This window comes from Homo sapiens, chromosome 18 (assembly GCF_000001405.40).
Source record: "Homo sapiens chromosome 18, GRCh38.p14 Primary Assembly".
Lineage (NCBI taxonomy): Eukaryota > Metazoa > Chordata > Mammalia > Primates > Hominidae > Homo > Homo sapiens.
The window spans coordinates 61,700,176-61,943,968 of record NC_000018.10 but is presented as its reverse complement, the minus strand read 5'-3'; the positions used below and the strand labels follow the sequence as shown (position 1 = coordinate 61,943,968).

Below are 243,793 nucleotides of genomic sequence, written 5' to 3'. Positions count from 1 at the left end.
TTTTGTGGTTTCTGAAAAAGTTAAACATAAAATTACTATATGATCCAGCAATTCTACTCCTGGGTATATACTCAAAAGAATTGAACAGAAGTACTCAAACAAATACTTGTACATGAATGTTCATAGCAGCACTATTCACAATAGCCAAAAGGTAGAAACCACCCGAATGTTTATCAAAGGATGAATGAATAAACAAAATGTGGTCTAGCCAGATGTGGTGGCATAAGCCAATAATTCCAGCTATTCAGGAGGCTGAGGAGGAGGATTGCATGAGGTCAGGAATTTGAGACCAGCCTGGGCAACACAGTGAGAACCTGCTTCATAAAATTAAGAAAAATTAAAAAAGAAAAAGAAAAAGGAAACAAAAACAAAATGTGGTATATACATACAATGCAATATTATTCAGTCATAAAAAAGAATGAAATACTGAAATACACTACAGCATGGATGAACCTCAAAAACATTATGTTAAGTAAAGGAAGCCAGACACAAAAGGCCACATATTGTATGATTCCATTTATCAGAAATACCCAGAACGGAAAAGTCCATAGAGACAGAAGACTGGTGGTTGCCAGTGGCTGGGGGTAGGGAGGATTAGGGAGTGGCTGTTTAATGTATACGAGGTTTTCTGGGGGTGATGAAAACCACATCTAGTTTTGAAACTAGATATAGAGGTGGAAGTTGTACAACATTGTGAATGTACTAAATGCTATTGAATTATATACTTTAAAATGATTATTCTTATGTGAATTTCAATTAAAAAGCAGGGATTTTCTATGTTTCTATGTATATATACAAATATATATATGATATTTAGAATTATAAATTTTAATAAGAATAAACCCTTTTGAACATAAGTTAATATAAATTATTTAGTTGGACAAATAATTTTACATTTTTGTAATAACTATAACTTTCTTGACTCATAAAACGTTAAAGCATTCAGATTAATTAGGCTTTCCTTGAGAAAATAAATCCAAGTTTAGTATAAGCTAGAGTATTATTTTTTGTATTGTGATGAAAAAACAAGTAGAATATAATCATTTTGAATGAAAATTTTTACCTGACACAAGACTATATTTTAAACTTTTAGATAGATTTATACTTTATACACCTCTAGATTTACAAACCAAATATTAAAAACTCTTTAAATTGTGTTTCCGTCCCTTAGCATTCCTTTGTTTTTTATCTTGTAACCTATAACCAAAGCCACTAATTTATCTAAGAGTTAAACTTTTTTGTTCCTCTGAAGTATAGATTTAGCAAGCTTTTGCAGTTTTTTCTTAAAGAACTTTCATATTGAAAGCATTAAATTTGATTTTCCACATTCTTTCTGCAATTAATTTTACACTTATTTTAAACCTTTAAAATTATTATTTGAAATTGGTAATTGTTTCTTTGGTTCTCTATGCCAATCGAGACAAGTCTTCTGCTAAACATAAGCAACTTTATCATGTAAGTAGCTCATTTTCTCCTCTTTGATGTTAGATCTGACTGAACCAGTTAGCCATAGACCACACACAAAATAAAAGAGCTTTATAACCCACTAATCACTGAAAGTTTTTTGAGAGATGAGGAGAGAGAAAAAGAAAAGGAGAGGTGGGAGAAGAGAAGGGAGGGGTAGCCACAAATACAAAATGTAGTAAACAAACTATATAAAGGGAGGTTAATCACTTTCATTTTGCCAGAAGAGAAAGCAATTCTTTTTTTCACACAGGAAAAGAACTAGTAGCTTCATGACTTTTCTAACTTCAGCTGGAGGTAAAAAATAAACACAGAATACAAAACTCATGGATCCAGCCTTTCCAGATCTCAAAAGGCTGTTTGCCTTTTCAGTAGGCGCAGGAAAGTTTCTTGAGTGATGGAAGCTCATAGAAGAAAAGTTTGCTTTGCTGGTAAGTAGCCATCAGCACAGTTTCCAGAGAATCTGAGAGGGAGAAGATAGCCAAGGCTTTTGCCCCAGTTAATTTCAACTGAAGCTCATGAAGATTAGTTTACTGTAAGTTAGGTACATACTTGTACATGGCCTGATGGTTCTTTCCATATCAAATCTTGTTGCCAGCTTAGACTATTTCTAAAACATGTCTCTTCAATTTGTAGAATGTTTGTACTAACATTTCAACAACAAAAGATGTCAGACTCCCCACCCAAAGAAACAAACAAAAAAGATGGGTAAACCCCTTCTGTTACTTGCCCCATTGCCCCTGTTAATGTCTTTCAGCCATTAATAGGGAATTAATTACTGCCCTTCCTCAAACCAGAAATGGAACCAGACTTGATCTAGAAATGAAAATAGAAACAACTCCAGAAAACTACAGTTAGGAAAGAAAAAAAAAAAAGGCAGTGATGGTAAAACTTTATTCTTGTGTGAGATTCATTTTAGAAACCAGAAGACTTGTCCTGGTTTAACGGCACATGTGGTAAATGTGGCTCTTTGGTAAAATAGTTTAGTCGGCTCAAGCAGTTAAGGGTGAGGGTAAAACAAACAAACAAACAAAAATTTTTTTTAACAAAACTAAGGTTTATAGGACCTGCTCAAGTTTTTCTTGAGGGCCATAACTAGGCAGAAGGACTGTGTTATTTTGGGTTTATCTCAAGGTGCAGCTGGTCTTCTTTTTTCCTATTTTATGTCATGTATTTAAGATGGCAGCAGGGGACAGTTAGTTTTGGGGGATATGACAATGTGAAGTGTTTTCTGGAGTCTTTGGGATCTCTAATCACACCTTGCAAGTTCTCCGAAGAATGAACAAGTCTGGTATGGTTTGGATGCTTGTCTCCTCCAAATTTCATGTTGAAACATGACCTCCAATGTTGGAGGTTGGCCCAGTGGGCGGTGTTTGGGTCATGGGGTGGAACCTTCATGAATGGCTTGTTGCTGTCCTCCCCGTAATGAGTGGATTCTCACTCCACTAGTTCACACGAGAGCTGGTTATGTAAAAGAATGTGGCACCCCTTCCTCTCTCTCTCTCACCACATGACACTCCTGCTCCCCCTTTGCCTTCCCACCATGAGTAACAGCTTCCTGAGGCCTCACCAGAAGCCTAGCAGATGCTGGCACCATGCTCGTACAGCCTGCAAAACCATGAGCCAAATAAACCTCTTTTCTTTATAAATTACCCAGTCTCATGTATTCCCTTTATAGCAAGGCAAAATGGACTGACACAAGGTCCTTGCAAGAGAAAGGTGCCAAAACTGGATTTAAAAAAAATGAAGAAGTCCTGAAAATGATGGCATGGTGGCAGCTGGCTGTTGTGACCTACAGCTGGACTTTGTGGGGCAGGGCTTCCCAATCCTGGGTATACATTAGAAACATCTAGGGAGCTTTTAAAAAAATAACAGTCCTCATGTCTCACCCTTAGAGATCTGATTTAGTTCTCCTGGGGTGAGGCCTGGATATTGGTTTGCTTTTTTAAAGCTCGCCAGGTGATTCTATACGCAACCAGAGTTGAGAACCAACATCTACAGCCCCCAGTTTTCCAGAAGCTGCTTGAATCTACCCAAAGAGAGTCTACCAAGCTTCTGAGCCTTCTTGTATGCTTTTAAAGCTGCATCAACATATTTTCCAAATCCTGCTGGAGAAACAGGAAACCAAGCTTGTGTTCCAATTTGTAAACCTAAAGTAGGGCACCCTAAGGGCAGGAGACAGAGTCTGATCCCAGGAGCTGGGAAAAATAGTTTGGTTACAAGTATTTGAACTGGGAAGAAATCATTTTAAAAAGTCCATCAACCATCAGGTTTTGGTCTTTGAAATGAATTTACACTCTTCTGTGGGACTTTAGTGTTTGATCATTCAGATCAACAAACATATTTATTATTCACTCTATTCCATGCTTGTTTGAAGCCTGCTGTTTTCCTCGTAGAAGAGGATATGGAGGTGAATGAGTCTTGAGGAAGCTCTAGAACAATATTTCTCAAGTATGCACAGTGACATAAATGTTCAGGGAAAAAAGAAATTTGCATTTAGCTAACTCTAGGAGATACGGCGTATTGTTCTCCTCCTCGTGATTCATAATGCACATTAACATTTTAAGGGATCTAAGAAATTCTACACTAATTAAATGAGCGGTTTCCAGATTTCAGTGACTAGGAATTATCTCCCTTTCTTTTTTTTTTTTTTTGTCCTTCAGGTAACAGCCATTATCATCCTGCAGAATTAGTGGTCCATGAAATACACTTTGGGCAATGCTTTATTACAGGATTTTATCTCCAATTTTTTTTTGGTGGAAGGGGGAGGTAGTGGGAAATAAATCTCCAATTTGTGTGAGAAATAAATGCTTCATACTAAAGCATTTTTAAAGCCTCCAGCTCGATTTAGGGGGTTTAGCCAGGAGCCATGGCTGGAGGTGCTGTCAATGGAGGTGATTATCCAAGGCCTCCATTTTGGTGTGTGTTCTGTGGCACTGTGATGTGTTTGTGGCCATCTCTGCCACTAGCCTGTGTGATACTGAAGGGTGTGATGTGTACCTGTGTTGAATGAATGATTCATTCATTTGGCATTTATTGAGTGCCTCCTGAGAGCCAAGCCCTACACAAGAAGATAAGACTGTGCTTCTGCTGTAGTGAGCACCTGAGCAGGGTCATGTTCCTCTCCACCATCCTAAATTTCTAGGCCCAGGAATTGAATGTGTCTCACTTGTTCGAAGAGATTAATATGTAGCAAGGGGCCTGGTTGAAGCAGAGTTATTCTTTGCTGGAGACTAGTCATAACCCAGTCTCCCCAGAGAATCTGAGAAAGAGAGGCCAGGCGGGACTCTGTCCTGCTTGTGCCCCAGTTAATCTTCCACTGGGACTTCCCAAAATTGGCTCATTATAACTTAAATATTTCCTTGTACAGGGCCTGATGGTACTTCTTTCTATATCAGATCTTGTTACCAGCTTTGGATGATTATGAAACATGTCTCTCCTCATTTTACAGGATGTTCGTATTAACATTTCTACAGTATACATTTTCAACATATTATTGAAATTACTTTTATCTTCCACATTGTTTCAGTGACAAACGATTTGCAAGATGATAAATCTCAGAAAGCAGTAATGTCAAGACGACAGCAACCTTATGCAAAATTCATAAGTGTTGCCTGGAAGAAGTTAGCAGCGACCAGAACTTAAAGAAATGCTATTATAAGTATTATCATTACTGTAGGTGATCATTATTAAATGACCATCTGAATACTTTTGATATTGGCCACAATAATTAATTGCCGTGAGTTAACTAGTCACTATGCATTTGTTGAGTGCCTCCTGAGAGCCAAGCCCTACACTAGAAGATAAAATAATGGGCAAAACGATTCCTGCCCTTGGACTGTTTCTAATCTAGTTAACAAGATGACTTTGAACAGAAGCAATAAATGTATGCAAAAGCAACTCAAAAGTAACTGATTGAGGCTAAATGACACATTTGCACTTAAAGTGTGGAGACCAAAGAAGGGGTCAAGAGGGGATGAATTAATCAGAAAACATGGAGACAATGAGTTTTAAAGGAGAAATGGTGGCATTTACAGGTAAGGAAAATAAACCTCTAATATATCTATTTAATGAATTATTTAGAACAGCACTTATACATCAAACAAACAAAAAATGTTATTTTTCAAAGATTTGCTTATGCCTTTAATTTTTGAAGTGGGAATGTAAGTGAGAGGGGATTAGGGTCTTAGGAATGTGACACCTAGTGCTGCCATCACTGAGGTCCAATCGGGAATGAAAAATGATTAAGTGGAAGGGTTAAAACCATTTAAGATCATAGTTCCTGTCTTATTGACTAAGAGGAAGAAATAAAGCACTGGCCCCAAAACAGCAATATGTAGCCCAAATCTGTATTTCTTTCTGAAACTCACAATGGAGGCAAATATTTTTCTCCAGACCCAGGATTTAATGCACCAGAACTAGGAAGCAGTTTAAAGACTATAATGAGGAAATTGAATCTGAGCACTCCCTAACCCTTTCAAGATTTTGATCACTTTCTAAATTTAGTCTGCAGAAGGTGAAATTCTTGTAGCAGAGAGCAGTGCTCACTCTGCCCTGTGGCTGCTGAGATGTTTATAGTCCATATGTTCAGGTGGAAATTTGATGTTGGAGTTAAAATTAGTGGCAAACACCATAAGCGGGCCTGATATGAGAGCTGAGGGGAAGAAAAATTAGGAGAAAAGAAGATAAATTAGGAGATATAAAGAATTGCATCTTCATGTCTTCACAATTCTGTTCCATGCAGAAGAAATCCAAAAGACAAATTCAGGAAGGGCTTGCACGCTCTGAGTATATTGGTTTTCCTAAGTCATTTTAGATACTGTGAGATACTAAACAAATTCTATGCAATCCTCTGTGAAAAATGGAGGATTCAGAAAAAGAAAATAATTATTGGCTGCCCCTTGATCATTGTTGGGGAGCAGATTGGAAAGAACAGATTGTTTATATTTCCTAGTCTTTCTCTTTGACGATGCTCTCAAAAGTCACAGATGACAGGACAAAGTGATACTTAAAGAATTGGTTTGTAAATTGTTCGAAGACTCTTAGTGTCCAGGCTACTAAATCTTTTGTCAAGGCTAAGGTTAATTCAAATCTTGGGACCACCTTAATCCCTTTCCCAGAGCTCTCTCTTTGAACAGTCTCAATACCGGCAAATCTTCATCCTTTGAAGGGTTATTCTGAGGATTAAAGGGGATAGTATTTCTAAAGTGCTTCATGCAATTCCTAGCCCTAAATAAGTGGAAGGCATTGTGGGTTTTTTATTTCGGCTATTATTAATATTAGATTTGAGTTTTTGCAAGCAGTGAAAAGCCATTTAGGGGAAAGTCTGATGAATAAGGAGAGGCGGGTGTGCGGTCAGGCCAAGATGTGGTATTTGGAATCCAAAATGCAGGCAAAAATGGTGCGATTTATGTGGTTCATAAGCTGAAAGTTAAAAGTTAGGTTTCGCTCAAAGCTACTAGAAAAGAGAAAGTTTCGAAAATATCTTGGAGCACGTCTGTGCATGCTCAAGGTATCAGGGTTCATTTGTATGTATACTTCCCGGTGTGCTTTCTGCAGGGCAGCATTGGGTGTTTACGGGGAGTTTGAAACCCATCAGGGAAGTCTCTGTTGCTTAGGTTGTGGTTGCAACAAGCCCAAAGGTTCACCTTGCTCCTGTCTAGTGCCTTCTGGGAATAAAGAAGATGCAATTATCTCTTGTGAACAAGCCCAGAGGAACAGCCTCCAGAGGTGGCCTCCCTTTTGACTTCATGATGCAAGGAGTTTGGGTGGTCAGACATACCTGGATTTGAATTCTGGCTCCACCACTTCCTAGCAGTTGGGCAGATTCGGTAGTCATTCTGAGTTCACTTATCTTTTCTAAAAAATTGGGGCAGGTAACACAATCTTCAAAGAAGTTTCTGATTTTGTTTTTATTTTTTGTTATGAAAATTTTCAGAAATCTAAAAAATTCATCAGAATAGTATATATAATAGTATATATCGTAAGCACCTGTGTATTCATAACCCTGGGTTAACACCTATTACTTTCAGCCCATCTTATCTTTTCTCCACTTTAACTCATCTCCCAACCCCAGATTATTGCAAAGTAAATTACAGGTATCGTGTCATTTAATTAATAATTATTTTAGTTGGAACCTCTAAAAGATAAGGTCTGTTTTTAAAAACTGTAACCACAGTGCCTTTGTCACACCTAAAAAAATGATTAGTAATTCCATAATATCAAATATAAGCTATCAAGTCAGTGTTCAAATTTCCCCAACAGTGTCATAATAGTTTTAATAGTTGGTTCAAATCAGCAGTAAAATAAAGTCTCTACATTGCAACTGGCCAATATGTTTCTTACTATGACTGAGACAGGGTCTTGCTCTGACACCCAGGCTGGAGTGCAGGTGGTACAATCATGGGTCACTGTAAGCTTGACCTTCTGGGCTCAAGTAATCCTCTCACATCAGCCTCCCAAGTAGCTGGGACCACAGATGTGTGCAACCATGCCTGGCTAATTATTTAAAAATTATTTATAGGGACGAAGTCTCACTATGTTGCCCAGGCTGGCCTTGAACTGGACTCAAGCGATCCTCCCACCTCTGCCTCCCAAAGTGTTGGGATTATATGGTTGGGTGAACCACCATGCCCGGCTTTGCATGGCTCTTTTAATCACAGATTCTCCCTCCCTCTCATTCTATCACCTTGCTATTTCTTCCTTTTTATTGAGGTAAATTCCCTTGCAATTTGTTGTTTGTCTTGTAGAGTTTCCCACAGTCAGTCAAGAGTTGCTTATGATCTCTAGGAATTGGGTAGTCCTGAGACAGGCAGTCTTCCTTGGTCAGTAAGAGCCCAGGGGATTTAAAAATGTAGGTGATATTATTATTCAGGGATGGTTAGGCAACAGATCAGGAGAGGATGGGTTTTGAAGATAGTCTGTTACTCACAGTTCCCAAGAGGAAGTGGCCACACAATGCCACTGAGGGGCTTATAGGGAAGTGTCAGGGTCAGTCAGAAGGCAGACAGTGTGAAAAAAACGGGGCAAGAGTTTTTACTGTGGTTTCCATGGGAAAGGCAAGATAGGGTAAACAAATTTAGAGTCAGATAATTGGAATAATTTCACCGGGTCCTGCAGTATAAGGACTGTCTCCGGTGGTCTGGTATCTGGGCTTGGGGTTATTAGGGCAGGAGAGTATTGGTCTGGAGTGTAAAAGCTCAACAGGGGTTGTAGGCGTGTTGTGGGAGGAGGTAGGTATGGCTTTGGATTGTTGCTTTGCATACGAAATGCATGATGCATGCTTGAGAACAGGTGGTTTATTATCTCTAGGAACTGTGTGGCCCTGGAACAGGCAATCCCTCTTGGTCAGTAAGGCCCCGGGTATCAAACCATCAGAATAGAAAAATACATGCTTAATACACAAGTTGTGGCCTATTGCATCCCTATGATGTCATTTTGTATCTTTCTCTGGTCCTATATTTGCTATAAATTGGTAATAAAATATAGAGGCTTGTGTGGATTCAAGTTCTATTTTTTGTGACTTCCACCACAAAGAAGGCAATATTCAATTATCTTCTTTTTTCTTATGGTAGTAGCATTTGATGAGCAATAGCTACATTTATTATTTAATTAGGGATTGCAAGAAAATGGTATTCTAATTCTACCATTCCTTCTTCATTTATTAGCTTGATAATTTTTTCTGTAAAGAGAAATGTCTCCTCATCTACTATTTGGTATCTCAGAGAGACAGTCTGTACAGGAAAGGTAGGCTAAATACTTAATTCTTTCCTTTTATTTACCTGTTTTCAAAACTATTGTGTTGGTGTTAGCATTCTCTGAAAGTGACCAGTGGGTTCGTTTCATAGGTTTAAACATATGCCATTTGTTTCAATCCATTGTAATTATTTTTCTTATTGATATTGAAATTGTTCTATTTTTGGCCACTGGGAGCTTCTGCAAGCTGCCTCTTGACTCCCTTTGACATAACACCAGTGGTCTTTGATAACTGCCTGTCTTTTGGAATGAGAAGAGTTCCAGGCTGATGTTAAACACTTCCCATCCCACACTTGGAATCAGCTGTATCACCAATGATCCATGCTGTTATTGATGGAAGGTGCATTTAGAGGCTATCATTACATTGTTTTCCAGTGCTCATTGCTTTGAAGTTGGTTCTTGTTTCAAAGGCTTTCTCAATGGACAAAGCAAGAAAATCCGTGTATAGATAATTGGCTTACATGTTTATTACTTCTCTTTTGACCATAGGTTTCCCCTCTCCTTTTTTCTTTTTTACTTAGGAATATTCTCCTTTCAATTTGGTTAACTTCATACTGATACTTCCAACACAAATTCAGGTTCTCAGGCTTTTAAAAACTTTTCCAATAATACCTCTGCATCACCTTTTTTGTTGCAAAAAATTCTGGCACCCATCTCAAACCAATATATTTACTCATTTGCTTTATCTAAAAAAATACAGAAAACACTAGGGGAATAATGATTGCGGCATTACCACCAATGATGTGATAACCAAAAACGTTTTAATTTTGTAATAGTTCTTCTTGTGTTTAGGTTGTATTTTGTAAGGATGTCCATTTGGATTTGGTGTTTCGGACTCATTGAAGTCATCCCTTTCTGTATGGGCACACTGCTGGCTTGATTCTCCCAATGAGCCCATTCACTTTCTGTACTTTGCTTTAGATTTTTAAGGGTTGCGTGTTTTTTAAAATTAAAGTGTGGGGTGCAGTCAAGGTGTATTCAGAAAAAGCCAGCTTTTATCTCAGCCTTCTCCACCCTATTCCCTGTGCTCCCATTGTTTCAGTTTTTGGTTTATCTTTCAATTTTTTCAGTATAAGCAAATTTTTAAAATATAAACAAATATTTATTTCTCCTCCTCTTCTAAGATATGATCCATACTTCTCTCCACCTTGCTTCTTTTCACTTAATACATGCTGAGAACTACTTCATAGGAATATTTTAAGTACTAAATAAAACAAAAGTCCACAGTCCCTTATCCATAGTTTCAAAATCCTCAAAGCTTTTAAAACCCAGAATTTCATTATAAGCTTGCAGCAAATTCATTCGGAAAAAAAAATCAAATCTAAACACGAATAAAGTTGTGTATTGTCTTATTTTTTATGCTTATGTGCACATTGACACATTTTTGATGCTGGGGTATTTAATATATTCGCTTATGGGCCCAGCCTCATACCTCAATGGAGGTGTTAAATAATAATGGTATGTGCATTGTATTACCTTTCAGAAACCTGCAGGTTATGAGTTCTGAAATTTATCTGGCTCCCAGGAGTTCAGATAAGGCATTCTGAACCTGTAATACATAAATCTTTCATCGGTAACTTTTAATCACCTTTCTTTCCCCAGCAATTTTTTGTAAAGGATTATGACCTTAATGCTCAGTGTCCCATTTTATAGTAGCATAACCAGATAAATATGATTCTCACAATACAATTTAAGTGAGAACCAGAAACCCATGGATTTTCCTTGCACAAGCCAATATTGGCTATGGTTTTAAGACTTCCTTCTAGATAGGGTGATTTCAGGGGCAAAGACTTCTGGCTAGAGAATTAAAAGAGTTACAATGTTAGTATTTTGAAATTTTAAGATAATTATGAAGTAGATACATTTTAAAGAAAAACGTGGCTAGAATATGTTCACAGAGTTCTCAGATTTTGCTGACCTCTTTTGTGTTATAGTATCATAGAATTTTGAGGTGGAAGGCATATTGGTCACTGCTGGTAGGCATCTTTCAGAAAATCTAGATTGACCATGACTTGAACAAGAAAGCTTTTCTAACACTGCCTGTTGCTTTTACAAGGGAACACTGAATTTATGGTGCTTATAGCCGGCAGGTATGAACTATAATTATAATAATACTGCTCTACTTCACTGCCAAGTAGCTTTTGGAATTATTACATCACAGGCTTTATATAAGAAGTAACATAAGCCAAACTTTTTCACAAGTGGGGAAAATGGAGTTCTCTTATGATAGGTTGTATAACACTCCCAGTAGTTGCTGCCTATCCTTGTGAGAGGATGATGTGTCTCATTGACAGGGCCATTGGACTTGCTCTGGCCCACAGACTGAGTGGAATAACGTGGGCTTCTTCTGGGAAGAAGCTTGAAGAGTCGGCATGTTATTTTCTGTGTGTTCTCTTCCCTCTGCCACACAACTAGGCAGGTCTGGGACAGAGACTTCTCCAACAGCCTAGGTCTGAGGGTGAGGATGATGGGGTGCAAAGCCACTGCTACCCTGTGACAGACACGTGGCGTGAGTGAGAAATAACCTGTTGTAGTTATAAACCAGTGAGGTCTGGGAGTATTTTGTTACCACAGCATAGCCTAACTTATACTGACTGATACCCTTGCTAGGGTCATGCAGCCAATAGCTAGATGTCATGGGGAGCCCCAGTGTCCAGACGAAACCCTTGAGTTTTTGCTAGCAGGTAGCAGTTGCCTGCTTGATTTTCTAAAGCTCACTTTCCTTACCTATTCTAATTTCTGAAATAGCTTGAGGCCCCTGATTAATATTCATGAAGTTCTTTGAGATCCTACGCATACAGCAAATATTAAGTACTAAAACACCAGTATCTTTAGATATAGCAAGTGTTAAGTATTATAATCGGGCCCACCATCAGATGGGGAGTGAAAACAAGGTGACTGAGTGATGAGTAATCTGAGAAGAAGAAAGATGAAAAGGAGACAAGAGGCATATCATGATGGATGAATTTGTTTGGTATTTTAATTTTCCTTGCTCTGAACTGACAGGGAGAACTTTTGAAAGAAAGGTGCTTTCATCAATCTTCTCATTTCTTCACCGGAATAAGGAGATGGGAAGGATTCATTTCATGAAAAAATGACCACTCCCAGGATGGAATTTTTAAAAGTTTAGTTTGTGCACCTCATCTTTTTGTTCCTACATGCTCATACGAATATGCTGGCTTTGGGGGTTGAAGGGCCCCCCTCCTCTCTTTTTTCTCCTTCTCCTTTTTCTTTCATTTTTGTAAAAGAAAACCCTGGCCGGGCGCAGTGGCTCATGCCTGTAATCCTAGCACTTTGGGAGGCCGAGGCAGGCAGATCACGAGGTCAGGAGATCGAGACCATCCTGGCTAACACGGTGAAACCCCATCTCTACTAAAAATACAAAAAATTAGCTGGGCGTGGTGGCATGTGCCTGTAGTCCCAGCTGCTCGGGAGGCTGAGGCAGGAGAATCGTTAGAGCCCGGGAGGCGGAGCTTGCAGTGAGCTGAGATCACGCCACTTCACTCCAGCCTGGGCAACAGAGTGAGACTCTGTCCCAAAAAAATAAGAAAGAAAACCCCTAGGGCCAACCTATCACACTAGTACCATGTCCGTATCAGAATGTGTAATTATAAAGGCCTTCATAGCTCTGGGAGTAACAAGTCTTAGATAGATTATGGAATTGTATATCCTCATTGATCAAATAATTGTGAGCTCCAGCATGTTTATTCCATGATCTATGGATATTTGGAGATATCAACTAAGAGTGGGAGAAGATGTGTTAATCAGGAAGCCGGGAGAACTCTGCACCTTCTAGAAATTCCGTTTAGTGCCCCCTGTTATCAAAGAGATCTCGAGTCCATGTATCACATGCCATCTTGCTTCTATTTCTACTGAAAATAAAAATTGCCTGAATAAAAAAGCCATGCATATGTACTAGGATTCTATACACACTTATTGAATGCCTACTGTGTGCCAGACTTTCTAATACTTATCCCCAAAATAAGCAATTTGGAATAATTTGGGGATTGGCACAAGATTCTGAATTGTCTTGGACCCAACTCATAATTACAGAACAATGGAAGAGATGGGAATAAAAGCATCAATTTGGCTTTGCTTATAAAATCTCAATTAAAATGTGAATTGAGAAGGCAAGAAAGACCCACAGATAAGCATCCAAATGGAAAAGGATCAAACTGGGTGCTGGTGTAGGGGAGTGTGTGGAGCTTTGTAAGCTGTCAGATGATTTATCAACCTTTGGGCAGCTAAGTGGCCAGGATCAGAGATGGAGATTCACCAGCTGAGATACTCATGGACTCACTGACTCACTCTGAGAACTTGTATTACCAGGTAAAACATGCATTTCTTTTGAAGGATGATTACAGTACAATGACTATGATGGGCCACATTCTAATTTGTGTGGAAGTTCCAAATAATGCAGAAAAAAAATTAAGAACATGGAGCAAATATATTTACATTGACCACCAGTGTTTTACTCTCTAGTTCTGACATAAGTGTAGGAGAAAATATACTTAATTCCATCCTGGTGTCAGCACGAATTCAATTCTTTAGTCACCTATAATTTGAAGACAGCAAAGTAACCTTTCCCTTCCATCAGCTTTTTTGCTGCTCATAGATGTTTGAACAGGTATGAGAGAAATAAGTTCTGGCAAGCAGTAACTTGCAACTGCAGCTGTTCCCATTGTTTGCGGATAAAAGAAGACAATGCAAGTTCAGTCCACCACAACAGGAAGCCTATTGGCTGTTGTCAGTAAAGCAAGATCATGGACCAAAAGGTAATTCTTCACCGAGCCCTAATTTACTGTTTAATGACTTCCCCATAGTAGTCTGGAAGGCACAGGAACCCATGTCTTATGTCAACAATACTTCTCTGCTGAAACACTAATTGGCCAGAGTCAATGGGATTGGCTGGGGCTGTTCCTGACTGTTTTGCTGAAAAGGCACCAAAGACAGAAAGGCATTCTCTCATGGGGCCAAATCAGGTAGGTTTTGCATATTGTTGTTACAGAATCATTTGGGAAAGGGGCTGGGAAAAGAAAGCTAGAGCGGATAATTCATGAAAACATAACCAGATAAAGCCCTGCCCTGACATCCAATGCCTCTGCCTCCCATTCCAAGTAAAAGATTTCTTCTGGACCTCTTAGGGAAAGGTGGCAGAGCCATCCATTGATAGAATTTAAGTCCTGGTAGCACAGCTATAAGAAGGCTTAGATGGCATTTACATTGCTGAGATTTGTGGTGGCGTGAGCTACGCAAAAACATAAGCAATTAAAGAAATGGTAATGGAAAGTTATCGCAAGACAATTTAGAATTTCATTAAGAACTAGAGGAAAACAGGTTTGGGGTCAAAGAATCACAAGAAAGAATTCTTCCATGTTGAGGTAAAGAGCTGATAATGTTTGATGATCTCACAAGGCCAACTGGCCATGCAAGCTTTATTTTTTTATTTTTATTTTTATTTTCTTTTGAGACAGAGTCTCACACTATCACCTGCGCTGGAGGGCAGTGGTGCCATCTCAGCTCCTGCAGCCTTCGCCTCCCGGGTTCATGCCATTCTCCTGCCTCAACCTCCCAAGTAGCTGGGATTACAGGCACCCACTGCCATGCCCAACTAATTTTTTGTATTTTTAGTAGAGATGGGGTTTCACTATGTTGGCCAGGCTGGTCTCAAACTCCTGACCTCATGATCTGGCCACCTCAGCCTCCCAGTGCTGGGATTGCACATGCATGCATTTTTAATGTATTAGTTATCTATTACTGTGAGAAAAATTACTACAAAACATAGTGTCTTAAAAACGCACACACACACACACACATACAACTCCAAACATCTGTTATCTCACACAGTTTTGAAGGTCAGGAATCCACAGATGGTTTAGTGGTTCTGGGTTAGGATCTCTCAGGAGGAGGTTGGGATGGGAGGACCTGACTTCATGGTGCCTGACTCACACTGCTCTTGGCTGAAGCCCTCACCTATGTGAGCTTCTTGCTATGTGAACTTCTCCATGGGATTGCTGTAGTGTCTCACAACATGGCAGCCAGCTTTCCTGAAAGAGAGTGATTCAAGAGAGTGAGTGAGAAGGAAGTCACAATGCCTTTTATGACCTCTCAGGAATCTCACATGCTCACTTCTGTTGAAGGACAACCATGCTCAAGGGGAGGGAAATTAAGCCCCACCTTTTGAAGGCAGGAGTAGCAAGGAACTTGTGGGCATATTTTAAAACTACTACAGTAACGAATCAAAGTAAAGATTCTATCCTTGTGTAGCAAAAAGCTATTTTTGATTATTTAATGTGAAAAAGTGTTCATTTATTCTCCATCATTTAACCTTGGATTGATCTCCCTTTGCTTATGTAATAGGGTACTGATATGGTTTGGATCTGTGTCCCCACCCAAATCTCATGTCAAATTGTAATCCCCAGTGTTGGAGGTGGGGCCTGGTGGGAGGTGGTTGGATCATGGGGGCAGTTTCTCATGAATGACTCAGCACCATCTCCTTGGTGCTATTCTCGTGATAGCGAGTGAGTGAGTTATCACTAGATCTGGTTGTTTAAAAGTGTGTGGCACCTCCCCCACCTTCCTCCTGTTCCAGCCATGTGAAGCGCTTGTTCCCCCTTTGCCTTCTGCCATGATTGTAAGTTTCCTGAGGCCTCCCCAGAAGCTGAGCAGATGCCAGCATCATGCTTCCTGTACAGGCAGAACCATGAGCCAGTTAAACCTTTTTTTCTTTATATATTACCCAATTTCAGGTATTCCTTTATAGCAATGTGAGAACAGATTGATAAAGGTACTAAAGAAGAACCTCCTTTTAGGTGAAAGGCGACTAGGAAAGAGTGAATGTGTCTGGCTTGTTTAAAACAAAAATTGGAATTTCCCAATTGACTTATCTGGGCAAGGTTCTAGCAAAAGCCATTCAGGAGTCCCAGTAGAGAAGCTGCATCAGAGCCACACCATGCCCACACAGTTTGATTAAATTCTCTTGGCCACTTGGTGGTGGAACCTGATTGTGTTTGCTTCTACCCTTGATCAGTAATGGTGTCTGTTCTGTGTTGTGTATGTACTTTCTGGGACCAGAAATTTGGGAACTGGGAAGGCATGGCCAGACATGGAGTGTCATGTTCAGTGCTGAGGAAAAAAACAATAACAAAACAAACAAAGCCAAGCCCATCTGATGGACGTGGATGGAGACCTGTGGCTGTGCCATGTGCAGATTCCCCAGAAGACCCCAGGGCAGATGGAGAATGTGCTGCCCATGTCCCCTCGGACCTTACCACTGCAGTGCAGGCTGGCTGATTTCCAACAGTCACCTCTGCCTGTCTTTGTTTGAGGGCTTTCTCTAGAAGCTGGAGCCCGATCTGCCAGCTTATATTAATGCTTCTCAACAGCAGCCCTCAACTAATACCTAATGAGAGCTGGTGCATAAATCCCCAGCTCCCTTGTCCCTCAGGTGGGATGACTCAGAGGCATGCGTTTTACAGTGGCTTCTCAGCACTTCCCAGTGGGATGGAGCTCCAGTTGCCCGCATCGGTAACTGGCTTGACCACGCACACTTCATCAGCTGCCTTCTCTTTTCTCTCCATGCCCTCCTTCTTTTACTATGTTTCCTAGAACCACCTATCACACAAACTACTTGCATTTGAACAGCTCCTTGAGACAGAGTCTGCTTTTTAGGGAACCCAAATTAAGACAGTGAATGACATGACCACTGTCTTCAAATGTTTGGATGACTGTCTTGTGGAAGAGTGATTAGATCTATCAGTCAAAGAGGAGACTTAGGACCACCAGATAATATTAATAGTTATTAGAAGGTGGGTTTAGTTTAGCATAAGGATATACTATTATTATTATATCCTTATTGTAGCATGTACTATTACTATTTGCTATTTAGCACATACTATTATTCTGTAGTAACTCAATATGTCTACAGATGGACTGCCTTGCATTGGAAGGTAATATACTCAGTATCACAGAGGTCGGTTAGCCACCAGAGATCTGTGATTGATATGGAGCCCAAACCAAAGAACTTCTAAGGTCAGAGGGAGGTTTCCTGTCAAGCAAATGAAACGGAAACTTCCACCTCCCACTCGTGCAAAGGATCCTTGTAAGTCCCTAGCAAGGTGTTTATTGGACAATCATTTCTGTAAATTTGCAGATCTTTGAATCACAATTTATGAAGACCACTGTCTGTTTCTACTTCAACTTAGTTTTATTCCGTGACTCTTTTGAAACAAAATTGATCAGAATTCTGGGGCTTGTAGGTAACATGTGTGCAGCAGTGCTGGAAATGGATACAACCTTTTGTGAAGTTGCATGTTCTTATGCATTTCAACATATCAGATTGAATTTTAGTGTATCTGACACAGCTTGTCCTGACAAAGCATAGTGGTTCCAGATGAAACAGCATGCAAAATTGCCACTAACACAGCAAAATAGCGGAAAAAAACAAGGGACAATATCAGAAAAGAAGTTTCAGTGACAAAACTCATGCACTAAGAGTAACTTGATAACACAATTATGTCACTCTATACAATGTAACAGCAATTACAAAAGTATTCTGATTTAGTGCATTCTTTAATTTTAGATTGTTAATTTTTTTTCATACTTATGAACCAATCAAAAATTTAAACATGACAGGAAGGAAGTATCTTAGCGGAAACCCAGAGTGTAACTTGAAAGAAAATGGCTGTAGTATTCCTCAGCTTTCGAACATTTATAATCTGTTGAGATCTCTCTTCTCTTTAGAAATAAATATTCAGTTTTATACCTAATTTTGCATTCATAATTTTGCATGCATGATATTTCTTCTCTGTTTCTTTTATTTACAGGGGCTCACATTTAACTGGAGCCACCTCTATCTGAGGTATGTTTTGGTTCTGAGATTCTGAGTCATGAATCTTGATTCTAGGAGCTGCATAGTAACCATGCTCTTGATGTATCTGATTAGGATTATTTTGTGGGGTGGAATAATGAGATGTGTGACCCTCTAGCTCAAAATGCAGAGAAAATTCCCAGTAATCTTTAAATACAATCTTAGAATACAATGCCAAGGCCGAAGAGACCCTCTGCTATCTCTCTCTGTCTTTATTCTCTTGTCCTCCTGGGGGGTTGCTAGGGGAATCATTTTGGGTGCCTACCCACATTCTCCACAAAGAATTTTCTAAACTAAAGAGACACTGTAAGTGTATTATTAAAAGCAATAAAATTAAATGGTAAAACTATTCTTTTGAATGCATTCAAATTTATATAATACTGCCCCAGGGATGCAAGGCATTTGATGATAATACGAAAACATATGATAATTTATTAATCTGAATATTAATCAGCATGAGGAGAAAACTGAACAGTAAGACAAAATTAAAATTGACCAGTTACAAAAATGCATTATACATTCTCTGAATGCAAAGGGCTAAGGTTATGTTGGTCTAGAGAGAGAGTCAGCAAACTATGGGGTTAAATCTGCCCCTGCCTTGTTTTGTAAATAAAGTTTTATTAAAACACAGCCATACTCATTTATTTATGTATTGTCAATGGCTGCTTTCATACTGCAGCTGCAGAGTTGGTATGACAGAGACTGCATGGCTGGCAAAGCCTAAAATACTGACTGTCTGACTTTTCACAGAAAAAATTGGCCAATTCCTAGTTTAGAGGTAAACTTTGGGCTGGGTAGGTCTCTGTGGAAGTTTGTAATAAGTATATATGAAAAGAGAAAATCCTTTTTATATTAAAAAATTTCATGAGAATCTTAATTCCATATGGAACTCAATGAAACTACTGTTGCTCCAGTTAGAGGAATTTTGAAAATTTAAAAAAAAATGTTTTTGGCAGTGAAAGTCATGAAGCTTCTCTATGTTCGGGTCAGACTATTAGTGATGACGGCAGCAGGAGTGGAGAAAGAACTGTGGTTTAAAAATAAGGCATTTATATTCTTTGCACACCTCTTTACTGAAACTGCGGTTAAGATAGAATGAACTTACCCTCCTCACCCAGGGCTGGGGGTGCTGCTGAAAGTGCAGAACTACTTTCTGTATGAGGACTCCGGGGCCACCTCATAAGCTGTTCCTCCACAAGCTTAGGTCCTGCCTACATGCCTTTTTGGTAAACACTTGAGCTCAGCTCATCCATCTACCTTTCCAGTGTCAGCAACAAACACTCCTCCCTACGACCCCATGAATGAGTGCACATCTGTGCAAGTATGTGTGTGTGCACATACACACACAGACACACACACCCACATGCATGCATGCACTGGACTTTGACTGCATGAACTTCAGAGCTCTCTGACGCTATTATATGTGAACGTCACTGTACTAGCTTCGTAGAGCTGCTGTAACAAATATCCCATGAACTTTCATGTCTTCTGCATCTTTATTTTTCTGATTTTTGTGCCTCTTGTGCCTATTGAAACTCCACTCATTCGCCCCAAAAATCTGGTTGTGGAGATCATTAAGCCACATTTATTTTATCTTCCTTGGAGCATGTTTGAGAAATGCGCTCTTCTGTTTGAGTCTGCTGTTTCTGAGCTTGCTTTCTGCATGCCTTTGAGTGAGTGAGAAGAAATTCAAAGCATTCAATTAGTGGGCCTCTGGTACCTGGGCCTTCTAAACTACATTTTTAATACTTAGAGAAAAATTCTAAATTCTAAATCCAAGGGCTAGAGTCTGCAACTACAGGGAAGTTTTCTGACTCGTTTGCAGGCAAGAAGTAATGTCTTTTTAACCTCTTCGACTATAACTTCACTATAAGCTTTATCAGGGCAAAGTTACTGTTTTATTCTTTGAGTGGCCACTGAAGCCCCCGAGGGAGTGGCTTGCACAGGAAGGCATGTTACATGTGTTTATTATAAGAAAGAATGAATGAACATGAAGGATGGATACAGAGGAATACTTGGTAGGAAGGTGAGCTATTATATTTAGAGTGTGGTATGGCTTCAATGCTTGTCCCCTCAGAAACTCATGCTCAAACTTAATCCCAGTGTGGCAGTGTTGAGGGGTGGGGCCTTTAAGAGGTGATTGGGTCGTGAGAGCTCTGCCCTCATGAAGGGATTAATCAAGTCATGGAGCAATGGATTGCTGGATTATCATGGGAGTGGGACTGGTGGATTTACAAGAAGAGGAACAGAGGTCTGAACTAGTACCTGAGCATGCTCAGCCCTCACCACGTGATGTTCTGACCCACCTCGGGACTCTACACAGAGTCCCCACCAGCCAGAAGACTCTCACCAGAAGCACCCCCTTGACCCTGGACTTCCCAGCCTCCAGAACAGTAATAAATAAATTTGATTCCTTTATAAAATGACACAAGAGAAGGCTGGGTGTGGTGGCTCATGCCTGTAATCCCAGCACTTTGGGAGGCTGAGACGGGTGGATCACGAGGTCAGGAGTTCAAGACCAGCCTGGCCAAGATGCTGAAACCCCATCTCTACTAAAAATACAAACATTAGCCAGGCGTGGTGGTGTACGCCTGTAATCCCAAGTACTCAGGAGGCTGAGGCAGGAGACCTGCTTGAACCCCCAGGCAGCAGAGGTTGCAATGAGCCGAGATCGAGCCACTACACTCCAGCCTGGGTGACAGAGCAAGACTCTGTCTCAAAAAAAATAAAAATAAAAATAAAATAAAAATAAAATTCATAGGAGACTCCAAACAGACTAATAAAATGTGGGTATTCTATTATAAGCAACAGAAAACAGACTAATACAGATTGCTGCCTGACATTTTAGTGGCATATTAAATGACTCTGACATGTCTGACAATTTCTCTTAGCTTGTTTGTCATCACTGCATCCTCATCAGCCAGTACAGGGCTGCTATCTTGCACAATCAGGTACATTCTGTGCACAGGCTGACCTGCCATGTACATTCTGTGCACAGGCTGACCTGCCATGTGCAGCCGGCCTGAGCTAGTGCTAAGTGCATAGGTTGCAGGGTACACTTTCCCAGATTGGATTCCCAGCTTTAGCATGTGCTAGTTTATCAGTTCTATAAAGTTCCTTGAAGTTCTTCAGACCTCTATTTCTTCATCTCGAAAACTGGGAGAATTAGACATCATCGTGTTGTTATGAGGATTCAGTGAGGTAAGGTATGACACCCAAGGCAATGACAAATGCTTAACAAACCTGCTTTTCGTGGCATGTGTTTGTGGTTAGCTGTGACTCTTCACTAGAGACATTTGCTACTCTAAAGGATCTTAGAATAGATAGGGTTTTGATGCTATTGTATGTGAGTGTCACTGTATTAGCTTCCTAGAGCTGCTGTAACAAATTACCACAGACTAGGGGCTTAAACCAGCAGTCCCCAACCTTTTTGGCACCAGGGACTGGTTTCATGTAAGACAATTTCTCTAATGGCGGTTGAGCAGGGGATGGTTTCAGGATGATTCAAGTGCGTTCCGTTTACTGTGCGCTTCATTTATATTATGATTACATTGTAATATATAATGAAATAATTATACAACTCACCATAATGTAGAAACAGTGGGAGCCCCGAGCTTGTTTTCCTGCAACTAGATGGTCCCATTTGGGGGTGATGGAGACAGTGCCGGATCGTGAGGCATTAGATTCTCATAAGGAGCTGCAACCTAGATCCCTCACATGCCTAGTTCACAATAGGGTTCGTGCTCCTATGAGACTCTAATGTCCCCGCTCATCTGACAGGAGGCGGAGCTCGGGCTATAATGCGAGTAAAGGGGAGCGGCTGTAAATACAGGTGAAGCTTTGCTTGCTCACCCGCTGCGGTGCAACCCTCCTGCTGTGCGGTCCATTATGTCCGTGGCCCCCGGGGTTGGGGACCCCTGCTCTAGAGGAGAATCCTCCCTTGTCTGTTTCAGCATCTGACGGTTGCCAGCAATGCTTGGCTCATAGCTGAGTCACTCTAATCTCTGCCTTTGTCACCACACGGTCTTCTTTCCTCTATATCTGTGTCTAAACTTCCCTTCTGTTACAAAAACATCAGTCATTCGATTAGGGCCTGTCCTGCAGTATGACCTTATCTTAACTTGATTTAGTTCCCTGTTTCCAAATAAGGTCACAGTCACAGATACCAAAGGTTAGAACTTGAACGTATCTTTGTAGGGGACACAGTTTAACCCACAGCAGTCAGTGATCATGAATATGGTGTAGGGAGGTGGCAGGGAGGAGAAGATTCTCCCCAGGGACTTGCAGTATTACCTTAGACGCATCCTTCAAACAGCTTTAGCCCTGTTTCCTCATCTGTACCAGCTGTGAAATGCTGGCTAATCAGATAATGTGCTTGCCCGGATCCCTCCGCTTTAATACGTGGTGATTCCATGAACGATCTCAAATTCCGTATATGCTGAACCTGAATTCATGAGGTTTCTCTGTAATCGGAGCCTGACTACTGAAGAAAGCACTGCGTCTGGCGTGCAGAGGCAGGATCAGCCAGGGTGCCTTCACTTGCTGTGCTCACCTGCCCGGTATCCCGGGAACAGCTCCCTGATAGCAGTCTGACAACGGTGGAGGCCCTTTTCACAACGAAACGCGTTCTCTATTTCTTCCTTTCATTCCTAAAGCACTGAAATTAGAACGTATTTTATTTTTACAAAACCTGCCTCCATTTTAGTAGATTGATACAGGGTCCAGCTTTGTTTCAATCACTACTACTGGCAACTATTTTTTTTTTTGGACAGGGTCTCATTCTGTTGCCCAAGTTGGAGTGCAGTGGTGCAATCATAGCTCACTGCAGGCTTGAGCTCCCCAGTTCAAGCCATCCTCCCACCTCAGCCTCCAGAGTAGCTGGGACTACAGGTGTACACCACCATGCCTGGCTATTTTTTTTTTTTTTTTTTTTTTTTTTTTTTAGTAGAGACAAGTTCTTGCTATGTTTCCCAGTCTGGTCCAAAACTCCTAAGCTCAAGTGATCCTCCTGCCTCAGCCTCCCAAGGTGCTGGGATTATAGGTGTGAGCCGCTGTGCCCAGCCTATTGGCAACTTTTGAATACTATTAAGAGCCAGGATAAAACACACCGCTTAAAAAACAAAACAAAACAGAAAAGCTCACACAGGAACTTCAAATGTGTCTGTGTTCATTCTAAGTCTTTTGAAGCCCAACTCTTCTGGGGGTAACACTGATGTCCATGTGGTTCACTGGCTAAAAATGGACTCAGAGATTCATATCTCATGTGAACCTGAAATAAGGGGAAAAAATCCTTTAGTCTAGCAAACACTCCATAAAGAAAAATATTTGTTTCAAACTTATAAGGCAATTGAACATATTTTATAGCCTGGAAGAACCCTTAGGGTCTCCCTAAAGCTTTATTGTTAAATAACTTTTAAATCCCAATGCTATTGAAGTCTTAGAAGTTGCAGTTTTTATTATGAATTATGTTATTACCTAGGAAATAACCACCAGAATCACATTCTTTGTAAGAATTACATTGAATACAACACAAAAGTGTAGATTTTTCTGCATAGAGACATTACACAACATAAACTTATAACAAATTGATTATGCAAAATTTTAAAAATAACCAAATCAAAAGGCTTTGCTGTATCAATATTTCTAGTAACTATATGCTGTATTACATAGAGTAAGAACTCTATTTTGCCTTTCTATTAAGTTTTACAAGTGTGGCTTAATATAATCATAGTCAAAATAGAAACGTAGAATTTTAATCGAGAATGATAAAATGCTCTGGAATCAAATAATGAGTAAATCTCACAACTGTGTAATTAATTTCTTGATTTATTAGGAAAGGGTTTGGAAAGGTAAACTTCAGCATGGCTCCTATTAATTTAACACTGATTATGAACTGGGGCATCTGAATTAATGAGGTTTAATTTTCAGTGAAACTTTATTTTTGAAAAAATTTGTTTTGATTATATTAATTATTTTGGTTGCATTCAGGATGTCTCCCCTAACTGAAAGTGCTTACTCATAGTAATCAAAGAAATTACCCCAAGGATCGTAATATCAGGGGCATAGTTTTTAAAGACATGCCCTGCTCATATTATTTGTGATTCTTGTGGGTTACTTTAATCTCAAGTTTGTAGTTTGTTCCAGAGCAGTCCACTCCCTCCCGATAGCTGGGCAGTAGAGTGGTGCAGCCTAACGAACTTGCACCCTGGAGTCAAACAGACCTGACTCCAAGTGCTCTCTCCATGGCTTCCTAGGACATAACCTTGGCCTTCCTTAACCTTGCAAAGGCTCATGTTTCTTATCTGTAAAATGTGTCCAACTTCATAGGATAGTTAACAGGATTAAATGAGATAAATCCGGGAAGCACTCTTTAGTGCCCTGTAGAAATGTTAGCCAGTGAGATAGGCCAGCACCAGGTCTTGCTCTTCTATCCCTGGCAGTGTCTAGCACTCATAACTGGCTTAGAAAATGTTTATTGAACAAAACTGAGTCACCATTATATATGCTGGAGGGTTCATGGAGGTAAAAGGAGATGTGATAGTTGGTTCAGGTGAGATGACCTCACAGAGCCCCTTTAGGTTTAATGCTAGATGAGCCTGTGTGGTATAACAAGAAATAGATATTTGGTCTTTGCTCTGGGTTCCTGGCACTGAGCTCTTAAAACCCTTGGGATTTACTGGGTGACAGTGGTGATAGGAATCTCTTGTGTTATTCATAAGGAGCCTCTTTCAACCATACCTGAGTTTATGCTGATGACATAATTCTTGGTGGCTCCTAGATGGGAACTGGCTGCCAGAAAGGCTAAGCCTTGATTAGAAGTTGGAACTTTCAGCCCTATTCCCCAGCCTCCAAGGAGGTGTTGCATCCTGACTCCATGGGGACAGAGGCTCCCCAGCTAGGGACCCTTTCAGACCTCACCCTGTGCACCTGTTCATCTGGCTGTTCATTTTATCCTTATAAGAAACTATATTGGTAAGGTTAGCATTTTCCTGAGTTCTGTGAGTCATTCTCACAAATTATGGAACCTGAAAGCAGGGGCCACCTAAAACCCTGCACATTTGTAGCAAAGCCAGACAGAACTGTAGCAAAGCCACAACATTCCATTTGTGATTGGTATTTGAGGTGAGGACAGTCTTTTGGGACTGAATCCTTAAACCTGCGGAGTCTGATGCTGACTCTGGGTGGTTTGTGTCAGAATTGAATATGACTTTTGGACACCAACTTGGTATTGAAAAGTCAGAGAATCTGAGAACCTCTGAGGTTCATTTCTGCCAAGTTTTGTAACCCATTACATCTCAGCTGGGACCAGGGGGAGGTGTGTGTGTTTCTTCTTGGGGTCTCCACAGTGTGTGTGCAATTGCATTGATGGGGGGCTGTCTTTCTCTTCTGGATTGCTGCTACCAGATGGGCGTCTTAGGGTGACAAATTAGTGGTCTAGATGAGCAACGATAGAGCTAACAGTCAAGAAAATAGGGAGGTTGGTTCCCATTGCCAAGGTCACCCTTGAACTGCAAACATGAAGCTGCAGGTAAGCCACCTCACATGACCACAGGTGCTGTGCTTAGTACGAAGGATTTTCAGATAGGTGCAAAACACTGCCCAATCCAGACTGAAAATATCCCCCTCAGCCACTAGGATTTTCTCATTCATTGTGAATCTTTTTTGGTAATGGACAAGGTGCAGTAGACATATGAATAAACACATAAATAAATTTCATCTTCATGTTAATGTCACTAGGATGAGTCTTGTTCTAAGGAGTTTCCATGCCCCCAGAAATCATGTGTCTCACCTCATGATTCATATTTTCCATTTTGAAATGCTTTCCCACAAGCCATTTTCTTTCAGGTTCTGGGCCTATGAAGCGAAATTAATTTACTTGCCTGTTTTCTGTGGTGTCAGCTCAGCCCTGTTAATTTGGTTGCTAGAGGACATGTGTTATAATGCTCCATGAGAACTAAAAATGTTTTCCAGCTTGTAAATTGCTTTTTGTTTATTTAATTGTGTCTTTCATCGACTATATATTCAGCATATTCCTCTGGGGTCTTCTGCACATTAACAATTCAAAAACCACTGACCCATAATCATATTAAAACTCCCATTTTGTCTCCAGTTTACCCATAACAGAATCCTCATACAGGAGCTGGGCAGAAGCCTTGTTAATAGCCAATCTTGCATCTAAAACACTAATGCTTTGTGGAGTAACTAGGGATTGTAAACTCAAATTGCGAGCCATTTTATTATTGCAAATACCGTCATTATCATACAATTGCAAAACATTCCAAATTTTATTAATCTAGGTAGTCATCTCCTGATCAGTTTATTTATTTTCTTTCGGTCAGGGTTACAGACCTTTCCAAAAGGTAAAAATGAAAGTAGTTCCTAGTGAAAAAAAGGGCTTCCAGGTTCTTTGTGGGTGATGAATGAATCCTGGGTCTCTCAGTGATTCAAAATCAAGAGGTCATTCTCACAGTAACCTGAGGGATTGGAATACATCACTTAAGAAGCTTGTCCTCTCAAAAAGTAGTTTAAGCTTGGGACATTTGAAGTGTTAGCCTAAATTTGTTTCCCCAGCTAAACTTTGTCCTTATTAATCTTCCAGATTAGACCCTTAGCCTGTTTCTGAGTAGAAAATTCAAAGTATTTGTTTAAAACAACAATGACGCTGAATGTCTGCCAGGTTTTGATTACCCAGACAAGTAATAATGTCTGTCATGTTAGTAACAGCATGATCTAAATTTCATAATTCAGTTTTATTGGTGGTTATATTATGAAAAAAAAAGGAGACAAGTTTAAAGCTGCAGGTATACATAGCCATTCATCCAGTCAGTCTTTGTGCGGTGTGGTTGTTTAGACTTTTCAACAATAATTAAGGTTGATTTTTGCACAATTATTTGGATTGCTATGTGGTTAAGCCAATTCGGTCATTATGACTGCTAAGATAATAGACTATTCTGTTATATTTATTTTGGCCATGTTAGGACAAATGAGGCTATATTTTAAGGAAATGTAACTGGCTAATTAAGTGGGATGATCTCAGTGGATACAAAAGTGATACAGAATTATTTATTTTTCTCTTCATGGCTTTGTCCAATCTGTGTTCCCTGACCCAGGATAGCACTTTAGGAAGGTCTCATTGCTTTTGAATGGCTCTCAGTTGTAAGAACAATCTGAGGTGCTGTGATTCACTTTCAGGAGCTAAAATGTCTCCTCGAGTCTAAATCAAAACTTCAATCTCTCATTCCATCCAGAGCTTCTTCCCTCCCCACCCCTGGCCTCACCTTGGCTCAGAGACACAGTGGGAGGGGCCACTTCCTTCACTCTTCTTCTCCCTTTTCTTGTCCTTCCGACGTCTTCTTCAAAATGCCCTCTCTGGCCTCTGGGAAGGGGTCTCTTGGGGCCTCCCACTTCCGGCTCAGGGTAGGAGGAAGAAGCTCTCAAACTGGGTGCTTGATAACATTCTCTAATTGCTCTTTTCTATCACTGGCCTTTCTTACATAAGCTGAAGGTGGACTTCAGGAATTTTTCTCTGATGGTTCTCAGCATTGGGGCTGTACTCAAAATATGTGACAAGAAAAGTCCCATTAAACATCTTTTTACAGATGCATATATCACAGCACAGATATATGCCAGTGTAGAAACTTCTCTTTATATAATCAGAGGCTTGTCTTTTTAGAGACAAACATTAGTTCTAGAAGTTCTTTAGTTTACTAGGGAAGAAGGGACTCTACTCTAGTGAGTAGAAAAGAATAGCCAATATGGAGCTTGGGAAACTGCTGCTTTTCGCTTTAGGGCCTAGACGATCTGTGTGTCTTGTTAGATTGTGTCTGTCATGCACGTGGTAAGATGATGCTGGTGTCCATATTGACACGGTGGTCCCCATTTGTTGGAAATAGAGTTGGGATCATCTATTTTCTCTTGGTACCACCTCTGGGGGAGAAGGTGGGTGGTCTGAATAATGTGGAGAGAAATTTTGAGCTTTGTGCTAATTTAATTTGTTGATATTTTCATTTAACTACTCTGTTGGGACCATTAAATCAATGTGGATGATTTTTTGAAGAATATAGTCTAGAAAATTCAATTATTTAGTGCCTGGAAGGGTTTTGAAGATTAAAATGCTGTGTAAAAATGTGTAAATATTTATTATTACAATTAAATACATGTTTGCTCCATGCAATTAAATTGTATTGTCCAAATGGTTTGCATAACTCAAAACAAATTTAGTATTATTTTTGTTTCATCTTTTCCTAGTGCACCCCAGGCGAATTAGAAATTGCTTTCCTCTGTTACTCCCATAGATTTTTCTTTATACCTTCATTTTAGTTAGATTCAATTTCATTCGATTTCATTTCATTTCATATAACACTTATTAAGTGTAAACTATGTTCTAGGTACTGTGCTAGGCCTTGAAGAACAAAACATTGAATCATACCCTCCAACAAGCATTTTTTTTGTGTGTGTGAACTTTAATGCAATTAGTTCCATGGTAGGAACAAAATTAAGGGAGGCAGTGGGGAGGGGACATTTATCATTGTTCCTGGTGCTGAAGAGGTTAAAGGTAAATGATTTTGGTTACATTGAATTAACTATGAATGCTTTCAGCAAAACTGCATCGTTTCTTTTGTGAAAGGATTCAAATCTTTGTGGACAGATGGAGAAAGTTCTCCTCTTCTCCACCCCTAAAGAAGAGGTGCAAGAGAAAACTATGGTAGCAAAACTTTCCTTTCACTAGTTTTGCCCTTGAACTTGATGAACACACTTCTGCAAATTGGAAATATTTCTGAGGTTTCCACACTGTTCAAATTTCCAGCAAGTGTGCCAATGGTGATGGCAGACTTCTTCCTGGAGTTAGGAAGTTTTCTTCAATTGCTCATAACTCTGGCTTGTTTACTGAGGAATTAATCCTGAATATTAAACAGTTGGTATTCTAGAGAAAATCATTGGTAAGGAACAGGGCTTATGAGTGTGGAGTCACTGAAAATGTAAGAATTAGCAAATCAAGATTTGGGCTGGGCGTGGTGGCTCATGCCTGTAATCCCAGCACATTGGGGAGGCCAAGGCGGGTGGATTGCCTGATGTCAGGAGTTTGAGACCACCCTGGCCAATGTGGTGAAACTCCATCTCTACTGAAAATACAATAATTAGGTGGGCATGGTGGTGGGCGCCTCTAATACCAGCTACTCCGGAGGCTGAGGCAGGAAAATTGCTTGAACCTGGGAGGCGGAGGTTGCAGTGAGCCGAGATCATGCCATTGCACTCCAGCCTGGGCTACAAGACAAAACTCAGTCTCAAAAAAAAAGAAAGTGAAGATTTGGACGTAGATCCTTAAGAGGATTAGCAGAGTTTTTAAAGGGGAAGGACATTAAATAGACTAAACTAAGCAAAAAATATATATATTAAAGTTAAAATACAAAAAGGAAGGATGATAATTACAAACCATTTGTCTTTGTTTAAAAAGCAAGATAGAAGTCACCCATATTAAACATATTTATTGTTGAAATGTTGGATTCTGAAGAGGATAAGAAAAACATTTTTCTGCTTACTTCTTGTCTATAAACATGTTTCATAACCTATTAAAAGCTCCTTAGAAGCAAAAACCTTTTTAAACCATTTTGGTCAGGCAACAAGTTTGATGGAATATGGGGTTAACTGAGTGTAAAAGACCAATAAAATAAATAAAATGATGAAAGATAGGAACAAAAGAAAGTGAAAGGAAAAATTACAGAATAAATGGAGTAATTTTCATTTCTTACATGCCCTAAAACAAATTATAGAAGATATAAATTTTTATTCCTTGAGAATTTGAAAAAAATCTACTAGCAAAATGATCTGGTTCCAGATCCTTTTTTGAGAACTAGTTCTTAGATTATTTTTTCAGTTTATTTTATTGTTACTGCTGTAGCATATTTTACTGTTTCTGGTTTCAGTTTTGGAAATTTGTATTTCTCAGATAATGTCCAGATTCTGGAATGTATTAGCATAGGGTTAAACATGGTACAAGAATTGCATATACAAGCTTATACTAATCTATTTAGATAAATTCCCTTTATATTAATTGTTGCATACTCTACCATTTCTAAATCTGTATTATCACTATTATTTGTCTTCATTTAATCCTTCAGACATGGTTTATTTTGCTTATTTTTTCTTAAGTATAAAGCTCTTGAATTTGTTGGCCAATTCCTAATCTTATTGTTTTGGGATTTCTACCTCTATTATTTTCTTTTTTCTCTTTATTTTAGGTATATATGATGTTTTTATAGCTTCTAGAGTTCAATAATTAGTTTTTCTTTTTTCAGCCTTTCTTGAATTACAGTGAAAGCTTTTAAAACTTTGAATATGTTTCTGGGTACAATTTTGAGCAAATTCCTTAAGTTTTAATATATACAGTTCTAATTCCGATTTCTTCTAAATAGTATGCATTTTTATAGTAGCACGGTAGGATGTATATTAAACATACATATACAAATACACATGTATTTGTGTGTCTATATATTATAAATCTCCAATGGACATTTATAAGCATATATATATTTTTAAAATTTTAGCTTCGGGGGCACATGTGTGAGTTTATTATGTGCCTGTATTGCATGTTGCTGAGGTTTGGGTTTCAATTGAACCCATCACCCAAATAGTGAACATGGTACCCAATAGGTAGTTTTTTTTCCTCCCTTTGTAAATATATATTCTTATTTATTTATTTATTTATTTTGAGATGGAGTTTCACTCTTGTTACCCAGGCTGGAGTGCAATGGCATGATCTTGGCTCAATGCAATCTCCACCTCCTGGATTCAAGCAATCCTCCGGCCTCAGCCTCCCGAGTAGCTGGGATTACAGACACCCACCACCACACCCGGCTAATTTTTTTGTATTTTTAGTAGAGAGGGGTTTTTGCCATGTTGGCCACGCTGGTGTCGAATTCCTGACCTCAGGTGATCCACCTGCCTTGGCCTCCCAAAGTGCTGGGATTACAGGCATGAGCCACCGTGCCCTGCTGTAAATGTAAATTCTTAAATGAATACAGACAGGTATTAAATTAAATATATTGGTCAAATATTCCTAGGCTTCTTTCGTAACTTTACAGTATCTCCCCGCTTCTCAGTATATAAACATATTTGACCTTAGAAAATCTTCTCTCAATGCTGGTATTTCTTTGAGGCAGTGCTGGCTCTCCCCTTACCTGCACTGTATTTAGAAGTGTTGGCCACACCTTCACATACCAGGACCTCATTACTTGCTCCCTTGAAGCAAAAGGTTTGAATTCTTAAAATTCGAAACTTTAAGCATTCATTGAGAATCTACTTGAGGTAGGCAGTAAACATGTGATGAGATCTGTGATCTGAAAGAGCTTGCACTGGGTTTGAATTCCAAGGCTCACATCAAGGACCTCTGATTTTGCTTGGTAGGAGACAGCCTTATTCTGAAGCTAGTTAGGAAGAAGGGAGAACAAAGGCAGAACAGTGGCTTCTCTGAGCAATGGCTTCATTGTGCTTTCCTCTTCTTACCCTAGCCAGAGAGGTTAAGATTGGCGAGAGGAAAGGGCAGGCTGAGACCTCAAACTCTGGCTTTGAGGTCAGAAACACGGAGAGCAGGACCACTCTCCATGAATCTGGAAGGTGGGTGCCATGACCAGGCTGCCAAGAGCTTTTGTCTCTTTAGCAAGGGGTCAGTGGGACCCAGAGAAGGATATCCAGAGGTTTGGCTGATAATTTGTAGCTGTCAGGTCTTCCACTCAGAGTGGGGGTCCTATTTCCTCTCCTTCTACTTATAGGAATGCAATACCCTTTTTAATGTACTCTGGGATGCCCACCTTAACAGATGATTCTGATCTAATGTTACAGATCATGTTTTTCTGGGCACCGTCTCATCCCTTGTGTGACCCCCAAATTTTTAAGCCACTGCACTACTCTGCTATATATAATCCAAAGTGCTTTCTAATTTAAAATAAGCAAACACAACAATCTAAATATACAACATTTATTTATCCTGCCCTCCTGAAGCAGAGATTGAATGTTATAGAATATTGTGGCTAGAAAAAGAGGCATCCCCTCTGACCCTGACTCAGACACCTGACCTTTCCAGTGTTTGGGGTTCAAGGCTCCTTCGCCATCCAGGTTCCTCTGCTCTTCCCTCTCACTGTCCAGCCAGGCAGCCCCTGCACTAGCTGTGCAGGACTTCTCCTGGGCTCTAGATCACATGACTCTATGTTTTTGCACCTTCTTTTCTTTCTGACATGCCTCTGAAGCCTGTTTTTACTTATATCTGACAAACTTCTGCTTGGTCTGCAAGACCCAGCTCCATACAACCTCCTCTAGGAGTCAGGCCTCTGTTGAATAACACTGACAGTCATTGATCTCAAAGTAGCCTTTAGCAAATAAGAATAACTAAATGCAGAGGTGCTGTGGCTTCAGAGAATCCCAGAGCTGGTAAGGTCATCAGGGCAGGCTTCTCCAGCTCTACTTCCCTCCATGTGGATGTCAGTCTCTCCAGGTCACAGTAAGGATGCTTGCTGGCAGCTCCGCCAGGCTTGCCCCTATCTCAGAAGAAGAGAGGAACTCTTCCATGAGTTCCAGCAGAAGTCTCTGGGGAATGGTTTGCATTCGCCTAGCTTGTGTCATGTACCCATCCTTGAACCAGTGTCTATGGCAGAGAGACACTATGTCCAGGGCATATGTGTAATTGGAAGGGCTCCTTCAAATGATATAAAAAGAGGCACTGTATTACCAGAAGACAGGGGAAAGGGTGCTGAGTATGCAGAAACAACAAAGGTGAAACATTCCACACAAAACCTTTCCTGACTCCCTTATATTTAGCTACTTCTATCTCTGTTCTCCCATTGTGCTTTCTTATTTCCCTCTTACAGTACTTACTGCATTGTATAGCAATACCTACTTACTTGTCTCTCTTTGCTATTTGTAGAATTAAGTGAAGGTTCTCCCTGTTATTTTTATCTATCACAATGCAATGCACCTGACAGGTGCTCCATAAAGGCTTACCAAATAAGCCTTGTCTTGAATTAAAAGACAAGAGTTTGAATGTAGGGAAGATTATGGCAAGTGAATGTGGTGGTTTTAAATACAGATGTTCCTCAACTTAAAAGGGGTTATGCCCCAATAAATCCACTTTAAGTCAAAAATATTATAAGTCAAAATGCATTTAATACCCCGTAAACTCATTGTGAGGTCAAAAAAATCATAAATGGAACAATAATAAATTGCGGATCATTTATATGTGCACAAATTCTTTAATACCTTCCCTTCCAAAGCTGGAGACAATTCCCTTTTTCTTGAATGTGGGCCACTCTTAGTGACACACTTCTAACAAATAGAATAAAGAGGAAATATTGATGTGCAACTTTGGCAACTTTGGAGACTAGATCATAAAAGACAAATGGCTTCCTGCTGTCTCTCTCTCTCTCTCTCTCTCTGTCTCTTTTTTTTGTCTCTGTCTCTCATCAGATTCTCAGGGGGAAGCCAGCTGCCATGCTGTGAGGATATTCAGGCAAACCTGTGGAGGGGCTCATGTGGCAAAGAGCTGAAGCCTTCTGGTCAGGCCAGTGAGGAGCAGTGGCATCCTTCCAGCAGCCATGTGAGTGAACAATCTTGAGAGCAGGTCACCCAGTCCCAGTCAAGCCTTCAGAAGAGGGTGGCCTCAGCTGACACCTAAGCAACCTCATGAAAGGCCCTGAGCCAGAACCACCTAGCTAAGCCACTCCCTGCTTCCTAACCCCCAAGGAACTGTGAGAGATGATAAATGTTTGACTCTTTTAAGCTGGTAAATTTGGAACTAATTTGTTATACAGCAATAGACAACTGTTGCAGTGTGTAAGATCTTCACAGAGAAGTACAATGAGGGTTAAAGAAGGAACAGGTGAAATATCCACACAGGGGGATAGACAGCAGAAATTTCTCCAAAGAAGAGGGGGGCATTGGAGATGGGTCTTCCAGAGGACTGACCCCACATGTGCATATGGAGAAGAGAAGTAACATTTCAGGAAAAAGAACAAGGAGATGGAAAAGTGAAGATCATGCTCAGGGCCTAGGGACAGTCTCAGTGATTTACCTCAATGGTACAAGTAAGAAATCAGTGGGAGATGATCAGGAAAGGTGGTGGTACTCAAAAGTAAAGTACCCTGTGTGCATCCTCTTTCTCACTCAAACCCCTAAGGACAGCCGTCTCTCCTGTTTGGTCCTTGAACCTCTTCTCTTTCATTACTGAGTTGCTTATTGATCTCCCCCATATCTAAGATGTTAATCAATTTCTACTGAATTGTTTAAGATGCAACCCAGTGATTCAGTCTCACACCGCCAATGGTTTGCTGGTCTTCTGCACCTGCATATGCTACCAGCAACTAAAATACTTTGTCTCTTAAATCCATCTTCCCTTCCAGCCATCCTGCCTTCAATCTCAAGAACGGCCCTGCTGTGGTTGACATCACCCAGGTTTTTTCCCCATGGGCCATGAATCTGGGTGTAGATGTGGAAATCCAAGAGGCAAACAATCTCATGGAATGTTTCCAAGGACAGAATTTAGCACCACTGGATAGAAGTCTGTGGGACACTTCAGGGGAAGCATTGTCCATATCACTACCTTTAGGGTTTGCCACCTCCAGCCCCCACTGAAGAACACACATTTGTCGTACACATACCCACACTGTTTACCAACTGTGGGATGGATGCCTGTTTTTGATCACATTGAAAGCAGCAATTTTCCTTTTATTCCAATCCCGAATGCAGCTGCTCCCAGTCATATGTGTTTCCATCCTGGTCTCGTTAAAGATGAGGTTAAAGAGGTAGTTAGTCCCTGAGGCTAAAAACCTCATTGTCTTGGCGTCTCTCCGCAGTTCAATGTCAAGTCTCATCAATTCTGCCTTCCCATGGTCTCTGGCTTTCAGGCCCTGCCTTACAGCCAGGCTGTGCCACAGCCCACAGGTTCTCCACCTGGCTGCAGTTGAGAGTCCCAGGAAGTTTTGAAAAACTCCCTTACCTGGATTTCACCCAAGACCAATTAAATCAGAATATCTGGGGGTGACGTCTAGACACCTCATTGTTTGAAAGTTCATCCAGCAACTGGAATGTGCGGTCAGGGTGGAGGAGAAAAAGACTTGCCCATGCAGACCTGACCTGGCTGTGCTCGTTAATTACTCCCACCTGGGAAATCATTCGCACTTTCCGAGAATCAATTTGCAATTCTATAAAATGCAATAATACTTTCCAAGCAGGATTATCAAAAGAGCAAATGAAACAGCGATGTGAAAAGATGTGAAAATGTAAAGAAGTAGGTACTACTATTGTGATGATCACACTGTTACTGCTACCCAGTCTAATTCTAGTCTAATCACCTCATGGGAACTGGGGTAATGACTTTCTAGCTGCATGCTTTGCCTCTAGTAGCTGCTCTCCAACTCATCTTTCATACCAGGGCCAGGTCAGCTTTTCTAAATCATCCTTTTGCTCAAGAACAATCCTCCTTTTCATTTCTACCAAACTTAAGTCCACCACTCTACACCTCCTTAAGTTGAAACCCAAAGAACTTTTTTAACCTTATTTTCTATTTCCTAAATATGGCTCATGTATGTCCAACCGTCACCACCCAGCTAGCCAACCACACAACCAGGGTTTGAGTTCCTATTATGTGACAGCATTGTGCTAGAACTGTGGGAAAATGCAAAGATGAACCAGAGGTACATGAACCAAGAAGTTGACCATCAGAAGCTCATAGAAATGATCAATTTTAGATCAATACAATCCCTGAAGTCATTTTAATTTTCCCATCTCTCTGCCTCTGTATTCTCTAACACCAAGGTGTGCCCAATGCTCACCAGCTATGAATAGCTCTTGAAAACGCTTTAAAAGATGAACAGACACAATGTTCAATTACTAAATGGAAAAATAACTTGTGTCTGTTCCCCAGATGACAATAGTTGGCAGACCTGGCTTCATGGGCATGTGACCTGTACAATCACACAAGGTCCCATACTCAGAAGGGTCCAACGTGTGGTTTAATGCACTGCTGTTATCATCTTGAAATTCTTAATAACTTTTGGAAAGGCACCCTCCATTTCCATTTTGTATTGGGGCCTACACAATGATAGTGAGTGATAATGTTTGATGATTCATTGGTTTTCTTTTTTATTGTTTTAAAAAGGATTTAAGGCAGTATTAAAAATGGCTAAAATGAAGGAAGATAAAATAAAATTTAAAAGTAGCTCTTTAAGAAGGCAAAGGAAAAACAAGATTAGGAAGTTAAGATGGAGTGGGGACTGAGTTCATTCCCTTGAAAAGCATGTCAGGATGGCCCATGGCAATCCCAGCAGCCATGGTGAGAAGGAAGGAATGACCAGTTATAAGACGTGCATTAAACATGATCAGTGACTAAGGAAGAAGCACAAATATCCCTGATAGGAGACCAGAGGGAAATTTCTCTCATCAGTCTTCATAATTGGGATATGCTAAAATACTCTTTAGGGACAACATGACTGGCAACATCCATACCGTGAACCCAGCAACAAGTGGCACAGGGTCAGTTCTTTTGATTTTCCTCACACTAGAGGCAACACACAATTTAGTAAAATTGCTTAGCATAGCTTTGCCCGTGGCGGGGGCTCAGCACATATGTGCCCAGTGAGTGAATGAATGAAAAAATATGATGGGGTACACGAAGCAAAGTAGGTGTCTGTCTCTGGTGATCTGACTTAATTCAGGGATAGATTTTACAGTATTTGAAGAATGGATGGGCTCCATATTCTTTAGAGAATCCTCCAAAGAGAAACGCTGATTCTTTTTTGTGTTTCAAGGGATACTATGCACCCTGCAGAATGGGAGAAAATGTTTGCAAATCACATATCTGATAAGGAATAGTAATCCAGAATGTGTAAAGAATGTCTAAAACTCAACATCAACAAAAACAAACAATTCAAAAATGGGCAAAGGACTTGAGTAGACGTTTCTCCAGAAAAGATATGAATGGCCAGTAAACACATGAAAAAATGCTCAACATCACTAATCATTAGAGAAATGCAAATCAAAACCACTGTGAGACGCCGTGCCGTATCCATTAGGATGGCTATTATTAAAAAAATGAAATGAGCAAGTGTTGGCAGGGATGTGGAGAAATTAGGACCCTTGTGCACTGTTGGTGGAAATGTAAAACAGCATTGCCGCCATGGAAAACAGTAGGAAGCTTGCTCATACATTTAAAAGTAAAACTACCATATGATCTGGTAATTCCACTTATGGGTATATGCTTGAAAGAATTGAAAGCAGGGACTCAGCCAGGTATTTGTACACCGATGTTCATAGCAACATTATTTGCAATAGCTGAAAGGTGGAAACAAGCCAGATGTCCACTGACAGATGAATGGATAAACAAAATGCAATATATGCATACCATGGACTATATATAAGTCTTAAAAAGAAGGGAATTCTGATATGTGCTAAGGCATGAATGAATCTTGAAAGCATTAGAGGAAAAAAATGAACCACACATAAAAGAAAAATATTGTTATGAGTACACTTATATGAGATACCCAGAGAAGTCAAATTCATAGAGACAGAAGGGGAAATGGTGGTTGCCAGGGGTTGGAGGAGGCAAGTAGGGAGTTACTGTTTAATGAATACAGAGTTCCAGTTTGGGATGATGAAAAATTTCTGGAGGCCAGGCGTGGTGGCTCATGCCTGTAATCCCAGTACTTTGGGAGGCCAAGGCAGGCAGATCACCTGAGGCCAGGAGTTCGAGACCAGCCTGGCCAACATGGCAAAACCCTGTCTGTACTAAAAATATAAAAATTAGCCAGGCATGGTGGCCCATGCCTGTAACCCCAGGTACTCAGGAGAATGAGACAGGGAGAATTGCTTGAACCCGGGAGGGGGAGGTTGCAGTGAGCCAAGATCGCACCATTGCACTCCAGCCTGGGCAACAAGAGTGAAACTCCATCTCAAAAAAAAAAAAAAAAAAAAAAAAAAAGTTCTGGAAATGAATAGTGGTGATGGTTGCATGATAATGTAGATATACTTAATGCCACTGAACTGACACTTAAAAGTGGTTAAAATGGCCAATCATATGTATTTTTTAACCAGCTTAAGAAAACACGCAAAATGTTGTTTCTCTCTGTTGGAACTTTGAAACTCTGTATAGCAGTGAATCTGAGGTTATTTCTAATAATACGATGTCTAAAAACTGGTCTTACTGTGGAAAATCAAAGCATATTGGTAGAAAAGGCATATCGAGATGATTTCAGCAGCAAATAGCAGAAGGCAACACAAAATGGCTTAAATAATAAGGAATTTATTATCTCACACAAGGAAAAATGTAGGGGGTGGGAGCACCTGTAGGGTTTGTGAACTCAGGCAAAGTGATGTCATTGGTGCTGTTTCCTCTTCTCCCCGTAGAATGTTCTCTTGGAGGAAACTCTGCTCTTTGCTACAAGGTGGCTGCCGTCATCCTACTATCATATGCAGATTCGGTAACATCCAGCAGCAGAAGAGAAGCTGCCGCTTTGCGCATCTCTTTTTGATAGTGAGGAATGCTTTTTCTAGAAGCCTTCCAGCCGACTTCCTCTCATCTCTCATTGTCCAATACTGGTCACATCCCGATCCTTAAACCAATCATGAGCACAAGAAATGGGACCACCACAGGTTACTGCATAACTAGTTAGGATCATCTGAGGCACTTGGGTTGGGGAGGACACTGGAACAGAAAAAGGAATATGCCACATGGGGAAAGGCAACATAGACGACCAACGGGACACAGCCAGGCCTTGAAGTTCACTGGAAGCATAATCCTGGGTGACTTGCATTAATATCTCTGAGCCTCAATTTCCACAACTGTGAACTGAGGATAACAATACCCCCTGCACCCAATTAGGTGGCTGGGAGAATTGAGAGAATGTTTGCAAAGCACCTAATATAGTGATTTATACACATTACTGTACTGAATATCATCTCATTGCTGACATACACAATAATGCTTCATAATAATAGCTATCATTACTGTTTTTCTTCTCCCAAAAGGGAGAACACACAATTTCTTGGTTATCTTTTTAGCTTACCCATGGAGGTAAACACTCAGAAAATAAATGGCATCTAGATAAAGAACCGCTGCAGGTTGTGGAATCCAATTCTGTGTCAACAAGCGTCCTAGGACATATTCGCTTGTAGGGCTACCATGATAAAATGCCACAGACTGGGTAGTTTAAACAGCAGAAATTTATTGTCTCACAGTTCTGGAGGCCAGAACCTTGAAATCAAGGTGTCAAAAGGATTGGTTTCTTCTGAGGGCTGTGAGGGAAGGATCTGTTCCAGGCCTGTCTCCTTGGCTTACAGACTGCTGCCTGCTCCCTGTCTTCACATCATCTCCCCTCTGTATTTGTCTACGCCCGTAATTTCCTCTACTTATTTATTTATTTTATTTTGAGACAGAATCTCACTCTTTCACCCAGGCTGGAGTACAGTGGCATGATCTCGGCTCACCGTAACCTCTGCCTTGCGGGTTCAAGTGAATCTCCTGCCTCAGCCTCCCAAGTAGCTGGGATTACAGGCACCTGCCACCATGCCCAGCCAATTTCCTCTACTTATATGAACATCAGTCCTACAGGATTAGAGCCCACCTTACTGACCTGATCTTAATTCGATGATCTCTGTAAAGACCCTAATCTCCAAACATTCTGAGGTACTGGGGGTTAGAACTTCAACATCTGAATTTTAGAGGAAATAATTCAACTTGTAACATAAGGTGAAGATTGGCATTGGGAAGTCTATATTCCTTAAAACCAAGAGTGAGAACTCTCATGACATGTCATAACCATTTACCCTACCCACACCCATCCCCTTCTCTAATCTCTGTTTTAAATGAATTTGGAAAATAATCCTAAATCTCACACTGACAGAGCTGGATCAACTGGGTTGTAATAGACTTGTGAAGAGACAATTTAGAGAGAATTTCCCTAGAGGGGCTACAGGAAACACGACTCTGAAAGAGAGAATAGAAAGTCCCAACTGGTCATTTTAAATGATTTTTTTTTTTAATTTTTTTTTTTTTTATTATACTCTAAGTTTTAGGGTACATGTGCACATTGTGCAGGTTAGTTACATATGTATACATGTGCCATGCTGGTGCGCTGCACCCACTAACGTGTCATCTAGCATTAGGTATATCTCCCAATGCTATCCCTCCCCCCTCCCCCGACCCCACCACAGTCCCCAGAGTGTGATATTCCCCTTCCTGTGTCCATGTGATCTCATTGTTCAATTCCCACCTATGAGTGAGAATATGCGGTGTTTGGTTTTTTGTTCTTGCGATAGTTTACTGAGAATGATGGTTTCCAATTTCATCCATGTCCCTTCCTTACACCTTATACAAAAATCAATTCAAGATGGATTAAAGATTTAAACGTTAGACCTAAAACCATAAAAACCCTAGAAGAAAACCTAGGCATTACCATTCAGGACATAGGCGTGGGCAAGGACTTCATGTCCAAAACACCAAAAGCAATGGCAACAAAAGCCAAAATTGACAAATGGGATGTAATTAAACTAAAGAGCTTCTGCACAGCAAAAGAAACTACCATCAGAGTGAACAGGCAACCTACAACATGGGAGAAAATTTAAATGATTTTTTTTTTAAGACAAAGTCTCACTCTGTTGCCCAGCCCAGACTAGAGCACAGTGGGTCACTGCAACCTCTACCTCCTGGGCTCAAGCGATTCTCCCACCTCAGGCTCCCAAGGAGCTGGAATTACATGGAGCCTGGAGCAACTGAGTTGTAACAGATTTGTGAAGAGACAATTTAGGGATAATTCTCCTAGAGGGGCTATAGGAAACATGACTCTGGAAGAGAAAATAGAAAGTACTGACTGGTCATTTTTAAATGAACTTTTTTTTTTTTTTTTTTTTTTTTTACGACGGAGTCTCACTCTCTTCCCCAGGCTAGAGTGCAGTGACGTGATCTCGGCTCACTGCAACCTCTACCTCCCGGGCTCAAGTGATGCTCCCACCTCAGCCTCCCAAGTAGCTGGGATTATAGGCACTCAACACCACACCCAGCTAATTTGCGTATTTTTATATGTTGGCCAGGCTGGTCTTGAACTCCTGACCTTAGGTGGTCCACCTACCTCTGCCTCCCAAAGTGCTGGGATTACAGGCAGGAGCCACTGTGCCCGGACCATTTTAAATGAACATTTATTAAGCACTGAATGCATGCAGAGCATGAACACTTTATTCTGCATGATGCTGTGGGGTGTGGGTGTGCATGGGTGGATGAGATGGAAAAATAACAGCTCAGGATCTACTGACCATTACAAATGTGTGAACAGCTAACTATGAGATAAAGCAGAATGCAAGTGCAAAATAAAACAACAAACAATGTGTTATAAGAGTGCAAAGAAGGTAAAAATGAATCTGGTTGGGGAAATTTGAGTGAGCTTTGAAGGGGAGAAGGTCAAGGTGAGAGGCAGAGACATAAATGCCCCAGAAACTTTGAAATTACTGTATCTTTTGGGATTGACAAGTACAAATGTGGGTTGCGCTGCTGCATAAGGAAAGGTACAAAGGAGCTGTGAGAGTGAGGATAAGGAGGAGCAGATTGACTTGAAATCATGGGGGAGATATGGGGTCCTAAAGTACTGTGAGCCGCAGTGTCAGGCACCCTGAGCTAAAATAGGAATGGCTTGGAAGAGACTGAGATGCATTTTAAGGCAAATCAAGTGCAATTGCCTGTATACTTTGGTCTATGGGAGGAAGCAGTGCAGCAATTAGGGGAAATAGCTTTGGGTTCGGCAGACCTGAGTCAAGTCCACGTTCACCATTTACTGGTTACATCATATTGGGAAAGATGCTTAAATTCTCTAGGCATTTGTTTTCTCATCTGTAACGTGAGGATAATCATATTACTTCTAGTGTTCTTGCAAGGACACGTATGGAAACACACACACAATCTGGTACATACACTCAATAAATGTTTGCCAATAAAAAAGAAATTATAGTAATCTATTAATTTTGGATATGGTTGCTATCCTGAAGTTCCCTTGTCCTGTAGCAGAATAATTTGTGTCCTTTAAAACAATCAAATCTGCTGTGAACATTTAAGGAGTTGTGGAGATAGAAGGAAAAGGGTTGAGAAATGAGCAAGGGGTCTTTACTCCATGCCCTCTCCCAGCACACTTCACCCACTGGGAAGGCAGGGAAGGAACAGCAGAGGAGAAACACTGCAGTTAGAATCAGAGGAGGTGGGTTTGTGGAGACACGTCTTACTTGGCATTTCCCTGTGCTGACCTCCTCAAGGTCTGACCTGGCTGATGTGCAGAGGCTGCCACTTCTCTTCTTGACCACTAGAGGGTGGACTGACTTGAGCCCCTAGATCCAGGTGCAGCAGAAACAGACGTTTGGATTCCTTGAGTTTGAATGATGAGGGCAGGCGCAGTGGCTGAAAGCAGAGACAGTGGGGAGGAAGAACTGCGTGAAGCTAGGTCTGGACCTGGGGCAGGTACAGGGGTGCTAGGTCCACTTGGATGAGGTGCAGGTGGATTACAGAAGAATAGATCCTGGAGAAACTGGAGCCAGATTCTGCAGACCAGCAGAGGGCAAGACATTGGATTCAGACTTGGGGGTCTCAAAAAACAGTGGTGGGACCTCCTGGCTCTTTTGTTCCTTTTCTCCTTTCTCAAAGTGGCACCATTCCATGATCTGGCAGCTGGAGCAGCAGGAGGGGAGGGGCCAAGTGGATGCCAGGAACCTGATAGCCAATGGAAAGGAAAGATAAGGAGGACAGTTGGAACCGCATGGGTGACAGAAGGTGACCTGGAGGGAAGGTGAGTAGGACAGATGGTGGAGGTGGCAGACAGTGGGGTGAGAGGGGAGCTCCACATCCAACCCTTCCCTGGCTGATCACATGTGGTCACTCCAATCCATTAGGGAGGGCGAACACTGTCTTGTGTTGATTGTACAAGGAATGGAGCTCAGTGTATGATGATTCTCCTCTATCGTACTTATAGCAAAGACACCAGCAATTTGCTAGTGGATGTGAGGATCTTACTCAACCCCGAACTGCACAAACATGATAAGAACACAGCAGATACCTGCTGCTTAGGAGGGTGTCCAGAGGACTTTGGCATCATAGTCTGAGCTGATGTTTAGCCAGGACACACACCATAAAGGCCATACTGATTGTGTATGGTCATTGCCCAAAATGATAGGTGGAGGTCTGCGCCTGCAGGTTGTTAAACATGTTGCATGGTGACCGACCATCGCCCTTGGCAATGGTCACATCATTCTAGCCAACTGTTTTGGAATGTGTGTTGTGCATATCGAAGATGAGGTTAAAAAAATAGAGAGGCGGGGTGTGTTGACTCACGCCTGTAATCCTAGCACTTTAGGATCACTTGAGGTGGGTGGGTCACTTGAGGTCAGGAGTTCGAGACCAGCCTGGTCAACTGGTGAAACCCCATCTCTATTAAAAACACAAAAATTAGCCCGGCGTCGTGGCACATGCCTGTAATCCCAGCTACTCAGGAAGCTAAGGCAGGAGAATTGCTTGAACCCAGAAGGCCAAGATTGCGCCACTGCACTCCAGCCTGGGCGACAGAGGGAGACTCCATCTCAAAACCCAAAAAAAAAAAAAAAAAAAAGAAAGAAAGAAAATAGAGATGGCTTTGTTCAATCCACCACTACTTTTAGAAAAGCAATTTGGATTATTTCCTATTCAAATCTTTTGAGGTTTCCAAAATACTTCAGTATTTTGTTCTAGATGAAGTTTCATTGTCCTAAGTAGCACTGGGCTCTAAATAGGAAAGAGATTAGACAATATGTCAAATTAATACCTTTTGCATCCAGAACATCTTACCAGAATAAGAAGTCTGTGGGATTGGTTTATATAGGGCCCCAAAATAAGAACAGTTTTGAAGTGTGCACTATATTAAGCAATCATTACTAGTAAACTTTTTGAGGCTAAATAAACTTTAAGACTTTTTTTTGTTTTTTTTTTTTTTGAGATGGAGTCTCGCTCTGTTGCCCAGGCTGGAGTGCAGTGGTGTGATCTCGGCTCACTGCAGCCTTAGCCTCCCAGGTTCCAGCCATTCTCCTGCCTCAGCCTCCCTGGTAGCTGGGATTACAGGCACATGCCACCACACCTGGCTAATTTTTACATTTTCAGTAGAGACGGGGTTTTACCATGTTGGCCAGGCTGGTCTCGAACTCCTGGTCTCAGGTGATCCACCTGCCTTGGCCTCCCAATGTGATAGGATTACAGGTGTGAGCCACCATGCCTGGCCTAACTTTAAGACTTCTTAGACTTTTTAAGACTATATATACTTTAAGGTGGCTAATATCACATAAGGGAAAAGTAAATTGGCAGATCAATTTGGTCTGCAAATTTTAAACATCTATTAGGAAGGATGATAACGTGTTCGGTTAAAGACGACTTTGTGGCTTATTATTGACAGCTTGTGAAAATTGTCTAAACATGGGATCCCACTTCAATGCTTTTAAACAGTTTATTGAGGTATAATTTACATACCATAAAATCCACTCGTGTTAAGTGTAGAATTCAATGATTTTTAGTAGATTTACTGGGTTGTGCAACTACCACCCTAATTCAGTTTCAAGGTGCAATTTTAACATGTAAAATTCAAACACGTTGAGTAGAAAAGTCACTCTCAGTATTGGACTGGATTAGGATCTGTAGTGATAATCAAGCACTGAATAGGGTTTGCTTGTTTCCTCCTCCCGATTTCTCTCTCTCTCTGCCTTCTTGCCCCACTGTCCGCCTTCTTCTTAGCGTGTTAGGTGCTGAGGATACAAGTTGAAAGATGATCTCTGCCCTCCCAGATCAGGAAGACAGTAATGAAAAGCGACTGAAGAGATCATCACATTCTTTTGTGAAAGTGTCATCCCCGACAGAAGGGCTGCCCTGGGTATTATGGGATCACATTAATCTCAGCTCCATGCCAGGTTCTGGGAGATTTAAGGGCTCAGCTCAATAAACATTTATTGGGCACCTGTGCTCCATGCTGCAGGTACAAAGATGAAGAACTCATCCCTGCCCCAATGTAAGCAACTCTAATACAACCTCAGGTGACTCAGCATCAATCAATGTTATAGATCTGACTGTCCCTGTAACCCAGTTCCAGCATCTCGACCTTTGCCCGCGGGGAAGTGCAGACACCCCCCACTTGTTCCCTCTGATGATGGCAACAGGCTTTCCCTATTTACTGGCATGACACTGTGCTTTTCTTCCTGCAGTTTTCAGCTCAGAAAATGCCTCCTCAGGGAGGCCCTCCCTGGCCACTGATCTAAAATTTCCCCCCCAACACACAGACTTCATAATGCCCCACCCCCACTTTTTCTTTTTCTTTTTCTTTTTTCTATTCTTTTTTTTTCTTTTTTCTTTTCTTTTTTTTTTTTTTTGAGACAGAGTCTCGCTCTGTCGCCCAGGCTGGAGTGCAGTGGTGTGAGCTCCGCTCACTGCAAGCTCCGCCTCCCGGGTTCACGCCATTCTCCCGCCTCAGCCTCCCGAGTAGCTGGGACTGCAGGCGCCCGCCACCTCGCCCGGCTAATTTTTTGTATTTTTAGTAGAGACGGGGTTTCACCGTGTTAGCCGGGATGGTCTCGATCTCCTGACCTCGTGATCCGCCCGCCTCGGCCTCCCAAAGTGCTGGGATTACAGGCGTGAGCCACCGCGCCCGGCCCCCACTTTGTTTTCTCCCTTACCTTTTTCACTCTCCAACATACGATTTATTTATTTATCATGGGACTAAACTCTGATTTTTTTTTTTTCATCTTGCCCAAATTCCTATCTAAGGGGTCTGGGGAGTCATGCCCTACAAATCATAAATTCTCATCAGATGGGTTTTATTTAACCCTATATATCATGATTTACTTTCCAACCTGACTCTGGCATAACATTATAAGGCAAAAAAGAATATCAAAATATTTTACCCCAAAACATGTTTCTTTCCATATTTTGAAATGACTCTGCAAAGCTGTTCTTTGTGGAGGAAAATTGGCATCTGTAAAGAATCTCTATTAACATAGCTAGATATTTTTCTTCCAGACGCTCTCAATCCTAAAGAGATTAACTAAGATCTGAATAGGAAACATTTGTCACCTACTGTCTCTAAGGGCAGCCGCTATAAGATTTCAAAAGAACTTTGGTCTCCATAATCTTGATCTTAACCTGAACATTCCCTTTCTATTTCAGGTCTTTAGACAAACTCAACCAATTGTCAACCAGAAAATGTTTAAATTCACCTATAGCCTGGAAGCCCCTGCTTTGAGTTGTTCCGCCTTTCTGGACCAGTATTTCTTAAATGTATCTGATTGGTGTCTCATGCCTCCCTAAAATGTATAAAACCAAGCTGTACCCTGACCACCTTGGGCACATGTTCTCGGGACCTCCTGAGGGCTGTGTCATGGGCCATGGTCACTCATATTTGGCTCAGAATAAATCTCTTCAAATATTTTACAGAGTTCAACTCTTTTCATCAATATTTTTGGTATTGTCTGATTCCTCCATTAGAATGTAAGTTCTGTGAGGGCAGGAATTTGGGGGCGTTTTCTCTATCCTAACCCTAGGACCAGGTTCCCAGTACATAGTCCATACTCAATGAATATTTGTTGTATGAATTCATGAATATTTGGATCTTTATCTCAGTCCCCAGTGCTGGGGTCCCATCCTGACAGCCCTAGTCCTTCAAGACCTGGGATTCAGCCTTGATTCCCTCTCTCTCTCCCACACATGGGCAGTGCCCAGTCTCCAGGGCAATGCCAGATTCTCTGACCATGCTGCTTGCTGGCTTGCAGCTCTAAACACTACCTGGTCCTAACAGCCTTGATCCTGGAATTTCTCACCGAAGACTCTGCTGGGACGTGTTGTTGCCTGTTCTTCCTCTGACTCAAACTGTTTTTGCCCGCCCCAGTGCTGGCCTACGACCAGCCTTAAGAACTGGCCTATCCCAGTCTGCCCTAGTTAATTAACCTTCTCTGTGTGACAGCTTTACAAGACTGGACAGAAGGCAGAACACCCATGATGCTCTGTGAATTAAAATCCCAGCCAGTGGAAGTGAAAGAGTCAGGATGGGGGTGGTTATTCCACATCGAGTTGAATGCTTGAATCCCCCAAACAATAGTTCCAAAAGCAGCTGAATAAAAGAGTTGAAAAATTTTGGAACAATTACTGATCCCTGAAATTAGCTTCTGAAGAGTAGTCTTTAAAGTCATTCTTGTATAATCATAACATTTCTAGGCTGAACTTTCCTAGTAAAATTTGGGATGTTATAACTCATCTTCCTTATTCCAACTCCTTGCCAACATCAGAGTTTTCAAGACCCTCATTAACTTCTCCTTAAAGTGAATTTCTGGAGCTGGGCTTGGTGGCTTACGCCTGCAATTCCAGCACTTTGGGAGGCTGAGGCAGGAAGATCACTTGAGGCCAGGATCAAGACCAAACCAGAGCAACAAAGAGAGACCCCTATCTCTACAAAAATAAAAAAATACAAAAATTAACTGGGCATGGTGGCACTCCTGAAGTCTCCCAGCTACTTGGGAGGCTGAGGCAGGGGGATGCTTGAGCCTGGGAGATTGAGGTTGTGGTGAGCCAGGATTTTGGCCACTACACTCCAGCCTGGGCAACACAGTGAGACCCTGTCTCAAAAAAAAAAAAAAAAAAAAAAAAATTCTCCTTCCTGCCCTGAAGTTGGGGCTTAAAATAAAGACTCTTGAAGTCTTCTACTTCAGGATTACCTTAGGCTTCTAAAACATGGATACAGCTTTTACTCTTTTCAGGTGTACGAAGGAGGTTTTAGCTTGGGTGAACAAAGGGATAAGGATCAGTCAGATGACCATAGGAGGCAACGTTTTAATTGGGATCCCAGGGACAACTGATACCCATGAAGCTTTATCTGTTTCTAGATGACCAGTTTTATGTATGTGCTTAAGGACAGCACTTTTGGAAACCCCATCAACAGGTCGTAATTGTGGGACATGACAAGAGTGCTCTCAGTACATTGTGAGTTTTATAGTAGGTTACCTAGAGTCCCCACTGGCTCACAGGGCTTCCTCTAAAAAAAAAAAAAAAAAAAAAAAAAAAAAAAAAAAAAGGCGCGGTGGCTCATGCCTGCAATCCCAGCACTTTGGGAGGCCGAGGCGGGCGGATCACCTGAGGTCAGGAGTTCGAGACCAGCCTGGCCAACATGGCGAAACCCCATCTCTACCAAAAATACAAAAATTAGCAGGACGTGGTGGTGCGGGCCTGTAATCCCAGCTACTTGGAAGGCTGAGGCAGGAGAATCGCTTGAACCCGGAAGTTGGAGGTTTCAGTGAGCTGAGATCGCGCCACTGCACTCCAGCCTGGGTGACAGAGCGAGAGTCCATCTTCAAAAAAAAAAAAACAGAAAAAGTAAAAAAAGAAATCTTGGCAGAAGCATTTCAATAAGCTACTTGGGGGAGTGAAAATGGGGACTCTTTCCTTGCGGATACTACGGACCTTAAGACAAAGACGGCTCCACTCCAGCAGTGGGGAAAGGCAGCAAGTGCCGCTGGAATCCGTGGGGATCACACTCAACTGAGCCCTGCTGCTGGGGACCGGGTAACGTCCGCAGGCTGAACTTCATCTCAAGAAGAGAGTTTTAGGTTTTCATGCTGCAGAGAAATCCTTTAAAAAGGCACCAAAGGGCATGGAACTATCTTCTACCAAGGACCTTTCTCCTCCATTCTCCTATTTCGCAGTTAACTCAAGAGGCGGGAGATTTTCTCCGGGGAACAAGACATTCTAAGCACCTCCCTAGGTCGAAGTTAGGTTTTAAGGTGTGGAATAGGGTGGGCCCCGAGGTTCCGTGGGGTTCGCGCTTCCATATAACCCCTAGGACTTGCATCTCTTTACTCCCCTGCTTCTTGTCCCCCATTCGAGGGATTCAAGTAGTGGGGTGTCCATTCGGGCCTCTTTGGAAAGCGGGGCCCCACCCTGGCTGGACTACGTGAACTTTTAGGGGCAGCCAAAAAGTATCCGGTGACGAGGATGCAGGGCAGCTTCTGGAAACCTGATGATCTCAGCTCCTCCCTCTCGCTGTCCGGGTCCTAGGCACAGACTGGGCACCCCCCAACCCACCCACCGCGGCCCCGGCCCCCTTCCCGGCCCTGCCCCTCCTCCCGGCTGCCCAGGCCTCCTTTCACACCTGCCGCCAGCTCAGGTCCCGCTTTTGCACGGTAGAGAGACGGCGTCGAGGTCCTGGCCGAGGGTAGGCACTGGGGGCAAAGCCGAGGGAGCGCGCGAGAGAGGGTAGGCAGCCCCTCACCCCGGGGGAGGTGGGCGATTCGGGACTGACGGAGAGAAGTCCCGGGCCCGCCGGGCTGTGGGCGGGGAGGAGGGGGTGGAGCCGCCGGGGAGGGCGGTGCCGCGGGGAGCGGAGCCCAGCCTCTCCCCCCACCCCCTTTGGTGCCGGAGTCTCAGTGACACAAAAAGCTCTCGCTCGGTGCCGAGCGCCTGGCGGCGGTGTCCGACCGCGAACGCGGAGGGCGGCCGGGCAGGTGGGGGTGCCGCCCGAAGGGCCGGGCCGGGTGCTGGGGCTGCAGGCGCCGCCGCCGCGCTGTCAGCGTCCGCCCCGTGGCTCTCGGCCGGAGGAGCGGCGGCCGCCGGCCCGGGGCGCGAGTCTGGCTGAAAGGAGCGGGCGCGCCGGGACCACCCGGCGATGCTGTCGCCGCCGCCGCCGCCTCTGTAGCGAGCACCCGAGCCCGCCGCGGAGAAAGGTCAGTGAGTTTCGGTTTGTTTCTCTGCTCTGCCGGCTCCGGATCGGGGGCGGACAGAGGGGTGCGCAGGGATGTCTGCGCCCCTACGGCGGCCGCGCCGAAGCCGTGGAAGCGGGAAAGGGCAGCTGCCGCCTGCTGTAACTGGGGAGATCTTCTGGACCGCGGAGGGGGTGGCGGGGCCGCAGGGTCCCGGGGAGGGGAGCGCGGGGTCTGGCGGGGCACGGGGGAGGTGGTCCCGGGAGTTGCGTGTCTCCTGAGAGCTGGCGGAGTTGGGCGGGCGGCCGCGGCGGGGAGCGGCGCTGTCGGCTGCTCGGCCGAGTCCTCGGATGCCCCCTGGAGCTCCGGTCCGAGGGAGCTTTCCTCGTGCCCGCGCCGCGCGCGCCCCTGGGTGTGCACGTGCGCGCGCGCCCGCCCCAGTTGCGCCCCCGGCCCGCACACACCCCGGCTCATCTTCTCCCGGTCCCCTTGTCTCGCGCCTTCTCCAGCCCTAGAAGTTGCCCCAGGGCCCCTCCCGGGATTAGAGAGCGCTGTGAAGGGCCAGATGTTGGGGGTCTTTTGTGCAGACACACGCGCCTGGGGCGCTTGCTCCTGGAAGGACAGCGGCAGGACAAAGCCAGCTGGACTCGTGGGGCGCTGCTCGGGAAGCGGCGGTCCCCAATCCCGCCTGGGGTCGGGGCATGGCTTGGGGAGCGCTGCCTGGGTCTGGAGAGAGTAGAGAAATCGCCAAAGCAGAGTGACGGTGACTTGATGAGGTGACGGTGACTTGATGAGGTGGCGGTGACTTGATGAGGTGGCGGACAGGGGCAAACGAAAGAAAGATGCTCGGGATTGCCGCGCTGTGTGCCTGTCTGCGCGGCTGACTAGGCGCCCCGCATTCCCATATGACCGGGTTACCTGGTAGATTTTGCCAGTGTGTCTTTGCCCCAAGATGTTATTCCCCACCTGCTCCGATTTCTTTCTTTCCTAGGGCTTACTGTTGCTAGTAGGCGCTCTGCCACCAGAGGGGAACTCGTGGGCGGGGGAGACTGCGGAGGAGGGGGGAGGTGGTTATTTATCCTGTAGAGACAATTAGGAGCCGTGACGCCCCCTTCTCGGCCGCCAGCCCTCCACACCTCATCTGCCTTGCTCCACCTCCCTAGTGCACCCGCTCCAGCCCCGTCTGCCCAGGAGGGCGCTTGGATTTCCTTCTCCGCGGCGCGTATCTAACCCTTCCTGCATGTATTTCACTGCAGGCTGAAGAAAGCTCAGTCTCAATTGTGTTTCCTGCCTGTCAGCCTCTTGCCTCCTAAACGTGTACCATTTCCACTTGATGTCATCACGCAGAAGGGGTGAAAGAGACTCGGTGACAGATACAGGTAACCCCCCACGATCTGGGTAGCGCCTGGGTGTCTCTGGGTCATTTGGGCCGACAGTGCTGGCACAGGGCTGTTTGGGTGGTTTCTGCATCAACATCGTTCCTATCTGTGAGAAGGTGTGGGGGCTGCTAAAACTCCTGGTTCAAAGAAATAAATTGCAAATGACTTTATACCTTCCCTTTGAAGAAGCCATTGGAGGTAGGTGCAGGGTGAATTTGGGATTGTAGAAATCCCACCTGGTTTCCTTTCATGGGAATTTTGATATAATTCATACACAGGCAGTTGTATCTGAATGTTAGGTTTCCATAGATGCCTGCTTTCTTATCTGTAGTAATAGATTTAGGCTTCAGTCTAGAGGTGGGGTATCCTTTGTTGAAAAGGTATCATTGGAAGGCTGATTGTACTTTTGCCCAGTGCTCTAATTGAGCACCGGTCAAATGCAGTGACCTTCGTATGAAATACTGTCTTTCTTCTGTTCCTTCATTGTAATAGTGTTTGCAATATTAAGAGAGACATGCTAGCAGTGAGTACTGGGAGGTGGAAGGGAGGGCTGTTGGGGGCAGCAGAAAGAGAACAGAGAAAACAGCTTGAGTGAAGTTTCCATTTAGATAGCCATGAACCAGTAGACTCTCATTCTGGATTTTATCTTTAGGTTATTGGGGCTTTTCCAAAAACTCTGGCCTGTTCTTTTCTTTCCAAGGATAGTTCTGTTTTGATGTCAGCCTAGCCAGATCTGGGGTTATCTTGATAAGAGTGCAATGAAAAAACGTAACCTTCAGACTTAGCAGGACACTCCGGCATTAGCATTTTCTGCTAGAGGGCAGAGTCCTGCGCATCCTACACTAGTAGCAGGGAATAAGAATGGTTATGGAAATGGGCTTTCGATTTTTCTTGTAGGAAGACAGATTGCTGAGGGCCAAAGGCTCCTGGTCTACTCTCTTTTACATTGCAGTAACACCTTGGTATCTGTGACAGATTCTCTCTTCACCATTTTCCTCCAAATCCCTTGAAAAATGAAGTTAAAAACTTGAAAGATTTATTATTCACCTCCAATGTAGTTTTGTTTTGGAAGGTGACTTTAAAAACATAGGTGACACTAGCATTTATCCTTCTACTACAAGCATTCAGGAGTCACTAGTAAAAGCAGTTGAGTTATCTAGTCCCAGGTGAAACAAAGGCCAGTGCTTTGCAAAGATCAGATGAGTAATGTGGTGCTAAGATAGAGGTATTTTTGACAAGTAATTTTTATGTCAGCAATAGTACAGGGTGTGTACTGTGTTGCTGCAAGAAGAAAAAACATGTGATGGGATAATAGGGAATGTAATAATGCAATAGAAACAAGGGTGTGGTTTTTTTTTTAATAGAAAGAATAAACACTTCGCACACAAAATTCCACATGGCAAAACAGTAGCCTGCCCATGTAAATGCACGTCCAAGAACAAAGATAGCCACAGTGCAGTGTTAGGTTTCATTGTGGTTTTAAATTGTGTACAGTAATAAATCATAATAAAGTGTCCATTGATGCTTAATTTTTTTTATATAAGAAGGAGGCTCCCCACCCTCAGATGTGTTTAGCTTTAGGCTGGAGGATCCCTAGAGGCTATTAGGCTGATCTCTGCCTCCAATGCCTGCTTCCTTTCTACAATGCTCATTTATTCATTTAGCAGATGTTTATTGGCACCTGATAGATAATGGACTCTGTGATAGATAATGGACTCAAGGGGTTGGGGTTGGGTGTAGGGGGAGACACAAAATTGAACTCCCTATAGGAAGACCTGATTCTAATTAACTTCAATGGAAGCTCAAGAGAGGTAGGATTGGACTTCTGGGGAGAGAAAATATGGTCATCCAGCCTCAACTTTAATGCCTCTTTCATTGAGGAGCTCACTGCTTCATAAATGGCTGTTGCTGTTGTCAGAAGGTGGCATTTTCATTGTAGTCTTTTTAGCTGAATTCCATACAGTTCGGTCCTTACATTGTTGAGGGTCATTCTGTTTTCATTTCTAATTCCCTCAGAGTTGTTTGAACCCACCTATGCTGTCAGCACCCTCTGCTTTTCAAGGTAGTGTTCAGTTCCTGATGAAGTTGAATTTTGAAACAAATGTTGCTTTTCCATATTATCTGATTTAGAAAACAGATTGATGGGATGCTTTTGCAGATTTTTCTCTTTTTTAAACAGTGACGTACCAGCAAGATAGGTGAGGTTATGCTGCAGTAACAAATACCTCCAAGTCTCCATAGCTAAATACAGTTTCTTTCCTTCCCATGCTGCATCCAGTGTGGTTGGCAGGTGGACCCTGCTCATCGTAGTCACTCAAGGACTCAAACTGATGGAGTCTTGGTCTTGATGTGAGCTTGCAAGATCATTGCAGCATCGGGAAGGAAATGCTGCAGGGTCTTGCTCTAGCAATTATGTGATCCTACCCAGAGGTGAGTTCCATCACTTTGGCCAGAACTGGGCATATGACCCTATTTAATCACAATTCAATATTTCTTGTGCTGAAAAAGGGAGAAGTGGATATGGGTGAGTAGCACTAGTGACTTCCACAGGGATCTGGTCTAGGTGAGGTTAGAAAGTGTGTCCTATGGGACCTAGCTCAGTGCTTGGTGGGTATTGGATGTCACAAGAGTATTGATTGAATCAACAACCTGTAATTTACAACCTGTATATTTACTATTCCAACCTGTAATTTACTAATATATGGTCCTACCCCCACCTGTAATGTACTACTAATATGTTGATATGGTATTTACTAACATGGTTGTACACTGGTCATCAAATAAAATAATTATAATCCTCTCTTTGCCTATTTCAAGTGCATGTTTACTCTGAAGTGAAAGGCCATTAGGTATTTTCAAGGCTGATTCTAGGAGGTTGTGAGCTTAGCATTATGTAATAGAGAGGTGTTACTTACAGACTTTCTCTTCCTCACCATCTGCCTCTTGTTTAAGGCTTCCTGAGTTTGTTTGGAACCGCCCAGGGTAGAAAAAGAGTGGCAATGGGCCTAGGGCCACCCAGGAGGTGGCCTCCTGCAGCAGAGACCACAGGGCAACAGATAAGATCTGAAGGGGGCAGGAATGTGTTTAGGGTAACCTTGGGTCACCCTTTTGTTACTTTGATGTTTAGAAAAAGCAATTTGGGCAAGAGGCTTTTTCTGGTCACAGGACTAGTAGAACACCCAGAGAGTTTAGGGACATTTGTGCTTCCATCAGCAACTGTATTGACTAGGAGGGTGGTGAGTTCTAAAGCCTTCCTTGCCTCACTCTCCCTAAAAAGAGTTGGATGCTATGGAATAGGCATTGCAAGGTGCTCTGGATTCAGCAGTTGGTGGCTTGCAGAGATTTTGCTTTGGGAAGAGCTGTTCACTCATATATCTTTGTTCACATTGTGATAACGGCATGCACGGGTGAGCCATTTTAAAGATTTGATAAATACCTTAAGCATAAGTGTAGAATTTAACAAAATAATATTGCTTTTGGTTCAGTAATCACCTTGGCAAAGTCATTTTTATAAAGATAGCTCTCCAAATAAGGAAGTGGTGTGGTAAACTATGTTAGTCTCCAAGTCACAGTGACTGAGGGGATATCAGTATCAACCTAGGGAGGTTGAGACCACCCGGCTTCATTCAAGTGATAAGATGTAGCACCCAAAGCGTTTCTGAATTGGGAGATGAGCAGCTTGGAGACCAGCAGGAAGAACCAGATATAGACCATCCAAAAACCCATTCAGGGTGCCTGGGGTTGGGCTGAGGGCCAGGCACAGACTGAGGGAGAAGGAAAATGAAAGCCCCGAGGGACTAGTCTTGAACTATATTTGGGAAGCCCCAAAATGCATTTCTATATTTTCTCTGGCCTCTGGGTCCCTACCACTTTAATTTCATACCCAAGTCGGCTGGTCAGGTAGAGGACTCTTGTGGCATGAAAGTGGTTTCTGGCACTGCCCATTGTGACGTCATGGAAACCGGAAAGGAAGAAGGTGTTGGTTTTCCTGCTTCTTTTCCCATGGCTTCGAGAGTTACACTGTGTGATCCAGCAGTCTGACTCCATGATTGAAATCACAATTGGGATAAAGTTGGTAGAGATGCTTCTTAATTTACAGTGGGGTTATATCCTCATAAACCCCTCATAAGTTAAAAATATTGTAAGTGGAAAATGCATTTAATACACCTACTGACATCATAGCTCAGCCTTGTCTGCCTTAACTGTGCCCAGAAATGCGCATTAGCCTACAATGGGGGCAAAATCATGTAACAAGAAGCCTATTTTGTATTAAAGCATCAAATATCTCATGTAGTTTATTGAATACTGTATTGAAAGTGAAAAACAGATTGGTCGTATAGGCACTCAAAGTACGGTTTCTACTGAATGTGTATTGTTTTCACACCATTGTAAAGTCAAAAAATCAAAGGTCATAGGTCAAACAGTTGTAAGTAGGGAACCGTCTGTGCTTGTTACATGCTTAGGGATTTTCAATTTCTAATTGACTCACTGTCATTGTAGGATTTAAAGAGGGAGACCTCAAATAGTGTATCTGTGACCTGCATCTCCTTTGGGTGGTTCTTGATGTCCATGATTTCTTGGCCTAGATCACGTTTGGCTGCTAAGGCCTGGACTACGTTCTTCGTGGAGTTGTGAGGGGGCTGCTTGTGATCGCCTAGGAGTGGAGAGGATGCCTTATTTACCCCTTGATATACTAATGCCTGCATAAATAAAACTCATTGCAAACATCCTGCATGATGAAACTTACTCAAACATCACATAGACTTCCTGGTTACCTGCCTTTCATGCAAAGGAGGGGCTGAGCAAATGAAGATGTGCTGCTGGTGGGAGCAAAGTTATGAGGAAGTAGAATCTCCAAATGCTGTGTTCTGTGCTTGTATTTTCTCTTTCTACAACCTCCTCTCCCCTGCCACTATCGCATTCCCACCTACCAAGGAAGTGTAACTTTCCCGGCTCAGTTCTGATCTAGACATCCAGATAATCACACTTGGTGCACTCCTCACTGAGGTTTGACAAGAATTGAAGAGATTTTGGTAAAAGCTTTGACAGATACTGTAGAAATAGGGAGCATTCTTTTTTTTTTTTTTTTTTTTGAGATGGAGTCTCACTCTGTCACCCAGGCTGGAGTGCAGTGGGGCATGATCTCAGCTCACTGTAACCTCTGCCTCCTGGGTTCAAACTATTCTCCTGCCTCAGCCTCTCGAGTAGCTGGGATTACTGGGATAATTTTTTCTATTTTTAGTAGAGACAGGGTTTCATCATGTTGGCCAGGCTGGTCTTGAACTCCTGACCTCGTGATCCACCCGCCTTGGGCTCCCAAAATGCTGGAATTACAGGCGTGAGCCACCGCACCTAGCCAGGAGCATTCTTCTTACTATTGCTGTTTCTGCTCCTTGACAGATTCACTTAGTGACAGTTGCCACTGCCGCATCTTAGTCAAGAACCTTGTTTCTCTCTGGGCTATGACAATGGTCTTGCTCACTTTCTGGCTTTCCCACCCCACTCCAGTTTGGAAAATGCTGTCACTCTTAGACCATTAGGCCAATTAATCCTTCATCCCCTCACTTAATAACTTTTAGTTGCCCTTGTGGGAGGAAGCTCATATTCTTCAGTTTTGCTTTTCAAGTTTTCCCCAGGTTGACCCCAAACTTCCTTTCCAACCTCGACTTTTGCTCCGCCTGACTTTAAAACTGAACATTAGCTGGGATGGTTAATCCACTGTTGCCCAAAATGTTTTTCATTGCCTCTTTCTTATTCTAGCACATTCTGTGGCCTAAAATGTCCTCTTCCTTCCTCTGCCTCTATCCTATCATCGAAGCCTCAGTTCAGCTCTCAACTCTTCTGAAAAATTTAACTTGATCACATTAGCCTTTAGAAATTCTTTATAATCCAAAGTTCTCTGGCAAAATTGCCTCCATCTCTCATTTCATTCAACATTCATTCATTCATTCTACAAAGGCCACTTGTCATAGATTGTCTTGTATTATCACCTACGATTGAAGTGTCTTTTTCTTTCTGTTTAATTGCAAAGAATAGAAATTCACTCAAGCTTGTTTGCATAAAGGGAGGTGAATTGAAGAGATGTCCCAGGATGTCTTGTCATCAAGCCACATTTCCCAAGAGTTCCAGTGAATGGGACCCTTCCAGTTATCATTCACCCTGGACCTGCTTAGTGCAGGAGAGGGTTGGGGGCACAGTTCCTTCCAAGGGGGCCTGTGGCTGGCTGATGTAGCAGTTGTGACCTGCAATTAGCCTACAATGGGGGCAAAATCATGTAACAAAAAGCCTATTTTGTATTAAAGCATCAAATATCTCATGTAGTTTATTGAATACTGTATTGAAAGTGAAAAACAGATTGGTTGTATAGGCACTCAAAGAGATCTCAGTTCTCTTGCAAGCTCCTTAAAGATGACTGGATGAGGCTTTACACCATTGTGTGTTTGCCACCGTGTTTGTACACAGGAAGGGCTCAATAAACAAATCATTGGTGACTCTTTGACAACACAGAAAACGATTTTGACTTACAGTGATTTAAAGGAATTTTAGACCCTTTTAGCTTGAAGTCTTAAAGGAAGTTAAGAAGATAGAAACTTATTTTTAAGAGCTTCCCCTACTTGCATTAATAATGATTAAATGTTGAATCAAATTAGAATGACCAGGCTGCAGTACGTATACCAATGTTTGGGAGGTGAATGTTCTCAATGAGGGTCATGATTCTAACAAAATTAGTTGTTACTCAAAGCCTGTTTTTCAACTTCCATTTGCCTCCTACTTTGCCCACAAAAAAAAAAAAAAAAAAAAAAAAAAAAGAAAGCAAAAGAAAGCAAAAGAAAAAAAACCTCTACTTGGTGACATACAACAAGCAGCTTTAGGACTTTACAGCCTACCAGACCACCCCACAATCTAACGGAGCAGGCATTGATGCCTGGATTTGTGATGACTGGGTGTAGTTGCCCACCGCTGACTGCCCCACCTGCGTTTATAATTAAAGGCTTCAATACCTTTGTGATATACATCTGTTTTACCTCCCTTTTTTTGATTTTGGAATACTCATTCACATGATAGAAACTCTTCTTTGATACTCAAAATGCTTGATCATTATGAGAGTGTTATTATGAAAGAGGGAAATATGTTCAGCTGCTTGAAGAAAATGACCAGAAATACATTAATATTAAAATAACGCTCTCGGCTGGGCGTGGTGGCTCACGCCTGTAATTCCAGCACTTTGGGAGGCTGAGGCGGGTGGATTACTTGAGGTCAGGAGTTTGAGACCAGCCTGGCCAACATGGTGAAATCCCATCTCTACTAAAAATACAAAAATTATCCAAGCATGATGGTGTGCACCTGTAATCCCAGCTACTTGGGAGGCTGAGGCAGGAGAATTGCCTGAACCTGGGAGGCAGAAGTTGCAGTGAGTTGAGATCGCACCACTGCACTCCAGCCTGGGCAAAAGACCGAGGCTCTGTCTCAAACAAACAAACAAAACACTCTCAGTTTGAAAGGTAGTGAATAGGGCTGAGATAAGTGTCTCAGGAACCAAGTATTTGTTGTGATATTCTTTTGCAGTTGTGTTGTTCTGGGGTAGGTTTGCAAATTGCTTCCTCGAAGATTAATAATATGAGATTAGAAGTGGTTGGTGAGCACATGGACAAATTTGTGTACTTTGGAGAATTTACCCCTTTTGTTGCATGAGACATAAGATTACTGCCATTTTAAGTGAGTAATAGTTAATTCAACCATGCAGGTAAAGAGGTGTCCTTAACTGGGATAAATAGTCCATCCACTCCACTCCTTTACATTGGTACTTCAGAAACTGAAGGTACAGATCCATCCATTCACCTATGGTGGTGTGTAAAATAGCATTTGAAACACTGAGCATCAGGTATTTAAACCACTTATTAGGCAAACAATTGCATTCATTAAATGTATTTTGAATGGCCAGGCATGGTGACTCACGCCTGTAATCCCAGCACTTTGGGAGGCTGAGGCAGGCAGATCACCTGAAGTCAGGAGTTCAAGACCAGCCTGGCCAACATGGAGAAACCCCGTCTCTACTAAAAGATACAAATTAGGCAGGCATGGTGGTGGGCACCTGTAATCCTAGCTACTCTGGAGGCTGAGGCAGGAAGAATTGCTTGAACCTGAGAGGTGGAGGTTGCAGTGAGCTGAGATTGTGCCACTGCACTCCAGCCTGGGCGACAGAATGAGACTGTCTCAAACAAACAAACAAACAAAAGAATGTTGAATGCCTATGTTTTACCAGGCATAATTCTAAAAAAATCCCTGCCTTCTAGCTTCCTGTAGGTATTTAACTCATAATTAATTTGGTTTTCTGCTTTTTTTTTTTTTTGTAATGGCAAAGCTAAAAGGGTAGAGAATAAAAGAAATGTATCTGATATTCTCTCAATTCTTGATACCTTAGCATATATGCCTGCCTTACATGGCTCTAATTCAGGTAAGTCATTATGAACTGGAATTTTAAAAAGTAAGATGGGTTTGGGTTTAAATTTCACGTCTGCCACGTGACCTGAGTGCACAAGGTCTGACTGAGTTTGTTCTTCAGCTGCAAAATGGGGGAGAACCGACCTCATTGAGTTAGTGTAAGAACAGGAGAGACTTACATATAAAGTGCTTAGTGTGTTGCCCTCCACAATGTAAGACTAAATAAATGGCAGCTGTTGCTAACGTCCTTATATCCAGCATCTACCATCCACCAATCATTGGGCTCAGTTCTGGAAATATCGGGATGAATAGGCATGGTCTAACCTGAAGAAGCCCTTAAGCTAGCCAAGGAGGTGATGGCATCCAAGTAACTACAGCCTTCAGCGTTTACATGGGAGTTTCTTTTACCTGTCATTATTGTCAGAGTCTTTGGTTTGAAAGTCTGTAAAGCTTTCAGTGGCTCTGAGTTTAAAATGATAGGCCTTCTCAGGAGGAAGTGGGGAAAAAGCTGGAAGCAACTGGAGGAGAGGAGTCTGAGAAAGGGTTCTGAGCTAGCCCCCAGGCAACCTGAGTCTTCCTTAAAGGAGATGAGTCGCCTTTCTCCTGTGGCCTCACTCTTCCCAAGTGAAATGAAGGACATCCTCTTTCTCAGGGTCTGCTTTCTTGGGAGTAGAGTGACCCCCAGACTTGCCCATGACTAAGAGCATACCTGGGTCATGGAACTTTCCGTTTTAAAACAGTCCCAGAAAAATTGGGATGAGCTGGTCACCCTCCAGTCTTGTTCTGTGATTGTTGTTTGACATCCTGAAGCAGGCTTTGTAGAGATCTAACATTGTTAGTAGAGATACAACCATCCTACAAGAGAGGAGCAAGCGGGGCAGAATAAAATGGGAAAAAACATTGTAGCCTTGTCAACCCCTTTATTTAGGAATCTGCTTTTTGGAATGGGATATTTATTATTATTAAAAAGAAGAGAACTGTTTAATAAAGGCAAGGAATCTAGGCTATACAATATAAATATAAAGTTAATGAAACCTTTTAGAAATTCTTCTTAAAAAGGGGTAGCCGCTTGGGGCCCGGTACACAGTAGACACTCAGTAAAGACTTATTGAAATGGTGGCATCAATTTATTCTTCAGAAATATTTTTGAAAGCTGCATAGAGAAGTGCAAGAGGCCTCTGAGACATGCATTCCAGGACAGGTTGAGGGGCTGAACACTGTGGGCTTTGAACCAGTCTGCGCCTCACTCTTCTGGGCCCTTCCATCACTCATTTGAAAATGCATGCATCTAGATATGCTCTGGGTTTCCTGTGCTGGTATCTGAGTGTGTTTATGTATGAGCTGATGCTCTTCATGACTGTGTTTTTTTTCTTTCTGGTGGAACCGCATGATGCTAGCAGACAAGTTGCTTTGTCTTTTGTTTGAAGCTAGGATGCCTCTGGAACATTCCTATGTTGTATGCATGATGGTAGTGTGGGTTGGGTGGAGGGGGGCATTGTGTACTCAGCACCCAGTGTTTACTTTCCAAAGATTCCAGAGGGTTTTCGTGATGAGTCTGTAATACCAAGTGGGGGTTGGGAAGGGAACCAGGCCTGGCTCCACCCTATAGCAGAGATCTTAGAGATCTCAGGAGCTGGGCTCCAATTTGCCAGCATTTCCTCTCTCTCTGAGTCTCCATTACTAACATGTGGGATTGATGGAGACTGATAAGGCCCTTAGCCAAGCCACCAGTTCTTCTAGTATTTAGCTGATGCCTCAAATGAAAACCCTTTGTGCTCTCTTTCTCCTTGGAACCTTAGCAAATTGCCAGCAACAGTGATTAGTTTGTTGGTTGCCAGTTCTGTAACCTCATGCACAGAGCACCTGAAGGCAATTGCCAGACACTTGCGTGCCTCTTTCCCATGTAATCATCATGCACACCAAGATACTGTGTTCACTGTGTTCCTGGCAAGCCAGATTTCTTCATAGTCTATTACTTCACCGAATAAAAAGGCAAATGACTTGTTTTTGGAAGGGGAATTTTATAGGCAAACAGAATGCATCTAATAAATTGCCTTTATTTTTACACACACAGTGCTAAATATTAGTACAAAGAGTTCGTTTCTCTGCAGATTAAGTACAGGCTAATCTATGTTTTGGATTTTGGATTTTGTAATATTTGCATTACACTTAATATTCAAACATTATATTTACTGGTTGAGCATTCCACATCTGAAAATCCAAAATCCAAAATTCTCCAATGAGAATTTCCTTTGAGTGTCATGTTTGCACTCAAAAAGTTTCTGATTTTGGAGCATTTCGGATTTCGGATGTTTGAATTTGAATGCTCAACTGTAGTTTACTTTTCTTTTTTCCAACAGAGGTGTCAGATCTATTAAAAATTAATTGTTCATACACCCTACATCTTATAACAAAACAATAAGTTATTTAAGAATTGCATCTCAAGGCAGTCCACACTGTCCTATAAGAAGACTGTTAATTAACAAGGAAAAATGTCTTCTCTGAGAAGGAAATAAGAATATGTCAGATTTCACCCCAAATTTATTTCATCTTATTTGTAGAACTTGTGCGTGGAGATGCTAAACCCTCTCTTTGTGCTCCTTAAAATAACATTCTCTTGGGGGCAAATCTAGTTTGCAATGAAGATTGAAAAATAGATGCCATCTAGATAATTTAGAATTCCTTATAAATTAGGAAGACAGTGATAATCAATTTTGGATTCTAAACCTGAGTCAGCCTAGTTCTAGTTGCTTCAGCATTCATTTGATTTCATGTCTTTGACTATGGCAAAGGGCAACAGTATTAGCTTCTGTTACCGCTTTTAGTAAAGGTGAATGTGATTTTACTGAGACAGAAACCCTAGAAATGGGTTGTTTGCCTGCCATCTGCACTTCTCCTCTTCCCATCAGAGGAAGCAGTTCTGAACAGACTCATTGTCCTCTGGGTTCTGGAGTCTGCATCCCTCATTTTTATTTCTCCCTTGAGATTCTGACTTGTAAAGAAACAAATTTCTTCCTTTTATGAGGCTTTTTAGTGCCAGGTGACTGGTGTCGTTCGCTATAATCTATAGTACTTAACAGCTAAATACATTTTGTTTTCCCCAAGCTGATTACAGTGAAAATAAGAAAACGAGAGAGAGAAGGCCGGGTGCGGTGGATCACACCTAATCCCAGCACTTTGGGAGGCTGAGGTGGGTGGATCCTCTGAGGTCAGATGTTTGAGACCAGCCTGACTAATATGAGGAAACCCTATCTCTACTAAAAATACAAAAATTAGTTGGGCGTGGTGGCATGCGCCTGTAATCCCAGCTACTTGGGAGGCTGAGATGGGAGAATCGCTTGAACCCCAGAGGCGGAGGTTGCAGTGAGCTGAGATTGCATCACTGCACTCCAGCCTGGGTAACAAGAGCAAAACTCCGTCTCAAAAAAAAAAAAAAAAAGAAAACTAGAGAGAGAAAGACAACAGTTTGAGGGAGGAGGAGTGAGTAAAGAGAAGAATAAGGGTAAAGAATTGTGTAGGTGTATGGTATTTTCAAAATTCAGTTTTAGTCAAAATGAAGAACAACTGTTGTTTATATGGTGGTGTTGGCTTCATAATTAAAAACATTTTGCCTGATGCAAATTGAAGTTATTATTAATAATGTTTTACAAAATGACATGGAAATTTATCAGATATTTCCCTTTCCTAACTATCTTGGATTCCGCAATGTATTTCATGACAACCAAAAGACAATTTGGGAGAGTGGGGGAGATAACTGTAGTAGAAATATAGTAGTAGATAGTGTTTATTAGACGCTTGGGTGCTTTCAGTTTAAAGTGCTTTAATCACGTTATCTGGGAGGCAGTGGAACTTGGAAAAGCCTGGTGACTTGTCCAAGGTTACGTGGCGAGTTTGTGCTGGAGCTGGAACTGGGATATGTGACCCTGGGCAGTCTGGCTTGAGTCCTTCCTCTTAACTGCCTGTGAGCCACACTCACAACTGGGATTAGGGTTCAAAAGCATTTTGAAAACTGGTTCAGTGTAACGTAATTTAGGAAGAGATCTGAATTCTTTGCGGACCTGTCTTTGGGAACAAAGATGGACAATTTTGGCCACCCATCTGTTGAATGTGTTTGATGTTGACTTAGAGAATGGGTTGTTTGAAAGCTTGGGTGTCAAGTTTTGTTGGGAAATTTGCAGCAAGATTTCTGGCTATTACCTGAGTTTTGTCCTGTGCTAATTCAGGTTTCTGTGAAGTCAGGTGGTGTGAATTGTTTCTAGAAGGGCCACTTAATTGAACACCAGTGTATATAGTTATGTGAGAGATTCTGTCAGAGTCTGGGAGCTTAGGATTTTTCGGAATACACTACTAAAAAGCTGTGCACAAAAAAAATTTTTTTTTTTTTTTTGAGATGGAGTTTCGCTCTTGTTGCCCTGGCTGGAGTGCAATGGCGGGATCTCGGCTCACTGCAACCTCTGCCTCCTGGGTTCAAGCGATTCTCCTGCCTCAGCCTCCTGAGTAGCTGGGGTTACAGGCGTGCGCCACCACACCTGGCTAATTTTGTATTTTTTCAGTAGAGATGGGGTTTCTCCGTGTTGGTCAGGCTGGTCTCGAACTCCTGACCTCAGGTGATTCGCCTGCCTCAGCCTCCCAAAGTGCTGGGATTACAGGTGTGAGCCATCGTGCCTGGCCTCAAAAAAATGTTTTTACAATCCTCCCTCTCTAGTTACTGTTTCTTCCTGACCCCATACCAGAAAGTGGAATAAATCATACCCTTTTGTATTCCCATTCCTTTGTGTAGTTCCCTTTCCCCGGAACACGCTTTCTCCCTATCCTTCCTCTCTGCCCTCCCGCAAAACACAGCATAGTGATGGAAAGCTATAAGTACCATATATACAGTCGTCACTCAGTATCTATGGGGCACTGATTCCAGGAACCCCCTTAGAAACCAAGATCCATGCATGCTCAAGTCCCTGATATGATATGCCATAGTTTTTGCATATAACCTATGCACTTCCTCGTGTATACTTTAAATCGTCACTAGATTACTTATAAAGCCTAATACAATGTAAATGCTATGCAAATGTAATGTAAACATGATGTAAATGTAAACACAATATAAATGTAAGTTGTTGTTATACTGTATCGTTTAGCAAGTAATGACAAAATGAAGAAGTCTGTGCACATTCGGAGTGGAGGTAACCATTTAGTATTATTTTTCCTGAATATTTTTGATCCATGGTTGGTTGAATCCACAGATATGCGACCCAGATATGGAGGGCAGACTGTACTTTCTTCGATACTTTGTTCCCATTTTACTTGTCCTGTTGATCCTCCTCCAGCTCCCTCAGGCAGACTTACTTTCCTTTCCATTTGTTCTTTCTAATCCCACTTACCCTGTGCGTGAAAATTCTGCATATGGTTGCCTCTCCAGCTCTAGTGTAAGTTCTTTAGCTGTAGGAACTGCTATCATTTGAATGTATGTGTCCCTCCAAAATTCATGTTGGAATTTAAACCCCAAGATGATGGTATTAAGAGCTGGGCCTTTAGGAGTTGATTAGGCCATGAAGGCTCTGCCCTTGTGAATGGGATTAATGCCCGAAGAGGCTTCAGAGAACTGCCAGGCCCTTCCATTTCTTCTGCCACGTGAGGACACAACAATAAGGTGTCATCTTGGAAACAGAGGCCTCTCACTAGACACTGAATCCACTGGTGCCGTGGTCTTGGATTTCTCAACTTCCAGAACTGTGAGAAATAAATATTTATTATTTATAAATCACCCAATCACAAGTATTTTGTTGTAGCAGCACAAACAGACTAAGACAGAAATCTTGTCTGTTCAGGAGTTTGGATGAATGAATGGAGGCTCAAACAAGCAAATGAACAAACAAGTGATTAACACGTGAGTTTGTTGGGATTGCTTAGGGTATATGTTAGTGGACAATGATGTTAGACCTGAGCATGGACCTGTGACTGCTGCAGAGGCTGGCTAGATGCTCACCAGAATCTCAGCATTTTGACCTCTGGGGCTGGATAATTCTTTATTGTGGGAAGACCGTCCTGTGCAGTGTGGGATGTTTAGTAGCATCCCTGGATTCTACCCACTAGGTATCAGTTGTCCCAGTTCAATCAAAGATGTCTCCAGACATTGCCAAATGTCCTCTAGGGGACAAAATTACCCCTAGTTGACAATCACTCGACTATACTACTTTCTGTACCTAGGTGGGGCCATGTGACTGGTTCTCACCAATGGGATGTATATGGAAATGAGATGCAGTTCAGAGTGGGATGCCTTTTCTACCCTCGTTCTCTTTCTAATCTGCTGGTCAGTTTCAAGAGTCCAGGGGAGAAGTCTGAAGTCCTAGGATATGGCAGAAAGAACCTGGGTTCCTAAGAGACCTTGTGGAGCAGATGCTCCCTTGCCAAGTGTCATTGGAATACACTGTGAAGAAGAGAGAAACCATTACTGCATTTGGCCACTCAGATTTGGGGGTGTTCATTTTGGCAGTCTACTGTCTGACTTTCCCTGACATTTGGGATGAAGAGACTTTGCTGAAGCAGCCGTGCCAGTATTCCTGGTAGTGAGTAAAAATAGAGATTCCAAACACAAAAAAAGGGACAGATTTTGTTTGTTTTTTCTTGTGCAGCATCAGCCTTATTGCAATAATTCTTGTAATTTCTGTATTTTATCAGAAAATGAGATGATGATAATATTTGTTATTCCTACCACCCTAATAATTTTGACGTGTGATTAACAAGCAGCTTTGAGCTATAAATACTTTCAGTAGAAAGTAATAAAACCTCAAGTGTACTGGCAGTTTTCATTTCACTGTGTATGTATATGTGTCTGCAACACAAGTTCGAGTTGAGATATTTGTGGCAATTTATGTATAATGCATTTTAACATTTTTTGGGAACAGTGACAGATGTGGATACCCTGCAGTCACAGCTGTTTCCCACACCATTAATAAATAAATCACTGTATAATATGACAGTCTTTGAAATGGACTCTTATATGCTTAGTCCAGCTGAATGCCATGGATTAGTGTCCTGTAAAATGCTGAACCCAAGAACTTGCTTATCAGACTAAATTCAGTGCACCATTCTAAATTTATTCTGCTGCAATCAATTGTATTTGTCATTGTGTCTACGCAGAACCCCTGACCAAAATACGTAAGTCAAATGGTTTCATTTGGTGCCCATGTGGATGACAACAGCCGAGTTGTTTGTGGGAGACAATGGCTGTTTGTGGATGAGTCTTTCGATGGCTGGAAGCTTTGTGTTTGGTTCAGTGGTCTGTGTGCCTGTTCTATTTGCACAGGATTCAATCCTTTGTACAAAGAGCCACCCCAACTGAGTTTCACCATACCTGTCAGTCAAAATCCCTGTCTCCAGGAAATACAGCAAATCTGGCTTGAGGATACAATGGTCAAGTCTCTTTTTCCAGTAAATATCCTGCTAGGTGTCTTAACTTCCAAATATCTGAGTCTAGTGTTTTGTTCCCCCATATAAAGCATTTGCATAATAATGAGCATAAGACTGACACTTACGCCATGAATTGTGTGCCAGGCTCTAAGGGTTTTGCTTACAGTGCGTGCCTACTCCTCACAGCAATCCTACGGGGTAGAGTAGACGGTTCTATTAATGTCTCTATTATATGGGTGAGGAAATTGAAGCACAGAGAGCCTAAATGACTTTCCTGAGGTCACAAAGCAAGTAAAAGCCAGAGCTGGGATTAGAACCCAGTCAAGACGTCTCCAGCATTGATGCTGTAAGCCACTGCAGTATGCTGCCACAGCCTTGTCATTCTGTTAAGGAGATGTGCTTTCTCTGAGATCTCCTGTATTTTCATGACTTCGACTAACATCTGTATATGATGCTTAAAAAGAGTTGTTGATATTATTGCTTATTTTTTTTTGTGGGCTGAGTGTACTTTCTCAACTTCATTGTCAGCTAATGCTCTTATATCTTCCCTAACTCTTGGCATAATGCTTCCATGTCAGAAAGTAGTTCATTAGCATGTTGATTTGGTTATTTTTATACCAAGATGCTCCTTTAGAAGGTTACCCTGCAGGAGTAAGAACATGCGTACAAAGGGATGCAATTGCCAGGTGGTATAGGAATGAAATGGTAGTGGAATTCAGAGGATTCAGAATGCCTTCACAAAAAATGTAGTATTTGACAATGCCCGTGAAGGGTAGACAGTAATTGTCTGGACACATGGCAGTGAGGAATGGCATTGGTGACAGCATGGGGGTAAGTGGCTCCTGTCTTCCAGACAGTGAGTAATGCTTTATGACTGGGACTGGTAGTATGGGAGTATGGGAGTAGGAATAGTATGAAAAAGGATTGGAAAGGTTGGTGGGAGGGGGACTTAGGGATTTATTTGACAGGAAGCCATTGATGGTTTGGGGACTGGAGGAGGATGTGGTCATAAAGCTGTGTTTTTAGAAGCTTAATCTGGCAGTCATCAATATGGATTGGGGCAGGAAGGGACGAAGGTGGGGAGACCATGGAGGTGGGTGGGGGAGGTCCAGAGATGTAATGAAGACCTGAGCCCTTGGGGAGGGTGGCAGGAATGGGAGGGTGAATCAATGCAAGAGACATTTCAGAGACAGAGCTAGTAGCAGTTTGGAGATTAATTGAATGAGTGGTGAGACATACACAGGTATTCAAGTCTGAGGTATTGGGTAAATAATGGTAACGGATATAAAATTGCAGGGAAAAAAACAGATTTGGGAGAAATTAAGAGTTTGCTTTAGAAGCAGCATTGAGTGGACAGGTCAGAGCTGACCTTCGTGGGTAATCCACGCCCAGATGGTCATTATGAATGTGAGGCTTAAACACCTTGCCACCAGGGAGAGAAGCTCTCTAGAGAGCTGACCATGTAAAGGCATAGGTCTGAAGGGTTGTAGGAACAAAGAAAAAAAATTTGTTTTCTGGAACAGAGGACACTTGCATGCACTGACAATTAAATTTGATGTCTTATTTAAAGTTAGGATGTAGCTTAACTTATATTTATTATTCCCAAATTGGTTATGATTTCAACTGGATTTAAAATATTGAAAAGATTTTACAGACGGTGCTTAAGGACTGTTCCATATAGGACCCTGTCTGGAATATTGGGAATCTGGTTGGAAGATCCCTTCTCATACAAATTGGTTAACTCATTAGCCTCCAGGTGTTACCCAAGTTGTTGCCTCATTTAGAATGCCTGCCTTCCCTTTCTTCCTCTATCCTTCTATTCAAACTCTAACTCTTCCTTCAATACCCTGTTCAGATCCCATCTCTGAATCCCTGATTCCAACTGGAAATGGCCTTTGCTGCCTCCAACATCTTGCAGACCATGGCATATCCCAGGGGATGGCCAGGTGCTGGCCGGTGATGCAGGTGGGTCTTTGAGGGCTGGGCTTGTTCATCTTTGCATCTCAAGCATCTTACTTATTTTTTTTTCACCAGGTCAGCATAAAGAGTGTTTAAGGTCTGTACCCAATAAAGCTAAACTTCATCTAAGTTGTAAAAAACCCCAGCTGAAATAAAATACACTATGGAAATGACTTCAATATCCTGAAAACACAATAGCTAAGAACCAGACTGGGATTAGATACCCCACTATGCTTAGCCCTAAACCCAAGTAGTTAAATTAACAAAACTATTCACCAGAGAACTACAAGCCACAGCTTAAAACTACTTGGCGGTGCTTTATATCCTTCTAGAGGAACCTGTTCTATAATTGATAAACTCCGATATACCTCACCATCTCTTGCCACTCAGCCTATGTACTGCCACCTTCAGCAAACCCTAAAAAGGCCTTAAAGTAACCATGAGAACTGTTATGTCTCTTACTAGTTCTGCCTCCTTAAGGACTGTGGTGATCTAATGCTTTTTAAAATAGTTGCACATTATTTTGAATGTGATTTCTTCAGTGGTCCTGGTTGGTTGATTGAGGGCTCTTTCATCAAGAAACGTTCTTTCCACTCTGTGCATGCTAACTACACTTTGGTAGCTGAATCCTGTATCTGTAATCGGAAATACAATATGTTGGCTATCACCAATGACTTGGTTTATATTTGTCTGCTCTTCAAAAGACATTAACTACCTTGATGGATTCTTCTCTTTGGTCAGTTCATGCGCTGTTAAACTGCGGCAGCGAGGAGGTAATATTAGGGGAAATTATTATGTCATTTTGCCTTTGGTTTTACCTAAGATGTCAGGGTAGCTTTTCAGGAACTGAAATATACTCAAGCCTAAACAAGTAAAACAGTAGTAAAGTATGAAATTAGTTTTTATATTTCTAAAATTAAATTAATTAGACAAAGTACACTTATTATAGTATGAAGAATGATCATGAATAAAGAGATTGAAACTATGCTTATTAAGATAGATTAGGAAAATACTTTAGAGGATGCAAGGGGTTTACTTTTCCTTTTATGAGATTTGTTTACTAATAAAATTTCATCTCCATCAGCCTCAACAAATGCCCAGTAATTAGTACCGATTAGCTAAGATCTGCTACCCTGGACTTGGACTGTTCCATTTTCTCGGAAAACAAGTCCACTTTCCTTGGGTTGTGGGGAAAGAAGTGTTATTTCCTCAGAAAATATGTCAGGTAAACTGATGTTCATAACGGACTTTTGAACAATTAGAGTTCACTATGTGGGCAGAAAAAGAAACAAATGGTGGTGGTAACCCCACTGCTGTAAGATGTGAGGCCTGCCCGTGTTTAAGAATGGAGACTGAGGCTGGGCGTGGTGGCTCATGCCTGTAATCCCAGCACTTTGGCAGCTGAGGTGGGTGGATCACCTGAGGTCAGGAGTTCAAGACCAGCCTGACCAACATGGTGAAACCCTATCTCTACTAGAAATACAAAATTAGCCAGGCGTGGTGGCGTGCCTGTAATCCCAGCTACTTGGGAGGCTGAGGCAGGAGAATCGCTTGAACCCAGGAGGCAGAGGTTGCGGTGAGCCGAGATAGCGCCATTGCACCCCAGCTTGGGCAACAGAGCGAAACTCTGTCTCAAAAAACAAACAAACAAAAAGAAAGGAGACTGCAGAATTTTTGAGTACAATTTTAAATATTAAATATCTCTGATATTTGTACTTGTGTCAGTTAAAAAAATTGCTAATATACTTGGCAATAATTAACTTTTAAGCATTTTGTGAAATTCTGCAGAAGTTACCCAATTTCATTCTCATAATAATTAGGAGTAGGTTCTGTCTTTGCCCTGTATTTTTTGATGGGCAGACAGAAAGCACAGTGAACTTTAGTAGCTTGCTCAAGATTGTGCTAGCAAGTGGCAGAACCGGGACAGAACCCCAAATCTGGTACGTAGAAGCATTCATATGTTGTAGTCCATTAAAATATATTAATCTTTCAAAATTTTGCAGTAAGTTATTGAAAAGTACCAACCAAAGGAAGCTATTATCAGAAACAAAATAAACTAATAATAAACATCTTTAGAGTAATTATTTGCTCACTACAAAAATGAGCATGGCATTAAAAATGAAATACTAAAAATTTTAGAGTTTTAATTTCAGTCATGGTGTACTTTAGTAATAATAGAGTTGTAAAATCTTATTATGGCTGTTTTGTTTCTATACCAGAAATTCATCTGGAAATTATAGCACAACAAATAGCTGCGAAAATCATGATGATAGTCATTATATCAATGACATAGTTGTGGAAGAAGAGAATAATGAGGTTATTTTGAGGGAAGTCCACTACAGTAGAATGGCAAATGCTTTTCAAATGTAGGGCAAACCAGAAGGGAAAGAGGCCTAACTTTGGGTTTATAATATATCATGAAAATTGGGGGTTGGGAGAGGGGCATGATTTCATGAATATTTGGTGATTAAAAATTGGACTGCAAGGAGTTAATTTTGAATTTTTAACCAGACATTTTCAAGCTTGTTAGCAATAGTTTTGGCTCTGATAGTAAGATTTTTAAACAAGCATTGTTAGTCTCTAGCCTGTTGCTCTATGAAGTTTCCACCTCTAGGACTGGAAGGAACTTCAGCGATCAGGTTTGCTACCTGATGTGGTTTGGATCTATGTCCCCACCCAAATCTCATGTTGAATTGTAACCCCCAGTGTTGGAGGTGGGGCCTGGTGAAAGGTGATTGGATCATGGGGGTGGATCCTTCATGATGGTTTAGCACTATCCTTTTGGTGCTGTTCTCCTGATAGAGTTCTCACGAGACCTAGTTGTTTAAAAGTGTATAGCACCTCCTCCAACCCTTGGTCCTGCCATGTAAGATGCCTGTTCCCATTTTGCCTTCCACCATGTTTGTAAGTTTCCTGAGGCCTCCCCAGAGCCGAGCAGATGCCAACATCATGCTTACTGTACAGCCTGCAGAACCGTGAGCCAATTAAGCCTCTTTTCTTTATAAATTACCCAGTCTTAAGTGTTTCTTTATAGCAATGTGAGAATTGACCCATATACTGCCCTTAATATAGGATCCTTTCTTGGAGGCTCCCTCACAAGTAGTTTTAGTTGTTGCCATGAAGATATGTACCTATCAGAGGCTTACTACCTCTCAAGTAAATTGCTCTTATTTTATAGTTGTAAAACCTGAGACTAAAAGAGGTAACTTGATAGACCAAGGGCTCTGCAGCTCCAAGGTGGGCCATGAGTTGTCCCTACCAGAACAAGCCAGGCTGTTCATGGTCCAAAGCCCAGCCTTACCTTCTGAAGGCTCGGCATCGGGATACCATGAACCACTGCCATACAATCCCACAACCTGCAGAATAGCCTGGTTTTACCATTAGAGAGTCATTTCTTAATGATATGGTGAAAACAGCATGAATTTTGTTCATTTGGTCGGCTGAGGGCAGTAACCCTTCTGTTTATTATCAGCCCTGTGATCCTAAGTAAATTACTCATCCTTGCTGACCCTCTGTGTTCTGGTTTAAGATGAGACCAGTAATATCTATCTCGAGAGGTCATGGAGATGATGAATCCTGGTAACTTGATGTGTTGGAGCACTTGCAAGGTATCTGGTGCTGTTTTAAGTATTGTATATGTGTTACCTAATTCTCAGAATAGTAGTCTAAGGTGGGAATCCAGAGGCAGGCCCAGAGGAATGAAATGATGTGTCTGAGTCCAGAAGCTGGTAGGTGGACAATTCAGGGTGAATCAATTCCCTTCTGTTTTTTTTTGGGGTGGGGGGAGGTGGGTGGGGGTGGGAGGTGGTTCACTTTCTGTGAGTCCTTTCCTAAACTGGCAGTGCCCTTGTGAAGGTAACATGTACACACCTCCGAGAGGTTGTAGTAGCCAATGGTGTGAATCGAAGCCTAAGGTAAAAGCCTCTATCAGAAAATACAAATGCTTCTAGTGAATTCTAGTAACAGCCTCTCTGGGAAGCAGGTGCAGGGCCTTGGGGTGCCATTATCAGGATGGGGTCGGGGATGTCTGATGGAGGGAATATGGAAAAGACTAAGGTAGCACATTATCTAGACAGCTGGGCTGAACTGATTTGGGGGATGGAATCATGGGTGCAATGTGTGTGATGGGTTAGGAGTCAGGTGGGCATCAGAGGTTGAGAAGGAGTTAGGGGAACAGAGAGAAACAGGGATGCTGTTTCCCCTGAACTGTTTTGCCTGGACTGGAGCTGGAGCCTTATGTGGGTTTCACTTCATTTCTTCCTGGGCCCAAAGAAATGAGGTCCATAAACCATAGTAGGAAAATAGGACCTCGATCCTTTTTCTTTCTTGGTTAACCTTGAAAGAACTCCCTTTCTCCCTGCATCCAAAAAAAGAAGAGGAAGAATGCCCTGGTGGAAAACCTACAGGGGGTAGCTTTCAGAGTTCATGCTTGGCCAAGAGGCAAACAGCATAGCAGGCTTTGGAACCACAGAGTCGGCAGGGGTTTGAAGCCTTCTCTCGAGGGACAGCAAGCTAGTAGGTAAGGTGACAGGCGTGGTCTCCTCTTTCTTCCTGGGGTGGAAAAAAACTGGAGCAGGGGACAGCCCAGAGTAAGAAAATACCACGTGGGAGATGAGGACAGGAAATGCATCAGACATGAAGATTTCCATGCCTGTGTGTGTTTACAGTAATCAATCCCACCCTCAGAGGCTGGGATCAGGAGAGCCTGTTTCTCTTTGGAGTGCGGAGGCCACGTCACAGCTGCAATTGGATTTGACCACCAAAAGCTCCCTGCTGTGCTTTCCACACCCCCATCCCGACACAGCTTCTTTATAATCCTAAAAGCAGGGTATTCGTGATAAATGTGGGTGCAGGAACGTAATATTTCCATGTTTTCAAATTATTTCTTTCCAAGAGAGCGTGAGGTTTGGAATAAATGGAAATACTTTTTTATGGTATAACAAGTTATATGGTGACTTGCCTGTCTTTTCCTTCATGGATAAAAATCAGAGTCAACAAGCCCAACGTAAAAGCCTCTGTCAAGGAATACAAATGCTTCTAGCAAATCCTAGTGACACTGTTTCTTTCATGGTTTCCTGTCCAAAGTACATCTGCTTATAAACTTTCTCATTTTTGTTTACATCATTGTTGTGCCAAGTTCATGGATGCATAAAAGCTGAGGAAGTTGGTGGGTAAGTGGCTTGTCTGAGTTTATGAAGATGATAAGCTTCCGGGTGTGTGCATGTGTGTGCGTGCGTGTGTGTGTGCCCACTCAGTTACATGAGTTTTCCTTTTCATTCATTTACTGGACATTCATTTACTTTGAAGTTCCTTCTAAAACCTGTACTTATTCTAATGATCTGTGGTGTCTTCCTGGCACCCTCCTGGATCAGCTAAGTTCTTGATGCCAAACTTTGCTACATCCTTTATTGAAGGTGTGAGTGTAAAGTAAACCTAAACAAATGGAAATAACACAAAAGTTTGTGTTCCTTTATCAAGTGGGTCTCTGGGTGTTCACCTTTAGTGCCGTCTGTGGTGAGGTGACAGGGCATTCCACATTTAGTTCTTTTCCAGTAACAGAATCTCTTGTCAGGTGCAGGAGACAATACCTCCATGGCCCATGTTTATTTGGAAGTAGGGGTTGTTTTTATGTATCCTAAAAGATGAATCTTGGAGACCAGTTTTCTTTGAACACTTGAGTTGCTTGGAAGTATGATTGGAAGAAGACCCCTGACAGCTTTTGACCCCACCTAGTGATTTTGTGGAGTTAGCAGTTGAAATTTGAGGATAGACATTCCCTATTTCTTTGGATTTTACTAATTAGGGTTTTGTGGTCAGTGAAATGATTAAGACTGGGCTTTCCTTTAGCTCATCCTACTTAGAGAGACATGGTGAACTTAGGAAATTTTATATAACAATCGAGATTACCTCTGAGATGTTAGAATATTCTCAGAATCTCTTCTGATAACCTCAAATGCTTATAAAAACCTGTGTTCTTACAAATGGTGAATGCTTTTTAGTTACTCTCATCATGAAACTGGGAACCCTAAGAACCTCAAGTATAGGCAATTTATTGTCCATCTGATTTTAAGTCATCTATGAAGATGTGTGGATGCTGCTGGTCTTTTTGCACTGTTGCCTTTGTAATGCCTGCTCCTGACTTGACTACATGCTTCCCTGCTCTGTCTTTCTGCCACATAACTACAAGGCACACTACTGATTTATGCTTTTCATTCATTTCCTGGACATTCATTTACTTTGAAGTTCCTTCTAAAACCTGTACTTATTTTTTTTTATTTTTATTTTTTGAGACGGAGTCTTGCTTTTGTTGCCCAGGCAGGAGTGCAATGGGTGATCTTGGCTCACTGCAACCTCTGCTTCCCGGGTTCATGAGATTCTCCTGCCTCAGACTCCTGAGTAGCTGGGATTACAGGTGCCTGCCATGACGCCCGGCTAATTTTTGTAGTTTTAGTAGAGACGGGATTTTACCACGTTGGCCAGGCTGGTCTCAAACTCTTGGGTAATCCACCCGCCTTGGCCTCTCAAAGTGCTGGGATTACAGGCACGAGCCACTGCACCCGACCTAAAACCTGTACTTATTCTAATGACCTTGGTGGCTTCCCAGTGCCCTGCAGGATCAGCTGGGGGTGGCTGGGCTGGGTTTACCTCTGTCCTGTGGTCTCTGAACTGATACTGAGCAGTGTAGCTGCTCTTGAGACTTGGAATAAGCTAGGAGGAAAAGAGAAATATTGGGACATATTTTTAACATGCTTTTAAACATCCCTGAAACATAACACAGATATATGCTGTAAGTCTACAGCAACACCCGAAGGCCAACCTCTACAGTGGGTAACTTGTTCTGAATGCCTGTGCTGGCTACGAGGAAAATGACTGGAGAGAGGAGCCAGGAAAAGCCCAGCTGCACACATTACCATGAATCTCCTCAGACAGCTTTCTAAGTGAGGAGCTGGGGTATCTGAATTGCCCCTAGGAGGCTCGTTAAGTTCTAAGAAGGTGAGCAAAATTGATTTAATATATTGTTTGTGTTAGCTAGCATATTTGTTTAAGGTTAAATTTACATAATAGTAAAGTTGTATTTTTATGTGCGTTTTGTGTATTTTTATAGTACAGTGGGGGTTCCTTATAGAATTAGTGTGCACTGGACATTCGTGGCCATTTTATAGGATTTAAGAGCAGTATTTTACATTTTAAATGATTACTGTGAATTCAGTTGTTATTTTTATTTTTCCTGCTGCATTGCTGGTAATATCTAGGTTTATCTGATGCTGAGTTTATAGTCAGAATTGTATCCCAGGATGGTGAGGCCGGCGATGTGGAGAGTTCAGCCTGGTTTACATACGGTTCACCCTGGGTTGGGGGTTGCCATAACAGTTTCATCAATAGTGGGTGCTCTCCCTCCTTAAAATGAAAAAAATAAAAAACAAAACAACCAAACTCCTTTCAAATATCTCTTTGCCCCTGCTCCCCCTCCTCCCAGGAAACAACTATAAAAACCAGACTGAGCTGAAGATTCAGTTTGTCATCTCTTTTTTTTTTTTGAGATGGTGTCTCACTCTGTCGCCCAGGCTGGAGTGCAATGGCGCAGTCTCCTCTCACTGCAACCTCTGCCTCCCAGGTTCAAGTGATTCTCCTGCCTCAGCCTCCCGAGTAGCTGAGACTACAGGAGCATGCCACCATACCCAACTAATTTTCTGTATTTTTAGTAGAGATGGGGCCTCGCCATGTTGGCCAGGCTGGTCTTGAACTCCTGACCTCAATTGATCCACCTGCCTCCCGAAGTGTTGGGATTACAGGTGTGAGCCACCGCACCCGGTCCCCAATCTCTTTGTATTTGCCATGCATGGGTAACTCTTGAGTTCCCACCTCTTGCTGATTTAAAATCTGCCACAGGCTTTCTTCCTACTTCAGCTGGCGAGCATCTAGGTGTTCTCCTCTCACTTGATTGCAATGTTTGATGTTTGGTGAGAAAAAAAAATTCCTGATGTGCAGTGTTTAATAAGCCCACATAAGGCCCTTCCCATCCCTCCACCCCAGCTTATAAGGGATCTAACAGTCATTTTGGGACAAGCCCCTAAGTCTGTTTTTTTTGTGTTGTTTTGCTTTTTAAAGTTTCACTGATGATTTGCCTTAATGCATTCCTTGGTGCCAAAGCTATGGGCTGTCTTGTCATGTGCTGCTCAGCGGTGGGGACAGCGGGCAAGTAGGGGAAAGCCAGAGCTGCTGCTTTGAGGTCACACCCCCGGTGTCACCACCAATGTTGGGAGGAAGTAGTGAATGGTTGATGAAGGGATGAACATGTCACTGTAGGAGCACACAGCAGGGAGAGGAGACATGGAGGAGAAGCACAGGGAATACCATGTGCAAGTAACTGATGGAGATAGAGGGCAGATGGAGGGCATAGGTTGGATGAGGCTGGAAATGTAGCCAAGTCACCAAAGGATGCGTAGGCCCTGCTGGGGTGTGTGGCCTCACTCTTGGTACTAAGGAGCCATGGGATGGCATGATCAGGTGGCTCAAAGCACAGAAACGCGGGCGAGAGTGTGGATGTGAATCTTGTCCTCGCAGATTCTCACTCTGTAGCTTGGGGTAGTGTTTGAACATCTTTGCTGCCAGCTCCTGGTGTGTAATAAGAAGACAATGAGGGTGACTTCCTCAAGTTGTCCTGAGGATAAACGAGTCCCCGTGTATAAGGCATCTGGTGGGGAGTAGCCATCCGTGGGGCTACCTGGGCCCGACTCGCTGTCTAGAAGCAGTAGGTTGGATGGTTGGTATTGGGGAGAGATGAGAGGCAGGGAGAACCTAGTTTGCTGGGCTTTGTGATGATTTGGGCAGGGGTTACCACAGGGGGTGGGGCCCTGTGCCACTCAGCCCTCCAAATTCCCTTGGAGGTGGGAGTATATGGCCAGGAATATTCCTGCCTGTTCCTCCACGCAGACATAAGAATGAACCCAGGCAGTGGGAGGAATAGACCTGAGAGAAATTTTAGGAGGCAGAATAACCAGGGCTTGGTGAAATTTAAGAAGCCTTATATCATCTGTTGGACAACATGATGACTCTAGTGCCTGATTGTTCTAACAGGGAGATATGTAATTGACACTCAGCTGACTAGCCTTCCTTGCAAACTAAAAGAAAATAGGCATTTAAAAAAATGTTTTTGAGCAGATTTTTTGTAGGTTTCTTTGGGGATTGGGACAGCTGTCATGGGAATATTTGCCTTCAACTTAAAGTGAGTTTCCTTGGAAGTCCATTGGGCTCTATGTCTAAACTCTAATGTTCAGAAAATTCTTTTCTGAGGTACAAAGTATTAGTCCATTGTGAAACTCTCTGTGGCAACAGAGACTCTAAACTAAATTCCACAACGGGATGGAAGCTGCTAGCAGGGGATTATCTAGTACTTGGATTTAGGAAGTTTGCAAAAACAATTCAACAAAGTCTATAAAGGCAATGGGGGACAAATAGTATTGCGTTTTTTGTGCTGCCAACCAGGTTTGTCACATGGATTAGTAATTTAGATAGGAACAGCCATGAATCACTGCTTAGAGTTTTATATTTAATTTTATCCTGGAAGCAATCTCCTTTCAAATTCTCAAGCTGTAGTTATTAATGAATTAAACATTATGAAACCCAGAGAACTACTAATTCATTTTGAAATAAGTAGACATTTAAATCTGAAGAAGAAACCTTACATTTTTTCAGTAGGGTTTAATATTTTCAAGCTGACAAAATGTGGCATGGCATTTTGTAGATATGGTTTCCCCAGAATGATTATTGGTAGGTATCCAAGTATATGTGCCGGACAATTTGGCTGCAGGTTCTAGGGGTATGATATTGTGATATAATAAGAAATATATATATTTGGTTTTCATCCTCCATTTCCTGGTACTGAGCTCCTAAAACCCTTGTAATTTCCTGGGTGATAGAGGTTAGAGGAATATCTTTTGTTTTTCATCATAAACTCCTTTTTTTTTTGAGATGGAGTTTCCCTCTTGTTGCCCAAGCTGGAGTGCAATGGCACGAGCTCAGCTCACTGCAACCTCCGCCTCCTGGGTTCAAGCGATTCTCCTGCCTCAGCCTCCTGAGTAGCTGGGATTACAGGCACGCGCCACCACGCCTGGCTAATTTTTTGTATTTTTAGTAGAAACGGGGTTTCACCATGTTAGCCAGGCTGGTCTCAGACCTCAGGTGATCCACCTGCCTCGGCAGGCGTGAGCACTGTGCCCGACCATAAACTCCTTTCAACCATACCTTGGCTTATGCTAATGAGATGACTCTTGGTGGGCTCTTAGCTGGCCTCAGAGTGCCAGCTGGTCGCCAGAGGAACCAACTCTGTGATTAGAGGGTTGTGACTTTCAGCCTCATCCCAGACCTCCTGGTAGGGAAGAAGGGCGAAAGAGGGAGTTAGTCCCCAGTGGGCAATGATTTAATCGACCATGTCTACACAGCGAAGCCTCCATCAAACCCCTAAGTGACAGGGTTCTGGTCGGTGAACACTTTGAGGAGCTGGGGGAGGGTGACGCCTCCCAAGAGGTCATGGAAGCTCTGTGCACCCAATCTTGCCCTGTGTATTTCTTCCATTTGGCTGATCTGAGTTGTATCTGTTATCATAAACCAGTAATAGCCATAAACTGTTCCTGAGTTCTGCCAGCCATTCTCACAGAGTTCTGCTAGCCGTTCTCACAAGTTACTAAACCGGAGAGGGGGTTGTGAGAAACCCCACTGATAGCCAGTCAGTCAGAAGCACAGGAGGCCTGGGACTTATGCTTGGTGTCTGAAATGGGGGCAGACTTGTGGGGCTGAGCCCCTGACCTGTGGGGTCTGTGACTCCGGGTAGTTAGGGTCAAAATGGAATTGAATTCTGGGACACCCGATTGTTGTTGGAGAGTTGGAGACTTGGTTGTTGAGGTGGAAGACACCCATGTGTTTGATGTCAGAAATGTTCTATGGGTAGAAACAGATTGTGGCTGTAAGGGGCAGGAAAGATGAAGTCAGGTTCTCCTGATGTCCAATGACTGGGTGTTTTTCAGAAAGAGAAAGATTAAAATACATGGAAAAGGCAGCCGATTAGAGCGGGAGCTCACCACCCAAGTTCCTTATCATCAGTGCTGTTCAGCTTAACCCTTTCAGTCCTGTCCTTACCTTGGACACCTGCCACTCCGCCCTGGCTCTGACTTCCTTACTCTTGTCAGGTGTTGCTTTGGGGAAGAGATTTGTCCAGTCATCAGATGTCCTCGGACATTAGTGTGTAATGCCCCCACCTCTCAAGCACTCTTCGAAGCCCAGAATCAGGAAAACGCACTTTGTACAGCATGCTAGTTGAGGACAGGCCATACGGTTACACAGGATTGCTTGAAGATTGAGAAGCACAAAAGGAGACAGAATGCAAAAGCTGAAGCCTTGGCTTTTCCAGCCTGGAAAATGTGCTTAGTTTTTTCCCCAAAGATATTAACTATTTCCATGTAAAAAGTCAGTAGAAGAATCTACAGATTGTGTCTACAGTGATGTTACCTGAACAACTGAAAAAAGTCAAGGGGCTACTTTTTTTTTTTTTTTTTTTTTGAGACGGAGTCTCACTCTGTTGCCAGGCTGGAGTGCGGTGGCACGATCGCCGCTCACTGCAACCTCCACTTCCCAGGTTCAAGTGATTCTCCTGCGTCAGCCTCCCGAGTAGCTGGGACTACAGGCGTGTGTCACCACGCCTGGCTAATTTTTTTGTATTTTTAGTAGAGATGGGATTTCACTGTGTTAGCCAGGATGGTCTTGATCTCCTGACCTGCTGATCCACCTGCCTCGGCCTTCCAAATGCTGGGATTGCAGGTGTGAGCCACCGCGCCTGGCTAAGGGACTACTTTTCAAGAGCAAATGTTTTACGGGCAACACATTTGGTTTGTTTTGGACATGGATGGCTGCCAGAACCTTTGGTTAACCTGTCTTCAAAATTTTTTTAAGATAGTATTTTGGGCTGTGTGTAGGGAAAACTCTCTGTTTTTTCTTTGTTCTCACACCACAACAATCATCAGCACACAAGTAGAGACACCAGCTGAGTATCCTCTAATTCAGTTCCAACAGTGTCTACCCAGAGATAATGTCAGAGCCCACTGATTGAGGGCTCAGTCCCCAAGACTGCCCCTACCCACACACCAATGATAAGTCTGGGCCTCCTCGGAACTTCTGACCCACCAGCTTCAAGTTGGGGTCCCCAGAACCCCCGCTTTGGCTTTGATGAATTTGCTGGAGCGGCTCACAGAACTTGGTGAAACCCCTACTTATGTTTACTGGTTTATTGTAAAAGATATTGCAAAGGATACCGATGAAGAGACACGTGGGGTGAGGGGTGGGGGACAGGGTGTGGAGCTTCTATGCCCTCCGTGGGTGCCACCCTCCAGGAACCTCAGCATGTTCAGCTGTCTGGAAGCTCCTTGAACCCTGTCCGCTTGGGTTTTTTTACCGAAGCTTCATGACACTAGCATTCCTGTCCCCAGGGCACAGGGTGGGATCCCCTCATGGAGGGTCTTAAGCCCCTCAGTCAGAAATCTTCCCTCCCACCTTTTTGAAAGCCTCTTGCTCTTCACCTCTTGCTCTTGCTTTGTCAGCTGAAGTTCTTTTCAGGATGGTCATCTCCTCTCTGGGCAGTCCCTGATCCAACTGAGCCTTAGTTTCCTCGTGTGTGAAATGGGAATGAGAATTTTTGCCGCCTCCTCTGCCACACACATTGTCATGAAGATTAAATGAGGTGGTAGACATGAAAGTACTGCATCTAGTGCCTTTCTGTAAGCATAGGAGGCAGAGAGGAGATAGGGGGGTCAGGATGGAGGAGGCAGGGCTTTGTATTAACATGTAAAAAGGGAGAAAAAAGCCTCAATTCCTACCTTTTCCCACTCATGGTCCTTCCCCAGCTTAGGACCTGAATTAGAATGTCCAGCTTCTTCTGGGAAGGAAGGTTCTTCTGAGGGCCTCAGGGAGTTGTATTCATTTTTCCAATTTAACCAAGCCACTGTGTTCCTTAGTGGTATAGTTTGGGTGTCTGAGCCCTCCAAATCTCATGTTGAAATTTAATGCCCAATGTTGGAGGTCGGGGCCTAATAGGAGATGTTTAGGTCACAGGAGCAGATCCCACTTGAGTAGATGAATGTTCTGTGGGTTGGTGAGTGAGTTCTCACTCTATTAGTTTCCATGAGGGCTGGTTGTTACAAAGAGCCTGCCTCCTCACCCTTGCTTCCTCTCTCACCATGTGATCTCTGCACATGCCAGCTTCCCTTCACCTGCTGCCATAAGTGGAAGCAGCTTGAGGCCCTCGCCAAATGCCGAGTCTTGAACCTTCTGGCCAGTGGAACTGTGAGCTACATAAACCTGTTTTCTTTATAAATTACCCAACCTCATGTATTCCTATCTAGCAACACTAAATGGACTAAGACACTAAGCGTAACATGTACAGTCATGCCTCACTTGATGACAGGGATATATTTTTAGGAATGCATCTTTGGGTGATTTTGTTATGTGAACATTATGGAGTGAGTACACTTACACAAGCCTAGGTGGTGTAGCCCAGTACACATATAGGCTATACAGTACAGCCATTGCTCCAAGGCTGCAAACCTGTACAGCATATTATTATACTGAATACTGCAAGCAATTGTAACACACACAATAAGTATTTGTTTATGCAAACATGGAAGAGATACAATAAAAATATTGTATAAAAGATAAAAAAGGTACACCTGTATAGGACACTTAGCATGAATGGAGCTTGCAGGACTGGAAGTTGCTCTGAGTGATTCAGGATGTGAGTGGTGAGTGGATGTGATGGCCTAGGACATTTCTGTACACTACTGTAGACTTTACAAACACAGTACACTTAGACTACACTCAATTTATAACAAATAGTTTTCTTCAATAATAATCTTAGCTTACTGTAACTTTTTAACTTTATAAATGTCTAAATTTTGTTTAACTTTTTGACTCTTTTTTAATAACACTTAGATTAAATCACAAATATTATACAACTGTACCAAAATATTTTTCTTTATATCCTTCTTCTGTAAGCTTTTTTTATTTGTAAAATTAATTTTTTTCTTTTACCTTTTAAACATTTTTTGTTAAAAACTAAAACACAAATACACACATTAGCCTAGGGTTACACAGGGTCAGGATTGTCAATATTACTGCCTTCCACCTCCACATCTTGTCCCATTGGAAGGTCTTCAGGGTAATACACGCATGGAGCTGTTATTTCCTGTGACAGCAGTGCCTTCTTCTGGATACCTCCTGAACCACTTGCCTGGGGCATTTTACAGTTAACTTAAAAGAAATAAGTAGGAGTACACTCTAAAATACTGATAAAAATATAGTACAGTAAATGCAGAAACCAGTAACATAGTTGTTAATTATCATTATCAAGTATTGTGTACTGTACATGATTGTGTGTGCTAGACTCTTATGCAACCGGCAGCATGGTAGGTTTCTTTACACCAGCCTCACTATCAACATGTGAGTAATGCGTTGCAGTGCAACAATGCTCTGATGGCTGTATCACCAGGCAATAGGAATTTTCCAGCTCCATTATAATCTTATGGGACCAGCATCTTCTATGTGATCTGTTATTGACCGAAACGTTATGTGGTGCGTGACTGCATTTTCTCTTTGCTATTTGGTGCTGCTTCTGAATCGGGAGGGTTTTATGATTCCTCAGTTGCTTGCTTCCCCCTTAGATGAGTTTTCTAGGGCTGCCTTAACCAAGTAGGTGGCTTCAAACAACAGAAACTCTGTCACATTTTTGGAGGCTGGAAGTCCACAGGCATGGTGTCGGCAGGCCCATGCACTTCTGAGACCCATGGGGAGAACCCTTCCTCCCTTCCCCAGCTTCTCGTGCTGTCGGCAGTCCTTGGCATTCCTGGCTTTTGGCTCCTGTCATCACATGGCTGTCTCTCCTTGTGAGTCTTTTCTGAGTCTTTTCTGTATTAAAGGACACTAGTCATGTTGGATTAAGGGCCCACCCTGCTCCAATATAACCTCATCTTAACTAATGACATCTGCAGTGACCCGTTTTCCAAATAAGGCTACATTCTGAGATACTAGGGGTCAGGATTTCTTTTCTTTTCTTTTCTTTTCTTTTTTCTTTGAGGTGGAGTCTCTGTTGTCCAGGCTGGAGTGCAATAGTGTAATCTCGGCTCACTGCAACCTCCACCTCCTGGATTCAAGCCATTCTTCTGCCTCAGCCTCCTAAGTAGCTGGGATTACAGGCGCCTGCCACCACGCCTGGCTAATTTTTGTACTTTTAGTAGAGATGGGATTTCGCCATGTTGGCCAGTCTGGTCTTGAACTCCTGACTTCAAGTGATCTGCCCGCCTCGGCCTCCCAAACTGCTAGGATTGCAGGCATGAGCCACCGTGCCCGGCCTAGGTGTCAGGATTTCAAACTATCTTTTTGGGAGACACAACTCAACCCATTCCCCTGCCCCACACAGGTGGGTGATGCTCCTTTTCTCTGCAGCTTCCAGGCCCTTCTTCAAGGGCAGCATCTCCTGCTCTGCATGGGAATGCAGCTCCCTGACTCTCCGGAACCCTTAGCCTTGCAATTATGTCTCTGACGCATGTGTTGGGAGCCCTGGGAACAGTGTGTGAAACTGATGCGACGTTTCTGAAGCACGTCAAGTTTGAATTTGCGCCACAACAGCCCTCTCACGCTCTGTTGCCTGTTTCACTTCAGTCAACTAAGCCTGAAACTGAGGGGCTTTGATGGTACCCGTGGGAAGGACAAAAGTCCTTCCAGTTTTATTTGAAACAATTGGTTTGGTCAGAAGTACTGAGGTGGGAATTTGAGCAAGTACATACTTGTCCCAGTCTGCGAGGTGGAACAAGTGCATAGTGGCATCTGAATGGTGGTGATGACTTGTAGGAGCCACCAGCCCTCGTCTATAATACAGGGTCGTGGCTGAGGGACATCAGATGGGCCCATGTGGGTTAGAAAGGGCCTCCTTCACCCTCCTGTAATTGGATATTGACATCACCCGGCGCGTAAGAAACATGGAGTTTCCCCAAATATGATTTATACAGTAAGAACAAAGCCAGGGGACCCCAAATTTAGTTTTTGTTTTGTCTCAGGCTTGCTGACCAAACTTAAGCACATCTCCTATTAAAACGGGATCTCTGTTTTTGTGAAAATAGTGAAATTTGCTGCATCATGATGTCTGCAAGGCAATTAATAGGTTGCTGAATGCAAACTGCTGGCAGACCTCAAGTAAATAGCCAGGGGTGATGATGGGGATGGCCACTCTCCAGCTTCTTCTCCATGGAATATAGAAGTTTTAGGCTAGGATGCAGGATTTCAGTAAGAACAAGGCCAGACCTAGGAATGAGTACTGCGGACTGGCTTGGTGGGAACCCTGAGTGGAAGTCGACCACTGGGGGAAGTGGAGGGGCTGCAGTAGAGTTGGGGCCCAGGGCATCCTTCAGGGTGATAGGTTGGAATGTGAAGTCTAGGGAGAAGGTATCGGGGGAAATATTTCTAGAGGTGGCTGGATCTTAGGGGCAGATTCCTCATCCTAGGGTATACGGTTGCAGGGGAGATAGGTCCAGAGAGCTTGGGGGAGGGAAGGGCTGGCAGGAATCTAACAAGTGGCTGGATCTCAGGGACAGATTCCTCATCCTAGGGTATATGGTTCCAGGGGAGATAGTTCCAGAGGGCTTGGGGGAGGGAGGGGCTGGCAGGAATCTAACAAGTGTCAGATTCAAAGAGCTAAGGAATCAAGAAAGCACTCAATGTCACAGAGCTCTGGGCAGGAGGTCACAGCCGAGCCCACAGTCAGTGGGACCTGGGTGGAGTCCCAGAGAGTTATACCAAACTACCTAAATGTCTCTACTAAGTTTAGGGCTGGTCCTGGAAATTGGGGTAGAGGGTTTGCATGTGGCTGCAGAGGGAGATTTCAGAAGGACAGACAATTGTCTTTTTCAGCCCCTGCTGGGGTGGCTCTGCTTCATTTATTTTAATAGATTATAGCAGAGGAGACCCAAACGTAAAGCTAAACCCATCCCCACTACCTCAGATTGACTAGAGTTGTTTTTTGCTCCTGTTGTTATTGTTTTAGTTGTCTGATTATTTATATAATCACAAGGCAAATGTGTTATTTTGGAAAATGCTCTTGAATGTAGATGTTTATACACGCCAATGACAAATTTACTTTAAATGACTATTGATTAACAGGACTGAGGCTGAAAGATGTTTTGTGATAGGCTATTATCCAAAACTAGAATGACCAAAAGCCCACAGTTTTTGTTTGTTTGTTTGTTTGTTTGTTTGTTTAATGACTGGTGAGTCCCTGGAGGATATGGAACTTGTGTTATCTGCTACTTTTGTGTCCCTGTATCGTCAGAACATGGCGATGAGATGGAAGATGTGGTCATTTAAAGGAAGTAACAGTAGGTTTGAAGAAAAATTATAGCAATAACAACAGATTGTGGGGAACATTCTCTTGCCTGTTGCTGTTTGAAGAGAAAAAGCCATTTTTATGGCTTTTGAAAATTTGCTTCATTCTGCCAGGATTCAAACTAGACTATTCTGAGGCCCTAAAGGTTCTAAAGCAGTTCCAAGGCAAAATATTTGATAGCTTTTAGTATAAAAATTGTTTCAGTTTCACCATGAAAATAAAATCATGTGGACATAGTGTGTGGTTTCCAGAGCAGGCGTTGAAGATCTGGGCTTTTGACATGAATTGACTTTGGACAAATCATTTAATTTCCTTAAGTCTCAGTTTTCTCATCTGCAAAATAGAAAAGTGTCTGCACTTTCTCCCTGTTACAGTGTTGGGGATAATGGAGACAGAGCTTGAACCCTGACGTATAATGCAAGTCAGGGTAGGAATTATCAGCACAAAGTAAAAAGTGAGATTCTGTGTCTTTTATGCCTGTTCCCCTGCCTGTATTTTAATTATATTCACTCTAGAGTTTTGACTGAATAATGCTGGTTTCTCCTTGTTTTACTACTTAATTAATTTAAAATGTTGCCCTGGGTAATAGCTCTGTATCTAAATGAGGGCTATTAGAAGAGGAGGGATTGTGTGTACAGATGCTTGTAAATAACGCTTAGGTGACACTATTGTGATAATTATGGCTTTTTGAAGATGAGCTTTATAGCTAGTCCTCAATTTTCCTGTCGCTTTTTTCCTGGGCTCTCCCACTTCAGTGAGCACATTTGTTACATGGAGCTAGCTGTTCGGGGAACTGAATCCCCAGAGATGTCAGCAGCTCTGTGAATCCACTTTTCATTTTCTGTGCCTAAGTTTGCAGACCCTCAAAAGTACAAAAGATTGCTCGACCACCCCTCCCCCAACCCCTCACCTCTAGTAAGGATGTGGAATGAGTAAGGACAGCAGAAAGAAGGGGTATCAAATCTAAACACTCCAGTTATCAACTCCCAGGAATAGCCATCCTTGGATCTGAGTGACCTGGAAGGTGATGCTGGGTCCTTGGTGGCTAGAAGGGTCCTAGCTATGACCCTTTATATGGGATTTGCATCTCAAGACTGTCTTCCCATCCCCTCCCTTCCTTTCTGTGCCTGTACTCAGGGCTAGTGCTGAGTGCTAGAGCTGCCATGAAAGAAGTAGGCGCTGTGGCAGATGAGTTCCCAACAGGCATCTTTAAAATTAACTCTTGGGACCCCCAGCCTTGTAGTGTTCCCAGGACAGGAACCCATCGTGTATTTCCCCGTGTCATTTTCCAGCTTATGTTTGTTCTCCAGCATTTAGTTTTCAAGAGTCTTTGACATTGGCTTCATTGTCATCGCTTTACTCACCAACTCAATTAGAATCTCATTTCAGATAGAAATCAGCCAGTGAATTTTGTTAATGGAGCTTTTAGAAGCTTTTAGAGTCAGAATTGGAAAAGAACTTGGAAGGTCATCTCATCCAGCCCTCTCCCCTTGCAGATGAGAACCCTGACACCCAGAGAACTCATGTGACTAGGATAGTGAGTTAGTGTCAGAGTCAGGACTAGAACACAGAGTTCTTTAAGTACCTGGTTGTAGGGAAACATGGCGTGGTCAGATTAAAGTATGTGGAGTAGTGAATACTTAGCAGGTGTACTCTCTTTCAGTTTACTCAGTTTATTTTTGAGGCTTTTGTCACGGGATCCTCTGGGAGTCACCAGCCGGAAACCTCTGTGGCCAATGGCACCTTCTGCCTGGGTATTGCTCGTACCTGCTGGGCTCATTCTGTCCACTTGGCCTGGCTAGCTGCGCTCAGTTCATGCTACCAGCCCAGATTCCACACCTGCCAAGGGCGAGCCAGACGTGGAGTGATGAGATTGTGTGGTGAGCGAGTGTGGGGTCCAGCCACTGTGCACAGCCAGGCACACCAGGGGCTGCAGCGGGGCAGGCAGCTCCAGGCGCTGGCACAGGTGCTGGCTCCATGCGAAGCTGCAGCTGCACCAGATGCACTGCACGTGGCTTCTACTGCGGGCATCCACATCTGGATGAGAACACGGTGGCACCCAGAAAGTTGGAGATGCGAGGAATTGCAGAGCCCCAAAGGGGGTGTCACAGCCCTGGCTCGAGGAGCCCCTAGGTAAGGGCTATGGAACGCACAGTCCTGGCTGCGCCTCCCCCACTACAGCTGGCGTCCCTGCAGTGGCTGCTCCAAACAGGCCGCTTCTGCCATCACTATGATATCATCAAAATAATGAATTACATGAACCAGAACTTCCTGATTTTATTAAACTTTTAAGGTTGACTCCTGGTAAACCAGAATTCTCTTACAATGACATCCTTATTGAAAAGCTTTACAAAATGCATTGTTTTACTTTTCTGAATTAGTGACCACAATTGACTCTTTCTTAGATACTGGGGAATCTTGCTGTCCTTCAAATCCTTCTTCCCACTGGTTATAATTGTGTAAGATAATAGCTTCAGAGCACAGCTTTGGCATGAACACAAGCCAGCAGTTCCCTCTCCCCACCACCATTAGCTTATTTAAAATATAATATTTAGGTTGTTTGAATTCTTCCACATGACCTTTAAAAGCCCTATTGCTGGTATTTTGTAGCATTTGAGACAGTCTGTGAGTTATCTGTAGTTCAGGAAAATCATGTAACTTGCTGCTATTATACCAGTTGCATTTTGATGTGACATTGATTTTTTTCCGCCTGCTATTTTCACGTCAGGTTGAACACAGACATAGGCGAAATATAAGCTTGGCAGCGAGCTTTGCTTGGCTTGTTTACTTCTCTCATTGTTGAAGTGGCCATGATTCAGCACTGGGTTCTTTTCTCCCTGATGTGCTAGTGAAAGGAGAGAGAGAGGAAATTCCAGGTTACCAATAGCAGTATGACCATCATAGTAGAAAACTGAAAATTGTAGTCACTACCTTCTGATTACCCCAGCTTAAATAATACCTCGTTCAAAAGATGACTAATTGAGGCTCCAAATACCACCTCCCAGCCCTCTTTAATTCGCTCAGTTGAGAAAGAGGAAGAGGGGAAGAAACTATGGAAAATCATTGAGAGGATGGTTTCCTGTGTAATTTTGAATAGATTGTGTTGAACATGGAAGACACCGGTGTTACCTATTGTGCGTTTCCTTTAAGGCTGTTGCTGTGTGTATGTCTTAGCAAATTCAGATTATTTTGCACTCTCAAAACTGAGAGCTTGCTTTTTTCCCCCATATACTTTCTTACATGACCAGTCTCTTAGATGGTTGTGACATTGTAGTCTGTATAATGAATTCCTGCCTTGGTGGGCTTTCTGGTTCCTTTGAACCTTAGGGAAAGGCTTGGTTAGTTTCCATTTGCTGTGCATTGGCTGAGAAGCAGAGATAACTGAGTGAAAGGAAAAACACTTCTTGTTAACTGTATAGTGGAAGCTTGGAAAAGAAAAAAATATTGCAAACATCACCTTGTCACGGGGAGTCAATAAGCAGTGGCAGAAAGAACGTGGGGCTTGGAGTTGTAAGATTAGGTATCAGCTTGGCTCATTTCCAGGTGTGGACCTGGGCAAGTCAACCCTGGACCTCAGGCAACCTTGAGCCTGAGTTTTCTCAGTTGAAAAATGGGCAGGTGGGCAGGGAGGATGGGCACAACAGGGGTGGCGATGTTTGCCTTACTCTGTGGTGAATAATGGACCCCAGAGAAGTCCTTGTCCTCATCCTTGGAACCTCATCCTTGGAACTTGTGAATATGTTACCTACATGGCAAAAGGGACTTCAAGGAAGTGATTAGGTTAAGGATGTTGAAATGGTGAGTGTATCCTGAAATATCTGGTTGAGCCCAATGTAATCACAGGGGTTTTTATGAAAAAGAGGTAGAATAGTCAAAGTTAGTGGTAGGAGATATAGTGACAGAACAACAGTAATGTGAGGAAAGGGCTCATGAGCTGGGGAATGCAGGCAGCCACTGGCAGCTAAAAAAGGTAAGGAACCGGTGAGGTGCGATGGCTCAGCCTGTAATCCCGGCACTTTGGGAGGCCAAGGCTGGCAGATCACCTGAGGTCAGGAGTTCAAGACCAGTCTGGCCAACATGGTGAAACCCCATCTCTACTAAAAATACAAAAAAATTAGCTGGGCCTGGTGGCATGTGCCTGTAGTCTCAGCTACTCAGGAGGCTGAGGCAGGAGAATTGCTTGAACCTGGGAGGCAGAGGTTGCAGTGAGCTGTGATCGTGTGCCATTACACTCCAGCCTGGGTAACCTGTCTCCAAAAAAAAAAAAAAAAAAAGGGCAAGGAACCAGATTCTCCCGTTAGAGCCCCCAGAAAGAAACAGCTCTGCCAACACCTTCGCTTTAGCATGAGGAGACCAATTCAGACATCTGGGCTCCAGACCTATAAGATAATCAATTCATGTTGCTTTAAGCTGCTAAGTTTGTGGTAATTTGTTACAGTGGCAGTAGGAAACTAATAAACTTGCCTATCCCAGTTCTTGTAGTAGTTAAATGTGACATTGTATCTTACATATTTATACAATTTCAAAGTGCTACATAGATGTTACCACTTTTTAAATGGATCTTTTTATATTCATCTAGGTTTCCAGGTTGTGATTAGAATAAGTCAGGAAGACCAGGAGAACAATAAAAAGGGCTTCTTAATTAGGCAGTGAACAGATTGTGTCTGAAAATGTTAAATCCATGTTATTGAATACTTCTTCATTGTGAAATTATTCGTGGCCATTAGTACCTGTGAGGCACTTTTTAGGGGAGCAGGCAGGTGTGTGCCTTATGTTCTGTAGCTGTGAGTCTCAACCTTGTATGCTCAGTGAGTCACCTGGAGAGCTTTTAAAAGTCCTGATGTCCAGGCAGCACCCCCAAGACAATTGAATCAGAACCTCAGGAAGCCAAACCACAGCACTGGAATTTTTTAAATCTCTCCAGGTGATGGAAGTTTGCAGCTAAGGTGAGACTCACTGCAGAGGTATTGTGTTTGCTGAATAAGATTATAAATCAGTTTCTCTTTGAAGACTGACAATCTAGATGTTCTTTTGAGTTTTGAGAGAAGTGGGTGGTCTGTTGAGGACTCTGTCTTACATCTTTCAATGATATACACAGATCAGTGTATGAGCGATGCTGTAATTGTGGCAGGAAATACAAAAGTATTTATTACCCAACACTCTTGAGTATGTTCAGCACCACAGATTGGTATGTCCTGGTGGCAAACACATTTTCAATCAGCCAACATTTTTCTCCTCTTGTTGCCCAGAGGTTTTTAAAAAAGCAGTAGTGAGGGGAGAAAAGGAAGATGTCTAGGCCTTTTCCTCAAATGGGAAAGTCCCTTGAGACTTGAGGAATATTGTTTTTACTTCTGTCTTATGTCCTTATGTTTCCAGTTTGGAGGAGAAATAATCATATTGGAATGTTTTCCTTTGGAACCACTGTTTCCAGAAGCCACGGTTTTTGAAAATTGCCATTGCTGCTGGCCTCGTCATATTCCTGGGTGTTTTGAGAGCACATGTGCCCCCTGGCTGGCTCTGAGCTGCCTGTCACTGAGAGCACCCTGGCCTTTGACAGTAGGTGACGTCATTTGCCTCATATATGTCATAGGGAGGATATTATAGATAAAATTATTTTAATGAGCCACAAGGTACTGTGCAGATGTCGTTATATTTTCAATGAGACTTCTAGGTTGAGGTTAGAAAGATGATAGAAAGCCTGTAGAATAAGTTTATTATATTCATGTACTGCTGTATAAGAACAGATAGGGGTTGTTATTTTCTAGTATCCTATGGTATTGACCAAGTAGAGGCTCTAGTGCCATGTAACTTCTTAGTGGTTATTTCAGCAATTGAGTTTAATTTTCTCAACTATAAATGGAAATATTAATGCTTGGCTCTTTTAAGATTGCCCTGGGTGAATTTGGGTGTCCAGACAGTCTGGATTATATTGTCTCAGTTTAAACCTTGGCTCTGAAACTTACTGTGTGGGGGATACTCAGGTAGTTACTTAACTTAAGTGTACCTCCATTTCCTCATCTGTAGAAAATGGGCAAATAAGATACCCTCCCATAGGGCTGTTGTAAGGATGAGATAAGGCACGGAGAAAACTGGGCACAGTTCCTGAGTGTCTCACTGTAGCCTCACCCCTGAAGCTGGGGCAGCTCAGGCGCTTGGGTAAGTGTTTTCTCCTCTTTTCCGTCCTCCCTCCCCTCTTCAATAAGCACTTATTGGACACCTACTACTGGTAGGAATATGGTATAGATGCAGTGTTTATGCAGAGTGGACACCCTTGTGAAGGACTTCAGTGATTTAAAGTTTGATTTTAAAAATGAAAATAAAAAATAAAGTTTGATTTAAAATATTGACACAAAGTAGTGATGGGAGGGAGGGATGGGGTGAGTACAGCCTGTCTGTTTCTGATGGGTCAGAAAGGTAAGACCTGAAATGGTTTATTTGCACCAACCACAGTCAGATCATAAGTTTTTTTTTTTTTTTTTTAATCATTGTGGATATCAGCAGATGGTCTTGAGGACCAAACAGAGAAAGGTCACTGGCTGATGCACCTGGTGGTATGTACCCTGGGGAGTGGCCATGATTCTCTAATTTGATTGGCTACACAGCCAATCATGTATGAAAGCAAACATGATGACTGGGCATTTCCGTGTGCCCAGAGCTGCACTAGCCATTCAGGGGTGCATGCTGTCTGCCTGGATGGAGCTTCCTGAGTACGTGTGTACCTCACAGCCTAAGGGTGAAGTGCTCAGGGGGAGGCTGCAAGGTAGGAGGTGAGTAAGCTCTCATCAGTTCCCTGAGCTCAAACAAGCGGTTTGGATAAACCATAAAATTGTCTATATTTTAACCTCTCTGTTTTTAGGGTAGCATTCACATACAGGTTTACTTTGTTGTCCTGAATTTATATTTTTTTCATAGCAAATGATCCAAACTGAAAGCCTCCTTTTTCCAAGATTCCCTTAGTAAATATTTATTGTGCTCTAATCAAGTATATGGAGCTTGAGTCTGCCTCTCAGTAACTTGAAATTTATCAGTGATTAGAACTGTTAACCAAGTTTGATGGTGATCATAATAGTGATGTGTTATTTTTAACTCTGCTTTTCAAGAGTAGAAAAGAATTATTTTAAGGGTATAGAATAATTCTAGCAAGTGCTCAAAGAAATTTTGTTTTGTCACCTATTTCACTTAAAAACCACATATGAAAAATGAGAGGACTGTAATAGTGATAATGATAGCATTCTGCATTCAAGGAGTTATTCTGTGCCAGATGATATGTCAAGGGCTTTGCACACATTTCTCATTTTATCAGCCAGAAACTGTATGAGGTCGTGCTTTCTTAGTGTTCACACTTTACTGACAAGGGGCATTGAAGAATAACAAGGTTAGATAACTTGCCCACGTTCAAGCAGCTTGTCAGTGGAAGGTCTTCCATTTGATTCCAGACTCGTGTCTTTTCAACACTACCGTATTATTGCCTTAGGTAGAATCCACAGTTAGGTGGATTGAGAAAGAAGAAGCTCTAAAAGAGACAGGAAGAAAATATTGGCTAATTCACCCCAATATGTCCCTGCCAGGTTTGGATGAAGAGGAACCATATTTAGACATCTTAGAGATAGGCAGTAAGCACTGAGAATGAGAATTGCCTCAGGTCACACAGTACTTGATAGAACTTACCCAGAAGCCAGGTGCTCCTCAAACTCATTTGATGATGTCAGGGCATGGTGGCTCAAACCTGTAGTCCCAGCAATTTGGGAGGCTGAGGCGGGAGGATGGTTTGAGGCCAGGAGTTCAAGACCAGCCTGGGCAACATAGTGAGACCACTTCTCTTAAAGAAAACCCAAGCCAAACCAAAACAACAGCAACAACACTCATTCAATGAGGATTCAGTCCATACAATTACATGCTTTCAAACTAATTGGTAGAGGAGAGATCCATTTTGTTTTGGATAATCTAAAACCATAGTTTTAAGAACTTTCCATTTGGGTTAAATTTTGAAATTTCTTTCTGCATATTTTGGAACAGTGCACAGGGTTTGGCATTAGCTCAGTGGCCACTTTGGGCAGGTTACTTCAATCCCCTTCGTGTGGCTGTTGGGGGAAAGAGGTGCTAATGACACCTAAAGCTTTGTAGTTATTCGTTGTAATTGCTCAGGGATTGGCCACCTGTGACACTTTTGACATAATTTTAGAAAAGGGAGCCAAGTTCTCAAAAGTAATTATGGGTCCAGGGAAATTCCTCAGGGTTAACTTCAAGGTAGCAAAAATGTAGATTTTCTAAAAAGGAAAATTTCTGGCCATGTCACATAGTGATTGGGTCTTGGTTTTTATGTGTTATGTACTGGAGACCATTTGCCCCAGACAAAGGATTTAGTACTCAGGTTGTGAGCTGGTGAAGCCCCCGCAGGGCAGTACTCCCCTGTTTCTCCACCCATCTCCCCTCAGTGGAGCGAGAGAGAGGAGGCAGGGAGTCATAGTACGGGTTGACACAGACTTGGCTCCCAAACCCCGGGGGATTCACAGCTGACAATGACGGGAAAGTAGGAATGCTCGAAGGCCCTCTCCAGGCTCCCCTTCCCTGTTCTCCCCTGGGCTGGTGCAGAGTCCAGGATCTCCACGGGCTATTGGTTTGTGCTGGAGATTCTGCATCCCTGTGGATCATTCTCCAGTCTTTTGAGACCTCTGTGGGCTGTGTCCTGGCTCTCTTGCCCTCTGGCTTCATGTTGGGTTAGGCCACTGGCAGGAGACTGAGGGACAAGATGGAGAATTCTGAGTACTTTCCTCCTCCCTGCCTTAGCCCCTTGTCCCCATCTGTACATCAGCTCCTGCCGGGCAGGCCTCTTCCGTGGCTCCAAACTTTCACTGCTTCTGGTGACAGCTGCTGTCTTGCCCCCTCCACCCTGAGGTCAGTAGGGGCTTTCCACAGGTGCTGGTCTCTGGGGGCCTTGTAGGACCCTTAACCCTGCATAGACCTACGTACAGTTCCTTCCGAAGCCTCTCTGCAAATACTACTAAGAAGGTAACTGTGTTAGGCTGAGGCCACGTACAGCCTGGGGGGCTGTGTGTAGTAAGTTTACGGATGTTGCTTGCTATTCTGTTACTGACTTCTGGTTTTATCTGGGGGAAGGTGATGGTAGCAGGGTGGTATTGATTTTTTTTTCTTTGATTATATTTGACATATAAACCTAGAGCTTCTCTTTGAGGCTATGGAATCATTCAAAAAATGTGGCATAATTACTAATGGTTAGAAAAATTGTGGAAGCACTGATATCTTGCAAAAATATTGAGAAAGCTAGAAAACTTTAGCTGTTGTGGTGGGTCAGAGAGAGAGGGAGAGGGAGAGACAGGGCAGAGTTAGTAAGAGCCCGCTCTTCCTGCTACCTCATAGGGTTTTAGTTAGCTGATGTGAGAGGAGCCCAGAGGCGCTTTTGAAATCAGGTGTCTACTGTGTGCCAGGCACAGTTCTAGATGCTGGGAATGCAGCCCCAAATGAAACACACAGTGGGGCTTATGTTCTGGGGAGATAGCAGGTGATTCCAAGTAAAATCAGATGGGTAGATTACATAAGGTGTTAGAAGATGATCTGCATCTGGAGAAAAATAATCACACGAAGGGAAGCGTGAGTGTGGTGAGAGCTTGCAATGTGTAAAAAGGCAGTCAAGGAAGACCTTCTGAAGAAAGTGATATTTGAGCTCAGACTTGAAGGAGGTGAAAAGGAAAAATACATCAGCATTTGAGAGCAGAGATTCCAAGCAGAGGGAAGAGTAGGTGTGAAGGCCAGGCCATTGACTGAAGGGGAAGACTGTGGGTAGAGCAGGTTTGGGAAGTGGGTGGGAGGGAGACCGGGAATTCCATTTTGGAAATCTTAGCTTTGAGACGCCTATGAGAAACCCGAGGAATGATCTCAAACGCATGACTGTTGTCAGTGTTTAGTAGTTTTCAGTTTCAAATCGTATCACCATTGGTGTCTTGCTTTCTCTGAGGTGTGTTTTAAGAAAAATAAATGTTTACACCATGGTTTTGGTAGTGATTTTGAGAGTAAGCCTAGGGGCAGAATATGCAATGCCTATATTTTCCCTTGATTCAAAAACCACCTTTGCATAGTTAACAGATTCAAGGACACTTGCGGGAATTTTTTCTGAGTTGAGAGAGTTTTGCCACTGTTTGACCAGCTCTGACTGTAACAATACCAAACCTCTTTTTAGAGCAGAGCTGTGTTTTATGGCATTATGCAATGAAAGTTTCAAGTCGCCCACAAAAGCAGACCCCATGCAAATAGAAATAGCACATTTCTCAAAGCCCCAATTTGCTTGTATGTTAAAGCTTGCTGCCCTGTTAGATGTATTTTTGCTTTTAAATGTTACTCTGATACCTCTTTTTTTGTGTTGTTCTCTCCACTTCTTGCTTTTTATTTATTTCTGAAAGTTCTGTTTTCTTGGTGGCAATGTCACAGTTGCTCTGAATGGTGAGGTGAGACTAAGTATGGGGGAGGAGTACCGGTGTTTGCTGAGCAGCTACTATGTGCACTACTGGGCTGGATACCTTGCTACTTACCCCCATTTAATCCTCATAACAATATTTTGATGGAGGTGTGATTGTCCCTGAGTTACACATGAAGAAGCAGATACTCAGTAAGGTTAACTTGCATAAGGCTACATTATTAATTGGTGACAAGAGTTGGGACTCAAATCCAGACTAGTGGATTTCCAAGCTCTGGAGTCTCCATAGCTCAAGCAAAGCTTTCTCTGCAGGCAGTTTAGTGCTTCTAGATATCAGTGCATTGCATTGTCTGGCTTTGTTACTAATGAAGGTGAGGAGAGCAGTATTAATAATTCTATGTCTGGTGCTTCTTTCCTAAATGTTTCTATGAATTTCCCAGAATGTACAGAATACCTTTCTGGTGCCAGGTGTTTGCCCAGTGTTGAGTTGGTGGCAGCAAGTACTCGTGGAGCTTACACCCTAGCAAATATTTAGTAAGGAATCACTCAGGAGAAGAGTGTTGCGGGGAAAGGAAGGAGTAAGTGCTCAACGAATGTGCATCTGTGAGTTGGGGACCACTTTTCCCCTTACCTCAACCTGTAAGACAATGAATTGTCCAGGTCAGGGAGGTAGAGAAGAAACTCTTGGCAGCAGAAGCAACATGAACAGAGGCTCAATGTAGCGATGAGATTGAATGAGATGAGATTGCATAGGCACAGTGGGTAGAGGGAGATGAGAAGGGGGCCTATTATTTGGTAATAAGAGACTGTTGTACCTTTGAGTTTTTATTACATGACACCATGGAAGCTCCCCAAAGACAGTTTTTTGGGATTGTTTTTTATTAAAAAAGAAAGAAAAGATTGAGGAAAAGGCAAGAACAAGAGAGAGTGTTTGGGTTGAGAATTATGAAGTGTGTATCTTTGTCCTTTCAGGTGCTATAATATAATACCATAGACTGGGTGGCTTATAACAACAGAAATTTATTACTCACAGTTCTGGAGGCTGGGAAGTCCAAGATCAAGGCAGATTTGGTGTCTTGTGAGAGCCCATTTTCTGGTTCATAAAGGGCATCTGCTGTGTCCTCACATGGTGGAACGAGATAAGTGAGCTCCCTTGGACTTATTTTATAAGGGGCACTAACCCCACTCAGGAGGGCTGAGTCCTCATCACCACGCCCCCCCACACAAAGCCCCACCTGTTAATACCTTCACATTGGTGATTAGGTTTCAACATATGCATTTTGGGGAGACACAAACATTGAGACTGTAGCAGTGTGCATTGACTACATTTTTGAACAGACTTATGGTCAGGTTCATCAAACAAAAGTGATTCCTGAGAGGAGGGTTTCAATGAGGAGTACTATTATTCGGGCTGCCTCTGCTACGGGAGGTCAGTTCCTTGAAGAATGAAGATTGCAAGTGCATTATAGGGCAGTAATCTATAGCCTTGTTTTGGAGGAAAATTGACTTCACATAAACCCTTCGATGTCTTAAAGTACAAATGTATCTACCATTTTAAAATGAAACGTTATAAAAACTTTCCAAACCTGCTTTAAGGGAAGCAACTGTTTTGACTATAAATTTCAAACTTCTGCACCTAACTAGGAGAGAGATTGATGTTCTCCCAGCACAAAAGCTCCCAGGTGGCTGAGTCAGTTTGAGCAGCGGCGGCCTGAGTGGTTTGCTCTGCGTGCCCAGCTGGCTGGGGCTGATGTGTGGGCTTGGCGAGAGTTCTGGCACTCTGAGCGGACTTCATTGTTTAATGAGGTTTTATTTGAGATCCCTAGCATTGCTCTTCTTACACAGCACAGCCAAAACTGTCACCTCCACAAGTGAATAAGAAAATCATCTTGGGTGGGTGCAGTGGCTTACGCCTATTATCCCATTGCTTTGGGAGGCTGATGGGGGAGGATAGCTTGAGTCCAGGAGTTTAAGGCTGCAATGAGCTATGATCAGGCCACTGCACTCCAGCCTGGGCAACAGAGTGAGATCCTGTCTGTGAAAACAAACAAAAAACCCACCACCCACCAACAAAATAAAATCATCTCAACTCAGCCTCTGCACTTGTATAACAATCCTACAGTGGCACCAATGTTTTCAGCACTCGTGTCCACTTATGGCCCTCAGGAGGAATGGAAGGAATAAAATGAATGAAATAGGCTCTTTGTTAGTTGCCCTCTATAAATCGTAAATCACTGGGGCGAGTAGGTGAATAAATGCTTTTTTTTTTTTGTTTTAAAAGGCCATTGCGAATATCTAAAGGTCATCAGAGCCTTTTAAAACTAGGTTAAAATGCATTTTGCACCTTCCCTTGATAAATCAAGTTTCATTGCATCTTACTGCCCTCATTAGAGGTACAGGTTTTAAGCACATATGACCTACCGACCCGTGCTATGGTTACACTTATTCTCTCCTAAACCCCAGTCATTGGGTAGACACAAGATGAATAATTTGTTGGCCTGTTTGTGCTAGTGATTTCAAAAAGGAAGCTTAGCTTTTAGATAAAAAAAATGCTACTGTAAATATTCTGCAGTCCTGAACATGTTTCTTACACACAAACAATAATACCAACAAGCACATAAAACCCACCAGAGCCAGTGTGGCTTTTTCCACCAGATCGACATAATGGATGGTTTTCTTTTGCCAAGGTGAAGCATAGTGGTAAGGTATTGTTTTTATGATTTTCCAATAGTCTGTTACTCATAACTCCTCTCAGGTTTGTTGTGTGAGATTTTATAAAAGATATTTGCTCATGAATTTGACTTTGGCTTTCATACAAAATGATTAGTATCATTTGTGCTCTGTAGAGTTTTAAACTTTGAGCTTTTTAGATTCCTAGATACTATGGGGCCTGCCCTCCCCTCCCCTCCCGTCTCCCTCCTTCCCTCCCTCCTTCCCTCCCTCCTTCCCTTCCTTCCTTCCTCTCTTCCTCCCTTCCTCCCTTCCTTCCTTTTCTCTTAATTTCTTTCTTTCTTTCTTTCTTTCTTTCTTTCTTTCTTTCTTTCTTTCTTTCTTTCTTTCTTTCCTTTCTTTCTGTCTTTCTCTCTTTCTTTTTTCTTTTTCTTTCTCTCTCTCTTTCTTTTCTCTCATTCTCCTTATCTGCTTATTATTTATTTATTTTTACTGTGGTAAAATACACATAACATAAAATTGAGCATTTCTATCATTTTTAAGTATACAGTTCAGTGGTGGTAAATACATTCACAATGTTGTACAACCATAACTTCCATCCATCTTCGTAACTCTTTTCATCTTGTAAAACTTAAACTCTATGTCCATTAAATAATAAGTCCTCTTTCCCCATTCCCTGGCAACCATGATTCTATTAATTCTTTCTGTCTTTATAATTTTGACTACTGTAAGTACCTCATGTAAGTGGAATCACATAGTATTTGTCTTTTTGTGACTGGCTTATTTCACTGAACATAATGTCCTCAAAATTCACCCATGTCGTAACGTGTCAGAATTTCCTGCTGTTTTAAGGCTGAATAATATTCCATTGTATGGCCATACCATATTTTGCTTTGCCATTCATCTGTCTGTGGGCATTTGGGTATTTTCCCATGTTTTAGCTATTGTAAATAATGTTGCTATGAACATGGATGTAGAAATATCTCATCAAGACCCTGCTTTCAATTTTTTAGGGTAAATACTCAGAGGTGGAATTGCTGGATGATAGGGTGATTTTATTTTTAATTTTTTGAGGAACTGACATACTGTTTTAAAACAACAGTTATTGCTATAGATTTTTAAACAATAGCCAACAATCCTGAAGGATGTTAATATCTAATTTAGTGAGGCCTAAGTTGAGAAACCAGTGAAACTGGCTAGAAACACACCATTGACCATAGTCATTTCTACTGAGAGATGGCTTTTCTGTAGGGTGTGCACGAGTTGAAAAGAAAATAGTTTTCTCAGTCATTCAGCAACAGTTGTTCAGGTGCTCTTGGCACTTACCTGGCATTCTAAAATCCTTCCCACAGAGCAGGTTGTCAAATACCCGGCTAGCTCTGAACTTTAAAATGCAAGACATTTAGAAGGAAAACACATTTAAACCACTTCCATTCTGTAGAGTCAGGTTGCTGTGAATGGAGAGGTTACCAGAACCAGTCATGAAACAGGGTGATATGGTTTGGCTCTGTGTCCCCACCCAAATCTCATCTTGTAGCTCCCATAATTTCCACATGTTGTCAGAGGGACCTGATAGGAGATGATTGAATTATGAGGGCGGGTCTTTCCCGTGCTGTTCTTGTGATAGTGAATGGGTTTCCTGAGATCTGATGGTTTTAAAAATGGGAGTTTCTCTGCACCAGCTCTCCCTTTGCCTACTGCTGTCCACATAAGATGTGACTTGCTCCTCCTTGCCTTCCACCATGATTGTGAGGCCTCCCCAGCCATGTGGAACTGTGAGTCCATTAAACCTCTTTCTTTTGTAAATTGCCCAGTCTCAGGTGTGTCTTTATCAGCAGCGCAAAAATAGACTAATACACAGGAAGAGACAGAAACTCACTCATGAAGGTGCTCAATAGTCAAGCATTTGACTTTTTGCCATGAAGGAAGAGAGAGGCCAGAGAAGAGTCTCTTGCAGGTCCTAACTTTTGTGAAAACAAGTCTCCAGGGAAACAAAGCCCCTGTGACAACTCGCTTGGGTGTGACAGCTGCCAGCCTTGTTCCAGCAATGACAGCAGCCTCCAGAAGAGAAATGGGCCACTGGGGAATGTGAAAGAATGTGTTTTGCTTTTATGTCTGGTGTGTGGTCAGCTGTCAATTAATAGAACTGTGCTGTGAGTTAGAAAACTAGGCCACAAAGGGGCTTTCAGGAAATGTTTATAATGTGGAATTAATCTGACACTCACTGTGTTGGCTAGAAAATGGAACAATGGCTTGTTCACGACAAATTGTTCAGTAGGAAAAAATGTCATAAGCAGAATTGCTGGTTAAGAAAATAACAAAGTGAATATGATCAACTTGTGGTAAAAATACATGTGAACCCTTAATAAAACTCAGAGCTGAATTTAGTTTTGTGATTTGCTATTAGATTCCTTGTGCTGGCTTTAAAGTGATACCTTTTAGTATAGCCCTGGGGTCAAATGCAACCCACCTCATGTTTTTGTAAATAAAGTTTTATTGGAACACAGTCATGTCCATTTGTTACGTATTGTCAATGGCTGCTTTCTGTTACAGTGGTAGAGTTGAGCAGTTGTAACAGATGCTGTGTGGCACACAAAGCCTAAAATATTACCATCTGTCCCTGTGCAAAGAATGTATTGACCCATGTTCTACAGCCTTGCCACTGAAAGCAGGATTAGTGATTTACTGCCGTGTTGGAGATTGAGAAGCACTAGTCTAAGACCAGTTCTTCACTTGCGGTTTCATGGAGAGGCTTAAGTGATTGCACTCCATGAAATTATACGCACAATTCTGTTTTTGTACAAATGTGTATTTTTCTGCATCTCTACCCACTCAGAGGTAGAGGGGTTTGTGAGCCTTATCACTTTCTCAGAATGACTTGTAACCCCCCAAAGTTAAGAATCCCTAGACTAGAAAGAGTGGCCTTGACTCAGTATGGGTTCATGTCTGAAATGATGGTTGGAAAGATCTTACTCCTCTACACCAAAAATAGATCCAGCTCAAGTTCATTTATTCATTATTCTTAAATAAAGAGTATAAATTTGCAGCACAGCACAGAGGTGGGCTATGTCATTTTGTAACTATTATTAATGGAGAAGGGACTATTTCATGAATATTGGTTCCTTGTGCCTTAATAACTAGTGTCATGTTATGTTGCGGGTCTGGAGATATTTATTACATGCCTCTCCCACCTTGATAAAGTGAAAGCTTTCTAATGTCCAGAATTTTAGGCCTTTGTAGTGACTTTTAATGGGAAACTGGAAATCACTGCTAGTTAGCTTGACAGTGTTATTAAACTTCTATCATGTATGGAACCCTGCAGGAATTTCTAAAAAGCAGAAGATGAAATCTGAAATGGACCGAGCCTGACTTCTGATCAGCTTCCCCATGAACTGCTGCTCCATGTGCCCCATGGGTCTTTCTCACCCCATGCCAGCCTCCTGCAGTAGGTGGTAGGAACCAGATAATTTATATGTGGTTTTGTGTTACCCAGTTGGACAGGTGCTTCTGGAGATGGAAGCTGGGAAGAGCAGTCAAGGGAAGAATAACAATGGTGCTTTTAGAAAGCTGTGGTTTCATGGGTAGGGAAGGGGAAAAGGCTCTGAAATGCAAAACTAGCTGGAGAGAACAGACCTTGTCACTTCCACAAACCTAGAAAGGTACATGCTACACTGTCTATCCATTAGAGATTAATGTAGGGAAAGATGGACTATTGCTATTAAAAATATACATCCTTTTTGGATTTTTCAATGGGAGAATTCTCTAGAACAAATAGGTCCCTGGGTGCTAGGCCCCCATTCTAGAAGCTGGGTTCTGGGAGCTGGAAGGGAATTGTGCAAGGTGCAGGACTAGTTCTCAGGCTCCCTGGGACCCAGGGACTCTGAAAATCCATCTATGAAGCCACAAGCTAGAAGCATATGCACAGAGTATGGCAAGGATGATGCAATCAGATAGAACTAGGAGTTTCCAGACTAAAATGTGAAGAGAAGAAGGACCACTTAGAGACAGAATACCCACCCCACCCCCATCCTCTGCCCTGTGCCACAGCCCCTTGGGGTTCTGGGTTATAAAGAAAAGATAGACCAGGATCCTAGGAGATTTTACAGATGTTGAGGCTTGCCTACTTCGTGAGAGCAAGACTTTGGACACTGTGGTCCATTCAGGCTGCTATAGCAAAATACCATAGACTGGGTGGCTTATAAACAACAGAAACTTATTTCTCACAGTTCTGGGGGCTGGGAAATCCAAGATCAAGGTGCTGGCAGATTCAGTGTCTGGTAAGAGCCCATTTCCTGGTCACACACAGTATTTTCTTGCTGTGTTCTCACATGAGGGAAAGAGCAAATAAGCTCCCTTGGGCCTTTAGGTTACATTTATTTTCTAGCTGTGCCCATGGGCATGCATGGGAGCAGTGATACCCAATGGCAGTGAGCCCACCTGTTACCCAGGCCTTGGTTTCTAACTGACATTTTTCACTAAAAGGAGCCAGGGCTCCCTGGAGAAATGGCTGAATCTGGGCCTGGGGATGGGGAAATACAAGTTGAGCCTGAAATATTTTTTCCTGTCACAAAGTAAGGCAGTGCTCAAAGAATGATGGGGACATATCAAAAGCACACAGGCACGATCTCGGCCCACTGCAAGCTCTGCCTCCCGGGTTCATGCCATTCTCCTGCCTCAGCCTCCCGAGTAGCTGGGACTACAGGCACCCACCACCACGCCCAGCAATTTTTTTGTATTTTTAGTAGAGACAGGGTGTCGCTGTGTTAGCCAGGATGATCTCGATCTCCCGACCTTGTGATCCGCCCGCCTCAGCCTCCCAAAGTGCTGGGATTACAGGGGTGAGCCACCGTGCCCAGCCCACAAAATACTTCTTAAATGTAAAAAGAGGAGGAGAATCCAAGGAGGGACAGGTGATCAAAGTTACTACAACACAACCACCTGCTAGGACGGAGTGGGAACATTATAGCATTGCTTCTGTAATAGCTCATCCTCTCTAAAATAAAAGTAAAAACCAAGGTAAACCTGAATCCATTCATGAGAAAACATCACACAAACCCAAACTGAGGGATGTTCTATGAAATATTAATAACTTCTGGAAATCTTTAAAACTGTGAACGTTATGAAAGTCAAGGAAAGACTAGGGACTTTTGAAGATTGAGGAAGACTAAAGGATTATGACAAGTAAATGCAACCTGTTTTCTTAGGGTCTATCCTTTTGCATTATTAGAGGAACACTGGGTGAAATGTGGATGAGATCTGAGGTAGTGTACCAAAGTAGATTTCCCGATTTTAATGACTGTACTGCAGTTATGTAGAAAATACTTGGAGCATATGGGGATAACGGGACCTCAGGCCTGCAGCTTACTATCAAATCATTCAAGGAGGGAAAGTTATTAGTACTTTTTTTTTTTTTTTTTGGCCACAGAGTGGGATCTGATGAACATTATGTTTACTGAAGTTGTAGAAGATGACGGCCAAGTTCAGCTTGGATTGGAGAAGTGTAAGGAAGGTGAGAGTGAATGGGCAGTTTCTAATATTGTCAGCAGAGAAGCAGGTTCTCCAGGGACAAGGAGGATGAGAGGGCAGGTGGGATGTGCTGTAGCCAGTTTAGGGTCAAGAAGCATCAGCTGACAAAAGGAGGGAGTCAAGGAGTCAAGTCATGAGAAAAGGCTGGGTGAAGACTTTGATAGATCTGAACGTGGAGGTGAAAGCTGGGCCTGCAGTCGCACTTTGAACAGCAGAGGGAGGTGCATCAATCTTTGTTGGCCCTCTAGTGCCATCCTGATAAAAGCAGCTCTTCCTTGTCTTCCTGGCCGTGAATGTTAGTGCTGTCTGGGGACCGTCTGTGGCTATCTATAGATGCTTTGGGACCAAGTTGGAGGATTGCCGGGGACTTCAGAGGAATGAAGACTGTTCATTCTAGAAAAGGGGGTTGGTTTAAGCTCACACTGAGGTCCATTTCATTGAATCTTGGTTCTTTGAGATTCATTTCTGCTAATGTTAATGAAAATTTGGCTGGCTGGAAGTGCAGATCCAAAATGGGAGGATGTAAGTATGACTCCTCCGTCTCTGGTTACAGGGCTGATCTCTGGAGTCTTTTGTGATTGCTACTTTGGTCCCTTGAACACACCAAAGCAAATGAAAAGCCAAAAGAGGAGTCTGAAATTGAATTAGGATTGTTTGTGTTTCATATTAATTCAATTCACTGAAGGATATGAATGCCTAGTATGTGCTTTGGATGCTGCTGTTTGCAAAGATAATGAACATGTGTTTCTTGCTCTAGAGGAAACAAAGTCTGATGGGGGTGAGAATGGTGAGTGAAAAAGTAATTATAATGCAGCTTGGGAATTGTTTCATAGGGACTGATAAAGGGCTGAGGGTTTGGGAGGGAAAGAACCTCTACCTTTGTATGTGGGGACGGGAAGCCTTTAAGTCAGAGGAACCATGTGTGTGTTTCTTCAAAAGACTGGCACAGAGGTGAGAAATCAGAGGTTGAAGAGTGTGTGGACCCTTGGTGAAGACAGGAGGGCAGGAGATGAGGCCTGGATTTTGTTGGATCCAGATCCCCAGGATCTTGTGGGCTATCCCTGCAAAGTCTGAAGGAAAGAATGCATTTGGCTGCTGTGAGCCAGGAACTCTGCTAGACACTTTGTCTGTGCAAAATAGAAATTATATCAAGAACAGCACTAAGTTAGGAAGCGTTATTTTTGTGGATCCTCACACAAGTTGTTTAAAGGGCTATTGGCAGCTTTTCTAGAAGCACAAGAGGCTTGCTATCCCTTTTTTGAGGCTTTCTTCTATCAAGTATCTTAGAAATAAAAAGAACAACTGAGCAAGTGGAATGGAGATCTGTATGAGGGATTTTGTTATATGGGGATGCAGATAAGTCCATAGTAATTAAAAAAATACTTTGAAAAATGTAAAATACACAGAAATGTGGAGAGACTGGTACAAAGTCAGCAGTCTTAACATTTCATCTTATTGGCAGACATCATGACGTTTTACCCTGGAATACTTCCAGTAAATATCTCCTGATAATAAGGACATTCTCTTACATAATCGCACCATTATCACACCTAAGAAATTCACATTAATTCAATATCATCTAATATGCAGTTCATATTTTAAAATGCCTTGTATCACTTTGGGCATTTTCCCCACTCAATCCTGGATCTCATTGTGGTTCATGAATTAAATTTGGTTTCCTCATCTCCGTAGTCTCTTAAAATCTAGAACAATCTCGTTGCTTTTTGTTTTCCTTTCCATGACATTGAGAGTTTTGAGGAGCCAGTACTAGTCCTACATGTCTCATCATCCCTGTCATGACTGACTGGATGCAAGACGAACATTTAGGCGTGATACTTCATAAGGGATGTTGCCTTCTTCCCATTGCATCACCTTGGGAAGCATGATGTCAGCTCTTCCATTATTGAGGGTGCTAAAGTTGATCTTTGGTTAAGGTGATATCTGTAAAGATAACTCTCTTTATCATTTAGTAAGCAATCTGTGAGCTGATATTTTGAGACATGTAAATATCCTGTCTGTCAAAGCCTGTAATCCAATGATTTTAGCATCTATTGATGATTTATGCCTAAATTGGTCATTACATTGGAGATGGTAAAATGGTGGCTTTCAAAAAGTTTAGTTAATTGTAATCCCCCTTCTATTCCTGCCTTTCTTTCCCCTTCTTTTTCTGTATGTTTCCCCCTTTGAGTGTTACTATGGAGTCAAGGATTTTTTTTTTAAATTCAGTGTCTTATAAAACATTACCATCTGTCTTAGCTAGCTTGGGCTGCCATAACAAAACAACATTGACTGGGTGGGTTGAACAAGCATTTATTTCTCATAGTTCTGCAAGCTGGGAAGTCTAAGATCAAGGTGCTGAACATGGTCAGATTCGGGTGGGAACCTTCTTTCTGGTTTGCAGAGAGCCGCTTTCTTGCTGTATCCTCACTTGGCAGGAGAGAGAGAGGGCACTGATCTTTTCTTCTTCTTATAAGGGCACTAATCCCATCTTAGGGCCTTACCCTCATGACCTCATCTAAACCTAATTACCTCCTGAAGGCCCTACCTCCAAATGTCATCACATTGGGGATTAGGGTTTCAACATACGAATTTTGGGGGGACACAGACATTCGGCCTATAGCACTTTTTTTTTTCAATATTCAAATGTTTCCAAATTTGGCCACTCCACTGTGAGCTGGCTCCTGGGGCCTTTTGACATGTCCCCATGTCCCCACGTGATGGCACAAAAGGACATTCCAGGCTCACTTTGTATTTTCCCTGCCCCAGACCTGGAATCAACCATTTCTCCAAAGATGTCAGCTTCTTTTTAGTGAGAAATGCTACTTAGATACCAAGATCTAGGAACTAAGTGTGCTCATTGTTACTAGACTGTCACTGTTTCTAGGCCTTTCAGTTGACAAGGCTTAGAAATTTATGTATTATTTTAAATCATGGGTGTAATCTGATGGTTCCAATTTAAATTCAGTACAACTATGTTCCTTCTCACCTTCTCCCATTCTAAAATTTTTGTCTCTCCTTCCACAGTGAGAAAGCCTTGGCCTTGTTTTCTGACAATATCAATCTGGTTGCTTATTTGTTTTAGCATATGGTCTATACAAACTAGTTTCAGAATTACTACTATACTAGTATCAATACCAATACCAACAACTAACCAAATAGGTAAAGTTCAAGACTGCTTTACAGTTATTATTATTAAAGGATGTACCCCACTAAAGGCGTATGGAGTGCTTGTATTCAAAAGGGATTTGAATGTGGTTCTGTTGTTGAATTGAATCCAGTTTACTTGTTTCTGTTTGTATTTAATTTTAGGGTTTGATTTTGTTTATCCTTTTTAATTTATTATTTTTGATATGTAATATATTTACATGGATCAAAAGTCAAAAATTCAAAAAAGTCATATTGAGGAGGTCTCCCATGCCTTTCCTCTCTGTTCCCACCTGCCTCCTTATTCATGAACCTTTCCCTTAATTGATTTGTCCTTTCTGGGTTTATTTTTGTAAAAATAAACAAATATATATTCTCACTCTTTCACCTTGAAATAAGGTGAACTCTTTCACGTAACAATATAACCTGGCTCCTATTCCAAAGCCATTCATAAACTTCTTTCTCATTCTTGTTTTACAAACACATACCACTCCATCAGGTGGAGAGACGTAGTCTAGTCAGATTCCTATGGATAGGAATTTAGATTTTTTTCCTATTGCAAATAATGGTGAAATGAATTACCTTGTAAATATGCTATTTTGTACTGTGGAGCTGTATTTTCAGAATGAATACTTGCAAATACTTTTGCTGGGTCAAAAGTTAAATCATATGTAGCTTTATTAGATAATGCCACATTTCCTTGCTACCATTTTCTTCTCCCATTTAGCAGTGTTTGAGAGTGCCTATTTTGGGGCAAATTGTTAGAGCCCTTTTTAGTTGGAGTGAGAAATTATCAGTGACTCTCAACCCTCAATTGACATTGGAATCACCCAGGGAACGTTGCCTTTTTGCAGATCTTTGCAGTGGGACCCTACCCCCAGACGCTGATTTATCAGGTTTTCAGTGGACATTATGAAGCATGGATTCAGATTATTTTGTAGAAGTACTAGTTTAACATCTAAGTTTAGTTACCTACCTAGTAACTCTTTCTTTTAAGTAACTTACCATTCTGCGAGGAGATATCATAAAAGCATACTGATAATGTATGAATCTTACTATACTCATGATTTCTGAATTGCCTGCAAATACTGGTAGCCAGATATGCTTAATTTTTTTTAAAAATGGCCTAATTTCAGTTAGTTTTCACCCCTTCTACAAGCATTTATTGAGCACTTACTGAGTGCCAGTCATTGCCTAGGTACTGCAGAAAGAATACAAGACAGACCAGATCCCTGTCCTTGGGGTCTTCTTTGTAGCCGAGGCAGATGAAGGTAAATAAAGGTCAATAGAGTCCATCAGTTGGCTAGATGCTGGGTGTGTGTGTAGGTGCCTTCCCTCTAAGGAACTCACTTTTCAGTGTGGGAGACTAAAAGGACACAAAATATGATCATTCTAGAAAGGTTCCTAGGAGAACATAGAAGTGGTGTCTAAGCCAGCTGGAGGGGAACGGGAAAGCTTCTTGGAGGAGGTGATAGACATTTGGGCTGAAAGCAGTGTGCCTCATCTGTAAGCCATTCTTTCTCTTAGCTTGGGATGCTGTCCTTCTCTTTTTTGGTTCCAGACCAAAAGGACAGCATCCCAAGAGATGAGATAAGAGAAAGAACGGCTTAGAGATGAGAAAGGCATGTTGCTTTTAGAGATGTGCAAGTGACTCAGAGTGGCTGGAGTGTGGGATTCAAGCCAGGACGTAACAAAAATAAGATTGGACAACTACCCAGGGGTCACATCTTTTGCTCCAGTGTCTGGTACATAGTAGGTGCTTAATAAAGCATTGGATGGTTGATTGAGTGAATGACGACTTGCTGATTTGTGGAAAAGAGCAGTTTTGCATTAGCTTTTGCTAACCACACATAATTAAAGGAGTTGGTATTCTTAGCGCATCTGATATTTTATCTTGTGGATGAAACTTTTTTTTTTAAAGCTCAAATGGCAACCAGGTTATGAAAGTAGCTATAATTGAGAGAGGTCACCTTAGGTGATGTATCACCCCATTCTAGATCTATGGACAGAAAGAAAAATCTCTTCAAATTGTTGTCAGAATGCTTTTGTCTCTTTATCTGCTTATTATAATCCAGCTTCAGGGATGGATGACATTTTTAAAATGCATAGTCCCTTTGGCCCTGAGAGCTCTTGTAATGTTTCCCATCAGCTAAAGAAAAACAAACAGACGAGACTAACAGACGGCCCTCGTGTTCAGTTATGTTAGCCCTAGAATCACTTCCTCAGGAAATCATGTTTGTGTGTGTCTGTGGTTCTGTGGTTTCATTGATATTCCATTAGAGGGAAACGCAGAGGAGTTTCGACAATTAAAACCATCATTTGAAGGACAGGAGTTCTTGGTAGAAGCTGGAATTGGATTTGCAGCTGTAGCAGTGGGGCATTGTGAATCACCTGAAATTTGGATTCTTTGAGGCTTTGCTACCTCCACCTTCTTTCTAATGTAGGTTAAATTTGACCTTGTTTTATTTTAAGTTACTCAATAACTTGAGAGTATTAGTTAGAGAATTATTTTCTGAAATAGACTGGCTGTCTCAATAAACCAATTTAATCTGATTCTTGCGACCTACATCAGCTAATGGTTTGTGAGAAATCTATCTTCATTTAAATCTGTATTTGTTGTTTTACTCCTAGTATTGCTACATCTTCAGGAAAGGTGTCAGAATATGCATAAAGCAAGGAAATAGTAATTTCCTGTTGGTAGAAGTCAGTGAATTTTAGTAGATACAGCTGAGGAATGGAAGAAAGCACGCTGCCATCCCTTAACTGGCACAGTGACTGAATTAATGTATGCCTTACTGTTTCTTCTGCTTTGACAAACATCTTGAATTAAGCAGATACAGATTTTCCATGTTATAGGTACTTATAAAATGGGAACAGACTAACTAACAAGAGCTATAGCAATATCCCTGTGTGGAGTGAAGGTCATGATATGCCAACTGGCAAGATGTATTGTCATCTAATTACTATTTGGTGATTGAAACCATGTTCTTTGTATCTGGCAAGACCTAATAATATGGTGGGCTCTAAACACAGGGTGGCTTTTAAAATCCTGTCGATTTTATTTGCTGGCCCAGAAGACTCTTGTAATGATTTTCTGCTTACAAAATGCATGCCTGTTAAATCGGGCTGTTTTTTTAGTTCACAGGTAGAATTTGGGTAATTAAAAAATATTAACTTATTGATGTTAGATACTTTTCATGACTATCCTGAGAAAGATAAGTTATTGAGAATTTTTTTCACAAAGGAAATGAAAACTGAAACTCAAGCAGTTATTTGTGGATTAAACAGGCTTAATTCTACAGGGTATGCGTAGCTATTTGGGAAATATTTTTGTCTTACTGAATTAGGATAGCAGTTTTTACCAAATGAAACTTAATTACTGTAACTAAAATGACTAGCTTAGGACAAATAAATATTTTATATTGTAAAAATAGACATTTTTACTTTTAAAGTAGTTTTAGTTAAGTAGTACATATATACATGTGCGCTTAAAACAAAAACAAAAATCCATATACTGTGAATAACAGCAGTACAGACTTTCCTACTTGTGCACATCTGAAATGCTTTAGAATGAATTCACCCCAATCAAAAATATATCCTTTTGCACTGGTAGAAATTACTATTAAGTGTTGATTATTATCGATTAATATGTTTAGTGGCTCTCAACAGTTTACAAATGTGACTTGAATGTTTGACTTCCCCTAAAACTGAATACATTTGATGTTATGAAGGACAATTGCAACGACTCCAACAAAACCAGTTCAAGGCTTAGGAACTGTGTCTCTTAGTTTCAAGAAAATGAATTGGATTTTATTTGGTATATGTGTGAGTATGATTACAGATCAAGACACACACCCCTATACACACCCACACCCCCCCACACACATAATACTATATTTATAATATTATTTACATTTTAAATAGGTTACATAATTTTTTAAAATGTTCTGGAAGTAAATTGTTTCTTATTGATGACAGGACTTTAAGTTTTTACCATTTGACAGGACACTTTTTAAAATAGAAGTAATTAACATGTAAAATTTTTAATTAAATGAATTATTGCTTTCTATCTGACATAGAAATTGTATTTACAGTGGTTTTTGTTTGTTTGTTTGTTTGTTCTGCTTTGAGGGTAGCTAGTGACAGTAGGAAGTGAGCATTGTGTTCTAAATTGCTTATTTTTTTTATCTTACATCTTAAATACTTTGTGCGTAGTCTTGGATATAAAAGTATGAATAATCCATAACCTCACATTTCAGTTCCTGGCTCCTTAGAAAGTTGAATATTCTTATTATGGAGATAATAAGGGAGACAGTAAGAGCAGGAAGCATTTTCATCCTGGCGTTATTGAATAAATTAGTGCCCAGTGTGTGCCATCTACTGTGCTGGGCAAGCTTTCATTAGTTTGTAAAATGTGTCCACTTAGAGAGCAGGAAGGAGCTCAAGCTAAATAAGCAGCAAAGGGAAAGATGATGAATCCGAGCATTTCCCCGAGCTGATTCTGTAATCACAGCCCAGGGTTTAGAGTGGGAGGGATTTACAAGACGAGAAGTGGCTGTGGACTAGCGACAGTGGTGATCTGAGGACCTAAGGACCAGCTCCAGCCTGGTGCACAGAACCGCTTCTAAGTACTTAGCTGCAGCTTTTCACAGATGAGAAGAATTTGAGTGCTGTTAAGGTTTAATCTCTATAAACATAAATATTTGTGATTCATAGTCTCTTCCACATCCTTTGTTTCTTTCTAGAAGGCCTGTTAATGGAAATACCTATTTCTTTATTGTCTAATAATAGACTTGGTGAAATATAACTTCATATAAATAAAATTACAGGGTAAAGCTAGTTTCCCAATAGTTGTCTAAATTACACATACAAGTCAGGACTTTGCTAGGTACAAAATCTCAAGATTCAGAGAGTATTGGCTATCTCTAACCTTCAGATGCCACTCTCTTCACTGACCTTTGTCACAGCTGTACCCCTCAAAAATGCTTCCTCCATCCAGCTGCCTCACTGAGAAATCAGGGATCTTTTCTATACTCCTTCACTCTCAGCTCTTTGTACTTCCAGCCAATCTCCATGCCTTCTTCCTCCTCCTTCATCCCTACCTTCATTCCAGCCTTGCCCCTCTTTCCTTTAGTTCAGCCTCTGCCAATTCATATCTCACTCTGCTGCCAGAGTGGCTTAAAAAGAAAAAATAATACACAATTGAATATTACTCAGCCATAAGAAGGAATTCTGATACGTGTTACAATGTGGGTGGACCTTGAAGACATGCTTAGTGAAATAAGCCAGACAAATATTAGGACAATGGTTGAAGGACAAATAGTGTACAATCCCACTCTTATGAGGTACCTGGAACAGGCAAATTCATAGTGCCAGAAAGGTGACCGGTTAGCAGGGGCTGGGGGCAGGAGAAATGGGGAGCGGTTGTTGAATGAGTATGGAGTTCTGTTTGGGATGATAAAAAAGCTCTGGAAAGGGCTGGGCACTGTGGCTCATGCCTGTAATCCCAGCACTTTGGGAGGACGAGGTGGGTGGATCACTTGAGGTGAGGAGTTCAAGACCAGCCTGGCCAAATACCAAGACACCCCCATCTCTACTAAATATACAAAAAATTAGCCAGACTACAGTGGTGTGTGCCTGTAGTCCCAGCTACCCGGGAGTCTGAGGCAGGAGAATCCCTGGAACCCGTGAAGTGAAGGTTGCAGTGAGCCAAGATCGCACCACTGCACTCCAGCCTGGGCGACAGAGTGAGACTCTGTCTCAAAAAAAAAAAAAAGAAGCTCTCTGGAAATAGATGGGGACGATGGCTACACATGATGGTGACTTAAAGCCACTGAATTGTACACTTTCAAATGGCTAAAATAGTAAGAATATTAATAGCAATAATAACGCCATTATAATGGTTACACTTGCCCCCCTGAAGTCTTCACAAGCCCCACAGCCTACAAGACAAAACCCAGATTACAGAATAGGAGGGGACTGGTCTTTCTCTTCCATTCTTCATATTCTCACTTCTTCTCACAACATAAGAACTTCCGCTTCCAGCTACTCCTGGAGGCTTGGCCTTTCTCAGCACCCCTTGCTTTGGATTGGAAGAGGAGGGGAAAGGTTTGGACCGCATCCTGCTCCTTCTCCCCTCACCTCCTGGTCCTCCCCTCTTCACTCCCCTTCAACCGCCCTAGGATGTCTCTCTCTCTCTCTCTCCTTATCTCTCTCTCTCTCTCCTTCCCCCAATCTCTCTCTCTCCCTCTCCCAGTATCTCTCTCTCTCTCTCTCCCTCCCCTGATATATATATATCTCTCTCTCCCCTCTCTCCTCTCTCCCTGGGCCTTGTTTTGCTCTCTGCTTCTGCTGCCCCTTAGTGACCTGGCCCATCCCAGCTGCAGGGACAGCCGCTCTGGTCCTTGGGACCACCCCCTGCTTTAGAGCGCTGGGGCTGGCAGAGTGGACCTTAACCCCCATCTGTCTCTGGGTCTGTGCCTCCTCTGGCCGGGCTGATTAGTCATCCTGAGAACTGTCACACTGCACACCACTGGGCAGGCCAGTCGTCCAGGCTGTGCCCTGCGTCTCCTTCCTGCCTCCCCTTACAGTGATATTCGCTAGGAGAAGAGCTAAACCACCTGCCGTGTGCTGCCCTACATGCTCAACATGTATGAATGCATGTTAATCTTAACAACTCTATTGCAGGGGTATTTGACTTACTGGAGGTCCCAGGCTCTGGTCCCTACCCGTAACCACCCTGGGCACTGCCTCCCCTCGTCTTGGTCTCTGTGCCTTTGTGTCTGCTGAGTCCTCACCCTTGACATTGAAATGGTACTTTTTCTTGAAAAATCCTTCCTGGATGCCCCAGACAGACATAGGTGCTCCTTCTTCCAGTTCAACCTGATACTCCCGCGTGAAGTATCAATCACATGACTGTAGTTTCTTCACATCAAGCATGGCTGCCTGTATTCCCCACCGGCCTTAGCAGGAGAGGGCCCTATCTTTTTCTCTTCAGATTCCCCAAACCTAGAGTAGTGCCTTATACTCAATATGCATTTGAATGTGCCTACATTAATAGTAGTATTTGTTACTCTATGGCTTTCTCTGGGAAATACGAATAAGAAGTTGGATGAAAAACTTTGTTTCTAAAAACACACTAAAGTACACTGAGAATATTATCACATTTTTTTCTAAACCAATACCTATGGATTGGGTTTTAAATACATAAATTTGCCAGTGCAATGGTGTACACCTGTAGTCCCAGCTACTCTGGAGGCTGGGATGGAAGGACCACTTGAGGCCATGAGTTGGTGGCTGCAGTGAGCTATGATTGTGTCACTGCACTTCAGCCTGGGCAACATGGCAAGATCCCGTCTCTACAAAAAAATGTTTTTTGGAAAAGTAGCTGGGCATGGTGGTGTGCATCTGTAGTCCCAGCTACTCGGGGGGCTAAGGCAGGAAGATTGCTTGAGGCAAGGAGTTCAAGGATGCAATGAGCTATGATCATGCTTGTGAATAGTCACCATACTAGCTTGGGCAACATAGCAAGACCCCGTCTCTTAAAAAAGAAAGGAAGGAAGAAAAAACGCAAACTCAAATTCTCTGAAAAGCAGAGCAGTGGCTATTAGTGGCAGAGATAGGGGCAGATGTATGAACTGCATGAGGCACAAGGGGACCTTTCGGGGTGGCGGAAATATCTTGATTGGTGTAGTGGTTACACAGGTGAGTACATTTGTCAAAACTGGTTGAACTGTACACTGAACATATGTGCATTTTATTGCTGATAAACTTTGCCTTAAAGTTGACTACAAAATAAATTTAAGAAAGCAAGAGGAGAAATCTGGATTTTTTGTTAGGTTAGAAAAGGTGGATTAATGATGGATGGTGTTGGGTTGCACCGCTGTTCCATATCTAGTTTCAAGGTTTGTACTTTTTTCTTTCCTTCTTACCTTGCCTAAATGGAAAATCAACCCTCATTGAGTTACTGCAGCTGGAAGTAAGAAAAAGCAGAAGTAATGAGCAGACTGACAGCTGACTCCCTGCAGTGCTTAATTTTAGTACCAATGCCTTTAGGAATTCTTTGCAACTTCAGTGTAAGGCTTAACTCGTGCCATGAATCATCAATATTGAGGGTAGGTAGAGAAACTGCAGCAATAAACACTCTGTGCTCAAAGAAAATAATGTTATGAATGGCTTTCGAATAGACTTACTTAAAGAGATATCTATAAAACCCACTGGCCTTTTACTTTACCATTCTTTCCAAGTGTTAATATAGAATGTTCTCTGGGTAATTTGAGGAAATTTAAAGAAATATATATTTTTTAATGTGTGAAAGTAAATGAGTCTTAACAGTTAGGTAGGTTTTTGTTGTTGTTGTTTGTTTTTTCATTGAGCCAAGATTTTCCCTCCTTACACCTCCTTCCAGCCTTAGGGTACCTCAAATTAATGAAGTTCTACTCGTCTGAAATCATACATGTTCTTTAGTATTTTGAAGGAATACTGAATGTGTTTGGGCAATTTATTCAATGTTCCTTCTTGATGGTCAAGGTGACCCACCGTATGATACTGCTGTGTAGAGTGAGATTAACCTGGCCAAATCGAAATTTATTCAGCTACTTTGTGGCCTGCTATAGCTATGCAAAGGAACACGGGAATTATGGCCAAAGTTCAGACTATAAGGAGGAATTTATCATCATGTCTTTGTGAAGTTTCATCAAATAAGGAATTACCTTTAATCCGGAGCTATCATTATGACTTTTGGTGCCATTGCCCATATTGTTGAAATAATAGATCCATATTTCAAAGAATGAAGAAAGATTTGACCCCTTCCTGTATGTTCTCAATAATGGTAAATGATGGCCATTGTTTATGTTCTTTGCTCAGCTCTTTCTGGTTGTCTGGAAACAGTTATTTAAAAACAAAGTTGCATCTGTAAGCCTTATTATCTCCAAAATAGAATGCACAATAATTTTGAAAACAGTTTGCATTCTGGAGCTTGACAGAAAACTCAGGTAAGGTAACCACTGTTAGAGCAACAAGCTGATTTCGAGGTAGGTGTCTCCAGAGTAATATACTAAATTTAAGAGAATCAGGGAAGGGCTAATGGAAAATGATGTAGATCTGAGGTCAACAAATAATAGCCTGTTTTTGTAAATGCAGTTTTATTAGAACTGTTGCGGAGGGAAAGTTCTTCCTTAGGTTCAGTATCATGGACGTGCAAATGAAAGTAACCAAAAACATGTAAAGAGGAAAAAAAGTTTATATATGCATACAACATGTGCCCAGATGAATGTAAGGATTACATACCTAACTTAGTAGGGGAAAGGGAGGAAGGTGAGAAAGGCCTGTATGGGAAGAACAAATAGGTATCTTTAGGAAAGACAAATGGGTTTTTAGGAGTTCAAACGGGAGATAAGAATGTTTTTGTGATAAGATGTGTGTTTGCATGTGTGAGTGGTCTTTCTGTCTTCTTTGTGGCCATGAAACTACCCTGAAGAGGGGATTTATGGTGGGTTTCTCTTTGTTTCTCTCCTGGAAATAGACCTGCTCTAAAGAAGGTATTTATGGCAGTTCTCATTTCTGAGAAGTTTCTGCTTTTGGTCAGGTAAGGGATGCCCCACAAGTCTTCTTTCTGCATCTATTGAGTCTCAAATGCCTCCAGCTTAAAATAGTCTTTATACCAACTCTGGGGTTTCCAGTGGGTCCCCACAGAACATAGCCTTGCTCATTCCTTGAGATACTATGACTGCTTTCACATTTTGATGGCAGAGTTGAGTATCTGTGAAAGAGACTGTAGGATCCGCAAAGCCTAGAAGCTGGATATACTACCTGCCCCTTTCTGGGAAAAGGTTGTGGGTCCCTGACATAGATAAAATATAATGGGAAAATATTTTAAAAAGCCAACAAATTGACTTAAGGTTTCAATTTGTTCTGGAATTTGTGGTTAGTAAAAAAAAAATTAGGAGTAGGGAACATGTGTAGTTCATTTTATTAAAATGTAAATTTGTACATGGGAACTTTGGGCCTTTGGGGGTCCTGTAGATATTGGACATGAAGAGTAGGGGCACTGGAGGGCTATAGCAGAGAGAGACCTTTGCTCTCCAAGGGAGCCTGGCTACTTGGAGGCCCTTGCAGTCCCTAAGGCACAACTCTCAGCCCTCAAACCCTCCCTTCACCTCCAGTGATGACTGCATGCTTCCCTGGTCTGCAGCTGCCTCCAGACCTTAAGTTACCATCTTAATATCTTGCATCTCTTGAGGTTTGTGGTTGGAGTCTCCCTGTATGATGCTGACAGGGTCAGTTGTGATGTTTAATCAAATAGAGGAAATGCCACTGTCCTTCCCCTGAGTTTTCTTCTCTCTCCAGTATCTCTGGAGTGGAAAGAACAGTGGGCCAGCTTGTAGGCTCCTTAAATTCCAAATGTCCTTTCTGGCTCTGACAGGCAATGATAGTTCTGTTTAAAGGTTCTGTTTAATCCCTATATATATATGATCAATTGGACATACATGCTCAGTTGAAGAAGAGTCTCCTTCCAGTGCTCTGTCTACCCTTCTCTCTTTCTCATGGTTCTCTTTATATGGTTCTTTTCTTCTGGTTGTACATCCAGGCTCCTTGAGGGTAGGACTCTTGTTTACCATGGCAACGCCGGTTCCTTGAATAGTACACAAGGTGAGTTCACAATAAATATCTGCTTACTCACTGCTATGTTCTTTGTAGCTGTTCAGCAGCTGGTAAGACTTAGTAGGATTTTTGTTTTTTCATCTCTTTGGCTTTCCCTGTGTGCTTGATTTGTCAGTTATTTCAACTCTATTCAGAATTCTGGCAGTCAGGGTAATTGATCATCTTTATTTGCTCTACCTGCCTGCCTGTCTGTCTATCTGTCAGCATCTTTTATCACTCCCTCTTTCCAGGGAGCCTGGGGATCTCCTGACAGTCTTTTATAGCTCTTTCCTGCTTTAATGACCATGAGCAACTTTTTCTTGACTGTCACTGAGTGATTAGAGCAAATGAAGATAAAGCCATGTGTTTGATGAATGCCAGCGCTAACCTTGGCTTCCTGCACAAGCCAGAAAACTGTGCAGCTTCTTTTCAAGGTAGCGTTGTTGGGACCCCCTTCATCTGGTAACAAGTTTGGGTAATAGGAATATCTTTCTTCATCTGGGAAGGCTACTGATCAGACTTGAAGGAGTTTTTCTTTTGATAGTTGCTAAAAAATTGAAGTTGTAGCATTTTCTGTTAGGATATGGGCTCTAGCTAGATGCACTCATTAAGCTGAAGGCATCAAGGGAGAAATTTCTAAGTAGTTTATATGCCCACTCCCCCATCTCACATAAATGCGCATTCTTGCCAGATCACTAACAGATAATATTTGTAAATGATCTGTCAGGGATGAGAAGCATAGAATAAGTGGCCTGGCAGTACTGCCATGCGGTTGGAAACCCAGCAGTGTTTTCAGCAATTATTTAGGTCATAGAATATTTTTACTAGAAGGTGCTTTAGGGGACCATCTAATCCAGAGTCCTCATTTGTCAGGGGAGGAAATAGGAGGCTCATCTAGAGGTTATTTGCTTAAGGTAACCTATCTATGTAACGACAGAATAAGAGCTAGAATCCTTATCTCCTGATTCCTAATAGTAATGATTGGCAGATATACAAACAAAAACCAGTAGTTATCATCACTCACTGCAATACTGACATGTGGCTTTAATTCCTAAAAATGTCTAGATTCCAATATACTTTGATTTTTAAATATGCATCATCAAACCATGGAGGGGTCAAATTCATTCATTGTTTGTTAATTTGACATAAACAAAATGCACCTGGGGCTGGGTAAATACCTCTCTGGTGACCATGGTGCTTGGTTAGTTGAGTTTTGTAGCGACAGAATTGGCACATGCCCTAGCAGAGTCCCCTGGCACAGGATGCCCTTGGCTCCACGGCACATCCAGACAGGGACAGCACCTAGGCTGCAGCCAGGCCAATTGGGCCCACAGTTGACCTAGTGGGCTGTGCTGGCAGGGCCAGGCCTTCAGTTGTGTGGTGAGTCCCTGGGGTGACCTTGGCCTTCTGGATGGTGTGCTGCTTTTGTCTGGTTCAACCAGTATTATTCTCTCTGTCCCATCCTGCCTGCCTCTGCCACCTGGGCCAGTTGGCCTCCAGCACTGTCAGCATCGCCTGCCCTATTCCCTGTTTAAATATGTAAACATCTTAAATAACCAAAAGGCTGGGCGTGGTGGCTCACGCCTGTGATCCCAGCACTTTGAGAGGCTGAGACGGGCAGATCAGTTGAAGTCAGGAGTTCGAGACCAGCCTGGCCAATATGGCGAAACCCTATCTCTACTAAAAATACAAAAAAAATTAGCTGGGTGTGGTGGTGCACACCTGTAATCCCAGCTACTCAGGAGGCTGAGGCAGGAGAATAGCCTGGACCCAAGAAGCGGAGGTTGCGGTGAGCCAAGATTGCACCACTGCATTCCAGCCTGGGTGAGTGAGAGTCCATCTCAAAAAAACAAAAAACATGTTTAAACGACAATTTTCACTTTCTGGATTCTTTGCTTCATCAAATACAGCAAACCAGGATGCTCATAGGAGGAAACTGTGCAAATATTAGAGCTCGAGCCAATGGAATTCTCAGTTGAGGTTTGTCAAAGTCCTGCTCCATTAAAACAATGACTGTAGTTACGTCAATTGGACTACGCATGTATGCAGCAGTTGTGTCCTGGAAGGATTGCTCTTTGCTACCAGAGGACAAAAAGTCAATGACACATCTGTCACCGGGCATTCCCATTCTTGCCACTAATTGGAGTGTTTGCTAAGATCCAATATAACTAAGTGGCTGGCAAGCCAGCTGAAATACCAGATGAAATGGAATTGTGATTATTTTGTTTAATCCCATTTCAAATATTTATATTTTGTTGAAGATTTAAGTAGATGGCCTGTATCAGAAAGATGTGCTATTTCAATAGGAAAAGAAAAGCAATGTAGTGCCTAGTTTAATCTCTGCATTTGAGTTTTTTTCTCAACACAACCATTGAATTTAAGGTCCTCATAGAGACTATTAAATGGAACACTTCAAGGTCAGCCCGATGTAATCAATATCAGCTCAGGCCACAACTCCACAGAGAGACTTCATAATTAACCCCACTGTCACAGAATGTATGAAGATTCTTAAGAGTGTAAGCAGAGTAAAACTATCTGGATTATCTACTTCACTGGCTTTTTTTATCCTTGGGCTCATATGCCTAGACTTCTAAAAGCAACTGGGATTATAAAAATTCAATGTTGGAGATCTTTGCTATTTTACCACCTACCAAATGAATGCGCGCACTTTGTCACACCTGTACCTTTTCAAAAGATGCATAAAATTATGTATAGTTTTTAAAAAGAAATTTTATTTTGTGAAAGTAAATTGTTATTGTAAAGGACTTTCAAAAGCACAAAATATCTAGGGCCTCAAAATAACAACAGCAACAACAACACAAAGACCCCTTTTGTTTATCTATATATTGTTCAATTAATATTATTTATGTAACTATGTACTGTTTTATGAGGTTATGTTTGAAATAAGTTCTATCTTGGGAGCCATCTATTTTTTAAGAATGCCCTCCCCGAGCCACTGTTCTTCTCTTTGTGGTCTGTTTTTCACTTTGATCTTGACTTTAAGTTTTTCTCAAATAAATTGTGGTGACATTTAAAAATTGTTCTCATATATTTTCTTATATACTTGTTCTTATGCATTCTACTGAAGTACTCTTTCCCTTTAAATCTTAATGAGTATTTTATTGGAGTATCACATCTTGCTCTTCCTGTAAGGAAAACAAGGCCAAACAGGTCTCTGAAGCAGCAGTCCCCAACATTTTTGGCACCAGGGATGGGTTTTGTGGAAGACAATTTTTCCACAGGACGGATGGGTAGGGACCGATGGTTTCAGGATGAAACTGTTCCACCTCAGATCATCAGGCATTAGTTAGATCCTCATAAAGAGTGTGCAGTCTAGATCCCTTGCATGTGAAGTTCACAGTAGGGTTTGTGCTCCTATGAGAATCTAATGCCATCGCTGATCTGACGGGAGGTGGAGCTCAGGCGGTAATTGTCTGTCACCAGCTGCTGACCTTCTGCTATGTAGCCTGGTTCCTTACAGGTTGTAGACTGGTACTGGTTGGTGGCCTGGGGGTTGGAGACCCTTGCTCTAAAGTAATCACTGATATGTGTTTATTATAACACGCTTGACAGGGAACTCTGAATTTCTTTTCTGGTCTACATGGACTTTGTTTCCATTCTTTCTTCTATAGTTGATGCACATCTTTAGACTTCATGATGAAAGGGGGAAAGAATGATCCATCATTAGCTTCACTCCATAGCCTCATAAATTTCCTTCTCTTTACCTAACGAATCATCATCATTACTAATTACGCTCCAGAAAATAAACTGGAATGCAGTACAGGCTGGCTTCATGTAGAACAAATCAGTGCATAAATCAGAGAGGCTGCTGTCAAAATGGCTTGTAAGGCCTAGAACTTACTTGGATAGAGTTGGAAATGGAATAGGATAATCTAATTTTAAGGGAGCTTAACACAAATTAAGGGAACATTACTTGGAACATAAATTCATGAATAAAATTGCATATTGGTTTTGTTGACCAATGATGGTACGCAGGTCTTGGGGCAGGGCCAGGAAGAACACTTGCATGCCTCCTCCCAAGCTGTTCCAAGTGGCAGCTCTTTGATAGCCAGGAAGTGCCTCTGGGCAGATATGTGCCTCAGTGCAGAGCACTAGACTGAGTGGAGAGGAAGTGGAGAACAAGCACTGTCCTCTCTGAACCTTTCACTGTGTGGAAGTATGTGGATCCCATGAGCTCACTTGACCTTCAGCCACAACTCCATCATCCCTGCTTGGCCAGGGAGAAAGCAGGCTCAGAGAAGGTAAATGACTTTGGCCTGGTATCACAGCTGGTTAGTGACAGAGCTAGGCTTTGAGCCCAAGGTTCTTTGAGTCCCAAACCTCCAGTCTTCCCACTCTGCTGAGCTACTTCCCACATTGTGATGTAGAAGTTAAGGTAAATAGTATGGAAAGAAAGAAGGTTTATACATAAATCGGTGGTCACTGTTTTGATATGATGTCATGAAACATTTTTGTCCCCAGCCTCATTTGCAATTGAGGGTTTTCCTGTTAAGGAAAAGTCTCTCCAAATTCATAAAATTGCAGGAGTCTGTAAAATTTTGTACCCTGCCTCAATTTTATTGTTCCTACCCACCCGTAGCTCAACGTGAGCAATCCTTCCCCGCAGGCACAGCTACATCTCAGTAGAGTCAATCATAGTCTCACCTGATTGCTGTCTGTGCACTTTCACCTGGAGACAGATAGAGCAGGATTCACCAACGAACCCTGTATTTTGTTTTGTTTTAAGAAAAAAAAATGTATTACCTTGGATATAAAATTATAGAAGAATTTTATCCTACTCTTTTTTTTTTTTTTTTTTTTTTTTTTTTGGTGAGACGGAGTCTCTCTCTGTCACCCAGGCTGGAGTGCAGTGGTGCGATCTCTGCTCATTGCAAGCTCCGCCCCCTGGGTTCACACCATTCTCCTGCCTCAGCCTCCCGAGTAGCTGGGACTACAGGCGTCCGCCACCATGCCTGGCTAATTTTTTGTATTTTTAGTAGAGACGGGGTTTCACCATATTAGCCAGGATGGTCTCGATCTCCTGACCTCGTGATCCGCCTGCCTCAGCCTCCCAAAGTGCTAGGATTACAGGCGTGAGCCACCATGCCCGGCCGGATTCTTTTTTTTTTTTTTTTTTTTTGAGATAGTGTCCCACTCTGTCATTCAGGCTGGAGTGCAGTGGTGCGATGTTGCCTCACTGCAATCTCCGCCTCCCGGGTTTAAGTGATTATCCTGCCTCAGCCTCCTGAGTAGCTGGGATTACAGGTGTCCACCACCACACCCAGCTAATTTTTTTATTTTTAGTAGAGACAGAGTCTCGTTATGTTGACTAGGCTGGTCTCAAACTCCTGGCCTCAAGTGATCCACCTGCCTTGGCCTCCCAAAGTGCTGAGATTACAGGCGTGAGCCACTGTGCCTGACCTTCTCTTTGACTCTTTAATATCTTCCTAAATAACTTAAATACCTTCCCCAGCACCTCCAGTGGAATATGGCCTGAACAGAACTCATTGTATTTCTCTTCATGATCCCTATTTCTCATAATGATATTACCTTCCTCTAAAGGCTTCATTTTTGGCTTCTTTCACTGTACAACCTCATTGCAATACCCTGCAAGATCCTGCTGGAATTCTGTGAACCTCTTCTCACATCTCATCATTCTGTCCTAATCATCACTATTCACTTCAGCTACTCATTTAACTCTTGCCTAATGTAATAGCCTCCCAATAGGTCTTTCCAGTCTACCCTTGAATGAATTGTTCTGCTACTCTTAACCTTTCTGGTGTTTTCCCATTGCTCACTCTAAACTCCTGAATCCTTGGCCTGGCACTGGGGGCTGCCCACGGTCCACAGTCTCTGGCCTGTGCCTGACTAAGCTCATTTCTCCCCTCCCTGTGGGATCTGCTATCCCTGGTTGGGTCTGGGGAGAGTGCTTGCAGGTTCTCTGAGAGTTTTATTTCTTTAAAAGACATCTGTATCAGAGACTGTAAGGGCTAAAACGATCAAACTCTTAGAGAAGACTTCTGTAAGTTGCTCTAGTATTAGAAACAATCCTCTAGCCAGTGTCCCAGGTAGAATAGAAAATAATTCTGTAATCGCTTACCTTCTTTCCTTTGCTCATGCTGATTCCATAACCTGAAAATAGCCTGTCCCCTGATTTTTTGTGTCTAATTCGATAATCCAGATTTTTCACTAAATTCCCCCTGATTCCTTCGGCTCCCTTAGGGTACCTTGTATTTACGTTACAATTGTCTAAGTACTTAGCGCTCCCATCTCTAGGCCAGGACTTTCTTATGGGCAATGACAAGATCTTAGTTACAAGGGACAAAAAGGAACATCACGCTTGACACATAGTAGATATGCAATGAAAATTTGAATGAATAAATGAATGAAAGAAAAAATATATTCGTGTGTTCCTTCTTACCTAGGTTTAAGTTGTTTTCGGGTAGAATCTGGGTCTGATTTATATCCTACAGTATTTAGCTTTGTGCTTTGTGCATAATAGATATTCCATAAATATTTTTTGAATTAGTGGATAGCTATGTAGTTGATCCTGATATGAACTTCCTGAATGCTACATTACTGTATTTCACTTTCAGTAACTTAAGTGTTTCTAATATAGCTAATGTATTTTAAAGTATGTTGATCTTTTCATTGTTACTAGTTTTTAACAGTGGTTATTTTTGTCTTTGAACTGGTTTGCTTTTTCTTGTTTTTTGTTTTTTGTTTTTTTTTTAATTTGAGACAGGGTCTCATTCTGTCATCCAGGCTGGAGTGCAGTGGTGCAAACACGGCTCACTGCAGCCTCAACCTCCCAGGCTCAGGTGGTCCTCCCACCTCAGCCTACTGAGTAGCCGGGACTAGAGGTGCTTGCCACCATGCCTGGCTAGTTTTTGTATTTTTTGTAGAGATAGGGTTTCACCATGTTGCCCAGGCTGGTCTCAAACTCCTGAGCTCAAACGATTCCCCCTCCTCGGCCTCCCAAAGTGCTGGGATTGCAGGTGTGAGCCCCCACGCCGGCCAGGTTGGTTTTTGGTGCATTCTTAATTTTGATTGTTAACACATTATATATCATGATGGGGGAGTGCTTTCTTAATTTCACAAAGGAAATTGGAAAGGAAAAAGAAGGGTCACTTTTAAGACAAATGTGAAGGAGTGTTATAGCTCCCATCTCTAGGTGTTGGTGGGGTTCTAGGACTAGCAATTTTTTCTGCAATAGTGGTTGAGTAATTCTTTCTAGAGTCATCATGGCTCCATCCAGGGACACATAATTTGGATGCTTTCAATGGGAAACTGAGTCAGGCAGCCCTTACTGAAATGCCAGTGGAGCGTTAGAGGACATTCCCAAACTTCAGTGAAGTTGAACTAAGTTTCTCTGCCTCCCCTCCATACCAGGATGCTAACACTTTTTTTTTTTTTTTACAATGAGGAATGCTTGCCAGACTTCCCTGTCAACCTTTAACTATAGAATATTTGATTTCAATTAGTGAATTAATGGTTCAGTCATCTCTCTATCTGAGGGCATTGGTTCCAGGACCCCCATGTATACCAAAACCTGTGAATACTCAAGGCCCACAGTTGGTGCTATAAAACCCAAGAATATGAAAAGATGGCCCTCGGTATACAGGGGCTTTGCATCCTGAGAACGCTGTATTTTTGATGTCATTTGGTCGCAGATGCAGAACCCACTCATAGAAAGGGCTGACCGTATCTATTCAAAAAATTCGTACTTAAGTGGATCCATGTGGTTCAAACCTGTGTTGTTCATGGGTCAATCGTACTTGCTTTTAGTTGTGTTACTTGGTACAAGCCTAAGTAGTAATGAAACAAAAAGAACTGACTGGAAAATGTCAGTGATGCCTTTGTGATGAGTGTGCCTTTGTGATCCACACTGCCTTAAGCTTCACTGCTGCTTTTGGTTTTGTTGCTGTTTGGGGTTTTTTGTTTTGTTCTCTTCAAATGATTTGTTGGGAAAGATGAAAGATGCCTTCGTGTGCTTCTTCTGCAGTGTCACTTTACTTCTCTGTGAAGAGGAACAATCCTAACCCATATATGTAAACTGAGCGAGTTAGTTATAGGAAGTACCTAGGTTTGTGAAGTTGCCTAAATCTTGCAATTAAGACTTACAAGTGGGTAAGTAGAGTCAGGAAAAAAGGTCAGAGGATCTAAGGAGAGAAATTTACTTCTAGGAAATACTATGAACTTATTGGAAGCAGGAAAGTTTCTCTAGTATATTTTAGAAGGATGACCCAGAGCTTGCTTAAATGTACAAAACAGAAACAAAAGACGCCCTCTTTATGAAATACAGATGCATCGTCTACAACTATTGGAGTTGTTCATTTTTTTAGAAATGAACTAAGTATTTGCCATGACATGCTCTCTGAGACAACTTTCATTCGCCTTTCACTGGGCGTTATGGGAATCCTGTAGTCTCAAGACTGGTAAATTTTTAGGCTTTTGGCCCAGTGTCAAGACTTTTGAGCAATGGTATAAATCCATTAGATATGTTGACATCTCAACTTCTTTGAAATAATTAAGATTGTTTGCATTATTTGTCTCTCTCAGAAATGAACACACCTGTGAGTACTGGATGCCTGTGAGCTTGCCATTACCTGCACTGCAAAGACACAGGGCGGTGGCCTCTGAGAAGCAGCTCCTTCCCCTTCACCTTGGCCTTGCCCTTCCTGCTCACGGTCCACCATGGAGACGCTGTCCCAGGACTCTCTGCTGGAATGTCAGATCTGTTTCAATTACTACAGCCCCCGGCGCAGGCCCAAGTTGCTGGACTGCAAGCACACCTGCTGTTCAGTGTGCCTGCAGCAGATGAGGACCAGCCAGAAGGATGTGCGGTGCCCCTGGTGCCGCGGTGTCACCAAGCTGCCTCCCGGCTTCTCCGTGTCGCAGCTCCCGGACGACCCGGAGGTCCTGGCTGTCATCGCCATTCCACACACTTCCGAACACACCCCGGTCTTCATCAAACTTCCCAGCAATGGGTGCTACATGCTGCCCCTGCCCATCTCCAAGGAGCGTGCGCTGCTGCCCGGAGACATGGGCTGCCGCCTGCTGCCCGGGAGCCAGCAGAAGTCCGTCACCGTGGTGACCATCCCTGCTGAACAGCAGCCTCTGCAAGGTGGGGCTCCCCAGGAGGCGGTGGAGGAGGAGCAGGACAGGCGGGGCGTGGTGAAAAGCTCCACCTGGTCGGGGGTGTGCACTGTCATCTTGGTGGCTTGCGTCTTGGTCTTCCTCCTCGGCATCGTGCTTCACAACATGTCTTGCATTTCTAAGCGCTTCACTGTGATATCCTGTGGCTGAAGAGGGCTGCAGGGAAGTCTCTTGTGGGTGCCAACTTAGGGGTTGAGCAGGTTGATGATGAGATCCCAGTGAGAAGATGGGGGGCAACACTGACCATTTGGTGCTGAGCGCTGGCCTCTGGGTTGCCTCTTGATTACCCCAAGACAGACACAAAGGGCAGAAGGTGCGGTCTCAACAAGATACCAGGTGAATTGTTCTGAGTGTTGATGGCAACAGCTTGGAAGATGATTGCATGCATCCTCATAATCATGTATTCAATGGACTGTAATTTATGATTTTTCAAAATCATGTTACAAGATAGACATATTCTACTTAGACGTTAAACTGTACAAGTGCGTACAATGTGACCTTCTCTAAATGCGGTAGATTCAAACAAAGATGCTCTGTAGACAAGTAGAATTAAACCTGCGAATCCGTGTAAAAATTCAGTGAAGACATGCACTGCTGGCTTCTTTATTTTTTTTTTCTTTTTATTGAAACCCAGTCTTCATTTAGTTGCTAAGGCTTTTAATACATTTTGAATGGCACCAAAACAAAATAAGTCAAAATGGACAGTCATTTTATTTGGAGGAAATATTTGAACAAGTGTCTCCAATGTGTTGTGTTTTGTCATGAACCTTCATTTTCTTCACTTGTAATTAGAGCTTGCTACGTGTTTATGGAACTGAAAGCTCAACAGGGGAGCAATAAACCGAGAAATCATGAGAAATGTCTAATCCCATGGGAAAACCTGTATGCCGATTTTCCTCAAGCCATCTCACAAAATAAGAATTTCAAATGTAAATATTGTGTATTTGTGTGTGTATGTGTGTGTGTCTAATTTGATTTACCTCAGGTGTTTGAGTCTTTGCTGAAGAATCCTGGGATGAAGACTTCATTGGGCATGAATGAGTCAAGTCTCTGAAGCGGTGGCCACTTCTTGGACATCTTGACCCAGCGAGTGGTCTCCTACACGTCACCTGCAACACTCGCTCCTCTTCTGTGTATTTAAGTCCTGCATTTTGTAAGAGGCAAATGGAGAGTAACAGAAGAGTGTCTTTTCTCCTGGTTTTGGAGTCTTGCACTGGCCATGAGTGTTGTGACTGATGGTCAACCCAGGCGGGCATTTTAATAAATGGCCTGTGATTCTTTTTTGAAAGATGCTCTTCCACAAGAGTTAAGCCAGTTAGAATTCCTGTTTCCTCTTGTTGATATGAGAGAAGATCTCCTGTATTTTAACACGTTTTTACCAAGAAAGGTGGCAAGGTAAACTAACAGCTCAAATTCCCAATATAAGTGGACCAGTTCCTCATAAACTGTCAAATGTTCTTAAATGTGTAATGATCTATAGATGCTCATGAAGAAAGATCTGCTACAAGTACGTGATAAATTCCTATCCCTGGGTGCATGTGCATTCAGAAATAGCTGTGAGCTTTACAGCTCTCATCTAACTTCTTTTATGGAATTCATGAAGCAAGTGGTATGTGACAAGGACTCCACTTATAAATATAACTGTTTTTATGTTCCACTGAATCCCTGAAAATGGTGAGGAGGGTGGGGGGAAGTGAAGGAAAGACAAGCAGGGCTAATTCCAAAAAGCAAGGCTAGAAAATAGCCCTGTGAGGTCAAGACAATTTAATTTATTTACATGCTGTCTGTTATCTTCAAGCAGCACAAAATATGCATATAAAAGTGATGGAATTAATGTGAAATAAAACAAAAATATAATGGCTAGAATACAAAGCTAATACTGCTAATTGGCATGAGAATTCAACATAAAATTGTGAGCTCTGATTTTTCAAATTGATCATAAAACCTTTAGGAAATGTATTTGAAAGCTCAAAATAGAAATTAGGTTAAAATGCCATTTTATTGTGTAAGCTCTTGGGCATTATACAACAAATAATCTAGGATTTATTTGGTATTAATAATTTAGGTGTCATATTAGCTGAATACTATCCTCTATTACATAACATAATATACTGTTGGGTTAGTGTCAATTTCTCAAACTCTCCCAGGCTGCCATAATGCATGTCTGACCTAATTTCTATTTCTCTTGGAGGAAAATACACACACACACACACCACAGAAGTGTTGCATTAAGAATGCTACATTTCGAATAGACTTTGCCCTTGCAATTTTAAGCTATGCCATATTCAGATTAATTTTGTGAGTGATATCTGCATATGTTTCTGTACAGTGTGAAATGACTGACCCTGTAGTATAGTACGTGATAGAGTTCTACTTGTTAAAGTAGGTTAGATATAGACACTAATGTGTGTGATGATAGTGTCCTGTGTTTCTTAGTGCAAATCTGTAGAGTAAAAATGTCCATAGAACTTTTACTTAAAAACAATCCCATGCTAGAGTTGCCATTAAGCAGTGCAAAATTAATCGGCTGTATGGTAGATTCTTGACCTTAAATTTAACAACAACAACCAAAATCAGATTTTTTTTGTGAGTCTTACTGACCTAAGAAACATTGTTTAAATTGTTTAAATGGATCTGCTTGCAGTTATTTGTGTACCTGTTTGTTGGGGTGTGCATTCTTGTGTATGTGTGTGTGTGTGTGTGTGTGTGTGTGTGTGTGTGTGAGAGAGAGAGAGAGAGAGAGAATCTCAGTCTCCCAGATAGAATTTTATAGGCTTAATGATGTTTTAATGTTGCTTGGCATCCCATTGCTCTGGCCTCTTCTGGCATTTACCAATGACCCTTAACAAACACATCTACCCATGTGACCAAAGTCCACTGACACAAGAGGCCAGGATTCATACTTGCACATTAATGAAAAGTCACAACTGGAAAGCACAGAAAGAGCTGAAAGCAGCCTCCGGTGGCTTCATTTTGTAGATGAGTCCGTTTTGTAATTCTGCAGAAAGGGGGGGATATGAACTTCGCACTGCAGTGTCTTCTTGCTCCATCCTAGGTCTGTCTATATCTCTATCTGGCTATGATCCTTTCTAGGGTTGATGAATACCCTTTACTGAGTCAACTATTGCTTTAAAGAATTTTTTTTGTAGGTTTATGTACTCATTTTAGTTAGCATCTACCTCTCTGGGAAAATGAAAGGAGGGTTGACTTAGGGATGAGTATAGATGTTGAAAGACAACTATCAAACCATGTGGTTTGAATTTTTAAAATTGTAAAACATTGGTGTCCAAACCTCCCACCCCACTTGTATGTAAAGGACAGTGAGTGTTGTATAAATAGTAAACTATAAGAAGCATGAATTTTCATCTTTATTAATGATCTTGAAATAAGGAAGAGAATGCTTAATATGTTAAGTAGAGCCAAGAATGCTACTAAGAAGCATTGTCTTTGGAAAAATTTTGTATAATGACTTGGGGCATAAGTTGTGATGAAAAGGCAACTTGGTTTTTGGTTCCAGTCATACTTAATGATCAGAAAGCTCTAAGATGTTTTCTTTAAAAATAGAATTAAGTTTAATTTTTTGCATGGCTTACAGATTGGGTCCCTTGAAGGTTAAACCATGTGATGGTATAACCTGTGAGATCTTCTAGATTGGCACTGTTCAATAGGGCTTTCTGTGATGATGGAAATGCTCGAAAACCTGTGCCGTCTGGTACGGTAGCCACCAGGCACATTGACTTTTAGGCAGTTAAAATGGGGTTACTACAAGGGAAGAACTGGATTTCAAATTTTATTTAATTTTAATTAGCTTAAATTTAAATAGCCCTATGTGTCTAGTGGCTGCCATATTGAACGATGCAGTTCTGGGTGATAGCGCTTGGGGATCCAGCATCAAGGTATTAATGGAGTAACAGTGAGGCTAAGGTGAGAGTTTGTGGGCTAGTGACATGCAGTTGGCAAAAGGCAAAACATTCCTTTCTGGGCTTAAAAAGTATGTGATCTCAAGTATGACAGTAAAAATTCATTGTTGCCCTTTGGAACTGTTGCTTATAGATTTTAGGCCAAGGAATGATCAGTGAAGCTTAAAGAATGCTTTATTAAGCCCCTTTTCTGGGATCATTAGCTGCATGTTAACCTATTGTCCAAAAATAGTAGTTAGACAGTACCTGTAAAACGTTTGACTTGCAAGCTATGCATGATCTGTACTGTGAAATTGTGTCTAGGGTCTTGTGGCCAAAAAGTAAATGTTACAGGAAAAAAAAAGCCTAATGAAATCCCTGTTCACTTCCAGTATCCTATCCAAACTTCATTGCTGTATTAGTAAGGTGCAAATATAAGAGCAAGCATGTTTTGCAGTGTTCAGACTGGTTTTGTTTGCCCTTGAAGTTGGCCAGCTTGTCGTTGTATTTGGTGTGGGCATATGTGGGCATCATTTTTCAGATGCCAAACTAAAATGTAGGTAGTATTTTTAGAATGAGATTTGACATTGTTTTAGTGTCTTTCTTTTTTAAGCAAAAATTTCAGTTATCCCTGAAAGAGTTGAAGATTTGAAGCTTTGCACAAAAGCACTTTTTTTAACAGTAAAAAATACTGCCCATGAAATTTAAAGACTTGAAGTTTACTAAAGCTACAATAATTACTTTTTAGCTAAATAAAAGGAAGCAGAAAATTCAGTTTGAGATATATTTCCTATAAAGACCAGATTCTTACTGATAATCTGGTATTTATTCCAGTCTAGATTTTGATTTTAAGAGTTCCCATCCCTTTATTTGAAAACTTATGTTGTTTCAAAATTGGTTAGTCTGCTTTTCATTGTTTTCCAAATGGAATATATACAAAATACATTTACTTCATTTTAGCAGAAATGGGTTGATTTTTTTTTTCTAGAACTCATCAATGTGCAAGACTTTCCTTCTTAGCTTGCCTTTAAAAATCATTTAATTTTTTTTTTTTTGCCAAGATACTAATCTTTCTTTAGCCTTAATAGGAAGATAGAAGTTCAAAAGTTATCGGTGCAAAAGGAGTGATACACAAAAGACTTCAATTTCTATCTTTTCTCAGAAAAGTGATGCTGCCCACCAGTCAGCATTTTGTTTCCACATAAGAAGTGTCAGGTAGTCAGTCTGTCATCCCTGACTTAGATAGAGAAGCTGTTCCTTGACATTTCCATCATTCTCAGTAAATTGTCACCTACAAGGTAATTCTTACCAAAACAGAAACTATTGAGAATAATAAGATAGTCGAGATAATTCAGTAGCTGTTTTGAAAGTAGTAGTCTATTTAAAAAGCAACGATGTTCAGTTGCTGGATTTTGTTCAACATGAGACACTTATTTATTTATTTATTTATTTATGAGATGGAGTTTTGCTCTTGGTGCCCAGGCCAGAGTGCAATGGCATGATCTCAGCTCACTGCAACCTCCGCCTCCCAGGTTCAAGCTATTCTCCTGCCTCAGCCTCCTGAGTAGCTGGGATTATAGGCATGCGCCTCCATGCCCAGCTAATTTTGTATTTTTTAAAGTAGAGACGGGGTTTCTCCATGTTGGTCAGGCTGGTCTCCAACTTCTGACTTCAGGCGATCCACCCGCCTCGGCCTCCCAAAGTGCTGGGATTACAGGCATGGGCCACTGCACCCAGCCAACATGAAACACTTCTAAAAGATAAGTGGAAATTCAAGCCATTGATTTTTCTGACACAACTGACTTACTACACACACACACACACACACACCACGATTTAGCTGTAATTGGAGTTAAAATTCAGTAAAAAACTGTTATTAGTCATGTTTTCCAATTTGTGAGTTATACAATATTGGATTAGATGCTAATTTCTTAACTGTTGCTATGGGCTGCATACATTATGTCAAACTAACTACCTTTGGGAGTGTCTATATAAACACTTGAAACTTTTCAAATATATGAAGAGGTAGGTTCTACTGTATACATTTTATTGGAAAGCCATTAATCATTGAAGAACTTAAGCAGGTGGGGCATTTAATTTCTTCCAAATACCTTATTTTTTGGATCTGCTCAAGTGGTTAGGGCGAGTGCACCATTATTCCCGAATCCCTGCAATTTGGTTCCCATTTTTCTGCACAAATTTTCTTGCTCAGTCGAGCCAATGACTTTTTTTTTTTTTTTTTTTTTCAGGATTCACTGCCTGGGGTATCCCACTATATATATCTCACCTATGATGTAGTGGTGCTTGAAATACTCATCTCATTAGCTCGATTTTATTATTCTAATCTAAGGTTTTTTATATTATTCATACTATGATATTTTTAGGGACAATCAGTAATATTTGGGGCAGAGTACTGAGGGACCTCTTGAAGTCTGCAACAGCATGCATTTTCTTTGTTTTTGTGGGAGTGCTTCCCTGTAGCTGTCTTTGTTCTAGAACACTGCTCCAAATTTATTTCCATGGGATGTAGGGCTAGTAGCCCATGTGAAAGTCTTCTGTAATCTCCTTGGGGTGTGAGTTATTGGGTTATTCTAACAGGAGTTTTCCAAAGGGATGGCCCATTTTTAATTCAACATTTGCTTTTTGAAAATCCAGAAGTAGACAGTTGGATATAATAGTGGTGGAAGAGCATGGGCTGTAAGCAGAAGGAAATAGAGATGACAAATGCCTCTTAAAGGGGATCTAGTTGATACCTCTGTTAAATAGTGGGAGAACACAGTAGCTGGTACCTTACACTGTGCTTTAGGAAAATCCTATGAGGATTTCATTTACAAATCCTCATAGGATTTTCTGGGTTGAGGGACAATGCAACTATTAAGTAGAGGGAGAGGGAGAGGGAAAGGGAGACATGAAGCACTGGGTCTATGTGAAGGGACAGGCAGATATACCCAAAGAGGGAGAAAATACTTAATAAAGGAAGAGTATAGCTGCAAAACAAGACATATAGGAGCTGAAGGCCAGATATGGCAGAAACCAGCTGGAGAAAGAAGCACAGGACAACTAGGACAACTTAGTCAAGCACAATCTGTCATTCCAGTACGGACTACCAAGTTCAATTCAGGATGCTTCAGTTGAAGACATGTGGGGTAATGTGCTCAGCTCATGAGGGTCCAAGGAGTCCCCATTTTCCCTATCACCCTATCCTATGCTCGTGGTTTGGATTGTTAGCACACTAGGCAATTTCAGAGTCCGCTCTAGAGTTGGTTGCCACGTCAGTGCAGACAGACTCTAGAATCCTCTTAACCATGGAATGCAAGGCCTGTTCCTGTGGATCTATCCTGACTTGAGTATGTCAGTACTGTTGGGAAAATGAGTTCAAGAATATTTCAGTTTATATATCCTGGTTGCCGTCATATATTTTTTCATTTCACCACTTGTTTGTGTTTGCCTCACTCAACAGTCATGGGTGTAGAAGCTGGTTTCAGCTTGGGGCTGTTACAAACTCCCTACATAAGCCATGTAGCTGCAATCCAGGGTTCCTCCCACCCTACGGCTTTAGCGGTGGGTTCTCTGGCCCTCTTGATAACAAATACTCCAGTCTAATGGCTATATTAATGCTGCTCAGAGGCTATTAACTCAAATCCTTGATGTGTTTCATTTACAATTATGTGGATTATTTATTTTAGGAGCTTTTTTTTTTTTTTTTTTTTTTTTTAAGGGCCAAATAGCCCTACAGATAAATGAGCTGCTGGGCTGTGTAGAAAATATTGTCCAAATGTTGCCAAATATTGACTTCGTAAAGGGGATATCAAGCTGCTGTTTATAAATCTGAATGTCTTAAAAGCATTCTTGCTTGCTCTCTCTGTTATAGATGGTGTCTTAGCCAGTCCTGAGTTTTCCAATGAACCCAATTTTAATATATGGTATTTTTGTATGCCAAACTGGTGTCTTGTCCTTTGTATATGTGGTAATGTTGATTTTATGACTACCGTAAAAACACATTTGCTATGATTAAAGTTCATAAAATGATTTCAAATAGACTCACGTATTGGTTTTTTCCCCCCTCCTAACCCCAGGAAAAGAAAAAAAATTGGCTGAGATTTTCATCATCAGTTATTCTAAGGATTTTAGTAGACTTGGGTGATAAAGCAGTAAGAAGATCCTGAGCCAAGGATTTTAAGTGGAGGTGACTTTCAAGTAGCTCCTCCGAGAGGCCAAAGAACACATCTTTAATGAGTAAGCCCAAGCTTGTCTTTGCAACTTGGGTTTTCTTCTGGTGGCCCTTCCTTTATCCTCCAGTGTTTAGAAATTGTGCTGCATGCCCCAGGTCCCAAGTGAACCATATACAGAACAACTTGTTGCACCGTATACAGAACAACTTCATGCAGCCCCTGTGAAGTAGGGTAGAGTGACTTGGCCTCTTGGCCCTGAGCCTGGAAAGGTGTCCTTCAATTAATGTTCTCATGAATAGGGTATTTTGGAGAGACTTTTTTGATAAAAAGCATCCTGTCTTTTGATAACTGGATCATATCAATGAATTTCAATTTAGTTTAGCAGGTACCCTACTCCTAATTAAGGGCTATCAATGACCTGATATGCATGGGTGCAGGTGTAAGCATGCTCTGGCTTTCTGGGAAATTATAAAGTAATCCCCACAGTTTTAAAAGTGAGATGTGGCCAGGCACAGTGGTTCATGCCTGTAATCCCAGCTTTTTGGAAGGCCAAGGCTGGAGGATCACTTGAGGCCAGGAGTTTGAGACCAGCCTAGGCAACTCAGTGGGACCCCTGTCTCTACAAAAATTAATGAGGAAATTAGCCAGGCATGGTGGTGCACACCTGTAGTCCTAGTTTAATCATGAGGCTGAGCCTGGAAGTCGCTTGCACCTAGGAGTTTGAGGCTACAGTGAGCCTGATTGCACCACTGCACTCCAGCCTGTGTGACAGAGTGAGACCTTGTCTCCTAAATAAATAAGAGGCATTATTGTGATTCAATACCCACTTCTTATACCAAAAAAGCAAGGAGTATTGTATTAGTCTGTATTTTTAAATGTGCAAAATTTTTTTGGCATATTTAAACTTTTCTGATCTGTGAATTTCCCTGGTTTCAAGTAGCATGGGGCAGAGGTGGGTGGGTGGGTAGGAATTTCTTTGTTAGAGTTGGTTACTCATGCTTGAACCTCTCTATCAGCTACAGAAGGACTTGATTGGAAGAAGGCAGAGAGGCATTTAAGGAAGGCATTTAGATACCCTGACTTCTCCAGGTCTTAACTCCTTCATGCCAGGAGCCAATGTATCTATAGTCTTATGTTATCAAGACTCACCTGTAGACTTGATGGGGACACAGCGAAGGAGAGGGGGTCTTGGGAAAGCCCTATAGGTGCATCTTGCCTGGGAATAGACACACTGGCAACCTCTTCAGATGACACTACTGGTGGTGGCACAGGTTTTATGCCTCTGGATGTGGGCCTGGAAGGAGAGGATGAGGCCATGCCAGCTCCAGGATCCCTGCAGAGGAGGAATGTGTGTGAGTAGCTGAAGATCAGGCAGAGGGATATGAAGGTGCAGAGAGAGAGGGTAACCAGGTCTGGCATTCACTGCATGCCATCCTCACCCTCAGGCCTTCCACAAACACAGCCCTCCAACACTCCGCCAAATTTCCTGAAATGAAAGCCCGTCTACCTGCCAATACATTATTTTTCTTAATGCTTTTGTTTTCAGAGATAATTCTTGGAAGAGAAACCCATTTTCAGTGTACACAATATAGCACTAGGCTGCGTAAATGGCAGGGGAGAAGGGGAAGGGTTTCTAGAATCAAGACTGAATATCTGCTTTTCTTTTTATAGATTTGAAAACTTTTGCACAATTTTACTTGACCCATATAATGACACAGCTGTAACTGGATTCAGTCTCTCTCACTCCCCAGAACTACTGCTCCTTGAATCCCCTCTTTACACTATTGTGTTGGCACACGCCTATTTGTTTTTATTATTTGCAAGAGTAAGTGAAGGTACAGACGTGCGTGGGGATGTGTGTGTATACACATGCATATGTGAACATTTCATGGACTCTTGGCATAGGTTTTTTTCAAGGTTAAGAGGGTGAAGATCTTAAAAGAGGGGTCAGGAAAACACTCTGGTTTGGGATTACTTCTTCTTCTTTTTTTTTTTTTTTTTGAGATGGAGTTTCACTCTTGTTGTCCAGGCTGGAGTGCAATGGTGCAATCTCAGCTGACTGCAACCTCCGCCTCCTGGGTTCAAGTGATTCTCCTGACTCAGCCTCCCAAGTAGCTGGGATTACAGGCATGCACCACCACACCTGGCTAATTTTGTATTTTTCTTAGTAGGGAGGGGATTTCTCCATGTTCGTCAGGCTGGTCTCAAACTCCTGACGTCAGGTGATCCACCCATCTTGGCCTCCCAACGTGCTGGGATTGCAGGCGTGAGCCACTGCACCCAGCTAAGAAAGGATTATTTCTATGGAATCATGAGGAAAATTAGGGAGAAGGAAAGCCCCTTCAACCTTTTGTTACTTCACTGAGGGTTTCCATGATGGCCAGTCACTATGGCTGCTGAGATGAGCAAAGTGGGAACAGTCCCTGACCGTGTAGGGGAGAAAGAGAAACTTCTTTTCTCACCCATCACAAGGTTCATGGCTGACACCCATTAATAAGAGAAATGCATAACACATTTATTTAATATAAGTTTTATGTGACATGGGAGCCTTCAGAAATAAGACCCAAAGACTGAGAAGAAATTATTTTTATGGACAGTCATGCAGAAGTATAATTGGAGGACAAAAGGATCTGATCTTATGGTAATAAACTGGGGGTTGGGGGGAACTTAGTAGGACCTGTTTGTTCAGATTCCTCCTGGCATCCCTGCATGCCATTTCTTTTCTCTGGTTATAGGGTGACACATCTGTCACATGGGGATCTTCAGGGGAGAAAGGAGGAAGAAGATCAGAGAGTGAGCTTCCTAGGTTTTAAGGTCCGCTTCAGAGAAGAAGGGGCAGGTGGAATTCTAGTTTCTATGGCCCAGTTCAAGAGAAAGAGGGTGGAGAAGGTCAGAGAGACCTTCCTGCTTTTGAAGCTTTCTCAATTTCCTTCAGCTTAAAATACTCAGTATGCCAAGTTGCCACACATTGCGGTATCATGTTCTGAACCCTGACTTCACGTGGACCTTAGAGTCTTGTAGGAAAGACAGGCATTGGTAATAAACAATGTCCAGGTCCAGTGCAGAGGTGCAGGGGATTTGAATGCATGTAACAAGGAAGACAGATGGAAGGCTTGCCTGATGGGCTTGCCTGATGGGTTTGGGGTAGGAGCAGAGTCAGAAAAGGCGTTTTGGAAAAAGTGGCTTCTAGGATAAGAGCTAAGGGATGAATTGGGATCAGTGAGGAACATTTCTGGAAACACACTCAAGAAGGGATCACAAGAGAAAAAGGAGGCATAGGGCATGGAGACTTCTCTCTGGGGTAAGTTGACTTCTCTTGTTAGCCTCCCTGCTGTTTGTACATTGTCTTGTGCCAATTACACTGCAACTGATGATGTTTCAGTGTGACATCCCAGTCCCCAGGAATATCCATTGCGATGGTCTGTATGCTGTGTCCCCCTCCAAATTCATTTGTTGAAATGCTAAACCCCAAGATAATGTGATTAGAAGGTGAGGCCTTTGGTGAGGTGATTAGGTCATGAGGGTAGGGCTGTCATGAATGGGAATGATGACCTTATAAAAGGGACCTAAGGGAGCTGCTTTGCCCCTTCCGCCATGTGAACACACAGCTAGACGTCACCATGTGTGAACCAGGAAACGGGCCCTCACCAGACACCACATCTCTCAGCACTTTGATCTTGGACTTCCCAGCTGCCAGAACCATGAGAAATAAATTTTTGCTTATAAGTCACCCAGTTTGTAGTATTTTGTTATAGCAGCCCAAACAGACTAAGATACCCAAAGAAGAGCATTTTACAAAAGCACAACTATAGGGTTGATTTTATAGGTAGATACTTTTTCATAAGACATAATACGTGGGAAACTGGCTCTGCAATGGACATTTACTTCATCATGTTCATATAACATGTAATTATTTTCTTCTGCCTATGCTCTGTGCAGAAGAAAACAATGCGTAGAATCTTTTATTCCAATATTTGTGCCACTAGTTTCTGAATTAGACAGATTCAGACTCCAATATTGCTGACACAGGCTGCAAATAAACCTCTGTCTAAGGTATAGTCTGGAAAAGGGCATTTTCCAAGCTGTGTTTTGAGATATTATTAACAGTAGGTATTTTATGAAAAATGTTTTGTGATTAAATAAGCTGGGAAAATACTAGGTTAAACAGGTTTGTTTTTTTTTTAATTGCATAACTTTTCAGAGCCTTTAATATGTAGATTAGTCAGGGTTCTTTAGAGAAACAGAACCAATTGTGTGTGTTGGGGGTGGGGGTGGGGAAGGGGAGAAAGAGAGATTTTAAGGAGTTGGCTCACAGGATTGTGGACTGTGGCAAGTCTAAAATCTGCAGGGTAGGTCATCAAGCTGGAGACCCAGGGGAAAAATAATGCTGCAGCTTGAGCCCGAAGGCAGCCTGTTGGGAGAATTACCCTTTCTTTGGGGGAGGTCAGTCTTTTTTCTCTTAAGGTCGTCAATTGATTGCATGAGGCCCACACACATAATGGAGGGCAGTCTGCTTTACTCAAAGTCTACTGATTTAAATGTTAATCGTATCTAAAAAATGTCTTCACAGCAACATTCAGAAAGGTGTTTAACCAAATATTTTAGTATTATGGTCTAACCAAATTGACACATAAAACTAACCATCACAATATGCTAAGGGGCCCTGGAAATCTCTAAAATGGGAACATAATATGTATCACTTTCTCCCAATTTATTTGAGTAAAGAATCCATCATTTGCAGAATGTCTATTGATGTCTAGCAGAACACAGTTGGGGGAATACTGGCCTTGAATGATAATTCACTATTTTGACTTACTCCTTTCGTTTCTGGTTTGAAGTGATAATCAAAGGCTGGCCCAAAGCAAACCAACCAACCAGCCTATAAATTAAGTGCTCATATTTACATAAGAAGATTGAACTATTAGCTCATGGTTTGTTTTTTATTTTAAAACAATATCATGTAAACATAAAATAACCCAATACTTATATTAGATTTACCTTGATGGTATATTGTAAGTAATTCGCAAGCTAAAATGTACTGCACGCATTACCAATGAAATTTTCTCACATGAGCAAATTATGGGGGAAATATGTATACATCTGCTTTAGCAATAAGGGTATGGATGAATCATACTTAAATGCAGTGCATACATATCAGAGTCTAGTTTTAGAAAATTATAGTCTAAAAATTTATAAATATTCATTACTACATATTATGGGGCTAAAAATAACCCACAACAAACTAAACTGATAATGATGAGCAAAACCAACAATAATTTGCTATTAAGCAAGAAGAACAGCAATTAAGAAAAACATGATCAATTCAAGACAGTACTGATAATAAGTATCCTTCCCACAAATTGTAGGAATTTCAACTATTTGCACATGCAGTAGGAGCCTAGCAATGTTGGGAAAATATTGAATTAGCAAAATACAGAATTGGAGCAATTGCTAAACTCTCTAAGCTCTGAAAACCACTCGTTTGGTTCAAAAACTGCAAAATTTAGCAAATCATCTGTAGGCAGTTATTAATGAGTTGGTCTCATTCAGGCATTTAAGAAGTTTTGGGATTGGTGGGCAACCTGTTAGTAAAACCTATTGGCCCTCCCAAGTGGGCAGAGGGCCATGCATTCAGAACCACTCCCTAGAAGATGAGGCAAACAAAAACAGGAATTTATGAACATGGGCAATACATATAAATGAGAAACAAAGCAATTTTCCATTTCATAAAACATCATTTTAATAGAAATACAATTTCATGGAATAAAATCAATAGTTATAATATTTACTTTCAAATATGCTCAGGATATAGTGAAGACAAGAACTATCCATGTTCTATAAATTTCTATCAGTTTTTATGTACTTTAAACACATGAGATCCCAATGTGCATTGGTTAAGTTTCCTATTAAATTATACCCCCTGCCCCAACCATTTAGGACAAATCACACCTTCTTTCTAGCTTTATGTCAGACAACCAAGAAACTGTCTACTTTTTTAAAAATCCCATATTGTTGCCTCATCACCCACATTTGGAAAGGTAAACTTCATTCCTATGTAAAATGTTTGTACCTCCTTAAGTTTCAGTCCAGCTTCTCCAGTCCTTCACAAAGAAGATATTGATAGTTTTGTATATTTATATGGAAATGGTTATTAATCTTACAATGACTTCTGTTTATGTAAGTGATGTTTTGCTTATAAAATATAGGATGGACTAAATAGTAAATTTTGCAGAGAAGCAGAATTAGTGAATGTGGGGTGAAATGGGGAAGACTTCCTATGAGATATTTTGAAGTCGGCACCACTGGCAGCAGAGAGCCCCCTGCTCCTGCCTGGAATGTCACTGATAGACTTCATCTATCCATTCTTGCCACTCACCACTGCATCCCACGGCACCTAGGAGAGTAATAGCTGCTCAGTAAATATTTGCTGGATGAATGAGTGTCTAAGTCATATTGTCTGCTGAGACAATTTAGTAACATTAGGCTTCAGATGCACCAACGGTTTTGGAATATTCGGCGTGGTTGGGTCTTTTTTCTTGGCAGATCTCATCATTTTCTGCACTTAGCGTCTTGCAATTGCTGTGGGGAATAGTTCGCTTTCTCTTTCCCGCCCATCAAACCCATTTTAATGAGCTGTTTCTGTTCGGCTGTCTTCCTGAAATAAAATCATTTCCTCTTCCTCAAAATGTTCGTGCTCAAGGCTGACTAGCTTGGCAACTGGGTTGTTAATCAGAATTAACTAATGTCAAGGCTCTATCCGCCCTATTACTTTGACCATCTACAGATGCTGTGCATTTTCCCCATAGTCCATTAATTTGAATACATGATTATACTCCATTCTGTTGTATCAATGATGGTGCTTGCTTGGTACGGGTTTAAGAGGCAGGGGGCAGGGCTGGGGTGAGGCAGGCAAGGCGCCTAGGGTGGAACATTTTAGGGGGCTCTCACTCCTTCAGGGGTCTCCCTTGCCTCACCCCATCTTGGCACTGGGAGGGGAAAGATTTGAGTGTGTGTGAGCATGTGTTAGTCTTGACTGTAACTAGATCAAAAGCAAGATCAGATATATATCACTGGTTTTCCCAACAGTTGCCAAAGCAGTCTTCTCTACATAGTCTTCTCTACATAGTAGGTGCTCAGTAAATACGGCATATGCCAAAGCGTAAAATAATCCAAATTACGAGGTGATACTTTATCTTCCCAGTGAGAAGACCTAACAAACAAAGCAAAATATGATTTAGGCCAGCTTGAAGGTGTAAACTTTTGTAGATGTAGTTGTGAAATGTTCACTTTAAATATAATTCACCTTCATTGTACAACAGGTTTTAAATCTTATGTTTTTCTATTTGCCTTTTTAAAATACCAATTATATCAGGTGACCTGTATAAGGATCTAAACCTAGCAGTTTCTGGCCTGGCGTGGTGCCTCACACCTGTGATCCTAGCACTTTGGGAGGCCAAGGCAGGCCGATCACCTGAGGTCAGGAATTCGAGACCAGCCTGGCCAACGTGGCGAAACCCCGTCTCCACTAAAAATACAAAAATTAGCTGGGCATGATGGTGGGTGCTTGTAATCTCAGCTATTCAGGAGGCTGAGGCAGGAGAAACACTTGAACCTGGAAGGCGGAGGTTGTAGTGAGCTGAGATGGCACCACTGCACGCCAGCCTGGGTGACAGAATGAGACTCTGTCTCAAAAAATAAAAATAAATAAAGTAAAATAAAGCTAGCAGTTTCCTCATATTACAATCAGGATAGTAATAGTAGCTGATTTAGAGGGTTGTTGTGAGGATTAAAATAATTAAGGCAAATAAAAGACTTAGGACAGTTCCTGGCATATTGGGAGGTCTCAGCAAAGCATTGCTACGTGTGTGTGCGCTCACACGTGTAGGTGTTTCTAGCCCATGTGTCTAACCCAGGTAGAACTTTGTTGTCCAAAGCATATGAACCTCATACTAGAAAGGACAATGACGATGTAAATGAGGGCTACCTCTTCCTTTCTGAGGGCGAGATCTTGAGGGAAAACAACCTTCCCTTTTCTCTGGGAATATACAGTATTTATCAAGTAACCAACTGACTCTACTTGAGAAGACCTGCATTCAAATCTCAATGGGAGGTTCTAGAGAGATAAGCTGAATTGAGGCTGAGGAAAAGGCAGTTGGGAGACAAAGCCCCCAAAATAACAATGACGGATTCTCTGTGCACATATGACTTCCTTGAATTTTTCATGCCTTTGGAGAGCTTTTTCCCCTTTTCTTACTTTTTCCTCAAATAAAGAGCCTGTTTCTCATTTCATTACCATCTCCACTTTACTCTTCAAGACTGTGTGATTTTAGATACATCTAATTCAACTGGATTTATTTGAGAAGCTTAGGAACTAATTTATTTATTCCATTGATTCTTACAGTTTGCCCACTACCCAGGGATTCTGGGCACATATAAATGATCTGCTTGAGACTGGCAAACAAGAACTGGTGATAGATGAAGAGTAAGCAAACAGTCTGAAAACATTAGTCAAAAGGACTCTTCCCTTCTAGAAATGCTTGGTTAAGCAAGTTGGTCTTACAGTTTTCTTGGATCTGGGCATTTTAGGCTCACACTGCTTGTCTTTTTGCTGACATGCACAAGAGAAGTGTTGCTAAGCCCCAGGGTAAGAGAGGAGTAATCAGAGAGGAGCCTCATGGGGCAGTGTGAGGGCAACGGGAGGCCAAGGGCACCTGCCACCCGCCTTGCAAAGGCCTGGGCTCTTCCCCTGGAGGGCTATTTGTTTTGTGATTCAATAAGGGAAAGGCTCTGGGGCAGATGATTATGTGTCCTCCAAAGGTCTCTAGTAGTTTCAACCTGGATTCAAGGAGAAAAAGGGAAAGACGCTAGTCCACACTAAAGAGAGGCCAGGAAGGGACAAAACTCTTCCTTTGTTGAAGGGAACCAGAGTTGAAGATCATCTGAAGATTCCCATTTGGGAGAAAAGCACTAATATTGAAACAATAGAAAGAAAACCAGGATGCTGTTGTTGGTCCTCCTTTTAAGTCCTTCCTGGGCTGAGGAGACCTTGGGGATACCACGCTGTTCCTGTCACTTGCTGTCAGTCTTTGAGCAAGCCACCTAGCTCTCTGGACCTCCCTTTTCTTGTATGAAAGATGACAAGGTCACCCTGCAGTAGAATTTTTCAAAGGATGTTCCCTGAGAGCCCTAGGAGCCACCAGGGAATGACTAGGGAAGGCTGTAGCCACTCCAACCAATCCAGCATACATTTTGTCTGGGAAAAGGAGTTCTGCTGGAAAAAGGAAATGTGAAAATCACTCCTCTTGGTGATTTCTAAGGTGCTTTCCAGTTCTACTATGCTTTTTCTCTAGCCAGTCTTTTCTCACAAATTTGGTTAACTAGTTTGGATCCAAATGTGGAATTGGGCAGCTTCTCTCAAAAGGATTCTGGAAACAAACTGCCAACATACCCTTCTTTAAGTTCATTCCCTCTACCAGGTGGGTCAAAGGCCTTTTGTTTTCTTCACAGTCAAAGTTCGATGGGATAAAGCGGCTGATTTTTAAAAAGGCAGCCTCAGAACAATGAGGCTTTGAATGGGCCTCTCAGCCCAAAGTGCTCTCTAAATGGAAAATATTATTACAGCAGGACTAATCCCTTTTTATAGCAATAAACGCAGACCCAGTCATGTAAATACATTGGCAGAATCAGCCAGATTTAACTCTGAATAGAAAATGTTTTTCAACAAGTAGGTCTGGCAGCAACAAATAAATGATGTGCTTAGCAAGAGGGGGAAGATGTGACCTTGGCCTTTTGAATGCACTCATATTTGGGATGCAGGAGAATGGAGACACCAAACAAAATTAGTGTATATTAATGTGCCGAACAACAGCGCACTTCTCATGATATCAGAGAAGCCTAAAGGCAAATTAAGCCTAAATAGGTCACCAGATGCTTTTTGGTTTTCTTAGTGACGGAGACAGATCTTCACAGCCCTATTTGCCTTTCCATCTAAAGCAGAAATTTTACCCAGGCAGCAGAGAGGAGGTAAGGGCATCCTGTCAAGCACCTCATAAATCCTCATTCACTGTGCCAGAGTCATGTGTCTGTGCAAGTGGATTCACTGTTTATTTAAAAAGCAAACCAGAGGCACTCCTGCATTTCTTCCCATTTGCCAGGCCATTTGTGTCTAGATCAATAACTCTGAGACTCCTACAGTCTGCTAAAACTTTCAACATTTTTAAAAATTTTTCATTCTCATGACTGATAGCATATTGTTGAGCAAACTTTTATTTTCTGGGGATGCATAAGTAGGAAAATTATGGGGAGGGGAGATTTGTTCGTTTTTCTGACACAGGGTCTTGCTCTGTCACCCAGGCTGGAGTGCAGTGGTGCAAACACAGCTCATCAATCCATGGGCTCCAGTAATCCTCCCACCTCAGCCTCCTGAGTAGCTGGGACTACAGGTGTGTGCCACCACACCTGGCTAATTTTTTTTATTTTTTGTAGAGACAAAGTCTCACTGTGAGTGTTGACCAGACTGTTCTCAAACTCCTGACCACAAATGATCCTCCTGCCTTGGCCTTCCAGTGTGCTGGGATTACAGGTGTGAGCTCCACCACACCTGGCCAGGAAATTGTTTTGAGCTGATAATTCCATGGTGTGATGGTGGAAGGAAACCTGGACCACAGTAAGCAGATTTGGATCTAACTCATACTTTTCAGTTTGCTATCTGTATTAACCTTGGGAAAAATGAGTTCATCCCTCTGAACCTCAGTTTCTTCATCTGCAAAATGGGGATGAAAAAACCTATTCTTGCCTGACATAATTACTCTGGCATCAAGAAATATAATGAAGCTTGCAAAAATGCTTCAAAAAGCTGAAAAGTATAACATATATTAATGAAATGCTTCCCTTAACAGTGAGTGCTCATTAAATGCCTGTTAAATGAATGACTATAAAGACTAATAAAAGAAACACTGTATTTGTTCATTTTTCTTTTATTTCTTTATGGCCGCTGCCCTGATTTAGATGTTCATCAGGAATTTCCAATCTCCTCCTAATGGCCCTGTCTTCTGCTCTGTCTCTACCACCGACTCTTTACTAAAGCTGTGCGTTCCTTCAAATGAGACCACAGATCTCGGAGCGTGCCCTTCTCCTCATTAAACCTTTTTCTGGCTCCCTGTCATCAATAAGACGAGGGTCCAGGTAGCTTAGCATAACGACACACAGGTTCCTTATGAAACTCCTCCTACCTACATACCCCTCCAGTCTATTTCTAAGCTCCAGCAGTGTTAAACTATTTTAAATGTTCCCTGGATGCATTTGTCCATATGCTGTTTCTCCCTGCCTGTCAGTCTGGTCTGACTGGGAAACTCTCTTTCAATTTTCAAAATCCAGCACAGACGTCATATGCACCAGGAAGCTTTCTTGACCCTACAAGAGAGACCTCAGCTGTCCCTCCTCTGTGGTTCCCTGGTACGTTAAGGATTTGTATTCTTGTGTTTATCATCTTAGCATTCATTGGCTTATGTGTCTCTGTCCACTACTAGATTGTGATCTGCCTGTAAAGAGGGATAGGATCTTACTTACACATTTTTTCCTTCTGTCCACACCACCTTGTTTAGTCCTTGGCTATCAGAAAAGTTGATGCTCTCAGGGGCCATTGAAAGGCAAGTCAGGATTTCTGCACCTACATTGAATGGTGCAGCTTGTTCTGCTTGGATTCCTTTTTGTTTGTTTGTTTGTTTGTTTGTTTGTTTGAGACAAGGTCTGATTCTGTTGCCAAGGCTGGAGTGCAGTGGTGCAAACATGGCTCATCACAGCCTCGACCCCTGGGCTCAAGTGATCCTCCTGCCTCAGCCTCATGAGTAGATGGGATCATAGGCCCCCACCACCATGCCTAGATAATTTTTAGATTTTTTGTAGAGACAGAGTCTCACTATGTTGCACAGGCTGGTCTCGAACTCAGGGGTTCAAGTGATCCTCCCACCTCGGCCTCCCAAAGTGTTGGGATTACAGGTGTGGGCCACCACACCAGGCTGGATTCTTCCTTCCCAACCTTCCTTCTTCTGTTCTTCCCTGCCTCTTTTCCTTCTTTCTTTCCAAATATTTTTGTCAACTTCCCTACTGAGAGTTGTCCCTGTGAGCCTGCTCTGTAGTGTCCTCTGTTTCCAACTTTCAGTGTGAAGGCTGAAGATGAGGCCACTGTATGTCTTACGGGGAAATGTGCCCTGACTTGGGTAGCTCTTATCCTTACCATTAATAATCCTTTATCAATCATCAGTCTCTGGTTAGCAAATTGTCTGGATTAACTAATAAGGACTAATTTAAATAAATTATACAGAGTACTGAAATATACTTACATATTTATAAAGATCAACAGTTCTCTATCCTATAACCAGTCCCTGAAATGGAATGAAATTACTATAAGTTTTCTGAATAAATGCATGCTACCGTGTACATGTATATGCATGTTATGTATGACATTGGCTATTAGAATTATTATTATCCTGGTTTTTCAGATGAGGGTGCTAAGTCACAAAAAGGTTAAATAATTTTCCTAGGGCCTTATAGGTAGCTAATGGTGGCAAGGTTAAAATCCAAGCTGTCTGAAAACCATAGATTTGGATAAATCAATATCCTTTCCTTTTCAGAGAATTAAAGCTTTGAACGATGTATAATTAGGCCATTTTAATGCCAAAAGCATTATTCCTTTTGTATGTATTTACAACTAAAATAGAGAAAATGGTGAAGGAAATATGGGAGAAAAGAACAATATTTTTTAGAAGTGGGATACATGCTGCAACATGGATGACCTTGAAAACATGCTGAGTGAAATAGGTGAGGCACAGAAGGACAAATATTGAATGATTACCCTTCTATGATGTTTCTAGTGTAGGCAAATTCGTAGAGATAGAAAGTAGAATAGAGGTTACCAGGGACTAGGGGAGGGGAAATAGGAAGTTATTGTGTAGTGGGTACCAAGTTTTTGTTTGGAATGATGAAAAAGTTCTGGAAATTGATGGTAGTGATGGTTGCACAACACTGTGAATGCACTTAATGCCGCTGACTTGGCACTAACTCTCAAAAATGGAGAAATATTATTTCTATTTTTCCACAATAAAAAAAATGAAAATAGGCCGAGCGCAGTGGCTCACGCCTGTAATCCCAGCACTTTCGGAGGTTGACACGGGTGGATCACCTGAGGTCAGGAGTTTGAGACCAGCCTGGCCAACATGGTAAAACCCCATTTCTACTAAAAATACAAAAATTAGCCAGGTGTGGTGGCATATGCCTGTAATCCCAGCTATTCCAGAGGCTGAGGTGGGAGAATAGCTGGAACCTGGGAGGCAGAGGTTGCAGTGAGCTGAGATTGTGCCACTGCACTCCAGGCTGGGCGACAGAGCGAGACTCCATCTCAAAAAAAAAAAAAAAAAAAAAATTAAGATAAAAAGCAAATGAGGAGGAATGCTAGCAGTTTTGTAAGACCAAAGCTTCCTCCTGAGGCAGCCAAAGAGGTGGGAAGCGTAATAGAGACTCTGACACTTGCTCTCAGCAAACAGAGTTTAATTAGTCAGGACAAGGCCTTTTTCACCAGCTCTTACCAGTGCACCAGAGGCTCAGAACAATTACTGTTGACAGCAAAATCATGTGGCAGGGAGAAAAACATCTTAAGTTTCCTCTTTAAAATTAGGGAATTATCCAGAGTAAATGCACTGTGTCTATATCAGGGTAACCGGGGTTAAATATATTCTGCATGCACTAAAACTGAAGTCATTTGAAATGCAAAGTGTTGTGTGAGAGGAAAAGCTGCTCATTTAGCTGACCTGGGTCAGAGCTGCAAAGCGGTAGTCCCATCCAGCCAGAAACTGTGTTTTATTTGACCTACAAACATGTTTCTCTTAGTTGCCAATATTTTAAAATCTGGCTATTTCTTACAAATATCTGGATTTCTAACTTTTCTTGAAAAATCAGAAGATGTGTGTTATGAGTATCATAGAGTGGGTAGTGGTTCTTCCCCATATTCCCTGGACGTGCAGAATTAATATTTCTATCCTATACTTAGTCTCATTCATTTATGTTCTCTGGTTGGCCTCTGTGGCCATTTGAGTTCCCCATATCAGATTTAAGTCTAACCTTTCCGTTTTTGTTTTAATACATTTTTTGTAGAGATGGAGTTCTCACTTTGCTGCTCAGGCTGGTCTCGAACTCCTGGCCTCAAGCAATCCTCCTGCCTTGGCCTCCCAAAGTGTTAGGATTACAGGCATGAGCCCCTGCGCCTGGCCTTACCTTTCCTTTATCTCACCTCCTTAGTAAAACTTTTCCGTCTTTCAACTTCCTTCCTTAGTATCTCTTCATTCCTGTAGTAGTTATTATGTCTATACCACTTGGTTCTTATCACATATTATTTTTTATAATGTAATGTAGGCATGCCAGAAAGTTCCATATTTTCTAAAAAAGAAAATTTAATTATTTTGCCTCACTCTCTATTTCTGTTTCTGAAGACATAGTCAATGAATATATCTGTCTCATGACCCCAGCTAGATTGTAAGACCCTCAAGTGCATAGACCATACCTTAAGATGTTGTGGGTTTTTTTGTTTTTTTTTGTTTTGTTTTGTTTTGCACAAGCATAGATTGAGCTGTTGTCCATAATAAATCAATAGGTTTGGGATTGCCTTTAAGAACAAAGATAACTCATGAGTGCAGACTGGCTAGATTATCAATGGCTAGAGCATAGATGAAGAAATGGACTTCATCTCTCGGGAAGTCAAGGCATTTTCCATATCCGATGGCATTAAATTATCATGTCTCATCCTTTTGCCAATCCTTGTCCTTGTTTAAAGGGCAGAAAGTGTGATGGACTCATGCAAATTCATCCTTCAGTCCTGGGGGAGGAATTCATGGCTTCTGGATTGGCTTGATTATTTTTGCACAAGGAGGCTTTTCCTAAGATGATAAAGGCATTTTTACCAAAAGAAGATAGCAGCTGTGTAAGTTCATGCTATAGCATTTTCAGTGAATCAATGTTTAATTATGATTATAACTGTAACTGATAATGACTTATGTGTTAAGAAGAATGGTGGCTCAGAGATGAAGAAGGGAGGCTATGACAAACAGAAATTTTAAGACAGGGTAAATGAAGTTCATTGTTATTGAGAAGTCACAGTAATTTATATTAATAGGAAAAACATTCTTGAAATTTAAAGAAAAAATGTGAAACTAAATAAAATGTTGCAAAAATTGAGTTTCAATGTCTTGACCCTGTGTAGTTTAATACTTTCTAGTAAAGTCAAATACAGGAAGTCCTTGCTTTGCATGGCCCCAATTAGTGTGATTTTGAATAAATTTTTTTTTCACTTAAAATGTGTTTTAGTCCTCATGTGTGGAAGGCACTGTGGGGAGTGAGACAAGATGGGATTATGGTATAAATTTTGCCCCCAAAGGAAGGAATTTTAGAATGAAGAAAGGAGATGGGGAATATACAAAGGGACTATAATACAAGTTAAATATGATTTTCTTTAATGATAAGAATTAAAATTTACTGTCAGCTACTTGCCAGGCTCTGGGCTAAATACTTTCCACGATTTAACTTATTTAACTTTCACAACCACTGGGTACCTCCTTTTTCAAAACAAACAAACATAAGATGTGACTTAAAGATGGTAAATGATTTGTCCAAGGTAACACAGCTAGAAACTGTGCTGCTAACCATTGTGCCCTGTTGACTTGTCTAAATCTGATAAATATCACGACAGAGGTGTAACTGGAAGGCAAGAGTCTGCTTCTACTTAGGAGAAGGCAAATTAAGGGAGGCTTCTTGGAGGAAGTGGCCTCACTAGTGGCATTTGACTCTAATTTTACTGTATGCAGAATTACTTGGATTCAGGGAGAGGACATTCAAAGAGGTCTTAGTATAAACAGAGGCAGGGTGTTAAAAAAAAAAAACTTAAGAATACAATTAGGGAGGACAAGAAGTTTGTGCTTGTCTGGAATTGGAGGATAAAAAAAGGTACAAATAAGCTGAGAAGGAAAAATTGGGATAAGATCACACAAGAAGGCTTAAATGCCAGGCGAAAGAGTTTGAACTTTGTTAAAATCAAGCAATAGTAGCTATTGAAACTTTTGAACAGAGAGGTGGAATGAGGAAAGGCTGTGTCTTGCAAGGAATACACTGGCCAACTATGTGAAGGGTGGATTAGATCAGGACAGTCTGGTCAGACAGACCAATTAGGAGCCCTGAAAAGTGCAGTGGCAGTGAAATGGAAAGGCATGAAATGAGAGGCAGAATGGATGGCATTTGTGATGACTGTGGCAGGGGAGGGTCTGGGAAGAGGGAGGGAGGAATAAAAGATAACCTGGTGAAAAATCTAGATAATTCATTATTTTCTTCCAATTTACACTTTGTTTCCGCTTTAACATTTATCTTTGATCCCCAGACAGAAGTCAAATCGGAATTTTGTTGCAGACTTCTTTTGTGAGATTCAGTGAATGCCAATGGAACAAAGCTCCTTAAATTATGAGCTGTAAAGCTTCATATCTCTTTTCCCAATGAAAATCTCATTAGCCTACCATTTGAAAAGGAGCATATTCAAATCTGACTTTGTTTGGCTTGTACGATTTGATCCCCTTAAAGTGATAGTTTTTTAGGAGTGTGGCAGGTAGCCTGAAATTTCAATTAGATAAGCTGGAGGTTTACCTGTTGGAAGAGAGAGAGATTATCTTCCTGTTGCTAGGTGATGGGTCTCTGAAGCAATAGCTCAGTCTTAAAGGAACAGGGCTGTTTTTAAGTTCCTTTTCTTTTGAAAACAAACATCAATTTAAAACTAACCCCAAATGCTCTGCTTGAGTTGTACACGGAATAAGACAGCTTGCCTGCTGTAGATCCACCAAACCTTCCGTTCACCCCAAATTTTCATGGACAAGCATCCTTTACTGTAACTATAGGGGATGGGCAACAGTGATAATGACTAGGATTAATGCTGGGAGCCGTCTTCATTGCTTTGTGTGCATTGTGGCTTCCTAATTTTATGATACAGGTACTATTTTTCTTCCCCTTAACGATAGTGTGACAGTTAATTTTATGTGTTGACTTGGCTAGACTATGGTACCCAGTTGTTTTGTCAAATGCAGTCTAGATATCACTGAGAAGGTATTTTGTGGATGTGATTGACATTTAAATTAGTACACTTTGAGTAAAGCAAATTACTCTCCATCATGTGGGTGGGCCTCATCCAACCAGTTGAATTGAATCTTGAGAGCAAAGATTGAGGTTCCTTGAGGAAGCAGAAACTTTCCTCAATACTGTAACATACAAACCCTGCCTTGAGTTTCTAGCATGCTGCCCTGTAGAACTCAAACTCAAGACTTGCAACATCAACTCTTATCCTCACTTCTCACCTGCTAGACTGTCCTGCAGATTTCAGACTTGCCAAATCCCACAACTGTGTGAGCCAATTTCTTAAAAGACATCAATCTCTCTTTCTCTCTTTGTCTCTTTTTTTCTCTCTAGAGCTATCTGTATCTCTATCTACCTACTTATCTGTCTATCTACTATTAGTTCTGTTTCTCTGTAGATCCCTGACTAATACAGATGGAGAAACTGAGGCCTGCACAGGCCATTTTGTTCAAGGAAACGCAGGTAAAAAATGGCAGAAGCAGTACTTGAAGGGATTCTGTTTGCAAGAGCCTAGTCTCCTAACAGCTAGACTAAGCTACCTCCTGCACATGGATAGAGAGTGATTAGTGGCAATTATATTCTATATCCAAAGCCCAGATAAGGAAAATTTATTAAATGAATTTTAAATTCCAAAGGAGGAGATGTAGATACTAGAAGAGACTCTGCTGGCCTTCTTCACCTGATTACGCCTCCTCTTGTCTTTGAGGCAGGAGCACCAATCTGACTCTGCCCAGGAGGTTTAGTTGCCTCTTTTTCCTGAGCTCTTTATTTGACCCAGTTCCCATGGATTCTGCATCTCCAGTTCCCTACAAATGGTTCTAACAGTGACTCACTCATACTTTTGGCTGGAGAAAGAAGAAGACAGTTTGTGTTTGAGTCCTGGGATAGGGACATTCACAATAGTATCACAAATATATTTCTCTTCTTTTAAAAACATAGTGGCTTAGTCTCTTTGGAGATTAGGGGTATATATACAATTTATAAAGCCATTTTAATATAGGAAAGCCTAGGCTTCTGAGGTGGAACTAGTATGGTCTAGGGTATGCAGGGGGTATGCCCCTCCAGATCCTGGAACTGCATGAAGGATGGTGATGCTGAAAGGTGCCATCTTCCCTGGACTATATTCACCAGGAACAATGAGAACTGAGTGTATATGGGGCCCAGGACCAAACTGGGAACTTCTATAAAAGAGCAATTTCTGGGGAATTCTCCCCTAAAAAATCTATACCCTAGCAATGGGATTCTGGAGTAGATTGTTTGTGCATCTGGCCACGATAATTTCCTTTTCTGTCCTTGGGTAGCACCCTCCCACACTAACTCTGGGTTTGGCCACGTGAGTTGCTTTGACTGATGGTACAGTAGCAAACATGACACAATTGGAAACTAGAAAAGTAGTCCCACTGAATGTTAGGACCTGCTCTTTCTTTCTGTTTTTTTTGGAACTCTTAGACTACTATGTGAAGAATCCCAGGCTAGCTTACTGGAGGATAACAGGCCACATGGACCTTCATGATAAAAACCTTAAAAAAAAACTGGGTATAGAAGGTACATACCTCAAAATAATAAAAGCCATATATGACAGACCCACAGCTAATATTACACTGAATGGGGAGAAACTGAAAGCCTTTTCTCTAAGATCTAGAACAAAACAAGGATGCTTACTTCCACTGCTGTTATTCAGCATAGTACTGCAAGTCCTAGCTAGAGCAATCAGACAAGAGAAAGAAAGAAAAGGCATCCACATGGGAAGGGAGACATCAAATTACACTTGTTTGCAGATGATATAATCTGATACTTAGAAAAATCTAAAGACTCTACAAAAAAACTAATATGACTGATTAAAAAATTAGTAAAATAGCAGGATACAAAATCAACATACAAAAGGTATTAGCATTTCTATATGCCAACAGTGAACAATGTGAAAAAGAAATTTTAAAAGTAATCCCATTTACAATAGCTACAAAAATTAAACATCTAGATCTCTATAATGAAAACTGTAAAATGCCAATGAAAGAAATTAAAGAGGACACCAAAAAATGGAAAAATATTTCATGTTCATGAATTGGAAGAATCAATACTGTTAAAATGTCCACACTACTCAAAGCAAACTACAGATCCAATGCAGTCCCTATCAAAATACCAATGACATTCTTCACAGAACTAGAAAAAAAATCCCAAAATTTAGGATTTGTTTCTGCATTCTCTATTCTGTATAGCCAAAAATATCCTAAGCAAAAAGAACAAAACTGGAAGAATCGTACTACTTGATTTCAAATTATACTACAGAGCTATAATAACCAAAACAGCATGGTACTGGCATAAAAACAGATACATAGGCCAATGGAACAGAATAGAGAACCTAGAAACAAATTCATACACCTACAGTGAACTCATTTTCAACAAAGGTGCCAAGAACATACACTGGGGAAAAGACAGTCTCTTCAATAAATGGTGCTGGGAAAACTGGATATCCATACGCAGAAGAATGAAAGTAGACCACTATCTCTTGGCATATAGAAAAATCAAATCAAAATGGATTATAGAGTTAAATCTAAGATTTCATACTGTGAAACTACTGCAAGAAAACATTGGAGAAGATCTCCAGGACATTGGTCTGGGCAAATATTTCCTGAGTAATACCCCACAAGCATGGGCAGCCAAAGGAAAAATGGACAAATGGGATCACATCAAGTTAAAAAGCTACTGCACAGTAAATGAACCAATCGATAAAGTGAGGCGACAACCCACAGAATAGGAGAAAATATTTGCAAACTACCCATCTGACCAGGGATTAACCAGAACATATAAGGAACTCAAACAACTCTACAGGGAAAAACTAATAATCTGATCAAAAAATGGGCAAAAGATTTGAATAGACATTACTCAAAAGACATACAAACAGGAAACAGGCATTTGAAAAGGTGATCAACATCACTGATCATTAGAGAAATGCAAATCAAAACTGCAATGACATAGCATCTCACCCCAGTTAAAATGGCTTATGTCCAAAAGACGGGCAATAACAAATGCTGGTGAAGATGTGAAAAAAAGGGAACCCTCGTACACTGTTGGTGGAAATGTAAAGTAGTATAACCACTATGGAGACAGTTGGAGGTGTCTCAAAAACCTAAAAATAGAGCTACCACAAGATCCAACAATACCATTGCTGAGTATATATCTAAAAGAAAATAATCAGTATATGGAAGAGATATCTACATTCCCATGTTTGTTAGAGCAAACTATTCACAATAGCCAAGATTTGGAAGCAAACTAGGCATTCATCAACAGATGAATGGATAAAGAAAATGTGGTACATGTATACAATGGAGTACTATTCAGCCATAAAAAGAACATCCTGTCATTTGCCACAACATGGATGGAACTGGAGATCATTCTGTTAAGTGAAATAAGCCAGGCACAGAAAGAAAAACATCACATGTTCTCACTTATTTGTGGGATCTAAAAATCAAAACAATTGAACTCATGGACATAGAGAGTAGAAGAATGGTTACCAGAGGCTGGGAAGGGTAGTGGGTGGTTGGGGAAACGTGGAGATAGTTAAAGGGCACACACAAAAATAGAAAGAATGAATAAGACCTACTATTTGATAGCACAACAGGGTAACTATAGTGAATAATAACTTAATTGTACATTTAAAAATAACTAAAAGAGTATAACTGAGTTGTTTGTAACACAAAGGATAAATGCTTGAGAGGATGAATAACCCATTTTCCATGATGTGATTATTATGCATTGCATGCCTGTATCAAAACTTCTCATGTACCCCATAAATATGTACACATACTATGTGCCCACAAAAATTAAAAATCAAAAAAATTTTTAAAAGATGCCATCTGGAGCAGAGATGATTCATCTCAGTTGAGGACCCTGGACCAATCAGCCTGCCAATTGCCAATAATCTGAGTGAGGCCATCTCACCAGTTGGCCATAGTGCATGAGAGTGCTGGACAGATTTAGCTTAGCCATTCCAGAAGAAAATCCCTGCCGACCCACAGAATTTCAAGCTAAATAAAATGTTGTTTATTTTCTTCGTTTAAGAGGTATTTGTTATGCAGCAAAAGCTAACTGATAGATAACACCACCCTTCATTAAATAAAGATACCATTTCCTCCCAGCAAGTTTCTAAAACAGGTGTCTATCAACTTAAATAGACCCAAGATACCCACAAGCTGTTAACCTTAAGAAAGGAACTTGAATTTATTTCCTTTCTATACTTTATATAATTTATGATTTATACTTAATCCAATTGTTACAGCACACCAATACTAAAGCATACTAACTTTTTCCAAAGTAAAAATTCAACAGATAAGAATATTTCATAGTAAATTTTGGAGTTTCTTTTGTATCTTGATGTTGGTATGATAAAAGGACATAGCAATGTCAGTATTGATGACATTTACAATTTAGATAATATTTACATTTCCAAAAATACCCAACTGCTGTTAGACAATTCTAACAGTATTTTGATAAATAGATACAAATATATATTCTAATATGTTATCAGAATAAAAGTTTTATAAGAGCAGCCCTCTTGCCTGTTTGAGTCATTGCTTATCCACAGAACCTAGAATCTGTAGCAAAGTAGATGCTCAGTAAGTATTTGTTTAATGAATAAATGCATGATTATGGACCCAAATGACTTGGTTAAGTGTGTAGCTCCTTTAGGGTACTATAGAACATTTTAAAACTTTTTTTATTATTTATCAAATGTATGGATCACTGTCTTCACACTGCTTAGTTATCTTTTCAGCATGATTACTAGGGTTAAAATATTCATATAATGCTTTTTTAGAAGTAACATGTTAATTTTCCTTAAGTTCTGCAAATCGTCAACCATTCCAAAAGAGCTCTACACTGTCACTACTTGTATTATCTCTATTTACATTCCCTTTAATCTAACAAGGAAGCGACCTCTCCAAGACCTGTAATAATTGATAAGACCATTAATTATGCAATCTGAAGGCACCAACCACAATGGTAAGCAGAGTCATTTTTGTCTGAATGAATGCCAATCGTGTTCTCAAGCATGGGCTGCTCTATTAAGAAAGAGTATTGAGAAAACAAAGAAGCATTTGGGCTGTGGTTTAATCAGATATTTTTTAAAAGGCTATTGGATTCCAGCTGTGTAGGCAATGATTGAACTGAAACTGAGTTCTTAGTCCTGCCTGCCTGATTGGAATCACTCAGTGTTTTTAAAAAATATTCTATATGGTATATTGGTATGAGTATATAGGAACTCTCTGTACTCTTTGCTCAATTGTTTTGTAAATCTAAATCTGCTATAAAGAATGAAGTCTACTAATTAAAAAAAAAAGATGCCAACACACACACACATACACACATGCAAATGCTGATTCCTGGTTCCCACTCCAAACCAAATGAATCATAATTTCAGAGGCTGGGGTCTGTGCATCAGAATTTTTTTAATGCTCGCTAGAGGTTTCTAATATGCAGCTAGGTTTGTGAAGGATTGCCTTAAAGGTACTGTAGCTTTTCTGGCTAATGGAGTAGCCCCTTGATGGCAAATGGGTAAAGGAGTTTGATTTTGCTTTAAAATGTCTATTGGATGTTGAATGGAAATGATGGATAGAAGTGTTACAGGCCTAGAATTGTGCTAATGTCTGAAAATAGGGAAGCACTACTCAGCAAATCATCAATCACAACTGTGCTTACACGGAATCTTCTAAGAAGGAGCACCGTTGAAATCAGAGGTCTCCTTACTGTGTGACAGCCTCTGCTGCCTGTCTGTGCAAGACAATGGGCCTGAATTTAGCAACTGTGTGCACAGTGTGTTCAAGGGGACAGCCCTCTGTTCCCATATGTTTACAGTGAGATAGCCTAAGGGTTGGCTTAGGGTCCTAATTATGGTAATATCTGAGCATCCTTCAAGATAAACTGCAGGCAAGATTCTAACTAATGAGCTCATTTCATCTGAAGCAAAAAGTCCACGTACTTCACAAGAGAGACGCGTATCCATCAAGTCTGAGTGAGGCTTGGGGCCCACAGAATGTGTTCTATTCATGCCATTTAACATCTTTTATCAGTGGCTCTCAGAGCACTTTATAAACATTAACTCTCACTGCACTCTTAGGAAAGTTACTGATAATGGGGGAAAGCCCTAGCCTTGGGTCACCCCAGGAGATCTGGCTGCTACTGCTCCAGATCCTTCAGGCGCTGCTCACAGCCCAGCCTGGGGGAGGCAAGAGGAAGGAATGAGCAGTGCTTGGTAGCAAAAGAGAAAGCGTGGAAAGTGGTAATTCTGGTCCATGTTCTGACTCAACATTGGCAAATCTCAGACTTCAGCATCTCCACTGAGAAACAGGATGATGTCTCTTCCCAGTTTAAAGGGATTGTCTCAAGGTGGGGACTCTGCCTCTCTTAGGGGGTCCTCTTGCTCCTTCAAGCCCTTAAATGTGGTTTCCTCCCAGGCAATCCAGTATCAGTGAGGAGTGTGAGAGTTAGTCTGACTGGGTTCAGGTTCTAGCTCTGTGGCCTTGGGCTAATGACTCAACTTGTCTGGGCTGCAGACCCCCCTCCACACCACACCCCCAAATGAGGTTTATCCTACAACCCATCACACAGGGCTGTTGTGAAGATTAAGGTAAAGGAGGGTTAGGATTCTGCCTGTGCCTTAAACTCTGTGCAAACTGTTTTAGACACTGTCAGGAACATAGTTCTCCATAAATGTGACTGTTATTGCTGCTAAGGTTTCTTCTTATCCTTGGCTTATGACAGGGTTAGGGAGACCATTAGGAGACCATTACAGAATCCAGGCAAGATGGCATGGAGGCCTAGTTTGGAGAAGTGGGCAGATCTGAGAGCTATGTGAGATACAGAGCATTGGTTAGGCTACCATTTCATCCATGGTTGAGGCTTCAGGGTCTTCCTTTGGGCTTCTGATTCTGTCCTTTCTAGGGAATCCCCATTGTATTTCTTTCCTAAGGCTGCTGTAACCGCAGACTAGGGAGCTTAGAACAATAGAAGTTTGTGGCCTCACAGCTCTGGAGGCCAGAAGTCTGAAATCAAGCCTCCCTCTAGGATTCCAGGAAAGAATCTGTCCCATACTTCTCTTCTTGCTTCTGGTAGCTTCTGACAATCCTTACATTCCTTGGATTGGAGCTGTATTCCTCCAATCTCTGCCTCTGTCTTCACATGGTCACCTTTCCTGTGTGCCTCTGGGTCTAAATTTCTATAAAAATGTATATAAATTAGTCCAAATTTATAAAGACACCCGTCATTGGGTTAGACTTACCCTACTCCAGCATAACCTCATCTTAATTTGATTATATCGGCAAGACCCTCTCTCCAAGTAAGGTTACATTTACAGGACTTAGGGATTAGGACTTGAACATGTTTTTGAGGGGCACAGCTCAACCTGCCCACAATACCTTTTAAGAATGCCAGTCATGGCCGGGCATGGTGGCTCATGCCTATAATCTCAGCACTTTGGGAGGCTGAGGTGGGCGGATCACCTGAGGTCGGGAGTTTGAGACCAGCCTGACCAACATGGAGAAACCCCATTTCTACTTAAAAAATGTAAAAATTAGCTGGGCCTGGTGGCGCATTCCTGTAATCCCAGCTACTTGGGAGGCTGAGGCAGGAGAATCACTTGAACCCGGGAGGTGGAGGCTGCGATGAGCTGGGATCGCACCATCGTGGGCAACAAGAGCAAACCTGACTCAAAAAAAAAAAAAAAGAAAAGAAAAGAAGAATGCCAGTCACAGCAAAAACAATTCAGTAGCCAATGGCATGGTTTTGCTTTCATGAATTGTACTTCCATCACCTGCTAGATGCCTCCTTTGCCCCAGGTAGGCTGGGAAGGAGGGTCTTGGCAGATAGGATGATGCCACCCTCCTTGGGTGTAGACTCCCTCTGGGTGAGCCCCAAGTGTTTGAGCATCGAAGAGACTCTGGAAACTTGGATCAGCCTCTCACAGGCTTTGCAGGAGGCAACAGGGGACTCCCTTAACCAGCTCTCACAGGCAAGCATCAGCCAACAGCTCTTTGCTACTTTATCAGGGCTTTGGGGCATTAAAACTGATGCCTTATCGCCTAACAGCAGATGTTATTCCTGGGGCTTCTCGAAGTAACTTATCACATTCACCAATATTAAACATACACTTTTACAACAAACACAATTCAAATGCTTCAAAAGCAGACTTCCAAGAACATACACAACAGCAGGATTACTACATTACCTCTAAACATTTCTTTATTACCAATACATGTCAACTCTTTTGAATATTCAAGTCCTGTTTCTTAAAACACAGACCTGACCACCATTAAAACATTTGCTTTTTACATACAATTCAGCTTATCAATGGCCTACCAGATAGGCAGAGCTTATACATTTTCTTCCCAGGGACACTGGCCTACCTGAGGATTCTTTAATGCCTCAGGAGAGGTATAATCAATGTGATTATAACTGACAGGAAGTGGGCACGAGAGAGGGGGTGAAGTAAAAGATGAGGTGAACTTTCTGGTTTGGGTAATTTAAGGTATATTTGCCATTTCAACAGATGGCATGTTGGAGGAGGAGTTGGTATGCGTGTGGAGGTGTATTGAAAAAACAGTTTTTCCTCTGCTCTCATGCCAAAGTGTGGGGAGGGGGAGTTTCCCAACACACCAAGCAAGCAATCAATTCTTTTTTTTTTCTATTTTTATTATTTTATTTTATTTTTCCATAAGTTATTGGGGTACAGGTGGTATTTGGTTACATGAGTAAGTTCTTTGGTGGTGATTTGTGAGATTTTGGTGAACTCATCACCTGAGCAGTACACACTGCATCATATTTGTAGTCTTTTTTTTTTTTTTAAGAAGGAGTTTCGCTCTGTTTCCCAGGCTGGAGTGCAGTGGCGTGATCTCGGCTCACTGCAACCTCCGCCTTCCGGGTTCAAGTGATTCTCCTGCCTCAGCCTCCTGAGTAGCTGGGACTACAGGAGCGTGCCACCACACCTGGCTAATTGTTTATTGCATTTTTAGTAGAGATGGGGTTTCACCATGTTAGCCAGCATGGTCTCGATCTCCTGACCTCATGATCCACCCGCCTTGGCCTCCCAAAGTGTTGGAATTACAGGCGTGAGCCACTGTGCCCAGCCCATATTTGTAGTCTTTTATCCCTCACCCCCCTCCCGCTCTTCCCAAGTCCCCAAAGTCCGCTGTATCGTTCTTAAGCCTTTGCATCCTCATAGCTTAGCTCCCACACTTCAGTGAGAACATACAATGTTCGGTTTTCCATTCCTGAGTTGCTTCACTTAGAATAATAGTCTCCAATCTCACCCAGGTCACTGCAAATGCTGTTAATTCATTCATTTTTATGACTGAGTAGTATTCCATCATAGTTTCTTTATCCACTCATTGATTGATGGGCATTTGGGTTGGTTCCACGATTCTGAAATTGTGAATTGTGCTGCTATAAATATGTGTGTGCAAGTATCTTTTTCATATGATGACTTCTTTTCCTCTGGGTAGATACCCAGTAGTGGGATTGCTGGATCACATGGTAGTTCTACTTTTAGTGTTTTAAGGAATCTCCACACTGTTTTCCACAGCGGTTGTACTAGTTTACATTCCCACCAGCAGTGTACAGTGTTCCCTGTTCACCGCATCCACGCCAACATCTACTGTTTCTTTATTTTTTGATTATGGCCATTCTTGCAGGAGTAAGGTGGTATCGCATTGTGGTTATGATTGCAAGCAATCAGCTCTGCAGGGAATACCAGATGGGTGTCCTCCAATTCAATTCCGACACTGTCTATCTGGAGATAGTGTCAAATCCCACAAGTTGAGGGCTCAGTCCCACGAGACTGCCCCCAACTTCCAATGCCTATCACAAATCCCAGGTGCTTCTTACCAACCAACTGTAAATCGAGATTCCTAAAATCTCCTTTTTGGGGTTGATTAATTTGCCAGAGCAACTCACAGAACACAGGGAAACACAGTTACTGGCTTATTATAAAGGATGTTACAGAGAACACACATGGAGAGGCACATAGGGCAAGGTATGGCGAAGGGACTAAGAGCTTCCATGCCCTCTGGGGATACCACCTTCTGGGAACCTCCAGATGTTCAGCGGTCCAGATGCTCTCTCTATGTAACCCGTCCACTTGGGCCTTTTATGGAGATTTCACTGGATAGGCATGATTGAAGATGGAACAACTGTTATTGGACGGAGAGGGTAGGAGCTAATACTAATGGACAGTGTCAGGGAAACCCAGCAAGGCCTGCTCAGATTCTTCTTGGCCTCTTTGTGCAGTGTTCCTCCTCCAGGGGATGGGGCAGGACCTCTTTTGAAATGAGGGTCTCATGACCTACACTCAGACCAGGTAGGTCAGAGAATTTATGACCAATTCCAAGATAAAACCGCAGGGGAAGATTAGAGCGTATTTTTAGATTCTATGGCCTGCCTTGGGGAGGAATAAAAAGGCAGGTGAAAGGAGGGCAGGAAAAAAATCAGGGAGAGAAAGAGAGTCGGCTTTTCAAGGCCTGCTTCTGAGGCCTAAAGCACCCCAACATTATGGTAAAAGACTGTCTTTCACCTTTATCGTTCTGAAGTTGCTTTGGAACCAAGGATGAAAGGCCAAATACTTGAACAAAAGATATGCTTATTTATTGTTTTGGTTACTTAGGAAATAACAAGGGTGATGAGAGTTAGAAGCCAGGAACCCTGAAGGAAAACTTGTGTGTGTGTGTGTGTGTGTGTATACTATTATATGTGTGTATATATATGGTATATATATATATATATATATATATATATATATATATATATATATGTAGGTGTATATATATATGTGTGTATATATATATTCACAAGTGGGGAGGGGCTACAATGAATTCAAGTCTGAACAGGTTAAGTTTGAAATGTATTATGGGGCATTCAAGTGGAGCCGTCTGGAAGTTCAGGGGCTCTGTGGGTCTGAAGTTCTGAAGTGAGGTCTGTCCTGTAGATGTTGACTTAGGCATCATCAGCTTATGGTGGTAACTGGGCCAAAGGGTGTGCAGAGTGAGAATGAAATTGAAGCTGGGATGGAGCTGGGGGTTGGGGTGGCCACCAGCACTTATGCAAGGAGGATGAGCGCCAAGGGGAGCCTGCAGGATGGGACCACGGCGGCGGGGGGGTGGGTAAGGGGCATGAGAACAAGAGGTGAGAGACAAATAGGGAGTCTGTTGTGACAGGAGAGGGACAGAAACTATGAGCTGTTTGAAGAAGGAGCTGGTGATTACCAGGATAAACTGTTGCTCAGCTGTCCAGCCAGATACGGACTAAAAAGCATCTGTTTAATTTTAGGAGAATAAGGTGCTTGGTAGAGTGGAAAGGATGTGAGTCTGAAGGTAGCAGTTGGGGAATGAAAAATTAGATTATACAAAGTATAGAAAATTATTTGAAGAAAATTGGCTGGAAAGGGGTGAGAGAGAGTGAGAGAGCAGTAGCTGGAAGTGAACATGGAATTTTGTTTTTCTTTAAGGTGGGTAAGGCTTAAGCACATTTATGTGTACCTGGGAGAAAACCAGGAGAAAAGGGGGTCTCGAAGGTCTAGGGGAGAGAGAAAGAGATGGAATGATAAATGGAATGACATCCCTGAGAAGGCAGGAGATGCTGGAATCCAGAGGCCTGGACCAGGGGAAGCACCTCTTTTTTTCTGTAAAAGATGTTTCTCATATTCAGGCTCAGCCTGACAACTCTCCTGCTCTGTTAGCCTCACTTCCTGAAATGCCTAGGTGTTTGCAAAGAGGCTTTCTCCTTCTCTCCTTCCCTTCCCTTTCTTCCCTCCTCACGTCTGTCCTGATTCTGTTATTTTCTTATGATTCCCCTCCCCATCTATAAGGAACTCCAGTTATACAAAGAGATACCTGTCTAAGTTGCCCCAAACAGGGCTCAGCATACCCACCACCTACTCAAGCATTCCTAAGAATACCTGCCTACTGCCTACTTCCCACAACAAGAATGAACTCTGGGTTATTTTCAACATCCTCATCATCACATTAATTGCTAACTTATATATTTTCAGTCAGTCTTACATGCCAACGTTCACATTTCTCTCCACACAAGTGAATCACTGATCCCTCCAGAAGCCCTCCTCGTCCTTATCTCCCTGACTCCACTCCTGCTGTTTTCCTACATTGAAATAACCTGCCCTGTGTTCCCAGCACCCCAAAACCCCTGCCCATCCTAGATGGCCCAACTAAAGTGTCAATCAAGCCCTGTTTCTTCTGTGCTTTGATGGAGTTGTCCCCAGCCATCGAACCACATTCCCACATTCTCCTCTCTGGTCATCTGTCACATGTAGCACCATACAGGTAAGTTCTTCCTTTCCTATGGATAAGAACCATCTGATCTACAGTGAGGTTATAAAGTCCTTGAGGGCACGTCCCATCACTCTTGATACCATCCCTGCGTTCTCTGCCATACCTAGAACAGCTGAGAGAGATGACCCTTGATGTGCATAAATAGTCCCTTGAGAAATGGGAAATAGGTTAGTTTAGTCCAAACAGGAATAGGCAAACTGATGAGGGTGGAAAGAAGATTGAATCTCATGTCAGCCCAGAAAAGTGAAGAAACTTGCTTAAGTCATACAATTATTTAGTGACAGAGCTAGGACTTGAACTCAGAACTTCAGACTTTTGGACAAATATTTTTCTCCTTATACCACATGGATTCCCTCAGGTTTTGCTGATAATATCAGAACTCTCAGGCAGAATTTGCTTCAACTTGAAGTGGTAGTTAACTCTGATTGCTTTTCGTGCTCTATGTTCTCCAGACATTTGAGCGTCTCTGACTCTAGCTCATTGTCATGTACATCTTCCTTCAGGGAATGGGAAGCACCGTCTTCAAAGTGTCCCTAGAGATCCTCCAGCTCCTTCTTGAATACCTCCATCACTGGGAAGCTCATGGTCTCAAGGAGGCAGGTGAATTACATGGCCACTCTATTAATAATGTTAAGTTAGCTACCAATGGGTTTAAATTAGAAAGTCTCATGGGACTTGTTTCCAGAATGTGGTGAGTGGTGATAATCAGATTAAGTGATTATTATATAATCAGAATGGGTTTTAGTCATCCATCTTGAGGTGAATACCAGTTGCCAATGTTACCAGATTAAGCTGATCACTGTTTGAAGCCAAGTCATTTCTCATGGAACATAGCTCCTCCATAACCACTTATTCTTGGAGGCGCTGCATGTGAAGGAGTTTGCAGTGAAAGAACAAACTTGGCTTTACCACAACAGGTCACTAGGTTTGTTCAATGGTTTGTTAACATTAAATGGTGACAGAAGTCACCATTGTGGATACAACAAAAGACAGAATAAAATACAAACTTCTGGAAGTATTTAATGCTAAGTCAACATTTGACTTAATTCCTTTGAACTAATGATGGTTCTCCTTAATTTCATTTTTAAAAATTTAACTTTTATTTTAAGCTCAGGGGTACATGTGCAGGTTTGTTATATGAATTATATAAGTAAACTTGTGTCATGGGGGTTTGTTGTTCACATTATTTCACCACCCAGGTATTAAGCCTAATACTCATTAGTTATTATTCCTGGTCTGTTTCCTTCTCTGACTGTATTAGTCAGAGTACTCTATGAGTTCTCTATTGGGACAGAACTAATAGGATATATATATATATATATATATATCCCATTATCCTAATATCCTAATATATATATATGAGTTTATTAGGAGAATTGACTCACACGAACACAAGGTGAAGTCCCATAATTGGACGTCTGCCAGCTGAGGAGCCAGGAAGCCACTTTGAATCTCCAAACCTCAAAAGTAAGGAAGCCAATAGTGCAGCCTTCAGTCTATGGCCAAAGGCTAAGCTGAAGGGCCCCTGAAAAACCACTGATGTAAGTCCAAGAGTCCAAAAGCTAAAGAACTTGGAGTCTGATGTTTGAGGGCAGGAAGCATCCAGCACAGGAGAAAGACGGAGGCCAGAAGACTTAACCAGTCTAGTCTTCCCACGTTCTTCAGTCTGCATTTATTCTGGCCATGCTGGCAGCTGATTAGATTGTGCCCATCCAGATTGAGGGTGAGTCTGCCTTTCCCAGTCCACTGACCCAAATGTTCATCTCCTTTGGCAACACCCTCACAGACACGTGCAGGAACAATACTTTGCATTCTTCAATCCAATCAAGTTGAAACTCAGTATTCACCATCACATCCATCTTCTACTCTCCAATAGGCCCCAGTGTGTGTTATTCCCCTTAATGTGTCTATGTGTTTTCATCATTTAGCTTCCACTTATAAGTGGAAACATGCAGTATTTGGTTTTCTGTCCCTGTGTTAGTTTGCTAAGGATAATGGCCTCCAGCTCCATCCATGTTCCTGCAAAGGACATGATCTTGTTCTTTTTCATGGCTGCATAGTATTCCATGATGTATATGTACCATACTTTCTTTATCCAGTCTATCATTGATGGGCATTTAGGTTGATTCCATGTCTTTGCTATTGTGAATGGTGCTGCAGCAAACATATGCATTCATGTGTCTTTATAATAGTACAATATATATTCCTTTGGATATCTACCCACTAATGGAATTGCTGAGTTGAATGGCATTTCTGTTTTTAGGTATTTGAGGAATCACCACACTGTCTTCTACAATGGCTGAATTAATTTACACTCCCACAAATAGTGTATAAGCGTTCCTTTTTCTCTGCAATCTTGCCAGCATCTGTTATTTTTTGACTTTTTATTAATAGCCATTCTGACTGGTGTGAGATAGTATCTCATTGTGGTTTTGGTTTGCATTTTTGTAATGATCAGTGATGTTGAGCTTTTTTTCATATGATTGTTAACTGCATGTATGTCTTCTTTTGAAAAGTGTCTGTTCATGTCCTTTGCCCACCTTTTTTTTTTTTTTTGAGGTGGAGTCTTGCTCTGTCGCCCAGGCTGGAGTGCAGTGGCATGATCTCAGCTCACTGCAACCTCTGCCTCCCGGGTTCAAGCAATTCTTTTCTCTCAGCCTCCCGAGTAGCTGGGACTACAGGTGCCTGCCACCATGCCCAGCTAATTTTTGTATTTTTAGTAGAGATGGGATTTCACCTATTGTCCAGGCTGGTCTCAAACTCCTGACCTCAGTTGACCTGCCCACTTTAGCCTCCCAAAGTGCTGGGATTATACGCATGAGCCACCGCGACCGGCCTGCCCACTTTTTAATGGGGTTGTTTTTCTCTTGTAAATTTGTTTAAGTTTCTTACAGATGCTGGATATTAGACCTTTGTCAGATGCATAGTTTGCAAATTTTTTCCCATTCTGTAGGTTGTCTACTCACTCCATTGGTAGTTTCCTTTGTTGTGCAGAAGCTCTTTAATTAGATCTCATTTGTCAATTTTTGCTTTGTTGCAATTGCTTTTTCCATCTTCATCATGAAATCTCTGCCTGTTCCTATGTCCAGAATGGTATTGCCTAGGTTGTCTTCCAGAGTTTTATAGTTTTGGGTTTTACAGTTAAGTCTTTAGTCCATCTTGAGTTAATTTTGTATATAGTTTCTTTCATAATTTGTTTTATATTTTCCAACATTTTAAATCTGTAATGTGCTTTCTGTTTTAAAACAGATCTCTGTTTTAAAACATCTGAGTCATTATTGTTATTTTTCTAAAGTAGCATTGCAAATCATGTAAGTAAACAAAATTTTCCAGTCCCATCATGAAAAATATATTACCAATATTACTAGGCCCCAACAGACAGACAGCCTGCTATAAAATAGCAAATTCAGCATTATTGACTAGTGGGATGAGCTCATTGTATATCACATTAATTAATGCATAATCTTTCTTTAAATATTTTATTTCTAATCCCCTCTCCTCCACCAAGTTATCATAAAATCTTGTTTTATTCCCCCCCCCAGGGAAATTGTCAAAATTCTGCTGCTGTTGACATTGGCCCTCAAATTATAACACACAAGCCACACATTTTAATCCCATTACCCATAAATTTGATGCTACAAGTTATATGTAGACCATAATTCATTTCTAGAAATTGTTGTCATCAAGCAACTGCCATAAAGCAAGCTATATTTTCCCATGGGAACTGTGTGATAACTGGGGTTGCATTTCTGATCTAGAATGCAATATCAAATAAATATGGCTATGTGAAATATGTGTCATAAAATCAAATATACAAAACGATTAACCTCTTCATTTAACTAAAGTAATAATGCCTATAAATTAGGCATAAATGTACTGCGCACATTATACAACAGGCTCCCAATGGGCCATAGAGTGCACAAATGGCACATAAAAATTATGAGTGGCCAAATCAAAGAGGTGACCTAAAATAAAAGCTGAAATTTACTTTATATCATAAATTAACAATACTTTTGTGTGCCTTATTAGGCAATGGAAAAAGTTCCTCTGGGTGGATGTTCGCACTACAAAACCCCTGAGATCACTTCAGAGGACGAGACTTGGGTTGTGTGAATGGTGCTGTTAGTGGTGGGGCTGGGTGAAAAGAGAACTGGATTGGGGTTCAGGCCACTTCAATTAAACCTAGTTGCTTCCCATGAGCTAGGCAATGTACAAGATTCAGGCTTAGCTGCAGCTGAGGTTTTTGGACCTCACTTCCTTAGCTATTGAATGAAATATTGGAGTAATGACCACCAGCTCTAAACCCTCATGACTCTATAACCTAGAAGGGCTTTATGAAGACGACTTGGATGGTCAGCTTTCCTAAGAAGCTATCTATGGAAGTTTAGGCTAATAATTTTTGTACTTTACTATAAAAATTCAGCTTTAGCAAAGCAGAGTGACTCAATGTCATTTCATCCACATTGGGGATGTCTGAAAATATTTTAATATTCCCTCTGTCTGGGGATGAACATGAGACAAGGTTGAGGAGTAGAACATATGTCTTACTGAAAAGTTTACTCAAGATGACAAGAAAGGACACCAACCTCCCTCTTACCTTTCACATCTCCTAGATTTAAAGCTGCTCAAGATCAAACCACATAAAAGTTACTGGGAAAAAATAAGCCCGTCAAATTATTTTAATAGTCACTCTGTTTAGGGATAGACATGAGATGAGGTCCAAAAATTATTTTACTGGACATATGGTTGGACATTGTCAAATTAATTCACACTTCATTAGGAACCTGTGAAAATGAAAAGTACCTTTCCATTTCTGGCAACACAGTGGTCTTGATATCATACTGACTCTGCCTCTGAAAGTATTTAAAAATTATTTTCAAATGCATCTATGGGCTAGCAAGATACTCAGATACCAAAAGCTAAGTTAAAGCTTTAACTTATAGAAGTAAATAAAGCACCAAATCACCCTTTCAACATGAGTGTACTTACTGAAACCCAGTGAATTTGAGCTTGGTTTTCAAAGCCTTGTGGGGATGGGGACATTTTTACAAAATCCAGGACCCACCACCCATGGAGTATCTAATTAAAGGTCTCATGCGTAAAGCTGATTGTTAAAAGGCAATGTCCTGAGGGTAACAATGAAGTGAAAATAAATCTGCACATGGGTTGATGCAGGAGGGGAAACTACAAGGAAACTGCCCATCTTGAATCTTGGAGCTGAATAGAGGAAAAATTAATCTTTCTTGAGAATTCAGAATTATAAGCTTACCGTCATATGTATTTGTTACCAAAATTTACAATATCTTGTGACTTCTAAAACCTTAAGGCAAGGGTAGATTAAAGTAGTCCAGGGATGGTTGGTGCCCCAGGCATTTAGCAAAATAAATGGAAATCTTAAATTCATATTCTAAAGAATATGAATACACAGTCAAAAATTACAAAATAACAAGGAAACAAACCAAGGTAAATGCAAGCCAGCAGAAACAACAGACAGCAGAAGCAGATATAAAACCTTTTCAGATACTAGAATGATCAGATACAGAAAATGAGTTTGCTGGATGTTTAAAGAACTAAGAGAATGAATTGAAAACATGCACAGAGAGTAAGAAATCTAAAATTTTGAAACTTAAAGTTTAAAAGTTCAGCCTAAAGATTTCTCTGTATACAGTGAACTGTAACCTAACTGGATGTGTAAACAGGCCATAACGTACTCTTATGCCAATCACTGAGTTTCAACCATCAAAGGTGGCCAACTGTTAAAAGCCATATTCAAATAAGGCAAATGCTAAACTATAACCAATAGGCTGTTTCTGTACCTCACTTCCATTTTCTATATGTCAATTCTCTTTTTCTGTCTGTCACTTCTCTTTTTCTGTCCGTAAATCTTCTTTGAGCATGCAGCAGGATTGGAGCCTCTCTGAACCTATTCTGGTTTGGGGGCTGCCCAATTCATGAATTGTTTTCTGCTCAATTAAACTCTGTTAAATTTAATTTGTCTAAGGTTTTTCTTTTAACAGAGATGAAAGTCCTTATAATTAAAACACTGAGTTTCACAGCAGAGTAAACACAACTGGAGAGAGAATGGTAAACTAGAAGAAAGATTCATAGAAATTGCCCCAAAAGCAGCACAGAGAAGCAAAGAGATTGAAAATATGTAAGAAAAGTTAAGATACATACAAGCTAGAGTAAGAAATTCTAGATACATCTCATTTGAGTTCCTGAAAGTGAGGTGAAAAAAAAATGGAATTGAGAAAAGAAATGAAACAGTCATGTTTGATAATTTTTTATGACAGTTTGCTTTCTAGAGAGAGGGAGAGAGGCAGCCCAAGATGGAAGCCACAGTCTCTTTGTAACCTAATTGCAGAAGTGATACCCTGTTAGTTGTTCAGTATTCTACTCGTTAAGTGCAGTTCATTATACAAGGTCATGAATACCAGGAGGTGGGAATCACTGAGGGCCATCTTAGAGGCTGCTTACATTAGTCATCTAAGTAATACAAATTAAAACCAAAATTAGATATCATTACGCAGCTATTAGAAGGGCTAACTTTTTTTGAAAAGACAGTACCAATGTTGACAAAAATGTTGGGCAACTGGAATTATTGATGGGAATGTAAATGGCACCAACATTCTAGAAAACAATTTGATAGTTCTTAAATAGTTCAATAGATACTTACCCTATGTCATTGCATTCTTAAGTATTTATCCAAGAGAAATGAAAACATGTGCTTACACAAAGACTTGTGCATAAATGTCCATAGCAAATTTATAACAGCCCCAAAACTAGATACAACCCAACCTTTATCAACAAGTGAAGATATGTATACATTGTGGCAGATTCATACAATTGGATACCACTCAGAGGTAAAAAGAAACCAACTGTTGATAAATGCAATAACATGAATCAATCTCAAAATAATTATACTGAGTGAAATAAGCCAGATGTAAGAGGCTATTTACTAAATTATTAAATTTATATACAATTCTAGGTAAAGGAAACCAATCCATAGTTATAGTAAATAGATTGGTGGTTGCCTGGGCACTGTGGTGGAAGGAGGGATAGATTGCAGAGAGGCATGAAGAAGCTTTTGGAGTGATGGAAATGTTCTGTGTCTTCATTGTGATGGTGGTTCCATGCGTTTTTGTATCTGTTAAGTTCATGGAATGGTACACCTTACACATATACAATTTGTTGTACTTAAATTACACTCTAATAAAGTTGTAAATAGAAAAAGAAGAACAAAGACAAAACAAACATTTTAAACAAAAACGAAAACAGAACCCAAACCAAAAAAACACCATCTGAGTTTGCCACAATGGTCCTTGGCTAAAGGAAGTTCTAAGAAATTTACTTTGGCCAATAGGAAAGTGATCTTACATGGAAGGATCTTATATGGAAGCATATATCTTATCTTATATGGAAGTGATCTGAAGTATAATAAGGAATAAAAAGCAAATTGTTAATATTTGGGTAGATAAAACAATTATTAATTATATAGAAGAAAAACCAGAATGCTTAATTTTAGGGGTTAGAATAAAACTGAAATAATGCTCAACAGTAGCACACAATTCAGGAGAAAGGCAATAGATAGATGGTGGTTTTAAGTTCCTTATATTATTCTTAGAAGTGTAAAGACAGTGAACAATCTAGACTTTAGATAAATTTAGACGTCTTTGGCAATCACTAAAAGAATTTAAATGAATATAGAACTTCCAAACTAACAGAAGAAAATGGAATGATTAAAACACGGTCATTCAAAAGAAAAGCAAGAAAGCAGAGAGAAAGAAACAGGCAGACAAAACAGAGCAGCAAATAAGATGGTATTTTAGTTTCTTATGATTGCTGTAACACATTATCACAAATTCAGTGGCTTACAACAACACAAATTCATTATCTCTGAAGGTCAAAAGTCCAAAATGAACTAAACTCAGGACATTGGCAGGTCTGTAGGCCTTTCTGGAGGTTCTGGGAGAGAATCCATTGCCTTGCCTTTTCCAGCGACCAGAGGCTGCCCACATTCCACTGTTCCTGCCCACTTCCTCCTCCTTCAGAGACAGCAACATGAGGTTGAATCTTTCCCATGCTGCCATCTCTCTGGTTCTCTTCGTCCACCTCCCGCTTCCACTTTTAAAGACCTTGTGATTTGGCCTATGTAGACAGCCCAGGATCATCTGTTTATTTTAAGATCAGCTGACTGAAAAAAGAAAATCCATAGAATTGAATGGCAATAATACCACACATCAAAACTTGTGTCATACATTTAACATGTTACTTGGAGGGAAAGTTTTTAGTTTTAAACACTTCTATTAGAAGAAAGACCTAAAATTAGTAAGCTGGGTGTCTAATCTAGGAATTAGGAAAAGATCAACAGAATAAATCCCTAATAAAGTAGAGGAAAGGAAAAGATAAAGAGAAGAGTATATGCCAGTAAAGTAGAAAACATACAATAGAGAAGATTATAAAGGAGTTATCATTGAAAACCCGCTGGAAATACTGGTTATGGCCAGGGAGATGAAGGCAATTGGCACATCATGTGATGATTGGGCTGGAGATACTGAACCTCTGCTATTCTAGGGTCTTGTAACTGCAAGTGTAAGAAAAACACTGAGTGTGCAGGAAATAGAGGACTTAGGGGCGGGCAGTCTGCATGACGAGTCATATGAGAACAGCAGCAGTTGGCATCCATTGACCTTGGGAGAAGTGGGATTTGGGCCACTGGGGAAGGAGCCCAGGTACTCTGGGAAGCTGAGGTGGGGTATAGCAACATGCACTGAGAAAGTAGCAGCTCATTCGCTGCTACATGCATTGCCAGGTAAATTGAGCTCCTGGGTTCTTCATTAGACAATCCAAAAGGTCTCTCACCACATTGATGGAGGATACATGAGATAGGCACAAGTACAATGCTAGCAATACGAAAGGAGACCTCATGATAGATGCTTTAAACATTTAAAATACATGGAAATAAGCTTGGGCAACGTGGCGGAACCCCGTCTCTACAAAAAATACAAAAATCAGCCGGAAAAATACAAAAATTAGCCGGGCGTGGTGGCACGTGCCGGCGGTCCCAGCTACGTGCGAGGCTGAGGCGAGAGGATAGCTTGAGCCCAGAAGGTCATGGCTGCAGAGATCGCATCATTGCACTCCAACCTGGGCAACAAAGCAAAGCCCTGTTTCAATCAATCAATCAATCAATCAGAAAATATGGCCGGGCGCAGTAACTCACTCTTGTAATCCCAGCACTTTGGGAGGATGAGGCAGGCAGATCATCTGAGGTCAGGAGTTCAAGACCAGCCTGGCCAACATGGTGAAACCCTGTCTCTACTAAAAATACAAAAATTAGCTGGGCATGGTGGTGTGCACCTGTAGTCCCAGCTACTCTACTTGGGAGGCTGAGGGAGGAGAATTGCTTGAACCAGGGAGGCCGAGTCTGCAGTTAGCCGAGATCGCATCACTGCATGCAGGCCTGGGCAACAGAGTGAGACTCCATCTCAAAAAAAAAAAAAAAAGAAAAGAAAATATAATGAAAAACTTTATTATACTCTATTGAAAACTTAGATAAAATAGACATGTTCCTGTGAAAATATAATTTACACAGAAATAGAAAGAGAAAAGTGAGCCTGAACCAGGCTTCTCTAACACATGTATTTTCTCCATGAGGCACATCCCAGTATCTTGCACTGAGAACACCAGACAGTGTTTCAGCACCACGTGTGGGGGAACGTTTTAAGCAGCAGAATCACTAACAAAAAACCCAAAAATGCAGCACTAAGCAGAACTCGAGGAGGACCCTTGGTGTATCAGTCCATTTTTACACTGCTATGAAGAAATACCCAAAACTCGGTAATTTATAAAGAAAAAGAGGTCTAATGGACTCACAGCTCCACATGGCTGGGGAGGCCTCACAATCATGGTGGAAGATGAAGGAGGAGCAAGGGCATGTCTTACATGGTGGCAGGTAATAGAGTGTGTGCAGGGGAACTGCCCTTTAGAAAACCATCAGTTCTCCTGAGACTTATTCACTATCATGAAAACAGCATGGGAAAAATACCTGCCCCCATGATTCAATTACATCCCACTGGGTCCCTCCCAGGAACTTGGGGATTATAGGAGCTACAATTCAAGATGAGATTTGGGTGGGGACACAGCCAAACCATATCACTTGGTTACCATACCAGAGCTGAAACAGGAAGGCAGAGTGTGGCCTTGTTCATCTTCAGCTGGGAACTCGTGTGTCAGATGACTCAAATGTTTCCCTTGCTCTGCACGCTTCCAGGTCCACAAATGACCCCAAAAGTGCTGTGGGTATTGATTTTTGGGTCATGAAAAAGTTTCAGCAAGTAGGTAAATTTACACACACAGTGTCTATGAACAATAGCAACAGTTGTATTCCCTTTAAATCAGGAAGAAAACAATGGTGGAGGCCCTAGCCAGACCACTATTTTGAAACGACACAATTTTCTTTTTATGCAGATGTTATGGTTACATATATTGAAAACCCAAAAATAATCTATAATAAATTATTATAATTAATTGGAGCTTAGAAAGATTGCCTGATACAAAATCAACATACAAAAACTTAACAGATTTTTATACATCAGCCATAAACATTCAGAAAATATAATTTAATAAAGGATATCATTTATGATAGCAGTATAAATATGTGAAGTCCCCAGGAAGAAAATTCTTAAAGGAAGAGCAAGATCTTTATGGACAAAATTATTAAACGATTGAAACACATTTAAGAAGATGCCAGTTAGTGAAGAATTTACTGTTAAATGAGAGGAAAAGAACAAGTTAGCAAAGAAGTCAATTCTTCCCAAATTTATCTTTTGACATTGCAATTCTACATAAAACAACAAGTTTTGGATTTTTTTTTGTTTCAACTAGATGAGCTGATTTGGTGATTTATGGCAAAGAGCAGAGGACCAAGAATAGCTGACACACTGCCAAAGAACAAGTCGAGTGCTTTGCTCTCCCAGAAACGTATCAAGAATTATGACAATGACAACAATATAATTAGATAGAATGGATAAAATCTAGTATTTGATAGTACAACAGAGTGACTACAGTCAACAATAATTTATTGTACATTTTAGAATAACTAAAAGAGTATAATTGGATTGTTTGCAACACAAAGAAAGGATAAGTGCTTGAGGTGATGGATACCCCATTTACCCTGGTGTGATTATTATGCATTGTATACCTGAATCAAAATATCTCATGTACCCCGTAAATATATGCACACTACCTAACAATCCATTTTGGGTGGAGTAAACACTTACAGGTAGAAGACAAAATCATTAAACTTTTAGAAGACAAAGTAGGAAAATATTTTTATGAACTTGTTGTAAGATTTCTTAGATAAGACAAAGGTTAAATTTTGATGAGAATGTGGGACAACTCGAACATATACTGCTTGTATACAGTTTGTGGATTTGTGAATTCTTATAACTACTTAGAAAATAATTAGCAATATTTAGAGTGAATTTGAAAAGATGCATATCCAATAATCTAGGCATTCCATTCTGAGGATATCCCTTGGAGAAATGTGTGTGTGTGTGTGTGTGTGTAGTGGAAGACCCATGTAACACTGTTCATAACAGCCCTGTAAGATCAAAAATCTGGGAGAAAATATCATTTCCACTGACAGTAGAAAGGTTAAAGAAATTGTGGTATATTCGTGTGATAGAATACTATAAAGCAGTGGCAACAAATGAATCACAGTTGCACACAGCAATGCAGATGACACCTAATACTGAATGAATAAAGCAAATTTCAGATGACTACTCACAGTATGATTACAATTATGTAATATTTTAAATTGCTAATTTAGTCATAGTGCATAGGAATACAAATATGAAGTTAAAAGTATAAACAAAGAAGCAAGGGAGTTGATCCTCAAATTAAAAATAATTGTTTATCTGAGAGGGGATGAAATGAGGGGACTCAAGATGCTTCACAGGTAATAGTTACTCTCTTGTCCTTAAACTGGTTAATGAGTCATTGTGTTGTTATTCTTCATACCTTATACATACACATATTTTTGAGATATGTAAGGCTTTAATTAAACAACTAAAAATGAAACAAAATGGAAAACCAAATGATAACAAAATCTTTCATATAATTGCTAAGGCAAGCAATGTACCGACAGGCCTCCACTGATAAGGAGGTTGAACTACCATTTAGATATTAAGCTGGTTTTGGCAGTTTGACATATGCCATTTTATTACATTCTTACAACAATTATTTGAGATAGGTCTTACTAATCTCATAGGAAAGGGATATTGAAGCATAGCGAGTTTAAAGAACTTGACAGAGGCAAGTAGTAAACGATGGAATGGGAAGCCAAATAACTCTTTTTTTTTTTTTTTTTTTTTTGAGACAGGGTCTTGCTTGTTGCCCAGGCTGGAGTCCAGTGGCGAGATCTCAGCTCACTGAAACCTCTGTCTCCCAGGTTTAAGTGATTCTCCTACCTCAGCCTCCCAAGTAGCTGAGATTACAGTCATGCACCACCACACCTGGCTAATTTATTTTGTATTTTTAGTAGAGATGGGGTTTTGCCATGTTGGCCAGGCTGGTCTCGAACCTCTGACCTCAAATGATTGGCCCACCTTCGCCTCCCAGGATGCTGGGATTACAGGCGTGAGTCACTGCACCTGGCCCCAACTCTCTTTTACTCCAAACTTGTGTTCCAAAACTCGTAAAAGGCTAAATCAGGTAGGGAAAGTTGAGATTTCTTTCTGCTTTTAGCAGGCTGGAATGGGGGCCTCTTTTTATGAACAGGGAGGCCCGAGATAAACATTGTCACTGCAGCCATTGCAAAAGTTGCCGAGAGAGAGAAAACAAGAATAAGGAAAATGGAGCCATTTCTGTCCAAAAATATATGTGCAGCCTCCAAAAGGAGAGAACCTGTGGAAAAAAACAAATGGACTGCAGCATGGTCTGTGATCGAGGAGGTGGACATACAAAAATGGGCTGTGGGAAACTTTCAAGGTGAGTGATGGCGAGTGAGGCTGTTTACATGGCCCTGTGTGAAGTGGAGGAGTCAGGCCCAGGCAAAACCCAGCTGACGCTGCAAATGCACAGACTACAAATTCTTCTGGCTGTCCTGGGAGGCTGTGCTCCACAGATAAGGCTGTTCATCAATGCAGCCATCCCCCTTACTTTCAGAGGAGGCCAATTAACATTACTCATTGAGAAGAAAACCAGTAGTGAGTCGGAATGGAACCAGCTTAGCAGAGGTGATTTAGGGCATAAGAATTCAGCAAGAAGCAGAGATTTCTGATACAGTGTGTTAACGAGAAACATTGCAAATATTTTTTCCTTTGGACAGGCTGTATTCTGTACGAAACATTGGCAGAAGTCTGCAATTTTCACTTTCCTTTCCATTTATGGCCCATTTTATTTCCAATAACCACCTCTTCTTAACTTTGTGCTAAGAAGTGAAGATGTGACATTTCACAAAATTGTGACCTTAACACACATGTTTTGAAATGGGATTTGTGAAATATTCAGTGTTAAGTCTCCCAAGCAGCCAGTTGCCTGCATTATCCAGGCAGTAAAACCTCAGGTTCCATGGTTAGTTGAATTCCTTGGATCTCATTCCTATTGTCTGCTGAAATTTCCTTCAAAATAAAACAACCCCTTCATCCTCCAGATACGAGGTGGTTGTTCACTGGCATTCTCAGTTTTTCAGTCTGAGTCTCACTCCCCACATTCTGCTTATGCTCCAAAATTCATTTTAAAACAGATTCCCCTTGCCATTATCCCCTCAATAGAAAAAATTGCTTCACTTTTCTTCACATGATGTAATTGAACTTTCTGGGTGAGAAGTTGCACCTCAGACATTTAGCTGTGGTTTTCACAGCCAATCAATGAATAAATTAAAGCGCTCTGTGACAGCTGTGGTTTCTGAGGATAAGAATCAGTGTCTCGGTCATCTGACTTCATTTCTCACCCCTCCCTTTTAAGGTTGAGGTGAACTTGGTGAGTAAATTCATTTCTTTTATTTTCCTATTAGGATTTGAAAATTAATCATTGTAGCCAATCAACCAAAAATAATTTCATCATAAGAGCAATTTCCATATATAAATTATCTAGAAAGTTAGAATACAATGGAAAGTGGAGGGGGTTCTCATGACCAGCCCCTGTTGTTTTTTTCATTGGTAAAATATACATAATAGAAAATTTACTGTTTTAACCATTTAAAAGTATACAATTCAGTGGCATGAAATGCATTTACAATGTGTTGCAACCATCACCACGATTTCCAGAACTTTTTCATCTTCTCAACTCTGTACCCACTAAACAGTAACTCCCCATTCCCCCCTGCTCCTAGCCCCTGGCAACAGCATTCTGCATTCTGTCTATGAATTTGACTATTCTATGTATCTCATATAAGTGGGATCATAAAATATTTGTCTTTTTGCATTTGGTTTATTTCACTTAATATAATGTTTTCCAGGTTCATCTGCATTGTAGCACGTATCAGAGTTTCTTTTTATGAACGAGTAATATTCCATTGTATGTCTACACCAGTTTGTTTATTCATTTGTTTGTCAATGGACACTTGAGTTGCTTCCACATTTTGACTACTGTGAGTAATGCTGCTATAAACATTAGTGTAAGGGTATCTTTTTGCATCCTTGCTTTCAATTATTTGGGTATATGCCTAAGAGTGGAATTGCTGGATCATATGGTAATTTTATGTTTAATCTTTTGAGGAACCAACCTTTTATTTTTAAATTCATAAGCAAAGAAGCTGATGGTTGACATTAAATGAGAGGATGGCAGACGGGCGATGCCTTAACCCCAAGAGAATAAATCTGTAGTACAGGGGATTTTAGAAGTCTGGGAAAGCTAGCAAGAATAAAAAAGTATTCTTTTGTGAGTTGAGTTGGAGGGAACATTTCAGATACTTGTAGTCACTACCTTTTCCATTTATAGTTACAAATGGCTCTGTGAAGCTTAATACAATTAGAAGGAGAAACTACTACAATTATCCCTGGGATAATAGATCCAGCTCTTTTGTTTAGATTCAGTAAGTTTGGATAACATCATCATAATAATCTAGGTTTGAGGAAATGATGCTTCTTGTCTACATTACAGATAACAAATGGCAGATCTAGGATCCTATCACACTTCTGGTGGCTCCACTCACTGCCTTGCTCAACTGGGAGGACATAAAACATGAAAAAAATAAGTAAATGACATCATGGTTCTCAAATTTCTCAATTCCATAGATCCTTTTGGAAACCCAAGGGTTGAAAAACTCAAGGTGGGAATAACTGAACATAGTATGTCTTATAAATATTGAGGGTCTCCATGATATACTTTGGAAATGCCCTGCAGAACTAATAGAACAGAACTTGTGAATATTTTGAGACAAATGGATCAGTGTCCACAAACACTTGTCGAGCCTGCTATGTGACCAGCACTGTGTTTGAAACCTTAGGGGGTATAAAGATGAGTAAGACACGCTCCTTGCCCACCAGAAGCTTGTGTCATAGAAGGGCAGTTGAGGCCATTGCCAGATCTCTTTAATTCTCTTGGATGAATTACCTGCTGTATAGTAATATACATTGTCCCTAAGTAAGAATACATATTTTTAGTCCATATTTTAATGAATGGAATAAGCTAATCATTGATGATATGGTATAAACATGATATATTATTATAAGAGGAATTGAAGAGGAGGAAAAACAAATACTTATGAGCCAGGGACTTGATGGGCCTCATTTTATTTAATTCTCCCTGCAGCTTTGCAGGGTATGCATTAATGAGCCCATTCTACAGAGATTAAAAACTGAGTCTTGGTGAGGTTGAGGAACTTGCCTACAGTCACACAACCAGTGAGAGCAAGGCTTGACTAGGAGCCCACCTTTCCAGCTCTCCAGTACCCATGTGAGTTCCAGTATACCCACTGCTTCTTATTGCTTTCAACATAATTATTCTCCCATTATTTCATCAGATCCTTGCTGCACTTTCCCAGTGCTTCTAAACAGGTCTTTGAGTTAATTTAATTAAGTAATGAACTTATTGATGAGAGAGTCTTCTTATGCATATTTCTTTTATTTGCTCATTCTAGATGAAACTGGTGAGATTTGGGTCTGAATTATTATAGGAGAGACAGAGCTTTTGTGTGCCCATGGATTTTTTTGATCCATTGAGTCACCCATTCTGTGATCCTAAAAAATTGTAGTTGACAATAATCATTTATTGTAATTGAGGAAGTTACAATAATACCTGTTGAGTGATAACTATGGTGCTACATGGGTATTTTAATAAGTATTCTATTATAATAATTCCTATTTTTTAACACTTCTGGGCCACCCATCTTCCCACTCACCCCAAGTGTGTTACAGAATCTGACAGCTGTCAGCCCATAGCAGTAGGAGGTTGCTATAATATAGCACATATTCAATAGTGTTTTTTTTTTAATTGAGTGCCTGAGTGCCACAAACTATAACAGTTACTTCCTTGGAAACTTAATATTAATAGTATCCCCAGGGAGTTATCATCATTTTTATTTTCAGTTGAAGAAAGGAAGTTCAAGGAAATGCCAACAGTTAGCAAACGGCAGATCTGGGATTCCATGGCAACCTCCGGTGATTCCAGTCACTGCTCTGCCTAATTGCTGAGAGAAGTGTCCAGATCCAGAAAATCCAGGGGAATTGGTTATCAATGGGCAAGCCCTGAAAAGATGGTGCAGCAGATGTTAGTTAAACATAAATATGTATTTTTGGTCTTCTATTGCCTCTGCCTGTGTAAATCTCTGAGCTCCTTTTCCAAAGAGGTAGCTACCTTTGATAATGTGCCTCCCATTGCTCCCCTCTACGCCTCCCAGAATCCTCTTCTTCCATCTGTCAGATGGCCCTTTATATTCTCAGGAGAGGGGCTCCTATGAAGATTTCCAGGGACTTCTCTACTGTGCCCCTTGCAGCAGTTACTTAAATTTTTCTTTCTTTCCTTCCTTTCATTCTTCCTGCATCTCCTATATGTGAGGCCCTCCAGGAGCTCATGGCCGAGTGGGAAGGACAGGTATCTAGACAATTCATTGTAATGTGCTTTACAAACGTGCATTCAGCCACACCTAATGGTCCCTAATAATTTCATGTATTATTAGGAACCATTGAACATTGGCAGAATCTCTCATGATTACAGGATATAACCCAAAACTATTATTTTTCACATCCCTGATTGCATTCTGACTGGTCAGAAAAAAATGTGACTCTTTTTCTGCAGTTTTTCACAGGTTACTTACTACTTTTTATTTCCAATAAGAAATCACCTTGATGTGACATTTCATGCTCCTGAGTATCTCTGGCTGGCAGTGGTACTGGATTGCCCTTTATAAAGCTGCTGTGAGGGACTTAGTGGTGTCGTCATCCTTGTTCTTTTAGTTAGGAAATTCAGAAGGAATAATGTCACATATAAACAGGCATTTTTATTTACAGCTTTGCCTAATATTTAAGTGAAATGCCCAGTGCTCTAAGCAACATAAAAAGCATCTTGGGATTCCTGGAAGCAATGACATTCTCACTGATAGTGTTTGGCCAATTCATCTGGCCTGTAACTAATTCACAGTGGTAGTGAAATAGAGCTGGTGGGGAGAGGGGGTAGTCAGCAACAAGCCCACCTTATCACTTTCCCTAGTAGCAATCTAAGCAGTGGGGTCTTGTTTTCATTAGACACACAGCTCTGAGACCATGGATGTTAATAAGAGGATTGAGTGGTATTGGTCAAATGATCTCCCTGCCCTATTTTGTCTCAATACTGAAGCTGCTTTACAGAGAATCCAGAGCCTCCAGTGATATTTACTGAGCAAATTTTACTATCAGGCTATACCATACCAAGTGTATTAGTCCGTTTTAACACTGTCATAAAGAATATCTGAGACTGGGTCATTTATAAAGGAAAGAGGTTTAACTGACTCACAGTTCTGCCTGGATGGGGAGGCCTCAGGAAACTTACAATCATGGCAGAAGGCAAAGGGGAAGCAGGCACGTCTTACATGGCAGCAGGTGGGGGAGACAGAAAGAGGGAGAGAGAGAGAAGGGGGAAGTGCCTGACACTTATCAAACAACCAGATCTTGTAGGAACTCACTATCAGGAGAACAGCTTGGGGGAAACCACCCCCATGATCCAATCACCTAAACTCAGGTCCCTCCCTCAGCATGTGGGGATTACAATTCAGATTACAATTGGAGATGAGATTTGGGTGGGGACACAGCCAAACTGTATAACCAAGAGTCATTGGATAACATCCATTTCTGTTCTCCAGAAGAGGGAAGAAGAAATAAGAATATGGCCTGCCAGTGGAAATGTGGTTAGGTTATTTATAGCCAAAAGACACGTTTTGCCATTCTTTATCCCTAATTTCTGGAAACAGCCAATCTCTGAGCACCACAAGGCTCAGGGTCCAGGATGGCCAATCAACGTAAGAAGGCTGTTCTTCAGCTTCTTTAGCCGCCATGCAGCTGCTGTACCTGGTATGTTTTTTTTCTTATCAGAAGGATTCATGATTAATGATATAATTCCTGGAAAGTCCTTAAAGCTTTGCAGAAGAAAGAGCATATTTAAATGAATTACAACACAATCTCAGACTTTAAATTGTCCAAATCCTTTCAGTGTCTAGGTTGCTTCTCCTTTGACATGGGCTCTTTTAAGATCTACATAAACTCTCTTATAACACAACAATGCTGTCAGGACTTTTCAATATCATGGAATTCATTCATTCATTTATTCATTCATTCAACAAACATTTATTAAACATCTGTTATATGCCAGGCACTATGTTATCTTGGGGCTTATCAAGAGCTCTAAAGTGGTTCCTGGGCTCTGAAATTCTCCTTGTGGTAGAGTGTTTCATCATAAAATGTTGCATTTATCCTCACAACAATACGGAGAAGTAGATATTTCTTGGCTCTACATTACTGGTGAAGAAACAAAGACTTAGGGAGGCCAAATGCTATGCCCAAGGACTTATATGTAAAACTTAACTCCAAATTTCATTATATTTTCAATGCATCATGCTCCATTCTCACTTTATATGAGCTTTAGTTACTAGATTTTAATCAAAGTAGACCAACCAATGTAAATATACAGACTAGACCCTTGGCATTTGTAGACTTAATTTTCCTGGCTTTGACTATTTGCTAGACTATTCTTGGGCACTACTAGCAAATGACCTTGAAGAGCCACAACTTAAGAGTTTAATTTTCTGAGACATGATCTGAATCTCTGGCCCTAAGAGTCTGGGGAGTGGAGGTTGGTCACGTACATTCAGAGTAGCTTACTAGCATCTGCATCTTAGTGTGGCTCTGGTTCCACATGTTCTCCTTTATTTTACAGGGAAAATCCTATAGTGGCCTGCCAATTATCAATAGTATTTATGAATAGTGGAATTTCACGAGAAAGTCTCAGGAGTTGCCCATCGTGAATGTCAATATATTAAAAATTGCTAACATGGAAAATATCAAATTCAGCTCAGGGACTTAGAGATGAGATTTGATGCTCCCAATGGGCCATATCTCCTCGGCCATTTGATCCACCAGGACTTCTTTCACTGCCCCAGCCTCTGGGTAGGAATGGTGTCTAGGGCTCTGGTATGTGGTGCTTTTGAGGGGAAGTTGAGCAATCATGCCCTGTTGTTTAAGACCATCAAAGAGATACCTCAGGGCCTTGCAAGCACCACAGCTCCCAGTGGTGCCACTTACTTCCAGGGTATTTCAGGCAATAGATAGTCTTCTGCAGTCTTGGAGATTTGCAATAGTTTTCTGCAATTACCTACCTATCATGAGATTAGTAGAATGAACAGGTCTTTCCCAGAGGGAGCTGCTGCATTCTCATCTACTCAGTGTTTGGTCCCTGACCCTAGAAGCTTCATCAAACATCACATTTCCATAAAATGCCCCATTTGGAAGAGTTTTGGTGGGAATAAAACACTCCAAATATTGGATTTTAAAAATCTCTTTATTTGCAATAGGCATCAGGAAAATAAAACTCTCTATATCAGTTAGCAGCATAGAAAAAGGAGAAATGACATTTATGGCATCCCAATGCCAGAATCATAAAGCACAGTATGGAATAGTGGATTTGGATCTGGGAAGCAATAGCTAAAAACCAACACAATTACTATTTCCAAAAACTATGGCAATAAGTGGAGCTCATAGCCTTTATGATACAATAGTACCATATTCTCTGCCAGTAGGAGTAGTTTTGGGGAAAAAAAATCTCATTTTTCACCATTAGTTACCAATGACTTTAAATATTAAGCCGAGATTATATGAAAATACCTTTACTGGCCATATGCTAATTTTCTTGTAACCATGGGGTTTTATTTAGTCTAATGTATAGACATGCCCCTTCTTGGTTGTAAATTAAGATGGCACTTTGATTTATTTATCTTAAAACCATCCTCTGTGCTGTTCATTTCTATTACACTTGAGAATTTGGAAGTGCTTTTTAGAGGTCAAGAGCAAGTCTGTGTCATCTCCTGGCGCAAATCACAAGCTGAATAACTTCTGTTCAGCTCCTTCTTTATCCAAGAGATGGGAAACCAGGGTCATGCTAGCCAGGATAATATTGAGGAGAAACAAAACAAAGCCCATCTTGGTTTTGTGTGGCACCAGCCTCCTCATCAGTACACTATAGCATTTCAGTGCTGGGTCTGAGTGTTATAAAAAATTATTTAAGAGCAAATAAAAATGCTGCTTCTGCAAATGTGAATGCCTAAATGCTAATCAAAGCTTTGCTGCAATCCTGCGGAAATGCATGATAAGATTTTCCAGCTGTCAATCATTATAATTCTGACAGCCGTAATGAGATTCTGGTTTAACGTGTACTTCTTAATAACTTGGGGCCTGGAGCAGGTGCTGTCCTCTTTAAGACAACTTGCAGATTGTCAACCAGTTTCTTCCCATCTGGTAGTGGGGAGACAGCCTCTAAAGTGGTCAAGCATGAGGGGGGTTTCATGGGCATTAGGGTCTGTAGGGTTCTGAATTCCTCTCCTCTCTACCTCCACCCATTGTTAAGGAAGAGATGAGTTTCAACTGTGACTGGTTTTAAAGAGTGACAATTTAGTACAAGATTTTCTAATAAGGAAAGGCAACATGTTTGAACTTGGAAGTTTTACTCTAATTCCCATGGAAAGATCTCCAAGAATAGAAATTACTTGTCTGTTCTCAGTAACAGAAGAATATATTTATTGTCATCTCTTTTGAGATAATGAAATGCCATTTAAATTACCCTCTCTTCCTGGTAAATCTGAGAAGAAAGCAAACTCCCTAAGTTTCCTATCATTTTGCAGAGCCTGAAACCATATCTAGTAATCACTTCAAGCCTCACTAGGGAAGAACAGCAGGTAGGAAGCTGTTTGGGATTTATAGTGCCACTTACTTCTACAGGTAAAATCGGAGTCATAAAAAGCAAGAAGAAAGAGTTCTTGAGCCCTCCAGGGTAAGTAAGGGAATATACTTTAAAATTCTGATTTTTATTACTCTAGAAAAAATAAGACACCTTAGCCCGTAGCTGGAAGACTAAACTGCATCCTTTTTCTGAGGCTGTTATTCAGTCGAGTCTCTGATTGTTCGCCTCCACTGAGCTCAGACAGATCTGGTGCTCTCTCTGCCTGACTCAGTTTCTTTACCTTTGAAGTGGAGCTAGCAACGTCAGCCAGCTTCTCACACTGCATGCAGGATCCTTAGAAATAAAAGGTATCATCTTGGAGCTCTACAGTTCTGTAACGATGACCAAGATTCACTCTGAGGGCAGAAAAATTAAAGACAAACATGTAATGCTTTTTCCAGGTTTTTTAATACCAAAATTGGTCCAGGTGATTCTCTCTGTTTCCATGTTATTTATCTTCCTCCCTTCCTATTGAAGGCGTCATATGGAGTGTTGAAGGCTGGTGGTAAGGAGGAAAAAGGAATGAACACTGAATCAGTAATATCTGAGCTTTCCCAGGCAAATCTAGTCATGACTCAGCAAGGAAGCCAAAGGAAAACATCACTGCATTACACCTGTTAGAGAAGAGGCCTGTCTGAGGCAGAGGGAAGCTCCGATTGTGAGCCGCTGTGCAAACCATTCCAAATAAAGAGAGATTTCTGACCTTTACCTCCCTCCCATCCTTCCCCCCTCAACTCTGGGAGAGAAGAGCCCTCCTCTTGGTTTTGGAGTCTTTCCTCTTCCACTTGCTACTAGCTCCTTTCCCTCCCAGCAAACATCCATGCCTCTCTCGTAAGATATAAGCAAAATTATTTGCTGAAACTTGTTACCCCTTCAAGAAAACCATATTGCTGTCCTTCCTTTCACACTGCCAGGAATGTCAGGAAAAGCATGGCTGGTGTCAGGCTCAAATCTTCACTTTCTCTTTAGCTATATGTCTCTGGGAACGTGATTTCCCCTCTCTCCCCGCCCACCCCGCCAGTTAAAACAGCAACAAAAACATTGATAATGATGCCTGCAAGAATCATGAAGCTGAAATAAGATCACGCATATAGGTGCCCAGCAAGGGACATGGCCAAGAAAAACGGAGGTCCCAGGGATTCCTCATTTCATGGCCAAATTTGCTGGAGACTGGTTGGGACCTGCCAGCTTACCTCTGCAGCTCTGCGCACGCTCTTGAGGGGCTTCTGCTTTTGCTGACCTCTAGTCCATGTAACAAGGGTAAACACTGCCTCTCCCTAGAAATCTTGCCTGCACTGGTTTCCATGACACAGCATTACCTCAGTGCAGCTTACAAAACAGCTCGCAGAATTCCTCCAAATATTTAGAGTCAAAATAGATGGCCAGTGCTCTGCCTTCAGTGCAGGAACCTGTGCTTCCTCAGAGGTCCCGCAGTTTTGGGTCTGGATCCCTAGAGCTCTGAAAACCTTATCTCGAGGGCCATCCTGAGCAGCTTTTATTCCAATGCTGGGGGGATGTGCTGTGCAAATCAGAAGCAAGTCCTGGCCTTATCCACCCAGTTGGGGGGCCACAGATTTGGTGAAGTTGTGCCTGTTACTTGGGAGGTGAGTGGGTCGGACATGAGATGGGCAGAGGACGTGTTTGGTGGTCCCTGCTCACCCCCATTCATGTTCTTGGAGTCTGTTACTCCCATTGAGTCCCACTCCATTATCCATGGGAGAAACTGAGGCACAGGTATCGAAGGGGGTGGGATGGGTAGTCACACCAGGCTGGCAGCAGCACAGCCTGGTAAAAACCTGGGCCTCTGTCTCAGTCTGGAGCGGGCTCCACTACACCTGCAGCCTGTGGACAGAGAGTCTGCAGACAACATGTCAAACTCTGTGGGTTCTCTGCAAACAAAGTTGCTTGTGGGGAGAAAGGCAGAAAGTAGAATGTTTAGGCTGACTGATGGCTGAACAGTGGGTGGAAAGAGAGGCTGGAAACTTGACTGTATAGGTGAGAGATGAGAGACTGGGGAATAAAAATAAACAAAAAGAGTAGAGAAAGAGGCCGGGCGGGGAAGGGGCCTGCAGAAAGGTGTGTGATGGGCTGGTTGGTCAGCTGCCGCTGGGCCCAGACGGAGCTGAAGGGATTTGTGTGCATGCAGAGACCGCTTATTCTGTTGTTCCACCAGAAATTGAGGGTAGGACCTGGAGTATTGCACAAAGCCCTTGCCAGCTCTAAGACTTGAAAGCAGGGCTGAGAGGGAGGGGAGGCAGGGGAAATACACTGGCCCCCTATTTCCATCGGGAGAAGGAAGCTGAGAAAACAGCAGAGGAGAAAACAGATTCGAAGACCATGAGACCTGGAAGAGATTGTTTAATTTAACCTCTTCCTCTACAAACAAGGAAGCTGCAGCCCAGGGAGGGTAAACGACATCCCAGAAGGTCACTGAGTCTTCTCCAATCCAAACGTTGCAGGTGTCTCCTCCCAAAGGGTATCTTCAAGTCCTAGCCTCCGGTCCCTGGTAATGTGACCTTGTTTCCAAACCTGATGGCTTTGAATGCCATCAAGTTAAGAGGAGGTCATGCTGGAGTGGCTGGGCCCTTAATCCAATATGACTGCTGTCCTTAGAAGAAGAGGACAAGAGACAGATGCACAGGGAAGAAGGTCACGTGACAGTACAGGCTGAGATAAGAGGGATGCATTTATAAGCAAAAAATGCCAAGGGTTGCCAGCAACCAGGAGAAGCCAGGGGAGAGACACAGGACAGACTCTCCCTCTGAGTGTCCAGAAGGAGCCAACCCTGCCAAAACTTTGATCTTGGACTTTGGCCACTAGAAGTGTGAGAGAATGCATTTCAGTTGTATTAAGCCACTCAGTTTGTGGTATTTTGTTATAGTAGCCCCAGCAGGCTAATATGCTAGGCTGGGGAAAGCATGCACGTGCCAAGTATAGAACCGCCCCTGAAATGCAGCAGAGCCCGCAATCACACTTGCTGGCTTCCTGTGGAGTCTGGATCTGCAGATGGATTCACCTTCGTATTAGTTTTTCTTGCATTGCTATAGAGAAATACCTAGGATGAGTGCAGTGGCTCAAACCTGTAATCCCATCACTTTGGGAGGCCAAGACAGGAGAATCGCATGAGCTCAGGAGTTTGAGACCAGCCTGTGCAACATGGTGAAACCCTGTCTCTACAAAGAAAGCAAACATTAGCTGGGTGTGGTGGCACGTGCTGTGGTCCCAGTGACTTGTGAGGCTGAGGTGGGAGGATCACTTGAGCCCTGGAGGCAGAGGTGCAGCTACGCTCCAGCCTGGGTGACAGAGCCAGACCCTGTCTCAAAGAAAAGAAAAGAAATATCTCAGACTGGGTAATTTTTAAAGAAAAGAGGTTTAATTGGCTTATGGTTCCTCAGGCTATACAGAAAGCATGATGCTGACACCTGCTCAGCTTCTGGGAAGGCCTCAGGAAACTTAACAGTCATAGCAGAAGGCAAAGGGGGAGTGAGCACTTCACACAGTTGGAACAGGAACAAAAGAGTGTTGGGGGGGAAGTGCTACACACTTTTAAACAACCAGATATTGCAAGAATTCCCTCACTACCACAAGAACAGCATTAAGGGGATAAAGCTAAGCCATTCATGAAGGATTCACCCCCATGATCCAATCACCTCCCACCAGGCCCCACCTCCAACACTGGGGATTAGAATTCAACATGAGATTTGGGGACACAGATCCAAATCATATCAACCATCTACCAGTGCTAGGTTAACTGGGAGGGCTGAGCAGATGTGGAGAGGTGCCAGGGGACTCAGGGGACAGGCAGAGAGAGTCGGCCTGGGCTGGGTGTTGTCACTGCCTCCTCTACAGGGCCTGCACCTGCACCACCAGGCTCTTTGCCCACTGCTGCTCCTGCCTGAGCTTCGCTTCTCAGGGGATGCACCCATGGTGCCACAGTCCTAAACACACAGGGGCTTCTGGCCCTTAACCCTCTCTGATCCTACACTCATAGCCTGCAGGGATCGCGTTGGTGCCCACCCTGGTCTCCTCTCTCTCAGCACCCTCCCTCTCCGAGGCAGCCCTGTAAACTCCCAGGATCCATCCAGTCCCTACTTGGTTCTTTACCACCTCCCACACCACTCCCTCAGTCTACCCCATTTGACCCATCTGGAAGGAGTTCAGCAAGAAGTCCCCTCCCAAATGTAGAATCCTGCCCCTCCACCAAGGCCACCTAGACTGCACATACCCTTGAGGCCTCCGCTCTGTCCTCGACACCAGCAAGGCCCCTACATTGAGGAGGTTAGAATGGAAAGCTAAGGGGCAACACCTCCTGATGTCCTAATAAGAAAAGGTGTAATTTGAATAGCTGGGGCTTCAGGAGGAGGCTCCTCAGGCCCCTCAGGGAACGGCAACTCCCTAGAGGGAAGAGTGGGGTTCCCAGCGCCCTTAGCCTGAGAGCTTTCCTTCCTTCCCTCTGTCAGGCCTTCCCAGTGTCAGGTCTCGTCCCCTCTGTTTCCACCCTTGTCACTGTATTGCCTGCTCAGGTAAGGTGTGCCCATGTGAATTCAGGCTGTTTCTTTAAGTTTAGGGGGCCTTTGTATTAAAACTGCAGATTTCTGAGATCTATACCCAGGGATGCTGCCTCAGGAGGTGAGGGGCTTGGCCTGGGATTTGCATTTTGGAACTAGCTTTCTAGTGTTTTTGCTGTGGGGTGGTCCTCAAACCCTAGACAATATTGTCCTTAGACAATCTAAACACTTCCGGTGTGGGAGATTTTGGGGACAGTGGCAGGTGATGGAGGGGACTACGTTGATGGCTCAGTCTTTCTGTGCTTCCTTTCAAGGGGGACCCCATCCGATGCCACTGGGCATTGCCCCAAACCTGGGGCCTGGGATAAGCCTTCCCAGGGGGATCTGGGCAGAGATGTGGAGATACTGCTGGCCATGGTTATGATAGTCAGGGAGGGAGTCACGCAGGGGGGCTGCACCTAGGTTGGTGTGTGGACTGGTAGAAAGTTCTCTACAGGGGACAGCAGGGAAAGAGGGAGGAAGAGGAGCCAGCAGAGGGAAAGGCAGAGGGGTCAGGGGCCTTGTGGGGCTGCAGCTTCCTCCAGATGCCTCGACGATGCCATCCACAGCTACTGGTCATGCGCAGAGCAGCTGCCCTCCTCCAGGTGGAAGCTGCTTGGCAGCACCTGGCTACGTGGGTTATCTGTGGCAAGGAGGGATCGCTTCCTACGTCAGGAGCTTGCACCTAGCTCAGAGAGGGAGAGCTAGGACAAGAAAGACAAGAAAGAAATGAAAAATCCAGCCTCTCCCCACCGGCCTTCTCTGAGTATGCCCTACCATGGTATCCGGCTGTGCTCACTCGAACCCACCTCCCAGCTCAGGAAGGAAAGATGGGGAGATCATTCCATATTACAAGGGTGGTGGAGTGGGGATGCATTCAAATTGCTCTGGCAACACTTTGCCTGTCCCTCTGTGTGGCTGGCTGCCTATCACCCACACCCAGGCAGGCCCAGACTCCCAGGGTCGGGGTGCCATGGTGGGGGAATGAGCCTCTGTCTCTGGATCACGTATTGAGAGACACCGTTGGGTGCTGCTGGGCACTTGGCATCTGCAAAGTATGCTCCACACCCCACGCAGGTGCCCTCCCCTTGATAAGGGAGGCTGAGCAAACATCTCAACATTAATCAAATACGTGACCTCAGGAGTATCTCCCGTATTCCTTCAAAAAGGAAATCTTCAAGCTCATTCCTGTTGTTAAGCCAAAAAATAGAGAATAAACAAATAAATAAATAAATAAATAAGGAGCATAAATAAAATAAAAAATAAAAATAATACATAATAAATAAATACATAAATAAAATAGGAACTCCAACAGAAATGGAAAGCAGACCACACACTTGCCTATTCAGCTACTTTTATCAGTTGCTTCGCCTCTGGCCATCTCCCACTAAAATCCGAAGCCTTGCCCAGCTATATTTAGAACCTGCGAAGAGAATTGTGTGCTGAGTTTAAAAGATATGTTTTGTTTTAATTAGACATATGTCTCACATGTCACCTGGTGCTGACAGCAGTCACTGTAGGTTTTCTTGGCCCTGACAAGGGAAGGTGAATCAGGCAGAATCTGTCTTTGCTCATTCCCTTTGACCTGTAGAGTGAGCTCTGTATTTCTTTATGGTATAATTCCTTAGGTCCAGGGGCAAAATAGTGTAGTTATTGTCTTTATAGCGGCATGATTTGTAATCCTTTGGGTATATACCCAGTAATGGGATGGCTGGTTCAAATGGTATTTCTAGTTCTAGATCTTTGAGGAATCACCACACTGTCTTCCACAATGGTTGAACTAGTTTACAGTCCCACCAACAGTGTAAAAGTGTTCCTATTTCTCCACATCCTCTCCAGCACCTGTTGTTTCCTGACTATTTAATGATCGCCATTCTAACTGGTATAAGATGGTACCTCATTGAGGTTTTGATTTGCGTTTCTCTGATGCAGTGATGATGAGCATTTTTTCATGTGCCTGTTGGCTGCATAAATGTCTTCTTTTTAGAAGTGTCTGTTCATATCCTTCACCCATTTTTTGATGGGGTTGTTTGATTTTTTTCTTGTAAATTTGTTTAAGTTATTGCAGCACTATTCACAATAGCAAAGACTTGGAACCAACCCAAATGTCCATCAATGATAGACTGGATTAAGAAAATGTGGCACATATACACCATGGAATACTATGCAGCCATAAAAAAGGATGAGTTCATGTCCTTTGTAGCGACATGGATGAAAGTGGAAACCATCATTCTGAGCAAACTGTCACAAGGACAGAAAACCAAACACCACATGTTCTCACTCATAGGTGGGAATTGAACAATGAGAACACTTAGACACAGGACGGGGAACATCACACACCAGGGCCTGTCATGGGGTAGGGTGAGGGGGGAGGGATAGCATTAGGAGATATACCTAATGTAAATGACAAATTAATGGGTGCAGCACACCAACCTGGCACACGTATACATATGTAACAAACCTGCACGTTGTGCACATGTACCCTAGAACCTAAAGTATAATTTTAAAAAAAGAAAAGAAATAGTGTAGTTATTAAGAGCAGTTACCCTCGAGTCAGACTGAGTTTGAATCCTGGCTATTGCACTTATTGGCCTTATGAGCTTTGGAGGCTGGATAATCTTCTCTATGCCTCAGTGTCCTCCTCTATAAAATAGGATTCCTGATAGTACTTAACTCATAGGGTTGTTGTGAAAGTTAGATGAGTTAGCAATGTCACATGCTCAGGGTTGTGCAGGGCACGTCCTAAACACTTAAGATGCATTATCTTTATTTCAGTTCATGCTCTACAAGTATTTGCCATCCTTTTCTGCTTTTAAAGCACTATCAGCAAATAGCAGGAAAAGTCATCATTGTCAGAGTAACACACCGTACTTTGACCCACACCCACAAAATAAGGCTTAAGGAAATTTTTTTGCATGAACGTCTGCAAATTTTGGTTTTTCCTCCTAAATACCTCCTGCTCCATTATAGATGTCTGAGAATTCAGAAAATGACCACTGCTTTTACAGTAAATTTGGCAAAGGTGTATATTTTCTTTCCACCCAAAAAGGGAACTGGAATTCTGTATCCCCAGTCCTTATTCCTGGGTGTCCTTGAATTTGTGCCTGGTTTGAGGGAGATTGGCTGAGGATTCAATAACATCACTCTCATGAAGTGCTAGCCCCGCATATCCTGGACGCTCCGTAGGGATATATTCCCATTCTTTGTTCTTCCGACCTGTTTACCAGCCTTGACTATTGCTACAGCTGTGGCAAGCCTTCCCCTCCCTGCCCCACCGGGATGATGACTGCATAGAGACAATTGTTTTATAAACCCAGTCAAGGAGCAAGGAGGAAGGAAATGCACATATGATCTCCTAAATAAAATTAGACCACCAAGGCTGAGAAACGTTTAATTTGTGGCCCATGTTACAGAACTGGCTTCCTCAGATAGGGAATTTTCTTTTTGCCAATTCTTTGATTCCAGAAGTAGCCATGTCAGGTGGCAGGGGTGGCATCTCTCCATGGTGCCCAATTCCCTGGCTGGCATTTGAATGAGCAGGGTCCTTTTAATCCTGTGGCTGCTTACCCCAGAGTAATAGCAGATGGAATCTGCTTTTTATTACTTTTGCCTGTTGCCCCTGAGTCCACACCAGAAACCACTCAGGCAGGATCTGGAAAGCATACAAACCTCATCAAATAAAACGGAGGAACAAGTCCACTCTGGCTTCTGAGAACTCCAGGAACTCCTGGAAGAAGGTGCTTCATCTCTGCAGTGCTTGGAACCCTGGCTGACAAGGAAAACGGTGGGTTTACGGGGTTCAAGGAAAATAGAGTGTCACCTAAAAACCAGACCTGAAAGTGGGGGGATGTGGAATGCCATCCTCTATAGCAGTTTTTTCTGTAGTAGCTAATTACTGAGGCACTAAATCAATTATTTGTAGAAACCCTGTTCCTGAGGACCTAGCTTCTGCAAAGCAATTTATTCCCAAAGATATCCTTTCTGCCTCTTTCTTTCTCCCAGAAATTTATTCTCTGCTTCCCCTACTGGGAAAAGAGTTGCCCCTTTAAGTATAGCTCATAGAATTTCCACATAGGCCAAGAATCATCCATCAAGAGCATACACAATCAGAGAAATCTTTATATAAACACTGCAGTTCCCCTACTGCACGACAATGACCAGATTTCCGATGTCCCCACCTTCCACATACCCTGGCACTGGTGTTGTCCAGCTGTGGTCAGTTCATCCAAAGGGCGGGTTTTCAATGCTCACGTTTCCTCCTGTTACGGGCTCCAGCTTTACCTGCCTCTTATTGTTCTCCTTCGCCTAGAGAATGCTGAGTGTAACAATGACCCCAGGAATTCAAGCCAAGGAGCCCAAGAGGGGCCAGATGGCGCCTTCATTCCTGGTGCCAGAACTGTGGCGTTTCTCTGAATGTAAGACTTTCACGCAGACTCTAAAATATTATCACGTAAGCAAAGAAATTTGTTTTTTGTTCAGAAAGAATGACTGGTTATTGTCAAAGTTCTGCAACATCTGTGCCTTAGTACTGGCTGTTAAGTGGCCTTAGAGGAAGACCATTTGATAATCAGCCCAGAAGGCCAAAGAATTGTATGACTTCCAGGTGGGCCCCAGTGTATGCTTGGGTGGGGAAACATATTGGTGCACATGCTTTTCTCAGTGGGAACTAGAACGTGAACTCTGAACATTTCCTGCACCTATTCTAAGCTTCACAGAAAGTTTTATGTTGAAATTCTGTTAAGCCTTGCTGTAGATGAAGAGGTACGAACTGTCTGAAAATCATGTTAAATGTCTGTTAAAGGGCCAGGCATGGTGCCTCATGACTGTAATCCCAACACTTTGGGAGGCTGAAGTGAGAGGATTGCTTGAGCCCAGGAGTTTGGGACCAGCTAGGCAACATAGTGAGACCCTGTCCCTACAAAAATAAATACACAAATAAATTAGCTGGGTGTGGTGGTACACGCCTGTGGTCTCAGCTACTTGGGAGGCTGAGGTAAGAGGATTGCATGAGCCCAGGCTGCAGTCCAGCCTGGGTGACAGACTAAGATCCTGTCTCAAAAAATATATAAATAAATAAATAATGAATGTTTGTTAAGAGACATGAATCATTTTTGTGTGTATAGTTGATCCTTGAACAATGTAGAGGTTAGGGGTATGAAGCCCCCACCCCCGACCAGTGTGGTAAAAAAATCATATGTAAGTTTTGGCTACCCCAAAATTTAATATCCTACTGTTGACCAGAATACTTACTGATGACATAAGGTCGATTAACACATATTTTGTATGTTATATGTATTATATGATTTATTCTTACAATAAAGTGAGAGAAAAGAAAATGTTAAAGTCATAAGGAAGAGAAAATATATTCACTATATTAAGTAGAAGTGGGTCATCATAAACACCTTCATCCTTGTCATCTTGACACTGAGTAGGCGGAGGAATAGGAGGGGTTGGTCTTGCCGTCTCAGGGGTGATGGAGGCAGAAGAAAATCTGCAAAAGGTAAACCCATATTGTTCAAGGGTCAACTCTATGTTTAAATGTATGAGTTAACAATTTTTTACATAGGAAGAAATACAGGTGCTTTGAGGAAACTGTTCTGAGTGAAAGCTGGGAATTTTCTGATTCCAGGCTCTGTATTAAACATTTCTGGTTGTCCAGGGAATGATCATATTCAATTTCAGTGCATACCAGGACTTCCTAGGGAAATTGATTGGTTTGTTTCTTAAAATGTGTACAGGCAGGGCAATTCTGACTGAGGACAAGGTAGATAAGTGTAGATGGATGCCTCTGAGAAACATTCCAGGATCAATAACTATCTCCCACCACGGTTAGAAGACCACCAAGTAGTTGCTCTAAAGAGTGAAAGTTAAGTAAGAAAATACAGAGTCATACTGACTGTGAGAAAACCTGCAGAATTAAATCTTACTGGGGGAAATCAGAGCATAGAAATAAGGAGAGGATAGACCAGAGGTCAATACATTTTTTGTAAGGGACCTAATGCTAAAATATTTAGTGTCTTCTAGTATCACTAGATGATGCTAAATATCTTAGACTCTGCGGGTCGCAGGGTCTCTGTCAAAACTACTCATCTCTATTGTGGTAGCAGGAAGGCAGCCACAGATGCTTTGTCGATAAATGGGCATGTTTGTGTTCCACTAAAGCTATTTATAAACACTGAGCTTTGAATTCCATGTAATTGTCATGTATCACAAAATATTCGTCTCTTAATTTTTTGTCAACCATTTGAAAATATTAAAGCCATTCTTACCTCATGAGTTGTACAAAACCAGGCAGTGGGTTGGATTGGGTGGTAGTCTGTAAACTTTTGAGGTAACAATAAACTGGTGTGAAGCAACTCAGGCCACCAGATCCCAAGACCCAAAGATGGGAATTCTTTAGAAAAGTGTATTGTAATCAAGAATATACATAAAGTTTAGATTGTATGAAATAATGAATGCAGAATTTAAGGACTGTGAAGAAAAGGTCAAAGTTTATCACTTATATCCATGTTCACCCCCAGCCTGCTCCCACCCCACCGTTTTCTTCCCTCCACCACACACCCACACCCTGGCATAAAACCATGCATTATCTACTGTGGTAGTTCTCAAAGTGCGGCCCCTGAATCAGCATTTCCCATGCCAAACCCCTGTTAACTTCAGTAGGGATTGCACCACGTTCAAGAGGCCGAAGAAGAGATCCAGAGCCAGCGAACAAGACATGAGGTTTTATTGAGGGCTTACCTACAGGGGAAAGAGTCCAGTGGCAGCGAGCTGGACAGGAGAACCACCTTATGTACAGAAACAGTCCAGTGGTAGAGGGATGGACAAGATAACCACCTTACAGTCCAGTGGAGGCCAATTAAGTAGGAAAACTGCAACTGCTTGCCAACAGCATGCGGCTTATATAACATTATCACTTAACACTCTCCTTTTAATGACCTCTGCCTTGTAACCTTTATTTAATCAAAACTCAGAGCCTCAATTTCCTGCATAGCCTATGTTCCATGGAACAGGTCAGGGGCTCAGATGTTCCTCATTGACAAGGAATGAATCTCCAGGTTGGCCACTCCCAGATTCCAGCTTGGAACTCACATTCAGGTGTATCTACCATACAGGGTTGTTCTAAGGATATGCTTAGGTTATTGCTCTCGGGTGCATTTGCCCTACAGCATCCCCTGGGAACTTGTTAGAAATGCATGTTCTCAGGTTCCACCCTCTGACCTGATGAATCAGCAACTCTGAGGGGGCGGTGGCCCAGTGACCTGTGTCACTTAAACAAATCCTCTGAGTGACTCCTAGGAGCAGTCCAGTTTGAGAACCACTGATGCAGGGAGTGAGAGCAGTGAGTCCAGCCTGGAGGGTCACAGCAGCTCTGCCACATTTTGGCTGGATGATCCCGAGCATCAGTGTCCTCCTTGGTAAAGTGGGGGTGTGAATGTAACAGAGAGGGAAGGCATAGTAATCAACTGCCTGTAGCCACTTCTGCTTTGTAAAGGAGACGGTGCATTCATATCAAAGGGAAAAATATACTCTAGGCCTCTTCATTCCACTGATCATGGCTAGAGAAAAGAAGGGAAAGACTGAGATTTCAAAAGTGATGCCAGTTCCGAGACCTGGAGACACTCATGGATGGACAAGAAGATCCCAGAGCCTGGTGGAGAGCTAATTTGAATTTGGGAGGCAGGGAGTGGGTGAGCCCAAAAGATGGAGAGATGGAGAAGAAGGAAGACCATCCTGTGAGGGAGGGGTGGAAACCCCTGATATTTGGTAGCATGGCCAAAAGACTTGGAAATGGGGTGACTAATGCCCAGTTTTATAGAAACTGGTAAATTTGACCTTGACCCACTGCAAGGCTTCATCTCTCCGTTGTCTTAAACCTTCTGTGAAGTTGGCCTCAGCACAATGCTACTGGGTAAATGTGTTCAGAAAACACACACACACACACACACACACACACACACACACACACACACACACACACACAAAGAAGAGCCATGTTCCCAGTCCTGGGCCACAGCTGCTGGGGAAGCAGAAGAGCTGAGTGAGGGATTGAGAGGGACAGCCTGAAACTGTGGAGTCAGCAGTGCCTTGAGAATTTCAGTTCCTGGGAATGTGCTACAATCTTGGTCTTCCCAATGGATTTAAGATAGGGGGGTTAAGCCAATTTTATTTCAATCTCAAGTGACAGAGTGACCTCAGTTGAGCCTGGATTGCATTGATAGCTACAGTGGGAGCCACTGTGGGAATCAAAGTAGAAAGCATGTGAATGCTAGCACATGGAATTTGGCACTTAGATTCTCAAGGTTTGGTAACCACAGTTAGTGTGGGAGTTGTTAATGAATACTGTTATTTTTAAAATTTCCAAGCTTGTCTATTTTGAAAAGGAATCTATTTTTTTTAATAAAGAAGAATTTGATGGAAAATTCTGCTGCCTCCCGGTAAATGTTTCTCTTAGTTAATTATGATCATAGATGGCTGCTGGTTGGATCATGACATCATCGGAACCTAGGCAGGGCCGCTCAGCTGGAAGCAGCTTGTTTGAAACTCCCTGAGGAAATCATCATTTTACTTTCACTGGGCTTGAGAAAGACCAGTGTACTAAGGCAAAAGCGTTGACAAACTATGGACCAAATCTGGTCCATGGCCCTGCTAAGAATGGCTTATACATTTTTAAAAGGTTGTTAAAAGAAAAAACAAAACAAAAAACCCCCCTAAAAACAACAAAAAAACCAAACCAAAGAATATGTGATGGAGATTGAATGTGGTCCACAAAACCTAAAATTTTTATTATCTGACTTTTCACAGAAAGTTGCTGAGCCCTGACTTAGGCCATGGTGGTGGTCAGACCCCACAGTTGGGGACTGCAGGGGTAGGGGAGGAAGTGTCCCAAGCATGGTAAGCAGCCTGGAGCCCAGGGATGCACCTTGTGTTTAAACCTGGCAGTGCATTTAGTCAAAGAAAAGGGCTGAGATCACATTATTCTGGCCACTTATCCTGGCCCCACAGAGCAAGGCCCAGGGAGGAAAAAGAGGCAGCCCAGGTCTCAGGACTGAGGCTTTAACATTGCAGATATGCAACCTCCTCTACTCCTAGAAGCCTCATGAGGGAGCCTCTGGAGTGGACAGTTGGCTTAGCCCATGGGAAGGACAGGAGTGGGGCAACTTGAGGACAAGGTCACTGTCTGTAAGGGAGGAAGGAGGTGGGAAGCAGGCTCAGGGGTGGGAGAGGACTGAGGACAGCCAGCTGCCGGGGGCCGAGGCCTTGGTCAGCTCAGCAAGCTGGTCCCATGGGGACACTGAGAGAACGGGCTGCTCCCTAAGGAAACTCGAGTTTTGGGTCAGTCTGATCCTACCAGACATCACATGAGACACCACGCAAGTGACCTCTACCCTGCCTTCTCCCTGAGAACATGGCTCACCATTCTCTCCTTGCTTTACCCCACCACCCTACTGGAAGAAAGAGAGAACAGCCAGCCTCCAGGGCCCTTCCTTTCCCTGGCCACCTTCCTTCAGACACAGCATGCTTGGATTCAGAGTAAGAAAGAAAATGAGAACTGAAAACTGGACCTTGTTTCATTCAAGTGCCTTGTTTTGAATCCTGTTTTTTTCTGTTCCTTTTTGGCACCGTGGGCATTCCTGCAGAGTGGAGTTTGAATAGAGGCACATTCTTCAGAGGGGAAAAGTCCCGCTGCCTGGCCCAGGGCTGAGCTCTTAGGCCAACACATACAGGGCTCTGGGTGGTTTGCTGATTCAGCAGGTGCTGGCTGCCCTTGGCCACCTTAAAGAGTCGCAGGGTGTCCCCTGAGCAAGCTCTTGGTGGCCAGATAAGTGACTGTGCTGGGCCCTGGGTCTCCTGGGGGTGGGAATCTTGCAGTCATCATTGGTGATGGTCATGTGGGCCTGAGCATGGTGTCAAGATGCTGGCACCCTGCAAGGGTGGAGCGTACCTCTAGAGATGCCCACTGTCAGAGTCCATTGTTGATTGTTATTTCCCTGGCATTTTTCAGAATAAGAGAGGTCACATCAGGGGAAGGTTGTTTTAAGCTGTCTAACAGAAGAGACCTTGCCTATTTTATTCCCTGCTGAATCTCCACTGCCCTTAACTGTGTGTGCCTCATGGAGGACACTCAAATATCTGTTGATATTGGTTGGGCATGTTGAAAACTCTATTTTTAAAAGAAAATAAACCCAAAAAGAAGGGGCGAGTCACTACTCAGACAGTTGGTGATTCAATAATCTATTCTGGAAATTCTTTCCCTGTAGACTCAGTCACTCAATTCCATCGAACCCCTACTGTGTGTTTAACTTTGTAATAGAAACAGAAAGATGTACTAGACTCAGGCAGTCACATCTAGATGAGAAAATGAACCAAAACCCATGTTCCGGCTGACTTACCTCTCCAGACTGACTGCACGCAGTTCTGTTTTGAACTTCAGTTTCAGCCCCATTTAATACTTGTATGTTGTAGCGAACAGAATATAGTGTAATATCTTAAGTGCCAGAAATCACTAGGTGCAAACCCTGGCTCTGCCAGTTTCTAGCAGTGCGACCTTAGGCAAGTTATTTTAATGCTCTCAGCCCCAGTTTTCTTCTGTGACATGGAGGTAATAATAGCCTCTATCTCAGGGTGTTGTTTTGAGGAAGAAGTGAAATGATGTGCATTATTTCAGATTTTATTTATTATGCACATGGCATTCCTAGGAGAGCACCTGGAGCAGAGTAGGAGTTTAATAGATTTTAGCTATTATTGTTGGGTATATATTTTTTGTCTTCTCTGCCTGGGATGCTGCCTATACTGCAGGCCAACTTTCCATTCATCCTCTAAGGCTCAGTTCAGCCAGGACAATACTTCCTTAAGATGAAGCATCTTTGGTCATTTTTCCTCACCCTTTTCTGGGAGGCACACTCAGGGGTGTCTCTTCTGTGCTTCCACTGTGACTTGTGCACATCTGTCCTGAGAGTCACTGCCTGGTGCTGTTATTTTCAGCTCCAATGTCTGCCTCTTCTTTAGACCTAGAGCCCCTTTAAGTCAAGGTACCAGTTTACTTACCCCCTACCCTCTTGGCTTACGTGATTTTTTATTGCGTTAGGAGTACAAGTGTTTGCTGAATAAATGAAGGGACAAGTAATATTCCATCATTTCAGGAATAAAGTATTGTGACAGATAATCAGGTCTTCCTTGAGGTCAGAAGAAAAGGACTAAAGCTTGTGGTATATGTTCAAAGAGGAAGAAAGGACAATTTGACAAGAAGAAGTAAAAGCCCATATATGGCATTCATTATAGTCTCAATGTTGGTGTCTACTCAATATTCATACATTGAAATCCCAACCCCCAAAGTGATGATATTAGGAGATGGGGCCTTTGGGAGGTGATTAGGCAGAGCCTTCATAAATAGGATTAGTGCTCTAATAAAAGAGACCTGAGAGAGCTAACTCACTCCTTCTACCATGTGAAGACACAGAGAGAAGGCACCAGGTATGAATGAGAAAGTGGGCCCTCACCAGACAATTAATCTGCTGGTGCCTTGATCTCAGACTTCTCAGCTTATGGAACTATGAGAAATAAAGCTGTGTCATTTATAAGCTACCCAGCTTGTGGTATTTTATTATAGTAGCCCCAATGGACTAAGACAATATTGTTATATTATCTATAATTTACTTTAAAGCAGCTCTGTTTAAAACATATGTTGATGATGTGTATTTCAGTTTGCTTAATGCTCTAAGCACAGTTATTTAGTATTTGAAGTTTCCTAATATTTCAGAAGTATTAGGGGTAGTTCTGTTATGTTCCAGACTGTGATACTAGCACTTCAGTTATATTTATTTCCAATGGACACCAGAACTTTTGTTTATTAGCATACTGGGTGTTAGATTTTATTTTTTATTGGTGAAACGAGTGGTGTTTGTTGGATCGGTTAGGAAGGCTGCACAGGGGTCCTTGCCTTTGTGTGATTAGGGCATGAGCAGCTCACACCCTCTGGAGTGTCCCCCAAGTCTTAGAATTCTGCTAGATTCTGTGTTCATTTGCTTAAGGAGAATCGTGTCATTTGACCAATTAACTGAACCCTGCTGCTAGCTCCTTGTCACATCTGCTTGGAATGAAAGGACAGAGAGCTAGGATAAACCAGGTGGTCCTATGTTTGCTGAGCTTGCAAACCAGGTGGTCTGATGTTTTCGTTGCTGCTGGCTGATAGGTCTCTCTATGTGTCAGAGTTTGGTCTGAGTCTTGATCTCATTACAGCAGACCACCTGGCTGAGAGGTGGTGGGGAGGAGACTGTGGCCTTCACCCCTCTAACCACTGATGGCTGCCAGAAGGCTAAGAACCTAATACTGTAATCTTGAATGACCTACAGTGAAGGTCAACTTGAAGGAATATATTTGGAGGGCAGTGATAGCAATGAATATGGAAAAGCAAGAATGTATGCGAGGGATACAAACAAGACCACAATCAGCAGGATTTGGGGGCTGATTCAATATGGCAGCAACCAAGACGGTATGTCAAAAACAAGACATACGTGTGTATGTGTGAAGAGATAAATAAGCATACAAAGTATTTCACATAGTTTATTTGATTCTCACAACAGTGCAGAGGTGTGGATCGGGCAGTTATTAGAAACAGAGGTGTGGCCAGGCGCGGTGGCTCATGCCTGTAATCCCAGGACTTTGGGAGGCTGAGGCGGGCGGATCACAAGGTCAGGAGATCAAGACCATCCTGGCTAACACGGTGAAACCCCGTCTCTACTAAAAATACACAAAAAATTAGCCGGGCGTGGTGGCAGGCGCCTGTGGTCCCAGCTACACGGGAGGCTGAGGCAGGAGAATGGCGTGAACCCGGGAGGTGGAGCTTGCAGTGAGCCAAGGTCGCACTACTGCACTCCAGCCTGGGGGACAGTGCAAGACTCCGTCTCGAACAAACAAACAAAACAAACAAACAAACAAAAAACAGAGGTGCAGTGCTATATAAACATGTCAGGGATGTGCTCAAAGTCACACGGCCGAGAACTGGAGAACTGGCAGTGTTGGGATCCAGACTCAGATTTTCAGACCCCAAGTCGGTTTCTCTTTCCATTATGTCTCATAGAGAAAAAGATTATTTTTGTTTGTTTGTTTGTTTGTTTTCATTATTGCTAGTATTATTTTTAGAGACAAGCCTGGCTCTGTCACCCAGGCTGGTGTGAAGTGGCATGATCATAGCCCACTGCACCATCGATCTCCTGGGCTCCAGCAATCTTCCCATCTCGGCCTCTCAAAGTGTTGGGATTACAGACATGAGCCACTGTGCCTGGCCACAAAGATTCTAAGGCTGGGTGACTGGGAGAAATAGAGAGGCTGAGAAGGAAGCAAAGAGGGCTGAGGCCAAGGTACTGAGGAGCAGTGGATGGAGGCAGATAGTGAAAGACTGGTGGGAGCGCCCTCAGATGGAGGAGGAATGAGCCCCTGAAGGAGTCCTTTCCCCCACGTGTGTGGATGACATCCACTCTTCACATGAGAGAGGCACAGCCTCTCTGTTCAGCAAGAGTCAGGCTCGCCAGGCTGTTGCCTAAATCTAAGGACAATTCTGCATAGGAATCCAAGGTGCCCCTACAGCTCACTCTCCAGATGGCAGATTTCCTTGGGCCCTTCCTTCTGTTTGGGGCATCCTGTTTCACCCTCAGACTGCCTCCATTCACAAACAAAAAGAGCCTCTTGCCCTAAACTTAGCTTGGGGAAAAGGATTTTTTCATGCATCAAGGGAAAAGAGGAAACCAAAGCCATAGAACATATTTCCGTTGGCTGTGTCCCTGCTGACATGTGGTGATTCATCAGAGTGTGACACAACAGACCCTTTATGGTGATTAGCACTGGCTTGTTGAGCAAAGTCTCCTATCTCAGTATCCTTTTGCTGTTTCGAAAAACAAGTAAATAAATAGGATAAATAGCACATTCTCTATGGATGTCCACAACACCATAGAATGAGAGCGAACACAAAACACCCTATGTTGGCTTTTTTATTTGTCATCACTTTTTAATTTAGACCAGTGGTTTCCATTGCTCCTGGGGAGCCTTTTAAAAATACAGATTCCTAGGTCTGGCCTCTGCTGGTTCTGATTTTGTAAATATAAAAAAGAGCCTGTTTTCCTCCAGAGAGTCGGCAATGTTTATGCTGAAAGAACCTTTGCTCCTTTGTTCTAGGACAGGCTACAGGCTTGAGTGAAGAGAGAACTTTCCTTATGCTCTTTGCCAATGTCCATGTGGTCTCATTTGATTGGAGCCACTCATCAGATTAGTGATCTTGTGCCTCCAGGCCTGGGCTAGCTCTGTTCTCCATGGGTGCTTTCCCAACTTTTCCATCTGGCCTCAACCTTCTGTTCCTAAATTGGCCTTGACAGATTTAGAAGGTGCCTTGGAGACATATCTGTGCCCAATGAACAACTTAACTTGGCATGGGTCTCTGGGCATGAGGGCTGATGGGCCAGAGGATAGTCTGGGTTTCTGAAAGTAGTGCATGACAGAGAAACTGACCAGGGAAAGAGATTTTTGGGAAACACATTTCTGAGGTTGTCTGGGAGGTGCAGACAAAATCTGGTAAGTTTTGAGGCGTAAAAAGCAGCCTGGAACAAAGGGTTGGAGAGGTTGCAAACTTTATTCCCATTTCTGTATTTTAATTCTTCTTGCTTAGCTTCCAGGTGAACTGGATATATCCCTGGGCAGGCAGTGTACATCTTCTTAGAGCCTTACACCTCAGTGTGAATGAGTATATTAGATTCTCTCCTGAAATTGGGAAAGAAAGAGAGAATGATGTTTCAGAAAGAAAATCAGAAGAGCAGGTGGTTGGTGACCAGAAGGCCGCTCTGGGTCTTCAGCAGCTTTGCCTGGATATGGGGAGGGCACGGGGCACAGGGCACCGAGGCAAACGAAACAGGGACCTGGGCTGCCATGTTCTCTGGGAAATGTTTCATGTGAGTGCTCTGGGTAGAATGGATACAGGTGCATCTCCCATCCCTTAAAGTCTTTTTCTTTTTGGCATCCCTCGGTAATGTAATTTTGGAAACATGGAGAAGTTTCTATGTTTCAAAAGTAGTAGGCTGTAGGTTTATATGGATTATACAGGAAATAACATTGTCTTCGCTGACTCTAGAATTTTTTTTGTTATGGTAAAATGCATATAACATAAAATTTACTATTTTAATCATTTTAGGTGCATACTCCAGTAGCATTAAGTACATTCACATAGTCATGCAACCATCACCACCACCCATTGCCAGAGCTTTGTTACCATCCCCAGCTGAAACTCTGAACCCACTAAACACTAACTCTCTATTCCCCACTCCCCCAGCCCCTAATAAGCACTGTTTTACTTTCATCTCCATGAATGACTCTAGAATTTTATAACTTGGATCCTTTAAGATACAAATCCTCCAAGATACCCAGAAGTAATCCTTGGTAAATTCAGGTAGATTCTTGGATAAAATCAATTGCCTCCTCTGGTGTGTTTTAGCTATTTGTGTCTCCAAGCACCCTTCACTGTAGGGTTATCTTCTCCCTCAGTCCTCCCATCAAGAAAGCTTATAATGCATGGGTTTACAAGCAGGAAGTGGAGAAAACTGGTGCCTCACAGGTGAGCCCAGGAATCGAGGAAATCCTGAATGAACCCCTGAAAGGTGGCCTTTAGTCACTGGGCCAATTGTGAGCTGTTACCCCTAGATTTTCCTTCTATTTCATCTCCTCCCTAGAGAATCCTAAGACCAACCAACAACAGCAATATCATCAACAGCCCTGGCGAGTTCTCTGCCCGTAACCCTCCCTTCATAATGGGTCTTTTCCCCTTCATGGGCTTTGAAGAAAAGCCTGTTCTGCTCCTGCCTTTGTCTTTGGTCTCATTATTTCCCTTCTTCATCAGGTGGGTGCTGAAGAGAAGAGCCCAGGGCCCGTATTTGCAGCAAAGTTAGATCACGTTCATCCAACTGGGAGTTGAGTGTCTTGGCTGCTGGCTGGTGGGCCTACTGATCTGATTAGCCATGAGACATCTCTGGGCAGTTTCAGTTGTTTATGCATACACAGATGCTCATGACCTATCTGATTTGAAAACCACAACAACTAAGCAAGGCAGATCACTTTAGCTTTGCTGTGAATTGGCTCTCTCACCAACCCTCTAGCTCTCAGGGAGGCAGGTTCAAGGTAGCTAATAAGTAACTGATTGTAATTTTTATTTAGCTACGTGAATTTAACGGGCAGCTTAATTGCAGTTGTAGAAGTGAACCACGTAATCACAAATTGGGCCCTTTACATCTGTCACTCGCCACCAAGAGAAATGCTCTGAGTGGAGATCCTTATTTTTGTTTGGGCTAATACTGAATCAAAGAGGTTTTTAAAGTTAGAGAGGTGAAAAGAACGAGGTGCTTTTTTTGGTTGTTGTTCATTTTTTACATGCAGAAACCTTAAGATCCAATCTTGCCTGAGCCAACCAGCAATTCTTCTGTTCCCTTCTGGGTTCCTCTGTTAGCTTTTCAATGGGTATTTAAATCCCAGCTACTGAGTATTGATCGACCTCCTTGTTTAATTACCCAGCAGAGTGCATTCTCAACCAATCCATTTTGCTCCTGAAATGCCAGCGTGCAGCTTGGGAGGGAGGAGGGGATCAATTAATCCTTGTTTGCTTTTTAATTCCTGTTCCGAACATAGTACATTCACACGCAGGTTAATTTTTAAATCCTCTCCTCTTACTTCACTGCTTTAATTCACCCTGGAAACCTCAGTGACCCTAAAGCTCTATCAAGTTCTCCTTATTGCTTATGCAGCCTCATTAAATAGTTTAGCAAATACCTGACTTGGTCATTTCCCAGGCTTCTGCTGGGAACAATCGTCCAAAGTCCCTTAATTTTTTTGTTCCTGTCTGAAGTCCCTTAGGGCAGAGGTGTTCAGGAACTGCTGACACCTCTCCATCTTAACCTCGAGTAGAAGGGAAAAGGAGGGCTTCTTTGTGCCATTGGAGGGCTTGTTCCCGGGTCCTCTTTCTCATCAGAGCTAGCAAATTTTGAGTCCAGATTCCATTCTATTTGAAGGGCTTTGTGAAGGAAGAATATGTGTTAGATATTGGGAGCCCGTAGACACATAAAGAGCTAAAGGATCAGGGCATTGCATTTTTCTGTGATAGTTTAAATGTTGATAATGACCTTTCTAGGCATATGAACAAGATCACATCCTTTTGGTTTTTGTCTTTTTAGAGACAGGGTCTTGCTCTGTCACCCAGGCTGGAGTACAGCCGCGCAGTCATGGCTCACTGCAGCCTTAACCACCTGGGCTCAAGTGATCCCCTTGCCTCAGCCTCCCGAGTAGCTGGGACTACAGGCGTGCACCACCATGCCTGGCTGATTTTTATACTTTTTGTAGAGACAGGGTTTCATCATGTTGCCCAGGCTCGTCATGAAGTTCCGAACTCCAGGGATCCTCCCTCCCTGACCTCCCAGAATGCTGGTATTAGAGCATTTTGAGCCACCATGCCCAGTCTATGCTTTTTTGCTCCATGCTGATTTTTAAACTTAAATTTAAGCTCAAAATATTTAGATAATATCAAGAATGGCAGTCAGCAGAGGGAGTGAGTCTCTTCTATTCTTGATAGGCCATCACTGATCCTCCTACCTAGCTGGGAGTATAAGGAGCCCATGGTGGGGGAGGTTTGGACATTTTGAGCCCAAGCACATGTCTCAGCCTGTAGAAGAGATATGCTGAAGGCATAGATTGGCTTGATTCTGGTGAGCTGTTAGCCACATTTGAACACATCAGCTCCAATGCAGTTTGCTTAGGCACAACCTTGAAGTCGAAGATCAGTCAGAGGAGCTTTAAGGAGCTCTACTGGGAATCTTTTATTGCATCTGTGAAGTCTGCCTGTATTTGGCTAATGTGTGTTTCCTTTCACCTGATAGAGTGCAAAATGCCTTTGAACCCGGGAAAGGATCCCTGAGGGATGAGAGTGCTCCATTCTTTCCCAGGATATTAATGTCGTGGGACTTGGCTGCTTTCAGCTTCTAAACAGTGTGACTCCAGCTAAGAAGCAGGCATTTGACCTTTGGGGGCTTTGATCTTGTATTTTTCTGCTGGTGCATTTAATATGATACCTAAAAATAAACAGACTAATGGGGACTTTTTAAAATAAGGCCACTCATAAATATCACAAAACGCTTAGGAACAAACAACTTCCAGTCCTTCTACTATCTGAGGGAGAGAGAGGCTAAATGGTGATTGCAAATGAGGTTTCCCTGTTATGATTCCTGATCAGGGACAGCTGCCCCCAGGTCCCATAAGCTATGCCTAATGCAAATATGACCCTTTTCAAATTGTTCTGGAAGGTGCTGATAGCATGTAAGAGATGTGGAAAGGTTGCATTATGTATGAAAACACATATTAAGCTGCAGTATAGACTCCATGAATTCCAAGAGGCCAGGCTTTTCACTTTCAGTTTTACGGGGCTCCGGTGGAGTTTCTTACTGCACCAACTCATCCTATTTCCAGGGTGTTTATGTCTTTACTCTCATAGCCTTCCAATCTTGTCCAAAAGCCACCAGGATAAAACAACAGTGGAGGCGCATTTGTAAACTGAAGGCAATTGATTTAGAGTAAAAAAATAAAATGCCAAGCCCCTGGGGACCAACATGTGAAAATATTTTGGTGGCTTCAACAGTGAAAACAAGTTTCAGTGATATTATACACATAAATATTTGTGTAGCAGGTTCTGCACCTTTAATATCCAGGGCAATAACCCAGATTTTGACTTACGCAAAATCTGAGTTGTGCAAAACTGCGTGGAAGGGAACGATTGCATAAGCAGGGATGTAACTGTTCCATTACGTGGTGGGAACTGAGATTGAATGAATCAGTGTATTAGTGACTAAACCCAAAATTGGAAAGGCAGGAGAAAAATCCTACACACACACACACACACACACACACACACACACACACACACACACTTGTTTGTTAATATCCTCTGCCTCAACTTCAATTCTGCTGAAAAAGGGCTTAAGAAAGGCTTACCTACCAGTAATTTACTTGGAGGCATACATGATCTTTAGGAGCAGGGGTGAGGGACGGGGAGGGAAAGCCAAAACAAGAATGCATTATCTAGTAGTATCTAGTATCTAGTATCATTGACACAAGCATCTCGTTCTCAGTCCTGCTGGAACCTTCTGAGAAGCTTCATAAAATGCCCTTAAGAACTGGCCATTAAAGGGGCCGGGGGGAAGCATTTATCCATGAACCCTGCTGTCACTAAACCCCAGTCTGGGTGGCTCTTTTGAGCAGCTCCTTGTTAGAGATGCTCCAGGGCTGGAGGCAGGAGCCAAGGAGAGAAGACCTGGCATGAGGCACCCTCTGTGGCCATATCTGTGGGAAGCTGGCAAAGCCCCAGTGGACCTGGTCACCATGGCCATGGCCAGAGCAGGGGTGAGGCCAAGAGGAACCGGAAGTGATACTGCATGTGACGTGCCTGAAACACACAGGGAGTGGGGGCAGGGAGGTCAAGAGTGACCTAGGCTTCAGAGTGGAGCAGAGTGGGGTTATGAGGAGCAGGAGGCCATATCTAAACGCCAAACGCAGCACATGATGTGACAAGCATACATACTGTTAGAGAGACAGAAGATTTATGTGAAGATGGGCATCTGAGTGCTAGGAAAAATATATTAAAGATGGGGATTCTCCTGGAAATTTGAGGAGATATGTCCTCAGAACAAACAAAAAAATGGTACTCCATCTGCTGTTAATTAATTCAGTAGGACCTGGGGCTGAGTAAGGAAGCAGATCCTCTGTAACTGTCAGAAACAACTGGGGCATCAGCATATCCCAGTCAAGCCCGAACTGTGGCCTGAGCTTCCTGTCACCAGAGTTACCTGATCTGGAAAAATTTGTCTGGTACACTGAAGATGAAATGGTGCCTCCGAACTGTGGATGCTTCCCGCTGGAATGGCTGTGAGGCACTTTCTGTTTTTTCCACCCTTCCTTATAAATGAAGACAACCGGGAATCTGAGAGGGGTAGTTCCCATTGCTGCTCAGTAAAGAGGCAGAAACTAGAACCCAAGTTGTTAGTCAGGGATTGTGTACAGCCATAAAAAAAGACAACTGAAAAGCAACATCTTGAACAACTTGGGGGTTGGTTTTTCTCTCATGACGAGAGGTCCAGAGGTAGATAGTTGCTGGCATTGGTTCGGTGGTGAAGGTGCCAGGCCACATTCTCTGTGACTCTGTGGCCTTTCCCTCAGGATCAGTCAGAAGATGGCTGTTGCAGGAAAGCAGACTTGCCGTGAGAAAGGCGAGGGCTCAAAAGCCCAGCCTGACTTCTGCTTAAATTATATTCCTTGGAACTGTATCACATGGCCACCCTTATCTTGGAGAGTGGCCGAGAAACATAATTTCTTCAGCTGGGTGCTTTGCATTACATCAGGTCTCTCTACTAAGGAAGAACTATAGAATGGGTACTAGGTAGGCATTTAGTGTTCTCATCTGCAGAGGAACCCCAGAAAACCATCCATGTTTTTTTCCCCTCTGGATATTTGAGAAGAGACAGATGTGATGAAAAGCTGTAACGTATGTGCCAAATCATGCCGTCTGTGGTACTTGGCTCGAGTACCACTGGCCCAATCCTACTAACCACAGGACCTCGACTGTATTTCCAGAAGAAATTATTTTCTAAGGCAGATTAGTGCTTTAACAAAACAATGAACATCACAGGCAACCTTCACATGGGAACTTTCTCCTTTTTACTCCCCAAAGACCCAAGAAGTCTGGGAAGATGGTCCTCAGAAGAAGTCAGAGGTGATGGTATGACATTCAGAGGTTAAATTGGAAATAATTGGAAACAATTTTCATGTGAGCTGCATTGTTGCTACTGAGACTATATTAGGGGCTCACTATGAAATGCAGAAGCTAGGGTGTTCATTTGCATCAGGAGAGAAACAAACAGACGTTCCATATACATTTTTCTGCCTAAAACGGGAACAGTTACATGAAGCAAGTAACGCAGGAGAAAAAATAACTGGAGTAAATAAAATGCTAGAAAATCAGGAGATGATGATGAAAGCCAGCAGCAGTTTTTCTCAGGCCAAATTTTGGAACTTTACGTTGTTTATTTCCCTCCACCAGAGTCTGGCTGCTGCTCGGCAGATGTCATTACACAGTATACTGGTTTGCATTTCCAGGCAGTCTGAATTAGCAAATTATTTGTCAAAATAATAAGAATGCCTTTCTCTTGCCACAGACTGGGTGAAAATATTTGCAAAACACATATCTCATAAAGTATTTAGAGTGTATAAAGCACTCTTACAACTCAATAATAAGATAAACAATTTGATTAAAAATGGGCAGATCTAAATGGAAATTTTACCCTAGACAAATGATGACAAATAAGTAAAAAGATGACAAGTGAAAAGATGCTGAATATTATTCATCATTAAGGAAATGCAAATTAAAACTACAATGAGTTATTAGTGTACTTTCACTGGAAAAGCCAAAATTAAAGTGATTGACAATACCAGGTGCTAGTGAGGACGTGGAGCTATGTGCTTGTGTACTGCTGCTGGGAACATAAAATAGTATAGCTACTCTGGAAAAGTGTTGGAGTTTCTTACAAAGTTAAACATATACTTTGTATATGACCCAGTAATCTCACGTATTATTACTGATAATAACCCCAAACTGAAAACAATCCAAATGACCATCAATAGATGAATGGATAAATGTATGCGGTAAATCCATACAGTGAAATATTACTCAGCAATAAAAAGTAATGAACTATTGACACATACAAGAACATGAATGAATCTCAAAAGCACTATGCTAAGTGAAATAAGCCAGCCACAAAAGACTAAATGCTGCATAGTCCTATTTATATTGTAGAGGAAGAAGAATAATTTTTTCTTCAACCCTCATAGGATCTTAGCTGAAATAGAACCCTGTAACTAAAGACAGATTAACAAGAGAAACACAAGCAAGTTTATTCACAGGCATATTTCATATATACATGAGAGACACCCAGGGAATGAGTGTTTCCCAAGGATTTTAAAGAAGTGATAAGACAGAAGAAAGGACTTTGAGTATTTAGGGGTGGCAACTTGTGGGAAGGGAAATAAATGGCAGATAAAAGCCAGTTGTTAATGCATGTTAATTTAGATTCCTCTGATAACCAACTCTAGGATCATAAGGGTCTAAAGTTATCTTCAGTGATTAACCTTTGTTCTGCCTGGTATAAGGGAAGGCAGGTAAGATACTTTTTTGTCTTCCTAAGTTTATGTCCTGCTTTTAGGCAAATAGAGGAAGGAGAGAGAACTTTCCCGTATCTGCTTCTTCTTAACTGCAATTCAGCAATCCTTCATATTTTGAGGGTGGTATATTCTGGTCTCCCACAATATGAAGTTCTAGACTCAATGATTACCAGATGCTGTGAGTAGGGAGCAGGGATGGACTGCAAAGGAGCATGAGGGAACATTTTAGGGTGATAGAAATGTCTATGTCTTGGTTGTGGTGATGGTAGGTAACTATGCATTTGTTGAAGCTCATCACACAACATGCTTAACATCGATGAATTTTAATGTATATAAGTAATACTTCAATAAAGCTGATTAAAAATGCCATGCCTTTTTGAGCAATTGTTTGAAACCTCAGCTTATGGGTAGAACATCAAAGGGAGCCATTTGTCAACTTGTGGGTTGTAGAAACCCCCAAGCTTGCCAAAGATGAGCATTAACTTCTCCCAACACAAAAGCCATGATCTGAAGCTCAACACTTGGGCACGTCCACACTTTGCAGCTCAGTTCATAGCTGGGTCAAGGAGGAAGAGGCATTGCTGGGAATAAAGTGTTGAAAGATAATTTTCAAAAAAAAAAGATAAATTCTTGACTCTCATAAGGATATAAAAATGAACTCATGTTAAAGTGTTTACTTTACTCATAATGAGAGAACCCAGCAGATGTTATGCTCAGTATGGAATAAGATAATGAATAAAATGTAAAAGAGTAAAGGCATTTTGAAATGAATGTGCAAATGGAGGCAAAATTGGTTTTTCCATGGTGGGGAGGGTATTCCCTGCCCCAGTCAGAATTCATTTGTGTGTCTACAGAAAAGATGATCCTGTGTTCTTGTCAGTCACTTATGCTTTACACAGTTATAGAATAGATCCCATAGAGTCAGAATCAGATTATGGGGAAAGATATGTTATAGACAGTGTCTATTTTTCCATTGAAACACAAATTTTGACTGGGTGCAGTGGCTCATGCATATAATTCCAGCACTTTGGGAGGCCGAGGCCAGCAGATCACCTGAGGTCAGGAGTCTGAGACCAGCCTGGCCAACATGGTGAAAGCATGTCTCTACTAAAAATACAAAAAATTAGCTGGGCATGGTGACAGGTGCCTGTAATCCCAGCTATTCCAGAGGCTGAGGCAGGAGAATTGCTTGAACACACGCGAGGCAGAGGTTTCAGTGAGCTAAGGTCATGCCACTGCACTCCAGCCTGGGCAACAGAGTGAGACTCCATCTCAAAAAAAAAAAAAAAAAAAAAAAATATATATATATATATATATCTCCCTACCTAAGGACTCCAGAAAGTCTTCCTGGAACCACAGAGAAAAAGGCAGCTGCCTTTTTTGTTGTAGACTTTGCCATTGCCTTTTATGGCACTCTCGGGCTCTAGCTCCACTCTCCCAGTGAATACTGCAGCAAAATTCCCTTTCCCCCTGCAGAATTCGTTTGTTAAAGAACATTTCAATGGGATACAAATTTATTTTTCTGAACACTTTGGATAATCTTGTTGCTCCTGTAGAAAGTGGCCTTTTGTATAGCAATCATATTCATGTAGCTTCAGAATATCCTCACTTTTGTGAGAATGAATAGACAAAGCTATCCTGAGGCATGGCACTTGCTGAAGGTAAAGTTCTTGCCTCTCAAACCCCTTCCATCCCTCCATTCTCCATGTTCCAAACATCAGAAGTGGGTGATAAATCACATTAAAATCCGTATTTTCACAGCTTTGGAACATAAATGCTCACTTGCAAAACTTCCATAGTTTCTTGGATCAATTTTTATTATAAATCTTCTTTCCCATACTAAAACTAACAGGATAGTTAAAATATACAGGATATATAAAATATATATAAATATACAGGATATATAAAATATATATAAATATATATAAATATACAGGATATAAAAAATATATATAAATACACAGGATATATAAAATATATATAATATACAGGATTTATAAAATATACAGGATAGTTACAATATAACAGGATAGTTAACTATAACAGGATAGTTGAAATAAACTTCCTACATAACTTTTAGACTTGTATGGAGGCCCCAGGGCGGGAGGAGGGAGGAGGGATAGCATTAGGAGATATACCTAATGTAAATAACGAGTTAACGGGTGTAGCACACCAACATGGCACATGTACACATATGTAACAAACCTGCACATTGTGCACATGTACCCTAGAACTTAAAGTATAATATATATAAATAAATAAATAAATAAATAAATAAATAAATAAATAAAAAGAATTGTATGGAGGCCCCAACAACCCAATATCTAAATAGAATACAAGTGATCTTCAAGTTAAATTTGTTTTGTTGTTGAGTGTGATGATTAAGTGCAGAAAGAGTAATCAGACAGGCTTTGGATTAAATCATTGTTCTCCCACATACTGTATGATGTTCAACAAATTACCTAATCTCTATGAGTCTTCTTTTCCTCTGTACACTGGGGTCATTATGAAGATTAAATGGACATGCATATAAAGCACTTAGGATACTGCCTGGCATATATAGAAGAGGTGTTGAAATAATCAGCTATAAATTACATGAACAGGGTAGTGGCAGGGAGGGCAGAATTATCTATTTTATTCCCTGTGCTACCATAGTGCTGCCTGATTTTTGTATTAAGGTTTAAATATGTATAGAATGAATGCTCAATGAATGTTGATATTATTGCAGTCTTACACATTGTCTATTTATGTAATGAACTGCATCACCATGACTAATAGCTTGAATATTAAACTCCTCTCTAAATCAACCTTCTGTAGAATCTGTTATTTATTTTTCTTGTAGTCTCCAGGACTATAGTCATTATATTCTTAGCTAGTGACACTTCTCCTTCTTTTCGTTGTTATTTTGCTTATGTATTCAATAAAGCCTGTGCCAAGCATGGAGCTAAGCTCTGCAGACAGATAGATGAATGGAGTATGATTCCAAGTTGCTCATAGTCTAGTGGGAGAGGAAGATCAAGACAAATAATGATTACAATGTCAGGCAAATGTTTCATAATATGGGTGAGGACATGATGGTTGGTAGCTCATAAAAACGGCTGCCACCTTATCCTGAGAATGGGTCAGAGGAAAGGCTTCCTGGAGGAGGTGATGTTTGAGCTGAGTCTTGAAAGATGGTAGCTACTGGCCAGAAGACATTGGCCAAAAACATTGCAGATAGAGGGCAAGTTGAAAGACACAAACATATGAACAGCATATCTGAGTAGAATGCAGGTACATTTGGAGATGTTAAAATTTGAGATCAGAGAAATAGTAAGGGTCAAAACCTGAAAGTCTTGACAGTCATGCTAAGAGCTTTGAGCTGTATATTGACAATATAGGTAAGCCCCTGAGTGATTTAAAGTCAGCAGTGACATAAACCAATGTGCATTTTTAGAAATAAAAATTCTATTGGCAATATAGACTAGAAGAGGCAGCATTGCATCTAGAGAGAACCATTAGGCGGTGATTGCTGTCATTAGTAAGAAATTGTGAAGGCCAGAGTTGAAGCAATTAAAGAGAGATAAGTTCATTGCTTCATGAAGTAGAATTCAGTAAACAATTTGGGATAGGCAAGAGGTAGATAAAGTTGGGGGAAAAGTACAAAAGATTGTGGCTTCACTAGAACAGTTGACACTTGAACAACATGGATATGAACTGTGGGTCCACTTATATGCAGATTTTCTTCTGCCTCTGCCACCTCTGAGACAGCAAGAGAAACCCCCCTCTTCCTCCTCCTCCTCTTTGGCCTCCTCAACATGAAGATGATGAGGATGAAAACCTTTATGATGATTCATTTCCACGTAAAAAATATGATATGGTTTGGCTGTGTGCCCACCCAAATCTCATCCTGAATTCCCACATGTTGTGGGAGGGGCCTGGAGGGAGATAATTGAATCATGGGGGCAGGGCTTTCCCATGCTCTTCTCATGATAGTGAATAAGTCTCATGAGATCTGTTGGTCTTGTAAGGTGGAGTTTCCCTGCACAAGCTCTTTTGCCTGCTGCCATCCATGTAAGAGGTGACTTGCTCCTCCTTGCCTTCTACTGTGATTATGAGCCTTCCCCAGTCACATGGAACTGTAAGTCCATTAAACCTCTTTCTTTTGTAAATTACCCAGCCTCGGGTATGTCTTTATCAGCAGTGTGAAAATGGACTAATGCAGGATAGTAGTTTCTCTTCCTTATTGTTTTCTTAATAACATTTTATTTTCTCTAGTTTGCTTTATTGTAAAAATATAGTATCTTATACATATCCAAAATATATATAACACATACAAAATATGTGTTAGTCAACTATTTCTGTTATTAGTAATGCTTCTGGTCAACAGTAGACTATTAGTAGATAAGTATTGGAGGAGTCAAAAGTTATATGTGGAGTTTTGACTGCATGGGAAGATGGCGGTTGGCACTCCTAACTCCTATTGTTGTTCCAAGCTCAACTCTATTACTATAAACAAGGAAAGGGAATATTAGAAAATAAGTAGATACTGGAGAAAAGGAAATATTCAGCCTTAAATAGATTTTGTTGGGTAGGTGCAATATTTAAATGGAAATCTAGATTTGTCTGTCATCAGCAAAGCTGTCTTACGGTAGAGAAAACTTTGAGTATAGATGATAGCACCCACTTGTATATGGAGGACATGAACAAGAAGACCAAGGATGGAACTTAAGAGAACCCTAAAATTCAGGAGGCAAATGGGAAGGTCAAGAATCAGCAAAGGAAACAGAATGAGTGGCCGGAGGTAGGAGAAACTGCAGTGAAATGTAAAAGGAAAGAGATTTTCGCAGCAAGATGTCATTAATAATCTAAATTGTTACATAAAGGTTAAAAAAAAAAAAGGCCCAGGAAGAATCCATTGTACTCCTTGGTGACTATTAATTTGTGGTCAAGTTAATGCAGGTAATTTAACTGCAGCACTGGGGAATGATGAATCCCATGGTTTAGAGAGAGAACTGGAGGTGAGGAAGTCAATAGAACTTGATTGTGAAGACAGGAAGAAGAGAAGTGAGAACTTGCTAAAGACATGGGGTCAAAGGTGGGCTGTTGTTCAGGTTGGTGCAAAAGATCTGAGGATAGATATCAGTAGAGGGAAAAGAGCCGTGTAAGAGCCCTTCTAGAAAGGTAGCTGGAGGAAAGGCAATGAATGCTGTGACCAAGGACAGTGTTTCAGGCCTGGACTTGGTTTTAGTGTCTGACCCAGAAGGATACATAATTCTCCTTATTGTAGCAATCAAGGAAGACGGTGAACTCTGGAAGCAAAACTGATGTATCTGGAGGAAAGGAAAAGTCTTGAGGGTGTGTTCTCCTTCCTTCCTTCAGGCTAGTGTTTAGTGATGGAGCACAGGGTTGGGTGTTGGAGGACTCTTGCTGTGAAAGGCACAGAAGTTCTTGCTTTTCATTCGTGTCGTTTAAGGACCTGCTCTTATACAATGCTAGGTTTTTCTAGGAGTGTAACACTCCTGGCTCTGTACACATGACGTAATCCTCACTTTCTGTTCCTAAGCATAATCCGCAGCACAATGAGTTCATTTTCTTCTGTGGGGTGGGAGTTCTGGGCACAAGCTGCCGAAGCATTGGCAGGCAGGTAGCGAGAGGATTATCAAATTTGACATCGCCTTTGGTATAACAAGATCCTTGAATTTTCGGAGGACTTTTAAAATTCATTTCTAGCTAATTATAAAAATCAAAGCTAAATTTGCAATTTCAGGATGAGAAATTATTGATAATGACTGGCATTTTCATTCTATTTTAGTAGCAAATTGAAACATTTTAAATTGTCAATGATTGCCAAGAACCTGGACAATCATTCTGGGTTGTTGATGCTTGATGTCTAAAATGGCAATTTACACAGGTCTCAGTGACATGTCAGGAGTCTTGGCTGGTACTGTGGGTGATTACAATGTGACCTTGGCCATGTCTTCTTGACCAGGTCTGCTCAGTATTTCAAGTAGTTACTGTTTTTTTTCCTATCATTTACTTGGAGCTGTGTGAAGTCATATATAAGCTGGACTCTTGGGTAAGGGATAAGAAACCAAATTTACTTGCTTTTCCTAGGAATTCTGCTCATATGATAATTTGGAGCTCCCATTGTGTCTACCAGACCAAGAAGGGTGTGAAGACCAAGCGGCTCAACCTAAGGAGGTTATCTCAGGTTAAGTTCCCACAGGCTAGAGATGCTCCACAAACAGGATGGCCTCAGACTTGGGCAAACCAGGGAACTTTCAGGCATAGCACAGCAAACCGTGGGCCCAGACATCCAGGTGCACAATTACATGTACAGAAAGCAGTGCTTCACTGGGGTTGCAGGAGTGGATTCTGGGCCTAGACCTTCCCTCTTGCATGAGCCTTTGCACTGATGCTCACTCAATATGAAATTGGGGCTATGATGAGAATCAAGGAAACTCATTCCTCTTGAATTCAACTAAACTGTATTGAATACCTAGTAGGTACCAAACGCTGCTGAAAGTAGTGGAGATATAACCATGATCAGGATAGACAGTTCCTGCCCTCCTGAAACTGACAGTCTAGTGGGTGTGAAATTATCTTGGCAATGGATGTGTCTTGGTCAGTGTATTAGTTTGCTGATGCTGCTGGAACAAAATACCAGAAACTAGGTAACTTAAAACAATAGAAATGTATTCTCTGACAGCTCTGGAGGTCAGACATCTAAAATTAGAGTATCAGCAGGGGTGCACTAGGCTTCCTCCAAAGGCTTTAGGATCAAGAATCCTTCCTTGACGGTCCTTGCCAGCAAGACTTGTAGATGTACCACGCTAATTTCCATCTTCACATGGTCTTCTTCCCAGTGTGCATTTGTCTCTGTGTCCAAATTTCCCCCTTCTTATAAAAATACTATGAATATTGGATTTAGGGCCCACCCTAATTCAGTACAACCTCATCTTAACTTGATTGCATCTGCAAAGACCCTATTTCCAAGTAAGGTCCTATTTGTGATTCCAGGTGAACACAAATCTGGGGGGTGGGGAGGCGCAGGGAGGGGAGCTCTTCAACCCAATACAGTCAGTTTCCTTTTGGGTATACTGCATCACTAACAAGAGGATTTGATGTTCTCCAAGCACTGGGAAAGTGACTTGTATGTTACCCTTAATATTGGCCGAAAGATTGCAACAAGCTATTTGCATTCCCACCTGACATTACTTGAGTGAGGAGCAAGTAGTCAGGTGGTGGGTCGATTTCCATAAACACTTCCCAGTGAATTTCTCTGAAGCAGATAGATGCTGCAGTTTACCCACTTCATGCACCAATGTTGACAAGGGCACTGCATATGATAAACACAAATAACATCTTTTCACTGCCCTGGAACTATGGACCCTGAGCTATGGGATCCAGGGAGGGTGACTACAAGCCCTGGTTTGTTGAATTTGTCTTGAAATAGAGATGTCTATTCATGTTACAAGGCTAAAAAGTAGTCTAAAGGATGGACAATAGATTTTCTTCTTGGGAGTGGACTGTCTAGTAAAAAGTCTTGATAGGTAATTGGGTAGAAAGAATTGAGACTGATAGGCTGCTGGGATGCCCTGAATAGTCATGTAAGTTTCTAAAAGATTGGAATACCTTCCTTATAGTTGTTAAATAGCCACTGGTGGATTTTTGTAATTTTTTAAATAATTGTTTGTTGTGTAATGGAATATATTTTACACAGAAAGGTCTTCAGAGGAGGTGGGCGGGGGAGAAGGAGACATTATCAGAGAGCATGGGGTGCAGGGGAGGGAAACAGGCAGGATGGACTTTGCTGTAATAAATGTAAGTAAACTGTGGTACTACTCAATGATAAATAGGCTCAGCTAACAGCACATTAACAAATCAATACCTACAAAAACTGCTTGCGGTACAGGTACAGTTTATACCACATAGCTCTGCTACAGAGTTCTGGATTTAGAGAAACTAGAATTTTCTCTCCTTATCAAATTTTTGTCATCTATAGTTAGTCATTGCATCTTAAACAATTCTATTAATATAAACTTAAAAAAAACCTGTCTACCCACCAATGTAAAAAAGAAATTACTTTATTCCCTTAAATTTAACTTAATTGCACTACTAATCAGAATTCTTGGTTAAAAAAAAGTTTTTTTCTGTGTGTATCTTGGACAAATCTGTCAGTGCAAGTTAGGGTGATTAAATTTGATACATTCCCTGTTGTGTATGTATGATGTTTTTATGATAGTTTTTTTTAAACAGCCTGTAACAATAATAATGATGGTAATTGTAATGATGATAACAATTATAACCCTTGATAGTTATTTCAAGAGGGTTTATTATGTAGAAGATGCTGCTCTAAGCCCATAGCATATATTAATTCTTTCATTCTTATAACAATCTATGAAATTTGTATATCATCCCCATCCCAGATAAGGAAATGGAAGCTCTGAAGGTTATGTGGTCTGCCCCAGAGCACACAGTCAGTCAGCAACAGGACAGCAATTTAAACACAGGCAACTTGGCTCAGGGTCTTTGGACTTGCAAGAGGGAAGGTTGAATCAGCTCTCACAGAGCTCCTGAAGCACATCCCCAGTACAACTGTGTGCTGCCGACAGAAACCGCCAGCTGGTACATTGGTGTGCTCTGGTCTGCACTGGTGCCACCTCCCTTGGGGTCCTTGCCTTTACTTGGCTTACCCTTTCACCTGTGCCAGGCTTGCAGCCTTGGGGTACCAGGTTCTGGTCTATTTCTTACATTGTTTCTTCACTTTATGATCAATTTTGTTTACCTTCTTTTTTATTGAAAAATCATTGTATGTAGTGGTGCCAAATTTTCTTTCAAATGCTACTTTAGAAGAAATTTAAACATCTAGATGTAAATTCATCTCTTTACTGAACTCAACTTATATTAACTCAGCCCGGTACCTTTTTAAAAAATTATTTCCATCCACTGATGAATGAATAAACAAAAATGTGTACATACAATGGGAGTAGACTATAAAAGGAAGGAAATGTGGACACATGCTACAACATGGATGAGGCTTGAGGACATTATTCTATGTGAAACAAACTAGACACAAAAAGGCAAACATTGTATGTTTCCACTTATATGGGATACTTGAAGTAGCCAGCTTCATAGAGACAGAAACTAGAATGCCAAGGACTGAAGAAAGGTGGAAATAAGGACTTGTTTCATAGATAGTGAGTTTCAATTTGGAAAGATGAAATAGTTTTGGCAATGATGGCTGCTCAACAGTGTGAAAGTGCTTAACACTTCTGAACTATATACTTATGATTAAGTTAGTAAATTTTATGTTATGTATATTTACCACAATTTTTAAACACGAAAAAATGATTTTTAAATGATCAAAAGTAGTATGTGTTTATGGAAACAAAATTTCAAACTCTGTAAAGTAAAAGGTAGATCTTCCTTCTGGTATTGATACAGGTGGGCTGGGGGAGGTCCCCAAATGCCAGTGAGACCTCAGCCCTGGCCAGTGTCCAGGCAAGAAGGAATCCAAGGACGAGTCGGAAAACAGTGAAAGTACAGAGATTTATGGCATAGCGAAAAGTACACACGCAAGAAAGGGGTGTGCAGGCTTAAGAGAGTCACACAATGGACTTTGGGGCTTTTATCATTATAGGTTTCTTTAACCAAGGGATGGAATATTCATGAAAATTCCTGGGAAAATGTGAAGATTTATTGCGATAGTGGTGCTACCCATTTTTACACCAAATATGGGTGTTCCTGGAACTGTCATTGTACTGGCAGATGTGTGATTTAGTATGTTAATGAGAGTATAATGAGGTCAAATCCAGCACCACACTGGGTCCAGTCGGTCTTAGCCAGGTTGGCCCACACGATTTTCATGGTGCTCTCAGTCCCTAGCCTATGCAGCTATTTCAGTCGTTCCCTTTTTGCTAGCCAAGTGAAGCTGCTCTTGGAATTTTCTACTCTTTTACAACCACCCTGTATTATTCCTGTCTAATTTTGCCCTCCCCAGCCCACCATCCTGGAGGTAAAATTGTGAAGTTTTTGGTTGTATAATTTCAGAACCTTTCTCTCTGTATAAAAGGCAATGTGTATATGCTGCGTGTATATACTTTTGAATTCTGTTCTGTGCTTTGATTCTTGCACTTGATTTCACTGTATGAGGCTGCCTTGTGTGTCATTATACCATAACTGGCTGGATGTCTAGGCTCTTTGCATTTTGGTTGTTGTTGTTTTGCCATTACAAACACCTCTATAATAAACATCCTTTAAATATGCAAATAAGCCACTTTTGGTCTTTGCATTAGTACCTCCCTGACCTTGAATACATGAAAATTGACCAGCTTCACCAATTTGTAGAGGAAAAGGAAGTTGTGAGGGGAGAAAAAGGAGACAATGGATGAGGTCATGGCCTGGCAGTGCAGAGCTTCCTAGTAAAGTATCTGTTGAGAAACAGACTGAGCCCCCATCTTCCGGAGGTGATGTGACTTCAGTTTCTAAGAACCCATTTGAGGAAAGCCTCCAAATTCTCCCATGTTTAATGGAAGAACAAGTGGAGAAGATATTTTCTATATTCAGTGAGAAAATTCTTCCTTGGGGATATAAATATTCCTCTGGAAGGCTGCGCTGAGGCTTAGCCCAGGATCCCCGGCTGCAGGTTCAACCCTCTCCTCAGCAGGGCCTCATGGTGCATGAGAAGAGATACCAGAAGATTCTGTGGACTGGGCTTTAAGGCACCTTGAGTTCATCCTTGAAGGAAATCAAAATATTTTACCCCAAAATATATTTCTTTGACATATTTTGAGATGACTCCCACAGGGTCAGCTGACTGATGTGGCCCTGCAAAGTTTTACTGATACAAAGGTAAAATTTGGTTTTCTCATTTGAAAGGGATTTTTGTGCAGTATTAATGTGGGGGAAATTTACATCTGTAGAGAATCTCCATTAATGCAGCCAGGCTTTCCCTTGTCCAGATCTAGGAGAGATTAACTGAGAGTCCGACATTTTAAAGATCTGAGAGACATTTACCATCTATTCTCTCTAAGGGCTGCTACCTGTGAGGTTTCATCTACATGACAAGACCACCTTTGCTAGCCAGGCATCTTCCTTTCTCCCTCCCTTAAGCTATCTTGTCACTAAAACCTATGTTTGCCCGTGCTGTGAGCCTGCATTCTTTCTGGAACCCCCAGATGGCATATAAATTCCTGTACCCTATTGGAGGGCTGAGTCTTCATTGTGAAGGCTCCCATGTATACACGTTACATAAATCTATACTTCTTTTCTTCTCTTAATCAATCTGCTTCATGTCAGTGATTTTCAGTGAACCTTGAGAGGGCCAGGGGGAAGCTCTGTCTTGGCCCCTTCAGTTTGGCACAGGGAGCATTGTGATCATAGCTTCACTCTTCTGGAAGCCACAGTTAAGAGAATCCAGGGAATGGATCAGCCAGCAAAAGGGTAAGAATTTCTTATCAGCCGGTCTCCTGGCCTCTCAATCTCTCTGTACAATCCAGTCAAGTGGATGGTAAAAAAAATCACTGTTTCTGTTACCGGAAAGGAGTCCTGATCCAGACCCCAAGAGAGGGTTCTTGGGTCTCACACAAGAAAGAATTCAGCGTTAGTCCACAGTGAGAAGTAAAAGCAAGTTTATTAAGAAAGTAAAGTGGTGAAAGGACAGCTACTCCATAGACACAGTAGGATGTTCCTGAAAGTAAGAGGAAGGACGCATCCACCCTAGGTATAATGCTTGTGTATATATGTATAGGATAAAAATAGCTCTTGGGGAGATGTGGTCTGCTACCAGGGTTTGTGACAAAGGATTACTTTTCTTTCTTTTTTTTTTTTTTTAATTATACTTTAAGTTTTAGGGTACATGTGCACATTGTGCAGGTTAGTTACATATGTATACATGTGCCATGCTGGTGCGCTGCACCCACTAACTCGTCATCTAGCATTAGGTATATCTTCCAATGCTATCCCTCCCCCCTCCCCCCTCCCCACCACAGTCCCCAGAGTGTGATGTTCCCCTTCCTGTGTCCATGTGATCTCATTGTTCAATTCCCACCTATGAGTGAGAATATGTGGTGTTTGGTTTTTTGTTCTTGCGATAGTTTACTGAGAATGATGGTTTCCAATTTCATCCATGTCCCTACAAAGGACATGAACTCATCATTTTTTATGGCTGCATAGTATTCCATGGTGTATATGTGCCACATTTTCTTAATCCAGTCTATCATTGTTGGACATTTGGGTTGGTTCCAAGTCTTTGCTATTGTGAATAATGCCGCAATAAACATTCGTGTGCATGTGTCTTTATAGCAGCATGATTTATAGTCATTTGGGTATATACCCAGTAATGGGATGGCTGGGTCAAATGGTATTTCTAGTTCTAGATCCCTGAGGAATCGCCACACTGACTTCCACAATGGTTGAACTAGTTTACAGTCCCACCAACAGTGTAAAAGTGTTCCTATTTCTCCACATCCTCTCCAGCACCTGTTGTTTCCTGACTTTTTAATGATTGCCATTCTAACTGGTGTGAGATGATATCTCATAGTGGTTTTGATTTGCATTTCTCTGATGGCCAGTGATGGTGAGCATTGTTTCTTGTGTTTTTTGGCTGCATAAATGTCTTCTTTTGAGAAGTGTCTGTTCATGTCCTTCGCCCACTTTTTGATGGGGTTGTTTGTTTTTTTCTTGTAAATTTGTTTGAGTTCATTGTAGATTCTGGATATTAGCCCTTTGTCAGATGAGTAGGTTGCGAAAATGTTCTCCCATGTTGTAGGTTGCCTGTTCACTCTGATGGTAGTGTCTTTTGCTGTGAAGAAGCTCTTTAGTTTAATTAGATCCCATTTGTCAATTTTGGCTTTTGTTGCCATTGCTTTTGGTGTTTTGGACATGAAGTCCTTGCCCATGCCTATGTCCTGAATGGTAATGCCTAGGTTTTCTTCTAGGGTTTTTATGGTTTTAGGTCTAACGTTTAAATCTTTAATCCATCTTGAATTGATTTTTGTATAAGGTGTAAGGAAGGGATCCAGTTTCAGCTTTCTACATATGGCTAGCCAGTTTTCCCAGCACCATTTATTAAATAGGGAATCCTTTCCCCATTGCTTGTTTTTCTCAGGTTTGTCAAAGATCAGATAGTTGTAGGTAAGCGGCGTTATTTCTGAGGGCTCTGTTCTGTTCCATTGATCTATATCTCTGTTTTGGTACCAGTACCATGCTGTTTTGGTTACTGTAGCCTTGTAGTATAGTTTGAAGTCAGGTAGTGTGATGCCTCCAGCTTTGTTCTTTTGGCTTAGGATTGACTTGGTGATGCGGGCTCTTTTTTGGTTCCATATGAACTTTAAAGTAGTTTTTTCCAATTCTGTGAAGAAAGTCATTGGTAGCTTGATAGGGATGGCATTGAATCTGTAAATTACCTTGGGCAGTATGGCCATTTTCACGATATTGATTCTTCCTACCCATGAGCATGGAATGTTCTTCCATTTGTTTGTATCCTCTTTTATTTCCTTGAGCAGTGGTTTGTAGTTCTCCTTGAAGAGGTCCTTCACATCCCTTGTAAGTTGGATTCCTAGGTATTTTATTCTCTTTGAAGCAATTGTGAATGGGAGTTCACTCATGATTTGGCTCTCTGTTTGTCTGTTGTTGGTGTATAGGAATGCTTGTGATTTTTGTACATTGATTTTGTATCCTGAGACTTTGCTGAAGTTGCTTATCAGCTTAAGGAGACTTTGGGCTGAGACGATGATGAGGTTTTCTAGATAAACAATCATGTCGTCTGCAAACAGGGACAATTTGACTTCCTCTTTTCCTAATTGAATACCCTTTATTTCCTTCTCCTGCCTGATTGCCCTGGCCAGAACTTCCAACACTATGTTGAATACGAGCGGTGAGAAAGGGCATCCCTGTCTTGTGCCAGTTTTCAAAGGGAATGCTTCCAGTTTTTGCCCATTCAGTATGATATTGGCTGTGGGTTTGTCATAGATAGCTCTTATTATTTTGAAATACGTCCCATCAATACCTAATTTATTGAGAGTTTTTAGCATGAAGGGTTGTTGAATTTTGTCAAAGGCTTTTTCTGCATCTATTGAGATAATCATGTGGTTTTTGTCTTTGGCTCTGTTTATATGCTGGATTACATTTATTGATTTGTGTATATTGAACCAGCCTTGCATCCCAGGGATGAAGCCCACTTGATCATGGTGGATAAGCTTTTTGATTTGCTGCTGGATTCTGTTTGCCAGTATTTTATTGAGGATTTTTGCATCAATGTTCATCAAGGATATTGGTCTAAAATTCTCTTTTTTGGTTGTGTCTCTGCCCAGCTTTGGTATCAGAATGATGCTGGCCTCATAAAATGAGTTAGGGAGGATTCTCTCTTTTTCTATTGATTGGAATAGTTTCAGAAGGAATGGTACCAGTTCCTCCTTGTACCTCTGGTAGAATTCGGCTATGAATCCATCTGGTCCTGGACTCTTTTTGGTTGGTAAACTATTGATTATTGCCACAATTTCAGCTCCTGTTGTTGGTCTATTCAGAGATTCAACTTCTTCCTGGTTTAGTCTTGGGAGAGTGTATGTGTCGAGGAATGTATCCATTTCTTCTAGATTTTCTAGTTTATTTGCATAGAGGTGTTTGTAGTATTCTCTGATGGTAGTTTGTATTTCTAAATGCCCACAAGAGAAAGCAGGAAAGATCCAAAATTGACACCCTAACATCACAATTAAAAGAACTAGAAAAGCAAGAGCAAACACATTCAAAAGCTAGCAGAAGGCAAGAAATAACTAAAATCAGAGCAGAACTGAAGGAAATAGAGACACAAAAAACCCTTCAAAAAATCAATGAATCCAGGAGCTGGTTTTTTGAAAGGATCAACAAAATTGATAGACCGCTAGCAAGACTAATAAAGAAAAAGAGAGAGAAGAATCAAATAGACACAATAAAAAATGATAAAGGGGATATCACCACCGATCCCACAGGATTACTTTTCTTAACTACTATATTTTGCAAGAATTGATATTATTATCTTTAAATTAGGAATGCCCTTGTTCTCCAGATATCAGGCTATTTGGATACTCCCAAGTCTGGGTCTGCTTCAGTAAACATCATAAATTTGTTCCCTTAACCATAAACATCTAGAGGCTAGGAATGCCTAATTTTCTGAGAATGCAGCCCAGCACATCTCAGCCTAATTTTCCTAACCCTCACTCAAAATGGAGTTGCTCTGGTTTGAACACCTCTGACATATCTTGCTCCCTCCACTTACAAGAGGACCCTTAATCCTAAGGGTTGCAGGATCCTGTAACTTCTTCAGGCTGAATAGGGGCGATGAAATTCCTGCCTAACTATTAGGGTCTCTTGCATCCAGAGTACGGCAAAGCTCAGTCAGAGAACATTTACCAATGGTATGGTGAAGGTCATTCATAACTCCGAGTTCCGACAAAAGGTGATATCTGGAAGGTTAATAAGTGTCCAATTTAAGAAAGCATGGAGTAAGCGTGTCTTGGATTTCTACACAAAGAGTACAACCACAATATATTCCACAACAGCAAAGCAAAATAAGTAAAATAATTCCAGGTAAACTAAACTAAACAGAAAGGCTTTCCAAGAACTAGGCAGTTGTTGGAACCAAGCCAATATTGGGTCAACTGATAGTGTGTCAGTGGCAGAGATGTGAGTGTGTAAATTTTTCATATCCTGGGTAATATTATGTCAATAGTCTGGAACATACAGACAACATTTGGTTTGGATCAAAGCACAAGTTCCCCCTTGGGCAACTGTTAGAATGTCCAAAGCCATATGGTTTTGTAAGGCTACCTGTCTAACCTGAGAAGTTTCCTCAGTTAGGAGGGTAAGGGCATGGTGTGTATTACTGAAGGGCACGGCTGTGTGCTTGGCCGTCTTCAACTTGTAACTCCGTACTGACTGTAGCTGCCTGTGGGAAAAATATAGCCATTGGATAGAACCACTAAGATGCCCACTTTTGTCGCTTATGGCAAGCTTTTACAATTTCCCAGTTAGATGACAGAGAGTGCAATTTGGTGAGGTTGTGTCCTGGGAGATAAGGACAACCCCACGAACACCTTCCAGTTCAGTTATAAGGTAAGTATGGCCAGCCATGAGTTCTACAAGCCCATAACCATCCCGAAGCAGAAGGGTAGGCACTCATTTTTGGCAAATTATTTTGCCATCCCATCCAAATCTGGTCTGTTAGAAGAAGGGTCTGATTACGTTGTTGAAATGACAGCCATCTCGTATCCTGGGTTTCAGTCTGGTGGTGACTATTGTTGTGCCTTTCGAAACCTGGAGGTGCCTTGCCCGACACCTGCCCTTGAACAGTTGTTATTCACCCAAGTTCATTATGTAAAGCATAACCTAAAGCTGGGGTGGAGTTTAGCTGTTTTTGATTAGATTTAAAAAGTGCCTTCTTGTCTCTTTATAGGAGGGAAAGGGGCTAAGGCTTGTGTGGCTATGATACATGGAAAAAGAGGAGCTGTGTTTATAATGTTCAGTTTCCCAATCATAATAAAATTCCTATAAACTTGGGTTGGCCAGTTGAATATGCCAGAACAACCTGGAAGTGGAGGAAAGTGGCAATTCTCCACATACCCAACAGTTCATGTGATTATGTAGAGAGGCTAAAGTCTGTGCCCACTTGGTAAATAAGTTACTATCTGCATGATTCCAACTTATACCCAAAAGTAGAATGCCAATCCATATCTTTATGTTACCCATCCCTTTTATTTCTTCTGAACAGCAGTCAGAGGTCACTGGTTGGCTCACAGGAATCAGTCTCTTGTGTTCTGTCGGCCTGTGAGATTTCATAAGAGACAGGTTTAATTCGAGATAAGTGGACCCAGATGTTTATTCCCAGAAGTTTAACTGCAGTTGGGGTACTAAGAAGAATTTGAATAGGGTTCCTTCCATTTTGGGGAAGTTGATCTGCTGGGGATCCTTCCTTCCAAGTGTTTAATGGGACCCAGTTTCCAGGCTGGGTTATAACAAAATTCTCTTCCTTAGTGGGGGAAGGAAGTCTTTGATTTCCATATTCAAGGAGTGCATTTTGCACTTGTCCTAAGTTGATCACATAATTTGTAGCTTGAAAGTATCTATATCTATTAGGAGGTCTGTAGTTAAGAAAGGCCTTCCATAGAAAAGGGCTGAGCTGGAACCCTTAGGGGGCCACTGGAACCCATAATAAGGCTACAAGTAATACATACAGCCAGGTTTCTGATGCCTCTTGGCATAATTTAGCAAGAGTCCTTTTTAGAGTTTGATTAGCTCTTTCTACTTTCCCTGAAAACTGGCCTCCACGCCGAGTGAAGGCAGTACTGAATTCCTAAGGCAAAAGATATGTTTTGGGTAATTGTCGCTGTGAAAAATGGGCCATTATTACTCTGCAAAGTCTTAGGCAGCCCAAATCTAGGAATTATTTCCTTTCGTAGAAGTTTAGCAACCTCAATTGCCTTTTCAGACTGAGTAGAAAAAGCCTCAATCCAACTAGTAAAGGTGTCAATGAATACTAATAAATATTAAAACACTTTACATGGGGGCATTTGAGTATAGTCTATTTGCCAATCTTCACCAGGGTACGTTCCCCTATGCTGAACAGGCCTTACTAGAGGAGGAGGTAAAGATTGGTTATCTGGTTTATTCCAGGTACATAATTCACAGGCCCGAGTTACCTGCTTTACTGTTTTAAGAAAGCCTTTTCCTATAAAAAGCTGCAACATTAATTGAAACAGGGAATCTCTTCCCAAATGAGTAGAGTTATGCAAATGCTTAACTATTTTCCACTGATTAGCATCTGGTATTAACAGTTTGTTGTCATTGATAAGCCAGTCAGAAGGATTTTGAATTAAACCATAACCTTTAGCCCTTTCTTTTTCCTCTTTAGTATACCTAGGTTCTGTCATTACCGTGTGTGAGGGCACTAACATACCTACAAGTCCAGCGGGCTCCTTTAACGCTGTTGCCTTAGCAGCTGCATCTGCAAAGGCGTTTCCCTTAGCCACACTAGAGTCTCCTCTTTGATGTCCTCTGCAATGGATTACAGCTACTTCCTTGGGCAGCAAAACAGCATCTAATAGATTTAGAATTTCTACGTGACGTTTTATTGGGGGAACCCTTAGCAGTTAGGAGTCTCCGTTCCTTCCAGATAGCAGCATGAGAATGAAGTTCCAGAAAAGCATACTTAGAATCAGTGTAAATGCTAATTCTTCAGTCCTTTTCCAATTGCAGGGCTCTAATAAAAACCACTAATTCCAAATTTTGAGCTGAGGTAGAAGCTGGTAGGCCTGAGATTCAATTACCTTGTCTTGACTGACAACAGCATACCCAGCTTTCCCATTTCCCTGGTGCACAAAGCTACTTCCGTCTGTAAACCATTCTACTCAGGATTTTCTAGAGGTTCATCCTTTAAATCTGGATGGCTGGAGTAACTTGTGTACAAGAATAATCTAGGGCACCTGTGGGTGCAGGCAAGTAGGTAGCTGGATTCAATGTCCAGCATACTTTAAGTGTTATATCAGGAGTGTCTAGTAATAAAGCCTGATATTTCAATAAGTGTCCCCCTGTCATTCACTGGTGTCCTTTAGCTTCTAGGATTCCTTGTACTTGGTGTGGGTTTAAAACCTTCAGACTGGTCCTAAAGTCAGTTTATTGGCTTTATCTACCAAGAGAGCAGTTGCAGCAACTGCCCTGAGGCATCCAGGCCATCCCAAAGCGACATGGTCTAATTGCTTAGAAAAATATGCCACTGGTTGGGGAATATCTCCCAACTTCTATACAAGGACACCTAGGGGTGTTCCCTGTTTTTCAGTCATATAGAGGAAAAATGGCTTATTAAGATTAGGGATTCCTAGGGCTGGAGCTGATCCCAATTTCTCTTTGAGGGCATTAAAAGCTTGTTTACAGTTACTATCCCATTCAAAAAGATATACATCTGCTCCTTTCAGAGCCTAATATAAAGGCTTAGCTATATGCCCAAATCCAGGCACCCAAAAATCACAGAAGCCTGCCATCCCTAGGAAAGCCCACAGCTGCTTTCTAGTTTGGGGTTCTGGAATGCCCAAGATAGCTTCCCTTCATTCTGGCGTGATTGCCTGAGTGCCAGGGGTTAGTACATATCTTACGTATTTAACCTCTTGAGTTGAAGTCTGGGCTTTATGTGGCGAGACCTTATACCCTATAGCTCCCAGAAGATTTAGCAAACTGATGACATTTTCATCTGATTCTCCTTTGGTTGGGCTAGCAATCAGCAGATCATCTACATATTGAATAATAGTGCCCTTATTTAATTGTAACATCTTTAATTCTCTAGCCAGTTCTTCCCCTAAACCCCTGGGGAAGAACTGTCCAAGTTAATTGATAAACTAGATGACTATCAGTGTAAGTCCATTCAAAAGAAAAAATGAATTGTGAATCAGGGTGTATTGGAATGCAAAAAAAAAAAAAAAAAAAAAAAAGGCATCCTTAAGATTTAAGACTGTAAACCAATTGGCAACCCCGTAGACCTGCGCTAACAGCATGTAGGGATTGGGCACTATAGGATGTATGGGAATGACAGCCCCATTGACAGCTCAAAGATCTTGGACAAATCTATAGTCTCCATCTGGCTTTTTAACTGGCAAGATTGGCATATTACAAGGAGACTCACGGGGCCTTAACACCCCAAATTGCAAAAACTTAGCTAAGTTTTTGCTATTAATGGTTGGATCTCTCTTTGTGCCTCTGGCTTTAAGGGGTATTGTCTCTTCCAGGGATCTGGGACACCAGGCTTAAGTTGGATGTAAAGTGGGGAAACATTTAACACTTTGCCTGGAACCTGAGTGTCCCATACTATAGGATCTACTTGGGAGATTACTTCAGTAGGTAAAGTAGATAAGTCCCCTATTGACTTTCCTTCCTTATCACAGGAAAGGAGAAGGGGTAATCCCTCTTCTGCCTTGTGATTTCCAAAAGATACCACTGTCTGCAGCTGAGTCAACAAATCCCTTCCCAACAGAGGGGTGGGGCACTCAGGCATGATAAGAAAGACATGTGAGAAAACCAAAGTCCCTGGAGAGCAGCTTAGAGGGTAGGTAAAATGGCATCTGTGGGCTCGTCCATCTATCCCCATGACCATACAGTTTTGGGGTGACAGAGGCCCATTATAATGGGTCAAAACAGAGTAAGCAGCCCCAGTATCCAGGAAAAAATTAATATTCCTATCTGCCACATCAAGGGTTACCTGAGGCTCCTCTGGTGATATGGCTAGTTGTCTGATGAGAGCTGTGGCAGAAGGTCTCAGGTCCCATCACTCTTGGGCTTGCCTGGCTATTTTAGCCATTATTGGTTCAGGTACTGGTGGCTCCCTTTGGAACACTGGGCAATCACTCTTCCAATGGCTGGTTTTCTTACAGTGTGCACACTGATTTATGCCCAAGGCATGGTGACTCAGATGCCCAGTTTTGGGCTTCCCACCTTTGAGCTTCCCTTGTTCAGGCCAAGAGCCAGGGGGGCAGTCCCATGTTGGAGGTGACCTTAAGCCTACAGCCAAGAGCTGCACCTTGTGGCAGGTCCATCTTGCTCTTTCTGCTTCCTCTGCTTTGTCCCTGTTATTAAAAACTAAAAATGCCATACCTAAAAGCTGCTCCATAGGAGTTTGCGGACCCATAGCTGCTTTTTGCAGTTTCCTATGGATATCAGGGGCAGACTGAGTTATAAAAAAATGTACTCCCCAAAGAGTTTGTCCTTCTCTTGAGGCAGGATCAGTGTTATCATATTTCCTGATTGCCTCAACTAAACGCCCACTGGATTCTCATCTTTTCCCTGAGAAAATTCCTTAGCCTTTTCATAGTTAACAGGATTTTTCATACATTTCTTTATCTTTTCCAACAAATAAGTGACCCTAGGATCTCTCCTCCCTATGTCCTTACTGCCCCTTTGATAGTTCCACTCTGGATCTCGATCTGGAACTGCTATACCTCCTGCCTGATATGAGATATATATATATAATGGTTTGGGTTGCAAGCCAGTACCTCATCTTCAAGGGCCCTAGCTGTCCCCAAAATGCATTGTTTCTCTTCCACTGTAAAACACAGAGACAACAAAACATTCAGATCCTGCCGAGTTAAACTATAGGTCAGAGTTAATTTCTCAAACTCATCTACGAATTTCCCTGGATCTTCAGAGAAATAACCAAACTTCTCTTTACATAGCCAAATGATACATAGAAAAGAGAACATACGCTCTCACAGTGCCTTCTTCCCCATTTGCCACCTCTCTAAGTGGACAGAGGTTTCCCTTTGGAGGTTGATAGGAGGCTCCACTATGAGTAGTACTCGTTGGGCTAAGTTCCTCAGGGAGTGTAGGGTATAGAGTGGGACTAGATGGGTAAAGAGGAGGGGATGAAGGGTTCTCAATAAAACTTTCAGGTGAACTAGAGGGATGAAGGACCGACATATCTGAATCTTCAGAGCTGACAGAAGGAGGTTCTGCTCCACCCAAAACTGCCCACTGAACTGGAGGGGGCTTGCATTAAAGGATCTTCAATTATGTCTAGCTCTTTTTCTTCTTTTCCTCTCATCAAACATGCACATGCCTGCTGCAGGGTTTTATCCTGACTAAGCAGCAAAAATGCCTGAACATATGGCATTTCATTCCATTTTCCCTCCTGCTTACAAAACAAATTGAGTTGAAGTATAATATTAAAGGCCATAGTTCCAGTAAGAGGCCTTTTCTCTTGTTTTTCCAAATAATACCAAGGCCAAACAGTATTACATAGAAACTCCAGTTTTCTCTTCTTAAGCCCATTCAGTTTAAACTGGTGCCAGTGTTCAAGAATACATCCTAGTGGTGAGTTCTTTGGAATCGATGCCGTGGTTCCCATGAAGGAGGCGGATAATGTTGAAAGAAAAGTTCCAAACCTGTGGGATTGTATTGTCACTGGCCAAGTTCCACTAAAAAGGATGAGAGGCTTTCTAAGGCCAGCTGCATTAATGAGGGAATCCCTGTCAAAATTTGAATTCCCTTATTTGTATTATCCAAATAATATAAGTGAGCTAAGCCATGAATCTTAGACTTTAACAAAAATGTCGAATAAGGCGAAGGAAATGGAAGAGGATTTAGATGGGAATGATCAGAGTAGGCAGGTTCTGGGCAATAGTGGCAGTGTGGATTGGACAAGCAAAGCCAGCCTGCCCGAATCCAAGAAAAGAAAGAAGCTTTTTTTTTTTCAGTGTGTAAAGTGAAACAAAACAGCAAGAAGAGTCCCCTGATTTCCATCCTAGTGCTTCTTGATCACACCTAGCTGGCATAGCAGCAACAAACATAACCACATCTATCTAATCTTATTGCTCATAGCTGTTAAATACCAAATCTCAATCAGCAATTTTAAAGACAAAGCCTTTAATGCTTTTTGTTCCCAATGTTTCTCAAGCAAATGAACAAAAATCAGAAGGCACATAGGAAAAGAGTAAGTTAAAATCCCTAAAGACGAGTTAAATATAATCTCCTGAAAGTGACAGTGAAACAGAGAAAGCAACCATGAAATTGATTCATGCAGCAAGGAGGACAAGGCAGATTAATACAAAGAACATAGCCTGCAGTGCCAAACCTGTTTTCGGCTGAGAAGGACTTTACTGAGAGGGGCCTCTAACCCCCTAAATCTTAGAAGGGACTCTAACCCAAGATTGGTCAAGCATCCTTGCCTTTTATTAAGAAGGGCCTCTAACCCACATTGTCTTAGGAGAGACTCTAACTCCCCCAAGTTGGGCCTCCAAACCAATCCCATTCTTTACCTAGTATATGCACGCCGCTTCCCAAAGTCAGCCAATTAGTGTGTGCAGAAGATTTTCCTTTGGGTTAGGGGTCTCTTGGCCTCTTCAGTATCGTTCCTTCTGTGGTCCACCAGAAATATGTTACCGGAAAGTGGTCCCGATCCAGTACAAGAAAGAATTCAGGGTGAGTCCGCAATGTGAAGTAAAAGCAAGTTTATTAAGAAAGTAAAGTGAAAGGACAGCTACTCCATAGACAGAGTAGGACATTCCTGAAAGTAAGAGGAAGAATGTGTCCACCCTAGGTACAGTGCTTATATATATAGGATAAAAATAGCTCCTGGGGAGATGTGCACTGCTACAAGGATTTGCAATAAAGGATTAATTTTCTTAATTACTATATTTTGCAAGAATTGATATTATTTTCTTTAAAGAAAAATTAGGAATGTCTTTATTCTCCAGATATTGGGCTATCTGGATACTCCCAAGTCTGGGTCTGTTTCAGTACATCATAAAGCTAGCCCTTGGTCCCTTCATCCTCAAATAAACTAATTTTTCAAACCACGTGCTCACTCTCACCATCCCTCACCTCCAGAATTTGATCACTTTCAGAGTAGCTTTCCTGGAGTTAAAGGGCAAACATTAAGATCTCCTACTCTGAAGACTGAAGGTGGAAGGACTGAGGAAAAGCCCACAAGAAGCAAAGTGATTACAACCACAGAAACCCAGCCCTGGTTGAAAAGCACCAGGTGCCTCTGAAGGCAGAGGTACAAGGTAGAGCTGAGAACAGGAGCATTGATTGACAGTCTTTCTAATGCATTCTGAGAGACCTCCCTCACCACTGACTTAGGCATCCTGCCTCGCTCTAACAGCAGGTTACCATCCCTCTCCCCCCAAACATAGACTGGCAAAAGATAGGAGGTTTATTGCCAGGAGAAACTGGGTTGGAGACAGCATGGATTGGCCCGGGGGTATTTAATGAAAATCTCTACACTGAATGGTGTTATCCTAAGTCCTTTCCCCTGGATGGTCTCCAGGCAAGCAGGCTTACACTGCTCAGGCAGGAGTCTGGAGGAATTATCTTCCCAGAACCTAACTGGCCCAAGAGGAAATATCTAGGGGCTAATATTGGAGAGGGGAGCTGGAAAATGACTGGTTAAAACCACTATTAGTCAAGCTGTTCCGGTACACAGAGGATTTCCAAGAAACTTTTTTAGAACTTTACTCTTGAATATTAACAAAGACCACCAAGTATTTGAGGAAAGCTTTTAACACAGAGTCCAAAATTATCAAACAAGAAACATACATACACACTAAATACAATACAGATAGCAAAGAAAACTTAAAAGAACAATAGCAAAATCTTAATATCTTCAGAGATATACAAGAAGATATTGAATTTATGAAAAAAGATTGAAATACTATAAGAACAGAGAAGAATTTGAAAATCAAAAATATAATGGCAGTGATTTAAAATAATTAAGAGAAGGATAAAAAGATAAAGCTGAGAAATTCCCCCAGAAAGTAGAATAGGAAGACAAAGACTTTAAAAATGAGAGATACTTAAAGAATTTTTTTTGAAGCGAAACATTGTGCAGGAAATGAAATGTCATCTCAATGAACTTCATGGCTCAGTTGTAAATAATAATTATATTCTCTAATAATGACTAAAGAAGTTAATATTTATAGAGCACTTAATGCCTGGCATATAACAAGTATTATATGTGTTCATTAAAGTAATGCCATAAATAAAAATAAAAGGATAAATATTGGTTTAACCAGAAATTTCAATATGACTATATTGGGAGAATAAGAGGAGAAATTGTGGATTTGGTGTGTGTCTTTGTGTTTCTAAGCGTGGGGGTGGTGGTTATAAGATCATTAAGTGCTTATGTTTGAATGAAGGTAATGAACAGATACTAAGTAAAATTAAGCAAGAAGTATAAGTATAAACAGCATAACATACCCTTCTATGAATCCAGTCAGTGGTCTCTAAAGGGAATTATTAGTAAACCAGCATTAGGTGAAACATATAGAAGTCTCTTTAATGCATTCCTGTGGAAATCTCTCTAGTCCATTTCTGTAGAAGTCTCTCTCACCTGTTCCGGCAGAAGTCTATTTGAAAAAGAAAACTAGCCAAAAAATTTTTATTTGACCTTGCTTATTCCTTTGGTTACTGTATTTCTATAACCTCATCATTATTGATAGTCTTTACTTTTACCTCTTTTCTCTCTGTCATCTTCTCAACTTGAGGCAATTGATTTTTCTCTTTCTTTCCAATCATCTACACTCTTGAAGCCTGGAAGATGCCCTTGTGTGGCAGAAAGGGGGTGATCCCTTTCCTTCCCATTGTAAAGGTCATGACCAACTTGTAACAAGACACAAGTTAAAAAAGAAAAGCATAAAAAATTATCTGGTTATAGTTTTATGTGACATGGGAGCTTTTAGAAGGAAGACCCATATATACAGGAAAAGATATATATTTTTATGCTTAGGGTCAATGAATAATGAACAGCTGTGTAGACTGTGCAGAACTGATTGGGCAAAAAACATATGATATAATGCTAACAAACTGAGTGAGGAAACTCAGCAAGGCCTGTCCAGATTCTTCTTGGCCTCTTTGCAGCATCAATTCCTCCACGTATTGGGCAGAGCCCCTTCTGGAACGGGGTCTTAGGATGGACAATCAGACAAGGGAGGTCAGAGAATTCTTTATGACCAGTTTTTAAACAGAAATGTGGGGCGAAGTTAGAGTAATATTTTTAGGTTTTATGGCTGGCTTAGGGGAAAAGGGATTTTTGTTTTTTATGACCCACCTCGGGGAAGAGGGATTCAATTTCTATGGCTTGCTTCAGGAGAGAATGAGGGATGAGAGACAGGAGGGTAGGAGAAGGTCAGAGAGAGAAACTTTACTTCTGAGGTCTTCACTTTGGGGTATAATTTTCTGAGCCCCCACACTCTCTTAATGTCACTAAATGGACTTTACTCACTCTTACCTATTTTTATTTTTGAATTTAGAAACAGGGTTTCACTATGTTGTATAGGCTTGTCTCGAGCTACTAGCCTCAGGTGATCCTCCTGCCTCAACCTTCCAAGTGGTATTACAGGTGTGAGCCGCTGCACTCAGCACACACATTTTATTTTTTTATCTTGAAAAGTTTTCAAACTATAGAAAAGCGAAAAGAATAATACAATGAATACCCACCTGTCACCTTAATTTACCAAATTGCTAACATTTTGCCATGTTTGCTGCCCACATCCCATGTGTGCACACGTGAGTGTTTTCACAGAGCAATTTGAAGGAAAGTTGCATTTATCATGACTTTTAATCTAAGTGCTTCACTCTAAATACTTACGCATGTATCTCTTAAGAAAAAAAAAATGTCACTCACTACAATTACATGATTATTCCCAGGGAATTTAATGTTGAAACAATAAGATCATTTAATAAACAGTCCATATTCAAAGCCCTTAACTATCCCCCTAAAATCCTAAAAGTTTTGCTGTTGTTGTTGTTGTTAATTTTTAATCCAGGACACAAATACGCTTCATGCATTGTCTTTGATTGTTTTATTTCCTTGGTCTCCCTTAGTCTAGATTCCAGTTTCTAGAATGCTTCATTCTCTTTTGTGGTATGTCATAATATTTGAACTTTTTGAAGAGTTCAGGCCAATTATCTTGTAGAATGTCCCTCCTACTGGACTTATTTGATTGTTTCTTCATGTTTAGATTCAGGTTAAACATTGGTTGGTTGTTTTGTGTCTTGGCAAGAATTTCATATATACAACATCATGTACTTCCAGTTGCATCACATCATGATGTTAATTTTGTCTTGTTATTCATGAGGTTAACTTTGGCTACTATGTTGTCTGCCAAGTTTCTCCACTGTAAAACTATCTTTTCCTATTTGTGACTAACAAGTGTTATAAGACCAACAGGTTTGTATGCCTGCTGTGCAGTGACAGAACCATTACAGTGAGACAGCAGGGTTTGCAGTTGAGAAAGAGTTTAATGATCTCAGGGTGCCGAGTGAGGAGATGGGAGGAGATCCTCAAATCCATCTCCCCAAGGAGACAGAGTCTTGCTCTGTTGCCCCAGCTACAGTGCAATGGCGTGATCTTGGCTCACTGCAACTTCTGCCTCCCGAGTTCTAGTGATTCTTGTGCCTCAGCCTCCCAAGTAGCTGGGATTACAGGCACATGCAACCACACTTGGCTAATTTTTGTATTTTTAGTAGAAACAGGGTTTCGTCATGTTGGCCAGGCTGGCCTTGAACTCCTGGCCTCAAGTGATCCACTTGCGTTGGCCTCCCAAAGTGCTGGGATTACAGGCATGAGCCACTGAGCCTTGCTGGGCTACGGTTTTTAAGGGGATTCTGGAGGGCAAGGGACTAGAGAATTGGGGTTGTTGATTGTTTGGGGTAAGGGGAATGAAATTAACAGGATATGGAAACTGCATTCTTTGGTGAGTCAGTTTCTCGTGGGGTCCTTCAGGCCAACTGATAGAGTAGCTTCGGTGATATGCAGGACATGAAGGAATATCTCAAAGGGAAAAATTAATGTTTTGTAATGTTCAAGTTGTTATCTATAAGCAATTAAGGGGAACTATAATCTTGTGACAGGGTCTATGTGATTCTAGGACAATGGGCACCACACAGCTATGAGGAAGCAGGTCAGAGAGTTAGCTGACTTAGTGATCAATGCTGAATGTGCTGCAAGCTTGGCATACTTTCATTTCTTCCCCTCCCTTCTTTCCTGAATAGTTTCATAAAGTTTTCAGGGATGGCTTTGCAAGTCATGTTTTGAGACCATGTAAATCTCCCATTCCAACAACTTTTCTTTCAATGGTTTTAACATGCATCGATAAGCCTCATTTCAACCAATTATTGCATCGATGATGGCAAAGTAGACATTTTCGAATTCCTTCTATACTCATTCACTGGTGTTCTTATGTTTAAAAAAAAGAGCTTCCCCTGTTCCCTTTTGTTCAGTATCAATATGGATTCAGGAATTCTTTTTCTTTTCCTTTTCCTTCTGTTTTATAATCCAAAGCCATCATTATTCTTTTTTTGATGTTCAAATCAACACAAATGTGGCCAGTGGGGGCCCCTTTAAGCCAGCTCCTGTGTCCTTTAACATAGGCCTACTTCGTCTTCCAGTGCTTTCTTGTTTGTTAGCTCTGAATGTTGCAGGCTTGCCTTATACCTTCCTCACCCCAGACCGGGAGTCAGTCATGTCTCCATGAAGCCTGTGCTCATTTTTGTTCTCCCAGTGTTCTTGCTTTCCTTGGAACAGGATTCTGTTACTCATAGTCTTCTCCTTGAAACTCTGCTTTCATAAATACTGTATCATTTTCCATTTCCTGCTACCTTCATAACTGCTTTCTGATTCATTTGTTAGAGTCATTAGTTTTTTTTTTCAACAGATAGTGAAATGCTTATTACATGTGTCTGGGACAGTGTGCTTCAGGCATGAAGGCAAAGAGGCCACAGTCCCGACCCTCAAGAAGCTCACATTCTTGGCCAGGCATGGTGGCTCATACCTGTAACCCCAGCATTTTGGGAGGCCAGGGGAGAAGATTGCTTGAGCTCAGGAGTTCAAGACCAACTTGGGCAACACAGTAAGACCCCATCTCTACAAAAAAAAAAAAAAAAAGAAGAGAAAAGAAAAAAGAAAAAGAAACAAAAAACAAACACACAAACAAACACACATGCCTATAGTCCTAGACTCAGGAGGCTGAGGCTGGAGGATTGCTTGAGCCTGGGAGGTTGAGGCTGCAGTGAGCTCTGATGGTGCCACAGAACTCCAACCTGGGTGACAGAGCAAGACCCTGTCTCCAAAAACAAACAAACAAACAAAAAATTCACATTTAGTCTTTTAGCTAGATGACCTTGTAATTTATCATTCAAATAGGACACTTTGAAAGTGAAAAGGGGTTCTACAAGAAGCTATACTGGGACAAGAAACAGACATTGGTATTGTGTGAGGAGTTGGTAGGAGTTGGTAGGAATTATGGAGGAATCAGTGAGGACACTGATATCCTGCCTCTAGTTTCCTCTGTCAAATTTGCTTCCTTAAACATCACTTTCAGCATGGAATCTCTTATGCTCAAAAAGCCTGCCGCTATCTGTTTTCTGGGAAGTCAAGCCAAACCCTTTTATCAGATTCCTGAGGTACTTTAAAATCTGATCTTTAAAAAACCTGACAAAAACAAGAAATGGGGAAAGGATTCCCTATTGAATAAATGGTGCTTGGAAAACTGGCTAGCCATAATGTAGAAAGCTGAAACTGGATCCCTTCCTTACATGTTACACAAAAATTAATTCAAGATGGATTAAAGACTTACATGTTAGACCTAAAACCATAAAAACCCTAGAAGAAAACCTAGGCAATACCATTCAGGACATAGGCATGGGCAGGGACTTCATGTCTAAAACACAAAAAGCAATGGCAACAAAAGCCAAAATTGACAAATGGGATGTAATTAAACTAAAGAGCTTCTGCACAGCAAAAGAAACTACCATCAGAGTGAACAGACAACCTACAGAATGGGAGAAAATTTTTTGCAATCTGCTCATCTGACAAAGGGCTAATATCCAGAATCTACAATGAACTCAAACAAATTTACAAGAAAAAAACAACCCCATCAAAAAGTGGGCAAAGAATATGAACAGACACTTCTCAAAAGAAGACATTTATGCAGCCAAAAGACACATGAAAAAATGCTCATCATCACTGGCCATCAGAGAAATGCAAATCAAAACCACAATGAGATACCATCTCACACCAGTTAGAATGGCAATCATTAAAAAGTCAGGAAACAACAGGTGCTGGAGAGGATGTGGAGAAATAGGAACTCTTTTACACTGTTGGTGGGACTGTAAACTAGTTCAACCATTGTGGAAGTCAGTGTGGCGATTCCTCAGGGATCTAGAACTAGAAATACCATTTGACCCAGCCATCCCATTACTGGGTATATACCCAAAATATTAAAAATCATGCAGCTATAAAAACACATGCACACGTATGTTTATTGCAGCACTATTCACAATAGCAAAGACTTGGAACCAACCCAAATGTCCAACAATGGTAGACTAGATCAAGAAAATGTGGCACATATACACCATGGAATACTATGCAGCCATAAAAAAGGATGAGTTAATGTCCTTTGTAGGGACATGGATGAAGCTGGAAACCATCATTCTCAGCAAACTATCGCAAGGACAAAAAACCAAACACTGCATGTTCTCACTCATAGGTGGGAATTGAACAATGAGAACACATGGACACAGGAAGGGGAACATCACACACCAGGGCCTGTTGTGGGGTGGGGGAGCGGGGAGGAATAGTATTAG

At 41.8% G+C, this 243,793-nt stretch overlaps 1 protein-coding gene and 4 long non-coding RNA genes across 11 annotated transcripts, besides 4 other annotated features; 2 read left to right on the top strand and 3 right to left on the bottom strand.

The window, feature by feature from the left end:
- Window positions 13,939-14,233: a silencer, noted in NCBI's record as "tiled region #15585; HepG2 Repressive non-DNase unmatched - State 24:Quies". NCBI's record gives its function as "represses a minimal TATA promoter and a strong SV40 promoter by Sharpr-MPRA in HepG2 cells {active_cell/tissue: HepG2}" and the evidence as "EXISTENCE:reporter gene assay evidence [ECO:0000049][PMID:27701403]".
- On the top strand, window positions 33,551-46,300 carry LOC112268209 (uncharacterized). The gene is made up of 3 exons (XR_002958202.1): window positions 33,551-33,674; window positions 42,750-42,891; window positions 46,278-46,300. It is a non-coding gene; the product is annotated as an uncharacterized LOC112268209 (long non-coding RNA).
- LOC105372159 (uncharacterized) lies at window positions 38,353-49,416 on the bottom strand. The gene is made up of 3 exons (XR_935562.3): window positions 49,249-49,416; window positions 42,335-42,506; window positions 38,353-38,774 (listed from the first exon to the last, which is right to left on the bottom strand). It is a non-coding gene; the product is annotated as an uncharacterized LOC105372159 (long non-coding RNA).
- Window positions 49,407-49,556: a silencer, noted in NCBI's record as "silent region_9500". NCBI's record gives its function as "represses an Ori minimal core promoter by ATAC-STARR-seq in GM12878 lymphoblastoid cells {active_cell/tissue: GM12878}" and the evidence as "EXISTENCE:reporter gene assay evidence [ECO:0000049][PMID:35858748]".
- On the top strand, window positions 49,557-135,902 carry RNF152 (ring finger protein 152). 7 transcript variants are annotated; one of them, XM_047437349.1, is made up of 7 exons: window positions 49,557-49,819; window positions 51,052-51,174; window positions 75,758-75,972; window positions 91,775-91,954; window positions 92,423-102,949; window positions 104,923-105,006; window positions 127,371-135,902. In XM_047437349.1, exon 7 carries the CDS (start codon window positions 127,506-127,508, stop codon window positions 128,115-128,117), a length of 612 nt encoding a protein of 203 aa, XP_047293305.1. In that variant the 5' UTR covers window positions 49,557-49,819; window positions 51,052-51,174; window positions 75,758-75,972; window positions 91,775-91,954; window positions 92,423-102,949; window positions 104,923-105,006; window positions 127,371-127,505; the 3' UTR covers window positions 128,118-135,902. The 7 variants fall into 7 exon arrangements, with proteins under 7 accessions (XP_047293305.1, XP_011524181.1, XP_005266707.1 ...); XM_011525879.3 differs by lacking the exons at window positions 92,423-102,949; window positions 104,923-105,006; XM_005266650.4 differs by lacking the exons at window positions 75,758-75,972; window positions 91,775-91,954; window positions 92,423-102,949.
- Window positions 49,627-49,776: a silencer, noted in NCBI's record as "silent region_9499". NCBI's record gives its function as "represses an Ori minimal core promoter by ATAC-STARR-seq in GM12878 lymphoblastoid cells {active_cell/tissue: GM12878}" and the evidence as "EXISTENCE:reporter gene assay evidence [ECO:0000049][PMID:35858748]".
- Window positions 127,183-127,742: an enhancer, noted in NCBI's record as "H3K4me1 hESC enhancer chr18:59483460-59484019 (GRCh37/hg19 assembly coordinates)". NCBI's record gives its function as "activates a minimal SCP1, AML or CMV promoter by ChIP-STARR-seq in primed H9 embryonic stem cells {active_cell/tissue: H9 hESC(primed)}" and the evidence as "EXISTENCE:reporter gene assay evidence [ECO:0000049][PMID:30033119]".
- A 51,419-nt stretch (window positions 135,903-187,321) lies between the features above and the next one.
- LOC124904315 (uncharacterized) lies at window positions 187,322-188,188 on the bottom strand. The gene is made up of 2 exons (XR_007066396.1): window positions 188,126-188,188; window positions 187,322-187,431 (listed from the first exon to the last, which is right to left on the bottom strand). It is a non-coding gene; the product is annotated as an uncharacterized LOC124904315 (long non-coding RNA).
- A 1,085-nt stretch (window positions 188,189-189,273) lies between these two features.
- On the bottom strand, window positions 189,274-195,793 carry LINC01544 (long intergenic non-protein coding RNA 1544). The gene is made up of 4 exons (NR_103449.1): window positions 195,669-195,793; window positions 195,149-195,248; window positions 192,821-192,902; window positions 189,274-192,183 (listed from the first exon to the last, which is right to left on the bottom strand). It is a non-coding gene; the product is annotated as a long intergenic non-protein coding RNA 1544 (long non-coding RNA).
- Window positions 195,794-243,793: the final 48,000 nt, after the last annotated feature.

What these genes read in the sequence shown, in the direction of transcription:
- RNF152 (XM_005266652.4), top strand. Translation starts at nt 127,506, where the DNA reads ATGGAGACGCTGTCCCAGGACTCTCTGCTGGAATGTCAGATCTGTTTC.